The 288,358-nt window shown below is 37.1% G+C and overlaps 8 protein-coding genes and 3 long non-coding RNA genes across 20 annotated transcripts; 6 read left to right on the forward strand and 5 right to left on the reverse strand.

The window, feature by feature from the left end:
- Window positions 1-416: 416 nt before the first annotated feature.
- Window positions 417-5,881, reverse strand: LOC120416301 (tubulin-folding cofactor B). Its single transcript, XM_039578056.2, has 2 exons — window positions 5,625-5,881; window positions 417-1,192 (listed from the first exon to the last, which is right to left on the reverse strand). Exons 1-2 carry the CDS (start codon window positions 5,745-5,747, stop codon window positions 590-592), a joined length of 726 nt encoding a protein of 241 aa, XP_039433990.1. The 5' UTR covers window positions 5,748-5,881; the 3' UTR covers window positions 417-589.
- Window positions 5,882-5,982: 101 nt separating this feature from the next.
- Window positions 5,983-19,721, forward strand: LOC120416126 (cell cycle control protein 50A). The gene is made up of 6 exons (XM_039577834.2): window positions 5,983-6,171; window positions 6,420-6,553; window positions 6,617-7,156; window positions 7,218-7,353; window positions 18,494-18,659; window positions 18,721-19,721. The coding sequence occupies exons 1-6, from the start codon at window positions 6,120-6,122 to the stop codon at window positions 18,764-18,766; spliced, it is 1,074 nt and encodes a 357-aa protein (XP_039433768.1). The 5' UTR covers window positions 5,983-6,119; the 3' UTR covers window positions 18,767-19,721.
- Window positions 19,722-27,664: 7,943 nt separating this feature from the next.
- Window positions 27,665-181,157, forward strand: LOC120425470 (all trans-polyprenyl-diphosphate synthase PDSS1). Its single transcript, XM_039590349.2, has 9 exons — window positions 27,665-28,045; window positions 33,011-33,724; window positions 124,656-124,820; window positions 126,352-126,491; window positions 135,865-136,006; window positions 151,082-151,171; window positions 172,371-172,502; window positions 172,564-172,758; window positions 176,614-181,157. The coding sequence occupies exons 2-9, from the start codon at window positions 33,254-33,256 to the stop codon at window positions 176,833-176,835; spliced, it is 1,557 nt and encodes a 518-aa protein (XP_039446283.1). The 5' UTR covers window positions 27,665-28,045; window positions 33,011-33,253; the 3' UTR covers window positions 176,836-181,157.
- Window positions 45,128-45,347, reverse strand: LOC120427717 (uncharacterized). The gene is made up of 2 exons (XR_005607021.2): window positions 45,305-45,347; window positions 45,128-45,243 (listed from the first exon to the last, which is right to left on the reverse strand). It is a non-coding gene; the product is annotated as an uncharacterized LOC120427717 (long non-coding RNA).
- Window positions 181,158-187,679: 6,522 nt separating the features above from the next.
- On the forward strand, window positions 187,680-211,922 carry LOC120423152 (uncharacterized). 6 transcript variants are annotated; one of them, XM_039586872.2, is made up of 6 exons: window positions 187,680-188,139; window positions 199,234-199,365; window positions 199,556-199,915; window positions 202,084-202,170; window positions 202,238-202,773; window positions 211,033-211,922. In XM_039586872.2, exons 1-6 carry the CDS (start codon window positions 187,987-187,989, stop codon window positions 211,262-211,264), a joined length of 1,500 nt encoding a protein of 499 aa, XP_039442806.1. In that variant the 5' UTR covers window positions 187,680-187,986; the 3' UTR covers window positions 211,265-211,922. The 6 variants fall into 6 exon arrangements, 5 of the variants coding, with proteins under 5 accessions (XP_039442806.1, XP_039442962.1, XP_039442880.1 ...); XM_039587028.2 differs by having other exon boundaries at window positions 187,682-188,139; window positions 199,634-199,915; XM_039586946.2 differs by having other exon boundaries at window positions 187,683-188,139; window positions 199,249-199,365.
- On the forward strand, window positions 207,682-211,026 carry LOC128092352 (uncharacterized). Of its 4 annotated transcripts, none has more exons than XM_052706002.1 (4): window positions 207,682-207,975; window positions 208,035-208,208; window positions 209,121-209,198; window positions 209,693-211,026. In XM_052706002.1, the coding sequence occupies exons 1-4, from the start codon at window positions 207,937-207,939 to the stop codon at window positions 210,047-210,049; spliced, it is 648 nt and encodes a 215-aa protein (XP_052561962.1). In that variant the 5' UTR covers window positions 207,682-207,936; the 3' UTR covers window positions 210,050-211,026. The 4 variants fall into 4 exon arrangements, with proteins under 4 accessions (XP_052561962.1, XP_052561965.1, XP_052561959.1 ...); XM_052706005.1 differs by having other exon boundaries at window positions 208,035-208,167; window positions 209,158-209,198; XM_052705999.1 differs by having other exon boundaries at window positions 208,035-209,198.
- A 14,905-nt stretch (window positions 211,923-226,827) lies between the features above and the next one.
- Window positions 226,828-229,947, reverse strand: LOC120425167 (uncharacterized). The gene is made up of 3 exons (XR_005606488.2): window positions 229,697-229,947; window positions 229,305-229,631; window positions 226,828-227,467 (listed from the first exon to the last, which is right to left on the reverse strand). It is a non-coding gene; the product is annotated as an uncharacterized LOC120425167 (long non-coding RNA).
- A 3,139-nt stretch (window positions 229,948-233,086) lies between these two features.
- LOC120425014 (uncharacterized) lies at window positions 233,087-234,404 on the reverse strand. The gene is made up of 2 exons (XM_039589414.2): window positions 234,253-234,404; window positions 233,087-234,190 (listed from the first exon to the last, which is right to left on the reverse strand). Exon 2 carries the CDS (start codon window positions 234,186-234,188, stop codon window positions 233,154-233,156), a length of 1,035 nt encoding a protein of 344 aa, XP_039445348.1. The 5' UTR covers window positions 234,189-234,190; window positions 234,253-234,404; the 3' UTR covers window positions 233,087-233,153.
- Window positions 234,405-241,915: 7,511 nt separating this feature from the next.
- On the forward strand, window positions 241,916-244,567 carry LOC120414372 (uncharacterized). The gene is made up of 4 exons (XM_039575574.2): window positions 241,916-242,006; window positions 242,071-244,122; window positions 244,360-244,475; window positions 244,552-244,567. The coding sequence occupies exons 2-4, from the start codon at window positions 242,209-242,211 to the stop codon at window positions 244,565-244,567; spliced, it is 2,046 nt and encodes a 681-aa protein (XP_039431508.1). The 5' UTR covers window positions 241,916-242,006; window positions 242,071-242,208.
- A 1,421-nt stretch (window positions 244,568-245,988) lies between these two features.
- LOC128092360 (uncharacterized) lies at window positions 245,989-246,958 on the forward strand. The gene is made up of 3 exons (XR_008211692.1): window positions 245,989-246,295; window positions 246,367-246,566; window positions 246,629-246,958. It is a non-coding gene; the product is annotated as an uncharacterized LOC128092360 (long non-coding RNA).
- Window positions 246,959-269,020: 22,062 nt separating this feature from the next.
- Window positions 269,021-270,276, reverse strand: LOC120426613 (uncharacterized). Of its 2 annotated transcripts, XM_052706025.1 has the most exons (3): window positions 269,940-270,276; window positions 269,713-269,884; window positions 269,021-269,640 (listed from the first exon to the last, which is right to left on the reverse strand). In XM_052706025.1, exons 2-3 carry the CDS (start codon window positions 269,718-269,720, stop codon window positions 269,343-269,345), a joined length of 306 nt encoding a protein of 101 aa, XP_052561985.1. In that variant the 5' UTR covers window positions 269,721-269,884; window positions 269,940-270,276; the 3' UTR covers window positions 269,021-269,342. The 2 variants fall into 2 exon arrangements, with proteins under 2 accessions (XP_052561985.1, XP_039447368.1); XM_039591434.2 differs by having other exon boundaries at window positions 269,713-270,276.
- Between the last annotated feature and the right edge of the window lie 18,082 nt (window positions 270,277-288,358).

Consider the following 288,358-nt stretch of genomic DNA (forward strand, 5'->3'; position numbering starts at 1 on the left):
GCAATCTAAGCTTCATTTTAGGACCCAATTTTAGTGGCTTGCAGACTGGATTTCGCCATATGTACGTGATGATTTATCTACCTCAGGCTACCAATTCCATTTGAAAGGGATCTTCAACGCGATGACAGCCATCCATTGACGGCCGCTCCCATCTCCACCTCGCATCGCGGACGACGAAAGGGATTTGAAAGACAAGAAGTGTTGGTGCTCCACTTTTTTAATGGGAAAAAGGGAAAATCTCCACGGTAACCCCACGTGAGTTGCGCTTGGATTGGACGGTTTTTGGGAAAGTATAAAGTCTAGGATATGCTCTAAGCAAGCGATACGACCATTGGCATAATGTGTTTTATTCTCAATGTAAGCAATTATTAATAAACATAGGGTTTCGAAGAAATTTTCAACACTTGGAAATCAAATTGAGGGTGCAATGGGTAAATTTTATTCTCGACACAATGAAACAGGAAGAGAGCTTACAATTAGACGACTTAAATAAGGAGAAAGTGGTTAGCAGCGGCAACGTAGTGCAATGTTCCAAAGCTACCGAAGATCTTTTTAAGGAATGGTCCATCTTAAACCTTCAACTGCCCTCCTACAGCTCATCATCCAAATCGTCACCCTCCGGGGGAAAATCCCCAACCTCAACCGCGTTGACCTTCACAAAGCTCCCGTACTTCGGTCCACACTCAAAGTATCGCTTCCCGTTGCTACTGCCATCGTTCACCCCGAGCGGTTCGTCAAACTTGACCCCCAAAAACATGCCCGGCTTCCCCTCCAGCTCTCCCTTGTACATGATCGTACCGAGTCGCGTCGGTTGTCCCTTGGTCGTCACCTTACACCGCGCCCCAACCGTGGCCAGTTCCAGCTTGGCCGCTTCCTCCGCCTCCTGCTGCTTTCGTTCCTCCTCCAGCTTGGCCATCTCCTCCTCGTTGTACTTGCCGAGCTTGTTCCGGCGCAAATAGTTCCGCACGCTGTCCTGCTTCTTGTCGTACTCGTCCTGGCTGAGCTCGAACTTGGCCACGTTTTCCTGCACGAACGCAAAGTTGTCCGTCACGTGCACCCGCATGCCGTCCTCGATGGGGTAGCGGCCGAGCAGGTGGTCGTCCTCGTCCAGGCGGGCCACCAGCCGATCTCCGCTGAACAGTTCCAGCTTCATGGTCGCCGCCGAGCCGCCCGTGATGGGTTCCAGTTTGGCCTGGCGGAGGGAAAGAGGGTGGAGTGATGGAAGTAGAGGAAATTCATTAAGTTTCAATTTTTAACTTTGAAATTCGGACCAATATCGTCAGTTTAAAATTACAGGCATACCTATTAGGTGACACTTAGAGAAATTTATTTCGATCGGTTCGAATTCTTTGTGAAGCTGTATCACCGATACTAATTGCCCAATTTTCAAAGTTCCTGAGAAAAAATTATAGGTACGACATTTTCCAGGGGTTCTATTCTTTCAAGAAGTATTTTAAAAATGCAAAAAAAAAAATCGGAAAGAAATCGAAAATCTATACCTAAAAAAAGTCGAAAGCGATCTTACCAAAACAAAACTAAATTGTGTATTTTTCGATTGCAAATTCGACTTTTCTTTAAAAAAATGTTTTATAATTTTTTTGTTCAAATTTTCTATATTTTCCAAAAAGTATATATTTTTTTGAATCGTACAGTCCAGACTCGTCTATCCTAAGACCTCGGAAAATTGCACTTTGGATAAAATTTCGTTGAGCTCGCCTCAAACTACTCTTAAGAGATTTAAAACTTTTAAATCCAAGATGGCGGCCAACATGGCATAACTTTAACGAAGGCACCAAATCGATCAGAAAACCACTTCTCAAGATACAGAGTTTCATAAATTTGCATACCCATTTTTTTTTATAGCCAGTCACCAATATTTAATAGAAACTAGTATGGAAAAACAAACGATGCAAAAAAGGAACTCATGGACAATGTTTCATCCAAATAAAAAAAAAACACAAAAAAGTCGATTTGCAAAGTCGTAGAACGAGTAATTGCGATCAAAATTTGTAATAGCATTTTTTTTAAATTACTCATTCTGACAAAAAAATTAAATTTAAAAGTTTAAATTAAAAAAAATACAAGGATTGAAGAGTTAATATCTGGAGTTTTTTTTAAAAAAGGTCTAATAAACCAAATTTCCAGTTTTTGCTTTTTGGGTGTTTTGAAACCGCCTTGAGTCAGGGGTATTAAAAAAACACCCAAAAGGCAAAAACTGAACGTTTAAAAAAAAGCTCCAGATATTTTCTATAAAATGCAAAGTTAAAAACAATTTCAAAAAATTTCAAGAATCTAAAAAAAGTCAAAGTATTTAAAAATTAAACATATATAGAACATTTAGATTTGAAAATGTTTTCAACATTAAAAAAACAAGTATAAAAAAATAAAAATTCCAGGTTCTAAACAATTTAGAAAACTCCCAAAAGAATTTAAAAAACTGAAATAGACAACTTGTGATATTGAATCATTTTAAACATTTAAAAAAATCAGAAAACTTCAGAAAAAATAATAACTTTAAATTTAAAAATTAGAAATTAAATTTACAAAAACTTACAAAAGAATTTCAAAAAGTTTAAAGAATTCAGCAAAAATTAAGAACATAAAAATTTAAAAAAATAGAACATTTATTTCAAAAATTTAAAAAATTAAGAAAAAAAACCTAAAAATTTAAAATTTTCTTACTTTTTGCTTATTTTTTCACAAATTTCATGAATTTTAAAAAAATCAGAAAACTAAAAAAATAAACAACTTGAAGATAAAAACGTTACTTAATCCACCGGAAGGTGGTTGCTGCCTTCCTCCTAAAAGCCTTGCAACCACACACTACGAAAGCTTTGGCTAACGCTTACTTAGTAAAGACACTATACATCTGAGTGCTGCCATCTAGGTATGATAAATTTAATGAACCATTTGAAAGCACTGCAGTGTTTGTGTGCGTGCACTGAGCGTAAAGTTCCGACAGCTATCCGCCGGAGCTTTCAAATTATGTAAATAATTACCCTTTTTAGTATCAACCAAAACAGTTTTTCGAACATATCTTTTAAAGTACTGCACCAAGCCGGATGAAATTTAAAAAAGACTTAAAGAACCTGAAGGCAAATCCAAAAACATAGATCCGGACAAAATCGGTCGAGCCAGTTCCGAGAAAAGTGAGTGAGAAAAAAAATTCTACGTCCATCCACACGCACAGACATTTGCTCAGAATTTGATTCTGAGTCGATATGTATACGTAAAGGTATATCTGGGAGGCTTATTTAAAAAGTTCAATTTTTGAGTGATTTTATAGCCTTGCCTCAGTGAGGTGAGGAAGGCAAAAAGGGTTAAAAAAATAAGATTTGAAACATGAAATTTTTTAAACTATGAACACTTGAAATTCTAAAATTGTACTTTTTTAAATTTTAAAATTTTAACATTCTACAATTTTAGAATTTTTAAATTTTAATGCTTTTGAGGCTTGGAAATTTCAAAACCTTAAAATTCAGAAATTTTAGTAACATTTGAAATTTTTGGAAATTTTAAGATTTTGATGCATTCATTTTTTTAATGTTAGGAAATTTAAAATTTAAAAAATCATAAATTCCAACATTAAAAATTTCTGAAAATTGTGAAATTTTAACATTTTGAAATTCTAACATTCTAAAACTTTGTTTGTTTAAAATATTTAAACTTTGAAATTTGAAAACTTAAACATTTTAAAATTCTAAAAAAGTTACTTTATGATTTTGAAACATTCTAATTTGGAAACTTTTAAAATCTATAATTAAATGAAATACAGTCCAGACTCGATTATCCAAAGGCCTTGGCAACATTTCACTTCGGATAATCAAAAGTTAGGATAATCGAATCACGAAAAACTAAAGCCATGTGTAAATTTTTATGTACAACGATAAAAAACACGATTAAAAACAATTTCTGATCACTTTTTTTATTTTAACGCAAAAAAAAAAAATGTCAAGACAACATTTTTTCGATGGATCAACTATGGTCCCCTTGGAACGAGCTGTCAAGTAGGACCTTTTATGTCAAGAAGGGCCGTGAAGTTAATTAAAAAAAAAATTAAATCAATTTTAAATCCTTTGCGGTCATTCAAAGGGTCATTGTATTTAGAAAAATAAGCTTTATCGTTGTAAACAATAATATCACAAATTTAAGCTTAATTTTAGGACCCAATTGGCAATCAATTGGGTCCTAAAATGAAGCTTAAATTGCTGATATTATTGTTTTCAGCGATAAAGCTTATTTTCTGAGTACAATGACCTTTGTACGACCACAAAGAGTTTCAAATGGATTTTTAAATCAATTTTGAAAAATTAACCTCGTGGTCCTTCTTGACAGAAAAGCTCCTACTTGACAGCTCGTTCCAAGGGGACCATAGTTAATCCATCGAAAAAACGTTGTCTTATCAATTTTTTTTGCATTAAAATGAAAAAGTGATCAGAAATGGTTTTTAATCGGATTATCGAGGCTTCGGATAATCGAGTATGGGCTGTATAGTTAAAAAAATTAAAGTGAGATTATGAAACCTTGATTTTTTCTTTAATTTAAAAAAATTAACCAGAAAAAATAAAATGAGATCTCTGAAATCAAGCCCAGACAACAAGACAAGACAACATTCTTTCGGTGGATCAACTATGGTCCCCTTGGAACGAGCTGTCAAGTAGGACATTTTCTGTCAAGAAATGCCACGAAGTTAATTTTTCAAAATTGATTTAAAAATCAATTTTAAATCCTCTGCGGTCTAACAAAGGGTCATTGTACTCAGAAAAATAAGCTTTATCGCTGTGTACAGTAGTATCACAAATTTAGGCTTAATTTTAGGACCCAATTAAATTAGTGTTTAATTAAAATTAACAGTTCTACTGCAGGATGTTACATTTGCAATTCAGAGATTTGGAGAACCTTTCAACTGAGATTTATATTTTAAAGTTTAGATTTTGCTAGCTCAGTGCTCTTTTAGGGAAAATAAATTTGAGAAAAAAAACCCTAGATTTATGTTTGACTAAGTATTTTAAAATTCTAACATTTTGAAATGGTTCGACATGTTTAAAATTTGGAATTCAGAAATTCTTGAAAAAAAATTAAATTTTTGTATTCGAATTTATAATTTGAATTTGAGATTTCGAAACATTCAAATTTGTAATGTTACAAGATTTTCCAATTCTTGAATTTCAAAATTCTAACATTACAAAATTTTGATTTATAGAAATTTTGAAATTTGAAATCATAAACATTTATTTTTTTAAATTTTTGTATTTTTTTAAACTTGAAAATTGTGGAATTTTAAAACAAAGTTTGATTTCCTTATTTTTTAAAAATTTAAGCAATTTCCAAGCCAAAAAAAAACTAAAATTTTGATAAAAAAATGAGAATCTTAATTTGTTTTAAATTTTAAAATTAAAGATTTGCAATTTTTTATTTTTGAATTTTCGAAAACTAGATATGCGGCCCTATGAAATTGGCTAACAAAACTCCAAATAAAAATTAATAATTAAAATTTAATATGCACTGCCCAAATTAATTGCAATGAGCTAACACCAAAATCCCACCAACGTGCATCACATGAACCGTAAAATTTGGCCAAACTCCCCGCCGGAACCCTATAGATCCTATCGATTCTATCTCACCTTGAACTCGGAAATCTTGAGCGATTTGCTGTACCGGCGCTCGAACGAGATGGCATCGTTGTGCGAGTTGGACACGTTAATCTTCACCACGTCGTTCCCGCTGATGACTTGCACGGCGGCCATTTCGGGGCACGTTTTGGGCTTCTTTCCGGCCGATTTGCTAGCAGACGGGGTGCTCCGACGGTTTCCGGTTCGCGGGGGTGTGTGTTCTTCACTTCTGCGACGGATGACTAACTTTTTGGAGAAGAAACAACAACAAAAACAAGATCAAGGTGGTGAAACGAAAAGAGGTGAGCAAAATCGAAAAGGCTTTTTCGATCAGCTGTCAAAAGTTTTGGGATTTTCCTTTGCTGCGTGATTCCAATGAAAACATTTGTCATCACAAGAAAGAAGTTGGACGTGTTTCGAAGTTTTCCCGTGAAAAAAGTGAAAATTCCCTTCTGCATTCCGGATTTGCCATATTCCAGCTAGAGGTTTCGAACCAGAGGAGCCAAGATGCCAGATACAGTGGACGGAGGGGACATTCCCAAGTCGAAGAGACCCTCAGGTGAGATTTTTCCCTTCACATTTTGCTGGTGGTCCTAAAAGACGGAAGTTTATCGATTTTTTCACCTGGGGAAAATAATCGATTCCGTCGAGGCGATCCTCAGACGAGTTAATTTATAATTGATGGAGTTCAGCCAACTTCATTGTTCAATGCTCCATTAAATTACAATAACTCCAACATGAGTCATGGCCTTGAACTCGGTCGTGTGTACTTACGGTATTTTTATCTTTTTTGTTATTCTCTTCCAGACTCGGCCTTCAAGCAGCAGCGACTTCCGGCGTGGCAACCCGTTCTCACGGCTGGGACCGTTTTGCCCGCGTTCTTCGTGATTGGTATTGCGTTCATTCCCGTGGGAGTGGCTCTGCTGTACTTCTCCAATGCTGTAAGTATCAATTCACTTCCGGTTTTGCAATAATTTTTACATCCTCCCCTCCTGCCAACCCAGATCACGGAATTCGTCTACGACTACACCAAATGCCTCCAGGTCGGCTCGCAAAATCTAACCTGCGCCGAGGTCCTCAGCGCCAAGGAGGCCGAAGAGTGCACCTGCATCGTAAACTTCACCCTCGAGAAGGACTTTGTGGGCAAGGTTTACATGTACTACGGCCTTACGAACTACTACCAGAACCACCGCCGGTACGTCAAGAGCCGCGACGACGACCAGCTGCTGGGGCGTCTCTCGCGCACCCCCTCCAGCGATTGCGCCCCGTTTGCGTACGCCGACGAGAACCAGCTGCATCCGATCGCCCCCTGTGGAGCGATCGCCAACTCGCTGTTCAGTGACACGTTCGAGCTGACGTCGCACGAGCGCGGCACGGTGCCGCTGCTGAGGACGGAAATCGCCTGGCCTTCGGATCGGAAGATCAAGTTCCGCAACCCGGAGGGAGATTTGCGCGAGGCGCTGAAGGACTTTTCGAGGCCGCGCGACTGGCGGAAGGAACTGTGGGAGCTGGATTTGGACAATAAGGATAATAACGGATTTCAGGTATAGTTCAAAGTCTGTGAAAACGAAGTTGAACAATCTTACAAACCCATAACTATTACAGAACGAAGACCTCATCGTTTGGATGCGCACGGCGGCGCTGCCCAGCTTCCGGAAGCTGCACCGTCGGATTGATCATGAGCACCAAAAGTTTGAGACCGGGTTGCCGAAGGGAAACTATACGCTGAAGATTAACTATTGTAAGTATTTGGGGGCCTCGAATATTGTCTGAAAATCGGTAAATCGTCAATCCAAATGGTGTCTCATTTCAACATATTTACACTACATTTAATATGCTGGTAAGTGATTATTTTTATAACAGTGATCAAACTTTATGGAAGCAGGCCAAGGGCGAATGATGCTGATGATACCTCTTCAGTTGACGCCCAGGCGAGGAACATCCTGGAAGGAGCGTCACTGACTACGTTCGTAGTCCTGTTAGATCATTCTTGATCAGGACATTATAGCTCTGGTTCCTTGCAAGTGTCCTATTTTCTTACCTCCACGTTGGCATGGTTTCGTCATTATGATGACAAGGAGTAACCTAGCTGGTGGCCTGTGGAAACGACTCGTAAAGTTTTGACCAGCAATGGTTGGAGTCGAGACGGCTAAAAGAAAGGGGCGCGCCAATGTGGGACAGGGAAGTAATTTGTGATTGTAGACGGTATTGTTTTGATGCGCAGTATGTTGAGTCAACTGCTGTGGATGTACTTGAACATCGCAGAACGGGGTTTCTCTTCTTTCAATTTCAGCTACCACCTATCTTCTGTTTATTTTGTTTAACTGATTTTCTAACGCGGCTTTTGTTTACTATCCTTCATTTGATTTCGATTTTACTTATTTGATTCTCTTATTTCTCAACGCTTTTCCACTCTATTTTACCAATTGATGCTGCTGTAACAAACTGTCTGCTTTCCCTTAATTTGGCAGCGATCTCAATTTTGTTTATCATGTAAGGCACTTCTTTATTTATCTATTTGAATAATTTCTCATCTTCCCTGTAAATTGCCCTCAATACAATCTAAGCTTGTTTGTTACCTCTATTTATTAACTATAGTTAATTTCTTTATCTACTTCAAATTACTATCTTTCTTTTACTATTGATTCTTTATATTTCTTTCACTGTCCATTGTTTTCAATCTTCACCTATTTCTTCAAACAAGTGAGGTTCGAGTCCTTACTCAATATTGAATGATCAAAGTCACACACATAGCACTATTGTACTTTTCGTAATCTTTCACGCAGAAAAATAAGGCATATTTGAATCAACAAAACGTTTTGTTGATTTGAAAATCATGATTTTTGTTGAATCAACGCTAAACGTCAAAGCAGCTTTTTCAAAACAACAAAAGACTTTTGTGGAATTGAGAAAATCAAGGTTTGTTTCAACGCAAAATCGGCGTTGATTATATTCAACAAAAATTTTGTTGATTCAAACCTCGTACAGGCTGATTCTACGAAACATTTTTCTGCGTGTTTGAATAACATGCTTAGGTCCAAAATATTGTAACAAAACACCGCGACAGAAGAAATAGCAACAGATTAACACGACTCAACATTAGGGAAGATTTCAGGAGAAAACAATGCACAGTAAAATAACAACTAGTTTTGCCTTCCTCACGTTACTGAGGAAAGGCTATAAAATCACTCGAAAAATGAACTTCTCAATTAGACCTCCTAGACCCTTATTCAGGTATACCTATCGACCTATCGAATCAAATTCTGAGCAAATGTCTGTGTGTGTGGTGGGATGTTGATCAAAAAATTGTCACTCGATTATCTCGATATTGGCTGAACCGATTTTGTCCGTTTTGGCGTCATTCGATCCGTCTTGGGGTCCCATAAGTCGATATTAAAATATATGCAGTTTAGTTAAGTACTTCAAAAGCTATGCTAAAAACCCGATTTAATCCCACCAGGGGTGAGATAGAGCCTTTCATACTAAAGAATATAACTTCTCTCAATTCACAACATCGACTTGATACAAAAAATCTTATGATGAAAGCAAGGTATTATTAATGATGTGTTTTCTAAAAGAAATTGAAAACGCAATTTTCACCTATCGAATATTTTTAATCGTACAAATTCTTAGTTTCCAATGCGCAAGTGACGACACACACCGCGGTTTTGGTTTTCTAGTTTTGGTACGAGCCCAAAAACCGAACAAAGCAGGCGCAAAGCAAAACCGAGTTAACCGCACAGTGGGAAGCTTGCCATTCAGCGTCTACGAAAGTGAGAGAGTCAGAGATAGATATTTTTACAACCGCACCACTACACACTCATTCGCAATACCTTAGGTAGATAGCCATTGGCGTCGCGAGCATTGAAAACTTTGAATACGATATAAAGCTTAGAAGCTTCGAAAGCTCCTATTGGAATCCAATGAACTCAGTTAAATAAAACGACACGACAAATGAAGCCTACTTAAAGGCGATTTTAGGAGCACACGGGAAACAAATTGATTGTACCCGGATGAATGTCCTATGTCAAAAAAGTTTTTGCATTAACATTGGACAGTTATGCAAAAACGGACAGAGCAAAAAAAACCGAAAAGCTACGATATCTTACATGTTGAAGGAAACATCGGTAGACAAGCTACTACGAACGAGTATAAGTCGAGCCGAAACATATGCGCCAGCATTCTCGCGCCAGTATTCGAAGCTCAACTTGACAACTTGTCGACTTGGCGGCGAAGCGTCGAAGCGTCGAAGCGTCGAAGCGTCGAAAATCGATGCAGTGTGATTTTTTAGCGATTTTTCGGTTTAAAATTCATGCTGAATCGACATATTTACGAAGCTGGAAATGACGTCCTGGCTCAAAGTAAAACCTATACCTTTCTTTAGTAAGAAAGGCAAAAAGTAAATCGTTCTAAAAATTGATCGGGATTGCCGATCGATGTCTAATTTATTTCAGATGCTCACTCATGGTCTGTACTATGAATGTAGCAAGAAATTTCGAATAAAATCAGAAATGAAAAATGTTGGCGAAGGTCACCAGGTGGGCTTTTACCTTTTTTTAGGGATTTTGTTTCTTATGGTAGGTCAGTCAAACGGCTCTAACTCCAGAACCATATTATGAATCTGGATGAAAATTTGGGAGGTTGTAGAGCTCGAAAAATGCAATTTTTGAGATAAATAAAAGATATGAAAATGAAAAAATTGGACCATATTTTCATTTGAAAACTGTGTATTTTCTGGAAAAGTCTGGCCGCATCCGAAAACAGATGGATATTTCGAAATTTGCGCGGCAACTCGCCCAGGTTCAGCACACTAGCTTTCATCTGCATTTAGGAGAATCGAAATCGGATTTATGGGAGCTGAGAACGGCGCGACACAAAATTTTGCAAAATTTTACCACATACGAACATCACTCGACCTCCACGGAATTTATTTTCTCAAAATTCGAGGGTTCGAGATAGACGAGTTCTGTCAAGGTGAATCGATAGAGCGTCGAAAATCGATGCAGTGTGATTTTTTAGCGATTTTTCGGTTTAAAATTCATGCTGAATCGACATATTTACGAAGATGGAAATGACGTCCTGGCTTAAAGTAAAACCTATACCTTTCTTTAGTAAGAAAGGCAAAAAACGATTTTAACAAAAGTCCGGAAGATTGTAAAAAGGGTGATTTTTGTAAGAAAACCCGTCATGGTATACATTTTCAGAAAGGTATTTAAAAGACCTTTCCAACTTTGAAAATCTGACAAATCTATCAAAAGTTATACGCACTTAAGTGTTATTTATACGCTTTTTGGAGGCCGGATCTCAGATATGTTGATGAAAACGTTATCTGGATCTCTCATGCGACCTATCGTTGGATAGGTATGCAAAAGAGCTTTCCAATGCGTCCAAAACATTGAAGGTCTGACAACCCTATTAAAATTTTCTAAGCACTTAAGTGTTATTTACGACTTTTTGCATTTTGGATAGCACCCTTTAAATGTGAGGAAGGCGCCAACCACCTAAGGGTGGATTAAGTAACGTTTTTGAATTCAAACTAAAAATAAAACAGTTTTTGCTTTAATGAAAGTTGTTAGGCACACTTTAAATGGTTAGGCGCTTATACTTACATCAAACCCTACGTAATGTACCACCCCCGGCCGAGTTAAAATGCGTAACAGGAAAAGAAGATGTGTATGCCTGGCACGAACACTCAAAGCGTGTTCTAGCGTGTTGTTCGTACTGACTCAGAGCATGGGTTAGATGTAGGTGTAAGGGCAGTGCGTGTTTGTCGGGAATCTGGTGCATAAGATCGGCCAAGGCCCGTTCTTACACTGAAAATTGCGAATTGCGAATTGATATGTTTTAGAGGACATAAAATGTCAACTTTTCAGAAATTTCCAGGTTGTGCAAAAAATCTTTGAGCGAGTTATGATTTTTTGAATCAATACAGATTTTATCAAAAAATCGAAATATTGGTCGCAAAAAATTTCCAACTTCATTTTTCGATGAAACATCAAATTTGCAAACAAAAATCAAATTTTCATAAAGTGCACCGTTTTCAAGTTAAATCCATTTTTAGGTGACTTTTTTGAAAATAGTCGCAGTTTTTTATTTTTTTAAATTAGTGCACATGTTTGCCCACTTTTGAAAAATATATTTTTGAAAAGCTGAGAAAATTCTCTATTTGGTGCTTTTTTTAACTTTGTTGATACGACCCTTAGTTGCTGAGATATTGACATGCAAAGGTTTGAAAAAAGGAAAATTGATGTTTTCTAAGTCTCACCCAAACAACCCCCAATTTTCTAATGTCGATATCTCAGCAACTAATAGTACGATTTACGATGTTAAAACATGAAACATTTGTAAAATTTTTCGATCTTTTCGAAAAAAATGTTTTCGATTTTTTTTTAATCAAGACCAACATTTCAAAAGGACCAAATATTCAATATTATGCCCTTTTGTAAAGTTAGTCTTGATTTAAAATTTTCGTAAATATTTTTTTCGAAAGGATCGGAAAATTTCACGAATTTTTCATATTTTAACATTTAAAATCGGACCAAAAGTGGGAAAACATGTGCACTAATTTAAAAAAAAATGAAAAACTGCGACTATTTTCAAAAAAGTCATTTAAAAATAGATTTAACTTGAAAACGGTGCCTTTTATGAAAATTTCACTAAAGTACTTTTTGATTGCAAATTTGAATTTTACATTCAAAAATGAAGTTGAAAAATTTGTGCGACCGATATTTCGATTTTTCGAAAAAATCAGTATTGATTCAAAAATTTATAACTCAGTCAAAGATTTTTTGCACAACCTGGAAATTCCTGAAAAGTTGGCATTTGATGTCCTCTAAAACTAAAAAAAAAAAATTACAAAAAGTTAAATAAAAATCACCAAAAATGTTCTTACCGTGTACAATTTTTTTTCCAGTGTAGTCCATATCCATACATACAACGTTGCTGAAGACACGAAATCGATCATAAAATTCCTTCAAAAGATACAGATTTTTAAATTTTCATACATAATTTTTGTATGGACAGCTGCCAAATTTGTACGGAAAATTATATGGACAAACTAATGATGCAAAATGGCTTCTTTGGGCATACCGAAGGCACCAAAAAAGTTTCAGTCGGATTAAAAAATACAAAAATTAAAATTGAAGAAAAAAGAGCGATTTCGTAGAGAATTGCTCCCCTTTTTTTATTTGTTTTTCTAATCTGTCGTCCAAAAAATTAAAAATAAATATGAACAATTTAAAAGTGTCTTGTTTGATTAAAAATGGAAAACTAAGTGTTTTAAAATGTATTGAAAACAATTCATTGTCGATTGCGCAAGTTTTTCCGTTTCTTTGTTATATTTGTTTCCTCCTTAGTGCCAACTGCTAATAAAAAACGTTACTAAATCCACCTTTAGGTGGTTGGTGCCTTCCTCGCATGCATAAAGTGAATATAGTGTAGCAGCCTCAAAAAAGTGTATAAATAACACTTATTTTCATCAAAATATTTGAGATCCGGTATCAAAAAAGTTTATAAATAACACTAAAGTGCTCATAACTTTTGATAGGGTTGTTAGATCTTTAATGTGTTGGACGCGTTGGAAAGATCTTTCAAATACCTTTCTAAAAATGTATAGTATGATGGGTATTCTTACAAAAACCACCCTTATTACAACCTTCCGATGTTTAGCTGAAATCGTTTTGTTAGCATAACATTTGAAATACTTTTCTAAACTTCATAATATTAACTAGGGTCTTGTGGGACCCCAAGACGGATCGAATGAGACCAAAACGGTTGAAATCGGTTCAACCAATCCAGAGATAATCGTGTGCATATTTTTCGGTGCACGGACTCACAACCAGGCACACGCACATACATTTGTTCAGAATTTGATTCTGAGTCAATAGGATACGTGAAGGTGGGTCTACGAGGTTGAATAAAGAAGTTCATTTTTCGAGTGATTTTATAGCCTTTCCTCATTGAGATGAGGAAGGCAAAAAACGTTTTGCTAACCTCCTTTGAAGATTGTCTTTATAAAATTTTAGACGAATTGGAGTTAAAGATTTGATTGATTCATATTTTTTATTTTTAAAAATCAATCAGATTTGAATATTTTTCAAACATTTGACATGTCTGAAATATTGAAAAAAGAAAAAAAAAACTTTAAACGTGATTGACCTACTTGAAAATGTACAGGGTTGTTACGGACGGCGCGGATCGCGCGGATGGCGCGTTTCGCGCGGATAGCGCGGATCTGGCGCGGATTTGCTGGCTAATTTTGCTCAGGCGCGGATTTCGCGCGGATGGCAATTTTGATAAATAAATTAATTGAGAGAGATAGAATTACTTTCATGTTATTAAGAAAAATATTATCAGGAATTACGATAATTTGTTTTTTTCCTTTGAGTGCAAGAATTTCATATTTTTTATTAATTGAATTTTCTTCTGAAAATGTTTATTTGTATTTTCTTGGTACGAAACGTGGAAAAATGAAGATGAAGATTATGTAGAAATTATTTCTTATGTTTCTTGTCATTTCTTAACATCTCCTGCTCCGAATATTTAATATCTTTTGAGGTTTGAGTAATGATATTTAACCTTATTTATTTTTCCAGTATGTCCAGTAAGGATTTATTAAATTTTTAATGTCGTAAATCAAATATTACAAAATTTTTCCGAAGATATAGACATTAGAATGTGTAACAAAAAGTATTATTGGGGCTTGTTCTTGTGGGCGCCAAATATGAGCTTGATTGGACGTAACAGAAGCTGGCCTCCACTTTCGAATTTTAGATGGAATTTAGAAATATGGAATTGAAATGGAGTTTAGAAATATTTTTTTTTTCTAAATTTAAACATTCTTGACGAAAATAAAAAGATCAGAACATTCCAAATTCAAAGCTTCCGAAATTCAAAAATTCGAAACTTTTTTTTGTTTTAATGGTTTTTATAAAAAAAAAAATCAAAATACATATATTTTTTTTCGAAATTTCTAAAATTGTAATTAAAAAAAACTGAAATTTCTAAATTCAAAATTTAAGAAATCTGAATTCAAATTACCAAAAATTTGGGTAATCACAAATTTGAATATTAAAAAAAAACTCTAAATTAAAAAGTTAAAATTTAAAATCTAGAAAATATCAAATTCAAAACAATATACAGTCGACTCTGTATATTGTAGAAAACAACAAAAAATATTTCTCAAGTCTAAAATAATTTTAGTATTCCTAAGCTTTTTAATGATTAAATTCTTAAATTCTCAAATTCTTAAACTCTCAAAATTCTTAAATTCATAAATTCTTAAATTTTTAAATTCTTAAATTTTTAAATTCTTAAATTCTTAAATTCTTAAATTCTTAAATTCTTAAATTCTTAAATTCTTAAATTCTTAAATTCTAAAATTCTTAAATTCTTAAATTCTTAAATTCTAAAATTCTAAAATTCTAAAATTCTAAAATTCTAAAATTCTTAAATTCTTAAATTCTTAAATTCTTAAATTCTTAAATTCTTAAATTCTTAAATTCTTAAATTCTTAAATTCTTAAATTCTTAAATTCTTAAATTCTTAAATTCTTAAATTCTTAAATTCTTAAATTCTTAAATTCTTAAATTCTTAAATTCTTAAATTCTTAAATTCTTAAATTCTTAAATTCTTAAATTCTTAAATTCTTAAATTCTTAAATTCTTAAATTCTTAAATTCTTAAATTCTTAAATTCTTAAATTCTTAAATTCTTAAATTCTTAAATTCTTAAATTCTTAAATTCTTAAATTCTTAAATTCTTAAATTCTTAAATTCTTAAATTCTTAAATTCTTAAATTCTTAAATTCTTAAATTCTTAAATTCTTAAATTCTTAAATTCTTAAATTCTTAAATTCTTAAATTCTTAAATTCTTAAATTCTTAAATTCTTAAATTCTTAAATTCTTAAATTCTTAAATTCTTAAATTCTTAAATTCTTAAATTCTTAAATTCTTAAATTCTTAAATTCTTAAATTCTTAAATTCTTAAATTCTTAAATTCTTAAATTCTTAAATTCTTAAATTCTTAAATTCTTAAATTCTTAAATTCTTAAATTCTTAAATTCTTAAATTCTTAAATTCTTAAATTCTTAAATTCTTAAATTCTTAAATTCTTAAATTCTTAAATTCTTAAATTCTTAAATTCTTAAATTCTTAAATTCTTAAATTCTTAAATTCTTAAATTCTTAAATTCTTAAATTCTTAAATTCTTAAATTCTTAAATTCTTAAATTCTTAAATTCTTAAATTCTTAAATTCTTAAATTCTTAAATTCTTAAATTCTTAAATTCTTAAATTCTTAAATTCTTAAATTCTTAAATTCTTAAATTCTTAAATTCTTAAATTCTTAAATTCTTAAATTCTTAAATTCTTAAATTCTTAAATTCTTAAATTCTTAAATTCTTAAATTCTTAAATTCTTAAATTCTTAAATTCTTAAATTCTTAAATTCTTAAATTCTTAAATTCTTAAATTCTTAAATTCTTAAATTCTTAAATTCTTAAATTCTTAAATTCTTAAATTCTTAAATTCTTAAATTCTTAAATTCTTAAATTCTTAAATTCTTAAATTCTTAAATTCTTAAATTCTTAAATTCTTAAATTCTTAAATTCTTAAATTCTTAAATTCTTAAATTCTTAAATTCTTAAATTCTTAAATTCTTAAATTCTTAAATTCTTAAATTCTTAAATTCTTAAATTCTTAAATTCTTAAATTCTTAAATTCTTAAATTCTTAAATTCTTAAATTCTTAAATTCTTAAATTCTTAAATTCTTAAATTCTTAAATTCTTAAATTCTTAAATTCTTAAATTCTTAAATTCTTAAATTCTTAAATTCTTAAATTCTTAAATTCTTAAATTCTTAAATTCTTAAATTCTTAAATTCTTAAATTCTTAAATTCTTAAATTCTTAAATTCTTAAATTCTTAAATTCTTAAATTCTTAAATTCTTAAATTCTTAAATTCTTAAATTCTTAAATTCTTAAATTCTTAAATTCTTAAATTCTTAAATTCTTAAATTCTTAAATTCTTAAATTCTTAAATTCTTAAATTCTTAAAGTCTTAAATTCTTAAATTCTTAAATTCTTAAATTCTTAAATTCTTAAATTCTTAAATTCTTAAATTCTTAAATTCTTAAATTCTTAAATTCTTAAATTCTTAAATTTTTAAATTCTTAAATTCTTAAATTCTTAAATTCTTAAATTCTTAAATTCTTAAATTCTTAAATTCTTAAATTCTTAAATTATTAAATTCTTAAATTCTTAAATGTTTATATTTTTAAATTCGTAATTCTTGAATCCAAAAAATTTTGATTTCTTAAATTCTTGAATGTCACAATTTTTGATGTCATATTTTATGTTAGAGATTTTGAAATTATGATAAGAAAATATTTTATATATCGGAAATTAAATTTCTTTCGGAGTGAAATTTTAGCGAAGATTTTGGATTATAAACTGTATAAAAAGATAAAGATTGGTATAGATTTTGAATTTTTAGACTTTCGAAATTTTAAATTTTATCATATTAAAATTTTAGATTTTGATTTATTTTTTAGCTTATATTTTATGTGTTAAATTTTTAGGTTTTTAAATATTGTATTTTCTATTTTGAAGATTTTTTTCATGACCCTTGCCTTGACCGTCTCTTGAGGTATTTTTTTTATGGATTCATTGCTTTCATTCTTTTGGAGTCTTTAAACATAAAACGAGTTTTTTGTTTATCAAATACTTTCTGAATTAGTTTTACTTCATTTAAAAATAAAATTTCTTAAATGTTGGTCGCGATATTTTTTTTATGGCGCGGATTTCGCGCGGTTTCGGATTTTAGGTCGGCGCGGATTTGGCGCGGATTTTTTTTCGACTTTCCCGTAACAACCCTGAATGTACATGGGACACTATTTGAGAATTATGCTTTCCTGGTCATTGTCAGTATAATCAATAGAAATTTTGGTAGCCTTAAATAGGGCTAAAGATTTTTCGCGATTTCCCCTGACCGTAAAATTTAGTAAATATCGTGAAATGCCGCGAAATTTTAAATAGTAAATTTCGTTTAATACAAAAATTCAGTAAACGAAAAAGTAAAAATATTTGCAATATTATTTTGTAATCATTGTAAAATTAATAAAAAAAATATGTTGATTGTAAATGAAGTTTTTAATTAAATTGGTTTAAAACATAATACAGGTTTAAATTAAATTTACTTAGCATTTTTGGAATTATCAATAAACGTAAAAAAAACTTTGCCTGAACTTTATTTAAATGCAAAAAAGAAAGCTTTTGTTGAAATTTATGAAAACATGCAAAATTTTATAACATTTATTTTACTAATTCTACTTTAAGAATTTGCTTCGTTATTGAGATATTTTAGCAGCATCAATTACTAAAATCTCAGTAAAATTAACTTAGCTGAATCATAATTTAGCTGACGTAAATTCTGCATAACTTCAAAAAAATCGGCCAATTATTTTTTTTTTGAAAATAAATAATATGTGATAAGGGGTTTTATTTGTATCCTGATTTTCGTGGTTAAGAGCCGTCTGCGCAAAAATGGACATTTTCAGAAGCTAATAACTTTTCAGCAAAAAATCTCAAAAATATGGTGTCTTGGGGAAGGTTTTTCTAAATTTAATGAAGGTCCTACATCTGAGAATTGATAAACAACAAAACTTCAAGCGATTAAAGGGAGAGGTTCCCGTGGTCAGAATGAGCTCAAATTTAGAATTTAGTGATGGGAAAGCCCGGATTTTGACCACCCTAATGGGTATCAAACTTCATGGTTTTCGTTGTCAAATTTGAAAGTATAACTGCATTTGTCCGAACCCAAAACGGCCCGGCTGTGCCCTTGGGGATGTTCCGATAACGAACCATTTTTCTTTCTTCTATTTTCAGCCTACTCCGTGTCCGAGTTCGACGGCACCAAGAAGATCATCCTGTCGACGACGTCGCTGCTGGGGGGCAAAAATCCCTTCCTCGGCTTTGCCTACATCATCGTCGGCAGCGTTTGCCTGCTGCTCGGGGTGGTCCTGCTGGTGATCCACATCAAGTGCAGCAAAAAGTTAGAAGTCTTTTGGGATTTTTTTAAAATAATTTATTAAATTCGCAAATTTATTTCACAGCACCTCCGGCATCAACAGCGTAAGCCAGCGCACACCGTACACATAGGAGTTACTCTCGTTGAACAGCTAAATTGCCCGTTTTGCCCCCCTGCCCGAGTTTGGTTCCCCGTTGTTATTGGATTCTTATTCATCAGAAAATGTGATTCTACAAGGAAGCTTTTTGTCTTTTTTTATTGCGTTTTATGTTTAACAGTAAAGCAAAATGTGGTTATTTAATTAAAGCAACAGTATTTTCAACTCTTTTTTGGTGCTGTTCAAACTAATATATTTTCGCGTTGATTAGTTAAGAAAAACTATTTTAAACGCATTGTTGACAGAGAAAGTAACGAAGCTGTTCACACCCCCCACTTTTCCTAGAACTTGTGACGAGAAAAATCTAAACAAAAATTACACAAAAATAATATTTGATGTGGCAAAATCCGAACCGAGAAATTGAGGTAGAGTTTAGTGAGAGGCACCCTGGTTCATCCGTAGATGTTCACTAACAAAAAAGAAAGAAAGATTTAATCACACACTGACCTAATATCACCTAGAGAAGAGACAAATCTATATCGTTGTTGAAGATTAATTTTAAGCAAGTCGGGGTTGACACCCCAAAACAATCTATTTGAGTAGTTTTATAACTATAAATAAAGAAAAAAAAAACATTTTCCCTTCAAATTGGACGGGAAAAAGGTTCAAACATATTTTACCACACTTTATTGTAAATTGGCGAAACTTTTACAGTTAGGAAGCAAGAAATAATCAAAGTTTATCAGTCCAGTATCAAACTCTCTTAGAAAAAAAAAAAACAACAGCACATAATTAAAAATATATAAAGAAGAAAACACACTTTTCAAAGTGGCCTTGTGTAGTGCGCGCGAGCGATCGAACCGGTAAAAAGGTATTTTAGTGTGGTCTCTAAGCCAAAAAAAAAAATGGAGGAAAACCAAGCAAAATGTATTGAGTAGAAGTGGAACACACTCGCAGAAAATTTAAATAAAGGAAACCAAAAACCTGAAGACCTTCTTTCCCGATTTCTTCCGCCTTTTTCGATCGACGATGATGACAGAAACAAAAAATCGAAGCCGCCAAGAATGACAAATTTGCCTAAATATGTAAATGTTGAGCAGCGTTGTTGGGAAAATTTGCGTATTTTGGCAATTATGGGCCCCGCACAAGAAAGTTGCGAATTCTGCGAGAAGATCTTCCTTCTCCAAAAAGTTGCCGGTGATAACGCAGAACAGGTTGGGGAGAGCAGGTGGGTGACGTGTGTGAGTGTTGTTCGGGTTAGTATGGTAATCAACGGAATTTTTAATTGGCTCTACTAGGCCTATCTAACGAATAGCTCTAAGTTATGAGTCGTGAAACTTTCGTCTTGTGGATTATGTTCCTCATTCTTTGGGACTAAACCTGAGACGATTTTGGTAAACTTAGATAGTAATATGGCGAAATATTGCAGTATCTTTTTATAATGATTTTTGCAGCTTTTAGTTTATGTAACAAGCTGTTCCTTAAAAAAAATAATTCCTTTGTAAAACTTCTTTTTTTCCTGACATTGTCGAATGACGAAACGGCCTACTTTTCATTGGTAAAAATAGCAGTACTGGAAAGTACTTTTCAGCATCCATTTTCGTGCTGAAAAGTTAAACTTTTCAACAATTGTGTTAGAAAGAAACACTTTTCTATACTGATTTGACACTTATCCTAATGGCAAGTATGTAACAAGAATATAAATCAGTTAAAAGGTTGAGAGACAAGCTTTGCTGGGAGCACTTTCAGACCTTTCAAACCCCAAAAAAATAAATGAGCATGTTTCTAAAAGTTAGAGAAATTTCAACTATACAAGATACAATTATCAAACTCAAAACGCCGATGATTTTCATCCTAAATGGGTTTTAAAGGGTTTTAACTGATTTAACACAAAAATAAATGCTATTTGTAGAATCTTTTGACACTCTATGAAACTTTATTTTGCCAGACAAGCTTACTGTTACATTTTTTCTTAAGTGTAATCGTGGAACTTTACGGGTGAAATATTTTAAAAATTTGGATGCAAAGAAATGTAAAATTTCACAGTATTCCCGAATTTCACAAATTTCACGTGTTTCGCGAAGTGTGAACATTCTTTAACCCTAGATCAGCGTGTACTCTTGAATTTGTAGGCACACCTTCTCATGCTACAACTTTTTTTTAAAGCTAACCCACTCGGAAAATAATCTGCCAAATTTGAGTGTCTGGCGCAGGCGGATGTTTGTCGTGCAGTTCAGACACACTTGGCACACTTATTCTAGCCATGTTTTGCGTAACGCCAGATGAATCTGGCGAAAATCGGGCAAAATTTCAGCGAGCTGTCTGGCAACAAAATCAACCGGTTCAATCGGTTGAACCGTGCACGACCGGTTTGTGTCATATTCGCCAGAAATCATGGCAGAAATCTGGGGCAAATCTGGGATAAATTCTGCCAGATGGCTGGCGCAAGCCCCCAGCCGAACGCCAGAAATGCGTCCGCCATTTCTGACCGGGAAACTATCGAGAAATTAAAAGTGAGTGTGTGTGCGTGCAACATGGAGTTAAACTTTTCGAAGTGCCATGGGAACCTTCACAGAAACTGCACAGAAAGTTTAACTCCATGTTGCACACACTCTCGCTTTTAATTTCTCGATAGAGCTTTATGACGTTTCGCGTACACACACTAGCGCACCATTTGATTTTGCTGGCCGGACAAAATTTAACCTCAATCTTTTTCGTGTACGTACACGCAATACATGCGCACGTAGATAACTCAATACTGCCGCTCTAATCGAGTCCGTCCCATATGTATAAATAGCAAGCCGAGAAAAACGCAAGTCAAATTTGTCCCGCCCATAAGGTTATGTGTTGAAACTTCCCGGAAGAGTGAATTTTCTACGGTTTTATGAACAAAGTACTAAAGTTTAATTGTTTTCGAACCAAACTGCATCATTACCTCAAAATTGACGAAATTACATATGAGCAATTCTCTACGAAAACCGGAAATGGAATTTATTCGTATTTTTTGATTTGGCTCAAACTTTGTGGGGCCCTTCCCTATGACCAAATATGCTATTTTGTGTCATTGGTTCACCCATACAAGTCTCCATACAATTTTGGCAGCTGTCCATACAAAAATGGTATGTAAATATTCAAACAGCTGTAACTTTTGAGTGAATTTTCTGATCAATTTGGTGTCTTCGGCAAAGTTGTAGGTATTGTTGAGGACTTTTGAGAAAAAATAGGTACACGGAAAAAAAATTGCAGATTTTTTTTCACTAAAACTCAATTTCCCAAAATACGTATTTTTTTATTTTCGAGATTTTTTGATATGTTTTAGAAGACAAAAATCCGCAATTTTTGAGCCATAGAGAAACATGGTCAAAAAATCTGCCGCCGAGTTATAAATTTTTGAAAAAAATAGTGATTTTTGGGAAAAATCGAAGTTTTATGCAAAAACAAGTTTGACATTACTATTTAATGCAAAATTGAATTTGCAATCGAAAAGTACTTTACAGATTTTTTGATAAAGGGCTCCGTTTTCAAGATATAGCCACCGAAAGTTTGATTTTAGCGAAATATTTGCAGTTTTTCCATTTTTAAAAATAGTGACCATGAGTGACCACTTCTAAAAATATTTTTTTTTGAAAAGTTCAGAAAATTTGCTATAAAATTGTCTAAGAGACATTGAAGATTGGACCTCTGGTTGCTGAAATACAGCGGCTTAAAGAAAAAGAAACACGAAAATTGAAGTTTTCTAAGTCTCACCCAATCAGCCCACCATTTTCTAATGACGATATCTCAGCAATTAATGGTCCGATTTTCAATGTTAATACATGAAACATTCGTGAAATTTTCCGATCATTTCGAAAAAAATATTTAAAAAAATTTTAAATCAAGAATAGCATTTTAATTGGGCGTAATATTCAATATTTGGCCCTTTTAAAATGTTAGTCTTGATTTAAAAATTTTCAAAATATTTTTTTCGAAAAGATCGGAAAATTTCACGAATGTTTCATATATTAACATTGAAAATCGGACCATTAATTGCTGAGATATCGTCATTAGAAAAAGGTGGGTTGTTTTGGTGAGAATTAGAAAACTTCAATTGGGTACTAAAGCCCTATGTAAATTTTTATGTACAACGGTAAAAAACACGATTAAAAACCATTTCTGATCACTTTTTTTCATTTTAATGCAATTTTTTTTTTTGGCAAGACAACATTTTTTCGATGGATCAACTATGGTCTCCTTGGAACGAACTGTCAAGTAGGAGCTTTTCTGTCAAGAAGGACCGCGAGGCTAATTTTTTAAAATTGATTTAAAAATCCATTTTAAACTCTTTGTGGTCGTACAAAGGGTCATTGTGCTCAGAATAATAAGCTTTATCGCTGTAAACTATAATATCAGCAATCTATGCTTCATTTTAGGACCCAATTTTCGTGTTTCTTTTTCTTAAAGCGGCTCTATCTCAGCAACCCGAGGTCCAATCTTCAATGTCTCTTAGACAATTTTATAGCAAATTTTCTGAACTTTTCAAAAAAAATATTTTTAGAAATGGTCACTCATGGTCACTATTTTTAAAAATTGAAAAACTGCAAATATTTCGCTAAAATCAAACTTTCGGTGGCTATATCTAGAAAACGGAGCCCTTTATCAAAAAATATGTAAAGTACTTTTCGATTGTAAATTCAATTTTGCATTAAAAAATAATGTCAAACTTGTGTTTGCATGAAACTACGATTTTTTTTCCCAAAAATCACTATTTTTTCAAAAATTCATAACTCGGCGGCAGATTTTTTGACCATGTTTCTCTATGGCTCAAAAGTTGCGGATTTTTGTCCCCTAAAACATATCAAAAAATCTCGAAAATCAAAAAATACGTATTTTGGTAAATTGAGTTTTAGTAAAAAAAATGTTGATAAAAAATCTGCAATTTTTTTTTTCCGTTTACCTATTTTTTTCTCAAAAGTCCTCAACAATACCTACAACTTTGCCGAAGACACCAAATTGATCAGAAAATTCACTCAAAAGTTACAGCTGTTTGAATATTTACATACCATTTTTGTATGGACAGCTGCCAAAATTTTATGGAGACTTGTATGGGTGAACCAATGACGCAAAATAGCTTATTTGGTCATAGGGAAGGCCCCCACAAAGTTTGAGTCAAATAAAAAAATACAAAAAATAAAAATGGTCGAAATCGGCCGATTTCGTAGAGAGTTGCTCATATGGGACGGACTTGATTTGAGCGGCAGTGTAGGGGAAATATACCCATTTTAATCACACTAAGCCGATCGACCAATTCTCATCACTTTTGCTGTTTTCCGCTATTAAATCAACATTTTCAGATGTATCAACAATGATGGGTTGCTTGCTCACTTTTGTTTGAGCTATTTATTACTTTGGAACAGTCAAAAACATTTTATTTAAGCTGTTATTCATGATAAAAGTGCTGATAGGCCGATAATAGAAATAGGCTGAGAAAGGGTATAGTTCCCCTATTACCTAACTAAACTATTGAAACAAAAAAAAAAAGATTTTTTTCGCTAAATAAATCGGTAATTATGATGAGATTGTAAATTTGCGTGTATTTATTTTTTTTTATTTTAGTGAGGACATATCTTTATACATCATTGGTTTGGTCAAACAAGTCTCCGTATAATTCATATAATTTTGACAGCTGAGCTTGTATGAAACTTTTTCCATCGATTCCTTATGTCCACTATAGCTATAAGGCTAGTATGGAGATCGGAAGGAAAGGGGTCAAGAAACAGCTTTATGAACAGCAGAACAAAGGAGAGGGACCGTTTTCTTGGGGCTTTTCTTCACCCTCTCTGGCTTGCTCTCGCTGCCGCTGCTGCCCATTTGAATTTTTTCTTGACCGGTTCCTTCCGATGTGCATACACCGCTATAGCGTGCACAGGGTCAGGCAACATGGGGCAACTGCCCCACCATTCACAGAAATTTGTTCTAAATTTGGTTAGTGGGTGTCCATAAATGACGTAATTTTCAAAACGTCCATATTATTGCCCCACCTTCCTCAATGAGCTGGGCACGCTAGTGCTTATGTCCAAATAATCCATTTAGCATCATTAGTTTCTTCAAGTTCAAGTCTCCATACAAATTTGTGGGCTGTCCATAGAAAAGTCATATGAAAACATTCGACATACCAAATCTATCGATTTGGTATCTTTGGCAAAGTTATAGGTTATGATTAGAACTATCCAGATTTTTAAGCTGTGGTGCCAATATTACATGGCATGGCAGCAACACATTTTTTTCTAATGTTGGTACCACTGCGCGATTTTGACAATCTGGGCGTGCACCATTCGTAACACCATCTTCGCTTAAGAATCCGGATAAGAAAAAATAAACTTTAAAGAATTGTACTCATTTTTAAAAAACTTTTTTATCACAAAAACTCGATTTTGACCAACTTTATCTCCTCCGACTTTTTTTTGTAATGTTATAGTAGACAATATGTGCCAAATTTTCAGCTATGAAGTACGTTTTGTTTTTGCCCAAGTAAGGCCTTTGCAAATATTTTTCAAAGTTTATGTTTCTTGCCTCTGGCCAAATTCGGGGAGGGAGGTAACACAAATGAATAATTGGGTCCTAGAATTGAAGCGTAAATTTGCGATATTATTGTTCACAACGGTAAAGCTTATTTTTCTGAATACAGAACGGATTCGTAAATTTAAATTTCGCTACTTCGAATGTCCGCTAATTCGAACGTATTCGAATCAAAAAGCACTCAACCGTCAAAACCAGTTATCAATCTGATGTTGACGTTTCAACACCATTGTTCTACGATTTCCGAACACGTGGTTGAATGGATATGTCCAGTTTTCTTTAAGAAATTATTGATTCATATTGCATTTTAAATAGAATTCGAAGGACAAATCAAACATTTTTTACATTTAATATCATATTTTTTCTACTGAAAATGCCTATAAATTATGAGATTTTTTAAATAATGTTTCAAAAACACATAATATCTATTATTTACAAATTTATGCTATTGTGGATTTAGCTGGTAGTTGGATTTTCTGGCATCTTCTCATGGTCATTGGAAACGGTCGTGGATAGAACTAGGGGTTCCCAATTGGAGTGAAAAAGTTTTACTTATAGAAAAAATATGCATTAAAATTTTGAATACCCATTTAGGCACTTCTCCGACATCAGGAATAATTGTTTGAACATGCTTGCAAATTTTTTGTTCAGTCGGAAAAATATTATTTTTCTTGAACAAAGTTTCATTTTAACCCATTCTGGCTGGATGCCGCCATCATGCGACCGCGTGCTCCGTTTGTTTGTTAACAAAGCTGCAGCTGGATGGTGAGACGAAGTGAGGGGGGAGAGGTTTTGACATTTTTATGCCCACATCTGTCCCGCCGCCTGTTTCGTCGGTCGTTGAGCCGACGGTCGTTTTCAACGACCGAGTCCAGCCAGGAACTGATTGTCCAATGAATCCGAAAATGCATTCCGTTTTCCGATTCAAATTCATATTCATGGATAAATTAATGACACTTTGAGAATATTAAAATAACACTATTCATATTTTTTTTAAATCATAGTTCAACTTTCAAACTTTTCAAAATTTTATGAAAACTTTTTGAACATTTCTCTATCACGGTCAGTATGATTCCACACCATTAGGTTTTACACCGTGACGTCATTTGACAGCTCGTGTGCACTGTTTACATGGTCTTCGTCGATTGTCGACGAATTTCCCCGAACAAAATCGACGACCGCATCGAACTGTGCTAAGTCCATGTAAACAGTGCACTCCTTTCTAACCTCCAAAACGAGTCGGCGTAAAACCTAATTCCGTATTTAAATTGTACTCTCCATTTTGCGATAAAATCTCAAACCGGTCACCCCGGTTTACGGTATCTCAGAATCATGTTAGATAAAAACTTTTAAAAATATTTGTACCAGCCTAAATGGATATTCATCATTTGTGGATGTGTTACGTAAAACATTCTATAAAATATATTCAGCTGTGAGGTCTTTGAACCCGAAACCTTCAAATCGGCCAACAAATTTTTCATTTGAATTTAAAGTGTACTCAGCTATGTTTAAAATTCCATAGCATTTTTCATTGAAAGTTCTAACTAATGAATCGCGGCGATCTGGTTCAGCCTTTCCGAAGATATAATTTAAAAAATGCGGTTTTTCGAAAATCTTTTAAAAATACCATTCTCTAGGTTCAAACATCCTATAAGACTTAGATATATTTGCAATGAAAAACACAAAGATATTTTTAAAAAAATTCGAGACGATATTTGTCTGTTCACGCCTGCCTCTGGACGGGGAAGTAAGTTGGCCCCGGTCTAACCTAGCGGTTAGGTCGTTAGCTTAGTCCAGGTGTAGGAGTCGTCTCCCTGGGTCCTGTCTCGGTGGAGTCGCTGGTAGGCAGTTGGACTCACAATCCAAAGATCGTCAGTTCGAATCTCGGGGTGGATGGAAGCTTTGGTGTAAGGTTTGCAATTGCCTCAACAATCAAGCCTTCGGACACCTAGTTTCGAGTAGGAATCTCGCAATCGAGAACGTCAAGGCAATGCTGATGTAGAGCGAACATTTTTTTCTATAGTAAATTTTCAAAACAACCTTTGAGTCATGGGTTTCATATGCAGATAGGACCTTTGGAGAATTTAATCCGGTATTTATATTATTTTTTTTAATTTCAAAAATGTACAAAATAATTTTGTACTATAGCACACCTTCTTCACTTACCTTACATTGCTCCCAAACGTCAACATCACGTGTATTTGAATTTGTTGTTGTTTTTTGCTGCTCTCCCTTTTCGTCATCCGACGAAGGGACTTTGGAAAATAATTGCACAACGCGCTTTAAATCACGTTGGCTAGAGCGGGAGCGCAATCACCCCCCGAATGCGTGAGCAGAAAAGAGAGGGAGAGAGTGAGTGCTGCTTGCTACCCCCAAAAGTCCTCCCGCGAGAGAGAGTTGTTTCGCAATCACTTGCAACAGCAGCAGCAGCAGCAAGTCAGTTTTTGTCGCGCCGAGTGTCGAAAAAATAGAAAATTAAAACCAATTTTTGGCCCGCGTGTGCGTGAGTGTGTGCGCGTCGTGGAAAAACCTCGCTGGAGATCGTGTCCGCGGAATTTCTCGGCCACCGATCGGTGTTGTGATCCGAACGAAAACCTGATTTTTTGAGCTCCCTCTTACTCTTTCTCTTTGCCAATCGCGCTGGGAGAGGAGAGCGTGACGCGTGTGAGTGAGAGCGGTGTGGGGTGAAGTGAAGTTTGTGAATGGAGTGGGTTGAGGGGGGACGTGCACGAGCAGGCGATTCTCTTTAAAGAAAACGGTGAGTTTTGTTTTGACTGTGTTGGAATGGTTAGAAAGAGACGGGTTGATGCACTGGAGTGAATCTTAACTACAGTTTCATATGTAGTGAACAATAATGTATCTTTGGCTGGTTTCAGGATATGAATCTATTTCCATCCGGTTAGCCGACTATCGAAACTGGTTACGACATTTGGTTAATTTCGCCTAAAATGAAGTAACAGTAACATATCCAGACTTTTTTTATTAGGTCCTATAAACAAATCTCTCATTTTTCATTACTGAATTCAGTTAAATTTACTGAAATCTGCCCAACTAAAATTTTCAGTAATTGAAAACTTGCTGAAATTTCAGCAAACTTTGACAGCTCCATAAAAATTTTAACTGAATTTCAGTGAAAAACTAACTGAAAATTTCAGTAGTGCAGTTTTCTGCAAACATTAACTGAAAACGAACATCAGAATTTGCTGTGTAGTTTTAATCGTAATGGTCCTATCGAGAAATTAAAAGTGAGAGTGTGTGAGTGCAACATGGAGTTCAACTATTTGAAAAGCCTCATTAAGCTTCACAGCAACTGCACAAAAAATTTAACTCCATGTTGCGATTTGACAGCTCGATAAACATAAAAAAGCAAAGCACTTTGATGACCACCGGGTCTTTTGTGGTCTCTGTTGCAAGTTTCTACTCATTTCTACGCGTCCGTAGGTTATGTGTGGTGAGTCAGCATTATTGAAATCGGTTTAACGTAAGTACGTCGAAAACCGATGCAAAAAGAGTTGTTTTAAAATCTTCTGAATTTTTAAAAATTGTTTTTTTTTCGCTTAAATTTTTGAATACGTCAATTTTTTTTTGAAAACTAAGGCCGATGCAAATATTTTTAAAAGTTTTTGTCCCTCGGCTCTGGCCGGAGTGGAGGGGGGGTGGGGGCCAAAAAAAATATAACTATAAAAATAACATGCCATAGTTTCAACATTTGCATGGAAAAAGTGTTTTAAAATGTTTTTTACACTAGTTCAGTTGTTTTGCAATAAAAGTTTTCAAAAAATGTAAAATTTGACGAAAACAAAAATTTTAGCGAAAAAAAACTTTAGCGATGGTAGACATCGAAAATTTTCAAAAATTCAAAAGATTTTTAAATCAACCCAAACATGCTAAAAATCTTTCTAAACGCAGGGGAATTCATTTTAAATTGATTTTAACTAATTGCACTTAAATTGTCATCAAAATATTGAAGTTTTTTGAAAAAATATTTTTCCCCCCTGATTTTTCGGGCCAACATTAAAGGGGGGGTACAAAAACTTTAAATAAAAATTTGTACCAGCCTAATGATTGCAAAACAACTGAATTGGTGTTAAATGCATTTTAAAACACGTTTTCACGTTTTCACGCTAATGTTGGAACCATGGCTTTTTATTTCAATATTTATATTTTTTCGATAAAATTTTACAAAATATCGAAACAAATACAAGATGAAACGATCACATATTATAAGCTGAAAAAAGATCTTATAAAAGACCATTGCTCTCAGAAGCTTTATCATTAAGGCTTTACTAGCCTTCTTTTTTCACGATTCTTCAAAAGCCGTGTAGTTAGCTTTAAAAAAATGTAATTACAAAAGCCGACTCGGTCCTAACCAGGTCCCAGTACCGAAAAGTGCCTAATAAAAATAATTTTATGAAAAAAAAAGTTCAGGCTAGATTATCCAAAGGCCTCAGATAAAAATAATTTGTAGCCAAATTAAAAATATAAATAAAATTCATTTCCAGAATTTGGTGAAAATCGCTCTTTCATTGAAAAAAAAAAGACATCCTTCAGGCTCAAAAAGGCTTCATTTTCGATCGGCCATGTTTGTTTAAGAAAATCATTCAAATCTTGATTCAGAATGTTTCAATCAAAAATGGGTTTCTTTGTGTTGTTTGTAGAAGCATTTTAAATACAGCCATTTCACGTCAAACAGGAAAATTTTTGTGCTCCTGTCATTTACATGGAGTTTTCATTTTTTAATGTTTGAGACAAAATTTAAATGTCTTCAAAATTATTCGAACGGTTTGTGAATGTTTTAAAACTTGTGCACCTGGTTAAGAAGGAAACTGTTTTGTCCGCGCCGGCCATTAACCAAGTGAATTACTAAATTCGCCTTACATACAGTTTTATACCGGACGGCGCTGGGTGGCGATTGCTATCAAATTATGGTCTGAAGAAGACTAGTGGAAGTTGGCCAATATGTACAACTAGGTGGAGCTGAGGGATTTGGATTTGTACTTTCCGCGGCATAGAACAGCTGTTCGAGATCGTGTTGTTAAAACCCGGTGAGGAATTTCCTTATTGCATCCTTATTTAATTTTCAAGTGTTGCAAGAGCGGCCGTGGCTGACTGGTTACAGTGTTCGCTTTATAACCGAATAGTTCTGGGTTCGATTCCCATCTGCTCCCAACGAGAAAGTTAAGGAAATATAAATTCTTTAAAGTCCTGAACATGAACAAAAAATCAAAATTGCTCAAGGCGAGGTTCGATCCCCCGTCCAGATTCGCGGCGTTATGAGCTATGACTGGAATTAGGAATACTGTTATTGCTAACAATTATATACGCGCTGGATCTTTGTCCATTTGACGAGGGTCCGGAAGTTCTGAATAACGTTTGGATCAAATTGATGCAACCGTTCTTTAGGGCGGGGCTTGTCGGTTCAGCGGAGGTACCTCGCGCTTGGTTAGCCAGCGTAGAAATGGGTCACCGAAACTCGGCAGAGCTAACACCTTCCAAATGCCTATGCGAGTTATTTGCATGTATAGAATCAAAAATCTAAAGTACATGGAAACAACTCAATTTGTAAGAAGCGGCCGCGTGGTCCCGTTTGATTGGTTGCACACACACACACACACACACACAGCCATTTCACGTCAAACAGGAAGCCTCCAAATCAAAAGTACCGTAAAACGGGGTTACTTTGATAGCCGGGGTGACTTTGATAGGTTTACGATTTTTCCGCAAAATGAAGAGTACAATTAAAATACTTAAGGAATGGATTAGAAACATACTGTCCGTGGTAGAGAAGTGTTCAAAGTACCTCAAGAAGAACTTTTCATAAAATTTTGACAAGTTTAAAAAGTTAGTTAACTATAGTTAAGAAAATGTTGATGAAAGACATTATTTTAAACTTCTCAAAGTGTCATGATTTTCTCAATGATCATGATTTTCAATCGGAAAACGGAATGTATTTTCGGATTCTTTGGAGAATTTTCCACTAGAAGAAGGTTAAAAAAGTTTGAAAATAATAAATAATATGTGTTTTTGAAACACAATTAAAAAAAATCTCCAAATTTATCGGCAATTTCAGTTGAATAAATTTCATGTAAAATGTGAAAACTTGTGATTCGGGCTTTGAATTTAGTATAAAATGCAATATAAATCGATAATTTTATAAACAAAACTAGTTTTAACAAATTTCAGGCAAAATTCCTACTTTTTAACAATTTTACCTAAAATTTATATGTATTTTGCTAAAAAGCTTATACACTTAGTTAACTAAATAAAAACATTGATTTTTTTTCTTAAAAACTATATCAGCTACTTTAGTGATTGTACATTTAGCGTACAAATAAAGTTTGAACATCTTAAATATGATTTTAACTAGAAAAACTATGACTATCAAAGTCACCCCGGAATTAAAACTAAGAATTTTTAACGTAACTTTTTTTCTAAACATTATTGAAAAAACTTTTTTTCCGAAACAGTGCATGGACTTTGTGTAGTCTACCCCAGTACATGTTTTAAAAATAATAATCTTGAGAAAAACCTTACCTGTTGGAAAATATGCTAAAAACAAATTGAAATCCTATCAAAGTCACCCCGGTTTACGGTACTCCGATTTGGCTCAAATTTGGAGTGGGGGTTCTTTGACCCAAAAAATGAGACCCGTATTTTTAGGGTGGTCCCAAAAAGGCATTTTTCGTCGATTTTCGCAAAAAGCACATTTTTCATAAAATCATTTCAAAAGAAAGGGTATTAGTTGGGTTTTAAAGGAAAATATGTGATTCGAAAAAGCCAGCTGAATATTTGAAATGGCCCTATGCTAATTTGAAGATCTCGAGACTAAAGAGTTCATATCTGGAGTTTTTTTTTTGAAAAGGTCCAATAATCCAAATTTTCAGTTTTTGCTTTTTGGGTGTTTTTTAATACCCGACTCAAGGCGGTTTCAAAAACACCCAAAAAGCAAATGCTGGAAATTTGGTTTATTGGACCTTTAAAAAAACTCCAGATATCTCATATTTTTCCCTGATTCCTTGTAATAAAATACATAACATATCCAAAAATTGCGAAAACATTTGGGTAATTCTCTACCAACTCATACAAAATCGGGAAAAATTGCCCCGACCCTTCTTCGATTTGCGTGAAACTTTGTCCGTTTTTTGATATCTCGTTTCGGAGGGGCGTTACGACCCCTTTCATTTTTGAACATGCGAAAAAAGTGATGTTTTTCAACAATTTGCAGCCTGAAACGGTGAGGCGATAGAAATTTGGTGTCAAAAGGACTTTTATGTCAAATTAGACACCCGTTATGATGGCGTACTCAGAATTCCGAAAAAACTTATTTGTCATCGAAAAAAACACTAGAAAGTTTTAAAAACTCTGCCATTTTCCGTTACTCGACTGTAAATTTTTTTTGGAACATGTCATTTTAAGGGAAATTTAATGTACTTTTCGAATCTACATTATAATCTTTGGAGCTGCTATTCATTGATATCCAGATTCAAATCACCAATCGATTTCATTCCAGTGCATCAAATCCGAACATCACCGCAACTATAGCTGAGAAAGCGCTCTCGCTCGCGGTTTAATCAGCGCTCACTTTGCCAAAGTAGGCCAGCACACTCTTTCGCTCGCGCGATCGCGATCGCTCGGCTCAAATCAATGAAAATGTATGTTCAATTCACATATTCACATCTCCCTCTCTCTGTTCTCTCTCTCCACATGTTTCACCTTGAGCCAGCTGCTGGAGCTGCGAGCCTTGATAATGGAACAACACCTGTACTGAGGCAGCAGCACCGGAGAGCGAGAGAGAGAGCCGCTCGCGCTCTCGCGAGCCCACTCTGAGCTGATAATCTGGTGGTGGTGCTGCGCGCGCGCTACCCGAATATCTTCAAGATCCTCCCTGTGCGGACCTGTACGACTGGAAATCGCCGTAGCTCTGGCCTGGCCTGGCTTTCTGCTTTTCGGGGGGGTTTCGACCGTAATGCTGCCGACCGATCGGCTCACAATTATTTTGACTATGGCGTGTTTAAGTTCGTCGAATCGGGTGTGCGCCCGCGTCGTGCAGGAAAAACTGTGTCAGTTCGTGGCCGTTGGCAAAAATCAGCCCCTGGTGGCCGCTAGCGGAAGTAACGCTGGCGGATCTGGTGGTGGCGGAATCGGTTCCGGAACTGGAAGCAATGGGAAGCAAACGGTGGGCGGTAATCGCCAGTGTGTCGGAATCGCCGGAAGTGCCGCCGTGGGCCAGCAGAAGAAATCCGGCCACTATCCGTTGTTTACATCCGGGAGTGGCAGTGGCAACTTTGTGCGCGGAATCGGTAACAACAGCTTCGGTGTAGTGGAATCGTTCAAGTACGGACCCTCGGCGGCGGCGGCAGGACTCGGTCTCGGAATCGGAAGTGTGCGCAACTTCTACAGCTCCTCGCTGGTGCGCAACCTCTTCCAGAAGAATCAGGTAAGTCTCGATGGGTTGACCTCGATCGTCTCCTCTCCAAAAAATCTCCAGTCTCCCTGTGCCCGCGTGGACGAAGAAGACCCGTTGGCCCGTCGCAACGGTAATCGGGCGCGCGCGCTCCGCAGAAAAAAGAGAAATTTTCACCCCAAAGATAGTGGTGCCTGGTGCTGCATAGAGGAGCGCTTACTTTCAACACGCAGAGGGATTATGTAATTTTGACACGAAGCTCTCACCCCTCGTTGACGTCTGCTGCTGCACGGAACTATGAGGCCCCCTCTGGTACACTTTTTTTTGCGCCATTTTCGCGCAATTACACCTCGAAAGTGCTGTACGGATTGTGGAAACTTAAACAAAAAAGAAGTGCACAACACTGTTTTGAAGTGGTCCGAAATGCGTCCGCGATTTTTGGCCGTACGAAGAGTGCCGTGCCGCCAGAAGAGAGAGTGCGCGGAAGGCAGGGTTGCCAAAATTGCAACTTTGGGTTTGATAACAATCTGCATTTTTGGAGTTTTTTTAAAGGTCCAATGAACAAAGTTTTCATTTTTTTCTTACTGGGTGTCTTCAAACCGGCTTGACTCAGGAGTAGTCAAATACACCCAAAAAGCATTTGCAATTGAAAAAAAATTCTGTGCTTTTTTTTTCAAGGGTCAATTTTAGGATCAAGTTTAAAAACTGCGGTGGATATGACCTTAATAAAGAATCATGTTTTTATGATGATTAGATCCCTTCCAAGATGTCAATGTCTGGATCGAGTTAACAATTCGCGTTGAGAATTACCCAAACCAATAACAAATATCGGATTTTCGGTAATTGTGTTAGTTCTGTTAAAATATTAATTTGAAAACAACAAAATAACAAATATTTGCAAATTTCTTTGCGTTTTCGCATCACTCTTCCATTTTTTCTTGAAAAATCGAATAAATGTTAGTCAAACTGAAACTTTTTTAAAGCGGTAATTTCAGTATCAAGATTAAAATCCGCGGTGGGAATGACATTTCTTATGCACAATTTCCGATTTTTTTGTGTTCTATTAAATTTCAAATTAGAAAATATTTTAATAGCTGTCTACATATGTTTTCAAACGTTTTTTTCTTCCCTCTTTATTATTGTTTTGACAAAAATCTTGGGGCCAACAAATATAGTTGCCAAAACTGGAATTCTAAAAAAAAACTCTTTGTGTTCTGGTGAATTTGAAATTTGAGAATATCAATGAAGGCAATTGCAATATTTTTCAGGTTTTGCCTTCCCTCTTCACTCTTCTTTTTTTAAGCTTAAACCCCGCGGTGTGAATAGCCTCACTCAGTGAAAGTATTTTTATGGAATTTTTGGTTGGATTTTTCTATGGAAAAAATATAGCAAATATTTTTGAAGGAGGTATCTCCCTCTACAATTTCTATAAACAAAAAAATAACATGGAGCCAGAAATAAATGCTAAAAAGCATTCATTAAATAGTCCATTTTAGGTTTTTGCCATCTTTATTTGTTTGGATATTCGGATGAAAGTTCTGTCAAATTTAGCAAAGGTTTTCTGTTCTCTCTTTAAAATTCTTATAGCAATCATGTTGTGAACAAAATAAATGCTATCAAAACATGATTTTTATAATTCTTGAAAATTATATTGGTTCAATTTTTTTTGCGATAATTTCTGGAATACTTTGTATTTTTTTTTTAAAAAGCTCTTTAACAAATAGCCTTGGAATTTAACTATCGTTTTTTGCTTTCTTCCTCAGAATTAGGCTATCCAAAGTTTTTTTTCAGCTTTTTTAAAAGTGCACTAATAAATTTTCTAAGAAAAATAGAACAAAAGTAAGCATTTTGTTCGAAGTTTTAAAAACATTTTGTAGTGATAGCCTAATTAAAGTGGATTCTGTTAGACAAATAATGTTTTCTTTATGTAAATGGGGTTATGTTTGTACTTGTACTTATACAAAGTAAACAGTATAAATATGAAATGCAATTCAAATAAATTTTAGGAATTAAAAATAAAAATGTTTATTTTTGTTTTTAAATTGACGATTTAAATAAAAAACATTTATCAATTCCAAAGGCAAGTTTAAAATCTTATTTAATTTTTACTGGAGTTTGTCAGATAAAATCTTTAGTTTTTAGGTAAAATTATCCCAATTTTGATAAAATTATATTAAATCAACACATCTGTTGGTTTTTTTTATGTCATCGTTCTGTCAAATTGAGCATTCGTAGAATTCTATGCAATTTTTGATATTAATGTTTTTTTAGAAACCGATGTGTAAAATTGGCTTAAATTGGCAACACTGATTCGTTGTTGCTACTTTTGAAATGCTTTTTTTAAAGTTACAAATTTCAAACTGGAACGTATGGAAAAGCCCTGAAATGTGCCTGAAGGTGAGTTCCAACCAAATATTTGTGTGTAGCAAGATTTTTTCATCGCATCAGCTTCAGGGTATCAATGTGAGGAATGATTATTTAAATTTTAAGCTTTGTTAAGTGACAAGCCTGCTTCGGTGGAGCCGTTGGTCGGCGGTTGGACTCGCAATCCAAAGGTCGTCAGTTCGAACCCTGGGGTGGAAAGTTCTTTTGGAGTAAAAAAAGAGGTTTAGGTGCTCTCCCTATTCAAGCTTTCAGACTCCTAAGTTCCATCAGAAACATGCACTAGAGACCACAAAAGACTCTAAGTGATAACAAACTGTTATGATATTATAAAAGTATTGATTTCAGTAAAAAATTCAAAAACAAGGCAGTGGACTTTCCCTAAATCAGTGAAAGTTACTACCAAAATATGTATAAATAAAAAAAAATCCCTCAAAATCTGGCACCACTGGCCTCGCAAGAGGAACCGCTTCCGCGACAACGTCGCCGTCGTCGTGACCTTTCGGCCATATCCCATTCGCTTTCGTTGTTGCAATTCCAGCAACGTTCCCATCTCTCGGGGGCGATTAACGGACAACCTGTTTCTGTGGAAGAACTGGGCCGCGCGCCGCATACCGTTGTCCAGCCCCGTGGCCGCGTACCCACCGACTGGCTGCGTACTGCGCGCTGTGATTGAAAAATCATTACGAAAACTGAAGAAGTAGTAAAAAAAAAAGGCGAACTTAGAAAGTCGACGTAATAAAAGTGTATATGTGATTTGCTTCGAAAAAAGAGAAACGAACGAAACGAAAAGAGCAGCGGTGGTGAAAAAAACGAAACGAAACGAAAGACTCACACCAGGCCACAAGTTGGCGGCCTGGCCGCGCCAGGCCACTGCCAGCCAGTCGTCGTCGTCGGCAGCGAATAACTTGTTTAATCAACTTTCATTGAAAATTAATAAATGGGCAAACGAGAAAACAGAGAAACAGGCAGCGAGTTCCTCACACACAGCCTTGTGGCTGTGTGCGGCATGATTTCGATGTGTTTGTGCGGTCACACGAAGAAATTTGACATCGCGCAAAAAAAAAGTCACTCGCGATCTTGAACATCCCAAATTAGCCACCGCTAGGTGGATATGCCCTAAACGATTCATGAATGAAAAACGGGGAAATGCTGTCAAAGTGGGCGCCCGCGCGGGTTTTGATTTGGAAAAATCATAACAAACAAACAGCTGATCAAATGGTGAGAGGGAGCTGTCAAAGCTGTCGTGCTCTTTCACCCAATCCCCTTCCCTACTTTGGTGGGGTTCCAAAGGGAGAGGTTCTCGCGTTCTCTTCGAATTTGAAGGTTTAGAAGAGCGACGAAAGAGCGAAAGCGAAGCGGGAAAGGGAAGTGTCGTTTTGGTTCAGTGTGGTGTGCACGTGCCGATGGTTCTGATTCTGGAGAGTTTTGAACTTCTGATAAGGTTCGCTTTTTTGAATGGTAATCGGGTTGTGCTTTTGTTATTATAAGTGTTTTTGAATTATAAGTGTGATCTACGGTTGTTTAAAAAAAGTAAGTTGTATTTTTTGAGAATCAACTAAAATTACGTTGTACCATCCAAAGATTTAAGAAGTTGTACAGAAAGTTCTCTGACAAACTTTTTTTGCAAGACTTTTAAAAATTGCAAAATTAAAAAAATGACGTTAGGCCGTTGCAAATTTTTTTCAAAGTTTATGTGGGCCTTCATTCGAAATTGGTCCGAAAAATCAGGGGGCAAAAAAATAATTTTTCAAAATAATATCAAAATTTTAATGGAAATACAAGTCTAACCAACTGAGAACAATCTTGAATGCCTTTTCCTGCATTGATAATCATATTTAACATGTTTGGACTCGTTTAAAAATATTTTGAATTTTTATGAAATTACAACGTACAGCACCGCAAAAACTTTTTTTCTCGCAAAAATAAAATTTTCGTCAGTATTTAGAAATTTTGGAAATCAATGATTGCAAAACAACTGGACAGGTGTATGATGCATTTTAAAACACTTTTTTCATTCAAATGTTGACACCGTGGTCTGTTATTAAAATTTTTAGCTTATTTTTATTTTTTGCCCCCCTCACTGCCAATTTTATTTCAAGTTAAAGTGTGTGTGTGTGTGCAACCAATCAAACGGGACCACGCGGTCGCTTCTTATAAATTGAGTTGTTTCCATGTATTTTAGAATTTTTACATTCTACACATGCAAATAACTCGCATAGGCATTTGGATGGTGTTAGCTCTGCCGAGCTTCGGTGACCCATTTCTACGCAGGCTAGCCGTGCGCGAGGTACCTCAGCTTGAATCGACAAGCCCCGCCCTGAAGAACGTTTGCATCAATCGGATTCAAACGTTATTTAGAACTTCCGAACCCTTGCCAAGTGGACAAAGGCCCAGCGCGTATATAGGTGGTAGTAACAGTATTTCTTATTCCAGTCATTGCTCACCAAGCAGCCGTGATGGCGTAGTGGTTAGCATTTTTGCTTACCAATACAAAGGACGGGGGATCGAACCCCACCCGAGCGACTTTGATTTTTTTGTGCATATTAAAGAATTTCAAGTATTTCTGAGAGTTAACCTTTCTCGTTGGGAGCAGATGGGCATCGAACCCAGGAACATTCGCAAAGCGAACACCGTAACCGTAACGGCTGCTCCTTGTAAACACCTTACCGGTTTTGTCTTGAATGATGTGTATGCATGTCAGATTAAATGAAAGAATTGTGGTCTTATAAAAAGAACGAGCTCACCAGTCAACAAATTCTTCAAAACCAGCTTATCTTCAATCGTCTTCGTCAAACGGGGGCTGGTACCCGCTCAAAAAGGCCGGTTCCCGCTTGGGCTGCTTCCGCTTGTCACCGCTCCACTCGTAATCCGCTCCGTCGTCCTTCTTTTGTAGGATTTTTCCAAGCTTCTGTCGCTGCGGCAACTGAACCTCCTTGCTGCGACTGCGTTCCACATTAACCGGTGCCAGTGAACTAATCCATGGCCCTCGGCTCCGATTCCCTTTTGTTCGCGGGATGTTTACCTTGACAGGGACCGGTGATCGAGGACCGATAATTTTGCACTTCCCGGTCGAACCCACCATCCTGGTCTTTGGGGAATGCTCGACAGCTACCGCGTTCTATGCCAGTTCCGCAACCGACCCAGAACGAGCCACGACCTCGATTCAACCACCATTCTCCAGCACCATCAGCACCGCGTTCCATCAAGATTTTTTTTAAATTTCCGCCGAAAACTATTCGTTTGAAACACATAACTTTCACAACTTTTCATCAAAAATTATTGAAGCCCGAGAAAAACTGTGACAGCGAAAAGTTTTCGCGTCCGCACACCCCGATTGCTACGATCCTTTCAATTTTATTTCAAGTTAAAGTATACTCAAAAAATCATAGCCCGGGCAGACGGTAATAGGGTAATTCTCTACCAACTCACACGAAATCGGGAAAAGTTGCCCCGACCCCTCTTCGATTTGCGTGAAACTTTGTCCTAAGGGGTAACTTTTGTCCCTGATCACGAATCCGAGGTCCGTTTTTTGATATCTCGTGACGGAGGGGCGGTACGACCCCTTCCATTTTTGAACATGTGAAAAAAGAGGTGTTTTTCAATCATTTGCAACCTGAAACGGTGATGAGATAGAAATTTGGTGTCAAAGGGACTTTTATGTAAAATTAGACGCCCGATTTGATGGCGTACTCAGAATTCCGAAAAAACGTATTTTTCATCGAAAAAAACACTAAAAAAGTTTCAAAAATTCTCCCATTTTCCGTTACTCGACTGTAAAAATTTTTGGAACATGTCATTTTATGGGAAATTTAATGTACTTTTCGAATCTACATTGATCCAGAAGGGTCATTTTTTCATTTAGAACAAAATTTTTCATTTTAAAATTTCGTGTTTTTTCTAACTTTGCAGGGTTATTTTTTAGAGTGTAACAATGTTCTACAAAGTTGTAGAGCAGACAATTACAAAAAAATTGATATATAGACATAAGAGGTTTGCTTATAAACATCACGAGTTATCGCGATTTTACGAAAAAAAGTTTAGAAATAGTTACTTTTTGCGTTTCTCTTTGTTTCGTCGTCCGTGTCTGTCGCGGGTGACCATGAACGGCCATGATCGATGACGACCAACTTTTTCAAAACTTTTTTTCGTAAAATCGCGACAACTCGTGATGTTTATAAACAAACCACTTATGTCTATATATCAAATTTTTTGTAATTGTCTGCTCTACAACTTTGTAGAACATTGTTACACTCTTAAAAATAACCCTGCAAAGTTAGAAAAAACACGATATTTTAAAATGAAAAATTTTGTTCTAAATGAAAAAATGACCCTTCTGGGTCAATGTAGATTCGAAAAGAACATTAAATTTCCCATAAAATGACTTGTTCCAAAAATTTTTACAGTCGAGTAACGGAAAATGGGAGAATTTTTGAAACTTTTTTAGTGTTTTTTTCGATGACAAATACGTTTTTTCGGAATTCTGAGTACGCCATCAAATCGGGCGTCTAATTTTACATAAAAGTCCTTTTGACATCAAATTTCTATCTCATCACCGTTTCAGGCTGCAAATTATTGAAAAACACCTCTTTTTTCGCATGTTCAAAAAAGGAAGGGGTCGTACCGCCCCTCCGTCACGAGATATCAAAAAACGGACCTCGGATTCGTGATCAAGGACAAAAGTTACCCCTTAGGACAAAGTTTCACGCAAATCGAAGAGGGGTCGGGGCAACTGCTGTGTGAGTTGGCGGAGAATTACCCAATAACAATATTAATAATATTTCAATAACAAATCCTGTTAAAATAACAAAAAGTGTTATTATTTTATCCTAAAGTTCAACTTCAAGAAGAAAAAATAATAACAGTTTCTGATAAAATAACAAAATTTGTTATTCGTTCGGTATACTGACTTAGATATAAAATTACCATAAATCGCACAAATGGAAAAGTTTTTAAGTGTCCATAACACAATCTGTTATTATTTTTTTCTTTTGTTAAATATGTTTAGATCTTTGGGATAATTTTGTCTAATTTCATCGGGGCCATTATTTTGGCCATGAAATGGGGTCCTTAAGCTAAAATTATTCTAAAAAGTTGAAATTTTGGAAGTTGATTTTTTAATTATTTGATATACCCCCTTAAAGGACTTTGCTAAAATTGGCTAGAAATATGGGATAATTTTGACCAATTTCGTCAGGGTCATTATTTTGGCCATGGAATGCTAAAATTATTCTGGAAAGTTGAAATTTTGAAAGTTTTTTTTTTAATTATTTGATATACCCCCTAAAGGACTTTGTTTAAAATGGTTAGAACTATGGGATAATTTTGACCAATTTCGTCAGGATCATTATTTTGGCCATGGAATGGGGTCCTTAAGCTAAAATTATTCTGGAAAGTTGAAATTTTGAAAGTTTTTTTTTTAATTATTTGATATACCCCCTAAAGGACTTTGTTTAAAATGGTTAGAACTATGGGATAATTTTGACCAATTTCGACAGGGTCATTATTTTGGCCATGAAATGGGGTCCTTAAGCTAAAATTCTAAAAAGTTGAAATTTTGGAAGTTGACTTTTTTAATTATTTAATATACCCCCTAAGGGACTTTGCTGAAATTGGCTTGAAATATGGGATAATTTTGACCAATTTCGTCAGGGTCATTATTTTGGCCATGAAATGGGGTCCTTAAGCTAAATTTAATCCGATGAAAATAACTTTTGAAAGTTGATTTTTTTTTAAATTTTGTTATATTCCCTAAGGGAAATGCTTTATTTATTGAGAATTTTTGAAATGTGAATGGCAAAAACTGTTATTATTTTCACAGAGCCAGGAAGTCGGAGCTGACGTTGAAGTTCGAGCTGGAGTGAGACCTCGGAGACTGCATCGGATTCATCAAATTTTCAGCAACTTTTACTTGGAGTCGGAATCTGTGAAGTCGGGTATTTTTGGAGAGCTGAAGTCGTCGTTGACGTCATATCCTGCATCCAGAGTCGGAGTTGTTTTCAAAGTATGGATTCAAAGTCGCTTGGAGGTACCCGACTCTGCAGCCCTGGCTAGTACAGATGAGTTATGGCAACTGCAGGTTTATTTGCAAATTACAAATAAACCAAAACAATAACTTTTTTTTGTTATGGAGACATACCAGTTCAATAACATTTTTTGTTATTATGCTGCTCCACCTCTCCGCACAAAATAACAAATCTTGTTATTCCTTCATGATTCCTTCTGTGTTATTGGTTTGTTATTGCAATAACAACATAATAACAGTTTAAGTTATTTTTCGAACAAATCTTTGTTATTGATTTTTGTTATTTTAACAACTAATCCGATCATTCCAATAACTTATTTTGATCTTCTCACAATATCAAAAACTGACCTTCCCAAGTTATTTCCGTCTGCTCGGGAGGACAATACCAATAATTATTGACTTAATATAAATTTTTATAGAAGAAAAACTTGTACAATTGTAAACCAACCAGAAACAGGGGTAATAGGGCACATTTTTCTAAACAACTGTATACAAAGTTATGTGCGATTTATCCATTTTCAATCACAAAAATGTATTTCAATATTTCAAGAAATTTTAATTCTGGGATCACAGATATATAAGTTTGGTTTTGGAAAAAATATGTTCATGAAGTCATTGATATTTTGCAATTTTTTTATACCTGTATTGATGTATAAAGCATTTTTTTTAAATAAAGTAAATCTGAGCATTTCGATTTTTTTAATTCGTTTGTCAGTATTTTTATGATTGTATTCTCAATACTCATGAATCATTAAAATTGATAATCTGGCAACATTGTGAAGAAAAAAGAACTTTTCGAGTTCACCTTTTGTGTTTTCAGCGAAAATGTATTGCACTATTAAATTTGTGTACTTCGTTGGATGGGCACTATGATTTTTAATGAATTTTGAAATTAACTAATCTGGCAACACTGTTTGTAATTTTCCAAAGCTTATTTTTGCATTTGTTTGATTCGTGATTTGATTTATTTTTATATGACTTGGTCAATTTTGTATTTTGTTTAGGATCATTGTGTCCACACTTTGCATGAGATTTTGTGGTTGTGTTTGTGTGGTCCAATCCAATACCCGCTGGCCGGCAGCGAAATTATGGGAAAGTATAGTTTGTATCAGACTTGGGTTGTGCTGATGCAGCTTATCTCAGTCCCGGGTATTAGGTGGTGACAGCCCTCGCGCTGTTTCCAATGACCCATTTCAGAATGGCAGAGATCCTAGCGGCTCAATTCCGAGGTCATTGGGCATTGTCTGGCCCCGCCTAAACATAGTACAAGCACCAGACGAGTCCTCGACCTATCTTTAAACTTCCAATCCCATCAGGCAAAACAGGGATCAGCGCGTATTTAATAATTGTTGAAAAGTAGGCAAAATGTGAAAATTTCAGTTTGGATAGATCTCACCAAGTTTCTGGTTTCTGGTAGTCCTAAGCACCCGGGAGTTGTCCCCTATTTTGGTCGTATGCGTCCGGAATTCCAGCTGCGCTCACGAGCCTCTATCACGAGCAGCTTGATCCTATTCCTGCCGACACGACTCACATCCTGGCGTACAGATATGCTGGCAATTCTTGGTCAGCTGCTTCTTCAGCACGATATCCACGTTCTCCGACCAACCTCAACCGATCGCAGACCGCCCACCAAGCTTTGCTGATCTTCCAATTTCAGATGAATTGCTTGAGCGCTGCTTGATGACACTTCCAAAAATATTCCTTGGCAAACTGCTTTTATTTCTTTCGCACTATTTGATTTTTCTAACGAGTTGAATACCACCCTTCGAACGAGCTAGCCCACATCACACTAATACTACTGCAAGAGCGAAGCCGTCGCAATAAACTGTCAAACCATTGACCAAGCGGCGTAGAAAACAAAAATCGCGAAAAAACTATCCAAATTCCCAAAACTGCAGGAAATCTTCACTTTCCACATGCAAATCTACACATTGTATAATCTTTTCACTACTTTTTACGCGATTTACTATAAAAACAACCGACTAAACAATTCAAATTCCGCGGACAGCACACCACCAGCCTCTGTTCTGGATCCTCCTCCTACTGCTGCCTAGTACAAAAATGTCTCCACACTTTGCATGAGATTTTCAAGTCAAAATAACATTTGAACCTTTTCAACTTTCAAGATTGGTATTGTTTCGGTAAACCTCGTTAGATAAATGTATATACAACTCGTGCTGAAAAAATCATCTTTTTGCAGCTTGTTGCATAAACTACTACATATTTCAGTACCATTATTTTTGGCGATGGAAAGTAAGCCGATAATATGATGGATCCGGGCATATTTTTTTTGATAACTTTTGATAGGGTCGTCAGATCTTCAATCTTTTAGGCTCTTCGAAAAGGTTTAAAAAATTCATTTTATTCTAAAGCGTACCGTTGGATATTTTTGTCGAATAGGTTAGTTTATGACATTGCTTATGATCATTGCAAAATTACAAAAAAAAAAAGAAATATTTAATAAAAATTCAAGGAATTGAGGTTTGTGTTGTGGTCCCAATCAAAACCCGCTGACCGGTAGCGAAATTATGGGAAAGTATGATTTGTATCAGACTTGACTCAGACTGGTACAGCTTATATCATTCCCGACTAAAAATATCACACTTCGAAAAATTCGTGTAATTTTCTGTTGATTCAATGCACATAACTGGAGCGTCAAATAAGACGTAAGATTGTGTCTGATTTGAATATTACACGAGCCACACAACCAACCGAAGTCGCGTAAAATTACATTAAACGTCATTCTTGTGGGAAAACATTCTTATTGGAATTAGTTAATTCATACGAAATGAAAGGTCACATGTTTATATTCGATTTTATCGGTATTTTTATTGAACATAACAAGAATTGTATTACACTCATCACAATAATTGTATTATTCATCACTTTGACTCACAACACTTTTGTTTTTCCGTTTTATTTTGATCACTGAAATCCCTCGCACCCCGTCTCCGAATTCCCGACGATTCCCCGGAGGTCCACTTGCAATCAGTTCTCTCGTGCCACTTTTTGTCCTCACCGGGCTGAACTGGTAACAGGTCTTGACTAGCCGGCTGATCTGATCCGGTCTTCATCAGCATCATAGTTCACTTCGGCCTGGCCAAAGCGCACATTCCAGAAAGAATTCCGACGGAAGGAAAAGCATCTGTAAAATTATGAAACTGATAATAATTAATCTGGAAAACACGAAAGTCAGTTATATTTACCTTTGTTATTTCCAAATAAATGTCATCAATGAATGATGGACAAATTTAAGTTGATTTTTTAGAAAGATCGAGCCTCAGCTGCAGCCGCACAAAAATTTGGTTTACGCAACATGGCTGACATTTGTTTAACTGTCAAGCAGGATGAATCGTCGCGTCGCTGGATTAAGTTTCATTTCACTTAAAATTACATCAAAAGACACGCTCCAGACATGTGCATTAAACGAAACGTAAAATTCAGTCAAAAGTGTATTGTTTATAATTTCATGTGATGTAATATTCTAGTTATGTGTGTGCGGTTAAAATTTGAAGAGTTTCGTGATAATAAACACAATTTTACATCACATTTTGGATTACATGCATTGTTTTTAAATGATGTTTGAGATTACGTAATGTGTAAAATTCAGAATTTTTTAGTGTGTATGTAAGGAAAAAAATCGACAGAGAAAAAATCGTCACTTGCCGATTTTCGTTGACATTGGTAATATTAACTTGTCAGAGAATTCAGTACTGAAATCTTATGCTACAGACATAAAGTGTCAAAAGCATAAAGTTTTTCAACTTAATTGATTAAAAAAATTCAACCTTCGTCCGATTGTCTCAACCACAGACAACCGGACTGACATTGTCCTTGAGCATAATCACGAATATCTAACGCAGCCGAACGCGTATTTCAAAGTGGTCGAAGACTTCGCCTTCATCGAGCGGATATCAAGCAGCCCCCCCAAACTAGGTTGCGGTCATCACAGAGAGAGAAAAAAAGCGCTCTCGCCGCCGATCGCGGTTTGAACGTCCGAAAAAGAAACTGGTTCCGTCCGTTTCTTTTTTTTTTGTCGGTTCGACTGTTGTTATTGATGTTGTTGTTGGTGGAAGCTGGGTGCGTTTTTATATTTTTTTCGTCTTCTAGGCTCTCAACCGCGAGAGCGCGGTTTTCGCTGCGGCGAGAGTCGATAAGGAGTGATCGCTGGGGTGATTTGGTCGGTTTTTTTGGGCTTTGACAGCCTCCGGGGGTCCGTCGGAACTCTCTCGGAGAGAGAGGCGGGAAGGGAGCGGGACGCGAGAAACAAAAATCAAACTCCAAAAACTAGGCGTTATGACCTCAATTTTTTTTCCTGCTTCACTCACACTTTTGGGAGAATCATTGGTGATTGGTGAATGGTCATTGGGTTGTTGTGGTGGTCGTGGTGCGCTGCGTGTGTGCGTCCGTCACTGTGTAAGTGTGCGTGATTGGCCTACCTTTCGCGTGCTTGCACTTCGCGACTGACCACACGAACTGGTTGGGGGTCTCTGCCTGGTGGTGGGTCCAAACATTATGGACGTCCGAATTTGGCGTTTCCCTTATTGAGATGTGGTTGCACAGATGTTCTTCGCTCTAGCTTGGTTGAGAAAGCTCGGGGGAAGATAACCGGGCGACTAATGGTGGAGATTGCTCGATTCGAGACTTCCACTAATTATCTGAGAAGAACTTTTAGTCAATATTTCAGAATTGTAATGTTTGTTGAACAGTACGGCGACAATTTAAAGGTTAATTGTGCAACAAGTTGTGAAAATAAGATTATTTTAGCACGGGTCGTACATGACCGAGTTCGATAAAAACGATAAGTTCTTTAAAAAACAAGTTCAACGAGAATGATTTTTTTGAATTTGATATTATCAGTGAAACTTTTGTTTACCTGCTAGAATGATATATTTTTTTCCTACCCGAGCAGACGGAAATAACTTGGGAAGGTCAGTTTTTGATATTGTGAGAAGATCGAAATATGTTATTGGGATGATCGGATTAGTTGTTAAAATAACAAAAATTAATAACAAAGATTTGTTCGAAGAATTACTTAAACTGTTATTATGTTGTTATTGCTATAACAAACCAATAACACAGAAAGAATCATGATGGAATAACAAGATGTGTTATTTTGTGCGGAGAGGTGGAGCAGCATTATAACAAAAAATGTTATTGAACATAACAAAAAAAGTTATTGTTTTGGTTTATTTGTAATTTGCAAATAAACCTGCAGTTGCCATAACTCCTCTGTACTAGTCACTAGTAGTCAGGGCTGCAGAGTCGGGTACCTCCAAGCGACTTTGAATCCATACTTTGAAGACAACTCCGACTCTGAATCAGACATGCATCCGCTCTAACTCCTCTTTTAGAAGAACTTGTTTGGCATTTCACGTAGAAGATACCCAGCATATTGTGCCAGTGATTAGAATACGCTAATTACGCTTGTCTTTTAGGCTCCCGAAGACCCTGAGACATTATTTTGAAAACCAACCGAGATATAGGTTAAGAACTCTTAATTGCACTCAAAGAGCTTTTAAAAAGTTCTTCTTGAGAGCTTAAGAGAACATTTACATGAAAATATAGCTAAAATCGGGTTTTCCAATGAACCAATGTTTTCTAAACATTATTCAAGCCAAAACCAAGAGATTTTTACCTAGCAACAAGCATAACATTGCTTTAAACGAAAATGCCATCTAGAACAAGCTGAGTGCCGTTAAAAAGAGCTCATAGTGCCGATGCATGTCTGCTCTGAATGCAGGATATGACGTCAGCGACGGCTTCAGCTCTCCAAAAATACCCGACTTCACAGATGCCGACTCCAAGTAAAAGTTGCTGAAAATTTGCTGAATCCGATGCAGTCTCCGAGGTCTCACTCCAGCTCGAACTTCAACGTCAGCTCCGACTTCCTGGCTCTGTTAAAATAATAACAGTTTTTGTTATTCACACATCAAAAATTCTCAATAAATAAATCAATTCCGTTAGGGAATATAACAAAATTAAAAAAAAAAAGAACTCTCAAAAGTTAATTTTATCGGAATGATTTTAGCTTGAAACCCCATTTCATGGTGAAATAAATGACCCTGATAAAATTGGTCAAAATTATTTCCTAGTTCTAGCCAATTCTAGCAAAATCCCTTAGGAGTATATCAAATAATTAAAAAAAACCAACTTTCAAAATTTCAACTTTTTAGAATAATTTTAGCTTAAGGACCCCATTTCTTGGCCAAAATAATGAGCCTGACGAAATTGGTCAAAATTATCCCATAGTTCTAGCCAATTTTAGCAAAGTCCCTTAGGGAGTATATCAAATAATTAAAAAAATCAACTTTCAAAATTTCAACTTTTTAGAATAATTTTAGCTTAAGAGCGAGTTTTTCACCAATGTGTAACAGGTCGTATCGAGGTGCTCCGATTTGGATGAAACTTTCAGCGTTTGTTTGTCTATGTATGAGATGAACTTATGTCAAATATGAGCCCTCTACGACAAAGGGAAGTGGGGTAAAACGGGCTACGAAGTTTGAGGTCTAAAAAACCTAAAAAATCTTAAAATTGCTCGCATTTCCGTAAAACTTCATCAATTCCAACTCTCTTAGATGCATTCGAAAGGTCTTTTGAAGCACTTCAAAATGTGCCATAGACATCCAGGATTGGTTTGACTTTTTCTCTTAGCTTTTGCAAATTACTGTCAAAAATGGATTTTTTTAAAACCTTAATATCTTTTTCCAACAGCCTCCAACATCCATACTCCTATAGGTCAAAAGATAGGCAATTTCATGGACTATAAGCCTATGGTATTAACTTTTTGGCCAATCGCGGTTTTTCTCATAGTTTTTCGATTTTTCTACAACAACCATTTTGCAACGTTAGTTTTTGCGCTGTAGGCCACCATAGCGGCACTTATTGGTCTCAATTTTGTCATATTCGGAATCCTCGGACAATTTCACGTAAATTAGAAGTATTGGAGTTGTAAATTTGATTGGATAAATTGCCATTTAGAATGAATCAAAATATTTTTTAACAATTTGTTGGATTAGGGGTAAAACAGGTTTTCGCCTACTTGATACAGCATTTGACGTATTGATCATAGGGTAAATAAAATCTATTTCTTTTTTCAAAAATGTTTTATTTAATTATTTTTTAAATCAAAATTACAATTCCAATACTTCTAACTTACGTGAAATTGTCCGAGGATTCTGAATATGACAAAATTGAAACCAAAAAGTGCCGCTTTGGAGGCCAACAGGGTAAAAACTAACGCTGTAAATTTTTTGTTGTAGAAAAATCGAAAAACTATGAGAAAAACTGCTATTGGCCAAAAAGTTAATACCATAGGCTTATAGTCCATGAATTTGCCTATCTTTTGACCTATAGGAGTATGGGTGTTGGAGGCTGTTGGAAAAAGATATTAAGGTTTAAAAAATATCCATTTTTGACAGTAATTTGCAAAAGCTAAGAGAAAAAGTCAAACCAATCCTGGATGTCTATGGCACATTTTGAAGGGCTTCAAAAGACCATTCGAATGCATCTAAGAGAGTTGGAATTGATGAAGTTTTACGGAAATGCGAGCAATTTAAAGATTTTTTATGTTTTTTTGACCTCAAATTTCAAAGCCCGTTTTACCCCACTTCCCTTTGTCGTAGAGAGCTCATATTTGACATGAGTTCATCTCATACATAGACAAACAAACGCTGAAAGTTTCATCCAAATCGGAGCACCTCTATACGACCTCTAGAACAAACCGAGCAATATTTACAAATACTGCCTCTTAAGGACCCCATTTCATGGCCAAAATAATGACCCTGACGAAATTGGTCAAAATTATCCCATAGTTCTAACCAGTTTAAACAAAGTCCTTAGTGGGTATATCAAATAATTAAAAAAATCAACTTTCAAAATTTCAACTTTTTAGAATAATTTTAGCTTAAGGACACCATTTCTAGGCCAAAATAATGACACCGACGAAATTGGTCAAAATTATCCCATAGTTCTAGCCAATTTTAGCAAAGTCCCTTAGGGGGTATATCAAATAATTTAAAAAAATCAGCTTCCAAAATTTCAACTTTTTAGAATAATTTTAGCTTAAGGACCCCATTTCATGGCCAAAATAATGACCCCAAAGAAATTGGTCAAAATTATCCCAAAGATCTAAACATATTTAACAAAAGAAAAAATAATAACAGATTGTGTTATGGACACTTAGAAACTTTTCCATTTGTGCGATTTATGGTAATTTTATTTCTAAGTCAGTATACCGAACGAATAACAAATTTTGTTATTAGGAGAGTTTTTGAAATGTATAACATTTCCTCTTATTAGCGTGTTATTAAACATTTTCAATATGATATCACTTCAATACCAAATTTTGTTATTTTATCAGAAACTGTTATTATTTTTTCTTCTTGAAGTTGAACTTCAGGATAAAATAATAACACTTTTTGTTATTTTAACAGGATTAGTTATTGAAATATTATTAATTTTGTTATTACCGTCTGCCCGGGTAGTGTTAGTGTTCAAAACATTATCCAAAAGTATTGCTTTCGATACAAGTGCTGAAAAGTTATACTTTTCAACACTGAAATGGGTGTTGAACTTTTCAATACTGGTTTCATTTCAATGGCAAATTGGTTAAACACATGGCTTGTGCAGGAGAGAATTGGTCGATTTAATGATAAGAAAATGAATCATGTATCTTGCCAAATTCATTCAGAAACGGCCAGTAAAAAGCTCCAAAATCTCGTCCCAGAGTGACGTGTCACAATTTAGCGAATCTCTTTCGTCAGCGAACAAATTTGAGCATCCTCGCTAATTGACGCCGATTCGTTCCGTGCTTTTAAAGTTTCATCCGAATCTTCCAAAAGAGCTGGCAACACTGCGGCACGCAGTGGAAATTTCGCCACCACTTCCCAACGACGCAGATCGCTCGGCTAATCTCCTTGAACACCTTGTGTCTATGATAAAAATTTCTCGATAAAACACCAAACTTTTTTTTTCATTCCTTATTCGCATTTATCATTCCGCTTTGTTTCCACCGCGCGCACGCGGACATGGTCGCGATTTGGAGGTCTAATTTACATAAACATTCCAACGGCGGCGACGACGACGACGACATTCGGGTGTCAAATCGCGTTGCTTTTTAGAAAATTTTAAAACTCTTGCGAGGACCTTCGTGCGACACCTGCTGGCGGCGGCGGCGACGGGTCAAAAGAGATATCGGGGGTCGTCAAGGTGGTTCTGTTTTCACGGAATTGAACGCTCTGGTTTTGGTTGGTTTCGGGGGTCGCTTGATTGTTGTATCAGCTTCAACCTGCCCCACCACTGAAACGTTGACAGCAGTCAAAAAACGAACTGCCTGCCAGTGCTGCCAGTTCGCCAAAACAAGTTCCGCATTGCGATAACCGTTGCGATTATCGCGATAATGGTAACGCTCGTCGCGATTAACGCGATAATCGTTGCGATTATTACGCGAAAATAAATAACCCAACGATGCAACTAACACACTAGAGTCGGTTTCTCTGACATTCAGGTTTTTTTTTTACCGAAACGACATTTTTTGTCCGGGTGGAGTCGCGATATCGCGTGCTGTGGTGGATCATCTTCGGTGGACAAAACGACCAGAAGATCACCATCGATGAAAAGACAGAAACGCTAAGGTGGTTACAGTTTCGTCGGACATCGGCACGCTCAAAGTTTGGAAAGATGACATCACTAGATAAGATGCGATGTGTGACTCTGTTGGTTTGTGAGGTTCGCTACAAGGTCAAGATTTTCTCCCCACGCGCACACACACACACACGTGGTGAAATCAAAGCTAATTAGTTTTTTAATCGCACCACGATATCCATTTGGTGTCCCGCGTGGTTCGGTCAAGCTAGGTCACCGAGCGGAAAGAACTAAAAACTGTATAATCGGTCGATTTTTCGGGGGCATAAATTAAGGTTCCAACTCCATTCATATCTACACGGGGTGGGCCGCGAGAGATCGTAAATCGATGATGGTTCGAGTTTTATATCACCGAATTCTGAATATTGGCCCTGCGTATGAGAGGAGTCGTAAACGGTTATTTTACACAAAACCGGTGCGTGTGTCTCCCCTTGAGATTCTTCAACCGCCGACTCAGGCTAGTGTTGTGCAGGTGACGGATGTAGCTATGACTGTGACGGCGAAGAGTTCAAGGCACTTTTGCGGAGCTTTTGGATGGTGGATTTAGTAACGCTTCTTGGGAGATGTTGGGAAAGCCGGTTGCGATAGTGGAGTTTGACCTTTTGGTATCGGAATCTTGTTTTAACAGTCGAACGCGGGCTCAGAACGTTACAAAATATGTTCTAGGTTATCAATCTTTAGATGTAATCCAAACTTATCTGGGCTCCAGAACTCCCAATTCTATCACGGTTAAGACAGTGCACAGTGGTCCAGATCGCAAAATGAAGTGGAAAAAAAATTATGTTTTGGAGCTTTGGTGTCTTCAGAAGAGTTGTTCCAAATAGAAAGGGGCAACTTTTGGTTTGATTGAAAATTAGGGTGGTTCACTATTAGGGTGATTTAAAAATTCTATCTTTTCAGGAATTTGGGAATTTTTCCGTCTTCTAAAAAATCGTTGCACTTGCCAATCCAAGCAACTTTGTAGAAGACACCAAAATTTTATCTTGTAGTCTACGTCTTTACGGAGAGACCGGCCGGGGCAAATCTAAGAAAATCTTGGTTAATTTAACTAAAAGTATGGGTTAATTTTTTACATAGCTTTTTTTCAACAATCGATTGTTGATTTTGTTAACCCGAAATTGCTGACCACCAGTAACTAAAATTAACAAAAAAAAATAGTTGGAATTACCATTTTTGTTAGTTAAATGGCCGAAAAAAATTCTAGCAGTCGACTGCTAGAATTTTTTTTTCAGAAAATTAACTAAAAATTTCTTGTTTTCAGCTGAAATATTGTGGAACATTCTGTTAAAAACTGGCTGGGAAATATTTTTAAACTATTTTTCAACAATTTTTTTTCGTTGTATCAACCAAAATATTTTTGCATGCAGCAAATTATTAGTGGTTTATAACAAAACATTTCTGAATAAGACATAATTTATGTAAGTGTTGATATATATTTTCTTTAATTATCTAACGATACAGGCTGGGCCGAATTTCTAGCTATATTTTAACTAATGTCTTACTTTAATACAGAGAAATATTTGTATATGTAGTCAATAACTAGCAGTTTTTGGCAATATTTTTATTAAATTTGCAGTAAATTTTGTAATAATGCCTCACAAATTAATGCTGAGTGTTTTTATATTCACATTTATTCTGCCTAAAAATTTAACGTTTTGTACTAATTTGTTTTTTTTTTGCATGAAGTTGTAAAATTACTGATAAAAAGCATCAAAACATTTTTTTTTGTAACTGTTGTTATAAAACATGTAAAGTTTGATTAATGTTTAAAAAAAATTACAATGCATTAAACTTAAAAATAATAATAAAGCATATCACAAATTTTGTTTAACATATTTAAAAAAGATGTTTAATTTCTCGTGAATTCCTTAAGATAGAAACCGAGCAAAATTTTCACCAAGTTTTAAGCTTATATTTTTATTATGTTGTATAAAATTAGATAATGTATTCACTTACCATCACTGTGAAATCATCAGATAAGTCATCATCATCTACAATGGTCTCAGGTTTAGTTATTTTTTTTGTGGTTGGACACAGAATTTTCACTAAAGTGAACCTTTGGCTGCAAATAGACATGTGAAATGTATTTGTAATTTAATACAAAATTCTTAATTTCGGCTATAAACTGAAAAAAAGGAACGTAAATAAATGTAATTATATTGAGGAAAGAAGAAATATCAATAATGCTACTTACCAAGCTTGCATTAATTCAACAATTACTTTTGGCATTAAACTTCCATTGCATTCGATTCAATTTATTCAAAGTACTCCGATTCCTGAAAAAAAATATTTAGAGTTTTACTTACCAGTTTATTGAGCAGACGTATTGCAACGAAACTTTCAAGTTTATATAATTATCTTCTTTTATATATATATTTTTTTAATATTTTACTTCATCTCTATTTTTTATGTTGTCATGTGTACGCATTTCTATGTATTTTATAATTGGTATTTTATAATTGATGATTCTGAAAAAAAAAAATGGTTCATTAAGATTTTATCCGTCGTAAGCACGAAGCTTTTTAATGATTCAGTTTTCTAATAAGAATCACATTAGATAAATTATTGTGCAAAAATAAACCCATACTTACTTGGATTAATAGTCAGGACCCGGAGCCTGCAATCCCCGTTACAGTTTATATGGAATTCCAATAAGAATGTAACAGAAAAATCAGGCTTCGGGTCCAGACTGTTAACCAACATTTTGTTAAATTTGCCCGGGCCCGCATCTCCCTTCTACTGCCTTCTCTTTCCTTCATACATTCTTATAACGTGTTCAACTCACTCGCATCAGAGATCCTTATGGCAAGAGGCTCTTCATAGTTTATCACCTGCAAAGAAATCATCAACAAACCTACTCACCAATTCCACCTTTCCAGTTGCAACACTTTGATTTGCCACTTCAACATTAGCCAAATAGTGTGATTTTCACCTTTCACATCCTCTCACTTCATAAATAACACCACAAACTCAACAAATCGACCGCTCTCGCTCGAATCCTGACTTCAAATGACAGACGTAAACAAACCCAAGTTTATCTTTTAAATATTCAACCAATTGTTAATTATATTCAACCAAAAAAATTCTCGGTTTTTCTAAAACCAAAGCTAACAGTCGAGCACGTTCATTCGAGTTCGGGAAATCTGTTAGCTTTTTGCCTTTAGCATTTTCAACAAACAGGTTATTAAATTATTACTGAATTTTGGTTAATTTAACTGAAAATTGGCAGTGACAAGTACGGTTTTGTTAAAATTTACGAAAGTAAAATCAACAATTTAAATTGTTAAAATTTCTGGGCACGGTCTCTCCGTGTTCTACGACCAAATTTATAGAAAGTTTCTGAGCAAACCTTTAAAAATCAGTTTTTTTTCAACATGGCATTTTTTAACAGGGATAAGTTTTAGAGAAAAGTGATATTCGGGGAACTTTTAGTGCTCTGAAAAACAAACAATTTTATTTTTTGACATTTTTTTTTTGAATTTGGACTTAAGGGTCAAAAGTTACAGCCATTTTAAGGCAAAAAAGATGCAAATTTGAAACTTAAATATCTCGAAAAGGCGCAAGCCAAATTTTAAGCATCAATCTCTGGGGTTTTATTCTTTGAACTCGAGATATCTTCATTTGAAAAAAGTCTAATTTTCAAGGGAAAACCATAGGGGACCACCCTAACGAAATTCGAAAATTTTCCAAATATATGTTTTTCCTTGTAATTTTGCCCGCTGAGTCTGTATCTGCCCTCAGAATTGAGCCAAAGTGTCGAAAAATCGATTTTTGGTCATATTTTAGGCTTCTATGTGAAATTATCATTTAAACCCAAAATATGACCAAAAATCTATTTTTCGACACATTGGCTCAATTCTGAGGGCAAATTCAGACCCAGCGGGTTGTGCAAAAATCTTTGAGTGAGTTATAAATTTTTGGATCAATACTGATTTTTACAAAAAAATCGAAAAATTGGTCGCAAACATTTTTCAACTTCATTTTTCGATGTAAAATCAAATTTGCAATCAAAAAGTACAACAGTGAAATTTTGATAAAGTGCCGCGTTTTCAAGTTAAATCCATTTTTAGGTGACTTTTTTGAAAATAAACCAAAATTTCAACTTTTTGGAATAATTTTGGCTTAAGGACCCCATTTCATGGCCATAATAATGACCCCGACGAAAATGGTCAAAATTATCCCATAGTTCTAGAGGACCCCGTGGCGCGGTGGTTAGTCGCAGTTTTTCATTTTTTTAAATTAGTGCACATGTTTGCCCACTTTTGAAAAAAATATTTTTGAAACGCTGAGCAAATTCTCAGGTTAAAAAACAGGAAAATCGATGTTTTCTAAGTCCCACCCAACCAACACGCCATTTTCTAATGGCGATATCTCAGCAACTAATGGTCCGATTTTCAATGTTAAAATATGAAACATTCGTGAATTTTTTTCGAAATTTTCGAAAAAAATATTTTCAATTTTTTTAAACCAAGACTAACATTTTAAAAGGGCGTAATATTGAATGTTTGGCCCTTTTGAAATGTTAGTCTTGGTTTAAAAAAAATGAAAATATTTTTTTTCGGAAAGATCGGAAAATTTTTCAAAAGTGGGCAAACATGTGCACTAATTAAAAAAAAAAAAAAACTTCGACTATTTTCAAAAAAGTCACTTAAAAATGGATTTAACTTGAAAACGGTGCACTTTATTCAAATTTGACTGAAGTACTTTTTGATTGCAAATTTAATTTTACATCGAAAAATGAAGTAGAAAAAATTTTGCGATCAACTTTTCGATTTTTTGAAAAAATCAGTATTAATTCATAAATTCATAACTCGCTCAATGATTTTTTGTACAACCTGGACATTTCTGAAAAGTTGGCATTTAATGTCCTTTAAAGCATATCAAAAAATAAAAAAAAAATAGTGTTTTTTTGCAAGTCAAGTTTTAGTGACAAAAAGTTAAATAAAAAATCACCAATTTTTTTTTACCGTGTATCATTTTTTCCAGTGTAGTCCATATCCATACCTACAACTTTGCCGAAGACACCAAATCGATCAAAAAATTCCTTCAAAAGATACAGATTTTTGAATTTTCACATATCATTTTTGTATGGCCATCTGCCAAATTTGTATGGAAAATTATATGGACAAACTAATGATGCAAAATTGCTTCTTTGGGCATAAAAAAAGTTTCAGTCGGATTAAAAAATACAAAAAATATCGAATGACCGAAATCTGAGAGAACTGCTCAATTGTGGGAGGCACAATAACATCCCACAATTATGGAACAGGCCATTTTCAGGCAGTGTTTTGCTGCTCTTGATAAAATAGTCTTGAAATTAGTTTTTTTTTTGTTCAAAAAGTACTACTTTTACTAGTGGAATAGCAAGAGAATGTCCAAATGAAGGTCCTAAAAATTGCAGGGTCGACATAAAAGCTGCATTTGGCTTGCTATTGTCAAATTATCACAAAAGTGTTCCGAATTTGTGGGTGTTCGGTGTTCGGAATATGTGGGATGACTGTACCTCAACATAAGAAAAACACTTAAAATTTATTATGACATAAAAGTAGTCCAAAGTTGACCCTAGACCTTTTTTTGCTAGGCGTTAGCTAAGTCACATAAAATTTAGTAAAATAGGCGAGGTTGGGTCTTAGAGGGTTAATCTGAACTCCATTATGAATATGCATCGCAAAAGTCCTAGTTTCGGAATTTTCACACCTTCGAAAAAGTATTTCCCGGAAACTTTTCACAACAGTTGTGACTAAGCCCGTGCACTTAAAACCTGTTCCAAACCAGCGAAACTCATGAATGAAGCTTTTTATGAACCTTCAAGTGAGGGGATTTCAGTCGAACAAAAAAAAAAAACGACAAACCCATCCCGAATCTCTTATCACGCTCCGTCGAACAGAATATGCTAATTTGCTGTTCAAACCAAAAAATCGCCGTCTTTTTTTTTTGTCGTGCATTAGAAACTCCACCTAACCTAAGCAGTCGTCGTTCGCGGGGTACATCGCGTTTAAATGGTCAATCTACGTTTGACAAATTTTAGCACCAAGCCCCGAACCCAGCCAATATGGGTGGGAAATCAAACAAAACGTTGTCTGGCTGAAAGCTTCGCGTTTTTTGGGGACGGAGTCCTCCTCCGAAAGACTTGGAGACTGGCCGGAGCTGATGATGTCACACCACCACTGCCATCACACACGCACATGAGGAAGCCCCTGTGCCCAGGTGGCATCATTACAAGTCAACCGGATCTGTGTGTCGCGGCGGCCAGCCTCACGGCAACCGGTTCGGCTTGGGGATGTTCTTGGAGCGTTTCGACCAAACTCTAACCCTGAACCGTGCGGAGTCGTCGTCGTTTCTAACAATATCTCACGGCGACTGACCGTGAACAGTTTTGAACCAAGCTAAATATTGGTTCGGGACAAACATAAGCTGGCTTTTTTCGATGGGTGATACTCTCTACGGCGACCAGGAGGTACAGCTATGGCGGACGTCACCGCGGTCCGAAAAAGAGCCCCCCAAAATTGGCAACATCTCGAAACGCGCCGAAGACGCGGATTTCGAAGAAGGGGGTCAATATACCAAGCCTCCAGATCACAAAACGAGACCAGGAGAATCACGTGACGGTCGTTTCTTTCCCACAGCAGGATTTCCTGGACTCTCTGGAGCGGGGTAGCTTGTCCTATTTCGGAACCAACTTGAAGTTTTTTTCAAAAGTGGACAACAATCCAAACTTCGCGAACCTCCACCTTAATCCCGAAATTAAGACCATCTCGCGAGACGACCAGGAGAGAAATACAAAAAATGTGCGATAAAATTATGCAAATTCAACCGTCGAAAGTCGACAAAATTCGTGAAAAACTGACCAAGAACACCTGGTTGGCGGGAGATTCGAATACTGGTTCTGGACTGGGGCAGAACTGGTTTGTGCGATCCCGATCTTCTCTCAGCACCAGACCAGAACAGGATGTGGCTCGACCGGTCAGTGTAGGTGGCTGGCGGTAACGCATTTTGGGCTGGGCAGGTTGACACGTTTTTCGAATTTGGGTTGGAAAAAAAATCGATAGAAATTTCAGATTTCAGCAACTGCAAGAAACAATACAAAATGAATTCATCAAATTTAAGATGAAATTCAAAAATTTCGCCTCGTTTTTTTTCGTTTTTTCTCAGAAAAAAAATCTAAGATAAATAAAGCTCTTAAGGGTGCACAGCAACGAAGGAAGTTGTTGTCTTCCTATTCCAAAATTGTCAATCGTACGGACCCTATCCTGCAATAACGGGATTGTAAAATAATTCAAACTTTGTTGTAAATTACTTAGTGGACAGTACTTTAGGGGATGAATTAAAAATAGATTTCGATAGTACCCGTCGTTTTGAAGATACTAAAATGTCTGTAACAGATATCTGGTTGCAAAACCTTTGGTTGATGTGCACCGTTAATTAAACTCAAATTTTGAAAACTTCAGCAAAGCATTTAAAATTTCAAAAAATATTTTATCCGAATTTTATAATCTTTAAGGCTTATAAAAAAAATCTTAGGCATAAGGCCTTTAACCCTCTACAACCCAACCCCGGCTTTAGACGGGCTTCGATTTTAAAAATCGCCAAAAATCCACTTTTAAACCAATTTTTGATCTTTAAAAGCATTGGAAAGAAGAACTCTTATGGGTTTGAAGTTGCCATTTTTTAAGGTTCATTTTTGACTGTGTTTTTTTACTAAGATTTCCTATATTTTAAGTAAAAAGAAGTATGCAGCAATTTGTCTAGTGTCCCAGACTGCGCCTCTACGCATTTTTCTACAATTTAAATGATAATGGTGCCATTTGATAGCAGAAAATGTGAAAAACAACCAAAAATATCTTATAATTTGCTCATTATAAAATTTCTGTATGTATGTATGTTTGTATGTATGTATGTATTTGAACCCCCGTCTTGGCAGGACTTGGCCATGACCACAGTATATTTCAACTGAGACGGTTCGGATAGTAATCACCATATATCTCAAGAACCTTTGAAGCGAATACCTTTCTCTGGCTAACGATTTCTTCTGAAATTGTACAGACATAGATCGGTAATGCAGATGACTCGGGCCAGGCAATCCACGTCTCCCTCGTCCAGTTCACGAGTATATGAGATGGCCCTGGGCTGTTTTGAGACGGTGTTAGTAGTTATTATTTCGCCACTACGGATCAATTCAGTTCTAGAACATTAACTCCATTATGGCCGACTGGTTAGCGTCCCAGACCATCAATCTAAAGGTGTGAGTTCGAATCCCACCTGATTCTTAAAGGTTTTTTTTGTTAATATTCAATGTTCAATTCCTGAACCTTCTGCTTTCGAAGCAGAAGCCGCAACCATTAAGCCAAGGAGCCGGTCTTTATAATTAGCTCATTATAAAATGTTAATATTATTGCATGAATCCGATTAAATATTATACTTATTTTCAAATGCTGAATTAAATCAGCTGTGAACATTTAGAAAATGTTCGAACAAATTGTTTCCTTATATCAATTGTTAAAAAATATAATTTCAATTTTTTTACTTAAAAAAAAAAGTTTTGGTACTAAAACTACACAGCAAAAATGCGATGGTAAAATTGCATGCAAAAGCATGCACATAACCTTCGTCAAAATAAACACTTAATATTACACACTGCATGTACAATTTATGCAAACACAAAAAAAAGTTGCAACCGACGGGATTCAAACCCAGCACCAACAGTAAGGACTGGCGCCTTAGCCCATTCGGCCGTCAGACCGATGAATAGCTGTTAGGATAAACACACGTGACGGGCTACATTTTTCAGGGTGTAAAATTACATAAAATTGAATAAAATAATGCAACATATATTCTACACCCAGGCCTTTTACACGAAGCTGGATTACTACTTTTTTAGCTGTGTACATTTCATCGCCAAAAAAATATCCTTGGTGAATTTGGTCAAAATTTTCCAATAGTTCTGGCTATATTTAGCAAAATAAAAAATAATATCAAAATTGGTTATGTAAGGTATTTTTTCGATAAACTTCAAAATTGCAACGGAAATAGATTTAACTGAAAGCAATTTGAAATACCATTGATACTAATTTTAAGCACAATTTCACAAATTGAAATGTTAGTGAAATTACAAGTTCATTCAGAGTACACAGAAAAAAATAATGTAATGGAAGCTTTAATTTTGGAAAAAAATTTGATAATCAGGCTTGAAATTCGAATTTTAGTTTTTTTCCTATAAGAAAGGGCAAAAAGGGAGGAGGAGGGAAAACAAAGGAAAAATTAAAGAAGAAGCCATGATTTTAACATTTTAATTGAATAAATGCTTTAAAATGAGTTATACACCAGAACTGTCGATTTACAATCATATGTTTTCAAAACATGGAAGTTTTGAGAAAAAAAAAAACTTTTTGCATACACAGAAAAAAAAATCATGGTAATATTACATCTGGGAAGGAGTACATCTTTTATGTCAGAAAAAAGGTGTAATTTTACCTCTGGAAATGTGTAATTTTACCACTTTTCTGGTGTAATGTCACTTTTTCAGTCTAAATTGAGGTAAAATTACATCATAAAAGAGGTAACATTGCACCTTCAAATTTCCAATTGCTCCAATTTACACAACATTTTACTGTGAATGTAATAGAAGTACATAGTAGGGCATTGTGTAAAATTAAAAGGTGTAATTTTAGAAGGTTGAATATTACCTCTTTTATGATGTAATTTTACCTTAATTTAGACTGAAAAAATGACATTACACCAGAAAGTGGCAAATTTGCGCCTTTTTCTGTCATGAAAGATGTATCTCTACCCAGATGTAATATTACCATGATTTTTTTTTACTTTGTACGCAGTAAGTTTTGAATTCTGGAATGTTGAATATTACTTCTTTAATGATTTATTTTTACCTCAATTTAGACTGAAAAGGTGACATTACACCAGAAAAGTAATAAATTTGCAATTTTTGCGTTCCAGGACATTTTTTTCCCTTTATTTAGCTCAATTTTGAAAGAAACTCATTTAGCATGCCGATCCGATTTGCCTTTGATCCGAAAGAAGTATTTTTGTTGAGTTAGAAAAATTGTATGCCTTTACACAAGAAAAATAAAAAGTTCTTGTGTTTCCGTTTAAATAAACGTCGAAATTTGTCTTTTTTTAATAAGTGACAGAATAGACCAATTTATAGTTATACGAGACAAAGTTTTACTACACAGAAAAAAAAATCATGGTAATATTACATCTGGGAAGGGTTACATCTTTTATGTCAGAAAAGGTGTAATTTTACCTCTGGAATTGTGTAATTTTACCACTTTTCTGGTGTAATGTCACTTTTTCAGTCTAAATTGAGGTAAAATTACATCATAAAAGAGGTAATATTCAACCTTCAAAATTTACAGCTTCCAAATTTACATTATTTTTTTCTGTGTATATTGGAAGCAAAACGAACATTTTGTAATTTCGCCCGACTGGACATTCACTGCCTCAACTGTTTTGTCCGTCGTTCGTGCGGTTTGTAATTGATAGTGAAAAATTTAACGCCATCACCAGGCAGGCAAATTGCCGACTAAGAAGCTGAAGATGAGTAATTTATTTCCAACTCTTGCGAGTGCCTCCTCAATACCTGCACTTGTGTGGGCCCCAAGCTGATATAATGACTCCATTGTCGCCCAAGATCTACCAGTTTTCCGAGCTGGCAGAGCCAGAGATTCGTGTGCCATGATACTACGGTGACATAACCTCAACCGTTCGGCGGCGTATATCGCATATCAAACCCGCACCCCGAAAACAGGTGTGTTTGTTGGATCGCTGCTGCGGTGTGGAATGCGAGTGGAACCCACCCCGTCAAAAAAGGCACATTTATGTGGTGCATGCAAAAGCCCGGCGTACAACTGACGAATTTTAGTGATTTCATTTCCACCTCTTTGCACGGTTTTCACTTTCCATCTGGCACACACTGTTGCCTACCGGAATGCACAAAAACCGCTCCGATGTGTACTTGCACACAGCAAACACACTTTGAAGGAAGCACTCCGGCCTGATGCGTACGGAAGTACTCGCTACTCGCTGTGAGGCGTTCAACAGCTGGCAACAGTTGGCTAACCCTTGGCGTTTCAAGCGGTTCAATGCGCGTAGAGTCGAGGGAATTTCGCCAACGCCAAGGGATCGCCCGGACACCACCCCGATTATGGCCAAAATATGCAAAACAGGCCACAAGAAGAAGGATTTTAAAATTCCTCGCGCCAAACCACTTTTGAGTCGGGGCGCGCGAGTTTGGGGCGTGTGAGCGATTATCAGGCCGCGTCGGTTTGTGTCACGCGGATGTTGGCCGTCCGGATCTGCCTGCGGACTGTTCTGCGACCGCGGGGCCGTTGACGTTGACACATACGCCTCAGCAGCCTTGATGGCTTTGGATGTTGATTTTCACTTGGAGAGGTTGTTGCTGTTGCCCGCTTCGAGAGCATAGCCATAAATATACGAGAGGAACGTGACTTGATCTGCTTGAGAGACGCGGCGCAGCCGCGGTCCAAACGAAGATGTGTGACCTTTTCCCCTGGACGGGTCGAACTGTGTGTGTGCGCGTTGGCCACCAGGGTAGAGGACCGGGGTCGTCGTCCAAATTGGTCTGGTGTTACATACTGCAAAAGTGTCGTTGAATGTCACGCGGGTACTTGTGGACAAAGTGATATGTTGGAGAGTGGAGGGTTTTGGCATATTTTTGAACAAAGATAACTTTTTGGTTATGTCAAAATGATTCACCTGTATTTTTTTTTTGCTACGAGAATCCTATCATTGAATCATTGAATCGCATCACAAGCCGAATTTTGTTCTCTGGGTTATTTTAAACCTCTGAGCCTAATATGAGCTGAATTAGTCAAAATTTACATAATGATACTCGAGGGCGATGTTTGTATGAAAAAATCGACAAAATAAAAGGAGAAACAATGTTTTTAATGATTTTCTCAGTAGGTGGCGCTGTTTTTACTGAAAATGTCTCAAAATTTATATTCTCACATAGGAAGTCATGTTTATCATCAACTTCAGCCTCGGGTATCAATGGGTTAATCTTTACCAAATTCGTTCAATATTGTCACAGAGGCTTTTAAAGAATAAATTCACGGTGCACGCACAAAAATTTGCGAAGTTCATAATATATAAATTTTCTAAAAGATGCACGTAAAAAATGGGATTTTTTTAATTAACTTTTTGATTACAAAAATTCAATTTTCAAAAATCCTTATTTTTTAATTTTTGATTTTTTTTAATGTTTTAGGGGACAAAACCCCGCATCATTTAAGCTATTCAGAAGTATGGACCAAAATGTTGGCGACGAGTTATGATTTTTTTTAATATTGATTTTTTATAAAATTGAAATCTTTTACTTACAATTTTTTGAAATCATGTTTTTAAAAGTAAAATGAAATTTGCAATCGAAAAGTACACCGTTTTCAAAATAGAGCCATTCAAAGTTAAATATTGTCCGAAATATTCCAGTTTTTGATTTTTTTTAATAGTATCCATGATTGTGTCTGATTAGTGCGCTGACCACGGGGACGCGCTGTCTTGTTTTTGCATGCTCATTTTCATTTCTTTTATGCCGCTGTTTGTGTGCTTGGGTGCTTGGTTATTATATATAGGTGAAGGGATTTTATTAAATGATCAATTTATTGCATTATTCTATTTAATTGATTATATAACCACACTATATTTTACACTTAACACATTATACAAAACACATATGAAACTGTAAACAGGAGCGTTTGGTACGGTATGTCCACGAATTCTTCCTCCCCTGTAGATTCTGTGAAATGTGATCCGTTCTCAGAATCCTCTCTGCGGTAAACACAACGTAGTAGGGCTGGCCGCTTTAATTTTTGCAATACATTTTCGGGTGTTCTCGGATGTACTGCAATTATTAATAATGACAAGAAAAGTGCTTGTGGCGTAATCTAATCACAAGACTTTCCAGCATACTTTCATCGGACAGGCTGCGTTTGTGTTAGATTAGATTAGATTAGATTAGATTAGATTAGATTAGATTAGATTAGATTAGATTAGATTAGATTAGATTAGATTAGATTAGATTAGATTAGATTAGATTAGATTAGATTAGATTAGATTAGATTAGATTAATAGTATCCATGATTGTGTCTTTTCCTGAAAATATTTTTTTCTAAAAATTTCCTACAATTACACACGGAGAAAAAAGAGTTCCCAAAATCGTGAACAAGCGTTCATGAAAATGGGAACCTCGAACAAAGTGTTAAAATTCCATGGTACGATTTTGAAAAACGTACCATGAAATTTGAACACTTTGTTCGTGGTTCCCATTTTCATGAACGCTTGTTCACGATTTTGGGAACTCTTTTTTCTCCGTGCACTGACCTAGAAAAAAATACAAAAATTACTGCGCAGGCTCAATTATAGAGGAAGCTTTGAGGTCTCCAGAATCACGTGCTTTTTTATTTTTTTTTCAAAAATAGTTTGTCTGGGCCGAATGGTTTGTATAGAGAATTAGGGCGGTTCGTCGCTCTTGCATTTTTTTTTCTGTTTGAGTATTAAGCCACTTAATCCTGATTACGAGAACTATTGTAGCGTGTTACCCATTTTTACTGTTATTAAGCATTTCCAGATCTATAACACAGTCCCTATTGAGAGGGAAAGTGCTGTTCCATCCAGATGCTGTAAACTCCTTTCCTTGTGCCTTGTGCGCTATGTATCGCTAGAACCGCGGTGACAATTTTTTCGTGTCATTTTTCAAGCTCTTCCCAGCAGCTATTATTTGCCGCGCGGGGTCTTGTAAAGACAATTGTCTTTTGTGGTGCTATATTTGCGGTGTTCCCTTTGCTCTGATCTGGACAATGCGACTGGACTGCAGTGCAATACCGATCGGCTGGGCATTATTTACATGCGAAGACACGAGGAAATATTTTGGGAATGAGGCGCAAAGGAATATCCCAAGATCGATCACATGCTTGAAGAGCACGTGAAGCAACCGTTTTATACTCATGCGGTTGCTGCTACCTCTGAACTTAAACCTAAGGCTGCCACCCTGAGAAGAACCCATGACATTCCGCTTATAAGGCGAAACCCGTAACCATTCGGCCACAGAAGGTTGGCGTCGCTCTTGCATACAACCCAAAAATTGTATGCAATACAGTCCAGACTCGATTATCCGAAGTTTCGATTGTCCGAAGTTCGATTATTTGACAGTTTGTATGGACTTTGGATAATCAAATCACGAACAAAAAAAAAATTTTCGTATTCTTTATTTTCTTACTTTTCACATCAAATTCGAGTTCTGCGATCCCATTTTAGTCAAATTTGAATGGTGTATTGTCTTTGTAATTTAAAAATGCAGTCCAGACTCGATTATCCGAAGTTTCGATTGTCCGAAGTTCGATTATTTGACAGTTTGTATGGACTTTGGATAATCAAATCACGAACAAAAAAAAAATTTTCGTATTCTTTATTTTCTTACTTTTCACATCAAATTCGAGTTCTGCGATCCCATTTTAGTCAAATTTGAATGGTGTATTGTCTTTGTAATTTAAAAATGCATTTTTTTCATTTTTTTATCACCGCCATTTTGGCCGCCATCTTGGATTTCAAAATTTTAACTTAATTTAGGGTAGTTTTTTTTCGAGATTCGATTATCCGAAGTTTCGATTATCCGAAGTGAAATTTTGCCAAGGCCTTCGCATAATCGAGTCTGGACTGTATGTAGGAGAACCGATATGCACTAATTCTCCAAACCATTCGGTTTAGACAAATTATTTTTGAAAAATTTAAAATGCACGTGGTTCTGGGGACCCCAAACTTTATGCTTCCCCTCGTGTTGAGTCTGCGTATAAATTTTGTTGGTCGGTGTTATTAATGGTTCGATTTTCAATGTTAAAATATGAAACATTCGTGAAATTTTCCGATCTTTACGAAAATCATTTTTAATTTTTTTGAATATAGCTTAACATTTCAAAAGGGCCAAACATTTAATATTACGCCCTTTTGAAATGTTAGTCTTCATTAAAAAAAAATCAGAAAAATATTGTTTTTGAAAAGATCGGAAAATTTCACCAATGTATCATATTTTATCGTGCTTTTCAAATTTTTTATGCTTTTAAGTCGAAACATGGAGTAAAAAAATAATATTTGCAACGATTCAAAAAATCTAGCCTGTTAAAAATCTGCGAAATATCAAAAAATAATGAATCAAATCATCATAGATTAGAATTTTTTATCTATGGTTTGACGTTATTTTTCCGATCTGTGGTACTAACATTTACTTCTGAAGTGTCCACGTGGTTTGTGTATGGCCCCTAAAAAGATTTCCGCAGTGCAAGTGCAAGTCTTGCATACCAAGTAGATACTGGATCTTGATTCTTAAGATTAGCAATTCTCTTCAAAGTCATTGACACAACCAATTTAAGGAGATAAAAGAGAATTTAACTTGTGGCGTACATGATCTTGATGAACGTGTTCATATTACATTGTCTAAAAAATCCCCAATCCTTATTTGCAGATGGTCTCCTCAGTAAACCACGATCTGCTTGTTATGTCGGCTTGGTGCCACGTTTGTATGCACTTCACACTCGTGCATATCTTAAGCAACCGTGCATGTTTGGAATAAACTACCGTTTTTTGTGTTCTTTAGAACATAACAGTTCCTAACAAAGAAAATTCATAAAAGCTAAAGTGACCAGGCCTACTGCGTCATGTAATCCATCGAGATGATTCTTTGGGCTAAGCTGATTTCAGAAATAGTGTGACCCCTTTGATCATGACCAGAATACTGAATAAGAAAAAAAAACTTTTGCATTCTGAGGTAAAAAAAAGTTTCAAGTTTAAGCTGCTCGCAACGCTTCAAAGTGTCAGTTTCTTGCGCCGCGGACGTCTGCCGGATCCGCTCGCGACTTTTTGTGTGACGACGTTCCGCGGACCTGTTGGTCAACTAAAACACTGACCTGCATAGTTGTGAGGCTACCTCACCGCCCCATCCTTTGCCCGCCGTCGTCCAAGTCCGTCATTCAAGAGTAGAGCCCGCCCCACTCATCACGGCTAGTAGGTAGTGGTATCGTCCACGTCCGGCATGCCGTTGGTCAACAGTCTGCGCTGGTATGAGTGTGTGGACAACCTCAACCCCTTTCACTTTTTCACTTTTATGATCGAAAACAAATAATAACTTCAATAAATATAGCCCACCAGGCGCGTTGGAGGTCGATCTGCCTTGGACGCGATTTTTTCGGTTTCATTGTGTAGAGAGAAGACACAGATGTACACGGTAACCTCCCCCCCCCCCCTCCGGGCGGGGGTGGTGAGAGGCAAGAGTTCGAGCCTTCGTGTATGGAGAGTACACACATAAGAGCGCACCGTATTTCGGCAACATTGCAGAACATTTAATAATCGCCGCCGGCGATCGTAAAAATTCCTCGCGCCGTCGTGTGCTGGCTTGACACATTTTGACGGTTGAACTCGATCTGTCAATGGCCAACTTTTGTTAGCGAAGAAAATGAGACATAACAAGCTGCGATGACGAAAATCTCTTCTGAACTCTCAAAAGATCATCAAAGAGTCAGCGATATTTTCATGGCTCTCACTGTAAAACTCTTTTGATGAAGATTCTTCAATCTCTGCTCACAAATGAGTATCTTGCTGTTGAGTAAGACTGACAAATTGTGTTGACAAACGATTCAATCCACGATTGAGCGAGTGAACGAGTGAGCATCGCAAATGTGCCAACCGCGCACAACGCCAACTTTCTTCGCGGCGGTAGTGCGTTGAAGAGACATTCACTTCTGCGCGGACGGGCAGCTTCTCACGGTTGTTGTCTCAACAGGCACCGCGCAGAGACTCGGACAGATTGGTCATCAGGAATCGGTCGAGGAGGGCTTTAATCTGTGACCAATCAATGGGGGCCCGACAACGCAGTGCCGATGGCGTATGGCAACAACGACTGCGAGAAAACAGACAGAAACAAAAAAAAAAGCAAGACTGAGCTGTTATGAAATATGATGAAAATTCCGTGTGATTATCAGACTGTATCGATTTATTTATGTTTATTGTTGTTTGCGCAGGGTGTAAAGAGCGATCGCTCATTTGGACGGTTTAATCGCCGCAGGGTGAGAGAAAGAGCGTGAGCATGTAACGAGCACTCGAGACCCGCGGCACCAAGTCAGCAATCGGTCAGCTTCTCAAGAAATATGTTGAGCTTGATTAGCCTAGGAGTTGGTTTGGATTCGATGTCATGGGTATGAGGATAACTTGCATCCCTCGAGGGGAAATTGAGTTGACGGCCTTGATTCAAATTTATTTTATTAATTTCTATATTTTTTCATTTAAGAGCATTTTTTGTTTTACAAAAACAGTAATGATTTTTTTTTGATCGCAGTCAACCAGCGTTGTGCGAAAATTGCTCTCGGTTTATGTAATCAGAAGCATCTGCCACCCTTTAAAAAAAAGTTTCAAGACTACCGCGCTTTTGAACGCCGGAATTATCGCGAGCTCTTCACTTCCGAGATCCGTTACCGTAACTCAACGCGCGGCTTCAAGGGTCTACAACTAACACCCGTATTATGGACAATTTCCGCAATTTGGACCCCCTGAAGAACCCTCGCGTGTATACCAACTCCGCTGGCCATCAACCGGTGGGGCCTTACGGTTGATGACTCCGCAATTACGCGGATATTAACAACTGCATTCAGGGCCCGTGCCCCGCGCACGTGCACACACGCACAACCCACACTGACGATGATCATCAACCAGAGGGGGTTACCTTGATCGACGACGACGCCGTAATGGACTCTTTTGTACCTCCAGCTGTACTCCTCTAACAAGCCCATCACGCGGGCAGTTGCAATTGAAGTCGTGGCACCTCCTCGGCGTTGATCGCGCTCGCCAGCTACTTAGGACTAATTAGATTTAAACTTGAAAATTTGACGATCTTGATGGGTGAGACAGCCCCCCCCTTGATCGATGGCGTGTCGGTATTGTTGGGTACTTCACATCAGCAGCGGCAAAAACGCGTCCATTCAGTACACCCCTCATTCATACTTTATTGAAATTTCAAGCAGATTCGGCGGTGCGTAGCTATTCGCCGTTCCGCGGCAGTGACAAAAATGACTGAATTATTGTCGCGGTTCGTGCGTCAAGGTTCGCGCCGGAGAGTTCCGGATAGCGCGGTGCGATGTGCAGCGCATCGGAAGTCGTCGTTATCTCTTGGGCGCGAGAGGTTCAAGGGTTTGTGTGCCGGAATAATTGGGCTCATCCTTGGGTGATCGGATTCCGGCAAGCTGTTGTGCGTTTGAACGGAAACTCTTCAACGGTCAAGAATTTGTTCGTATGTTGAGTTGTTTACAGTTGTTAAGATGCAGTTCATTAGTATCCTTTGTTTTGTGTTTGGTAATTTGCATTCTACAGTCATGCCTCGGTTTTGCACTGCCCCGGTTTTGATTAGTTCAGCTGCCTTGGTTTAGCACGGTCCAGTGCTTAACTGAAGCGAGCCTATGGGATTTAGGCTACACGGGAGACATTGGCTATAATCCTATAAAAATCATCCAAACTTCAAATAATCATTGTGTTTTGAAATTGGAATGAGGTCACCTCTCTATTGCATTTATAATAACGTGAAAATTTTCACAAAAATACGTATGTTTCCAGTAATTTGAAAATGTTTTAAATGCAAAAATTCTAAAATTTAATGTTATTGTGAGATGGGTATCAATTGATCGGGATTTTTCCCATACATTTCAAATGTAATTAAAAAAGTTTTGAAAATACTCTAAATTTTCACAAAACTACACAGGCAAAAATCCGATGGTAAAATCGCGTGCAAAAGCATGCACATCACCTTCGTCAAAATAAACACTTAATATTACACACTGCATGTACAATTTTTGCAAACACAAAAAAAAGTTGCAACCGACGGGATTCAAACCCAGCACCAACAGTAAGGACTGGCGCCTTAGCCCACTCGGTCATCAGACCGTTGAAAATCTGTAAGGATAAACGCATATATGAGCTTGACAATTCGGTCAAGTAGGTTTCCCATACTGATATGCTACATATTTCAGGGTGTAAAATCACATAAAATTGCATGAAATATGCAATATTTATTTTACATCCAGGCCTTTTACACGCAGCTGGATTACTACTTTTTTAGCTGTGTAGGCATTTTCAAAAAAAAAAAAAAAAAATAGAAAATTTAAGTTTTTTACAATATGATCAGAATTTTTTCATACATTTTGAAAGTAGTCAAAAATTTTTTAAAACACTCAAAATTTTCTTAAAACTACGTATTTTCGAAAAAAAATTATAAAATTTTAGATTTTTTAAGTACTCAGCAATTCCACAAAACTACGTATTTTTGAAAAATACTCCAAATTTAAGTTTCAAATGATCGGATTTTTTTCATACATGTCGAAGTCAAAACACATTAAAATTACTCAAAAGTTTCAAAAAACAACGTATTTTCGAAAAATGGTCAAAATTTCAGTTTTTACAATAGGAGTATCAAGAGATCGGAATTGTTGATAAGTTTCGAAAGTTATGATACATTTTTTTGAAACCAACCAAAATTTTCACAAAACTACGTATTTTTGAAAAAATATTCAAAATTTCAGTTTTGTTACAATATGGGTATCAAATGATTGGAATCTTTCGACACATTTCGAATGCAATTGCAAACATTTGTGAAAATACTTAAAATTTTCACAAAGAATTTTCGAAAAAGTATTCAAAATATCAGTTTTTCCAATATGGTTTTTAAAAAAAAGTTGTGTTATAACTTTCGAAATGTACAAAAAACGAAATTATTAGATAAGTATACATAGTGTAAAATCCTGAAATTTTTAAGTATTTTTTCGGAAATACGTAGTTTTCGTAGTTTTGTGAAAATTTCGAATATTTTCCATATTTTTTATTATTGCTTTCGAAGTGTATGAAAAAATCCTGAACATTTGGTTCACATATTGTGAAAAACTGTTTTTTTTTGTATTTTTCCAAAAATACAAAAAATACTTACTTTCGAAATGTATGAAATCAAAATGTATGCAAAATTCTTGATCATCAACCCATACTGTAAAATAATAAAATTTTGAGTAGTTTTTCGAAAATACGAAGTTTTGTAAAAAAAAAGAATTTGAAAAAACATGTGTAAAAACTTCGAAATGAATGAAAAAATCCCGATTATTTGGGGGACCCGTGGTGTAGGGGTAAGAGTGGTTGCCACTCACCCAGTCGGCCTGGGCTCGATCCCGGTGGCATTTTTCGAGACGAGATTTTTCTGATCACGCCTTCCTTCGGACGGGGAAGTAAATGTTGGCCCCGGTCTAACCTAGAGGTTAGGTCGTTAGCTCAGCCCAGGTGTAGGAGTCGTCTCCCTGGGTTCTGTCTCGGTGGAGTCGCTGGTAGGCAGTTGGACTCATAATCCAAAGGTCGTCAGTTCGAATCCCGGTGGATGGAAGCTAAGGTGTTATAAGAGGTTTGCAATTGTCTCAACAATCAAGCCTTCGGACATCTAGTTTCGAGTAGGAATCTCGCACTCGAGAACGCCAAGGCTCCAAGGATCGATTTTGATTTTGATTGTAAAAAACTGAAATTGGGAGTATATTTTTAGAAAGTACGTAGTTTTGTGAATTTTTTGAGTATTTTCAAAAAAAATGTGTTATCACTTTTGAAATATATGAAAAAATCCCGATCATATTGTAATAACAATAAAATGAGGTTTTTTTTGGAGAAAAACTTACATTTTTAAAATACAAAAAAACGTATTTTTGTGATAATTTTCATTTAATTATAATAGCTGACAGCTGATTTAGTTGACATGTATATGTTCTTGAAGTTTACGTCCGTGTTTGGGAAGTGCTGGATGATAGTGAGCTATATTTGACACCGTTTTTCATAATATTTTTTTTTTAAAAGTAGGTCTTGAAGTGTCAACGTAGTCGTTCTACCATTTCTTTGGAGTGATAAAAAAAGTCCAAAATGCATCTCAATATCTGGCAACACGGTTTTCCCAGCTTCCAAGTACGCGCGAGCTCCAAGGACTACCGGAGTCTGATGCAACCAGATCAACTTGTCACCGAAATGCTTCGGTTCCTGCAGCGCGCTCAAGAAACTTGATCCTAACATTTCAACCCGCGCCGTTTCCGCGATCAGTATTCAGCTTTTTGGGGCCCGAAACCGGTGCTGCTCGTGTCGCACATTAGAAAACTCGTTTCTTCTCTCTCTACTTACCAACGACGACGACGCAAACGGCGGCCATAATCATAATTCGATGGTTAATTTTTTGGTGCCTTTTCGTCAAGTAGCTGCTACTAGAAACAAAGTGCCAGCACTAGCCGAAGGTGAACCACCGTGCACGAGCTAGAATTATGGTTCAATTGCTTGTTAAACCACACAGAGGTCACCAGAAGCCTGCCAACAGGTTGCGACCAACTTGCTAATTTGGGAAATTAATTCCGTGCAGCGTCAGGCAGATTTGTCTAATTTTAAAGTTTGTCTTCATTTTCACTTTTGCTGATTTACATTTTGACAGCACTCTATGCGGTTTAGAAAAGACGAAGAAACGAACTTAACATTCAGATTCAACCAGCAAAAAAAATGTGCGAAAAGCAAACGCTTCACACGAAGTTTGGCCAGCGCTTCTAATTTGAATTAGAAAAGACTTAAAAATCGTCAGTTTATGGTTTGGCATGCCAGCGGTGTCCGGAGCATCGAAGTCCGAGATTAATGGGAGATTTTTCCTTGAAAATCGCTGCCCAGCATTCTGCTGGCAGGGTTGCCAGTATAACAGTTTTTATTTGTATCAAATGTCAACATGACGCGACGCAAGGGTAAATCGGTGAAACTAAAAAAACTTTCACTTTAATGCGCTAGTGACGGGCAAAACCAACAAAATTACGTCCAAGCCAATTTCGGGACAGTGTTGCCAACCGGATCGGCGCGTTCGTAATTCGACAATTGTCGAACAATCGCCGAGCGCGCACGACAAACAGTCATTACCACCGAAAGTTCAATGCTGCGCCGATTGGCCCATAATTACAGACGACCTTCAGCGGAGTCGTACAGAAACCAATTTGACCTCTCAAGACCCCCAGTCTAGCCACCTGCTACGGATCTTCTTCTTCTTCTTTGAACCGGGGGTTTCGCGTTTGAGTCTGCACTTTTTTTCTTTTCGCGCCCCAAAGAGGTGACCAAAGGTTCATCCCCCAAGTCGTTAATCACAGAGCGCAGCATAAATCGCACATACTTAATTAACCTGCTCCCTAGGGCAGGGCGGCCAATTCTCCGACGAGACTGGTTAGGATGTGCCATTTGGGCTTGATGGCTTCATCTTTTGACCTCTGCTGTTGGGCGAACATTGTTGCGCCCCCAAGCAATGAATGCGTTGTTGGCGATTGCGTGGATGACAACGCGGCTTGAGATTGAACGAAAATATTGGGACAAATAATTCGGGGTGTCCGAAATAGCGATGCCAACGATCAAGGTCGAACGCAAGCTAACAAGTTTGGCATTGAACTGTGTGCAGGCGCGGTGTGGATCAAGCGCGATTCGGTACAACCCAACCCGAACTCCACTGACATTCACCATCGGTGTTATCAATACAGCAAGGGAGTGCAACGGCGATGACCATAATCACAATTTTGTGTCGTAGTGGTTAAGAGTTCGATTGTCACCTAGTGGGATCCGGTTCGAATCTCGATTTTTTTATTTTGCTTTTGGAATTTTTTGTTTGTTTTGTTTCGACTGACCGACTTTTCGACATTTCTAGAACCTGAAAAAATAAGAATGTCTTGCCGAAAAAATGATTGCAAACCGAATTGTTGATAAAAAAGTCTTCATCAACCATCGAACAAAATTTCCAAATAAATTTTAAGAAATATTCCAAATTTTAGTAAAAATAGAAATTTTGAAAAAATTAAGAAAATCTTCGTCATCTTAATGTGAAACCGTTCAACTTGAATCAATTTCTAAACTCGACAGGTTGCTTGCTATTATTAAGATTTATCGTCTGCAACAGACATACATTGGTTAAGTTACGGTGTTTTCCTGGAAGATCCTTCGAAAAACTCAAGTCGTGGTTTTAATATGGCGCTGCTTTCCCGTTGCACCTTAAGTTCAGATAAGATTTCAAGATTTCGTTTTGTGCTGTGGAGTACAATGAAGTTCTACTCGGAAAATTGATTGATGAAACCGTTTAAGTTTAGGTTGTTCAGAACTTCAATGCGTAACTTTTTTATGAGCAGAGCTCATTTTTGTTTGTTCATAAAAAACTAACTTAATCCACCTATGTGGTTGATGCTTTCCTCACTTTTTACCAACAATAGGTAATATTTCAGCTTTTTTTAGATCCAGAAAAATAAGTTCATAAATATCACTTAAGTGGTCATAGCTCGAGACCGGGTTGCCAGATCTTCAATGTTGTGGACTCGTTGGAAAGATCTCTCGATTACCTAACCAACGATGGGTCAGATGATGGATCCGGACACCGTTCAGATACATTTAAGTGAGATCCGGCTTCAAGAAAGCACATAAATATCACTTAAGTGGTCATAACTCGAGACAGGGCTACCATATCGTGTATGTTGTGGACTCGTTAGAAAGGTCTCTCGATTACCTAATCAACGATGGGTCGGATGATGGATCCGGACATGGTTTACATACATTTAAGTGAGATCCGGCTTCAAAAAAGTACATAAATGTCACTTAAGTGGTCATAACTCAAGACATGGTTGCCAGATCATCAATGTTTTGGACTCATTGGAAAGGTCTTTGGATAACCTAACCAACGATGGGTGTGTTTATATACGTAGTTTATATACATTTAAGTGAGATCCGGATATTTGTGAAAACACATTTTTATACATAACTTTTGAACTACTTATCGAAACTTCAAACAATTCAATAGCGACGTATGGGACCCTAAACCGAGTCTAATGCGAGTCTAATTGACCTAAATTGGTTTAGCCAGTGCTGAGTCGATAGGTATTCATGAAGGTGGATATACGACGTTTCCAAAAAAGATTATAGCCTTACCTCAGGTGAGGAAGGCTAAACAATTTGAGATATCGTCAGTAGGGGTGACATTGGGTATTTCTGATTATGATAACTTACGAAGAGACTCTGGAGATGACAATGACTTATCTTTCAAATACAAAGGATCGTTGTAATCCATCGCCATCTTTGCATGACTTGATGGAGTACCAAAAAACCCTAAAAACGCCTAATCGCAAAGATTGATTACATGGCTCATGCCACACTCTAACTCATCGTCATCCCATCTCGATTCCATATGTCATGCTCGAAAGTAAACACAAATCCCACCAAACAATTCGAGCTACGATACAACCCCGATCGCGCGCGCTAACGCAAACAACAACGCGCTCACGAACGCTGCAAGCGCGAGCTTCTGTATTATCTAAACCAAACATTTAACCGAACGATTGCATAAAAATTAGCAGCAGAACCAGCAGACGCACACTGCATGCAACCACCACCCCCTTCAAAGACGATGCGATGATGATGTCCAAACATGGACGACCCCTGATTGATAAAAATACCAACACACCGCCCGCTGCTTTTCTCGATGTATTGGTTGAAGTTTAGGGTAGTGGAGTTGGTATTTGACGCTGGTGCAGCTACCCTACCAAGTTTTGAAACGGTGGTGTATGTGAGGCATGTAAACAGACTGCACAACGGCGTATGCAGCAACCGAAACGGTGTGTACACCAAATCCAACCCCAACCCCCCAAAGTCGGTACACCTGCTTCTTCAGGGTTCGGTTTTTAGAAAAAGACCTGCTGCCGAGATACTAATGGGTACTTGTAATGTATCGGCGCGAGCTTGTTTACCTATGTGACGTATTGGCCGCCCGAAGAAGGGCATTTCGTAACGTTACACCAGGTCTTCAGCTGGGGTTGAACCAATCCTCCAGCCATGTGTGTGTGGAGATTCTTGGTGCGGTTGACACACGACGCCGTGATCAACGAGAAGCTCCTCGAATATCTAGGTTCCCCCCTTCTACTGCACTACTCTACAAAGTTGTCTTGAATGGTCACGGCGACTCGTCGCCGCCGCCAGATTCCGAACCCCCTCCCCTCTCTCGGATGAAACCAGTCATCGAACCGGTCTCCGATCAATGAGTCGTCACAATTTTTCGTAAGTGTGAGTGCGCGCAAGTGCCTCTGATTAGGGTCTCTCGAATTGTCCTACTTTATCGAGGTACTCGCGGCCTTAGATTGACAGCTTCTTGGCTTGATCCGCTACATCGCGAGACTTCGATCTTGGCGTGCGTTTTTTTTTGCTTCTTCTTCTCCCTGTCGATATTTGAGAAACAAAACACGAACACCCCAAAACAAGGTCAACCGGAGGCTGCTGCGAGAGCTCTTTCCGAGAGAGGGGGTTTTTTTTTTGGTGTCGCTTCTATTCCGCAGCGGCATCGCTGTCTAGGCCGTGGCCACCGTCTGACCACCAAACCATATGGCAGTGGTGGTGGTGGTCAAAGTTAAGGTCTGGCGGCGGCCGTTGCAGGCGAAATCTAGCGAGAGGAAACCCGTAATCAGTGTGTGAGAGCGATCACGGTTGTTGCACCAATACATCAGCGATAGACATATGTTTGGGTGAGGAAAATGCGCGATCGAAGTAAATTGTTTGATTGGACAATTTTCCAATTGTGGTGGAAAAGATTAATCAACGCTTGATTGGGTCCAGAAGTTAAAAACAAACGCAATCAGGGTCGGTAATTGAAGTTCCACAACGAGTAGTGTTTCAAATAGATATAAGTTTTCAAAAGTTAAAGACTACTCTTTGAATCTTCATGATTCTCAGTATACATCAAACTAAAGGGATCTGAGGAATCCCTGAATAATGTATAATCTCTCTGAAAAATTATAAGGTCCTTCAAATCTAATAAATTTCAAAAATCGTTAGATTCTTTGGAATGATTGGTATCTGTGAATACATTGAGATTCACAGTACCTCGGATGCATTGATCTCAAGAACTCTTTCGATTCTATATAAAATCATTCGACACTTGGAGATCTTGAAATTTGAAATCTTCAAGGTCTTTGGAATGCATCCAATTATACACTAATCTCCAATGAACCACAACAAAAAATAATCGAAGCTATGGTCCATTAACGATGCATCAAAAGCCATTTCCTTGAAACCGGTTTCAATCACTACAAGTGAACCGAAGGTTCAACCTAAATTTGTATCTCGCTAAAAATTTGCAAACTCATCATCCCATACCCATTACGCGGTTTGCATTAACCAGCCCCCTACTAAGCGATTCAAGAACCAATACGGCTCCAAGGTACGCCACCATGCAGAGCACGCGAATTCACTCTAAACAAAAACCGCTCCAAATTGCCGGAAAATTAAACCAATCCGTCCCGTCCCGGCTATTGTTTATTAACAAGAAAATAATCAATTACTGACAGGGTGCCACCTCGATGACCACTCATTAGGAACTAATGCACTCTCTTACACTGGTATTCTCTTAGGGGACGCTTCCAACCCTCCAAAACTGGAAGATCTACAACAGGTCGCGAACCGCAGTGACCAACAACAACAATCTCAACACCATGTTAACCGATTTCACGTCACCCCTGCCAAGGGGTGGCCCTGAACACGACTACAACGCACGAATCCGTCACGTGAAATCATGCTAATTTTTCGGATCACTTATGAATGAACCGCCCGAGAGTAGTGACCCACCTCGGACTGTGGACCGTCTTGGAGGACAGATTTTATGTCGTTTGCCGCTACTCTCCGCGAGGGGGGACGAGGACCACCTCCCCACCTCCCCCCATCCAAAAGAAGGTCAACTTTTGTTGCCACGGCGAAACGAAAGCGACAAAACACGACCACGCGGTGTGTGTGTGTGTTGATCCGCTAATCAATCAGCATATCTGGTTCGTCCAAATAACTCTGCGCGGCAGGGCAGTGTTGCCAGCGAATCCGCAGATCGATCGAGTTTTGCCGATGTAGTTGTTGTTGTCGTTGTGGAACTGCGTGCTTATCATACCAATACCAACGGGCAAGCAGCACGGAATGGCAACTACTTGAAATTATCAACTTTCACTGATTGCGCGTCCGTTCGTGCTTGGACGATAGTTGTGTGCGGCGGCGGCAAGTTTGGCGTCCACACACCGTTGCTGGTCCGCGGATTATTTTATATAGAAACCAAAATTATGACCAAAAATCGGTTTTTCCGATACTTTGGCTCAATTCTGAGGGCAGATTCAGATTCAGCGGGCAAAACTACAAGGAAAAACATATATTTTGACAATTTTCGAATTTCGTTAGGATGGTTCTATATGGTTTTCCCTTGAAAATTAGACTTTTTCAAATAAAGATATCTCAAGTTTAAAGAAAAACACCCCTGGGATTTATTCAACGTTTGTAGTGCTAGATCTCCTCTTTCAAATGCAACCTGGTGTTTAAATTTGGCTTGCGCCTTTTCGAGATATTTAAGTTTTAAATTTGCATCTTTTTTACCTTAAAATAGCTGTAACTTTTGATCCTTAAGTCCAAATTGACTTGTCAAAAAATAAAAATGTTTGTTTTTTAGAGCTCTAAAAGTGCTCGGAATATCACTTTTCTCTAAAACTTAACCCTGAATTGCCAAGCTTCAAATAACTGATTTTTGAAGGTTTGCTCAGATGCTATCTATAAATTTGGTCATAGAAGGCGTAGATTACGAGATAAAATTTTGGTGTCTTCGACAAATTTGCTTGAATTACAAGCCTAACAACTTTCTAGAAGACGAAAAATTCCAAAAAATATTCCTGCAAAGTTAGATTTTCAAAATCACTCTAATCGTGTACCACCCTAATTTTCAATCAAACCAAAAGTTGCCCCTTTCCATTTGCAACAACTCTTCTAAAGACACCAAAGCTCCAAAACGTCACCATTTTCGGAAAATCAATTTTTCACTTAATTTTGCGATCTGGACCACTGCAGCAGTGTTCTGAAATCTTCAAATTATAATCTATCAATCTATTCACGTTTTGGAATATCAAATATCCAAATGAATACCCAGATCTGATAGAAATAAGACATCTATATAAGTTAGGGACCATCCATAAACATACAATAACTCATAACTGTTTTTTTTTATGAAAACACACTTCCAATATATTTATAGTGTTCGACTTTATTATCAAAGAACTAATAATGACAAAAAAATGGTTCAAAAAAATGTTAGTAAAAAATAAAAATTCACAAATCATTACGACAAACAAGAATAAGAAGTTTTTAAAAATAAAATAAAAACTTAAACAATATTTTAGAAGTTGAACTTTTTTCTGAAGAACTGAAGAAGAATGGAAAAACTCAAAAAAACATTACGACAGTCATGAAAAGAATGGTTAGGAAAAATAAACTTAAAAAATATTTTTTGCAATTCCGTCGTGAAACTACTTACTTTTCCTGCCATTCTTGAACGACGAAATAGCCTACTTTTCTGTACCAAAAATAACAGAATCGAATAGCAACACTTTTCAAAATAAATGCTGAAAAGTAACACTTTTCAACATTTTTTGATTTAAACGATTTATTAACAAAATACATTAAAATTCGACTTTAAATTTCACTCAATGGGTGTTTTTCGGAATTGCAAAGAATGGTGCATGGAACTCGTAGCAAAACTTGATTTTTTCAGCACTCTTCGTATTTATCCAACTCGGTAAACCTCGTTGAATAAATGTACGACTCGTGCTGAAAAAAACCTCTTTTTGCCACTTGTTGCATAAACTACTAATAAAAGTCGACTTTTTTTAAACGAGTTGCTCATGTTAGAAAGAATAGAAAAATTCACAATAATATTATGAATATCATGAATAGGAAATATTTTAGATGTCGAACTATTTTTTCAAAGAAATGCTCGTGTTTGAAAAAATGGAAAAACTCACAAATGTATAATGACAGTCAAGAATAGGTTTTTTTTAAATAAAAATAATCTTCCAAAATAATCAAGAAGTCACATTTTTCTACTGAACTGCTCATATTTGAAAGAATTGGATAACTCACAATATTGTTACAAAAAATATTTATATTTTTAAGGGAATGGTAAACTTCTCAAAAAATCGTTTTGAATTTATTCTGTTTTTTTTTTTTTTTTTTTTGTTTTTTTTTTTTTTTTTTTTTTTTTTTTTTTTTTTTTTTTTTTTTTTTTTGCCTTCCTCACTGAGGTAAGGCTATAATCCTGCTCTAAAAATGAACTTAGTATAAAAACGTCGTAGACCCACCTTCATGTATACATATCGACTCAGAATCGAAAACTGAACAAATGTCTGTGTGTATGTGTGTGTGTATGTGTGTGTGTATGTGTGTGTGTATGTGTGTGTGTATGTATGTATGTGACCAACAAACTAGCTCATGTTTCTCGGCACTGGCTGAACCGATTTGACCCGAACCTGTTGCATTCGACTTGATTAAGGGTCCCATAGATCAAGTTTTATAAAGATTGAAGTTTCGATAAGTAGTTCAAAAGTTATGTATAAAAATGTGTTTTCACATATATCTGGATCTCACTTAAATGTATGTAAACTATGTCCGGATCCACCATCCGACCCATCGTTTAATAGGTTATCAAAAAATCTTTCCAACGAGTCCAAAACATTGAAGATCTGGCAACCCTGTCTCGAGATATGTCCACTTAAGTGATATTTATGTACTTTTTGTAGCCGGGTCTCATTTAAATGTATGTAAACTATGTTCGGATCCACCATCCGACCCATCGTTGGTTAGGTTATCAAAAGACCTTTCCAACGAGTCTAAAACATTAAAGATCTGGCAACCCTGTTTCGAGATATGTCCACTTAAGTGATATTTATGCACTTTTTGGAAGCCGGATCTCACTTAAATGTATGTAAACTATGTCCGGATCCACCATCCGACCCATCGTTGATTAGGTTATCAAAAAATCTTTCCAACGAGTCCAAAACATTGAAGATCTGGCAACCCTGTCTCGAGATATGTCCACTTAAGTGATATTTATGTACTTTTTTGAAGCCGGATCTCACTTAAATGTATGTAAACTATGTCCGGATCCACCATCCGATCCATCGTTTGATAGGTTATCAAAAAATCTTTCCAACGAGTCCAAAACATTGAAGATCTGGCAACCCTGTCTCGAGATATGTTCACTTAAGTGATATTTATGTACTTTTTGTAGCCGGGTCTCATTTAAATGTATGTAAACTATGTTCGGATCCACCATCCGACCCATCGTTGGTTAGGTTATCAAAAGACCTTTCCAACGAGTCTAAAACATTGAAGATCTGGCAACCCTGTTTCGAGATATGTCCACTTAAGTGATATTTATGCACTTTTTGGAAGCCGGATCTCACTTAAATGTATGTAAACTATGTCCGGATCCACCATCCGACCCATCGTTGGTTAGGTTATCAAAAAATCTTTCCAACGAATCCAAAACATTGAAGATCTGGCAACCCTGTCTCGAGATATGTCCACTTAAGTGATATTTATGTACTTTTTTGAAGCCGGATCTCACTTAAATGTATGTAAACTATGTCCGGATCCACCATCCGACCCATCGTTGGAAATGTTATCAAAAGACCTTTCTAACGAGTCCAAAACATTGAAGATCTGGCAACCCTGTCTCGAGATATGGTCACTTAAGTGATGTTTATGTACTTTTTTGTAGCCGGGTCCCATTTAAATGTATGTAAACTATGTTCGGATCCACCATCCGACCCATCGTTGGTTAGGTTATCAAAAAACCTTTCCAACCAGTCTAAAACATTGAAGATCTGGCAACCCTGTCTCGAGATATGTCCACTTAAGTGATATTTATGCACTTTTTGGAAGCCGGATCTCACTTAAATGTATGTAAACTATGTCCGGATCCACCATCCGACCCATCGTTGGATAGGTTATCAAAAGACCTTTCCAACGAGTCCAAAACATTGAAGATCTGGCAACCCTGTCTCGAGATATGTCCACTTAAGTGATATTTATGCACTTTTTGGAAGCCGGATCTCACTTAAATGTATGTAAACTATGTCCGGATCCACCATCCGACCCATCGTTGGATAGGTTGTCAAAAGACCTTTCCAACGAGTCCAAAACATTGAAGATCTGGCAACCCTGTCTCGAGATATGGCCATTTAAGTGATATTTATGTACTTTTTGGAAGCCGGATCTCACTTAAATGTATGTAAACTATGTCCGGATCCACCATCCGACCCATCGTTGGATAGGTTATCAAAAAACCTTTCCAACGAGTCCAAAACATTGAAGATCTGGCAACCCTGTCTCGAGATATGGCCATTTAAGTGATATTTATGTACTTTTTGGAAGCCGGATCTCACTTAAATGTATGTAAACTATGTCCGGATCCACCATCCGACCCATCGTTGGATAGGTTATCAAAAAACCTTTCCAACGAGTCCAAAACATTGAAGATCTGGCAACCCTGTCTCGTGATATGTCCACTTAAGTGATATTTATGTACTTTTTTGTAGCCGGATCTCACTTAAATGTATGTAAACTATGCCGGATCCATCATCTGACCCGTCGTTGGATAGGTTATCAAAAGACCTTTCCAACAAGTCCAAAACATTGAAGATCTGGCAACCCTGTCTCGAGATATGGCCATTTAAGTGATATTTATGTACTTTCTTAATCCGAATCTAAAAAATAGATGAAATTTGTGTACAACCCCATCAAATCAGCCATTGTTGGTATTGAGTGAGGAAGGCTCCAACCACATAGGTGGATTAAGTTAGTTTTTTTTTTTTTTTTAACAAAGATCATTACTAAGAGAATGGCTAAACTCTCGGAAAAAAATCGAATTCGTTTGTAAGAAAATATTGTTTCAACAATATTTAGAAGTTTATGATTACAAATATTAGTTCCATTTTTCCACATTCGACCTTTTGTCCTTTCGACGTTTTGTCCATTCGACCTTTTGTCGCACATTTGATCTTCTCGATTCATCTGATTAAAACATCCAAATTGTAATTTAGGACTTCGGAGTCGGTGGCGGTAAATTCTGAGAAGTCGCAATCTCAATTCTTCATAAGCTTGAGTTAAAAAGCCGGGGTCGAAGACGCTTCAGAAGTTATCCGACTCCGCAGTAGTGTGGCCAGATTATAGGACTTTTGATCAAAACCTTGTACACCACAAGCTGAACATTTTTAACCTCTGAGCTAGGAAAAACTAGTTTTTCTTCGATTGTTCAGCAACTTTGTCCCATAGATCAAATCTTGATCTGGATCTGTTATGAGCGATTTATGTAGTCTTATTTTGTATGGAGATATTTTTTTAACCAGCTACAACCACGGGCAATAATGGGTTAATCATTATAAAATTCTTTCAAAATTAGCACACATACTTAAAAAAACTAAAACTGTATGAAATTCTGAAAAAAAGCTTTCAATTTATCCAAAGTTTTAAAGATGTATGATTCATAATTTAAAAAATCATAAGATCTTTAAAATCTCTATGATTTAAATGATACCCTAGAACGCCAAAAAAGTTCAATGATCTGGTTAGCAATACAAATAAATCAAAGCATTCGAAGATCTTAAAATTTTATAGAATAGATATCTGTGACTTAAAAGGTTATGTTTTGAAGATTCGGAAATGTTAGGGATTCAAAAGAATTCATGAGATAATTAATTTGATAGATATATCATGGTCTAGAAGAAGCCAAGAATTCTAATGGTCCTGTGATCTCAAAAGCGTTAAAATTGTTTGATAATCTAGAAGTTTGAAGCTTAGAAGTAAATAAAACAAATTTCGTAAACAATCATAATGGAGCGAACGATGGAATTTCCTGATCCAATATCTCCTGCAGGAATTCGATTCCTCATCCAAAACCTGCCCGCTCCCGGTGACGTTCTCTTCCGCGTGATACAGAACGGGATCGCTCGTGATCTCGTATACGTACGCAAATCGGTAAACAGTCCTTTGATTGCGTCAAAACAGGCGCGGAACCCGTTTTTGTTTGGGGGGGTATTTCTGATATATTTGGCGTTAGTCACTCCGCACAAGGAGGGGACGTCTGCACCCAGCAGTGTGACGACGATTGTATAATGTCGAATTAATGATTCGATCAGCATGTTCAAACAAACCACATTACAACGATCATTTTGCGGTTGTTTCACAGCTGTTTCGTGCATGTGTGTGTGCGCAACGGAACTCGCTGAAGCGCGAACTCTTAAACGCTCGTCGTCTCTTTTGATCTCCTTCAAATTTCGCAATCCAGTTCAGGAAGTGTCACTAATATCTTGTTTTTTTTCTCTCTTGATCTTTTCCAGGTACGTCAACTTCCTCTTATCAAATCCGGTGCAAACCGCAGCAGGGAGTTCGGTGAACAACCCGCAAGTTTCAAGAAGGTCAGTCCCGCAAAGCTCCGCCAACAGTGAGGTCAACCCGCGATCTACTTGCTGTAGTCAAATCAGTGAGAAGAAGGAGGTAGTCGACAGCCCCCCCGAAATCAATCACTCTGCTTGCTGCAAATGTGGAATTAAAAAATCGTAGCACGAAGTTTGAAGAAACGTTCGAAGCGCGCACTGGCTCTGCCTTCCTTGTTCCTAGTTGGCGAAATCCGCGCTCGATATTGTTGTTTCGGTTTCGGTTGAGTTGTGTTGTGCCCGGTGTTTGAACAACCCCGGCGGAGCATATGTTTTATGTTGCTGAACCTGGTGGTTCGCTTTCAATTAACGTAATTTCGTGGTCCGATGGAAGGCTGCTTTTCGTGGGTTGGATTAGTGTGTGTGTGTTCGTTTGTTTTGGGTGGGGGTGACGAGTGATTGGAACAGCAGGAATCGTTGAGTGCGAATGCTAACGCTTAAATGGCATAATCGGTTGGGGGTCCGCCTTGTTGGGATTGATGGAGTTGAAAGGTTTTTAAAAGTTTGAAGAGTTTGAATGAATGGAAAGATTAATTGATAGCCAATACGTTGTTTTAAACACTTTATGACGCATATGAAAAGCCTCAAACCTTCCCAAAAACGATCCAACTTCAAGTAAAACTTTGTTTACGATTCAGTGGAGAATTTCCCTTGTCTCCTTAAAAAACTAGAATTGTCCAAAAGATTCAACAATCTTCCACTTTATGACTTACTAAAACCTTCTTAATCTTTAATATGACGGTTTTTTCTTTTTAAGTGTCAGTGGAGAATTTCCCTTATCCCCTTAAAAACTTAAATTGTTAAAAAAATCAACTCAATGTTAATCTAACCTTTAGAAAAGTCTTTAACCTTCCCAAAAATCGTCCAACTTCAAGTGAAACTTTTTTGAAGATTCAGTTCCCTTGTCCCCTTAAAATTAACTGGAATTGTTCAATGCATCAATATCAATCTTACACTTTAGGCCGATGCAAATATTTAAAAAAGTTTTTGTCCCTCGGCCCTGGCCAAGGTCAAGGGGGGGGGCAAAAAAACAAAAAAAAAATATAAAAATTTAAATTACAAGCCATAGTCTTCACATTTAAATGAAAAAAGTGTTTTAAAATGCATTTTACACTAGTTCAGTTGTTTTGCAATCATTAGTTTTCAAAAAATCTAAGATCTGACAAAAACAAAAATTGTATCGAAAAAAAAGATTTTGCATCGAAAATTTTCAAAAAATCTTAAGATTTTTTAATAAACCCAAACATGCTAAAAATGATTTTAAACGCAGAAGAATGTATTTTAATTTGATTTCAGCTGGTTGCAAATGAATTTTCATTGAAATTTTGAAGTTTATTGTTAACATATTTTTTTGCCCCCTAATTTTTCGGGCCAATTTTGAAGGGGGGGGGGGGGGGGGGTTTACAAAAACTTTTAAAAATATTTGTACCAGCCTTATGACTGAACGAATAGTCTCTAACTTTCCCAAAAACTGCCCAACTTCAAGTAAAACTTTTTTCATGATTCAGTGGAGAATCTTCCTTATCCTCTGAAAAAACTGGAATTTTACTTAAGATTCAACTCAATCTTAAACTATATGAATTACAAGAAAAATCTCTAACCTTTTAGAAAACGGCTAAAAGACAACCTAATTTGTAATATATTTGACTGTTTTTTAGATGCAGTGGAGAATTTCCCTTATCCCCTTAAAAAACTGGAATTGTTCAAAAGATTTAACTTAATCTAACTTAACATCAAAAAGTCTCTGATCTTTAAAAAAACGTCAATCTTCTAGTGAAACTTTTTTGAAAAAGTTTCAGGGGAGAATTTCCCTTATTCCATTAATCAAAAAATAAAAATATTGCTTAAACAAACATTGGAGTTCAAAACCAACGCTCTTTTGCGAACAAAGTCCCACGAAACACACTCGAAGCCCATCGTTTGCCAAGTCAACCGAAATGTGCCCAAATCAAACACTCTCAAGTTCTTCGCCAACCGGCGGACCACTCGAACATCTCCCCGGCAAGTCGCCAAACTCGCGCTTAGCAACAGTGCTAATTTTCGGCACAAATATTGTCCCATTTCTCGAGGGGGGAAGATTCTCGCACCAAACCAAAACCAAACCTGTCTCCTCGTTTGAACGAGGCCTACCCGGTCAAACGAGTTTGACTTTCTACCACCATCTTGGGAATCGGCACGGAACATCCTCGCGGGAAACTTGACACGTCTCGCGCGCAGGTTCTGGGCCACCTGGACCCCCAGCTGGACACTTTTTGGGGGAATTGTGAAATTTATGCCAACTTTTTTCGATTTCTCGACGTTTTAGCAAACCGGTTTGGCTTTGATTTCAAATTTCACGAAAATCGCGAGAAAATATATGCTACCTCACAAACGTAAAGGAGAGGCTTAGTGGCTTATGCTAATGAAGATGGAGCGAGAAAAGTGTGGAGGAATTCGCGAAACTAATCAAATGGCATTAAATTTAAGGTTGGCGATTTGGAAGTTTTCTTTGTTGGTAATGGAATTGGGGGAATAATCCCTCCGGGATGACTTGATTTAATAACTTTTAATTGGAGAAAGAATGCGAAACTTTAGAAAGTTTTCAAGAAGTTGACATGATCATTCAAGGCCACTTCATAACAACGTAGCTCGGGTGGCACGGCAACTAGAATAGAAGCTTATTTGTTTGATCAAGTCCATTCTATAGCATCGTAGCTTGGGAGGCACGTCGACGTGAATTGAGATTCACTGCCATAATTTTGCTAATTAAATCTCTTGTTAACTAACAAAGTACTTCAAACACCTAAACAAGATCATGGTCTTCGTAACTAAGCAAGCTACCTCCGTAACGCTTCCATGCCCAAATATCTATGGGAAAAGTGCCTTCATCCGAAAAGACAATGCAACTCTCAGTTTGTATCGCCCTAACATAACCTAATCTTGCCGCGGTGATTTTCCAGACCATGCTCCATTGTTGTTGTTACCCCCTAAAAATTTAGACTCTAAATCTCCCTCTCCAAAAACAAGCCCATTTGTTTCCCATAAAATTTAGGTTGTTTACGATTAAGTGCGTTACGTAACACCTGCAAAAAAAAAAAAAAAAACGCGCCGCCTCAGACTCATCAACACACTTCTTTACAAAGAGTTGCACTCTTCTCCTGGCGCCTCGAAAGCTCGGACTTGATGGCCTCCCACGCGTTGTCGTAGTGGAACCATTAACAGCACACAATTTTGAGGTTATGTAAAGTGTCGCGATGTTTACGATCAGTGAGATGTCTGCGCGACTTTAAAGGAGGGGGAGGGTTAATGTTTGGGAAAAATGTGTGCACTCATTCGTCATCGATATGCCGACACTTTTCTGGACCGTGACCGTAGAGTCTATACATGCAAACAGGCGGTTTCGTTTGATTCCTTGCGCCGAATAAGGTGACCTGTCAGCAGCACAGTCGGAGTGGAGTTGTTCCGTGACAAATTGGTTGAACTCTCAGCGTGATTATAATGGAGTTGTGCAGATTGGATTTGGACACTTTGGGGTGGTCGATTAGCTACGGTGGGTATCGATTGCGAAAGTTCGATTACCCCTGAAGGTGCGTAATCGAGATCGATTGACTTCAAAGTGGGTGCCTGGAGCAATGCCAATCTTAGAACACAATGGTAAACCGCTTTACGTGGCTACTTGTTGCTGCACGGAGTTATACAATCTCAATGTTTCAAGTCTGAAATTTAAACTGTATGACTCATAAGAAAAGTGGAGAATTTCTCTTACCCCCTAAAAAATTTTAGAATTTTGAAAAGACCCTACGTAATCTTCAACTTCATGACTCATAAAATCGTCTCTATTTTTGAAGATTTGGGTGGAGAATCTCCCTTATCCTCTTAATTCGACGCTATACTGCAAAACAGTCGGTATGAGCTTCTAATAGATCCAGGATGTCCTGGGAAACTGAAATATGCTGGAAGATATGCTACACCTTACAAAAACTGCAATAGCTGTTCGTAGAATCACTGTCTCAAGATTAATGGAAGCAGAATTTGGTCTCACGAATCCATTTGTCCAGATCGTTATCTACTAATTCATATCAAAGATCCAGCCTTAAATCTCAATTAGCTTCGTATTATCTGATCACATTAACCGCTACAGCTCTAACGTGCCCGGTTCGTAAGATAAACTGCGCTGATCGCCGTAGGATTGACCATTAAAAAGCCAATTTCCCACCATTTTACGCTCGCACCACTTTTTATCGCACTTTTTTGCGTGTTTGCATCCCAAGCGTGACCGAAATGTCAATATTCAATCTGCAGGCGAAAGTATCACTCCATAAAGATGTTATTGATCAACCAAGGTTCATTGTCTTTGAGTGCAATTTTAAAAAGTACTTCAAAATTCTTGTATTCTGCCATTGCAGAGGTATGTCGACGCGAAAGAAGAGATAGATCGCGCAAGGCTAGCGATTCCGGGATCGTGTTGGTACTACCAAAACTAAAAGGTGACCCTCTCCCCGCTCCTCCGTCCCAGCTAGGCTATGTCGATTTATGATGGTCAATTCGTCATGCTTCGTTATGAATTCCATAACGGTCGGTGCGCTGTGGTTCCCCCTTTAGCTATTGAGCTTCAGCGGGTTGACCCTGCGATGACCGGTTCGAATTTCCTTGGAAATTTCACTTTTCAAAATTTTAATTTTGAAAATTCAACCTGTTCAAAGATTGCAATGGGTTTTATGAGACCAGAAATCTCTTGAATTTAAAAAAAATCAATTGAACGAATCTTTGACCAATAAGATCTTAAAAACTAACTTAATCCACCTATGTGGTTGGGGCCTTCCTCACTCATTACCAACAATGGCTGTACACAAATTTCATCTATTTTTTAGATCCAGAATAAAAAAGTACATAAATATCCCTTAAGTGGCCATATCTTGAGACAGGGTTGCCAAATCGTCAATGTTTTGGACTCGTTGGAAACGTCTTTTGATAACCTAACTAACGATGGTTCGGATGGTGGATCCGGACATAGTTTACATACATTTAAGTGAGATCCGGCTTTCAAAAAGTACATCAATAACACTTAATGTCTGCCTGTGTGGATCAATCGGACCGCGCACTGGACTCACAATCCAGAGGTCGCCGGTTCGAATCCCGGGGCAGACGCAAAAAATTCTAAGTGTAAATATAGGTATTCGGTGCCCTCTCCCCGTGCCCATACCTTCACACTTAGGAGACCCGGGAGGCGGAGTCTTGTCGCAAAAAGAACGATACACGCCTGTGGATCCGTTGACGAAACCGCAAGGTTTAAGAGGGCCACATTATAAGGTGTTACGTCGATTCCGTTATAACACTTAAGTGGCCATATCTCGAGACAGGGTTGACAGATCTTCAATGTTTCAGATTCGTTGGAAAGGTCTTTTGATAACCTAACTAACAATGGGTCGGATGATGGACCTGTACATAGTTTACAAACATTTAAGTGAGAAACGGATATATGTGAAAACACATTTTCATACATAACTTTTGAACTACTTATCGAAACTTCAATCAGTAAAAAACTCGATCTATGGGACCTTAAACCAAGTTGAATGCAACAGGTTCGGGTCAAATCGGTTCAGCCAGTGCCGAGAAACATGAGCTAGTTTGTTGATCACATACACACACACATACACACAGACATTTGTTCAGTTTTCGATTCTGAGTCGATATGTACACATGAAGGTGGGTGTACGACGTTTTTATATAAAGTTCTTTTTTAGAGCAGGATTATAGCCTTACCTCAGTGAGGAAGGCAAAACTTACTTCATACACTATGTGATTGTTGCCTTCCTCACTCTTTGCCAACAATGACTGATGTGTTTGGACACAAATTTCATACAATTATCTTTGAACCAGAATAAAAAAGTACAAAAATATATTACCTTTGTGATCTTAACTTTAGACAGAGTTGCCAGATCATCAAACTTTATACAATATTGGAAAAAATCGATTATCTAACCAATGTTGGGTGAAAGATGTCTTTAACACCAAAATTTGAGAGAATCTAAAGACTAAAGTTGTTCCAATGTGCTCAAAGATAACATGATTCAATGTTTTTCATTGGTGAGCATGAATAAACATTTATGAAATTTAATAATCTTTTCAAAAACATTTTTTTTAGTCTAGACTAAAATTTTAAAATTGCGTTATATTGAACATTTAGCCCTTTTGAAATGCCAGTCTTGATTTCAAATTTGCTAAATATTTGTTTTTTCGAAGAGATCAAAAAATTTCACGAAATGTTTTATTTTTTAACATTGAAGGTTGGACCATTAGTTGCTGAGATACATGCATTATAAAACTGCCCAGGATCGCATAAATATCCAATATGAGTTTTCATCGATTTTGAGTTATTGATGCAGTTTGTTTCGTGTGATCTTTCAGAAAAGCCTACAGCATTCAGTACTTTGTTCTCAAAATCAGGAGGAAATCCGTTTTTTTCGCGAAAACATAACACGTAGTTTTATGTGTGGCACATACTTAAAATGCGTTTTTCTCAACTTACTGATTTTGCATATGGGACATTTATGCGAACATGAGCAGTTCAGCTGTTTAGGTGAGACTTAGATAACTTTAATTTTGCTGTTTCTTCTTCATTCATCAGCTTCATCTCAGAAACCAGAAGCCCAATCTAATGTTTTAAAAAATCATGTTTACAAAAATGGACACTTATGGACACTAGTTTTTAAAATCTAAAAAAAACTGAAAGTTTTCAGTAGAAATCAAACTTTCAGAGGCTCTTTCTTGAAAAAAAACTTTTATCAAAATTTCTTAAATGTTTGTTTTGAGTGCCTTTTTTTGCATTGTAAAATTGAATTTAAATTAAATTGACTAAATTTTCTATTTTTTCAAAAAGTTATTTTTTTTTCCAAACAAAAACTATGCAATAAAAAATTTCGATCCTAAAAAACAATCTAAATGTTGATTTTTGGAATTTGATTTTTTGTAATTCAAAATTCGACATTTTTCCGTTTTGGTTGTTTTTTAATCGTCCTCATCAAAATCTAAAACTTTAAAGAAGACACCAAGTCGATCAGAAAATGCCTCAAAAGATACAGAATTTCGAATATTAACGTACGATTTTTATATGGACAGTAGAGTGCCCAGAATATGGGACGTTTTTCAATTTATTTTAGGACTTTGGGCCAAATATGCGCAAAATCATTTACCCATTGATACTCGAAGTTGAAGTTTGTATGGGAAAAATCGAAAAAAATGTTTTAAAACCAAATTTTCTAACGGTTTGGTCTGCACGGATTGCTACTTCCAGCTAAATATTCCCCAAAGTGAGATTCTTTTTGAAAATTTAATGTTCTACAACTTTGTAGAACATAAAAAAGCTGTAAAACTCGATCCTGAAAAGTTATTAAAAAAAAGTCATTTTTGTATAAAATACATTTTTTTAATCAACTTTAGGCTCGAGTATCAATGGTTTATCCTTGACCAATTTCGTTCAAATTTTACACAGATGCTTAAAATAACCCAACAAAAAACCGTTTTCCACTTGTGGAGCAGGGGGTAATTTTTTCTGGGCACTCTAAAAATTGTAAGTAGCAGGTTGGGTGCAGGCAATAAAAAGCAGGGTTACCAGGCAATAAAAAAAAATAAAAAAAACATTTTAATTTATTTCAATTGAGATTCGATTCAATAAAATTAAATTCAATCATTCTGTCAACAATGGTAAAGTGTCAATAATAAACAATAATAATAATAATAATTCTGTCAAAAAGTTGTTCAAACTGAAGAGAAAGTTAAAAATCTGTCAATATCTGGCTGACACTTGAAAAGTTTAGCTTTCCCTGATTTATCTGGCAACCCTGCTTGTATAGATGAACCAATGACACAAAATGGCTCTTTTGGTCTCAGGAAAGGTTCCAAAAAATTAGAGCCATATAAAAAATACAAGTAAAATAATTTTTTAGTTTTTATGAAGAATTGCTCCAATAATTAACAAAACAATACCAGATCATCCTTATATTGGTATTTTTTTTTTCAAATTTTAATACTAAACCATGGCAAGGTATTTCTTGGATAAAAATTCAAATGATCCCAAGAGATTCCAAAGAGATTTAACGATCTCATTAAATGCGAAGTTTCCTTCCATCCCAATGATTCTACAAATTGATCCATAAATTGACCTACAGAATGATCCGAATGACATAGATATCTGTTTCTTTACGATTACTGAAATAATTTTCAACCAATTTTAAAGATTTCTAATATTTTTACTATCCCAATATTTATTCTCAAAATCCTTCTTACCGTAACAAACGCTCGGAGCGTTTGATACGGTATGTCCACGCATCCTTCCTCCCCGGTTGATTCTGTAAAATGTTGTCCGTTCTCATAAACCCCCTGTGGTAAACACAACGCAGTGGGGCTGGCCGCTTCAATTGTTGTAATTCATTTTCGGGTGTTTGCTGATGTACTACAATTATAAGTATTGTCAAGAAAAGTGCTTGGACGTAACACAACCCTGGGTGTAAAAAACACCCAACAAGCAAAAACTGAAAATTTGGTTTATTGGACCTTTTCAAAAAAAAACTCCAGATTTAAACTTTGGATCTGGCAGGGTTCCGATGGCTCTAGCCGCGCGTGTGACATGTTTGCCAGAGTGCCTTATTACCGCGGTGGTCGCGACCAATCCGCAAGAAAGCAAACACATTTTAAAATTCATCGCAAAAAATATTTTAAACGCGACTCATTTTTTCCTCCTGCCAAGTTTGAACTCGGTTGACGTCCGTTGGTCTGTGAGGCGGAATTCACACCTGTGCAAAAATCTCGGCGGGGATGTTTTGTGCGTCCGTAGAAGAAAAGATTGTCATAAAATTTATTGCGGACAAATCTTGAAAGCTTACGGTAAATTGGCGATGGCTGGAACACCTGCAGGATCGGTCGGATGATTAGAGTGTGGTCAAAGATGCCGGCAAAATTGGGTAAATTTTCGGAATCCGGTTCTTTTCCCCTCGAAAGCAGCCAAATCTAACCTTAACAGAGATGACTAATTAGCAAAGCGTTCTTAATTAAGCGCTTGTGTAGATGATCCTCATCAAGCCAAAGCCCCTCGGTTTGGCCTGGTGACTTGAACGCACTATTGTCTTTGGCAGCGACGAACTTGACACTCGTTGAAGAGCGCGAGGGAGAGAAAGTGAGAGTGCAGTGCAGTGTGCGTGAGAGAGGATTCCGCGCAGCAAAAAAAAAAGTGTGCCATTTACGATGATCACTGACCGTTTCACGCGATAGTCTCGTGTGCTGCGCACACACACTCATATACCGTCGAAAAGTGCAAGCAAAAGTGGATCGCCACATTCACTTGCACTCACACAAGGAGGACTCACGGAGTGCGCGGTGTAATTTCCGTTATGCAATTTTGCAATTTACCGTGTTCTCGTGAAGGTCACCAACTACTGCTAGTGAGTGAGAGAGAGAGGATCGGCGGGGGTGGCCTCGTCGTCGTCGTCGTACTTGGTTGGATTTGATCTCCCGGTGAACCGGTTCCTTTCCCGCGAGATCGCACTCGTGTGTGTGGTTTTGTTGGAATGTTGGTCTCAATTGTGTGTGCTTGTGTTGGTCTTGATGCACTTCTTGTAAACGGGTTGTTTTTTGGGTTGAAGTAATTAGTGGAATTTTTGAGACTTTCAAAACGAGCATTTCTTGAAGATTGTGAAATTATTATGACCCTCGATCATCCCGGTATCTTCTTGAACTTGATCAATATCGAAGATACTAGCTTAACTTGGTTCAATCCGATCCGTTGACGACCCTGGGAGTTTCAGCGAGGAAGTCCGCAAAGCTATTTGACGGATCATTTCCCACCCAAAAGGTCACGGACTAATCATACTAACGGAACAGTTGCGCCCAAGTTCCACTTGGCTGGTATCAACTCCGCAGTTGTCCCACAATCACTCAGCCACTTAATTAATCATCCAATTCTCCGGTCCGGTCTCACTTGGCCGCGAGATACCGATCAACCTCATTACCGAACATCGGCACGGCTTGTTCTGGCCCAATTTTCGGCCACGTTGACGGTCAACCCCAGCCCGGCTGCCGGGGGAAAATTAATACCAATTACGTAACCTTGCGCGTTGCGGTCTCTGCACTGGTCATGACATGACTGGGTTGGAACCGGCCACCTCGTGTCGTCGACTTTTGTGCACCACAATTGAATTATCGCGCTAATGACCGTATCAAATTTGTTCCCTCCTCTGCTCCACGCAGCGGAGCCGATTCGGTGGTTGTCATTCTGCTTCCTAGACCCGGTTACGACCTGCCGGTCGTCGTAACCAGTGTCATAAAAATAAACTTTTCGATTTAACGATAATTATGAATGAAAATCGGAGCACGGTGACCGTCAGTCACCGCGCTCGGAACTTGAATTCTGCCCGGCCTGGTTCTAATTTGTTGGTCCCAAGTCCGTTGTAAAAAGCGGGCGCAGATGCAGTTTTTGCGCGCGCCGCGCGCAGATCACACGCGCTGTCATTGCCATTGAAAATTGGTTGCAAATTAAGGGGTGGAGAAAAAAGTGGAGCGGAGAGCGGTTTTTTATTGTTGTCGAGAGCGGTGAAAATCAACGACTTTGTTCTGTGTTATGTTTTTGCTTGTCATAGCTGCCGCCGGGTGGTTGTCGTAGGTCGTGGTGGCCGTGATTTGATGAAGTTGTTGCGGGAGCAGGTAGCGACAAGTGAGAGCTTGAGGATTTTAAGGTGTTTCGAGGTTTCTGGCTTTTGTGAGATATTTAATATCTTTAGAATCATATTAACCTCTTCGTATCTATGTTATATCTTTGTGGAATTGTGAGATAGATTCTTCCCAATCTTAAGAAACTATAATGTTTATCCAGGCCAGGAATTGATAATTGAAGTAGAACCAATTCCACTTGGAGTAGATTCTCAACATCATGACAGACTGCTCTGTATTATGATTCATTAGAATCCCTAACAAACTTTAAGGTCTGAATCTTGAATTTTGATATTTTTTTCTGATTAATGGGATGATTGAAATCTCAAATATGATACGAATTCTTTATTTCAATGATCCAACGATCTGTGCTCAAAATGGGATCAAACTAGCCCTAGCATAGCCAGTATATTAAAATCTTGCTGGAGAAAGCCTACTGCGTAAAATTAACCGCGAAGATGATTCGTTGAAATGTGTTGAGCACAGATCGTTGGGTCATTGAAATACCGAATTCGTATCATATTTGAGATAAAGCAATTCTAGAGTTTTTTTAAATGGTCCTATAAACATATGAACCACAATTGCTTATAGGACCTCTTCAAAAATAAAAAAACTTTTGAATTGAATGTTGAGGATAATAAAACACAATGAATACTTTAAACCCCAAGATAATCTGCATTTAAAATCTTTGATATAAGTATGATTCAGGACTCAATGATCTTGAAATTAGTTTTCCTTCATCGTTAAATAGGTAATCGAAATACCTTCGAACCAAGACTTCGAAGATTATCGTAAAACGGGGTGACCTTGACAGTCGAGGTGACTTTGATAGGTTTGCGGTTTTTCCGCAAAATGAAGAGTACCATTAAAACACGTACGGAATTGTTTACAATCATACTGACCTTAGTGTAGAAGTGTTCAAAGTACCTCAAAAAGAACTTTTCATAAAATTTTGAAAAGTTTAAAAGATTTGTTAAGAAAATGTTGTTGAAAGTTATTATTTGAAACTTTTCAAAGTGTCATAATTTTCTCAATGAACATGATTTTGAATCGGAAAACGGAATTCATTTTCGGATTCTTTGGACAATTTTCCACTAGGAAGGGTAAATAAGTTTTTAAATAATAAATAATTTGTGTTTTTGAAACACAATTAAAAAAAATTCCATATTAATAGGCAATTTAAGTTGAACATGTAAAATTCATGTAAAATGTGAGAACTTTTGATTCGTGCTTCGAATTCAGTATAAAATACAAATTTCACGCCAAATTTCATCTCTTTAACAATTTTACTTGAAATTTATATGTATTTTGTTAAAAAGCTTATATACTTAGTTAACTAAATATAAACATTGATTTTTTTTTCTTAAAAACTGATCATCTTAAATATGATTTTAACAAGAAAAACTATGACTATCAAAGTCACCCCGGAATTAAAACTAAGAAATTTTAACGTAACTATTTTTCTAAACACTATTGAAAAAACTTTGTTTCCAAAATAGTACATGGACTTTGTGTGACCTACTTTAGTACATGTTTAAAAAAATAATAATCTTGAGAAAAACCTTACCTATTGGAAAATATTCCAAAAAGAAATTGAAATCCTATCAAAGTTACCTCGGTGTGTTATTTTAAGACAAAAAAGTTACATTAACGACTGGCAAATCTTTGAGATTTTGAAAAGTGTTTTTTTTTTATTTGAAGTTGGATTTGGATGAAACTTTGTGTGTACTTTTTCTTTGACCAAAGAAGTCATCTTGCATCATTAGTTTATCTTAACAAGTCTCCATACAATGTTTGCAGTCGACCATACAAAAAGGCTTTTAAAGTATTCAAAAAGCTGTATCTTGAGGTATTGCTTAGGATTTTCAAAAGGAAATAGTATATCTTTAAAAATTCTTATTTTTGGATATGTTTTAGAAGAAAAAATGCCATTCTTTGAGAATTAGCCAATATTCAATTAGCACTTTATGTATATTTCACTTCCATGCACTATTTTCAAGTTATTGCTACCTAAAATTGATTTTTAAATTACTCATGTGAATTTGTTTACCTGTAGAAGCCATGACCATGCTTGACAATCTCTAAAAATATTTTTTCCCGAAAAGATCAGAAAATTTCTTATAAATTGTATACCAATCCAAAAGACGGGGGATCGAACCCGTTCAAGTTCAGGGTTTCAAGAATTTATATTTCCTTAACTTTCTCGTTGGGAGCAGATGGGGGAATTCAAATCAGGACCATTCGCTTACAATGCGAACACCGTAACCAGTCAGACACGGCCGCTCCTTGAAAAAACGGTCCCTTATTGTCTCTTAAAATAATTTACAGAGAAAACCTCATTTTACCTGTTTGTTTTTCTTTCTTCTGTTTATTTTTTTTCAATAAAAATAGTATTTTTTTACAGTGTAATCATTTTTTCTGAAAAGTTTTAAGAAATACCTACAACAATTTTTCACAAATAAAAAAATATGAAAATTAAATTTTCTAAAAAAAAATATTCTTGAGCGAATTGCTCTGATTTAACTTTCGATGTTGAGTTCAACCTTACAAAGCAAATAAAGTTGTCTGATTGTCCAAACAATCACCCTTTCTACTTCAAAATTACCTAATCCGCTTATCTACGTTCATAACACCCGTTACCAAGCAGTCCATAATCACTTCAACTGAAATCTCTTCCCCTGACAAAAAATCGCGTTAAAACGCACCAGCTCACCTTTAAACTGACCACGAAATCGGCGCTAATTAAAGCGCGCAAAGGCACGTTGTTCCCCACCCCCTTGAGTGGGTTAAAATTTGGATTAATTCACGTTATCATCGCCCGGCCCCCGATAGTAAAAAGCGCGAACGATGAAAATTTGTTATTAGCGTGAAAATAGGCTTTAAACCGGGGTTCGGTTCGTGGCTTGTAGCACGCGTTGAAGTCTTTTGAATTTGTGGTGGTTTGAGGTGGATGAAATTGGCGGTTTCGAGGGGAAATTTTGCAAGATGTGCAATTATTTAAGTGTTATGGTGGAAATTGCGGCAATCGAATGATTTTAAATTTTGATCATTTCTTGAAATCACTGTTTTTTGATATTTTTTTAATCCTTTAAAATTTCAATTTAGAAGTTACGTAAACTAGATCTTGAAAGCGAACACGATAATTTTATGCTAAAGACATCCATAAAAAGTTATTTTAAAATGAATGTTCATGATCTCAAAGAATCATTCATAAAATACCGACGCCATGGATTCACTCGCCACACACAAGGTTCAACGCTCGTCAGGCACCATTTTTTACGATCGTGCTCGTCATCTTGTCAGCATCTCAAAACACAAAGTGAATCACTGCCCGATCAACTCGATCTCTGTTGTGATGATCTTCACCGTTAGCAGTGCACAGATCGTCATCGTTAACCTTTCCGAAGAGCATCGGAACATGTTCACGGATATCTTAGCTTCTTCTGACGATCGTAATTACTACATCGAAAAACAAAAATTTTGAACGTGGGATCCTCGCTCGAAACTTCCTCATTTTTCGAGGTCATGCGGTCATCCCCCGTCCATCAGCTCGCATCTTCATCATCGCGAGGCGAAATCAGCTGCCAAATCTGCACACACAAACAGACCCGTCCGTCGGTTTGACAGCTGCGCAAACTGTCAGGTGGGCTAACAAGATTTCCCCTCGATGAAGAGAAAAACGGCTTAATAAATATCTGTCCATCCAAAAACGCCGCAAATCCCCCCACACACAAAAGTGTGTGTGTGTGCGAAATAGGCACCAAAACGCCGAAAACGTCAACAACAACAGCAGGGTTCAACAACGGAATGTCAAAAAGACGAACGAAGGCGAAAAAAAGCTCGCAATTCTTTAACCGCAATCTTTCCTGCATCGCAGAAAAAAAATATCCCGTTGTTGTTGTTGTCGCGGCGGCGGCCACTTTGCTACTTCAGCCTTCCTTTTATTTATAGACACTTTCTCTTTTAACATTTTTGACGGTTTGTTGTGCGGAGGAACCGCGGAATCGCGAAAAAGGAAGTGTTGAACACGCTGCGCGTACCCTAAGGAAGCGTTACTTTGAGAGTGTAGACGCCCTTGGCTACTTTGAGGCATAGACGCCCTTGACCTTTTTCGGCCGAGACCCTTTTCGAGTTGCTTATAATTTATGACAATTTAATTTTATACGTTTAAGGAATGCTCTTAGTATGTCACTTGGATCAAAGAACCCCTTTAAAGAATTCACGTATACGCTCTTGAATATTTTCAAATTTCATGAATTTATTTATTTATTTTTTTTTGATCTTATATAAAAAAGTGCAATGCAAGGTTTGGATTGTTAGAACATATATGCCCTTGACTACCCCATTATATGACATAGACGCCCTTGTTTGAATTCATCTTCATCTTCACTCCAACCAAAGTAACCCGCAGTAACGGTTTAGTCTAAAACTCGCTCAGCTGTCGTCTGGAGACAAAGTCGGGCGCACGTTGTGTGTGGTTGCGAACAATACTGCGAATAATGCCACGGCGAAGGAATGCCGCGAACGTCAAAACAACGACGAGGCGTTTGTTGAACCTGAACTTTGGCTGTAAGTGGTGCTGCTGCTGGCGCTATATCGGGGGCTGTCAGGGCGTGAGAAGGATGCTGGAATCCGGAAATTTTGTGGGGTGGAATTTGCGGGATTTGTTTGTTGTTGTCATTGACAGTCACTTGTTTGGCATTTGAAGTATTGGGTCAAAGCTTTTTGAATTTTTGACTACTTTGGAGGTACTTCTTGGATCAATCGATTTAATATTCTGGATTTGTTTACATCTTCTTGAAACATTTCAAATAATTGTTCTTATTTTGAGTAAATCTCACCATTGCTGTATTGTCATGGATTTTTTTAGCAAATCCATTATCCATAGGCCGGCAACTAAATTACGATAAAGTAAAATTAGGCTTTACTGATATATTTGGTCTGATATGTATTATTTCGATTTTTCATTTCATTTTTTAAACATCGAAAATCACGCTATGATTTAAATCGAAAATGAACATTAGACCCAAAATAGGGACATTTGCCTTAAAAGTTGGAAATCTAAAATAAGAACTCAACCATTTGACATTTAGAATTCTAAGCTAATCTAATGTAAATGCATCGTGTCGCAAAAAAGACGAACAATAAATCAAGCAAAATACACGAAAGACCACCAAAAAAATCGCCTGAATAAATGTTAGATAATTTACACATTGTTTGAACAAGTATTCGATTCGTCAAATATGCTAATCGCGCGGGTGCTATCTGGAAGATGACAACCATATGCGAAAAAAGCTGGGCTAGGCTCGCAAGCAAACAGAAGGAATTGATTCAAGCTTGTTCTTCATGCTGAGAGCTCTTCTCGAACATGCACAGCACGTTCTGCTTGAGAAGGATATCGAATCTCGATTAGGTGGTTGGTAGCAGGCAGTGTTGCCAGGAATTTCGATTTTTTCAGAGTTAAAAAATTGATTTCAGCGGATCTTTTGTCTGTGGTCAATTGAAAGAGAAAATCGCACTGCAACTCAACACACAACCGCGCACATTCACAGCCCAATATCGTTCGAAACTTGACGTGTGGCGGCAAGATCGTGACAGCGCAACCAAAACGAAGAGCGCGCGCGCGCACTCTCTTGGCGAGTAATTATCTGTGTTGAACAATGTGTAAACCAAAATCGTAAAACACTCGCACACATACACATACCAGTAGTGGTTAGGGGGGAATCGTGACCGAAAAGATGTGTGTTGTAACAACGGCTGCGTTTCGCTTCTTTTTTTGCTGCTGTTGCTGCGTCTGTCAGACACTGTGTCAACAAGGACGGTGAAAATTGTGACTTTTTTTTCGGAAAAATAGGTGATATTTACGTAAATGTAAAATTACATGATTTTGCTTGTAAAAATACATGTTTCGGCTTGTAGAAGTACATGCTTTCATGCGCGTAAAGTTACACATTTACCATCACGCAAATGTAAAATTACATGCATTTATGTGTAAAATTTACAGCTAAGCGCATGATCCCTTTGCAAGAGGAATTCCATTCCCTCAATTCCACGTAAAAAAATTACAAACTTGTAAAAATAACACGTTTCCTTTTCACTGTGCCCCGACCACTCAAAATGCGTGTGAAAATTTTGCGGTGCGTGCGCCAAGGAGTTGGCAAGCAAACCAGAAAACCCCATCAACACCGACTTAATGACGATGTGCGCTGGCGGTAATTCTTGTCAGATTTTGCTCTTTTACTCCACTACGGCCGGTTTCAGACAACCTGGCGGCGGCAACTGCTTCGACTAGACGTCGCTCGTCGGAAATGGCCAGACCTTTTATGACTTTCGCACATGTGCTCTCTCTCTCGAGCACTTTACGCGATGGATCGATATCGGGCCTACGGGTTTTTGGTTTCGCCGGGAAAGGAAAAGTGGTTTGGGTACAAGCGAGCTTTTGACGGAGTTGTTGTTGTTTTCAGCGCGATCATGAAAAGTAAAAGTTACGCGAGAGTTCTAGAAGGAAGTGGAAATCCGAGATGGCGGAGTTTGACGCAATGCAAGTCCCCGTGAAGGTGATCTTACTCAGGTGCTTGATAGAGATGTCGTACATGATTTAGGCGAATCTTCAGATGTTCTAGGCTTTTGAAAGGTTTGAAAAACTCAAGGTGTGTAGGAAAAAACATAGGTCTTAACTTCCAAGAGTCCCTGAATTATCCAGGACATACCAATATATGGACAAAAAGTTCAATCATAGCCAACCATTCTCACTGAAGCTATGCAAGTTTGATCCATTGTAGTAAGCTGATGATCTCTTACTTATTACGGTGGGAGACACCAAGGAGTCCACGGAGTCTGCAGATGATCTTGGACATCCCAACATACCCGAAAACTAGTCCTCAATACGCTTTGAAGCTATGCGAGTATGATCTTGGGACAAAATTCGACAACCTCTCACTTGTTACGGCGGTACACAGGAAGTCCTTAACTCCCGGAAGTCCCCAGTTGACCTAGAACAACCAACATATGATCAAAATAGTCTACCATGCTCACTGAAGCTAGGCCAGTATGATCCAGAGTCAAAATCTGACGACCTTTTACTTGTTACGGTGGTAGACACCAAGGTCTTAACTCCTGGAAGTCTATAGCTGACCTAGGACATCCCAGCATACCCGAAAACTAGTCTTCAATACGCTTTGAAGCTATGCGAGTATGATCCAGGGGCAAAATTCGACTACTTCTCACTTGTTACGGCGGTAGACACGAAGGCCTTAACTCCCGGAAGTCCCCAGTTGATCTAGGACATATCAACATGTGATCAAAATAGTCTACCATACTCACGGAAGCTAGGCGAATATGATCCAGAGTAAAAATCGGACGACCTCTTACTTCTTACGGCGGTAGACATCAAGGTCTTAACTCCTGGGAGTCTCCAGATGACCTAGGACATCCCAGCATTCTAGGAAACTAGGCCTTGATCTTACTACTGAGAGACTCCAGATGACCTAGGACATCCCAACAAACCCGAGAACTAGTCCTCGATACTCTCTGAAGCGAAGGGAAGATGATCCAGAGAAAAATGTTACGATTTCTTACTTGTTACGGCGGTTGACATCAAGGCCTTAACCTTTGGGAGTCCCAAAATGACCAAGAACATACAAATATATATGATCACAATAGTCTACCATACCCGCTAAAGCTTTGGGAGGTTGATCCAGGGTCATAATCAGATGACCTATAATTGGCAACACCAAGGCCTTAACTCCTCATAGTCCCCAGATGACCTAGGACATCCCAACATACAAGAAGACTAGTCTTCGAAGCTCTGGTAAGGTATGGGAAGATGATCCGGAGTCAAAATTCGACGACCTCTCAATTGTTACGGCGGTAGACACCATGGCCTTAACTGCTGGGTGTCCTTAGATGACCTAGGATATCTAAGCATACCAAAGAAATAGTCCTTTGTATTACATATACGAGAAAACAATTTTGTAAGTGACCCATTCAAACCTCCAGAATTTCGCTTTCTTATAGAGGATCCCAACTCTTCAGAACCTTGAGTTCTATCAAAGGTTCAACAATCTTTCGAGAACCGCACTAAAGATCGCCAAATTCCCTGTGTGCCGAGCATGTTGACCAAGCAATCGACACCTGCTTAGCACCTCGATCTATGCTGGCCGTACAAGCCACATGACAAGCGCGAACTCCAGAACCTTGGCGCGTATCCAAATTTGAACAGTCAACAAGCGGGTAATGTCTCCGAAAAAACCCTTCCAATCGCTCAAATCACCCCGCGTCCGCTTATAGTTATGTGAGTTTTCGATTATCGATAACGCTTCAAGGCCAGCCGCTATTCGCAGATGTCCACCGCCAAAGATCGCCTCGCGAGAGACTACAGAGATAAAACTGATCACGACCGTGTTGTCTCCACGCAAACAACGGCACCTCTAACATCGCGTTTTGGAACCAAAACGAACATTTCCCGCCGAAGATCGCCGCGCAGCCTTGGCCTGATCAGGGGGGGAAGATTTGCAAAATCTCGTCGCATGGCAGCGGTCTGGTTCAACCGCACAACCCCTCGAGAAGTATACAGCTGGCGCAATCCGCACGCTACTTCGTCGAGGGGTTTGACATCGTCGTCCAATTTCTGCGCCCAAACTCCAGACATCGACGCGATCGTCACGTCGATTGAGAAGTGCGTTGAGCACCTTGTTAGCTGCTCCACTCTACAAGCCGTAACATTGCGTAAAGAGTGCCGATAGAGATAAAATAGAAAGACACACACACGCTCGTACAGCGATAGCTGGAAAAACTGGTTCCACCCTGGTCGTGTCATGGTGGTGGTCGTGAAGTACACACTTTTGCTTTCCGTAACCGCACACACAAGTACCACTTGAGGGGGAGAGGAGGAGGCTACCTTGCCGGGGTTGATCAAGACCGTTCCTTGCCTGGTCACGCTGATCGTCAGGTGTGAAGTCCCCCCCAGCTCCCTCCTTCTTCAGGGAGTACGGGCTCTGAATGCAGTGCACATGCAGCGGCGTATGCAAATGTAACCGCAAGTTGGTCGGGTATCCGATATGATACACTTGCTGCACGGTACGCATCGAAATGCAGAAAGTTGGATTGATTGCCGATCAGGGAGGGAGCGAGCTAATTGGTGTTGGAGCGCTGGACTAGATTCGACCTGACGGGGTGCGATGTCCAACAAGTGTTACTTGGAAGTGGTGGTTGTATCAGTTCGGCATTGCAGGAAATCGGTGCATCTTCAGGGATTCGATGAATAGCAATTATTTGTGGAACGAGTACCTCAGCTGAATACCACTCCAAGGTTTGCGGACTTCGGAACCCTTTGAATATGTTTACAATAGAAAATATCAATCGTTGAGCTGGTTGCAAAGCGTACCGTTGTTCATACAATAGTCATGGGAGATCGATTCGTATCATTTCAAAGTTGTTCCCAGAACAGAACAAGTTAAAAATCTTGAGAATGATATCTCTGTTTTGGGTTTTTGACACATTCTCTTCCTATTTGGATTGTAGCGTTTAGTTTACTAAATATTCAAAACTCTTTCGTTTAACCACTAATGTGATACACAGACAAAAATCATGGTTATTTTCATCAGGGAATGATGACACATTTTATCAAAAAAATGTGTAATATTTTATCAGAAACTGGAGGATTTTTGTCGTAGAAAACGAAGTTGACTTTACAGCTGTCGGCCACTATTGCTAGTACCAACCACTAGTATCTTCCTTTTAACTACAAGGACTTTGCCGCCCTGGGCTCCTAAGTGTTTGAGTACGGCATGGAGCGACGGCTCCGGATACCCATTTGTTCACTTAGAATTTTTGTCAGTTTCTGGTAAATATTCATCAGTTTACAATTTTTTTAGGAAAAATTACTCAAAAAGAGCCAACCAATAAAATTTTCAACCTTCCAAAATTCAACTTTTGTTACTGTGTACGGATTTTTTTTGCAGATAGGACCTTTTGAAAAAGAACGCTAGATTATCGAGAATTCATCCAATTATACAAAATCTTAAAAAAAAAATCGTTAAATTTGTCTTTGAACTGAATTCATATGCTATGTATCAGTAACGGATGAGGAAGAGGTGATAAAAGACAAATTTTTGCTTGAAAAATGTGACATTCATCAATTTAAATCCACTTATTTTTTGCAAAAGTCTAAATTTGAACTACACAGCAAAAAAAAACTATTCAAAACGCATTGTTTCAAAAGCTTTATATGGATATTTCCACAGATGCTGGCGTCTATTCGCATTCAATACTGGACTAATTAACAAAACACATGAATAAAATTCTTGAGTTTTCAAATTATAATTAATTTTAAAAATTATCAAAATTATGCAAAGATTCTATAAAAATCACAAAGCTAAGTTTTTTGAATAAATACTATACATTTCTAGTTTTTTCGAGATGGGTTTCAAATGATCGGCAATTTTTCATAAGTTTAGGAAGTTATAAAAGACAATATTTAAAATAATATTAAAAATACGTATTTTCAAAAAAGTGCTAAAAATTTTAGTTTTTCAAAATATGGTCATCAAATAATCGGGGTATTTTTATACCTTTCGAAAGAAAAAAAATCTTTTTTAAAAAACTCAAATTCATAATAGTTAAAACATTTTGAAAGTAACAATACTTTTGAGTAAACACTCTTATTTTTACAACACTACTGATTTCAAAAAAAAAATGCTCAAAAGTTTAGTTTTTGCAAAATGGATATTAAATGATTGGAAATTTATCATACATTTCGGAAGCAATAATATTTTTTTAAAAATACTATAAATTTTACAAAACTACGTATCTTTAGAAAAGTACTTAAAATATTGTTTTTTTTTTTTGGAATATAGGTATCAAATGCTTGGGAATGTTTCAAAGTTTTCACAAAAGTACGTTTTTTGTTCCTTTTAAAAAAACTAAGCAATAGTACTGTTTTGTAAAATTTTGCGTATTTTCAAAAAAAAAAAGATTATTATTAGTTTAATTGCCAATCATCAGTTTTCAAAATATCGAAGTGCTGTACATTGGAATTCCACAAATATTGAAAATATTTTTGATCGATTCCAGACATGTTAAATATGATTTGAAACGCAGAAAAATGTATTTCAAATTGTTTTCAGTTGATTAGACATCTATTTCCATAAATTTTTTGAAGTTTTTTGAAATAAAAAAAAAACTTGCGACATAAACATTGAAAAATATTTGCAACGGCCTTAATATTGTAAAAAACTAAGAAAATAATATACTTTCGAAAATACGTAGTTTTTTTTAGTTTCGAATAGTTTTAATATTTCCTAATCATTAAAAGTATGTTTTCGAGAAACATTGCATGTACATGTAATTTTAATCAAACACTATAATTTTTCAAAGTTTGGATGATTTTGCCTTCCTCACTGAGGTAAGGCTATAATCCTGCTCGAAAAATGAACTTTTGAAATACAGCTCGTAGACCTATATTCATGTATACCTATCGACTCAGAATCGAAAACTGAACAAATGTCTGTGTGTGTGTATGTGTGTGTGTGTGTATGTATGTATGTGTTAAAAATTCTTGCCAAGTTTTCTCAGCACTGGCTGGACCAATTTTGATCAAACCGGTTGCATTCGACTTGGTTTAGGGTCCCATACATCGCTATTGAATTGTTTGAAGTTTCGATAAGTAGTTCAAAAGTTATATATAAAAATGTGTTTTCACATTTATCCGGATCTCACTTATATACATGAAAACTATGTCCGGATCCATCATCCAACCCATCGTTGGTTAGGTAATCAAAAGACCTTTCCAACGAGTCCAAAACATTGAAGATCTGGCAACCCTGTCTCGAGATATGGCCACTTAAGTGATATTTATGTACTTTTTGGAAGCCGGATCTCACTTAAATGTATGTAAACTATGTCCGGATCCATCATCCGACCCATCGTTGGTTAGGTAATCAAAAGACCTTTCCAACGAATCCAAAACATTGAAGATCTGGCAACCCTGTCTCGAGATATGGCCACTTAAGTGATATTTATGTACTTTTTTAAAGCCGAATCTCACTTAAATGTATGTAAACGAAGTCCGGATCCATCATACGACCCATTGCTGGTTAGGTAATCGAAAGACCTTTCCAACGAGTCCAAAACATTGAAGATCTGGCAACCCTGTCTCGAGATATGGCCACTTAAGTGATATTTATGTACTTTTTGGAAGCCGGATCTCACTTAAATGTATGTAAACTATGTCCGGATCCACCATCCAACCAATCGTTGGTTAGGTTATCAAAAAACCTTTCCAACGAGTCCAAAACATTGAAGATCTGGCAACCCTGTCTCGAGATATGGCCACTTAAGTGATATTTATGTACTTTTTGGAAGCCGGATCCCACTTAAATGTATGTAAACGATGTCCGGATCAATCATCTGACCATTCGTTGGTTAGGTAATCGAAAAACCTTTCTAACGAATCCAAAACATTGAAGATCTGGCAACCCTGTCTCGAGATATGGCCACTTAAGTGATATTGATGCACTTTTTTGAAGCCGGATCCCACTTAAATGTATGTAAACTATGTCCGGATCCACCATCCGACCCATCGTTGGTTAGGTTATCAAAAAAACTTTCCAACGAGTCCAAAACATTGAAGATCTGGCAACCCTGTCTTGAGATATGGCCACTTAAGTGATATTTATGTACTTTTTGGAAGCCGGATCTCACTTAAATGTATGTAAACTATGTCCGGATCCACCATCCAACCAATCGTTGGTTAGGTTATTAAAAAACCTAACCAACGAGTCCAAAACATTGAAGATCTGGCAACCCTGTCTCGAGATATGTCCACTTAAGTGATATTGATGCACTTTTTTGAAGCCGGATCCCACTTAAATGTATGTAAACGATGTTCGGATCAATCATCTGACCAATCGTTCGTTAGGTAATCGAAAAACCTTTCTAACGAGTCCAAAACATTGAAGATCTGACAACCCTGTCTCGAGATATGGCCACTTAAGTGATATTTATGTACTTTTTGGAAGCCGGATCTCACTTAAATGTATGTAAACTATGTCCGGATCCACCATCCGACCCATCGTTGGTTAGGTTATCAAAAAACCTTTCCAACGAGTCCAAAACATTGAAGATCTGGCAACCCTGTCTCGAGATATGGCCACTTAAGTGATATTTATGTACTTTTTGGAAGCCGGATCTCACTTAAATGTATGTAAACTATGTCCGGATCCACCATCCAACCCATCGTTGGTTAGGTTATCAAAAAACCTTTCCAACGAGTCCAAAACATTGAAGATCTGGCAACCCTGTCTCGAGATATGGCCACTTAAGTGATATTTATGTACTTTTTGGAAGCCGGATCTCACTTAAATGTATGTAAACTATGTCCGGATCCACCATCCAACCAATCGTTGGTTAGGTTATTAAAAAACCTATCCAACGAGTCCAAAACATTGAAGATCTGGCAACCCTGTCTCGAGATATGTCCACTTAAGTGATATTGATGCACTTTTTTGAAGCCGGATCCCACTTAAATGTATGTAAACGATGTTCGGATCAATCATCTGACCAATCGTTCGTTAGGTAATCGAAAAACCTTTCTAACGAGTCCAAAACATTGAAGATCTGACAACCCTGTCTCGAGATATGGCCACTTAAGTGATATTTATGTACTTTTTGGAAGCCGGATCTCACTTAAATGTATGTAAACTATGTCCGGATCCACCATCCGACCCATCGTTGGTTAGGTTATCAAAAAACCTTTCCGACGAGTCCAAAACATTGAAGATCTGGCAACCCTGTCTCGAGATATGGCCACTTAAGTGATATTTATGTACTTTTTGGAAGCCGGATCCCACTTAAATGTATGTAAACGATGTCCGGATCAATCATCTGACCATTCGTTGGTTAGGTAATCGAAAAACCTTTCTAACGAATCCAAAACATTGAAGATCTGGCAACCCTGTCTCGAGATATGGCCACTTAAGTGATATTGATGCACTTTTTTGAAGCCGGATCCCACTTAAATGTATGTAAACTATGTCCGGATCCACCATCCGACCCATCGTTGGTTAGGTTATCAAAAAAACTTTCCAACGAGTCCAAAACATTGAAGATCTGGCAACCCTGTCTCGAGATATGGCCACTTAAGTGATATTTATGTACTTTTTGGAAGCCGGATCTCACTTAAATGTATGTAAACTATGTCCGGATCCACCATCCAACCAATCGTTGGTTAGGTTATTAAAAAACCTAACCAACGAGTCCAAAACATTGAAGATCTGGCAACCCTGTCTCGAGATATGTCCACTTAAGTGATATTGATGCACTTTTTTGAAGCCGGATCCCACTTAAATGTATGTAAACGATGTTCGGATCAATCATCTGACCAATCGTTCGTTAGGTAATCGAAAAACCTTTCTAACGAGTCCAAAACATTGAAGATCTGACAACCCTGTCTCGAGATATGGCCACTTAAGTGATATTTATGTACTTTTTGGAAGCCGGATCTCACTTAAATGTATGTAAACTATGTCCGGATCCACCATCCGACCCATCGTTGGTTAGGTTATCAAAAAAACTTTCCAACGAGTCCAAAACATTGAAGATCTGGCAACCCTGTCTCGAGATATGGCCACTTAAGTGATATTTATGTACTTTTTGGAAGCCGGATCTCACTTAAATGTATGTTAACTATGTCCGGATCCACCATCCAACCAATCGTTGGTTAGGTTATTAAAAAACCTAACCAACGAGTCCAAAACATTGAAGATCTGGCAACCCTGTCTCGAGATATGTCCACTTAAGTGATATTGATGCACTTTTTTGAAGCCGGATCCCACTTAAATGTATGTAAACGATGTTCGGATCAATCATCTGACCAATCGTTCGTTAGGTAATCGAAAAACCTTTCTAACGAGTCCAAAACATTGAAGATCTGACAACCCTGTCTCGAGATATGGCCACTTAAGAGATATTTATGTACTTTTTGGAAGCCGGATCTCACTTAAATGTATGTAAACTATGTCCGGATCCACCATCCAACCAATCGTTGGTTAGGTTATTAAAAAACCTATCCAACGAGTCCAAAACATTGAAGATCTGGCAACCCTGTCTCGAGATATGGCCACTTAAGTGATATTGATGTACTTTTTTGAAGCCGGATCCCACTTAAATGTATGTAAACGATGTCCGGATCAATCATCTGACCAATCGTTCGTTAGGTAATCGAAAAACCTTTCCAACGAATCCAAAACATTGAAGATCTGGCAACCCTGTCTTGAGATATGTCCACTTAAGTAATATTTATGTACTTTTTGGAAGCCGGATCTCACTTAAATGTATGTAAACTATGTCCGGATCCACCATCCGACCCATCGTTCGTTAGGTAATCGGAAAACCTTTCCAACGAGTCCAAAACATTGAAGATCTGGCAACCCTGTCTTGAGATATGTCCACTTAAGTGATATTGATGCACTTTTTTGAAGCCGGATCCCACTTAAATGTATGTAAACTATATCCGGATCCACCATCCGACCCATCGTTCGTTAGGTAATCGGAAAACCTTTCCAACGAGTCCAAAACATTGAAGATCTGGCAACCCTGTCTCGAGACATGGCCACTTAAGTGATATTGATGCACTTTTTGGAAGCCGGATCTCACTTAAAATGTATGTAAACTATGTCCGGATCTATCATTCGACCCATCATTGTTATGATTACTTAAGTTATATTTGTGTACGTTTTTTTCTGGATTCAAAAAACTAGCTGAAATATGTGTCCAAACCACTCATATTACCCATTGTTGGTTAAAAGTGAGGAAGGCATCAACCACATAAGTGGATTAAGTTAGTTTTTTATTGAGTCAATGTCTCCCATCTAGCCCAAATTTTATAAGCTCTGTGTTTCAGTTATGCATGACTGTATTGGATTTAACCCAAAATTCCTTCTAAAATTATACACATATTTAAGAGAATCCTGATCCAAAAAAAAAACTAACATGTTCGATAATATTTTGGGAATATAATTTTTTTTTAAATTTTCCAAATATTACAAACACCCTATAAAAAACTTAATCCTAAAAAATAGAGCAAATAGGGTATTTTAACCATTAGTGGACCCCCTAGTAGAGCCGAAGCACATTTTTCACAAATTTTCAATATTTTAAGCACTTTTTTGTAACCCTTTTTACAAAACAATGAAATTTGAAGTCTTTTGAACAATTTTGACTATTTGTTTCATCAGTTATTTGTTTTTGAGCAGAAAAATAGCCATTTGAAAAAAAAAGTTTTTTTGCCTGTTATGGACCCCCTTTTCCTATAGTGGACCCGGGTCCATAATCCAATTTTGGACCCGGGTCCACTATAGGCAAACTGTTATTTTTATACCAAATTTAACCGATTTTTGATGTTTTGATGCATGGTGTAAGTCTAATGATAGACATAATGAATAAAAGATGGATTTTGCTCACTTTTCATCATATGCAAACATGTTTTGTTAACAAATTTGGCTTTAAACAACGAAAACACCTAACAGACATTTAATCAAATTTATTTCCGAAAAAGATCAGAGAAAACGTTTTAAAACTACTTGAAAAATAATAATTATTAAAAAAAGTAATTTTGATGCAAATTTTTCCATATTAATTACATAAACGGTTGACCGAAACTAAACAATAGAATTGTTTACAGTTGCCGATAAAACCACGCACGTTTATTTAAAAAACGTTTTTTTTATTGATTTATTATTATAAAATATCATTTCAAACTGCAATTATGATGCTTCAGTTAAGTACAATTAACTATAGTTTTGATTAATGTTTAATTCTTATGGCTTCAGCATTTTTGGTACTTTTAACATGAAAACAGCTATATTTATACTCATAATTGAACAAAATATGCGTTTAGGTTGATAACAACAAGCATTTATTGTATGTTTAAGAGGAACTTTTGCTTAAATACACAGTTTTCTTCATTTTTTGAAGGTTTAATTAACAGGGGTCCACTTTTGGAAAAGTTTGGATTTTCGTTGTCCTATATTGGACCCCCTAATTTTTGCTCCAAAATGAGTATTTCTTCGCTTTATTTTAGGAAAGTTCCATAAACATACATTATTTTGACTTGCTGAAGTTAAATAATCAGTCAAAAAATGATTGGATATAGTTAATTCAATCATAAAATATAAATGCTGTTTTGTTGTGAAAATGCTAGTGGCCATGGCTGATTTCAGATGTCGAAACACTTATTTTGGTGAAAAGGACGATTCAATGTCAGTCAAAATTGTTTTAAATGATGCTGAACATGCCAAATAAAAGATTTGTTGACAAAAACACGCTTGGAATTGTGATTTTATTGAATTTTTCATTAAAAACCCTTCAGAGGGTCAACTATAGGAAAGGGGTCCACTAATGGATAACGTACCCTACCTTTTACTTAACAATTGTATTGAACTCAATGCTCAAATTTAACCTAGTTGATCTGCATGAATAGACCATACTCTTGGTAGTTCTGGGATGACTTATTGTAAAGCTAAAGATTCACCGAGATGGACTATAGGATTGGTTTGGACTATCCCTTTTGCAATAGCTGAACAGTCCTAGTATATTCAGTCAACGAGGTAAGAGGAATTGATTTCAAGATCTTCCCATAAATCAACATCCCATTGTCGCCGCGACCACTCGCGATGACTCAACGATTAGATTTTTGCAATCTCAACGCGCGACCATCGTCCCCCCAAGGTTTTCTATGTTTTTGTCCCACTATGTCATCTCGGCTGTCCCAGCCACCTCGAGCATAATGAACCACATCAAACTGTTGTCAACTTTCGATGTGATCATCGCCTCTCTATCGTATAACTAATCGCTAGAAATAACTGTAATTTACTGCGCTTCTGCTCGTGATGCAACCCGCGGTAGTCGCGTACATGCGCCTTCTAGACTCGATTAAAACGAGCGCACAACAACCTGCCCCAACAGCGTATCTTGAAGGGGTCGGGTCGCCGGTAGTTTGAGCTCGATTCGATTATGAAATGATCGCGCTCAGAACGCTCCGCAGCTACAATTACTTTGCAGGTCGACCAAAGAAATTCAGTTCAACGCTCGCGAAAAAAAACAAGCGCCTCAGACATGTGGGTTGAACAGCTGTTGATGAGTTAATCGCTATGATTTGGCGCGGAAAAAGGAGGTTCGTCGCTTGAAAGTGAACGTAGAACTCCCGCTGCTAGCGGGATTTTTGTGGCCAAATCGGCGAAGTTCGTTGACAGAATGACTGACTCCGGACCCCCTACCGCGATTGGTCATCACGCGGGTGACATCGAAAGACGCTCCGCATTGAACGATTCGCGTTGATGGCGTAATCCAAGTTCCTCGACTTGATCGGTTGACGATCTTCGCACGCGTGCACATCTCTGTGCGAAATCTATCGGAAAGCCGGCCAAGTTCCCATGGCTCGCCGACTCCCATGAACTTCCCCGGCCGAAGGTTGTTCTGAACTTTGCCTAGCAACTCACGCAACAGCTCAGCGCGATCGCGCGACCCCTTTGCTCCGAAACGGGTATTCGCGGCAGGTCGCTGAAAAGAATGTCAATTATAGAGAGTCGGTAGCGGGCCGCGATCAAGTATGGCGGTGTGGTCCGCATGACACAGTTACGTTTGCACTTGATACCGATTTTGATCTGCTCCGCCGCGCGCAGCTCCGGCACTGCCACGCCGTGACGATCATCAACTTGATCGCAAGGGGGTTTTGCGCGGCGAGGGAAAGAGATAAACGATTTGGACTAGATCAATCAAATTAGCGCTTGGCGAACCGGTTTGGAGTTTCTGCTTGTTTTGCGCGCCGCGTTGGGTCTACTACGTGGTCTCTTCCTCGAGGGCTTTTGACGGTTTGGGTGGAGGTCGATCGGTAGCGATCGATCGGCGAGATTGAGTGGGGTTTGCACTAATTTAGTGATTTACGAGGATGGTCTTGAACGCACCAATTTGACTTAAAAGGGATTTTGGATGGGTCGAAAATAGGTACACTATGGGTCGAAAATGGGTGAATCATGGGTCGAAAATAGGACAATAACACCGAAAGGAAAGCAACATTTCCCGCAAATGACCAAAAGATCGTGTTGCAAGATAACCCTCCTCTGATCGGCATGTGTCAAAAGCCGCTCGACAGCTCCTTGATTGATGGCACCCATTTCGATGCAAAACGGTCCATCTGACCTTTTCCACCTGACGTCGCATCGATTGTCGGCGAAATCGCTCTGGAAAATTGAAAATTTATGCCAATTCGGTGACCTTTTCCGCTGACGAGGGAGGTCCCAACATCCAAGCCGGTGTTACCGTTACGACAAGTGATTTTTCATTTTAATTATTTTCGTGTTACCTTTAAACCCGCGAGGAGCAAAAAGGTCAAAACGCTTTTGTTTTGCTACAATCTTCTGCTTGTGTGGCTGTCGAAGTTTCAGACTCCTATCGAGAGGGGTCGGAAGAAGCTACGACGCAAAACACAAAACCCAACAAAAAACCACAAGTCATAGACATTGACCTCGAAAAGCCATCAGCGATGCATGATGGCACAGACTTCGACCGGCATCAATAACAACAACAGTTGCAGCGCATCGAAACTAGCGCTTTTGAAGATTTTGGAGACTTCACTGATGAAGATGTTGGTCAGTCGGAACCGACATAAGCTTGGTGGTGGTGCCCCCCTCTAATAAACGTCGCCAAAGGGGGAAAACGATGAACGTCCGACAAAATTGAGAAACCTGGCAGCTCGTTTTTTTGCCACTTTGGATACCTGGCCACCAGATGGCATTGAAGCTTTTTTTTGCCGGACTTAACGTCGACAGATTTGGGCCATTTGGCGGATGTCGGTTTGTTTTGAGGAACTAATTTTTGCTTAAATTAAGCGTGATAATTATTTAATCAAATTGATAGACTTTGGTAATGACATTGGAACAAAAAAGTTCAATTATCATCTATTACATTAAAGGTAAGGTCTCCAAATCCAATTTACTATCCTTTTCGCAAAATGCCTTTACTTGGAAATGATTTCTTCTAATTCCTAAATTTTCGTGCTAAAATAAATTAATTATCTGAAAAGTCTACAAAGCTATTAACATACAATTTGCAAAACTTCAAAATAAAAGTTTGAACTGTTTTCAGCATTCTCAGTTTTAATTCTCAATATTCTGAAAACTGAAAAGTTAACAAAATGTATCCAGATCCCAGATTATTTTGCCTTCCTCACTGAGGTAAGGCTATAATCCTGCTCTAAAAATGAACTTCGTATAAAAACGTCGTAGACCCACCTTCATGTATACATATCGACTCAGAATCGAAAACTGAACAAATGTCTGTGTGTATGTGTGTGTGTATGTGTGTGTGTATGTGTGTGTGTATGTGTGTGTGTATGTGTGTGTGTATGTATGTATGTGACCAACAAACTAGCTCATGTTTCTCAGCACTGGCTGAACCGATTTGACCCGAACTTGTTGCATTCGACTTGGTTTAGGGTCCCATAGATCGAGTTTTATACAGATTGAAGTTTCGATAAGTGGTTCAAAAGTTATGTATAAAAATGTGTTTTCACATATATTTGGATCTCACTTAACTGTATGTGTACTATGTCCGGATCCACCATCCGACCCATTGTTGGTTAGGTTATCAAAAGACCTTTCCAACGAGTCCAAAACATTGAAGATCTGACAACCCTGTCTCGAGATATGGCCACTTAAGTGATATTGATGTACTTTTTTGAAGCCGGATCTCACTTAAATGTATGTGTACTATGTCCGGATCCACCATCCGACCCATTGTTGGTTAGGTTATCAAAAGACCTTTCCAACGAGTGCAAAACATTGAAGATCTGGCAACCCTGTCTCGAGATATGGCCACTTAAGTGATATTGATGTATTTTTTTGAAGCCGGATCTCACTTAAATGTATGTAAACTATGTCCGGATCCATCAGCCGACCCATCGTTGGTTAGGTTATCAAAAGACCTTTCCAATGAGTCCAAAACATTGAAGATCTGGCAACCCTGTCTCGAGATATGGTCCCTTAAGTGATATGATGTACTTTTTTGAAGCCGGATCTCACTTAAATGTATGTAAACTATGTCCGGCTCCACTATCCGACCCGACGTTGGTTAGGTTATCAAAATACCTTTCCAACGAGTCTAAAACATTGAAAATCTGGCAACCCTGTCTCGAGATATGGCCACTTAAGTGATATTGATGTACTTTTTTGAAGCCGGATCTCACTTAAATGTATGTAAACTATGTCCGGATCCACCATCCGACCCATTGTTGGTTAGGTTATCAAAAGACCTTTCCAACGAGTCCAAAACATTGAAGATCTGGCAACCCTGTCTCGAGATATGGCCACTTAAGTGATATCGATGTACTTTTTGGAAGCCGGATCTCACTTAAATGTATGTAAACTATGTCCGGATCCACCATCCGACCCATTGTTGGTTAGGTTATCAAAAGACCTTTCCAACGAGTGCAAAACATTGAAGATCTGGCAACCCTGTCTCGAGATATGGCCACTTAAGTGATATCGATGTACTTTTTGGAAGCCGGATCTAAAAAATAGATGAAACTTGTGTACAGCCATTGTTGTGAGGAAGGCTCCAACCACATAGGTGGATTATGTTAGTTTTTTTATTAAATGTGTACAATCTTGAAATTTGAACAAATATGTTTTTTAAATATAAATCTTAAAAGTCTACAAACCATAAAATTTACAAAATATCCAAGCTTGAAGCCAAATAAATGCTGTCTATTCTTAAAAATAATACCTAGGTCTTAAATTTCTCAGCTTTTCTGTAATTCGATAAGTCTACTAAATTCAGATATTGATTTTATTGATTGAACATTGACTCCTAAACTAACGTCTTCTAAGTCTCTAAAACTCTGAGTCCAAACCATATAGAAGCTTTAGACTAAAGAAATATTTATTATTTCCATAATTCTGTTTATGTTAATGTTTTAAATCTCAAAAGTCCGAAAGTCTCCAAATTTAAGATTTTTTAGAAGTAATATTTAAACAAACTTTAAAAATGCCATCTTTTTATTCCACGACATGTTTTTGAATATCATACTGATATCAAAATAAATACAACCACAAAACAGATTGTAAACAACTAATTTGAGAAGAAGCATAAATTTATATCAACTCTATCAATTTGAAAAGTCTCCAAATCTTCAGTTCCTCCCAATCCCTTAATATTTTTGCCAAACCCATATCAGATTACCTTGATGTGTGGTATCCTTGAAGCGACCTAGCAGCTAACGATTCGCCAAAACAACAAAACATTGCAAAAAAAAAAAACGGATTATTTCCTAGACACGGAAGCACCCCACCAAACCTTTTCCTTTGTTTTAAGCCTAATTTTCGGCGAGCTAATTTGAACCGGTTCTCGACAGCAGCAAGCGAGCAAAAAAACTGTTGCACTGCAAAATCAAAACAAACAAATGCTTCCTTTCGTCTTGTTGCTTTACCTTCTTGAGAACCGCACGTGCTACCCATTGAAGGCGGACACCTTGACAGCAGCGCGAGCTTGGCTTAATCTAATTATAGTGAAGTGGAGAGCTGAATGCTGTACAGTGTAGACTTTTTTGAGAGCAGTTGTTTTTGCTGATCTGACATTGTCAATATGTACAAGTTTTGCCATAACTAGCTGTCTTGAAGTTTTAATTTTTTTCAGGTATAAGATCTTGTGGGTCCTAAAGAAGCTGAACATTAGTTTGCATAAAAGTCTACACAAATTTAGAAATTTTGCAATGTCCAAAAAGTCTAAATCTACATAGTCTACTAAACTGAATATTAGTCTACAAAAACGCCTACACAAATTTATACAATCTTCGAAGCTTGAAAGCTGTAAGTCTCCACAAATGGAGTATCTAAAGTCTCCAAACAGAATCTTTAAATACTCTACAGTTACTGAGCATTAGTCTACAAGTGGAATGGAATGGAAGAAGAAGACTCCAACAAGTATCTAAAGCTACTCTCCAGCGTCATGAAAACTGAGCATTGGTCTACAAAAAAGTCTACACAAATTTTAAAAGTTGAAAACCTCTGAAAGATTCCAAAAACTATCTAAAGCTTTTCCGCTGTACAAAAAAGTCAGCACAAACTCATAAAAACTGAAAGGCTTGAAAATTAAAGCCTTCAAAATGGAAGAACGATAAATTTTTCAAACAGTATCTAAAGTCACTCTACAGTGTCTGAGAATTATACTAGAGGTGGAATGGAATGGAAGAACAGGAATGCCTCCAAAAAGTTTTTCAATCCTACTTTCCAGTGTCATGAAAACTGAGCATTAGTCTACGAAAAAGTCTACATACAATTTTGCCTTCCTCACTGAGGTAAGGCTATAATCCTGCTCTAAAAATGAACTTTGTATAAAAACGTCGTAGACCCACCTTCATGTATACATATCGACTCAGAATCGAAAACTGAACAAATGTCTGTGTGTATGTTTGTGTGTGTATGTATGTATGTGACCAACAAACTAGCTCATGTTTCTCGGCACTGGCTAAACCGATTTGACCCGAACCTGTTGCATTCGACTTGGTTTAGGGTCCCATAGATCGAGTTTTATACAGATTGAAGTTTCGATAAGTAGTTCAAAAGTTAAGTATAAAAATGTGTTTTCACATATATCCGGATCTCATTTAAATGTATGTAAACTATGTCCGGGTCCATCATCCGACCCATCGTTGGTTAGGATATCAAAAGACCTTTCCAACGAGCACAAAACATTGAAGATCTGGCAACCCTGTCTCGAGATATGGCCACTTAAGTAATATTGATGTACTTTTTGGAAGCCGGATCTCACTTAAATGTTTGTAAATTATGTCCGGATCCACCATCCAACCCATCGTTGGTTAGGTTATCAAAAGATCTTTCCAACGAGTCCAAAACATTGATGATCTGGCAACCCTGTCTCGAGATATGGCCACTTAAGTGATATTTATGTACTTTTTCATTCCGGATCAAAAAAATAGATGAAATTTTTGTACAATTCCATCATATCAGTCATTGTTGGTAATAAGTGAGGAAGGCTCCAACCACATAGGTGGATTAAGTTAGTTTTAATATCTCAATAGCCTGAAAATTGAGAACCTTTGCAAATGAAGAAACGGTAATGTCTTTGAACTAGAGCTACTCTACAGTTTATGAGCATTAGTCTACAACAAAGTCTACACACATTAAGTCTACACAAAGTCTCAAAAAATCCAAATCTACTTTACAGTGTCTAGAATATGACGTATTAGTCTACAAAAAAATCCACACAAATTTATAGAATCTTCGAAGCTTGAAAATTGTAAGCCTCATATAATGGACAGTGTCTGATCATTAGTCTACAAATTTATTAATTAATTTATTTAATCTTAAAGCTGGAGCTTAAATCCCTTAATGTTTAACTTCAGTAGTTCTCATCTCGAAAAAATCGTTTAACACCAAAGTCTCCAAAAAAACTTGCGAGAACAAAACCTCCAAAGTAGTTGAAAAAGTGTGATAGATTTTCACCCCACTCAAAATCCCCCAATCCAATTAACAAGATTGCAATCTCGATCACCCACCCAAACCAACCTCCGCGCACCTGATTGATCCTTCCGGCCACCAATGCAGTCGCCGCGCGGCTTAGCCGTGATTAATTAGCTCTGGGAAAAATTGAGCCAGCTGAGATTCGTCTCAGCCGATAAGTGTGGGTAACACAAAAGACGCGATTCGTATTTTTTGTTTTGTTCGGGCCTATTGTTCGCGCGGACCCGTGGTTTGCATTGTTAAAACCCATCGTAACCAGATGGACGACGATCGGCCGTTGACGGCGGTGGCGGCGCGAATCGAATTGATCAAAGGAGTTGGCGAGGAGGTTTCCGAAAGGGGCAAAAGTGCACTCCTTGGCGGTTGACCACATGAGGTTACAGCGTTGGGAAAAGGCGTTTGGACAGTTGAGTGGAGACTTGAAAGAGAATTTGGAGAGTTTGTTTTTTCAGTAATATTTTTTTTTTGAGAGGTGTCAAAACATATAATTTTTAAAACTTTTTATTTTGGAGACATGATATCTTGGAAGACTTGGTAGTTTGGGAGAACTTCAGTTTTTGAAGATCTTCGGGATCTGCAACTTGTGGAGACTTACATATTGAGTAAATTTGCATGTTGTGGAGAGTTAGTGCCTGTGGAGACTCACAAATTCTTGAGTTTTTCAAGTTGTGGAGTCTTTTTCAAAACTTTTTTTCAAGCTGTACCAAAGCAACTCTCACTCCACTGTACACCCCTGGGGTCATTTAAATATGAATGAAGCTTATCGCGGGTATGCGCCACTAATGATCATCGATCACACAACAAATCTGTTCAGCTCTCGGGAGGGGAAAGCACTGCACACTGTGGTGCTCTCACCTGGGCTTGCAGCAGATGCAACGAGTGCACTTTATGTGTCATAAATATTTAATTGCCTGTCGGTGGACGCTCTGCGGCAAACATTTGTCCGCGAAAAACAACGCGACTTCTGCGGCGGCGGTGGTAGAAAAACGGTTAGGTGCATCATGATTTATGGTGACATCTGTCACACACTGACCAGTGGGTGAGCGAGCAGGTTCAAGGAGGGCATGCGCGGTGTGGGTTATGTTGATTAGTTTGTCGCGGCGATGTCGTACCTGAGCAATTAGAATGTTAAACATTGTTATTGGAACAGTTGGGTAGGTGGATTGGATTGTATAAGTCACCGTATTGGGCAATAAAATTGCCTCTTGCTATGATTGAGTAATTAACTGCGAGTGGCGAGAAAGTTCATTAGGTTCTTGTTTAGATTGGAGAACTTAATGACTGTAATGCCTTAAAGGTACGAAGACATAGCAAACTTTTTAGTGATTGGAAGAATTTGTGACTAAGATAATCTTGACGGCGCTTTTGAAATTTGTAGATTTTTGACAATCAAATTTAAAGATTTGTAGAAATTTGAAAACGTTAACAAGAGACCTTGGAGCTTGGATCAAAATTGATAAATCGGAGAATTTTTAAAGCTGGAAATTTTTTAGACTATAGCATGCACATTTGTTGATCCTAGAGGTTTGTAGACTTTTATGGAATCAAATTGTTAACCTGATCATAAAAAAAATGATGAATAAAAAAGAAAGGTGCTTTGTCAAAATTGTCAAAATTGTCAAAATTGTCAAAATTGTCAAAATTGTCAAAATTGTCAAAATGATCAAAATGATCAAAATGGTCAAAATTGTCAAAATTGTCAAAATTGTCAAAATAGTCAAAATTGTCAAAATTGACAAAATTGTCAGATTGTCAGATTGTCAAAATTGTCAAAATTGTCAAAATTGTCAAAATTGTCAAAATTGTCAAAATTGTCAAAATTGTCAAAATTGTCAAAATTGTCAAAATTGTCAAAATTGTCAAAATTGTCAAAATTGTCAAAATTGTCAAAATTGTCAAAATTGTCAAAATTGTCAAAATTGTCAAAATTTTCAAAATTGTAAAAATTGTCAAAATTGTCAAAATTGTCAAAATTGTCAAAATTGTCAAAATTGTCAAAATTGTCAAAATTGTCAAAATTGTCAAAATTTACAAAATTTACAAAATTTACAAAATTTACAAAATTTACAAAATTTACAAAATTTACAAAATTTACAAAATTTACAAAATTTACAAAATTTACAAAATTTACAAAATTTACAAAATTTACAAAATTTACAAAATTTACAAAATTTACAAAATTTACAAAATTTACAAAATTTACAAAATTTACAAAATTTACAAAATTTACAAAATTTACAAAATTTACAAAATTTACAAAATTTACAAAATTTACAAAATTTACAAAATTTACAAAATTTACAAAATTTACAAAATTTACAAAATTTACAAAATTTACAAAATTTACAAAATTTACAAAATTTACAAAATTTACAAAATTTACAAAATTTACAAAATTTACAAAATTTACAAAATTTACAAAATTTACAAAATTTACAAAATTTACAAAATTTACAAAATTTACAAAATTTACAAAATTTACAAAATTTACAAAATTTACAAAATTTACAAAATTTACAAAATTTACAAAATTTACAAAATTTACAAAATTTACAAAATTTACAAAATTTACAAAATTTACAAAATTTACAAAATTTACAAAATTTACAAAATTTACAAAATTTACAAAATTTACAAAATTTACAAAATTTACAAAATTTACAAAATTTACAAAATTTACAAAATTTACAAAATTTACAAAATTTACAAAATTTACAAAATTTACAAAATTTACAAAATTTACAAAATTTACAAAATTTACAAAATTTACAAAATTTACAAAATTTACAAAATTTACAAAATTTACAAAATTTACAAAATTTACAAAATTTACAAAATTTACAAAATTTACAAAATTTACAAAATTTACAAAATTTACAAAATTTACAAAATTTACAAAATTTACAAAATTTACAAAATTTACAAAATTTACAAAATTTACAAAATTTACAAAATTTACAAAATTTACAAAATTTACAAAATTTACAAAATTTACAAAATTTACAAAATTTACAAAATTTACAAAATTTACAAAATTTACAAAATTTACAAAATTTACAAAATTTACAAAATTTACAAAATTTACAAAATTTACAAAATTTACAAAATTTACAAAATTTACAAAATTTACAAAATTTACAAAATTTACAAAATTTACAAAATTTACAAAATTTACAAAATTTACAAAATTTACAAAATTTACAAAATTTACAAAATTTACAAAATTTACAAAATTTACAAAATTTACAAAATTTACAAAATTTACAAAATTTACAAAATTTACAAAATTTACAAAATTTACAAAATTTACAAAATTTACAAAATTTACAAAATTTACAAAATTTACAAAATTTACAAAATTTACAAAATTTACAAAATTTACAAAATTTACAAAATTTACAAAATTTACAAAATTTACAAAATTTACAAAATTTACAAAATTTACAAAATTTACAAAATTTACAAAATTTACAAAATTTACAAAATTTACAAAATTTACAAAATTTACAAAATTTACAAAATTTACAAAATTTACAAAATTTACAAAATTTACAAAATTTACAAAATTTACAAAATTTACAAAATTTACAAAATTTACAAAATTTACAAAATTTACAAAATTTACAAAATTTACAAAATTTACAAAATTTACAAAATTTACAAAATTTACAAAATTTACAAAATTTACAAAATTTACAAAATTTACAAAATTTACAAAATTTAAAAAATTTAAAAAATTTACAAAATTTACAAAATTTACAAAATTTACAAAATTTACAAAATTTACAAAATTTACAAAATTTACAAAATTTACAAAATTTACAAAATTTACAAAATTTACAAAATTTACAAAATTTACAAAATTTACAAAATTTACAAAATTTACAAAATTTACAAAATTTACAAAATTTACAAAATTTACAAAATTTACAAAATTTACAAAATTTACAAAATTTACAAAATTTACAAAATTTACAAAATTTTACAAAATTTACAAAATTTACAAAATTTACAAAATTTACAAAATTTACAAAATTTACAAAATTTACAAAAAATTATACAAAATTTACAAAATTTACAAAATTTACAAAATTTACAAAATTTACAAAAAATTATACAAAATTGATAAAGTACCTACTTTTCCTTTTGTTCAACAACAGGGAAATTTCAAAAATGGATTTTTTACTCACGTTAAATTGAAGAAAATTTTATTTTATTTTAAATTGTATTATTCTGAATAATAAGAGAAGAAGAATTTGTGGACTCAGTGGAGTCCCTATTTTTGTAGAGTTGTATGGTTGTATTCTAATCTCCCTCCTTTCCATCCCTCCTTTCAGCCATCCAGCACAGCACAGATCCTTCCACCGGTGACACATCCCTGCATGCGAGGGTACAGCTCCGTCCACACACAGCAACCCGCCGGCCCGATCCGGGAGTACAACATCGACCCGTACATCCTGCTGGACGAGGAGCTCAAATACATCTTCGAAGACATCAGAGCAGTAAGTTTTCCGAATCGTTTCGACCTTGGTCCTAATTCTACTAAAAGCCAGAACAATGATTGATTAAGTCGCTAAGTCGACAATTATTAGTTCTATTCTAAGCCCCCCCAACCTCAAACTTCAGAAGCCGCGTGACTAATTTTTATTGGCGCTTTTATTCGCTCCGCCGGCTTTACGACCTCCGACGGACGGTAATCGAGATCGGCTTAAGGCTAGCTTAAGACGAGGCGGCGTGTGTAAAAAAAAAGTCGACGCAGGTGCGTTGTCGTTTGGGGCACTTGACGCGTTTTCTATGTAATTTTTGGGTAAAGGGGACTGCGGACGACGACGGGGAACGGCTGATTTATGAGTTCAGAAGCAAAGCGGTTTTTTTTTTTTCAAACATTGTTGAGGGTAATCATTTTTTATGGCCAATCCGGGCGACAAATGGGGCTACCGCGGGGTGTCTATGGTAGAATTGATGACCCACTCGTAATGAGGCAGAGGTTTGTTTCGGCAATTAAGATGGATTGGTTTGTTTTTGTTCGTTTGAAACATTATTGAAACGCGGGGATGCAGTTAGATTGATGGGAGTAATTATCTAACGAAGCTGCTAATTTATGGCACATGATAGGCATCAGTGTTAACGTTGTTGAAGTAGTTAAGTTTCAACAAAGAGACACTGAATTTGATCTTTTGAATGAACGATTGTTTTTTAAATTTTACAGATAATTATTTTCTGAAGTTTTCTCAAAACTCTACATATTTTTTAAAGAATTTGTTCATCGATTTTGGCATTATAATATTGAGTACGATTCAATTTCACTAAAATGTCAAAAAGTTGAAAAAAGGATATCCTCTCACAGCAAAATATGATTATTAAAACAAGCATTACTCAAAACTCAAATTGACGTCACCCAAACTTACAACAAGATCCATCTTAGTGATGATCAAAGTTAAACGATTCCGCTAAACCTGTTTTACCGATTCACATCCCGTTCAAGATCCGTTCTTTTCCTACGCCAAACCCTAAGTTGACACTGTGACGATAATCACACCTTTTTTCTCTTTCAATTCATCAACTTTCGTGCGAAACTGTCGTTTGTAGAGAATTTCCTAGTTTGCATGGACGCTGGTGAGTAAATTTAGCTCCGGGGTCACCGTCCTACCAGGTGCGACTGTTTGAGAGCTGATGTTTTCAATATTTGCTAGGGAAATATTGCTTTAGTAAGCTTGTAAAGGGTGTTTTTGAAGAAGTGCTAACTTCACTGGAATTATTTACTATTTAGACTTTGCTAAACATGTCGCTTTCCTGAAAATTTATATAAAATTAGAGAGTTTAGGTCTATCAAAAATACCAAAAATGTAACACGCCCAAACTTTTGGTATCGCACCTAGAAACAGGTGTTCTACTCGCGCAAAACCGGTTCCAGATTTTTTTGAAAACCGGCTTGTTTTTTGCCAAAAAGTCACCACCGTTTTGAATCTTCTGTGTAGGCTCCCCTCGTTTTGAGTTTATTTCATCCAACTTTTTCTCTCTCTTTCTCTCCAGGAAATCAACCGTGCCACCCACCACCAAGAGCTGAAAAAGATAGCCGTGTACTACTTCGACGGACAGGGCAAAGCGATCCGGCCGATGGTCGCCATGCTGATGGCCAAGGCCCTCAACTACCACATGCACAACGAGACCAGGTAAGGTGTTTGGTTTGGTGCTTTAATTAGTCTACACAGAAAAAAATATGAGAATTTACCCGACACGGAAAACATGAATCACATGTAAACTCAGTTGATGTAAACTTGAGATTCGACGTAAATGGTTGAATCACACGTAAAATCATGTTTTTACGTATAATTTGTTGCAAATTTACATCAAATTGCATTTAAATTTAAATGTTGAATGACGTGCAAGTGTTACATCATAAATGATGTCACATTCGGAATAATTTTTTTTTGTGTGGTCCAATGAGGACCCCTTTTGACCCTGCGATTTCAATTGATATTCGCAGTTTGTTTGCTGTTATTTCGACAAAAAAATTTAAAATCTTCAAAATCAAATCTGGAGTTTTTTTGAAAAGGTCCTATAAACCAAATTTTCATTTTTTGCTTTTTGGGTGTTTTTGAATACCCCTGACTCAAGGCGGTTCTAAAAACACCCAAAAAGCAAAAAATGAAAATTTGGTTTATTGGACCTTTAAAAAAAAAACTCCAGAAATGCAAAAAGAAAATCACGTTTGAAAAAAAGTCGAAATGTTCCGTATTCTACACAGTAAAAAAATCATGGTAATATTACATCTAAACAGGGGTACATCTATTTTGTCAGAAAAAACTAACTTAATCCACCTACGTGGTTGGATCCTTCCTCACTTATTGTCAAAAATGGCTGATGTGATGGAATTGTACAAACATTTCATCTATTTTTTAGATCCGGAATAAAAAAGTACATAAATATCACTTAAGTGGCCATACCTCGAGACAGGGTTGCCAGATCATCAATGTTTTGAACTTGTTGAAAAGGTCTTTTGATAACCTAATTAACGATGGGTCGGATGGTGGATCCGGACATAGTTCACATACATTTAAATAAGATCCAGCTTCCAAAAAGTACATAAATTTCACTTAAGTGACCATAGCTCGAGACAGGGTTGCCAGATCTTCAATGTTTTTAACTCGTTGGGAAGGTTTTTTGATAATCTAAGCAACGATGGGTTGGATGGTGGATCCGGAGTCCGGACATAATTTACATACATTTAAGTGAGATCCGGCTTCCAAAAAGTACATAAATATCACTTAAGTAGGCATATATCGAGACAGGGTTGCCAGATCTTCAATGTTTTGGACTCGTTGGAAAGGTCTTTTAATAACTTAACCAACGATGGGTTGGATGATGGATCCGGACATAGTTTACATACATTTAAGTGAGATCCGGCTTCCAAAAAGTACATCAATATCACTTAAGTGTACATATCTCGAGACAGGGTTGCCAGATCTTCAATGTTTTGGACTCATTGGAAAGGTCTTTTGATAACCTAACCAACGAGGGGTCGGATGGTGGATCCGGACATAGTTTACATACATTTAAGTGAGATCCGGCTTCCAAAAAGTACATCAATATCACTTAAGTAGGCATATCTCGAGACAGGGTTGCCAGATCTTCAATGTTTTAGGCTCGTTGGAAAGGTCTTTTGATGACCTAACCAACGATGGGTCGGATGTAGGACCCGAACATAGTTTACATACATTTAAGTGAGATCCGGATATATGTGAAAACACATTTTTATACATAACTTTTGAACTACTTATCGAAACTTCAATCTGTATAAAACTCGATCTATGGGACCCTAAACCAAGTCGAATGCAACAGGTTCGGGTCAAATCGGTTCAGCCAGTGCCGAGAAACATGAGCTAGTTTGTTGGTCACATACATACATACACACACACATACACACAGACATTTGTTCAGTTTTCGATTCTGAGTCGATATGTATACATGAAGGTGGGTCTACGACGTTTTTATACAAAGTTCATTTTTAGAGCAGGATTATAGCCTTACCTCAGTGAGGAAGGCAAAAGAGTAATTTTACCTCTGAAAATGTGTAATTTTACCACTTTTCTGGTGTAATGTCACTTCCAAAGTCTGAATTGAGGTAAAATTACATCACAAAAGAGGTAATATTAAAACTTCAAAAATTACACTTTCCACACAGTAATACAAACCTCTTTTATGGTGTAATTTTCCCTCAATTTCGACTGAAATAGTGGCATTACTTCAGAAAAGTAGTAAAATTATTAAAAAATGTTAAAGACAGGCTTGACAATACCATTTCATTAATCCGGGTCATTTGTTGCCGAAATGGAAAGCTATCATTGATTTGATATTGCAACTGCAAGTTTAAAAATTATGTAAATTTGGAAGCTATAATTTTACCACAATTTAGACTGAATTTTAACACAATTTAGACTGAAAAAGTGACATTACACCAGAAAAGTGGTAAAATTTTACCGGAAAAGTGGTAAAATTACACATTTTCAGAGATAAAATTACGATTTTTTTTAAATAAGAAATGTACCTCCTTCCCAGATGTATTTTTTTGTGGTGTTCACAGTAAAACATTGTGTAAATTTGAAGGTGTAATTTTGGTTGAAAATTTACTTTTTAATTATGTAATTTTACCTCAATTGAGACTGAAAATGTGACATTACACCAGAAAAGAGGTAAAATTACACGTTTTCAGAAGTAAAATTACACATTTTTCTGACATACAAAATGTAGCCCTTCCCATATGTAATATTACCATGATTTTTGTTCTTAACATTCCAACAAAGAATCAAACATAATAAATATGCACGGTTGTACCTCTGATTACCGGTCATCAATACATAATCTGATAACTGATGATTCCTGGAAAAGGGAGGGTTTTCCCCTGAGAAGATCCTTGAACTTGCCAAGACAAAGAGAACCAATTTACTTCTAGAACTCCTTGCACAAGCAAGTGCAATAAACCGGCATACCCGTAGTACAAGATTGTTCATTTCTTCGTTTTTCCCCCGGAACCTGAGTAGTTCAACCCTTCTTGCGTAGTTTCACCTTGAACTCGGCCAAGAACGGACTCTCAATCTTTCTTTTCTTTTTATTACGACAAGCTTCTGCTCCCAGGGAAATCCCCCTGTAACTTTGCGGTTTCCACGCTGTAACCGGCTGATCGTAGTTCTTTCTTTGCGACTAGTTAAAGGTTACCTCAGGTCGGTTCTAGACCATTTCTTGCGGGACCGGTTCGCGACCGCTCAGGACATCATGTGCATAATTTGATACGTGCGGACCGGGTTGAAGGACGCCGTCATTACAGCTTAAGCGCGACCGTTGACGTCAACCCCACACACAGGTGTCATCGCGTGTTGTAAAACCAGTTGAAATGGCGCCCGGAAGACTGGTGGGGTTGGAATGTATATTGTGTGCATTGGGGGAGTGGCCAGGATCACATGTGGAGCCGTTGGCGTTGCTGACGTCAACGGACGACGATCCTAATAAAGAGAAAAGATAAACGATTCTGAGCTGGCGCAAACCAGTTTTGGACGCAGCTTCCTGATTGGAGAGGTTTTTGGGTTTTGATTATTTATTTTTTCATATGGGATTCCAGTTTTGTGATCTTCTCGATTTGCGTCAATGCGGAACGAGTTTGGGGCAAAATTGGAGAATTTATATTTTGGAAAATATATTCTCAAAGGATTGTCTGGACGGATGACGCACTATGATTTGGGAGGTTGTTAACATGGTTTTCAAAATGAAAACACCACCATATAATCTGCAGAGGATGACGCAAATTCAAAATTTTGATTCAGAACGTCATGAGGACCTCCTGAATTTGGTGTGGATATTGATTGGGAGTTGGTGAATTGGATGATTGAAGTGCGATAATTTTGAATGAGTATACAACTTTTTCAATTGCTATGAATTATAGCTCCAAATTGTTATCTTTTTTTGGTGCTTCCTTAACTCATGGTAAAACTCTTTAATACTGTAAGTGTGCTCAACTTGTATTTGTACAATATTTTGGGATTTCCGAAAGGTTTCCTCCCAAGTTTGGATGAACAGTTGAGGTTGGAGGTGAGGCACAGTTTCTAGACCTTTAAATAAAAACTAACTTAATCCACCTATGTGGTTGTTGCCTTCCTCACTTTTTACCAACATTTGGTGATATCAAAGAGTGATATGATGGGTTTGGATACAAATTCTATCTATCTTCTATCTATCTTCTATATATATTATATATACAAAATTTCGACGGTTTTGTTCGAACGCGAATCAATTCAACACGGAACGTCCGATCGAGTTGATCATTGTTGCGTTGGGTTCGTATGGTAAGTTCGTGAGTCCAAAGAAGGTTCTTACGCCAAAAAGTTACAAATTTGGCCACTCTGGAACCGATTCCGGAAAATTTGCAGATTGTATGGGAAAGGTTAAAATCAAGTTTTGATCACAGGAGGCTGAATAAGCAAAAAAGTCAAAAACGTCAACACACGAAAAAAGCCAGAACGAAGTTTGTCAGGTAAGGCTTGTATCTCAATACAGAAATACACAAATGTCACTTAAGCGGTCATAACTTGAGACTGAGCGTTGTCAGATCTTCAATGTTTTGGACTCATTGGAAAGGTCTTTTGATGACCTATCCAACGATGGGTTGGATAATGGATCCGGACATAGTTTACATACATTTAAGTGAGATCCGGCATCAAAAAAGTACATAAATATCACTTAAGTGGTCATAACTTGAGACAGGGTTGCCAGATCTTCAATGTTTTGGACTCATTGGAAAGGTCTTTTGATTACCTATCCAACGATGGGTTGGATTATGGATCCGGACATAGTTTACATACATTTAAGTGAGATCCGGCATCAAAAAAGTACATAAATATCACTTAAGTGGTCATAACTTGAGACAGGGTTGCCAGATCTTCAATGTATTGGACTCATTGGAAAGGTCTTTTGATGACCTATCCAACGATGGGTTGGATGATGGATCCGGACATAGTTTACATACATTTAAGTGAGATCCGGCTTCAAAAAAGTACATAAATATCACTTAAGTGGTCATAACTTGAGACAGGGTTGCCAGATCTTCAATGTATTAGCCTCATTAGAAAGGTCTTTTGATAACCTATCCAACGATGGGTTGGATGATGGATCCGGACATAGTTTACATACATTTAAGTGAGATCCGGCATCAAAAAAGTACATAAATATCACTTAAGTGGTCATAACTCGAGACAGGGTTGCCAGATCTTCAATGTTTTGGACTCATTGGAAAGGTCTTTTGATTACCTATCTAACAATGGGTTGAATGATGGATCCGGACATAGTTAACATACATTTTAGTGAGATACGGCATCAAAAAAGTACATAAATATCACTTAAGTGGTCATAACTTGAGACAGGGTTGCCAGATCTTCAATGTTTTGGACTCATTGGAAAAGTCTTTTGATAACCTATCCAACGATGGGTCGGGTGATGGGTCTGGACATAGTTTACATGCATCTTTGTGAGATCCGATTCGCAACTCTGACACTTTTTTATACGTAACTTTTGAACTACTTATCGGATCTTCAAACAATTCAATAGTGCAGTATGGGGCACCAAACCGGATCGAATGCACTTATTTGACTCAAATCGGATTAGCCAGTGCCGAGAAAACTTGGCAAGAATTTTTAGCACCAAGGGGAATACGCACACACATACACACACACACACACACAGACATTTGTTCAGTTTTTGATTCTGAGTCGATAGGTATACATGAATATAGGTCTACGAACTGTTTTTCAAAAGTTCATTTTTCGAGCAGGATTATAGCCTTACCTCAGTGAGGAAGGCAAAAATTCTATCTGTTTTTTTTTAAGTTATGCTATTATATTTATAATAATGTAATGGTCACTGCAAATAAAGGTACTTATGAAGTTTTGGTATAGAAAATAATTTATGTCCATAAAAAAGTGGACTTACTCGGTCCTAACCAGGTCCCAGCATCGAAAAGGATCTAACAAAACTAATTTTATGAAAAAAAAGTTGTTCACTCTTAAAAGGCAAATCTTGCTTAACCCATTCCATATGTTTTTTTGAGGTGGATGAATATGTGTATCTTAAATGAAATAATTTTTTTTTTTTCAATACTTTATGACCATTCATGAACCACGTATACAAAGATTATTTTTTCCACTTATTTCATGAAGGGTCTTTATGATGATGTTTTTGAACGCGTTGTTACCTTCAAAATTCAATTTTTATCATTTTATGAACTCTTGAGAAAGAGATAAGCCCATGTCTTATCAAAGAATCAAACAATTAAGAAAATTGATCTGAAATCAGTAAAAAAAAATTCAAATAAATTTGACAAAGCAAAAGTAATGTTATTTGTTACCTGTTGATGAATAGAGCGAATGCGTAACGTGATTTTTGAATGATCCCACTTTGTTTACATCTACAAATTAGGAAGCTGTTCAAGCACAAGCATGACTTTTTTCTTACTGATAAATGAGCTGTTTTATAACTAGTTGTTTGTGTTTCATTTTGGCTAGTTTTTGATATTTTTTGCTGGAAAATTGTGTGTGTTGAAGGTTTTCAAACGGAATCAAATCAAGATTAAGACAGCTTCTGGATGGATACAACCGCATCGACTCCATAAACAACTTCAATTCATAATAATAAAAAATGACGATCTCGTCTTGAACTTTTAAAAGATTTCTTGAGTTCAACTTCAGGTCCTCAAAAGCCAAATAAATCAATCTTAAACAAAAATAAATTTAATGATCGATAACAATACTCTCTACTTTTGGCGAACGGGTAATTGGTTCTAGTTCAAAATTTAGGCCGTTTTGCGAACCACTATTCAGCAACCCAGTTTGTTACCAAAAATGATTTTTTTTTTCTAAAAAATTAAAATTTTATTTTGCTCGATTTAAAAAAAAAAATCAAATATCTATTTTTATCAACAATTTATTTTATTTATATAAGTTCCTTCAAATTTAACTTTATATTGGGGAAATTCTCGTTTGCTTGGCAACTTAAGCACTCGCTCCTAACTACATCCAATTTGCTGATTTTTACTATTTCATCGACGTATTTTGTAAAACTGTCGATAGGAACATGCTTGCTCACTTCCTATTGAGCTATTTCAGTTGAAAACGCTTTTTATGAGCTGTAATTGAACGTCAAAATGCTGATATGAGCAATATTCTCAAATTTCGGTCATTCGTTTTTTTGTATTTTTTCAAAAAAGTTCATAAAAGCAAAAAATAGAGATTTTTCTCAGCTCTTCAAGAATATTTTTTTCATGAGTGGGCAAACATGGTTACTAATTTAAAGAAAAATGAATTACTGAGACTATTTTTAAAAAAGTTATCTAAAAATGGCTATAACTTGAAAACGGTGCACTTTATCAAAATTTTACTTGAGTACGTTTTGATTGCGAATTTTATTTTACATTTAGATTTTTTGAAAAAGTCAGTATTGTATAAAAAAAAAAGATTTTTTTCAACAATTCAAAAGATTTTCGAATAAAACCAAACAAGCCACAAATGATACTAAATGCAGGGGAATGCATTTTAAACTCTAGACTACTTTTTCAAAACAACCAATGCGCCATGGGTTTCCCATGTACATAGGACCTTTTGAAAAGTAAGCGAGAATTGATCTTAGCTAATTGCACTTAAATTTTCGTTGACATTTTGAAATTTTTTGGAAAAAATTGTTTTACTTCCTGATTTTTCTGGGTTTTTTTGAAGTCAGGGGGGGTGGCACATACTCTTGATACACATTCTGAGTCGATATGTAAACGTGAAGGCAGGTCCAGATGACTTAATTAAAAAGTTTAATTATCGAGTGACCTTTCCTCAATAACTCTGGAAGACATCACACAGCCTATGTTGACCCCTGAAACAAATTATTTATGAAAAGCTACTAAGTCACATACACAGCAAAAAAAAAGTTAATTTTTTGGAATGTAGGAAATTTGTTAGGTTCAATACTACCTCTTTTTTGAGTTATATAACTTAAAAAAATTGTAAAAAATGAGAACCTGATGAATATTCACCAGAAACTAAAGAAAATTCATCATTTTCTGATGTAATTTTAACCATTGTTTTTGACACAAAATCTATCACCATTTCCTGATGAATATTACCATTTTTTTTCTGTGTCGAACAACTCACACTTCCAAACATAAAATGTTGTTTACTTATAAAGTGCTTCTTTCCAATGCAAAATTCGCTGAAATATTGATTTTTGGTGAATTTTTAGATCTAAACTCGCCTAGACTCTGGGGTTTCAGAGGGTGAAGCAATTTTCTAAAGAAAAAGTAAATAAAATTTTCTTTTTCAAAAATGATTTATTTTTTTAAAGAAGTACCGTAAAACGGGGTGACTTTGATAGGTTTGCGATTTTTTCGCAAAATGAAGAGTACAGTTTTGAAACATACTGACCGTGGTAGAGAAGTGTTCAAAGTACCTCAAGAAGAACTTTTCATAAAATTTTGACAAGCTTAAAAAGTTAGTTAACTATAGTTAAGAAAATCTTGATGAAAGACATCATTTTAAACTTCTCAAAGTGTCATGATTTTCTCAATGAACATGATTTTTAATCAGAAAACGGAATGCATTTTCGGATTCTTTGGACAATTTTCCACTAGGAGAATGTTAAAAAAGTTTGTAAATAATAAATAATATGTGTTTTTGAAACACAATTTAAAAAAATTCTCCAAATTTATAGGCAATTTCAGTTGAACAAATTTGATGTAAAATGTGAAAACTTGTGATTCGTGCTTAAAAATTCAGTATAAAATGCAATATAAATCGATAATTTTACAAACAAAACTAGTTTTAACAAATTTCAGGCAAAATTCCGACTTTTTACCATTTTTACCCTAAATTTATATGTATTTTGCTTAAAAGCTTATACTCTTAGTTAACTAAATATAAACATTGTTTTTTTCTCTTAAAAACTATATCAGCTACTTTAGTGATGGTACATTTAGCGTACAAATAAAATTTGAACATCTTAAATATGATTTTAACAAGAAAAACTATGACTATCAAAGTCACCCCGGAATTAAAATTAAGAATTTTTAACGTAAAACTAAACATTATTGAAAAAACTTTTTTTTCCTAAATAGTGCATGGACTTTGTGTGGTCTACCCCAGTACATATTCTAAAAATAATAATCTTTAGAAAAACCTTACCTGTTGGAAAATCATCTGAAAACAAATTGAAATCCTATCAAAGTCACCCCAGTTTACGGTATTCAAAGAAATTGAATTTGAATGTTTACCTGGGTAACCTTGTTTTAGTACGATTGGATAAATATTTTGAAGTAATAAAACATTTTTGTATGACATGTTTAAAATGCAATTATCAAAAACACGATAATAATTTAATCCATTTTCCAATTCTCTCTTTCTTTTTCTCTTTCAAACATTACATTCATTACCGCCGAACCACCCACCACCACCGTGCTGTTCTTCTCACTCGCTCCAACAAACAAACAAACGAAAAAATCCCCACCCGTTTTTTCCCCGGCAGCAACGTAGTGCACGCACAGCGACAAATAGCCATGATTTCGGAAATGATCCACACCGCCAGCCTGGTCCACGACGACGTCATCGATCAGTCGTTCGCGCGGCGGGGTAAACCCAGCGTCAACGTCATATGGAATCATAAAAAGGTAAGGCCTACTTTTCTTCCATAATTATGAGTTTATTTTATCAGTACACGCTGTGTTGCGGACAGCAGATTTGACTTTTAAAATTTTTTTCAAGCTAAAATTTTGAGTTTAAAAACTACTCAGTTTTGGTTACGCAACTCCCACGCACCATCTGTCAGCCACAAGATGTCAAGGTCTTCCGAAACTATTCAACATTTCTCATGCAGAGCAAATTCCTCAAACCCACCCCGCCAGTGCCACGGCGAATCACATTCCTTGCAAGGCTTTGCAGTTATGACCATCAGATAGTGTGCACACCGTTTGTAAGTGTGTGTGTCTGTGAAGAAAGAAAGAAAGGGTAAAATAAAAACTAGCGTGACACTTTACGTTCGAACGTGCTCGACGACGCCGAGTAAAGTAGATCCGGTTTCGTGACAAAGTTGTGTGTGAGAGAAATTGCATTTGTGTACACTTTTTTTTTGTTTTGTTTTTGGGTACATGAGTAAAAGCAGAATGCAAGACACTACTTTGTTTGAGCCTTGAAGGGTAATTTTGTTCGTTTTGAAATTGGGTAGCCGACTAAAGTAATTATATGAATTTGCCTGAATGTGTTCGTAAACTTTTCTTTTAAATTTTACGCAATGAATATTTTTCAAATAATATTATCAAAATTATGTTTTGAAAAATTAAAATGTAACACTTCATCCAACTGTCATTCAACAAACCTCAGACATTGTTTCAACCAATCAACTGCCAAATCAACAGCGTTCGACGTCAACTTGAAGACGAAATGTATTCCATTTGGTGGTGAAGTGGTCGGTAAGAGATGTCGGAGTGTGCGTACCCGTAAGGAGTGTGGAAGTAGAGTCAAGTAAAGTAGTGGGGGTCTCATTTTTGTCGCATTTTTTTCGAAAATCTGGTTTGTTATACAACTTATTACTTCACGCACCAAGCTTTGGGTTACTGTGGCTTGTGCATGTGTGCGTTGTTTTCTGGGCATTTTTAGCCTTTTCAAAAAAGTGATGGAATGAAAACGCTGTCGAAGATAAGATGTTGCTCTGCTTTTTTAATTACTCGATTGTAATTTTTTTTGGAAAAATTTTAAGGCTTATTCAGCATGTACTGAAAAGATTAATGTTTTTCCTAGATGCAAATATTTTTCAAAGTTTTTGTCAACCCCCCCTCCTTCTTTAAAAAAAATCACCCGAAAAATCAGGGCCGTATTTTTCCCGAAAAAACTTCCAAAAATCAAATCAAATTATTCGCTCTACAGCATTGCCTTGGCGTTCCCGATTACGGGATTCCTACTCGAAACTTGATGTCCGAAGGCTTGATTGTTGAGGCAATTGCAAACCTCTTTTTACACCTAAGCTTCCATCCACCCCGGGATTCGAACTGACGACCTTTGAAATGTGAGTCCAACTGCCTACCAGCGACTCCACCGAGGCAGGACCCAGGGAGACGACTCCTACATCTGGACTGAGCTATCGACCTAACCTCTAGGTTAGACCGGAGCCAACATTTACTTCCCCATCCGACGGAAGGCGTGATCAGACAAATCTCGTCTCAGAATTTGCCACCGGGACCTTCTGGGATCGAAAAAACTTCCATAAAATCAATTAAAACCAATTTGAAATTATTTTTCGCATGTTTGCACTCATTTAAAAATATTGGGCCTATTAGTAGAGTTTTAGTTTGCAGAACCGCAAAATCTTTTTTTTTTTGGTTTTCTTTCATACCTTGATTGGAAGACAACCTTTCTAGTATATTATGTTTTTTAGAACCTTTTGTTTATTGTAATGTTCTAAAATACAGTTTTCTATACTTTTTTACATCATTTTTGTTCACAAGAAGTTAAAAATGCTTATATATTAGAGTGTAACAAAATTGACTTTTTGGCGGGCATTCAAGGGTTTGTTCCGGTGGGCATACTAAGCCCAAATCCAAAATATGAGCTTGATTGGACGTAACAGGAGCTGGCGCTCCGCCCTTCAATTTTAAATGGAATTTAACCCGTAAAAAAAGATTTTTTCAAAAATGTCACTTTTTGAGGCATTTTGGCCATCAATGCGTTTACCAAAAAAATCACTGGCGTGTAGGCCAGATCCTTGCGCATCTTTTGGTATATATAACATTGACATTTGGAGCACCCTGGAGCTCGGTACAGGCCTTCAAAGTTTGGCATTTTTTCGAAAAATCGGTCCCGGCAAAAAAGATATGCGTCGCGCCTCGCGACGCCCTAGACGCCATTTGATTTTGCCAGGGCCGATTTTTCGAAAAAATGCCAAACTTTGAAGGCCTGTACCGAGCTCCAGGGTGCTCCAAATGTCAATGTTATATATACCAAAAGATGCGCAAGGAACTGGCCTACACGCCAGTGATGTTTTTGGTAAACGCATTGGTGGCCAAAATGCCTCAAAAAGTGACATTTTTGAAAAAATCTTTTTTTACGGGTTAAATCCCATTTAAAATTGAAGGGCGGAGCGCCAGCTCCTGTTACGTCCAATCAAGCTCATATTTTGGATTTGGGCTTAGTATGCCCACCGGAACAAACCCTTGAATGCCCGCCAAAATGTCATTTTTGTTACATCCTATTATATATCTTTTAATTTTTTAAAATTTTGTTGGGGTTTGAAATTACATTTTTGCGCTAAAGTTCAGGATGGAGGAAATTTGGTACAAGCAAAAAAATATTTAAATTTATCTTCAGATACAGAATTAAATTTGCAACTGAAAATTACTTTTTGCAATTCCGTCGTAAAACTATTTACTTTTCCTGTCATTCTAGAACAACGAAAAAGCCTGCTTTTCTGTACCAAAAATAACAGTATCGAATAGCAACACTATTCAAAATAAATGCTGAAAAGTTCTACTTTTCAGCACTCAAATGGGTGCTGAAAAGTTGAACTTTTCAGCACTGGTTTCGAAAAGTAACACTTTTCAACATTTTTTTGATTTAAACGATTTATTGACAAAATACATGAAAATTTGACATGAAATTTCACTCAGTGTGTGTTTTTTGGAATTGCAAAAAATGTTGTATGGAACTCGTTGCAAAACTTGATTTTTTCAGTACTCTTCGTATTTATCCAACTCGGTGAACCTCGTTGGATAAATGTACGACTCGTGCTGAAAAAATCCTCTTTTTGCAACTTGTTGCATAAACTACTATTTCATTTTCTTAATAAAGTGCATTATTTCAAATTGTCGATCAATTTACAGCGGAAATTTTAAATCTTTTTTTTTAATAAAAAAAATATGATGGTATTTTCGAAAATCCGAGAAAATTTTCATTAATTTTCCTTTACGCATTCTGTTCATAAAGCATTTTAAAGTTTGAATTTTGTTAAAATTATACAATAGGGTAATTCTCCGCCAACTCACACAGCAGTTGCCCCGACCCCTCTTCGATTTGAGTGAAACTTTGTCCTAAGGGGTAACTTTTGTCCCTGATCACGAATCCGAGGTCCGTTTTTTCATATCTCGTGACGGAGGGGCGGTACAACCCCTTCCATTTTTGAACATTCGAAAAAAGAAGTGTTTTTCAATAATTTGCAGCCTGAAACGGTGATGAGATAGAAATTTGGTGTCAAAGAGACTTTTATGTAAAATTAGACGCCCAATTTGATGGCGTACTCAGAATTCCGAAAACGTATTCTTCATTAAAAAAAACTAAAAAAGTTTTAAAAATTCTCCCATTTTCCGTTACTCGACTGTAAAAAATTTTGGAACATGTCATTTTATGAGAAATTTAATGTACTTTTCGAATCTACATTGACCCAGAAGGGTCATTTTTTCATGTAAAACAATTTTTTTCATTTTAAAATTTTGTGTTTTTTCTAACATTGCAGGGTTATTTTTTAGAGTGTAACAATGTTCTACAAAGTTGTAGAGCAGACAATTACAAAAATTTTAATATATAGACATAAGGGGTTTGCTGATAAACATCACGAGTTATTGCGATTTTACCCTGCAAAGTTAGAAAAAACACGAAATTTTAAAATGAAATTTTTTGTTCTAAATGAAAAAGTTACCCTTCTGGGTCAATGTAGATTCGAAAAGTACATTCAATTTCCCTTAAAATGACATGTTCCAAAAATTTTTACAGCCGAGTAACGAAAAATGGGAGAATTTTTAAAACTTTTTTAGTGTTTTTTTCGATGAAAAATACGTTTACCCTTAGGACAAAGTTTCACGCAGATCGAAAAGGGGTAACTTTTCCCGATTTCGTGTGAGCTGGTAGAGAATTACCCCATAGTGAAAGACATGATAATATTTGTAAATATTCACCTGACAATTTGTAAATTTACCTCTGTTTCGTTGTTGCCACTTTTTTAGACTAAATTGAGGTAATATTGCATCATTAATAAGGAAATTTTATTTCATCCAAATTTACATTTTATCTGTGTAGTTTTTCTCAGTGTCATCTTATTACATTTGTAAATTCATAAGCAAATTCCACTTCTGTTATAAAATCCCAAGTCGAAAGACAACAAGTTCAACCTTGTACAACTCAACCCCATTTCACCAGAAATCGATATTCACCTAAATATTGATCTCTTAAAAGCATATGAAAGCAATTCAGTTTATATACAGTTGCACTCTGAAATGAATTTACCCATTTTTCTAATCCAACTTTGGACATTTTTTCTATTATTTTTCTTTGACCACTTGTTGCTGAGATTCAACCTGCTATAGAAAATCACACAAGAAAAACGAGGTGTGGCGTAGAGAAAAAAAAAAAATAGCATTGAATTTTTAAGTGACGATAACATGCGTCCAAAATTCAATGTCAAAAAAGAAAGTTTCGTAAAAATTTTCAATGCGACTACAAATATTTAAAAAATCAAATTAACCGTAACTTTTGATATGATTGAAAATAAATGTTTGTGGTCCTTCTCAAATGTTGGGGTTTATTTTAAATTTTTGAAAATATTTCTATTTTATATATAATGGTGATGTAGGGACAACCTGATTGTCTTTCGGATCTCATCAACCACTGGTCGCATTTTCAATATCCTTGAAGCAGATTTGTAGGAAATTTTCTGATATATTCGAAAAAAAATTTCAGAGGTGGTCAAGATTGGCCATGACTTTTAAAAATGCAAAACATGCATCTTATCATTTAAAATATTTTTTAAGTGAATGAAATGATTTTTTACCAAACTGTGCCATAGCTCAAAAGATGGCATTTTTGTCATCTAACAAGAATTACGAAACTGGAAAACAGTAAAAACTAAAACCAAAGCTAAATCAAAAAGTTTACTAAATTGTCTGGATCATACCAAACAAAAATAAAGAAAACCTAGCACACAACTATTTCTTGCCAAACTTCCCCCCTCGCACACGCAAAAGCCCTTTCCCACAACTATGCGTTACGCCAGCCCGGTCGATCTGCCGCAATCGGAGATGAACTTCGACCACGCTTAAACGTGACTTGGCCCGCGCGCGAACTTTATAGCTTTATCTAGAGGTACAAGTTTATTGCAACGAAGGTAGACGGTCAGTAATACTGCTGTTGCAACGCTCTGCTCTCTGCGGTCGAACGTACCCATATGTGCAAATGAGCATGTGTGCCCTTGGAACATTATGCGCTAATTTTTATGCTCGTGTAACGCGGTTTTCGTTTGCCACCGCAACCGTGCTCGTGTGAGATTTGAGCAACACGGAAAGACTTAACACAGTTATATTGTTTTAGTTTCAAACAAAATTTGAAATTAATTCAAATAAATTTGGGAAAATATGATAAATTGTAGGAATGTATTTTTCCGTGTCACAATTAAAACAACAGCAGAAAAAAGCTCCACCAACTACAATCACACAAACACGCAACACACGCTAATGAGAGAAGATGATTCGTGAAATCTTCGTGTGAAGTTCGCGCAGTTGAGTTGACTTGGCTTGGTTTGGTTTGTTGGAGACCACGATCCGGGCGACCTTGATACCATAATAGCAGCGGGTCGCGCGGATGCTGCCGGGCGCGATTGGACCGGTTGAAGATCCCTGAAATGCGATTAGAATGATTGGCTTTGGAAACCGAAAACTGTGCGATTCGCTGCAGCAGCAGCGTGTGATCTTCGGATGGATGATTTTTTTTTTGTTTCTATCATGTAAAAGTATCATTTAAACCCGAAATATGACCAGAAATCGATTTTTGACACTTTGGCTCAATTCTGAGGGCAGATTCAGCGGGCAAAATTACATGGAAAAACATGTATTTCAACAATTTTCAAATTTTGTTAGCGTGGTCCCATATGGTTTTCCCTTGAAAATTAGACTTTTTCAAATAAACACCCCTGAAATTTTTTCAGTGTTTGTTGATCTTCTCTTTCAACCTGGTGCTTAAATTTTGGCTTGCGCCTTTTCGAGATATTTAAGTTTTAAATTTGCATCTTTTTTACCTTAAAATAGCTGTAATTTTTTACCCTTAAGGGTTAAATGATTTGTCGAAAAATAAAAAAAGGTAGTTTTTTAGACTTCTAAAAGTATCCCGTATATCACTTTTCTTTAAAACTAAACCCTGAATTGCCACGTTCAACAAATTGATTTTTGATGGTTTGCGCAGATGCTTTCTATAAATTTGATCGTAGAAGGCGTAGATTACGTAGTAAAATTTTGGTGTTTTCTACAAAGTTGCTTGGGATGGCAAACCCAACAACTTTCTAGAATATAGAAAGAATCTCAAAAATATTCCTGAAAAGTTAGATATTCAAAATCACCCTAATCGTGAACCACCCTCATTTTAAACCTAACCAAAAGTTGCCCCTTTTCATTTGCAACAACTCTTCTGAAGACGCCAAAGCACCAAAACTTCACAATTTTTCGGAAAATCCATTTCCACTTAATTTTGCGATCTGGACCACCGTGCACTGTATTTGTTGCCAGTATGTTTATTTTGTTTGTCATTTAAATCATGTGTCTTTAAATTCAAAATATTTTGTTTCGCCAGATAGTTAGTTTGTTTATAATTATTAACATCTGTGCATGTTTATGTAATTTTACATTAATTGGCCAAAAAATGAAACGAATTTTCAGTTTTTTTCATATAATTAAATTTTCTGCAAATTAATATAGAACAATTCTAGCTCAAATCAGGATTTTCTGGTACTTTTGTACCTCTCTGATTTCAATGAAACTTTGTGTATATCGAGCCAATTGTACTCGAAAATAACATTTGACTTGGGCGTACGTTATTTAAATATTTTTGTATTTTGCAATTTAAAAACATAATTCTTTGACAGAATTTCAATTGGATGTATGGGCTTACAGATATAAGTTTAATTACATTGCCCATTACTGAAAACAGAGCATTTTTTTCAGTGTGGTAGAAACCTGGATAATAAATAGGCTTTCGTAAATATTAAAACAAGTCAAATTAAAAAGCCGTCAAAAGAAAACATGTGAAAAAATGGACGAGCTTTCTGGTAAACATATTTTCTAGACTGAAAAACCATTTCAGAAATTGCCAATAACCATCTGGAAACCTATATCTTCCCAAGGATTGGACATGCATTTTTCGTCAGTCTTTTTGTAACATTTTGAGCGAAAATATAACCTTAAAATTGACCTGCTATACTTCAAAATCCTGAAATCGCATAGAAATGGCGTGTATTTTTGTTTCAGTGTATTTTTCTTTCAGAAGGCCCGTTCAATTTCCTAAAAGTTTATCTTTGACCACTTTTTGATACGATGCAACGGCTTCGAGAAGCAGTAATTTTTAAATTTTAAAATACAAAAATATTTAAATAACATACGCCCTTCTCAAATGTTATTTTTGAGTACAATCGGCTCCTTATACACATAAATGGATTATATAGGCTTAGGGTAACATGTCTACAAAGTTTCATTGAAATCGGAGAGGGTCGGGTACAAAAGTGCCACAAAAATTCCTGATTTGAGCTGGAATTGCTCTTTATGTAAAATTACATCAAATAAGGTTTGAATTTACACTTAACATATCTGGAGTTTTTTTTTGAAAAGGTCCAATGAACCAAATTTCCAGTTTTTGCTTTTTGGGTGTTTTTGAAACCGCCTTGAGTCAGGGGTATTAAAAAACATCCAAAAAGCAAAAACTGAAAATTTGGTTTATTGGACCTTTTCAAAAAAAAACTCCAGATATTAATGTTAACGTAATGTATCAGGGGAAAAAATATTAAAATCAAACTTTATACATAAAAAATTGATATGATCGAGGGTGTAACAATATCTATAAAAGTTAGAACAAGTTCTTTTAATAAAATAAATCAATTTCTGTTAAATTTAGGTAACAATTTTACAGTTTTGTCATAATCAAATTTTGATACATTTTCATTGTTTTTCAGTAACGATCATTTAAAGAACGTGTAGAAGAACAATTCAAAGCATTTTTGGAGTTGATAGTTTATAAATTGAACTAGAATTGATAAAAAAAACTGGGCTATTTTTTAACAAATGGCGCTTAGGACCTTTTTGAAATTTAACCCTAGATTTCCCTTAAAGCAGACATTCAATACATTAATAATATAATGTAATATTTTCACGTTGTCGTCAATACATCGTCCTCCTTCAGTTTTCAAAATTTCATTCAGACACATTTATCTGATTTGTTTTTGATGGTGTTACTTTGCGACCGGATGAACATGAAATAGTTTTCTGAATTTTTGTCTCGTGACTCACTTCAACCAGATTGGTCACACCTGCGTTCACCAGGATCCGTCTTGACGACGACCCAAATCTCCCAATCTGTCGAATTAATCACCCTTTCAGACCAGATGTGATTTTGTTCAGAAGTTCGCCAAGATGATTGGGACATCGCGTGACATCATTTTCATAACTAGCAACGGAAGCTGTGTCGTCGTGCTCATTCACAAAAAGCGGGGTAGTAGTGAGCCCGGAACATTTACAACCGTGCATTCGTGGTGGTGTGATTCGTCACGCCGAAACGAGGGGAAAGTCACCAGATTCCAAACTACGAGGGGCCACTCCAAAACTGACTGCGTATTTTTGATGCATCTCCTTTTTGACGCGAACTGCACCAGAATGAGGTCGAGAGAGGAGTTATTACCGTGGTCGCAGCATCTGCTGCGGCGACGACCTTGGGCACCATTGCATCGCCCCTCGTCGACCTCGACTGCTGCTTGACGCATGACTACTTTCTCTTCAGCCCGAGCCGCACCACCACTATCATCGCGGAATCCACACCGTCTCGCAAGTGTCTACCGGACAGGTCTTGGAGCGGTTTCGATTGGCGCAGCGATTCAACTTTCGCTTTCGCGAAGAAAAGAAAAAAGCCAAGCGTTGATCGAAAGTTCTTCCCATACCGCCAAGGTCGCCGCTATGCTGGCAACGGCGGAGGGATGGGCACTCCAAAACACGGCTCTAATTAGTCATCCCTTACGTAACGCGTGTCAACCGGTGGCCAAATTGTGGAATGTAGTCCCATCAGGCTGGCTGGACGCTCCGTCGTCGTCTTGGACGAATCCGCCATTAGCATACAAAGTGGCTGCTTAATTAACCTCCGGTTGGTCACGACTTGCGGCGATCGACTTGAAACGCGCTGGAATCGGATCCGCTTCTTGCTGGTTATTTGTATGTTGGACAGCGCGGTTTCCTCATTCCAGCGCGACAACAGTGGTAACAACAGTGGCAACTGTCAACGGGAGGATGATACCCCGCGACAAGCATTAAGCGGTAACGCGGCCGGGACGTGCGATTGATCTGAACCTGTGTAGAACTTGAGGAATGTAGTGGAATTTTAAGGCGTTTCTTCATTCAGAATGATGACTGAGCAGGATAGTTGAGCTATTTTAAGATATTGCGTGCTGCTATAAACAGAGTGATAGCCATCGCAACATCTACTTGAAGTAAGAATTTGGACTTTGGACAGATTTGAGAACCGCAACTGATTGACTACAGAATCATCCGATATTCGGTAACCAACGGTACCAATTTACCAGGAGTCCACCAGTCTAGCAGGATGCATCTCAAATAAGACATTGACTTGGCACCGCTGCTAAATGAGACCCATTAACGAGTCTCTGTCTCATTCACTGTCAATTTCGCACAATCGTAAAGTGCATCGTTGAGTTTGCTCATAAAATCCGAACGATCATTATACGATGAGACGCCATCTAAGATGATACCTCTCATGAAAATTTTGACCGTCACTTGAACAGATCACCATGGTAACGCTAACGCTGACTTCCAAACAGCGTTAGCTTAAATAAATACCTGTCACGAGTGAGGGAAGTTTCAGATAAAGCATCAATTTATCAATCACAACCTTCTCACGCATGGTAGAGAACACGAAGAACTCTTCGTATCTTTCAAGCATAATCAAGATTATCAATTTTAAGGTCAATACTGATGAGTTGCAAGAGAATGTAAACAAAAACAAACCAGTTTCCCCAAAAAAACGTCATCAAGTTGTGTAATCCTACATGGATATCTTCTAACTTTATCTTATAAGCATCTTGTCACTTGAGTAACACTTGGGGTTGAGGAATGCATCTAGCATTTGTCTTAGTCTGTTGCCTATGTTTGAACCGGGAAGAATTCGATTTGCCGGTCGAAGCTGCTGCGTAGATTTTGGCGCAAAAGGTCATCCATCAATAACGTGGTTCTTCGATGGGAAGATTATATCAATTAGGTGGTGTACCCCCGACTAGATCAGAGCTGTCAAGTGGAGTAGTTTTGTTGTTGTTGATCACACCGACCATCAACATTTCTGCGCAGGCTTAACTCGAGGGGAAGCATGAAGTTTTGGGTCGCCAGAATCACGTGCACTTTGCATTTTTCAAAAATATTTAGACATTGCCGAATGGTTTTGTTTGTATGGAGAATTAGTGCTGTTCGCTACTTCCACATATTGCATGCAAGTTTTGGTTGTATGCAAGAGTGACGAACCGCCCTAATATACAAACTTTGGAGAAAATCATTCGGCCCTGTCTAAATATTTTTGAAATATTCAAAGTGCACGTGTTTTTGGGGACCCCAAACTTTGAGCCTGCGCAGTCTGTTCTCTAAGAATAGCTCTTTACTGTTGAATTGGATTGTGAAACTGTATTTTTGTTATTTTTGTTTTATTTGTATGCAAATATTTTGATGTTCAAATATTAATATTTAAATTTTTCTTGAAATTTGAATCTGCGTGCGTTTCTAACTTTATACCACTTGACCAGCAGCTAAATTATGCGCAAGTATAGTTTGTATGAGACTTCGAATATTGGGTGTGAATTCTAAAAAATCCCACCTGATTCAAGTTTTTTTTGCTTGTTTATATTCTACACTTAATATCTTAGTACAAATTCCAAGCAGTCACATTGGGTTTTGAGCACTGAACCATTTGCTGAGCCTATAATAGCTTTTAAGATACTTCGGATGACATACCAACAATTTGAACAATTAAGATTATTCACATTTCCTTTGACACCACAATATTTTTTTTCTCTAAATTTTGTTATGAGTTTTAAATCTACCTTTTTTTTAATGATTTCGATTATTTTCAGTCGGACAAAAAGCTGTTGCGATAAAAAGTTTTAGAATGTATTTTTAATTTTGTTCATTGGTTAGGCTGTTGCAAATACTTCCCCCTCCCCTCCCCCCCCCCCTTTAGACAGTTATCAGAGTCGAGGGACATAAAATTCAAAAAATATTTGCAACCGCCTTAATTTTTTTTAATTTTTAAACTTAAATTGTTTTTAAATATTTTTTTAGTTTTTTATGATTTTTTGATTTTTTTTTTATTTTTTAATGTTTTTACCTTTATTTATTTTTTAATTTTTTTATTATTTAAAAAAAATAAATTATTTTTTTAATTTATTTTTTGTAAATATTTTTAATTGTTTTAATTGCTTTAATTTTCTTAATTGTTTTTGTTATTTTTATTTTTTTGTTTTTTTTTTAAATTTTTTGATTTTTTTTAATTTTTAATTTTTGTAATTTTTTTTAATTTTTTTGATTTTTTTCAATTTTTTATTTTTGTATTTTTTTTAATTTTTTTGATTTTTTTAAATTTTTTTTTGTAATTTTTTTTATTTCTTTAATTTTTAGATTTTTCTTTTTTTATCTTTTTTTTTAATTTTGATTTTTTTAATTTTGTTTAGGCCGTAGCAAATATTTTTAAAAGTTTATGTCCCCCTCCCCCCCCCCCCCTTCAATTTTTTCCTGAATAATCAGGAGGCAAAAATTTTTTTTTCGAAAAGCTTCAAAATTTTAATGAAAATTTAAGTTTAATCAACTGAAAACCAGTTAAAATGCATTTTCCCGCGTTTATAATCATATTCAGCATGTTTGAAATCTTTTGAAAACATTTTAAATTTTCATGAAATACCAATGTAAAAAATCCGTCAATACCTCGATATTTTCAAAACTAATGATTGGAAAGCAACTGTACTCCTGCAAAATGCATTTTAAAACACTTTTTTCATCCAGATGTTGAAACCTAGGCTTGTAATTTAAATTTTTATATTTATTTTATTTTTTTGCCCCCCCCCCCTACCTCCTCCCCTCATTGACTTTAAAAAATATTTGCAACGGCCTTACTTTTTTTTTAATTTTTCTGATTGTTTTTTTCCTAGCAAGATTCGATTTTCCGTGCACCATTCCATTTGCCACGGTAGCAAACAGGCTGAATAGCGGGAATATAATTTTTCAAAATTGTTTTTTTATGTAAGGCCGTTGCAATTATTTTTCAAAGTTTATGTCGCCCCCCCCCTTCTTCAAAATTGGCCTGAAAAATCTGGAGGCAGTTATACCCGAGAACCAGCGAGTTGAAGTTACCGTTCGAACTTTGTTGGAGCCTTGAGCGTTGGAATGTTAAGCTAAAATCAAACCAAAAATTTGTAGACGGTATATTTGAAAATTGATTTTTATAAATAAATAAGGCCGTTGCAAATATTTTTTGTAGTTTATGTCCCTCGACAATGACCAAAGCCGAGGGGGAGGGGGGGGCGGGGCAATTTAAAAAAAAAGTATAAAAATTGAAATTATGAGCCATGGTTTCAACATTTTAATGAAAAAAGTATTTTAAAAAGCATTATACACCTTTCCAGTTGTTTTGCCATCGTTAGTTTCCAAAATATCTATGTGTTGAGGAATTTTTTTTTACAAAAACTATGAAAAATATTTGCAACGGCTTTAGGTTAAAACAAAATGATAATAAGCTGGCAGAATTGCAAAAATCTGATTTTTTAAATGTTATGGTTTATTGCTGGGTGTGATTTTTTCTAGGAATAGTTTGTAGACTGTGACAAATCATAGAACCATGAAAAAAAGGGTTAGAAATTGCAAAGAAAAGAAATACTAAGAATCTGAATAAATATTATTGAAAAGACAAAAACTTGAAAGAATTGTGTGAAATAAAACTTGCACTGGTCGTTTTGAAAAATAAAAAAAATGGCTTAATTTAACTATACAATACCTAAAAAAATATTGCTGTGTAAATAAACTTTTTTGTTTTTTGAAAATGAAATATTTTTAACTGTCCATAATTATGAATACTTAAATAAAATTATCATTGCTTTTCATAACAGACTGTCGCAGCTTTTATGGAAGGGCCTTCCAGAACAAGGATTATGTGCAAAATTTGGTAGGACCTTTGGCGTAATTCATAAAATTGAAAGAAAAAGTTTTAAAATTTGTTTATTGTAATTATTTTGGGAATGTTTTCCGAAACTGCCTTTTTGTGAACTGAGAATTCTGTAGATCTGCCGGAAGTATGGATTTTTATCGCTGAACTTTTTAAATTTGGATTGAAAATATTACATTTATGCAGATAAATATTTGCTAGACATTTATTTGGTAATCTGGCAGCACTCCTAAGGGATATCAATTTTTTTTAAAGAAAAGTGATGAGCAATCATTTTTTTTTTTTTCAAATAGTGAGAAACATCAAATTGCATAGAAATAAAGCCGAATCCAATTGAAAATTGATAAAAAAATTGTTTCAACAAAGCTGTTCCAATTCACTCCATATGTCCCGATTCGCCGCCACAAATTACGATTTTGCCCGAATTCAATAGTTTAACTTTTTTTTAATTGAGCTTACGATGATAGTTTTTTTTTCTAATGTAACACAGTTTCTACACGAATATCAAATAATGCTTCAAACCAAAGTACAATTACAACAATGTACCTCGACCACACCTTTCTCGCTAAATAACACAAAGTTGTCAATTGCGTCAAGAATCCCATCATCCATTCATATAAAACTGTCCAACCGGTCATCCGAGCCGGCCAAGGGATGGGCCCTGGGCTGTAACTGGAGATTCAACCGTCTAACCAGCAGTAGGGTGGTGCAATTTGTTAATACACCCTGTCATAAACCTGCTCAACACTTACAACATGAGTTCACCGCACGCCATCGCCACTCAACCTTTTGAGTAGTTTTTCGGCTCACTTTTTCAATGAATGGAGCAATAAATTCACTTTCTTCCACCCAAATCGGGAGGGTCGTCGTTTTAGGCAGAGGTTTTTCATTTTATTGAATGAAACCCTCCTTCTATGCCCGAGCTGACGGCGGGGGTACGCAAGAACAACCGGTGTAAGGTGTCATATTTACATACCGCGCACACGATTACAACAGCGCCCGATATAATTTGCGCCTAATTAATGTAAAGCACGCACTTGTTGTGCGGGGCGCTCTGCAAAGAAAAAAAATGGCTCTCAAAGCTCATTAAAAGCCGACCGGAAAAGGACAAACCGCAAAATAAAGCAACGCACGTATCCTCAATGAATTGCTAATGAGGTGGTGGTGAGTGTGCGGTTTGAAGATCTGTTTTTGCTGCTGCCATTGAATGGGTTAATTAAAACGGTTTGCCTTACGGCTAGAAAGGGTGGGGTGGCGCTGATTGTTGGCCGGGTGATAACGGAATTTGCGATGCACTTTTGCTAATTGGAATGCGGCGATGAAATCTAAAACTGCATTGAGTGTCAAGGGGAGACAATGTATTTGATGAACACAGAAAAAAAATAATTTATTTATTTTCAAAAAAATTAATGAGAATTCACAAAAACCAAAATATCACTTAAAGAAGTGAAATTTGATTATTGTCAATAAAGAAGATTTTTCACAGTGCAATAAAATTAAATGTTTTTTCTCCTTTTGTTTCTTTCTAGGTCACACAAGCCGGCGATTATGTCCTTGCGATTGCATCGATGCTGTTGGCCCGCCTTAAACACGACGAAGTCACACATATCCTCAGTCAGGTGAGTTTTAAGAAAATATGAAGTTTGGCAACACTGTCTTTTATGAGTACTTTTTGTTCGACTTAGGAAATTGACAAGCCACAAATCATACCCCTCAACTGGGCACGGGTGTGAATGCTCGCAAAATGTTACATTATTTATTGCTGATGTTTTGCTTTTTGCATGCAAAATATACAAAAAAAAAGTTGACATCTAAACAATGGACAATAGACGACATGCTGGCAGCTGTGGACGAACTTTTGTTAGTTTTTGTTACTGCATTGAGTTATTAATATGCTGTTGGGATGAGGTCATTTTCGTGGAACTTGAACATTCCATATGAACGGTACTGCTACTGTGGCAAGTTTGATAAACAATTTAAAACATATTTATTTATTATTTCAATCCAAAAGTTCAACTCTTTAAACTCACTCATTGGTCGCATGTTCACAAGCGAAACATGAAAACAAGTCAAATTTTCCAGCCACCATCACACTATGGGGTATTTCCATATAAGCGAGCGGCCAAAAATATTTTTTTGCTTTTCTGTGACTTTTTTGTGTAGTTTGTACTTAGTATAATGAAAACAAATAAAATTTGATATTTTTCCAAAAAAAAAGTTTAATTTTCGATTTTTTCATATATTTGAGGCCACATGCATTAAAGTGGTGAATTTTAATATTCTTGCTCTGTCTATTTGATGCACGGAATGGCGGTTTATGCTATGTTAAAGTTTCAGATTTACGTTCAATCTCCCTCCCCTTTTTCTTGAGTTAAAATCCATCTCTCTTTGAAGACCCCCCCCCCCTCCCCCTCCAATTAAAATTTGATTTTTGCGGTGTTTCAGAATTTTAGACGGTTTATTTTATGGAACATTGTATGGATTCTCGTCCACGTTTTTTGTTGATCCACTTGCAAAATTCACGTTTTCCACGATAAATTCTTCTAAATCAAAATCACTATGTAACCGATTGTCGTTAGATTACTTAAAATATGAACTTCTTCTATGGGCTTTTGTATACCTCGTTTTGAAGCTACAGAACAACGTGCGTAGTTTTTCCTCTGTGGTTTTTCCCTGAGTTGATCATGTGATGGTTCTGCAATGTTGTAATTCTTACAAATATACTCGAAAGCAGTTCTCACGTTTTCAGAATAGTGCTTCGTTACACACAAAAAAATATTTCTGATTGTTACATCATTTATGATGTAACACTTTTGCACGTCATCAAACATTTAAATTCAAATGCAATTTGATGTAAATTTGCAACAAATTATACGTAAAAACATGATTTTACGTGTGATTTAACCGTTTACATCGAATCTCAAGTTTACATCAACTGAGTTTACATATGATTCATTTTTTCCGTGTCGAGTAAATTCTCATATTTTTTTCTGTGTATATCGTACAGGGACACTACGGTATTAGGGGAAATATGCCCATTTTAATCACTCTAAGCCGTTCGACCAATTCTCATCACTTTTGCCATTTTTCGCTATTAATCAACATTTTCAGATGTATCAACAATGGAGAGTTGCTTGCTCACTTTTATATGAGCTATTTATTAGTTTGGAACAGTCAAAAACACTTTATGAAAGCTGTAATTCATGATCAAAGTGCTGATAGGCCGATAATAGAAATAGGCTGAGAAAGGGTATAGTTCCCCTATTATCCATACTTTCAAAAGAACACAACAACGAACTGATATGGATATTCGACGAATCGTTTCTGTAAAATACTTAGAATAGGAATTTCTAATTTATTAAACGTACCTAAGTACCAACAAAGTCATGAATATCAAATCAATTTCAAAACATACATAACAGGTACGTCATTTCTGCCTCCGCAGGTAAATAATGTGATTTTAACCAAGCGTATACGCGAAATCATTAATTTCCTTGCATGAATCAAAATGTTCAAAATGGCATAACTCAAAAAGTGCACATAAGTGCACTTTGAAATTTGGAGACAAGTTAGGACATGGTTCAAATTTTAAGCTGCAAAATTTTCAGATCGCACAAATGCACACAAAAAAAGTACTCCATGAACAAAGTTGAAAAAAACTAAATTTTGAATAAAAATCCATCTTTTTTTATTTTTATTATTTTTTTAGCCTGTAAAAGTGTGTTTTGTAAAATATTATTGAAAAGTTAAATCAATTACCTTTCTGAATATATATAATGATGCAGGAAAAAATACATAAACAGCTACACAGTACAACTATGAAAAATAATCATATTTTTGTCAAAAAACATGTTTTTTCTTACCATTTTCGCCTTTGAAGGTCTGCAATTCAGTGAATTTTGAACCTACAACTTTCAAACTCCGGATTTTTCTTAGTTAGAATGTTTATTTTCGAAAAAAAATACCAAAAAAATAATTAGAGTATGTCGGTTTTTCGATTTATGGCCGCCTGAAACCCCATAGTGCATCATCGGCAACCAAGTCGGCCCGAATCACAAAGCTCGCCCGACTCGTGGCGGTAATTAGTGGCTAATGTAAATAAATTGCCCAAATGGGTGCAATATCGCCTCTTCAAGCGTTTTTTTCTGTTTTCGTAGCTGCGAGGGTGTTCAACACAAGAACCGACTCACCGAGGGTTGTGGTGGTGGTGAAACACACCAATCAATTGTATTTCGAAAATAAATAAGCAAACTGCTAAACACGAGTAGCTGAGGCAAACAACAACAGGGGCATCGAAAATAACAATAACACTACAACCGACAGCAAGTACTACTACAGCAACAATAGACGAACTGAATCGAAAGAGAAGTAGAAATGTTGAACCGAAAGCAATAGCGAAAAAAACGGTGTGAAAATTACAGACATTTAAAGATATTGGCCTCGATTGGCTTTTGGCGCGTGATACACAGCGGATGCAACTAATAACTGCCAGAAATTATTGCGAATTTCCCCAGCTTTTAAACAAATTTAAGGAAACTTTCTAGGGGTTGGTAGCCTGTACGCCCGAGCAAGTCTTTTTAATTTTTAGACTGTTTTCAAAGTCTGTTCCGCTCAAAAACTGATAAATGAGTATAAAAATATGTGACAGCAACTTTTTTTTCTTCATATACTTCAAACCACCTGACACAAATTGTTTTTCTCACGGTATTCGCCCCTTCAAAAGCTCTCTTCATCAAGTTCTAATAATCTACCGTTTGCATCGGCTCACTCATTGATTCAAAAGTTCGTGAAGACCATTTTGTCAAGCCTTGTGTCGGCAAACAAGGCACGCCGCCGCGCAAAGTGCAACTTGAAGAACTTTCCGTGATCAGCTTAGGGCATCAAAAGCTGTCACAAGATGACACTTCACGCTGCGCGTGCCTCCCAGAAGGAGCTAAATGTCGCTAGTGACTTGGTTGGCAACGCAAGCGACGAACCTTCATCTGTTAATGCTCAATTGACGGATTAATAGTTCAATCGAATTTCGCCTCGCCTGAAATTGTGTTAACTTTTTAAATTATTAAATTTCAAGTGCAGAAAATTTAGCTTCAAGAAACAAATTACTTCCGTCATTTTACGGAGCACTGACATTGCACCTTAATTGAACACTCAAAGTCGCAACGGTAAAGAAGTTGCAACAAAAAACAACAAAAATATCGCACAGAGAGTGCCGTTTCATTCATAACTCGAAGGGTGGGGAACACAACACGGTGTGCCAGAAAAGGTGAGCGCAGAGGTGTCATTCACAAGCTGGTGACAAATGGGGGATGTATTTTCCATTTTAGGATCTGCCGGGCGTGAAGTGGCTCTTTTTGCCTTCCTCACTGAGGTAAGGCTATAATCCTGCTCTAAAAATGAACTTCGTATAAAAACGTCGTAGACCCACCTTCATGTATACCTATCGACTCAGAATCGAAAACTGAACAAATGTCTGTGTGTATGTGTGTGTGTATGTGTGTGTGTATGTGTGTGTGTATGTATGTATGTGACCAACAAACTAGCTCATGTTTCTCGGCACTGGCTGAACCGATTTGACCCGAACTTGTTGCATTCGACTTGGTTTTGGGTCCCATAGATCGAGTTTTATACAGATTGAAGTTTCGATAAGTAGTTCAAAAGTTATGTATAAAAATGTGTTTTCACATATATTTGGATCTCACTTAACTGTATGTTAACTATGTCCGGGTCCATCATCCGACCCATCATTGGTTAGGTTATCAAAAGACCTTTCTAAAAAGTCCAAAACATTGAAGATCTGGCAACCCTGTCTCGAGATATGGCCACTTAAGTGATATAGATATACTTTTTTGAAGCCGGATCTCACTTAAATGTTTGTAAACTATGTCCGGGTGCATCATCCGACCCATCGTTGGTTAGGTTATCAAAAAACCTTTCCAACGAGTTCAAAACATTGAAGATCTAGCAACCCTGTCTCGAGATATGGCCCCTTAAGTGATATTGATGTTCTTTTTTTAAGCCGGATCTCACTTAAATGTATGTAAGCTATGTCCGGATCCATTATCCGACCCATCGTTGGTTAGGTTATCAAAAAACCTTTCCAACGAGCCCAAAACATTGAAGATCTGGCAACCCTGTCTCGAGATATGGCCACTTAAGTGATATTGATGTACTTTTTTGAAGCCGGATCTCACTTAAATGCATGTAAACGATGTCCGGATCCATCAACCGACCCATCGTTGGTTAGGTTATCAAAATACCTTTCCAACGAGTCCAAAACATTGAAGAACTGGCAACCCTGTCTCGAGATAAGGCCCCTTAAGTGATATTGATGTACTTTCTTGAAGCCGGATCTCACTTAAATGTATGTAAACTATGTCCGGATCCATTATCCGACCCATCATTGGTTAGGTTATCAAAAAACCTTTCCAACTAGTCTAAAACATTGAAGGTCTGGCAATCCTGTCTCGAGATAAGGCCCCTTAAGTGATATTGATGTACTTTTTTGAAGCCGGATCTCACTTAAATGTATGTAAACTATGTCCGGATCTACCATCCGACCCATTGTTGGTTAGGTTATCAAAATACCTTTCCAACGAGTCCAAAATATTGAAGATCTGGCAACCCTGTCTCAAGATATGGCCACTTAAGTGATATTGATGTACTTTTTTGAAGCCGGATCTCACTTAAATGTATGTAAACTATGTCCGGCTCCACTATCCGACCCAACGTTGGTAAGGTTATCAAAAGACCTTTCCAACGAGTCCAAAACATTGAAGATCTGGCAACCCTGTCTCAAGATATGGCCACTTAAGTGATATTGATGTACTTTTTTGAAGCCGGATCTCACTTAAATGTATGTAAACTATGTCCGGCTCCACTATCCGACCCAACGTTGGTAAGGTTATCAAAAGACCTTTCCAACGAGTCCAAAACATTGAAGATCTGGCAACCCTGTCTGGAGTTATGACCACTTAAGTGGAATTCATGTACATTTTTGAAGCCGGATCTCACTTAAATGTATGTAAACTATGACCGGATCCATCATCCGACTCATCGTTGGGTAGGTAATTGAAAGGCCTTTCCAACGAGTCCAAAACATTGAAGATCTGGCAACCCTGTCTCGAGTTATGACCACATAAGTTATACATTGTGTTCTTTTTTCTGGATCTAAAAAAATGATGAAACCACTCATATACCCATGTTTGGTAAAAAGTGAGGAAGGCATCAACCACATAGGTGGATTAAGTTAGTTTTTTTTCGTTCAGTTGCTGTTGTCATCTGAGCAACAGCCAGGCAACGGTGCGCTTCCTGGTGCACATGGAACACGTTGTCATCGTTGTTTATTAAAGTGTAAGCGTTGTGTATTCGCGGCGAAATCCCGGATGTGATTGGGGTGAGATTTTACCGTTTTGGGCAAGGAATATTTGTCGCTGAAATATTTTAAATTGATTTTTACGAAAGACGCAAAGAGCGAAAAAGAATTTAGATAAGACAATTTATTTTCGATGTCAATTCGCAATTTTTGAAACAATGTTTTGTTATTTTCAGTTTAAAAGTAGCGCAAATAACGAAAGAAAGGGAAAGAGAAAAATTTCAGCAATCCTCACGAAAACCGGAAATGTTGTATTTTTTATTGACTGAAACTTTTCGTTGGGTTCCCTATGATCACAGAAGCCATTTTGTATCATTGGTGTTTTAGGGGACCAAAAAGGGCATCTTTTGAGCTATACACAGAAAAAAATCATGGTAATATTACATCTGGGAAGGGGTACATCTTTTATGTCAGAAAAAAAGGTGTAATTTTACCTCTTTTCTAATGTAATGTTACTTTTTCAGACTAAATTGAGGTAAAATTATATAATAAAAGAGGTAACATTCAAGCTTCCAAAATTACACTTCCAAATTTACATTATTTTTTACTGTGTAGAGAAGTAAAGCCAAAAACTTTACCGCCGAATTACACATATTTGAATAAATAGTGATTTTTTGCGTATTGCGCCGTTTTGTAATTATGAGCCACTTTAAGTTCAATTTGGAGAAAATATCACTTTTTGTTTAGGTGTTTACAAAAATACTTATTTATATCAAAAAGCTGAGAAAATTTGATGAATGAAGATTTGGGTTTCATTTCTGAAATATAGTTACTCAAATATAAAAAAAAAATTTTTTTTGCTCTATTCAATCAAATAATCTGGAAATTCAAGTTTGGAATTAACAATTCAAAAGAGCCAAATAGTAAATATTGCACCACTGTCTCAAGCCTCTGAGTCAAATTAGATCAATTTCAGTAAGTGAATACCTCTGTTCTTGTTTGTATTAAGCTTGTTGGGATTTCTATCTAGTTAGAACGAGATAGGGCAGAGAGGCATCAAAGTATTAGTCCGTTGAAATGTGAGCTTACAACAAAACAAGCCTCATGCAAAAAAAACCTTTTTAAAGATTCTATGGAAGGCTTTATGTCAAAAAATGATAAATTTTACATCAAATTTACATATTTTCCTATAAATTTCTACTGTTTTAAACAAAAATTTAGGTAAAATTGCATTTTAGCAGTTCTCTACGAAATCGGTATTTTTGAATTAAGTTGAATTTTTGTATTTTTTTAAATCCAGCTGAAACTTTTTTGGTGCCTTCGGCATGCCCGAAGAAGCCATTTTGCATAATTAGTTTGTCCATATAATTTTCCATTCAAAGTTGGCAACTGCACAGTCCAACAAGATTTTGTCTCTGAGACGAGTATATGTGTTCCTAGTAGAATTTTGCCTGCTGAATCCGAATCTGGGTCCAGAACTGCTCCAAATGGTCCCAATTTTGAGATACACCCGTTTGAAATGTTAGTTCAGGCCAAAAATAGCTACTTTGTTGACTATTTTACAAAAGAACTATTGAATAAACAAATAAACCAATACATGTATCTTAAAGTTCACGTTTTCCCGTTTCTGAAACACCCCTGTTTTTTTAAAATTTGATTGTTTCTACGCATATTTTTAGCCATTTTAAAATTATATTTTCAGTTGGTTCTCATTCAATTTTTTCCAACTTGCATGCAAGTCAAATTCTAATTTTGCATGCAAGTCAAATTCTAAATTTTAAAAACCAGGGGTGTTTCAGAAAGAGGAGAACGTGAACTTTAAGATACATGTATTGGTTTATTTGTTTATTCAATAGTTCTTTTGTAAAATAGTCAACAAGGTAGCTAATTTTGGCCTAAACAAACATTTCAAACGGCTGTTTCTCGAAATTGGGACCATTTGGAGCAATTCTGGACCCGGATTCGGATTCAGCAGGCAAAAATTTACTAGGAACACATATTCTCGTCTCAGAGACAAGAAACATTTGATTTTTTGTTGAACTGTGCTGTCCATACAAAAACGATGTATGAAAATTCAAAAATCTGTATCTTTTGAAGGAATTTTTTGATCGATTTGGTGTATTCGGCAAAGTTGTAGGACTATACTGAAAAAAAAATGATACACGGTAAAAAAAATTGTGATTTTTAATCTAACTTTTTGTCACTAAAACTTGATTTGCAAAAACCACTATTTTTATTTTATTTTTTTCATTTTCTGATATGTTTTAGGGGATTTAAAATGCCAACTTTTCAGAAATTTCCAGAATGGGCATAAAATCTTTGACCGTGTTATGAATTTTTAAGTCAATACTGTTTTTTCTTTTCCAAAAATCGATATATTGATCGCAAACATTTGCAATCAAAAAGTACTTTAGTGAAATTTTGATAAATTGCACCGTTTTCAAGTTATAGCCATTTTTAGGTAACTTTTTTGAAAATAGTCTCAGTAATTCATTTTTGAAAATTAGTACCCACTTTTGGAAAAAAAATATTTTTGAAAAGCTGAGAAAATGCTCTATATTTTGCATTTATGAACTTTGTTGATACGACCCTTAGTTGCTGAGATATTGCCATGCAAAGGTTTAAAAACAGGAAAATTGACGTTTTCTTAGTCCCACCCAAACAACACGCCATTTTCTAATGTAAATATCTCAGCAACTAATTGTCCGATTTACAATGTTATAATATGAAACATTCGTGAAATTTTCCGATCTTTTCGAAAACAATATTTTCAAAATTATAAATCAAGACTGACATTTCAAAAGGGTCAATCATTCAATATTACGCCCTTTTGAAATGTTAGTCTTGATTTGAAAATTTTGAATATATTGTTTTCAAAAAGATCGAAAAATTTCATGAATGTTTCATATTTTAACATTGAAAATCAGACCATTAGTTGCTGAGATATCGACATTAGAAAATGGTGGGTTGTTTGGGTGAGACTTAGAAAACATCAATTTTCCTGTTTTTTTAACCTTTGAATGGCAATATCTCAGCAACTAAGGGTCGTATCAACAAAGTTCAAAAATGCAAAGTATAGAGATTTTTTTCAGCTTTTCAAAAATATTCTTTTCAAAAGTGGGCAAACATGGGCACTAATTTTTTAAAATGAATGATTGCGACTATTTTTATAAAAGTTACCTTAAAGTGGCTATAACGTGAAAACGGTGGAATTTATCAAAATTTCACTGAAGTACTTTCTGATTGCAAATTTGACTTTACATCGTAATGAAGTTGAATAATTTTTGAGACCAGTATTTCATTTTTTTGAAAAAAAAATCAGTATTGATTCAAAAATTCATAACTAGGTCTAAGATTTTTTGCCCATTCTGGAAATTTTTGAAAAGAATGGCATTTGATGTCCTCCAAAACATATCAGAAAAAAATAGTGTTTTTTTGCAAATCAAGTTTTAGTGACAAAAAGTGAAATTAAAAATAACCAATTTTTTTTACCATGTATCATTTTTTTCAGTGTCATCCCTATCCATACCTACAGCTTTGCCGAAGACACCAAATCGATGAAAAAATTCCTTCAAAAGATACAATTTTTTGAATTTTCATGTATTATTTTTGTATGGACAGCTGCCAAATTTGTATGGAAAAGTAAATGGACAAACTAATGATGCAAAATGGCTTCTTTGGGCATGCCGAAGGCACCAAAAAAGTTTCATCCGGATTAAAAAATACAAATAAAAATCGAATGACGGAAATCAAATTTTCTTGGACAAAGTTGCAGTGCATTGCATGAGCAACAAACTTTTGGCGATGTTCTACCGATGAAACTGAGGCTTAGATTTAGAACATTTCTTTTTTCACTAGCTTTCTTTTATCGTCAAAGAACATAGATGTGGTAAAATACCAAGCGGAAAATCTATCCCAAATTATTATTAAGTTCTGAAAAAAATATTTATAATGAATTTATATAGAAAGTCTTTTTTTGATATCTCTCTCAGTGAAGCGCAGTGCATTGTGAAATAGCTAAAGACAACATTTAAGGTTTATTTTTAATTATTTTTAATATTATTTTTTACATTAAAATAGAATTTTTGCACCTGTCAGTAGGGTGATAGAAATTTTGTCAACAGATAATTTTGTTTAAATTATATGTTTGGAAAATACCTTGCATATATTCATAAATATTTGTATTCAAATTTTAAAATGAAATTTGCAACCGTCATTGCAATCGTACGAAAAGAAAATGTAAAAATGTTCTTATCATGCAAAACTGATTATTTTTTGAAAATTTTGACATGAAAATTAAAATTAAAAATAATGCACCATGGCAAAAAGAAATTAAGGAGTAATTACCGGTCAAAATTTCAAGCTCCTCCCTTCCGTAACCCCGCGCCACTTTCCATCTCCAATCTCAGAACGACAATATCAACAACAAAACCGCCAACCACTTGTCACGTGTGTTAGGCGTCTCTGCCGCAAAGCCCCCCTTGACAAAAGTAAAAGTGACTCGTCATTCTGGGTCAGTAAAACTCAAAGCTAACGGCTTCATCGTCATCGCCGCCGTCGTCGTCATCGTTATTATTCTTCCCACTTGTTTACAGCAACAACAAAACCTTACCGAGCTGAAAAAAGGGGTCACCAACCCTGCTGAACCTGCCCCCCTCCTTAACAGGTTCAGTTTGAAGTGTCGAGATTTTCACAGTGTCCGTTCTGATGTTTGAGTCTACCATAGGGGAGTGGGTCATTTAACCGAAAAGGACGTTTTACCAAATCAAGATTTTGAAGTTATTTAAGGCAATTTTCTTCATGATTCAATAAATGACGAAATGACCCACACTTCTTAAGCAACCCCAAACTAGCCTCTTTGGGCCCTTTTTGCGCAAACTTTTCGACCGTTTTCCGAAATCACAAAGCGCAATTAGCCTCTACCAGAGTGTGTGTGTGTACTGCGGCGTTGCATCCTCGGCGCAAACTTCAACGGAACTCATAATAGAGTTGCAACGACGACGACGACGACTCTCGCGAGCGTTGGCCAACCAGACCCAGAACTGGCCAGCTCTGGTGGCTTTCCCCCGGACCCTCAGAGGATCGCCGACTAGCGCGACCTTGCTGCTGGGTGGGCATTCACTTCGGCGTCGCCGTCGTCCAAGTCATGCAAAAACGAAAAACAAAAAACTTCCACAAAATGTACTCACTATCTCAAGTGGTAAATTGCAGCGGGCCACAAGTGACTGCCTTTTGCGGTCACTGCCAATTTGTGTGCGCGTTGTTTTTGAACGAGCCCGCTTAGAGACAAAGGATTTGGAGCTTTGTAACTCGTCGTCGTCTTCGTAGTTTTTTTAAGTTGTTCTAAACTGCATCTCAATAATGCTGGGGGCGTCAAATGGGCGCAATTTAGTGTGCCCTTCGGTGCCGGTTCAGGTGATGCATCGCACAGAATTATGGCTTGACCTTGTCCCATACAGTCGTGAGCCGTGGAAATATGTTTTAAGTGTTTCACGATGTGTGATGACAAATTTTACATTTTTATCGCTGATTAAATGATTGGTGGAATCGTGCAGTGCAGGGGCAATTTAATGCTTACGGCCTAGTAACAAACTAGTCATTATCGATTACACGACATACAAACCAAGTTTTGCTGTAGGCTTGAAATAATTGTAATGCTTGCATTCAGATAAAGCCATTGTACACTTTATCGCATTTTTGAAATACTTTTTGCTCAACTTTAGACCCAATAAAAAAAATAAACAAACTCATCTGGCGGTTGTTTAAGTATTTTAACAGTGTTGCCAAATCGGCAGGCTTTATGACTTATTGGAAAGTTTCCTAAAAGAAAAACTAGTTACACTGTTGAAAATCGCCTTTTTTTATTCCACCTTTTAGGCCATTGCAAATATATTTTTAAAGTTTATATCCCTCGACTCTGACCAAAGTCAAGGGGAAAATAAAAAAATATAAAATAAGAGTTAGAAAAATGATTTCACGTGCCATGGTTTTAACATTTGAATTTAAAAAAGTGTTTTAAAATGCGTTGTAAACTTGTCTAATTGTTTTGCAATCATTAGTTTCAAAAATATCAAATTATTGGCGAAACATTTTTTTTTTGCGGAAAAAAAGTTTTTGCGGTGAAATCGTCAATTGTTTTTAGTTGATTAGACTTCCATTTTCATTAAAATTTTGATGTTTTTTAAAGCATATTTTCTTGCTCCCTGATTTTTTGGACCAATTATGAAGGGGTGGGCGACATAAACTTTGCAAAATATTTGCAACGGCAAAAAACATGAATTGCGCAAAAACACTTTCTTATTTTTCAAATCTCTCATGTGGGTATTCTTTAAATGTCAATTCCAGCCCAAAACAGGATTTTTTTAGGTACCTACTTTTTTCTCGACCCTCTCCGATTTCAATGAAACTTTGTAGACATGTTATCCTAGGAATATACAAGCCATTTTTGTGTATATGGAGCAAGTTTCACTCGAAAATGACATTTGAGAAGGGCGTAAGTGTTTTAAATACACAGCAAAAGAAAAATCATGGTAATATTACATCTGAGAAGGGGTACATCTTTTATGTTAGAAAAAAGGTGTAATTTTACCTCTAGAAATGTGTAATTTTACCACTTTTCTGGTGTAATGCCACTTTTTCAGTCTAAATTGAGGTAAAATTACATCATAAAAGAGGTAATATTCAACCTTCCAAAATTACAGCTTGCAAATTTACATTATTTTTAACTGTGTATTTTTGTATTTCGTAATTTAAATATTGCTGTATCTCGAAGCCGTTGCTTCGTATCAAAAGTGGTCAAAGACAAACTTGTAGGAAATTTGATGGGCTATCCGAAGAATAAAAAACACTGGAAGAAAAAAACACTCCACTTTTATTAATAAAAAGTAAACACATTTCAATTTGATGTATGGGCTTACAGATATAAGCTTATTGCATTGCTCATAACTGAAAACATAATTTTTTTTCAGTGCACACAGAAATAAAAAATGATGGTTATATTCATCAGGAAATGGTGACAGATTTTGAGGCGAAAAAAATGTGTAATATTACATCAGGAATTGATGAATATTTTCGAGTTACAGTCATCCCACATATTCGGAACACCCACAAATTCGGAACACTTTTGTGGTAATTTGTCAATAGGATGCAAAATGCAACTTTTCTGTCGTCCCTCCTATTTGTAGGACCTTTATTTGGACATTCTCTTGCTATTTAACTTGGAAAAAATAACACTTTTTGAACAAAAAACCTCATTTCAAGACTATTTCATTCAGGGCAGCAAAACACTGCCTCCAAATTGCCTGTTCCATAATTGTGGGATGTTATTGTGCCTCCCACAATTGTGGAACACCTGAATTCACAAAAAAGGTATCAGACCATGTTTAAAACATCACTTCGCTTGAGTTTTATTGGTTTCAGAGTGTGAAGTCATTTTTTTGTAAAAAATATGTAGGGTAGGGTAGTCATCAATGAGACACTTTTGGTTTTTAAACTTCAACGATTTTTGTATTTTTTTCTTTAGCATATTTTAAAGAACTTTTTAATGCATTTTCTTTCTTTTAGTTTGTTCTAACATTGACCAAAATATGAGATCGATCTGACGTCTACAGTCAGAGTTATTCAACTGTCTCATTGTAGACGCACTTGGCAGGAACAATGAGACAGCTGGGGAACAATGAGACACTCTACAAAAATCAATACTTTTCTAGTAAAACATCATGCTTTTATATTGTTCCATTGCAGGTGACTTGCTTTGAATATTTTCAAGCAATTTTGTCAACATGTAACTTCAATTTACAAAAGTTATACTAAAAAGTATTTAAATTTTGTAAAATCCATATATTTTATCAAATAACTTTATATTTTTGGTTAAATGAAGTTCAAACTCAATAAATATGCCAAAAATCACTTCTAAATCATGTTTTGAAAGATTTCCACAGATTTTGAAAAGTTTAATGAAGAAAAATCAAAGTGTCTCATTGTTAACCATGGGTAGAAAAGAGTGGGGAACAATGAGACAGCCCTGGATTCTGGGTATATTCTAAATTTTGGTCAAACCCAATAAAAAGACATTGTAGCCCAACTTATGCCCTGTAAAATGACGAAAGAAATTTGGAGAAATATTAGTTTTTGTGTTAATGGCAGCCTATGAGCGAAAATGTAATTTTTAGTCATAATTTACAATTACACTCCAGAATCAAACATGTATGAATAACTTTACAAGGGAGCATCCATAACCAAAGCCACAATTATAGCAGACGTGTATCTAGTAGACACACCTTTCCCCCAAATATGAGCCTGATTGATTGAAACTACGTCTTGTGGGAGCCAATTATCATTGTTCCCCGTGTCTCATTGATGACTACTCTACCCTACTCCTGGAGAGAAAAAAAAGTTTGTTTACATCGTAAGAAAAAAGTGTTCCGAATTTGTGGATTTCAAGGGTCAATGTTTTTCTTTAAAAACTTGATATAACACGTAAAAATGTGCAAGTCTATACATCAATCGAAAGATCGCAAGAAAAACTTTCACATGAAGGAATAAGCAAATCATTATGTTCAATTATCGATTTTCTATGATTTGTTGAACGTTGGCAGATCTGGAAACTGTTCCGAATATGAGGGATGACTGTATCGCAGTTTTAGTGGATAAAGTTGATTTTTTGCCGCTTTCGTTAATCTTCCGTTTTCGCGCGCTGCTCGTCGAAAAACCCGGATTTTATTTTCAAAAAATCATATCTTTTAATCCTGTTTATGAACCTCGCCCAATTTTCGATATGTTATGTAAAATTGTCCGAGGAATCCGTTAAAAATATTTTTAGATATAGGCTCTTTGTTCCAGACACCGTCAAAACGGCATTTGATGTTTTCATAAGACTTTTTCAAATGTTAGGCTAGATTTTTGAAACTCCACATTTTTTTTCCTTGGAAGTCAAACTTATCATCTTTCATTTGCGCCCTAGACAGCTAAAATCAGTTGAAATGGAGCGAAGTTATGATTGATTGATACTTTTTTATGGAAATCGTTCAGAAAACTGTTCTGTATTTTAGTGTTGTATGGCAGAGGATTGAAAAAGTAATGCTGGGAACCTTTTGGCTAATAAATAGCTTTTAAATGAACTACTCTAAGTTTGGTAATGGTTTGAGCTCGAATTTGTATCCGGGCAATCTGTTGCTGTATTTTCATGACAAATTGTACAAAGAAAAGATTTTAATTTGGTCGTTTTGAGGTTTCCGGCTTGGATGTTTGGTTTATTTCAAAGAAAGCTAGAAATGTGATAAATTTGAGTTGGGCACTTTTGATTTGAGGTCAAATATGTAATTTAGAGTCTCTTGAGGCACAGTCATAAGAAATTTGATGGATATGAACATGAACCCATCGATTTCCATCGACTTTTCTGAAGAAAAATCCTATAAAATCGGGGAGGCGGGGAGAAGTGTTATTATTTTCAATGTGCAAATATTTTGTGTGTAGTTTTTATTAACACACGAGGAGAATTTGGTGCAAAGTTTGCGATACAAGATAGCCAACACTCATTCGGCAGCAAAAAAAAAATATATATTTTTTTTCGAAAACGACGAAATCAATATGAATTCATTTAAGATGCAAAATCTAATTTGCAATCAAAAAGAACTTTACAGAAATTTTGATATTGTGCACCATTTTCAAGTTGTATCGACTTCAAATTGATATTATGTTAGGATCGTGACTTTTTGTTACCTTTAGCAGTCATTACCGAGCTAGACAAACTCTAGAGTTTTTTTGAAAAGGTCATATAAACTATTTTCTTTCATATGTTTATAGGACCTATTCAAAAACAAACTCTATATCTCTGTAATAGTAATTTATGCAACAAGTTCGTTATTGCAATTTTAAAATCAAGACTATCATTTGAAAAGGCCATGAGTTGTAAAATTAGGCACTTTTCACATGTTTGTTTTGATTTTAATTTTTTTTCTAATTTGGAAAAAATGTTTACAATTTTGGGAACATTTTATTGTTTACAAATTTAACAACACAGAGCCTTAGGGTGGTTTACAATTTGACATTTCAGGAATATTATTGGGATTTTTTTGTCCTTCAAAAAGTTGTTGGGCTTGCCAATCCAAGCAACTTTGTCGAAGACATAAACATTTTATCTCGCAATCTATGCCTTTCAAACAAATTTAGAGGAAGCATCTGAGCAAACCTTCAAAAATAAGTTTTTTGAACGTAGCAATTCATGATTTAGTTTTAAAGAAAACACACTGGAACACTTTAGAGCTAAAAAAAACAAACATTTTTTATTTTCTGACAAGTAAGTTTGGACTAAAGGGTCAAAAGTTACAGTGAGGTAAAAAAGATGCAAACTTAAATCTTAAATATCTCGAAAAAGCGCAGGTCAAATTTAAAGCTCCACGCTGCATTCCCCACCCGATGTAAGATTGGAGCAGATGGGAATCGAACCCATGATCATCCGCTAACAAAGCGGACAGTGGCCAAGCCTGCTGCCATTTATGTAACCTTCTTGCAAAGTTTTAAAATAGTTATTTCAAGCAAAAAAAAAGATATTTACAGTGCTGAAAAATAATATTACTTAAAAGTAACATTTTTGTCAATTCTGGGGAACTCCCTTGAAATTGGATTTTTCAGCGAAACGTTTGTTTACCCGCTTGAATGCTATTTATCGACAAGATAAGTGTCAAACTTCAATTCAGTATCGAAAAGTATTACTTTTCGATACAAGTGCTGAAAAGTACTTTTTGGTACTGTTTTTTGGCAATGAAAAGTAGGAATCGCAGAATTTTTTTTTGTAACAGCTAAAATTGAAGCAGCTGTCAAGCCATTAATGAAAAATGAACTCAAAATTGATCAAAACTTCACAAATTGCAAACAAAATTAAAACTGAAATTTGTATTAGACAATAGGCAAATTTGAAATTTTGCCAAAAGCTACTCAGCTTTGAAAACACCAATATAAGGCATCGTTACACAGAAATAAAAATTGATGGTAATTTTCATCAGAAAATGGTGACAGATTTTGTGTCAAAAAATGTGTAATATTTCATTAATAAATAATGATGAATTTTCAGCAGATTCTGGTGAATATTCATCAGGTTCACATTTTTCAACCAATCAAATTTTCAACATTCCAAAATTCAACTTTTTTTGCTTTGTAGATCTTGTATCAAAGTGATACACTCACTTGAAAAGTCTTCTGTTAATCTTTACCTTACAAAAATCCAGTTAATTCAATACTTCCAACTGAATCAAAAGGTAAACTTATCAAAAATGCTGTGCAATTAAGAAAAAATCAGCAACAAAACCAATCCATCATCCTAAAAACCTGACTTCTGCGAACTTGTTTACATTCGAATTATCTCCACCAGTTCCCAGTTCTTCCCTGTTCTCAGCGCCTCCTCCCCCTGTCCTATTCTTTCAAAAACAACTCAATTCGCTTAACCTCAAAAAAAATTGCAGGATCCCGCATGAGTAGCGATTTTTACAACCGACACAGTTATAAGCGGCATGTCGAAAGAACAGGTTGCCCGTTGTTGTTGTTTATTTATAGGGAATGTTTTTTTTTATTTTTTTTCCCCCTCAGGGCACGAATGGGAAACTGAGGGAGGAAGCGAGGGCAACGTTCTGTTTCGTTGCGGCGAACTCTTGAACGGTGGAGCAAAGCTGGATTTGTGGTACTCACTCAACTCAAGCTCAATAGCAAACGCATAAATTTGTCGATTGCAGGCACTTAATTTGTCAAGTTATGGTTGACCTTTTCCGGTGGAGGTTCTAGTTCAATGGACGGTTAAGGGGGGGGCCGCCGCTCAGCCAAGCAAAAGTGAATGACTTGTGAGAGGCGGGGGGCTCGAGAACCCCTTGATCTGCACAGGTGGTTCAGCTTCGGCCGGACCGGGCAGGACCCAGCTATAGCCTGAGGCATCGTGAGTACTTTGCGAAAGGGGAATCTGCCCGGTGGTTTCGAGCGGCTTGAATCGTGACGAGGGCGAAAGTTGTTTACGACTGGACAAGGTCGTTGAGATTATTGTTTTTTTTTGTCTACTTGATCGTACGTTCGGTCTTATCCGTTGAATTGGAAACACCTGTTTGTGCATCTGGTTGGTTTTATGTTTACGATTAATTGCAGCACTTTGTGTTAAACAGTTTTTTTCTGTACAATTTTTTTTTTGATATTTAATCGAAAAAATACAAAATCGAAAAATGGGTTGTATGTAGTGAGAAACAAAGTAATCAATCTGGTTAAATCTAGCAATCCACGACACAAATCAGGCTATCATTACCAACTCTGACAACCATAGTTGAAGTTTCAATTTCAGCCGTGACTGACAAACAAACCTTGAAGAATTGCCTTATTCAATTGCCCTAAAGAACACTGCTAATTGCTCAGCTCAGTCCAAGAAGAAGCAGAAAAAGCTTTTGAAAGCCAAACATTCAATCATCTTCGCAATCATTTGACATCGGTCGGCGCTGGCATTCCAACTCTGATTACACTTTATAAATCAGATCCACCGGCAGCAGCAGCAGCAGCTTGGCTAAAGTCTTTGTAGAGAAAAAAAAAAAAAAGAGGCAATCCCAATAATTGTAGTAATTAAATTGCCGGTACGGCCGCTCTGCTAGGCTCCCATCACACCTGTCTCAGCGTTGCAACGTGCAGTTTGAAGTTGCAGAGTGGCAAAGGCCCCCTCACTTCAACATCTTGGTGTTTAGTTTTTATTTTTCCTCCGAGTTTACACATTCCAAGCGTGCCAGTGTGGCTCAAAAAACGGGGATGAGCACATTGCTGAGCAGTGTGGTCATCATCGCGAAGCCGATTTGTACTCGGCTTTGGCTCTGGAGTGTGCTCCCTTTCTCCTTGAAGGAGGGACACTATAGGGTGTCCCAAGGTGACCAAAAATAGTTGGGCAATTGAACTTTTTTGTTTTAAGATTTTACAAAACAAAATTCTTTCTTTATTAATGGATCTCGATTATCCGATGCCTTATTTATCTGTAGTTTAGATTATCTGAAGGTTTATTAGGAACATTGGATGATCAGGACAACCCATTTTTTTCTCACTTTTAACATCAAATTCGAGTTTTCGACCCCATTTGAGTCAAATTTGAGTGGTTGATTGCAAGTTATATTTCCGAATACCTTTTTTTATATTTTATAACCGCAATTGAAATTTTCAAATCACATTACAGCCTTTTAATGGTCAGATTTGAGCTCAACGACCCCAAAAAAAGACGGCGATTTTTTTTCGTGAATTAAATTTCCTATAAGAAACAATGTGGAAACATTATTTTTAGCGAATATTCAATTTTTGAGAGGGGAATATGTAGCGTGACGTTGCAACGCGTCACTTTTTCTCAATCCTGACCCAATTCATGTTTCGCCATTAACTCTGCTCTGTTTTAAGTTCTTCTTCCATTTTTAGTGTAAAATTGGCAAACAAATCGTATGGAATCATTAGTTTTTCGAAAAAATCAAACCTCGATTTTTAAAGACGCACTGTTTTTGAAAACAGGGTTTTTCGTTGCGTTGCAACGTCACGAAATTTAAGTTTCAAAATAAATCATAGTTTTTGTTAGTTTGAGGAACTGTAGGTTATGATTATATTTTAAGACATTAAAACGCGTTTTTTTCGGAACGTCAAAAAGCGACAAACGACAAGATAACACAACAACGTCGATTTGATACATTGATCATTTTGCAAAAAATGCCTTTAGTTGAAAATCAAAAAACAGTCCAGACTCGATTATCCGAAGGCCTTGTCAAAAGTTCACTTCGGATAGTTGAATAATAAAAAAAAATAGTCGTCTTTTTTTTGGCTGTAGAGCTTAAGTATAGCCACTAAACTACTAAAAAGTGATTTAGTAATTTTAAATCTAAAATGGCGGTGATGAAATATTCAAAAAATGCATTTTGTAATTTAATAATCAACTACATATTGAGATTTGATTAAAAGGAATTTATTTTATAACATTTTGGAAAATTGTCCTTTGCTGAAAATTGCCGCTACAAAAAAAAATCTTTTTTTACGGAACGTGGATGATCTCAATTCCCCGCACTCTTGAAGCGTCTGCGTGGTTAATGGATGGCCTTCTACGGTTATTTGTTTTTTTTTAATCTTAAAAAACACGTAGGAGAATTTAATATTAACGTCAAACTTTTATAAAAAAAAATCCCTAAATAAAAATTTAGTTTAAATCAAGGTTATCATTCGGGAAAATTGATTTTTCGGTGAAGTAACCATTCGGGTATATGTAAAATCGGGAAAACGACACTTCGGTAAAATGGCCATTCAGGTAAATGACATTCGGAGATATGGAATTTTCGGGAAAATGATTTTCGGGGATGTGGAATTTTCGGGAAAATGATTTTAGGGGATATGGGATTCGGGAAAGTAGGATTCGGGGATAAGGGATAAAACCCTTTACTTCTTTTATTTTATGTATTTATATCTTTATTTTTATATATATATTTATTTATCTTGTCTAGTTTTTGTTTTGTTCTCAATTTAAAGCCTCTGCTGCAACCTCCAACCGACCTTTTTTTGTCGCAAAAACTGTATCAACATAACTCGAATTTTTTGACATAAAATGTAGAGGAAATAAGTTAAAAACACGTCCATTGTTGACAACTTATTTTTTCCAGTCCGTTATCACATGAAATGATTCAAATTATCAAACCCCGTAATTTATTAATATTGAAGAGTTCTTCTTTCCAATGCATTCCAATTTCTTAGTTTTTGGTTCGAAAACATTCAACCAAATTCAACCTTTCTGTTTTTGGGCCACCCTAACGGGGCACTCCCCTGCCACAAACTTCAAACTCCACACTATATGCATGACAAATGTGTGCTGTTGTGATGCGTTTGCACACCTTTGTGTAGAGATTCGATCTCCTCCAACTTTGTTCTGGTCAGCAGGCGGTGCGTGTCCAGCTTACCAGATCTGTCTAGTCGGCTGTGACTACCGGCCACTTGACAGTGAGATTCGATGTCAAGCACGCACGCACCTTTGTGCGGAAAGCTCGAGTGCTCTCTGCCATTCCAAGAACAAGTACGCGTGCTACAGTGGCGAGACCTCTTGAACACGGTGACATGTCAATCAGCCACGCAGTGCACTTCTCTAGTGTTGTCTTGTTGTAGTCCTCTTGAGTGCCAGCTTAGAAGTAGTTCGCACATTATTGGATTTGGAAGGGGAGGCATGGTGTCGAGTTGAACTCAAATCTTTGAAGTATCGCTCATCTTGAACGTTTTGAGAATCCAAGATTTAACCCAAATATTTCCTCATCAATATCGTTAGCGTGTGACAAATTGTTTTGAACTTGCCACCACCACCGCAACGCTATCACGATCGGTGACAATCCTCCTTGTTGACATTGGACGTGACACCGTTTCAGTTCGATCAGCTTCTTTACTTTCCGCACCAAAACGAGTTTTCAAGCAGCATAGCACCCCTTCTAAAAGCAGCATAAACTTATCTCTCTCCCTCTTCAATCTTGTTTATTTTTCCTCCGCAGGTACTCACAGACTTGGTGCAGGGTGAGTTCATGCAGCTAGGCTCCAAGGAAACGGAAAACGAACGATTCGCTCACTACTTCACCAAGACGTACCGGAAAACGGCATCCCTCATAGCGAATAGTTTGAAGGCGGTCAGTATCATCACACTCATTCCAAAAACCTGAAAGGATTTCATTTTAAAACTAATTCCAGGTGGCGGTCCTGTCCGGCGCGGACGAACAGATGGTCGAGCTGAGCTTCCAGTACGGGCGCAACCTCGGGCTGGCGTTCCAGTTTGTGGACGACCTGCTCGACTTTGTGTCCAGCTCGGAGGCGATGGGCAAGCCGGCCGCGGCCGACCTGAAGCTGGGCCTGGCCACCGCGCCGGTGCTGTTTGCGTGCGAAAAGGTAAGTGTTTTTATTTTTATTTCTATGTTGGAATGTGATTTAATGGAGACGCTTGAGGGTTTACGTTGCACCGAGTATGAAGCGTCTCCATAAAAAAATCACCGCTTGAGTAAAGAGCAGTTCTCTACGGAATCGGTCTTTTTTCTTTAATTTGAATTTTTGTATTTTTTAATCCGGCTTGAAACTTTTTTGGTGCCTTCGAAGAAGCCATTTTGCAATTTATGGCCATTTTTAGGTAACTTTTTCAAAATAGTCGCAGTTATTCAATATTTAAAATTAGTGCCCAGAGCAACTATCCCATCTACACAAAAAAAAGCTTGTATGACTTTAAGTGTTAAAACGCTTTTTTTTTTTATAAAAAAAACATATAACTTTTGGTAGAATTAATCAAATAGGATGTTTCTGGTTCCAAAGATCCAGATTTGCCTGCGCACTTAAATATCAAAATATAATATTTAGTATCAGGCAAATTCAAAATCGTTGAACAACTCTTACTTTTGGTAAAATTGATTCAACATCGTTTAAAAGTTGTATTTCTGCCAAAATCAGACATAAAAAATAATTAGTGCCATTTTTTATGTTTTTAACCTTCAAAATTATGCTTTAAATTTATCCTTATTTGTAGGGTTCGTGAATTTTCACGATTTCGCGGACAGCGTAAAATTCGTGAAATTTGAAGAGATCCGCGAAATCCTGTGAAATTTATTATTTTTTTCAAATCAATTCTTTAAAATAATAACATAATCAATATTTCATTAACAAAAGACTTTTTAAGTAAATTTTATTAGTTTGCAATTGGAAAATGTGATTTATTAGTTTTCAATTGAAAAATGTGAACCATTTGAATTTTTTTAGCAAAACCTACATTAACATTAAATTGATAGAACATTAACTAAGAAGTGAATGCTGGGAAAACTGAAATGATTATTTTATCGATTTTTTAGAAATCAATTCAAAGCAAACATTTTTGTAAAAGTAACATTCAGTGAAAAAAGTCGTCTTTCCCTTTTCCTCTGGTCAATGATTTAACGGAGGAGCAAAAACAATATAGATTGAAAAATTGAAGTTCATTAGAGTAAAGGAAAATATTGAGAAAATAGATTGCTATTTACTTGATACTCTAAAAAATATTTTACAATTTTACTTAGGAAACTAACTTAATTTAGCAATATTTTTATTAGCCGTAATAACAATTTTATCATTATTTAATTTGATATTTTAAACATACAACTTTAAAAGAAATTAAAAGATTCATGCTTGGTTATTTCAACATTAAATTAATATTTTTTTTGTTTTCTATTTAGTTCATTCTATCTTTAAAGACATCTTTAAAAACATTTCATCTGTTTAATTTTCACGATATTTAATTATTTGGGTGAATGGTTCCCGTGGAAATTAAAAAAAATGTTTGTTTTTTGTTCGGATTTTGAATAAAATTTTGATGATTTCGTTGCAGATTAAATTATTTTTGCCTATTGATTATAAATTAAGTTTTTGAAAAGTGAGATGAAAACTCTAAAACTATTTTCAACTGGGCAAAATGTCGCAAAAAAAGTTATGATATGAAATTCAATCAAATGTTAAGTATAAAATAGTAGCAAATCTGCGAAAACTGTTTAGATTTATTAGTCGAACATAAAAAAAGCAGCTCAAGAAATGACAAAACGCACGCCCTACATTTTAGTTTCAAAGTATATATAGAACCTATCCATAAACCAAGTGGATTTTTTTTAATTACTAAAAGTTTTTTTTTGTGTCACGTCGAACGTTAAACGTTGAGAGTTAAGATTTTTTTAAGTTTATTGGAAACAATATAATAAAGTATAAAAAGTAGTTTCTGTAAGTTTAACATAAGTTTTGATAGTTACTTTAATATTTTTTACGTTACGCGAAATTTCCGTGAAATTTGGTGTTTTGAAATTAAGGTCCCCGTGAAATTTGCAATTTATGATCGTGAAAAATCACTAAGCCTACTTATTTGGTATAAACAACCCCCAATTGCAAATTAAATGAAAGAATAACTTTACATAAAATAACTGAAAAATAACATTGCCACACATTGTAACTTTTAAAATCCAACTTTTCGTAGAATATTAAGGCAACTCGTCAAATAGCATTTTGATTTTTTTAAATAAACGACAAATTTATGTCATTCTACGGCTCTTCCAAAAATAACCCTCATATTTGAAAAAAAAAAGTAATTGTTCAGTAGCTAGGCTGAAAACGTAGTGAATGCATTTTATTTTTGATGCAAAAAATATAAATTTTGCATTTTTGGCGCGCAAGATTCAAAGGAAATGTTTTTTTTAAGATTTGTGATATATTTGTCTGTGAAATTTGTATTAGTTTTTCAAAAGAAAACAGTCCTTTTTCTCAAGGCTGTATATTAGACTGGCTCGTCGTTAGATGGAAAAAAATAAAAAATGATCAAATCAAACCAAAACATAGTTTTTTGATGCCTTTTGGGCCTCAAAACAACCTCTTAAAATTTGGGAGCGATTGGTTGCGTGGCAGTGCGTGGCCGAATGGTTACGCTGTCCGCCTTGTAAGCGGATGATTCTGGGTTCGATTCCCATCTGCTGCAACCTTCCATCGGATGAGGAAGTAAAATGTCGGTCCCGGCCTTGGTTGTTAGGCCGTTAAGTCATTCCAGGTGTAGGAGTCGTCTCCATGCCATAAGTACAAAAAACACACCAAACCAAGCCTACTCCGGTGGAATCGCTGGTGGCGGTTGGACTCACAATCCAAAGGTCGTCAGTTCAAACAACTGGGGTGGAAGGTTCCTTGGAGTAAAAGAGGTTTGGGTGCTCTCCTCATTCAAGCCTTCGGACTCCTAGGTTCGAGCAGAAACTTGCAATAGAGACCACAAAAGACCCGGGGGTCGTTAATGTGGATGGTTTGATTTTGGTTGCGTCCACACTTTGCGCATTGCATTTCATTTTTGTATGGGAATTAGTATGGGAAAACCATCTTTTTTACATTTTGATTTTTATTTTTTACTTAAGTTTTTAAACCAACACAATAGCGTTGAAATTGAGAAAATTCTCAAAAACTCAAAAGAAAGTATTGTACTATCTTGCTCCTGTCAAAAAATGCAGCGTCCTTAAAACTGGTCTAAAACGTGTTATTGGCTCGGAAATCACGTCTTAGACCAGTTTAGAGCACGCTGTATCTTTTGATAGGAGCAAGATAGCACAATACTTTCTTCATGAAAGTTTTAGAGATTTTTCTCAATTTCAACGCTATTGCGTTGGTTTGAAAACTTTAGTGGAAAATAAAAATCAAAATGTAAAAAAGATGGTTTTCCCATACTAATTCCCATACAAAATTAAAATGCAATGCGCAAAGTGTGGACGCAACCAATCGCTCCCATATTTCGGGGAGTTGTTTAGGGGCCTAAAAGCAACTGAAAAAAACATGTTCTGAAAAATCGACCTTCTCGAGCCATCCTACGATCTTGGTTTACGTTAGTGTGAGTGCATCACTCCGTGCCACGAAAACCAAAACAAAAACAAACGAACAATAGACCATGCCAGGAAAACCAAAACATAAACAATGTCAACTTCCTTCGGAGTGCCTGAGTCAGAGATAGCGATTTTGACAACCGCACCACTACACACTCAATCGCGAGTACCTTATGTAGAAAGCGTAGAAAGCCATGCCTTTTTCTAGCCTTTTTGCCGTCCATCAAGCAACAAAGTGGCACAACTTGCATTCAAGCTATGCTCTAGCCCATCAGCTTGCATCCAAATTCCCAGTGAGGGGTTGAAAGTTGCTTGCAACAAACCACCCCCTCTCACTCTAGTGGAGTCGCATGGTACTAACGCAACTTTCGAATTTCCTTTCCTTTCGCAGTTCCCCGAGCTGAACCCGATGATCCTGCGCCGCTTCCGCGAGCCCGGCGACGTCGAGCGGGCGTACGAGCTGGTGCACAAGTCCCAGGGTCTGGAGCAGACGCGCTTCCTCGCGCGCAAGCACTGCATCGAGGCGCTCCGGCTAGCGTCCCAAATCAGCGAATCGCCGTATCAAAAGGGTTTGATAGTGGTCGGCGACTTTGTGCTGAACCGAATGAAATAGTAGTGGCCGCGGTGACTATTTCGAGCAGAATTCGAGAGAAAAGAAAACGAGAACGAGATCGTGTGCGTGCGTTAGCGTTTGTGTGTGTGTGTGTGGGGAGAGTGAAAGTTTTATATTAGATTTATAAATATATTCAATTTAACGCGTGTGCATGAAGAAGAAGAAAAATACAAGTTTAGCATTAATTTAGCCAGGTTTTGGGGACACGAAAGCAAATGGGCCGCGGCTGCGGCTCGGGTTTTGTTGCTTGCGAGTGTGAGCTTGAGCGCGGGGAAAAAAGTGCCTGGTTTTGCTTAACCTTTTTTTCTTTTGTTTGTGGGGTGTTTTAAAACTATCCGAGCGTTTGTGTGTGCGATATTAGAGTGATTGGGTGAGAAATCAGTGCGGGTTTATTATATATGTTAACATTTTTTTGTATAGAAAAAAAAGAAGAAAACACAATCTCCAGCCGCGGCAGACGTGCGCGCTGGAAGTCAGTAACTTTATTTAGCGTGTGCAGAGAGAGAGAAAAAAAACAATCTTAAATTTAGTGTGAATTCTATTCAAAGCGGAAAAAACAACAACAGCAATCTACAACACGAACCGACATAGCTGCAACTTTCAATATACTCTCGTACGAAGTGCAATGTCAACCCTCGTTGACTCATTTTATTTTATTTTTTTGTTTCTTTATTTTTCACTTATTTTATGTACAGAGTAGTGGCGCGATTAGTGTGTACGGTTTAGCGTTTCAAGCAACGAAAAAAAGACATTATTCTTAGTGCAGAAAGTGCGCGTGCGAGGCGTGTTTGTGTGCGTAAAGTTGGTTTAGGGTAAAGTTTTTTCCCCCCTGTTTTTGTCGTCCAACTCCATTTCCCTCCATCCACACCTTAAGATTTCAGTCCGTTCCCAGTGGAAAATAGTCATTTTAATCTGTTCAGTTTTGTTCCTTTAGTCTTGCTTAGTTTTTTCGGGAAATGTCCCAGTTGAAAGTATGACCAATTTCAGAGTTTAATTTTCCAGAATGAGATATCACTAAATCTACATTTTTCTTCAACATATCTTTAGATGAATTTGGGCAGTTTGCAAGGAGTTTGAACTGTTTTTTGGTGTATTTGTTCTGTTTCAGAAATAAATCAAAAGGTTTCGTAATTTTTTTCTAGTTTTTTGTTTTTCAAGCAGTTTAAAAACTACGCGAAACTGCTCGAAAGCTGATCACAAATTTGAAAACATTTCTGAAAATAATCTGAACAAATATTCAATATTCAAACAACTGAAAATGTTTGTAAAAAGCCTAACCTATTGAAAAATAACTTGAATTTGCCATTTTTGTTTTTCGGCCTTCAAGGTCTTAAGATTATTGCTAAAAACTTTCAGAACTTTGCTGAATTAAAACAAAGTTTGATTTTAAAATATTTAGAGCAGTGTTCTATTTCAACTGTTTGAAACTGCTCGAAAACTGTTCAAAATTATTTCAAAAGTGCAGTTTTTGTTCTTATTTGTTCTCAAGCAGTTAAAACAATCCAAAAATGCTCGAAATAATAACTCCATAAACACTACAAAAACACTTTTTGCTATGACCTTAAAAAATTGAAGCGAATTTAACTGAGAACAGAACTTTTCCATTCGAGCAGTTTTTGCTTTTATTTATACAAGGTATTTATCATTGAAGAAGGGTCGTTTCGACCACCACAAATATTCGAATGTTGAAAAAATCAAAAATGGATGTGCTCCATTACATAAACAATGGAGCACCCGCCGTCGAGCAGATTTTGCCTTTTTCGACAATGTATTTCTTATGGAGCGAACTGTCAAAAACTGCTCAACTGCGGGTGCTCCATTATAATGTTTGAAAAAAGATTCGAGCAGTGCTCATTGAATTGGAGCACCCGCGGTCGAGCAGTTTTTAACAGTTCGCTCGAAATACATTGTAGAAAAAAGCAAAAACTGCTCGAATGGAAGTGCTTCATTTAAGTTTTATCAGTTTGAACCATTCAAAACGATTTTTCTTGTCTTTTCAAACATTAGTAGTGCTCAATTGCATTAAAATGCATTGAAACATCACAAACATTTAAGTGGCCAGGCCTACTGCGTAAAGTTTACTGCAGAGAGGATTCACTGAATTTGAATTTGAGCAAAATATGACAGTTTGAAAGCTGAAAATAGGTGATAAAACTGTTCGAATTTGAAGTTAGCTGCTTTACAGCTATGAGTTCTAAGTTATTTAAAAAAAACAGAACCATAAAAAAACTGCTCGAAATTTAAGAAACTTTGAAATCGGGCTCAAAAGTCATTTTTAAAGGTTGCAACTACTCGAAAACAGTTACTCATACTGTCCGTTGGCTGTTCAACCTTCCTCAAACTCTTTTCCTAAAAGAATTTCGTTCAGCAATAATTAAAATTCAGCAATATTTGTCAGTCAAATGTCATTTGAAAGTTACAAGTAATCTTTTTGTTGAAACAGTTTGCAACTTGTTTAGTTTTAATTCAATTTCAGCTAAATTAAAAGGATTTTTCAAGCTTCTTGAGATTTATTTGCTGTGGAAAATTAAATTCCTAAAATTGTCACACAACTTCCCAGTTCCCTCTTCTAGTTTAATGTTAAATTAAGCAGATTTCCCCGTTTTTTTAATCACCACCACACCAGTCAACCACCCCATTAAAAATCATAATTTGTAGACATTTTACCGATCGCGTTAAATGTTAGCACAAATGCGCGCGCTGCCTCGGTGTTTCGAACCTTACACACACACTCACACGGACACAAAATGCGATAGAAGAAGGACACATCACACAGTAAGCACTGCCATTTAGTTAAAAAAAAAAGTTTTTCGGAACCTAGAAAAAGCAACAAAAAAACACACTTTTTTATTGGAAGGTAAAAAATAATGTTGTAGCGAGACGTAATAGTTAGGAACAATATATGGAAAAGAAAAACACAGCCTTAGTAGGGTAAGGAGAAACGAAATAAATAAAAAATGTAAATAAAAATCTAGTTAAGGCGAGAGAGAGAGAGAGAGTGGAAAATAATAATCGTTGAAGCGAGCGAACAAAGAAGGCGCTGAAAAGAAGCCTGGAGAAAACGAGTGAGAGTGTTTGAGTGTATAGCTCATAAGTGTCAAACGTAGTAGGCCAATAAGTGACCACTAGCTGCTCAATTATTGTTTAAACTTGAAAAAGGAGAGAAGGAAAAAAAATCAAAAGTGTGTACCAGATTAAATTTATATCTACAAAAAAACTATTATCACAACAAACTAATTGTCAAAGAAGCGAACGCAAACACGCAGTAAACCCCCCACTTTCCCAACAGTTTTCTCGTTGTCCCTACACACCCCCTGTTTGTACATATTAGCTCTAATGTAAACCCTCCTCCTCCTCTTAAGACAAGAAGAAGAAAACAACGTACAGCTTAGTATAACTCATCCACACCATTTTACGCGCACTTTGTTTGCACTTGTTACGTTCGTGGTTGTATTTCCCTGTATCTGTTTTCCTCTCTTTTTTCACACACACACATACTTGAAAGTAATTTTTAATTTTAACTCCTTTATTTCCTCCCTTTCTATTTAATTTAAATCAAAACTCTGTAAATTAACCCTACTCTGAAGGCGAAAATCGGCGCTTCCCAGCCTACCTTGTTCTTGCTAGTATACTCAGAAAGCTTAGTAGGCTAAGCCAAGGTTTAAGGAGCGCACACAGCTGTCGAGTGTTCGCCAAAAAGCATGGAAGCAAAGCTTAAAAAATACGAAATCCCCCCCTTTTTACGTTTAATGGTCACTTCACCCGGAAGTTACCAACGGAGAGCCAACACCCGAAAGAGAGAAAACAATCGCTGGAAACAAAATGAGAAGCTGTGTATATAATTTCAACGAGTGTTTTTTTTTTCGTTAATCATGAAATCAAGAAAATGGGGACACTAGTTAAAAAATGAACAATGATTTTTGATAGGTTGAAAAGTGAAAAACACGCGGCCTAAAAATTCGAAGGCCAGATCGAAGTAACCACGGGCTTCCCCCCTTCCCTGAGAAAATAAAAAGTTGAGTTTGTAAATGAAGAATGAGTTTAATCAAGTTATCCGCGCGCAAAGAAGGACAACACAAATAATAGTTAAAGAAACACACACACCCCTCCTCAAAACAGACACACGTATGCTCGTGGATGAAAACGAAGAACCTGATTATTTTGAAAAGAAGAAAAAGAAAAAAAAGGAAAAGTTAATTACACACAAACACACAAGAGAAACAGATGTATATTGTCATATTTTACACAATCTTTACAAGAATGTTTTTGATATGTAATGAGTAAAATGAAAAGAAATAAATGAGACTAATCTATCAACAAAATGTGCTAATTTCTTTTTTTTTATTGTTCGAAAATCCCGCAAGAAAGAGAACAAGAAAGTCGGCGATTCCACGTCAAACCAGCAGAATCCAAATCAACTTTCCGAAAAAGAGAGGTTCATAAAATGGCGTGCCGATTTTCACAACAACAAAAATCACATTAAAAAACATATCTCAGGGACAACTTAACCATTTGCATCTCGCCACGTTGCAAAAGAAAAGTGATAAGTTGGGATTTCGATGAAAAATACCACATAAAATGAGAAGTTTTTGTGGTGAAAACAGGTCACTGCTGCCTTCGACCGTTGATGCTGGTTGGTTTTCCCTCGGTTCAGATTTGGAACCACTCCAGCAGATCCCGCTCCTGGTGGTGTTTTGCGACGATTTGGTGGGTGCCTCGTCGTCGCTTGCTGCCGATTTTTTTTACAAACTCAGCATGTTTTGGGCAGCTCCGATTCTTGGTCAAATGGTCACCACCAAAGTTGAAGCATTTGGCTTCGAAGTTCTCGTTGATTGTGTTGCAAGCTTGAGTTTTGTGCACACCTCCGCACGTTGCACAACGACTCTTGATGAAACAGTTCCTTCCACCATGCCCAAACTCACGATGATGTTGAATAAGGTCCAAATTTGGGGAGGGGGCAAAAGGTCCCGTGACCGCCCCCCCTCAAAGTCGGCGCCCTTGGCCAATACAGATCGAAAATTTTCAAAGCCAAGATGGCGGCCAAAAAACCTTACATTTCTACGCTGAGCACGCAATGTAAACAATAACAAACATGCATACAACAACATTCTGTGGGATTTTCAAAAGTTCTCAGATCAAGTTCTGGTGTGGTTCCCCTTGTAGGTTTCACCACTCTCACGCCAAATTTCAGCTCAATTTGGTTTAAAACTGACTGAGTTCAAGTTTACACGGGATTTACTATGGGAAATTTTGAATTTTTGTTCATTCGCTCCTAAAGGCCTGGGGAAAACATGTTGTTGTTTGACATGTGGCGTCGCGCTGTTCATCAAGCATTCATAGCATGCTAAGGAAAATTTGATGCTTTTCTGGGGAAAGCCGTTGGTTCCGAAAACCCCGGATATATTGCCGTTGAGCCCGATGAGGGTTGGACGAACGGACCTGGTCTCTTCGGGAAAGTTGTTCTCCAGACGATTCCGCTCATTTCTGACCATCCTAGAAGTTTCAACATGTTTTCCCCAGGCCTGTAGGAGCGAATGAACAAAAATTCAAAATTTCCCATGGTAAATCCCATGTACACTTGAACGCGCTTGAGACAAGCCTTGGGCTGAAATTTGACGTGAGAGTCCCTATGGGTATGCCCTACAAGGGGAACCACACCAGAACCTGATCTGAGAATTTTTCAAAGTCCGTACCCACCCTAATATACGTGCACCACTTAAGTTGGCACGACAGCGACGATTTAGTTTAGTGATTTAATAGGCATCAAACTTTCAAATTAAACTATAGGTTTTATAACACGAGGTGACGAGGTCATAGAACTTAAATTTGATTTTAAAATGTTAAAAGAAAGAGAAATGCAACAAAAAATCCAGACTTTTTTTTACTAGACATAAGTAAGGCTACCGGGTGGCAGTGCGTGGTCGAATGGTTACGCTGTCCGCTTTGTAAGCGGATGATTCTGGGTTCGATTCCCATCTGCTGCAACCTTCCATCGGATGAGGAAGTAAAATGTCGGTCCCGGCCTTGGTTGTTAGGCCGTTAAGTCATTCCAGGTGTAGGAGTCGTTTCCATGCCATAAGTACAAACAACACACCAAACCAAGCCTACTTCGGTGGAATCGCTGGCGGCGGTTGGACTCACAATCCAAAGGTCGTCAGTTCAAACACTGGGGTGGAAGGTTCCTTGGAGTAAAAGAGGTTTGGGTGCTCTCCCCATTCAAGCCTTCGGACTCCTAGGTTCGAGCAGAAACTTGCAATAGAGACCACAAAAGACCCGGGGGTCGTTAATGTGGATGGTTTGATTTTTTGAAGTAAGGCTACCAACTGTACGGATTTTTCCTTACCATACGGATTTTCGAACCTCTTCGCAGATTTTTAACAGGCCGGAATTTTTGTAGGGAATTTTACGCATAATACGGATTTGTACGGAATTTTAACAAATTTTTAATTATTTAATTGCTTTTTTATTTGGTCGAAGCTTTTGTTAACTAGAAATTTTTATTTTTCTGTGAGTTTGATTTTAAAAAGGGAGAGTTTTCTGGGGTTTCCTCAATTCAAACTTGATTATCAATAATTCTAGAGTTTTTGAACTATTGTCTTTCATGTGTTGATAGGACCTTAAAAAAAACTCTAGAATTGTTGTTTTAGAAATTCCTTACTAAATATATTTATCCATTTCCAAGGCTTTCTAAAACTTGTGAAAACATTTGAACATTTGAATTAACAAATCTAGAGTTTTTTAAAGGTCCTATAAAATGTTGTGTTTCACATGTTATCAGGGGTGCTCAAAGTTTTTGAATGGCGTGCCAAATTTGAAGCTCACAATAGTTTGCGGGCCAAATGTGAAAAAAAAAATCATTAATAAAATTATATTACGTTTTTACAATCTATAAAACTGCAAAAATCCATATATAAGCTGACTTTTTTTGTAATTCCATGTATTTTTTTTAACATTTTCGTAATTTAAATATTATAGAGCAAAAAAATAAATTTTTCAAACAGTTTTGGTCAAAAAAGCTTGTAATCAGTTGGTTCAAATTTATTAAAATCAACAGAACTAAAAATATACATTATAAAAACCTATAAGCATTACAATTTGCATGCCTCCACAAACATTGAAATCAAGTTAGGCCGCTGCAAACATTTTTATATGAAGTTTTGTTTTCTCAACTATAATGATTATTGAAAGCAAAATTGAAAGACGGTATTTCATTAAAAGGCTTTTTCCATAAAACTTTAATCATTATTTAAAAAAAAATAAAATAAATGACAAAAACTTTACAAAAGTGTGATATTTTATTTTTAAGTAAAGTGCAACAATGATGATAAATTGTTGCAAAAGGGTTATTCAACCATTATTCCTCAAATTTCAATAAAATTTGAATAAATTTTGGTATGCTTGGATCAGATGTTAGCTAATCCAAATGTCATGAATTTGAATCCAGAGGAGGATGGTTTCTAAGTGCAAAACAAGTTTGAGGCCTAGCACAAAAGAATCTTTTTTTTCTACGAAATTACAGTTTTCAATCACATTTAGCCTTTTAATAAAGTAGATTTTTCAATAAAATCTTTGTGTTGTTTAGTCGGGACCACAGCATGGATAGGCCAATTCTAGACTTTTTTTCAAAAAGGTCCTGTAAACTATTGTCTTTCATATGTTTAAAGAACTAATTAAAAAATAACTCTAGATTTCTATAATATGAACAGTAAAAAAGTTCACAAAAAAGCTTATACCTACTAAACCTAAGTTTTCAAAATTATAAAATCATTTTACAGATGGGTGAAAGGGCCATTTTACATGATCGTTCAAAATGGGTTCGCGGGCCACAAAAAATCACCTCGCGGGCCACGTTTGGCCCGCGGGCCATACTTTGGTCACCCCTGTGTTATAGGGTCTTTTCAAAAAAAAAAATCTCTGGAAAAGTGTTCGTGAAAACACTAAGAACGATATTATTCGTAAAAGCAAACTTGGCATTTCGTAAACTTTTAAACGTTTAACAAAAAAATGAAGAAAATAATAATTTTACTCAAGTCACGGTTTATTTTAAAAATACTTTTAAACGTGCAAATCATAAGCACTCTGATAGCATTTTGTGAAATTTGTTAGCTGTAAAAACGACACAGTTTTATATTTTTAATTCTCAAAATTATTAAATTTAATTTATCTAAATAATTCATTGGCAGTTTTTGTTACACCATGGTGTCATATCGGCAAAGTATACGGATTTTTGCTCAGCAAGAGTTGGTAGCCTTAGACATAAGGGATGCATTCAATGTTTTTTTAGGAACTTAGGCCGTGGCAAATATTTTTCAAAGTTTGATTGAAAAAATCAGGGGGCAATAAAAATATTTTTTTCAAAAAACTGCAAAATATGGATGAAAATAGAGTTATCTACATGTATTGCGTGTACGTACACGAAAAAGATTGAGGTTAAATTTTGTATCGGCCAGCAAAACAAATTTTGTGCTAGTGTGCGTGAGAGCAGGCTTAGATAACTCTATAGAGTCAAAATCAATTTAAAACAATCTAAAACGCATTTTTTGCAATTCCGTCGTGAGACTAATTACTTTTCCTGTCATTCTTGAACGACGAAATAGCCTACTTTTCTGTACTTATTTCGAAAAGTAACACTTTTCAAAAATTTTTTGATTTAAACGATTTATTGACAAAATACATGAAAATTTGACATAAAATTACACTCAATGTGTGTTTTTTGGAATTGCAAAAAATGTTGTATGGAACTCGTTGCAAAACTTGATTTTTTCAGCACTCTTCGTATTTATCCAACTCGGTGAACCTCGTTGGATAAATGTATGACTCATGCTGAAAAAATCCTCTTTTTGCAACTTGTTGCATAAACTACTATTTCTGCATAGATTTATCTATGTACGTATGTATTGCGTGTACGAAAGAAAGTGAGGTTAAATTTTGTCCGGCCAGCAAAATCAAATGGTGCGCTAGTGTGCGTACGCGAAACGTCATAAAGCTCTATAGAGTTATCTACGTGCGCATGTATTGCGTGTACGTACACGAAAAAAAGTGAGGTTAAATTTTGTACCAGCCAGCAAAACAAATGGTGCGCTAGTGTGTGTGAGATCGGGCTTAGATAGCTCTATTGATAATCATAGTTGCATTGTTAATTTGATTTTGGTTAACCGCGGTAGATATTCTTGAAATAATTCAAACTGTCAAAAATCCACCAAAGCATCTACCACATTGAAAACACAAAAAACTGTGAAAAGAAAAATATCCACCGGTAGATGCTTTGGTGGATTTTTGACAGCTCAAATTAATTAAAAAAAATCCACCGCAGTTAACCAAATTCAAATTAACAATACAACTCATATTTAGCATGTTTGGGCTGGATTAAAAATGTTATGAATTTTTATGAAATTCCAATGTACAGCAAAGCAAAAACTTTTTTTTGCAAAAAAAAAAAATTTTTGTCAAAATTTAAGTATTTTGGAAACCAATGATTGCAAAACAATTGGACAGGTGTATAATGCATTTTTTAACACTTTTTTTTATTCAAATGTGGAAACCATGGCTCGTGAACTCAATTTTTAAACTATTTTATTATCGCTGTATTATATTTTTTTGTGTTTTTCAATCAACAAAGAACTGCTACATACCACCCCTACAATAAAATGAGCTCACGGAAATTTCTGGATTTATCATTATGCCACTAAAATCGACATAACATTGTGGTTTCGCAATAAGCCTTCATCGAACGATGTCTTCCTATTTTTTCAATTCAGAAGGAATCATGTCGCATGCTCCAAACGATATTTTCCTAACCTATGTCACAATTTAATGCCTTGTTGTTGTGTTACACAAGAAAACCTCGTGAATCGTGATCCAGCAAGTAGTAAACATTGCCGCTCGCTACAAAGTATCGAAATAATAAATAAATTTAACCGAAAAAAGGCGAATCAAAACTTTTTGGCAGTTACATTTTTACAACAACTTCTCAACTAATTTTCACGGCCATCAGTAAAACTTCAAAATTTTCTTTTTCTAATTAGGCGAACTTTCACGGTGCGACATCAACACAACGAATGGAACCCTTTCTAATGCAACTTGATGGGGGAAGCAATTTCCCCGTCACGACCTTAGGAAACAAATTTGGAGTGCAGACGATTTTCGTTGGTGCAATGACAGCGCCGACTCGCCGGAAATCCTTCATTTGGATTAATCCTTCACATCGATTTTGTTTTTTGGAAGCAAGGGCAGGAGCGTAACTGATAAGAGGGATGATTGAATTTGTGTTGTGGATTAAAATAAAATGTTGGGAAGATTGCTGAAAAATGAATGTAAATATATTTTCAGCATTTTATTTACTTATCATTTTCAAACATCTTTTATCTTTCTGCCACCTCTGGTGGATTCTTCTAAAACAATTTACAAACCAACAGCAAAAAATGAAGTTGCTGAAATCAACCTACCCAAAGCTAATGCTTGCACCAACCAATCCCGCAAGGTGGTTTGGGTTCAACGAAAAAATCCAAACCCAAATCGCGACCGTGAGAATCGCGTGTCAGCGTGGCATCGAGCGCGGGAAAAACTTTTTCCCTACCTCGTCCTTCCCCCATGTTGGGAAGGGACTCCTTGAACGGTTAGGTTATGATTTCTGCAAGGTTTCTGCAAATCAAAATCGCGCGCGCTGGCGAATGATACCGAAAGCGGCCAGGTTTTGTTGGATCGAAACCGAATCCTGTTCTAGGACTGCTGAATGCTTTTCCGGTTGTGTTCCGTGCCAGTCTACCGTGGACCGTCGTCGGAGGCACCGGTGCCGCGTAGTGCGCTTTGGGGAACAGTTTGAACTTTTAAACTAGTTGGGGAAGGGAAAGTGTTTTCCACCGGGCAGACAATAACTGGAGAGGGGGGAGGTGATAAATCTAGGTTAAAAGTGATACTCGGTGAAAACACAGCGTGGAAAAAAGTGGGTAAAATCAATAGCTGAGCAAGCGTCCGATGGATCCGTTCCTGGCCCAGGTTGGCCTTCTGGAGCAGATTCATAACCTATCCGTCAACGACTGGCAGTATCCGTACCTCTATCCGAGCCCGTACTATCCGTGGTCGGTGCTGGACGGCTACAGTCGCCACTACTGCAGCGGGCATCGGTGCTGCTGTTGGTACTGCCGATGGTAGATGGGCACCTCGAACAACCCGCAGGATCATCCCCTGCTATGGACGCAGCAGCTGAAGCGCTCCCAGGAACGTCGAATTGCGGAGGCCGCCCAGCGTGACTGGCAGCACCGGAAGCAGATCGAGCGGTCGGCACGTGCCAAAGAGCAAGCCCACGTAAGGCAACGGATTTTTGCATGAAAAAAAAAAACAACACGAAGTGACGATCAGTGACGGAATCAGTGAAATCATCAAAAAGAAAAAAAGAGACATTGGCAAACAACCCCCTTCTAAGGATTCTTAGTTAGGACTCTGCGACGACATTTCATCTCTCATCTCGTCTCGTGAGAAAGTAAGATCATCCCTCCCGTCCATCGAATGGTTTCTAAATTGATTCATTTTTGTTTAAGTTCAATTTGTTCGGTTTTTGAACGTGACCTCTTCAACGTTATTGCTGTCTGCCGTTATCGGAGAATGGATTTGAAAATAGCTGCACAGGATATCGATCGAATTACAAAATATAGACTTGGACTCGAAATGCCAAGCAAAGTTGATGGAATGACCTCCACGTTGAGTGGCCTTAAAGTGCAGTGCTATTCGATTGCTACTGAATAGCTTGAAATCATTATTATTAGACTCTTATATTGTCGACTGAAAAGAAATGGATTTGATGGTTTATGAAAGAGACACCGGCTTTCGAGCAGTTTTAGCTTTTTCTACAATGTGTTTCTTATGGATGAACTGTCATTTCTACCACCCGAATCCGATACTCCATTTTCTCTTTTTTTCATAGATTTCTTTAACAAAAATTGATATGTTTTAGCGGACCACGTACCAATTTATGAGTGTATAAAAAGCGTTTTTATTTCGATCAATTTATGTTTTGTTGAACAAGTTGAAAAAAATTAAAAAAATGTTAAATGATTTTACTACACATGTAAAATTGAATTAAGGTGGCATAACACTATGACAAACAAACAAACAAACTAGACAAGACCCAAACTAAAAAATCTTCACAGACAAAAACTATGAAACTTCGACAAAGTGCACCGTTTTCAAATTATAGCCATTTTTAGGTAACATTTTTGAAAATAGACGCAATTATCAATGCTGAGAAAGTTTTCTATATTTTGTTTTTTCGAACATTGTTGATACGACCCTTAGTTGCTGAGATATTGCTATGCAAAGATTGAAAAACAGGAAAATTGATGTTTTCTAAGTCTCACCCAAACAATAAACCATTTTCTAATGTCAATATCTCAGCAACTAATGGTCCGATTTTCAATGTTTAAATATGAAACATTCATGATATTTTCTTTTCAAAAACAATATTTTCATTTTTCAAATCAAGACTAACATATTAAAAGTTAATATTGAATGTTTGCCCTTTTGAAATGTTAATCCTGATTTAGAAAAAAATAATTTCACGAATGTGACAAAAAGTGAAATTAAAAATCACCAAAAAAATTACTGTGCATAATTTTTTTTCAGTGTAGTCCTTATCCATACCTACAACATTACCGAACACTCCCTGTTCAACTTTCGTTGGGTTTGGTCGTCTTTCGAGCTAGCTTAGCGCGTTTTTGACGATGGCGGCAACGACGGCGATGTGGAGAAACTGCTCAGCAACAACAAGTTCAGCCCGCTAGCCGAGGAGAGCAACAACAACAACAATGCGAACCTAGCAGCAGAAAAAACCATCCCCGTGGTACCAGCAACCGGCAAGTCGGCCGGGGAGAAGAAGCAGCCTCCGCTGGTGGTGAAAGAAACGAGCTTCGCCCGCCTTGCGAAGGTGATGGCGACATGTGATGTCCAGCCGGAACACAAACTGACGCGGTACGGCACCAAAATTACGTGCTTTTCGAGCGACGACTTCGACACGGTGCAAGCCCACCTGAAGAAGAACAAGTTGCAGTTCTACACGCACGGAAGGCGCAGTGCGAGACCGCACCGGGTAGTAATGCGAGGTCTCCCGAACGTGGAACCAAATTACATCAAGGAGCTGCTCAAGACGGAACATCAGCTGGACGTCTTGGCAGTACACGCCATCAGGCGGAAGCAGCAGCTTCCCGCCATCGATGAGACGCCTTTCATCGTGCTCTTCCCCAAGGGGCACACCAGTCTGAAGGAGTTGAGTAGCAAGGTAAAGAAAGTGGGACCAGTCGTCGTCCGGTGGGTGGCCTACCGGAACAAAGAACCGCACGTGACCCAGTGCAAGAACTGCTTGCAGTTCGGTCACGGAACCAGTAACTGCCATCTCAAGCCCAGGTGCAGCAGCTGTGGGGGTGCCCACAGCACAGAAAAGTGCAAAGCAGAAGAAACGCAAGCCAAGAAATGTGTCAACTGTTCTGGATCCCACGAGGGTCTGGACCGCAGCTGTCCCAAACGTGCGCAGTTCATCCAGTCGAGGCAGCAGGCGTCCAAGCCGAAGCCGCCAGCATGGAAGAAGGACAAACAGACTCCGGCAGGAGCTGCGTTCACCGCGGCGGATTTTCCTCCGCTACCTGGAACGGTGCCGTCCGTTGAACCGGAAAATAAACATCCTCGTCCCGCAGGAAGAAGTCGAGAAGATACTGGCGCCGGCGCCGGTGCAACCCCGAAGGAGCAACAAGGTGAACGGAAGCTGTACAGCGAGTCGGAGCTGTGGGCCATTTACCGAGAATACAGAGTACGCTTGAGGCAGTGCAAGACACCCGAAGAACAGATTGATGTGATCGCACACTTGTTGACACATGGCGCGGGAAAATGATCATCTTCTTCAGTTACGTTTTTTTTCTTTTATTATTTTGGTACCATTGACCCTCGGTCCTAACCTGGTCACAGCACCTAAAAGGACCTAATAAAAATAAGTTATGAAAAAAAAACATCACCGAAGACATCAAATTGATCTCTCCGATCGAAAACTCATTCAAAAGAAACAGATTTTGGAATTTTCGTATGCCATTTTTGTACGAACAGCTGCCAAATTTGCATGGAAAATTATATAAACAAATAAATGATGCAAAATGACTTCCTTGTGCATACCAAAGGCACCGAAAAAGTTTCAGCCGGATTAAAAAATACTAAAAAAATCGAAGGACAGAAATCTTAGCGAATTACACACAATATAAGTAATACCACTGACGAACTGACGTGCCACCCCATACATATTTTTGAGAAAAATCTGACCGCAAATTCGCCAGCGAACACCAACTCCATCTACCTTCAGGTTCGCTGAACTAATTCTCTCTCCCACACGTGTTTTCGATATTGCGACTATGCTTCAATTTGTAATCTGCGTCGTTTCGAAAAAGTATGCGCTCAGAACGATTTTGGAGCGCGCTGTTCGTTTCGGCGAAAGCGTTTGTCAGTTTATGCTGAATTCAACAATATATTGTATGTAAACATTGGCGCGAAGCGAGAGAAGAGAGCTAGTGAAGAGAGGGAAGAGAGAAAAATCGGTTGACAGATTGTTCGCTAGAAGCAAAAACGCCAAACAAGAAGAAGACAACTGCGGTCAAAAGTGGTTGGCTCGTGGCACGTCAGTTCGTCAGTGGTAATACTCTCTTCACTCAAGAAAGAAAAAAGTTGGTGTGACATTTTGAACTTCAAAAGGCTAAGGGTTAACTTTTTTTAGTCGCTTTGTACAAAAAATCAAATAATTTATTTTCAATCAAATAATAAATTACATTTGTTTATTTTGCAACAATGTATTGTATGAAGTACTTTTTATTTACTATCCTAAACCGTAATATTCATAATCATAGTTACGACTATACTAACTAACTACTTTACTGCCCCTGATCACATAAATGTCCCATATGTATTTTCATCGTTTTTAAGTTCAAAATGTCACACCCTCTTTATTTTTTCTAATATCTATACGATCAATTTTAACCAAAACATATCGGCTCTAAAATATTTCATTCAAAAATAGTATTGTTTTGAAGGGTAACTAAAAATTTATAGTGTAAAACTTTGAACAAACAGTTTATTTGCTCGCAAACTTGTTTGCCAAACTCGCAAACTGTTTGAAAACAAACATTTCCAAAAACAATATGACGAACCAGGCAAACTGTCAAATGCAAAATAGGTTCGTGTCTTGTCTAGTTTGTTTGTTTGTTTGTCATAGTCGAATGCCTTTGCTATACCTTTATCAATTAAATAATGACTTATGCAAAATTTTGACAAAATGCACCGATTTCTAGTTTCAATTCTGTTTTTAATTATTATTTTCAAAATATTATCAATCCTCGTCCATCTATAGAGGAAAAAAAAGGAAAATTTTAGTGGATCAAAGATATCATGGAAACTTTTAAGCATATCATTTTCAATTCAATTCCAAAATTGATTTTCAAAAAGTTGGATTTGGCGTTTAAGCAATTGTAGAATTAAAATAAGTACATATCTATTTCACTGATTAACCCTAGAGTATTTTTTGTAAATGAAGCACAATAACTAATAGGACCGTTTAAAAAAATCCTCTAGGACTGTTTCTTCATGAAATTTTTGAATAGAATGATATTTCATGATCATTGGGTCAATTTGTTCACTTTTTATCTGAAGTTAGCATGAAACAGTGTAAATGACAATGATGTGCAGTCAAAACTAGTTTTTTTTCTGATATTGAAACCATAGTAAATTATTGCCATTCCCGTTACAACTTGCATTGGTTATAGGCTTGGTTCGATTGCTGAGGGTTTCCTAGTGCTAGCTCTGATTTACTCTTTGCTCTAGGAAAATCCATAATCAAATGTTTGTTAAGCATTATAAATCATTTATTTTTTAAATTTCCACATCCCTCCTCAGTAGCCTTTCTCCCTCATGCAAACAGTTTGCAATTTTATGATTTTTTTTTTTTTGCTTCCTTGCCGTGAGGACAATCCATTATAATGTGTGTCATCCCGGTGATTTGTTGTTTGCTCGTGTGCCCAAAGAAACCTCCGCCATTAACTTTGACATGCAAATTTTCTCTCTTGTTCGCCATAATGCCCCACACAGAACGATGTCTTGGGTTTACGACACATCAATAACTCTGGCGATTGTTTGTTGCCTCCCCGCCACGAGCAAATGCGAGGATGTCACCGAGTTGATTCGTTTGTTTACTGCTAACCTAATTCTTATTTTGTTGGGATAGGTTGATAGGGTTGGAATAATGGTGAAGTGCGTGTATGGGAATTTGGATTGGGCACGGGCAAGTTTATGACAATACAGTTTGTGTTGCGGGGTTGTTATACGTATAATCTTTATCGAACTAATATTGTAGCATGCTTAAATTTCAAGGTCACATGAGTAATACAAATGGAGCCTAACATTTCAAAAGGGCACATAACTTTTGTAAACAATAGTGCATCCCTTTCACTCAAATGACAGTTTACATAAGGTGTGAAAGGGACACACTCTTGTGACCTAATGAAATGGCAAGCACGAAATGTCAGTGCAAAAGCAACAAAAACGTTCTTTAGTCAAGAACTATTTAATATTAGTTCAATAATTAACACATGCGAACTTGAATATCCTTTTGTTAAGGAAAAATTAAGGCTACGGGATTTACCCAGTAAAAAGTATTTTTTCAAAATTAACAATTTTGAGGCACACTAATGTGTTTGCTTCCAACAGAACTGGAGTTTTTGCCAGATTATTGTGTTAGTAATCTCGGAAAACGGGAACGGGAAATTGATGGCGTACTCAGAATTCTGAAAAAAACGTATTTTTCATTAACACTGGAACGCCCAACGCATGTCCAACTTACACGGACGCCCAAGCCTCCCAAAAAAGGTGGAACGGTAACTTCAACTCGCTGGTTCTCGAGCATTACTCAACCAATCAAGATAATTCTTCTTTCCACTGATTTGTTAGGATGTCTAGATGATTCTAGAACTTTGAAGAACTTAATTTGATCAAGTATGTAATTTTTGCGATCAAAAACATCGTTCCAACTTTTTCAAAAAGACTGCCTCCGCGGAATTTTTGGCGAATTTTTTTTACACGCGAAAAAAAAAGTTGGAACGATGTTTTTGATCGCAAAAATTACAGACTTGATCAAATTAAGTTCTGCAAAGTTCTAGAATCATCTAGACATCCTAACAAATCACTGGAAAGAAGAATTATCTTGATTGGTTGAGTTGTGCCCGAGAACCAATGAGTTGAAGTTACCGTTCCAACTTTTTTGGAGCCTTGGGCGTTGGAATGTTAAAAAACGTATTTTTCATAAAAAAAACACTAAATTAAAAAAAAAATCTGGCATTTTCCGTTAGTCCACTGTAAACATTTTTGGAACATGTCATTTTAATGGAAATTTAATGTACTTTTTGAATCAACATTGACCTAGAAGGGTCATTTTTTCATTTAGAACAAACAAAATCATTTTAAATTTCGTGTTTTTTTAAACTTTGCAGGGTTATTTTTTAGAGTGTAACAATGTTTTACAAAGTTGTAGAGCAGACAATTACAAAATAAATACATAAATACATAAAGGGTTTGCTTATAAACATCACGAGTTATCGCAATTTTACAAAAAAAAAAATTGAAAATGTTGGTCGTCGTCAATCATGGCCGTTCATCGTCACCCGCGAAAGACATGGACGACGAAACAAAGAGAAACATAAAAAGTATTTTTTTTTCAAAACATTTTTTTTGTAAAATCGCGATAACTTGTGATGGTTATAAGCAAAACCCTTATGTTAATATATTATTTTTTTTGCAATTGTCTGCTCTACAATTGTGTACAACATTGTTACACTCTAACAAATAACTCTACAGAGTTGAAAAAAACGCGAAATCTTAAAATAAAAAAAAATGTTCAAAATGAAAAAATGACGCATAACGCCGTTTGGCATAATCTCGCATAATGGTCAATTGGCATAATGGTATTAAATTTTCAACATTAATTCAATATTAGAATCGCTTTAAAGACGACATCGTGACTTGAGATAACTGCTGATACTAATTGATTTTTTTTTTTTTCATTTCTTAAGAAGGGAAAACTTTCTTTACTAGGGATAACTGCTAAAGGAAAATTCAACTTGGGTCAGCATGCTGCAGTTATCACAAGTCAAGGGAGTTGACCCTCCTTTAAAGAAGGCAAAATTTAACTTGAAAGGGAAATTTCAACAGTCCAGAGAGTTTTCCCTTCTTTAAAGAAGGGAAAATTCAACTTTAAAGGGAGAATTAAACTTTTGTCAGCAGTACTGACCGACAAGAGATTGTTTCCTTCATTAAAAAAATACTTCAACTTTTAAGGGAAACATTCAACTTTTGTCATCAGTTATCACAATAAAGGCGAAATCAAAACAATTCACAATTTAAAACTGATCACTTTTTGAAACAAAGTACATTCATAATAAAAATAAAACTTTTCTGGGGAATGAGTTTCTGGGGAATGGATCATTCTGTGGAATGGCATCCTGGGAAATGGAATTCTAGGGAATGGGATTCTGGGGAACAGGATAGAACTAAATTACATGTTCCAAAATATTTTACATTCCAGTTCCGGAAAATAGGAGAATTTTTGAAATTTTTTTAGTGTTTTTTCGATGAAAAATACGTTTTTTCTAAATTCTGAGTAGGGTAGGGTAGTCATCAATGAGACACTTTTGGTTTTCAACTTTCAACGATGTTTCTAATTTTTTCATCAGCATGTCTTAATGAGCTTTTAGTTGCATTATCTTTCTTTTAATGTGTTCTAACATTGACCAAAATATGAGATCGATCCGACATCTACACCCAGAGTTATTCAACTGTCTCATTGTAGACGCACTTGGCAGGAACAATGAGACAGCTGGGGAACAATGAGACACTTTACGAAAATCAACATTTTTCTAGCAAAACATCATGTTTTTGTATTGTTCCATTTCAGGTGACTTGCCTTGAACATTTTAGAGCAATTTTGCCAACATGAAACTTTTAATTACAAAAGTTACACTAAAAAGTATTGAAATTTTGTAAAATCCATATATTAATACCAAATAACTTTGTATTTTTGGTTAAATGAAGTTTAAACTCTATAAATATGCCAAAAATCACTTTTAATTCATGTTTTGAAAGATTTCCATCGATTTTGAAAAGTTTATTGAAGAAAAATCAAAGTGTCTCATTGTTACCCATGGGCTGAAATGAGTGGGGAACAATGAGACAGCCCTGGATTCTGGGTATATTATAAATTTTGGCCAAATCTAATGAAAGGACATTGTAGCCCAACTTAATCCCTATGGAACGTCGAAAGAAATTTGAAGAAATATTAGTTTTGGTGTTAATGGCAGCCTACGAGCGAAAAAGTATTTTTTGTCCATAATTTACTTTTACACCCCATAATCAAACATTTATGAATAACTTGTCGAGGGAGCGTCCATAACCAAAGCCACTAATATGGCAGATGTGTATCCAGTAGACACACCTTTCCCCCAAATATGAGCCTGATTGGTTGAAACCAGGGGGGCGACATCTATATCTCACTACAGGCAGCTCGCCGGTAGCCAACACAAGCTGTCAACTTCGGCACCAGAACAAAAGGGAAATGTCAACTTCGGCTCCAGCACAAAAGAACAGCTGTTCGTTATGGAACCAAAACAAAGCAACTGCGCACTGTAAAAAAAAGTACAAAAACTGCAGGCATAAAATGGAAATAAAGTAATTATTGTTTCTATGTAAAATTTTACCGCAATGTACGTTTAAAAGTAAGTGTATGTTTGTGAGGTGATTTTTATCATTTTTTTTGCAAAATAAACTACTAAAGTTGGGATTATTAAGCACACATCGGGCCGATGTGTGTGTGTGTGTGTGTGTGGTCCAATCCAATACCCGCTAACCGGTAGCGATATTATGGGAAAGTATAGTTTGTATCAGACTTTTGTATATGCCGAATGCTGATACAACTTATCTCAGTCCCGGGTATTAGGTGGTGATAGCCCTCGCGTTGCTTCCAACGACCCGTTTCAGAATGACAGAGCTCCTTGCGGTCCAATTCCGAGGTCGCTGGGCATTGTTCGGCCCCGCCTGAACATAGAAGCAAGCATCTGAAGGAAACTCGATCTATATTTAGACTTCCAATCCCATCAGGCAAATCAGGGATCAGCGCGTATTTAATATGAGATGATAACATGTTTCAACACTACGGATCATTTCACTGCTAGAGTGTAAACCTTCTGATGGCCGACTGCTTAGCGTCCCAGACCACCAATCCAAAGGCGTGAGTTCGAATTCCGCCTAATTCATTTTTCGTTTTTTTTGTTCATATTCAAAGTTCAAATTCATGATTCCAAATTTCAAAGGAACCGACCGGGATTTGATCCCTGAACCATCTGCTTGTGAGGCAGAAGCCGTAACCATTAAGCCACGGAGCCGGTAAGCACACATCGGGCCGATGACCTCATTTAAAGCTGTACTTTTATCACATGAAACGTTTAACTTAACTACTATGTAATTTGACTTTTACTAAAGTAATGCTTATAACAAAAATTGAATTATTAAAAAAAGAAATATTTTTGTTTTCACTGTGCGCAGTTTGCGAGCGTTATCAATCTCAATCACCCAAGATGGCTGCCGTTAGCATCCCCCTGGTTGAAACTACGACTTGTGAGAGCCATTTTATGATTGTTCCCCGTGTCTCATTGATGACTACTCTACCCTACATCATTACATCGGGCGTCTAATTTTACATAAAAGTCTCTTTGACACCGAATTTCCATCTTATCATCGATTCAGGCTGCAAATTATTGAAAAGCACCTCTTTTTTCGAAAGTTCTAAAATGAAAGGGGTCTTACCACCCCTTCGTCACGAGATATAAAAAAAAACGAAAAAATAGACCTCGGATTCGTGATTAATGACAAAGTTTCACGCAAATCGAAGAGAGGTCGGGGCAACTTTCCCGATTTTGTGTGAGTAGGTAGAGAACCCATATGTAATAGAGGTGGAACTCGCCAATTACAAATGTAAATGTCCGCAACAAAAATTTAAAAAAAAATTAGCATTCAAATATGAAATTGAATTCATAATTAATTGTTCATACAAAAGCGGGAAAACCCCCTTCTAAATCACGATAAGACACCATTTCTTAAGTGTCCACTTAACCTCGCTGACAGTCAAACACACGTCGCCGTCCCGAATCACCCCCGACGCGTTCGTCCGGAAGCGGAAATGGATGCACATTGTAAACGAGTGTAAACAATGGCGCCCCTTTTTTAGCTGCTGCACTGTTCAAGCATGCTGGCTGAAGTGCTGCCGCTCAAACCGGGGGATGGCACTAAAGGGCACCTCGCCGGTCGTCGAGAGGGGAAACGGCCTTCTGACACGCGATCCACGGCCCTTGGTAACCCTTGTGCAGTGGTGCAACGAGTGCCCGATTTGTAGCGTTTTGCGGCGATAAAAATTAATTTCTATATTTAGCAGGAAACGCAGCTGAAGAAGCGTTTGCTTTTGGTGGGAACGGATTGATAAAGTTTTTCAATTTGATGCACTCTGATAAGGGGAGCTTGGTTTTACGCAATTATGATTTCGTTGGATCACATCGTCGTGATTGTTCTATCTTGTCGCACGTGCATGCCTCAACTTTTGGCCCTCACAGAACCCCAAAATTCGATTTTAATCCTGATGTATTCAACAAAAGCTGGAAAAAACTTCGTATATTGTTGTCACTCTTCATATCAAAGAAGTTTCGATCTGATCGTGCTAACTTGACACACACTACAAGTTGCTGTAAGTGCGACAACTGACCAAAGGGATTTAAGTCAGAACGCGTTTGACACACGTACATAACCGACTACTGCAAACGTTTTAAGTATTAACTCGGGACTCTGGCTACCAAATTCAACCAAAAATTGTTTGTTATTGTTTTGAATGCGTGATCTAGTTTTTGTTTTTGTGGTCAAGCATTAAAACGCGTTATTCTCGGAACGTAAAAAAGCGACGTGCGACATAATAGCACAATCGCGACGACTTGAGGACTTTCGAAAAAGAAAAATAGTATGTAGAAGCATATTTTTTAGCTAAATATGTTTTTTTTGGAAAGGGTTATGAAGGGGTAATAATTTACAAAGATAAAAACAATTATAAGGCAGTCGCGTTCATTTCTACCTAATTGCCCACCTTTTCACTGCCACCAGGCTGATTAATTTGTTTTGATCATATCTAATTGGCTGGTCTCACCACCACCCCTCTTTATTTCACCGTCAATTTGCACTTTTCCGATTGCATTTTGTCATGACCATGGCACCCTCAACCTTCCACGCTACCACCAACCAACAACCAGGACCAGGAACCACAATAATTGACGCGACAGTCTGCTTTATGCTCAGTTTCCTCTCTTCCAGTACCGAGAAGTAATGGAGCGCTACTCGCCGTGGGGCCGGAAGGGGGGCGGTGCCCCCAACGACTCGATCCGGATGCGGAACATCCAGCTGCAGGGACTGTATCCGGAGTCGAAAAATGTATGTGTCTTTTTTTGGGTTGAATCTCTAGCATTTCTAGAGTGGCGTTGCGTTGAATACCGTAATTTGGTGTGAATTAGTTCGAAATCTGAGTTCTAAAATTTAAATTATTTTTCTCATTCACTCCAGATTACGGTAGCTCACTAAAAACAAGCTTTCAAACCAGTGACTCTAAGTGTACTAAATTTAGCAAAATCCCGTTTCGCACGCTCCCCGTGGCCGCCACGTGCGCCATCAACTTCCGCCATCCCCTCCGAAACCCCGCCAGGACCTGCGGAATCCGGTCACGATGAGTCGGCCGGCGAAGGGGGTGAGCGCGGGCGGAGGAGGAGCGCCACTGCGGAGTGCCTCGGGGCAGATTGTGACGGGATTCACGGACGACCCGATCATCAGCTTTAACGACGCCAACCGGTACCACGTGGACAACGAGTTGCGCTACAAGACGACCCCGGCCCAGAAGCAAACGTACAAGGCGGAACTGGACCGGATCGTGGCCGAGAAGGAGAACCGGAACCGGAAGGCGAGGAGCTGTGAGGGGGAGGGAAAGGCGGTGAGTCGTTTAATAATAATTGCTTATAACATATTGATATAATTATTTTGGAAAGAATTTGGTCACGGGGTCTTTGGGGGGGGGAGGCAAGAAGCATATGCATATAAAAGTATGGAACATCCCCGTTCATTTGAGGGGTGAACGAAAATCTTTGGTCGGGTAAAATTAAAGCTATCCTCGTTCAAAGTTTTTGAACTTTTTTCCTATGGGACGAAATTTCGCCTTTTTCAATTTATTATTGCTATAAGCCCACGTGGACATGATTGGTTCAGGTCATATCATTTCTTATGGGAAATGATGCAGGGAACATTTTTCCTCAAGCGCGTAAAGTTATTGGAAATAAGGGAAAAAAGTTATAAAGGTTTTATTGGAGATTTGGGACATTTTCGGACAAAATTGTACACTAGGGTGGGTACGGATTTTAAAAAGTTCTCAGATCAAGTTCTGGTGTGGTTCCCATTGTAGGGCATACCCAAAGGGACTCTCATACCAAATTTCAGCTCATTTGGTTGAAAACTGGCTTGTCTCAAGCGGGTTCAATTTTACATGGAAATTACTATGGGAAATTTTGAATTTTCGTTCATTCGCTCCTACAGGCCTGGGGAAAACATGTAGAAACTTCTAGGATGGCCAGAAATGAGCGGAATCGTCTGGAGAACAACTTTCCCTAAGAGACCAGGTCGATTCATTCAACCCCCATCGAGCTCAACGGCAATACATCCGGGGTTTTCGGAACCAACGGTTTTCCCCAGAAAAGCAACAAATTTTCCTTAGCATGCTATGAATGCTTGATGAACACCGCGACGCCACATGTCAAACAATTACCGCGTGGACTAGCATCGCCTATAAAAAATTACTTTTTATTACTTTTTGAACCATAGAATTAAAATTTATGGTGATCCTGATACTATTTAACTGTATTCTAAACCTCCAACTAAGAAAAAAAATGTTTTGGTGCAAATTTTACAATCACGTGGTAGCTGTTTGACACGTGGCGTCGCGGTTTTCATCAAGCATTCATAGCATGCTAAGGAAAATTTGTTGCTTTTCTGGGGAAAACCGTTGGTTCCGAAAACCCCGGATGTATTGCCGTTGAGCTCGATGGGGGTTGAATGAATCGACCTGGTCTCTTAGGGAAAGTTGTTCTCCAGACGATTCCGCTCATTTCTGGCCATCCTAGAAGTTTCTACATGTTTTCCCCAGGCCTGTAGGAGCGAATGAACGAAAATTCAAAATTTCCCATAGTAATTTCCATGTAAAATTGAACCCGCTTGAGACAAGCCAGTTTTCAACCAAATGAGCTGAAATTTGGTGTGAGAGTCCCTTTGGGTATGCCCTACAAGGGGAACCACACCAGAACTTGATCTGAGAACTTTTTAAAATCCGTACCCACCCTATTGTACACCCTCTTTCCCAAAACCGCAATGTTTTTGATAATCAGATCTTTATTTTGATGAATTCTTTTTTGAGAAATGTTTAAAAATCACTACAAAAAGTGTTATTGGTTGGGTTTAAGCTCAACTGCAAGTCATTTTAAATAATTTAAACAAATCAACATATTTTTGTATGTTTTGGTTATAAAACGTACCATTTTCATTATATTTCCAATAAAACCTTCATAACTTTTTTCCTTTATTTACAATAACTTTGCGTGCTTCAGAAAAAATATTCCCTGCATCATTTCCCATAAGAAATGATATAACCTGGACCATAAATCATGTCCATGTCCATGAAAAAAGTTAAAAAACTTCTAACGATGATAACTTTAATTTTTCTCGACCAAAGATTTTCGTTCACCCCGCAAATGAACGGGGATGTTCCATACTTTCCTATGTATGTATATGATAGTTTTCTTGCTATATCCCAAAAATATTATCCCCCCCCCCCAAAAAAGGACCCCGTGTTATTGAATTATTTGAAAATGTGCTATTTTTTACTAAAAAAAAAACAATAAATTCATTCAGATTTGATCAATTTTGACGATTACCTCTTAATTTTGTTACTTTGTTAAGTCAATTCAGATGTTGTATTAAACATTAGTTACACAGAGAAATGAGTTTCCAAAATCGTGAACAAGCGTTCATGAAACTCTGAACCAAGAACAAAATGATCAAATAGCATGGTACTTCTGGATAGAATTGCATTATTAATATTGTTGCTTGTTCCAGAATGGTGGACCTTGGGGGAAACCTGGCCCGGGAGGTAAACCTTGGAGACCTCCGAAGAACGTTGGCCACAACTTTATGAAATCAATGGTGAGATGAGAAGTGTAACACGTTCAATATTTTTTCCAGCTTCAATAAACAAATCTCCTCATTTTAGGGCTGGACCAACAAGGAAACCCTCCAGGACCTGGACATCGACATCGTAACGAAAATGCAGCGCCAGCTCGAGGAAGAGAACAAGTACCTGAAAAAGTTCTCAAACTGCTGCTCGCGGTGCGTGTGCCAGTGCGTAAGCAATAGTCTGGACCCCCCAACCGGTCCCGGCAGCGCCCAAATGCCCCGCTCGATTGTGAGCCCTCCGAAGGCGGCCTTCCTCACACCGCCAGCAACGGCTCCCAGCGGTGGCGGCGGAGGCGGAGGAGGAGGAGGGGGAGGTTACGAGCCGAATCCTTCGACGGACAAAATCACGGACCGGCGGGTTCCCCGTCTGTGCCAGCAAAGTCAGCAGACGACTCCGGGGCGGGCCCCGGTTGTCCGAAAGGGTGGAGCTCGTGCCGCTCCTCCGACCCGGAACTGCATGATAACGGGCGGGGTGGAACTGGTTCCGTTGCTGGCCAAACGGCGCTCCCAGCCGCGTCCGATTAGCCTGGGGACCACCGACGTTACCAAGATCGATAAGTACAGCTCCAATGGGTAAACTATCTGAAAAACCAACGAACCCCAACCAACATCATGGCACACAAGATACCCTTCCATTACTCAAATAGTACAGCAATCACTTCAGTGGCTTTTCTACCCGATCGGAAGCGGGGTTGGAGGGGGTTATAGCACCGGAAGGGATCTACCAGCAATGGTATTCAGGAAGATAGTATACATGGTCCAAATCCGGGTACCTCTGGTGCTACCCTGTAAAAACGAGGATTGGCCCATTACTAGGCTAAATTGCAAATTTGAGCTCATTCTGACCACGGGAGGTCTTTAATCGCTTGAAGTTTGTATGGGAAAAATCGTCAAAATGTATAAATAAAAACAACTGTTTCAGGTTCAGGCACAATAATTGGCCGATCCTTACCCATTCTCGGATGTAAAGTTATTCTCCACGTTTTCGCAACACAAGTTTATTGTTTTTTTGTCTTTGTAAATATTCGCTGTGAAGCCATCTTGCATCATTTGTATTTCCATATAAGGCTCTATACAATTTTGAGGGCTGGTCATACAAAATGGGCATGCCAATATTCGAAAATCTATATCTTGAGAAGGGGTTTTCTGCTCAATTTGGTTTCTTGCAAGAAATGTTTCCCATGGCCAAAGTTGTAGTTTATGATTAGACTTTAAAAAAAATAATTGTGGACTAGGGTGGTCCTAATCCAGGAAACACCCCGGTGCCACCTTAAATTTGGAACTAGTCCGGAATCCGGACTCGAAAAAGTTTATAAATATCACATCAATGCGCATTACTTTTGGTAGACCAGATCTCCAATCTTTTGGACTCGTTGGAAAGGTATGTAGTTATACACCCTTTTTGGGACCATTTTTAAATGGGCTTGAAATCTGAAATTTAGATTTTGACAAAGAACTTTGTCCTAAGGTTTCTATACGTGGTATCAATCCAAAATTTTCGCGAAGCGAAAACGTTACGTGACGAATTCCCCTCTCGGCAAATTTCCCCTCTTAGGTACACGCTGGTTGGTCGAACAAAGGTTTCCCAATCAGTCAATCGTGAGACGTGAGATTGATGTATCTAAAATTACCCCCACTCCACCTCATAATTTTCGGATCGTCGACGGGACATACGTCCCCGATCTAAACCAACAAAACTCGGCTCGGTTGGTCCCGAAAATTCATTCTGTTGCTGGACGTCGACGAGTCAACATCAGGAGCAGATGGTCTGGTGGCCCGAAAGCAGATGGCATGGATCAGCCAAGACATGCCAGCCGGCATTAGAAGGAGTCGATAATTGGAATTGGCCACCACCTGGAGTGGCCGGAGGCCCCGGGGATGTTCCGATGGGGGGACATTTGCCGAACCATAAGAGTAGGGGCAATATGGGTATCAAACTTTATGGTTTTTGATACTGGATATGAAAAGTTTTATTTGGTCATTATCAAAAGTTAAGCAGTGAAAATAAATTGCATATTTCAGGCAAAAATTAATAAATTGATTGCTGCGTTGCAAATTGTTTTATTCCGCTGCGAAAATCTTTTTCTCGAAATTTAGAAACTATTTCGTAATCAATTAAAGCCCATAAAGGGCTGTTTTAATGTTTTTTAACTTTCATTTTTTAAAAGGTTAAAATGGATGAAAATAAACGTTTTTATGCATGTTTCTATTGTGAAATTGTCTCAGAAACACGAATATGATAAAATTATCACCAGAAAATGGGATCTAAGGGGTCTCCCGAGCAAAAATTGACAACCAGAAAATTCATTAAAAGTAAAAGTGTCTGTTTAATATGTTAAACTGCCTTACCCAAAGCGTTCTCAGTCTCAGATGGTAGTCCCAGATTTCCCCTACAAGCTGCAGGTCGAACCGAGTTGATATCTGGATGGAACACTTTTTTATTTCAGTTTGAAAATTATGCTATTTTTTCACTAAAATGCCAATAACTCCCTTTAGATTTAACCAATTGCGATGCTTCTCTCTGCATTTTGTTGCATTTTTTAAGCCTTTTCAGATGCATTTTGAGTTTTGAAATTAAATTGAATTTTGCCTAAGTTATAGCCTTTTTAAGATTTTTGACGTTTTTGAACCAATAAACTTTGTGTCCCGATTTGCCCCACTTCCCGTTAACCTAGAGTGTTCATATTTTGGCCAGATGCTAGTTTTATATGTACAAACAACCCCTGAAAATTTCAGGCAGATTGGTGAGGTCCAAACGACGTCCCATACAAAGGGGTATGCCCTGTTCATGGACTCGCTCTTAATTTACTTTGCTGCCATCGATTGCTTGCAACAGCCTTGCAAAAACATTTCTGCATCTTGGTAACTTTCAAGCGATGAAGGAAAGTCGATTGATTTCACCTTGATTTCTATTTCAGCATCCTTTGCAACTTTCGTCCCCTTAGTTCGATAGGATGTTGATATTATGTCTTAAAACATTTCAAATCAAACAGCCTGTTTCAGGGCCACGAAATTTATCACACAAGAGTTGTCTTGCGTAATTATCAGTGAATCTTGGGAACATTTGGACCAGACAAGGTAATCGCAAATTTCAACAATCATCTTGCAAAGTTCTTTGTCATACTGGTCATGTGTAACATAACCACCTGCACATTTTTTTGGTGAAAAATTGCAATAGTCCAAGACACAATATATTTATGGCACAAAATTTTCATGAGCTAAGTTTGGATTTTTTTAAGAATTTCCATCAGTTGAATTAGAATAATTAGTAGTTACACTGAATTTTTTTAAATTGAAATATAAACCAATATCAAAAAATATTTCAAATCAAAACACATCCTAAACCACATACCGTTAGAAAATATTGAAAAAAACATAAAGTCTTTCTTTCGAATTTTTCTCACGTTACTTGCACGCTTGGTGCCTCGATTTAACAAGCAGCTCTTTGTATTTGTTGTAAAAAATGTTAAACAAAACTTCAAAATCAAATCCACAACTCCTTCCTATACACACTAACGAAATTCATTATTCTAGAAGAAAAACTGTTTCATAACTAGAAATAACTTACAACTTTGCCCAAGACACCAAACCGATCTGAAAATCCTTTCTCAAGGTAAAAATTTTCGAATATTCACATGTCCATTGTATGGAGTCTTTTTAGAAAAAAAAAAAACATTTTGAAGGAAAATTGGCATCATTTGACATATTTAAAAAGTGCGTGCGATTTTCTGAAATCCACATTTTCTCTGAAGGATCTAGACGGCTCCTACAGTGGCCATTAGCCTGTCCCATTTTGAGGTCATGTCGAGGAATTTTTAGTGCTCACTTTTTAAATGATAGATTATGATGTTAGGAACAATGTTTTCTTAGACAAGAAAAAAATATTAAATACTTTCTATAAAATATTCTCTATTTAAAACAAATTTTCTAAAATCGCTTGGAATCAATACAAAACCTGTTTCAATCAGGTGTGTATTTTTTGCAAACGATAGGTTTTTTTTTTCTTCACAACTTATTTTTATTAGGTCCTTTTAGGTGCTGCGACCAGGTTAGGACCGAGGATCAAAAGTACAACAAATAATAAATAATAATAATAAAAAAAAGTTACTGAATTAGATGATCATTATCTCGTGCCATGTGTCAGCAAGTGTGCGATCTCGTCAATCTGTTCCTCGGGTGTCTTGCACTGCCTCAAGCGAACCCTGTATTCTCCGTAAATGGCCCACAGCTCCGACTCGCTGTACAGCATCCGTTCACCTTGTTGCTCCTTCGGGGTTGCACCGGCGCCGGCGCCAGTATTTTCGCTACTTCTTCCTGCGGGACGAGAATGTTTATCTTTCGGCTCGACGGACGGCACCGCTCCAGGTAGCGGAGGAAAATCCGCCACGGTAAACACGGCTCCTGCAGGAGTCTGTTTGTCCTTCTTCCATGCTGGCGGCTTCGGCTTGGACGCCTGCTGCCTCGACTGGATGAACTGCGCACGTTTGGGACAGCTGCGGTCCAGACCCTCGTGGGATCCAGAACAGTTGACACATTTCTTGGCTTGCGTTTCTTCTGCTTTGCACTTTTCTGTGCTGTGGGCACCCCCACAGCTGCTGCACCTGGGCTTGAGATGGCAGTTACTGGTTCCGTGACCGAACTGCAAGCAGTTCTTGCACTGGGTCACGTGCGGTTCTTTGTTGCGGTAGGCCACCCACCGGACGACGACTGGTCCCACTTTCTTTACCTTGCTACTCAACTCCTTCAAACTGGTGTGCCCCTTGGGGAAGAGCACGATGAAAGGCGTCTCAAACGATAGGTTTTTGTCCATAGATTAAGATGCACTATCGATATTGGACCAGGAAGGTGCTGTGTCCTATCCCTCGCCTAGACCAGACCAAAATCCATGATAAAGCTGACAGACCAAATCTGTCAGACCAAGACTGTCAGACCAAAGAGCAAAAAGTAAACAATCTTGGTCTTCCACGTAGGTGTAGGTCCTGTACACCGACAATTAAATAAGCAGTTAAAAGCCTTATTTTTCCACTTTAATTTTTGATCACGTTGTCGGTTTACACCTGAAAAATCTTGAAATTATTTATACAGATTTGTGATTCCTCTCTTTCCACCATTCCCTTGTATTGGACAGCCAATCTTTCGAAGGGATCCTGGAGAGTGCCTTAGGTTAGATGACGCCTAGCACTCTTCTTGTCATTTATTAACATTTGTAGTGCGCCGTTGCATTAGAATGCATTGAAACATCACAGGCATTAAAGCGGCCAGGCCTACTGCGTAAAGTCGTATCGCAGAGACATGATTCGTTTGAAGTGGGTTGAGTTTGAGCACCGAGTGTTCGAACAACAACACAATTCTGAATCGACAGGGGAGGAAGAAGCGTGGGGATACACCACCATACGCTCCGAGATTTGGTTGTATTCGTTGGGAGCACCATGCTAAGAAAGTTTGGTACTCCAGGACCCTCTGGGATGGGACATTCACAGCAAAAAAAGTAGTAAAATGCTTGCATGTAAAACATCGAAATGTATTTTTATAGTTGTAAAATTACACATTTATTCAGCACACCGATTTATAAAAAATACTAACACTCATTACTCCCGAAACGTGTAATATTGCTAAAAAAATTATGCAATATTGCTCTCAATGTTGTGTACAACATTCGCTGCCAATTTTTGTGTAAAATTACCGAAAATTCATGTAGTTGACTTTGACAGTTCTAATCGTTGAACAGATGAAGAAATGTCATTTGGAATTTCCACTTGGAGCCATTTGGATGTCGTAAGTAGTTTTTCTCCGCTTTGATTTTTCAAAATAAAAGAATTATCAACTTTTTACAGATAACATTTTTGCTGCGAAAGGCAAATCCGCTTTGTGGCCAACTCTCCTTCCGTGGCCAAGTTGCTGATGATCGAGAACGACCCGGTGTAGTAGAGCGGCGCATTTTCTTCGTGGCCAACATTCCCGCCGTGGCCAAGATTCGGATGATCACAAACGACCCGGGTGTGGAAGAGGTGCGCATAGAGAATTTGCAGCAAAGCTAAAAGACACGTGTCGCCACCTATGAACAAATAGCGTAAACCTATGATTTTTAGAAAAAATGTGTTTTTTCCTTCCTTATCAACATTTTTGTAAAACTTATGCCGGATTCGAATGAGAAAAATTATTTCCAACAATTTGGTGTATAACTTTCCAATATTTGTTTGATTTTTCTATGAGAAAACTGTAAATTTAGAAAAAGATAGTAATTTGGACTATTTGGCAAGAAAGTCTGTCAAAAATCAATAAAAATTGTTGAATATACGTTAACACATCTGTTATCAACTATATAACTGGTTATTTCCTGGATATATACAGGGAAACTCATTTTTTCGTGTTTCAAAACATGTTTTTTAAAGAAAAAGGTCACAAATTTTTGCGCGCCCAAAAGTTGATGTTCATTATTTTAAAGCAAAAATTTTTTCTCGTATTTTGCAACCAGTTTCATTAAGATTGATGCAGGGAATCATGAGAAATAAGCGATTTTGTTCTTCAATACAGCAGAAAGGAATACAATTTTTGGCAAGTAACCTCATTTTGGCGCCACCTACATTTGAAACACAGTCGCGCTGCAAAACCTCAATCCTCTCCGTTGGCAACATTCCTTCTGTGGCCAGATGCTGATGAACGAAAACGTCCCGGGAGTGAACGAAGTGCGCATTCTCGTCGTGGCCAACCTTCCCGCCGCGGCCAAGTTTTTGATGATCGAGAACGACCCGAGAGTGGACGAGGTGAACATCTTCTTCGTGGCCAACCTTCCATCCGTGGCCAAGTTGCTGATAATCGAGAACGACCCGGGTGTGGATGAGGTGCGCAATTTCATCGTGGCCAACCATCCCGCCGTGGCCAAGATTCGGATGATCACAAACGACCCGGGTGTGGAAGAGGTGCGCATCCTCTTCGTGGCCAACCTTCCTTCCGTGACCGAGATGCTGATGAACGAAAACGTCCCGGGAGTGAACGAGGTGCGCAATTTCATCGTGGCCAACCTTCCATCCGTGGCCGAGATGCTGATGAACGAAAACGACCCGGGAGTGGACGAGGTGCGCAATTTCATCGTGGCCAACCTTCCATCCGTGGCCAAGATTCGGATGATTACAAACGACCCAGGTGTGGACGAGGTGCGCATCCTCGTCGTGGCCAACCTTCCCGCCGTGGCCAAGTTACTGATGATCGGGAAGAAGGAAGGATTACTGATTGGCCACAGAAGGAAGGATGGTCACGACGAGGATGCGCACCTCGTCCGCTCCCAGGTCGTTCTTCTCGATAACCAGGATCTCGGCCACGGAAGGAAGGTTGGCGACGGAGAGGATGTGCACCTTGTCCACAACCGGGTCATTCTTGATCATCCCAATCGAACATCTAAACAGCAGTTAGTGAATCTTTCAATCGAATTATATTTTTACAAAAAAGGACGATTTTGACACAATTTAACTTATTTTTTATTTTCCTTCCACAGCTCTGGTTCGATTTTCACCAATCAACGCCGGGAGTTCGATTAGCTGCGATATTCAGGACTTTTTATTCCTCGGCCACGAAACATTCGATCGAGAGGAAGATTGGCCGCAAGGAGGAACCACACCCGGTCCTTTTCGATCATCAGCACCACGACCACGAATGGAAGGTTGGCCAGGTAGAAGATGTTCGCCTCGTCCACACTCGGGCTGTTCGCGATCATATCGTCCACAACCGAGCATCCACCGGATGCTGCTCGAAGAATTTGGGACGTTGCTTGATTCCGTGGTGGCGCGGAAAATACTGCGCTGCGTCGAAAATCTGGCCTGTTTACATGGTAGAACGACTTTATTACGAATAAATCACAGATTTTCTGCGCAATAAATGAAATTGAAAAAAAATCGGTTTGTTTATGTTTAAATTGTCATTTCTAATAAAAAATAACCAACTCGATATCTATCCCTGGGGTCAAAATGGGTTTTGTGTAATATCACACTTTTTTCAGAGTACATTCGTAGATGTAATTTTAAGTGATTTTTTTCACAAAGGTGATGTGCATGCTTTTGCATGCGATTTTACCATCGGTTTTTTTTCTGTGTTGTATACGAATGCCCTGGACACTATTTTCCGTGGTTATAGCGCCACAACTCGCTCTCTGTAACAGTATTCCTAATTCCAGTTCACGCTCACCAAGTCGTCATGGCCTAGTGGTTAGTATTTTTGCTTACCAATCCAAAGGATGAGGGATCGAACCCCGCCTCGAGTGACTTTGATTTTTCGTTCATATTCATCATTTCAAATTTCTGTGTTCTTAACTTTCTCGTTGGGAGCAGATGGGAATCGAACCCAGAACCATTCACTTACAAAGCGAACACCGTAACCAGTCAGCCAAGGTCGCTCCCTTTTCGTCTGTCCGAGACAGATTTATGTCGAAAAAATCGCATTTTTTAACTTTTTTCAGAAATACTAATACATGCAGTAAAACCAATACATGCAGCTTGTAAGGGATTTCACGGCGAATATTTTTCCTTCCGAGAAAATGCAATTTCGACCCTCCAGTTTAATAATCTTTAGAACATTGTATAATCGCATTATGTTAAATACCATCCTGGGCCAATATAGCCAAAGAGCAATTTTGTAACGGTACTCAAATTGTTGTTTATTGAACAATATTTAGGCCAATGTATTGAAACAAATGTACAATTTTATAAAACAAATTACCATCAAGTCATCATAAACATCCCTCCCGTCTGCTACAACTCCCCACCACTTGCGCTCCTCTGATCGGGTAGCAAATGCCGACCTTAACATTCGCTCCCATTCGCTGAATTTTCGCATTTCCAGTAAATTTTACGCCACCCACCCGAACGAGGATCCCGCTTACCTGCACGAGCTTTGCAGCCAGATGGACCAGAAGCAGCACCGGACGGAGAACTCGCGGGCGGCCGAGTTCGAAACGAGCCGGCAGCACTTTGAAACGTGGTCCACCTTCTGGGGCCGGCCCGGCCACGGGGCACCGCTTCCCAACAAGAACAAGCTTAACTTGGACAATCTGCTTTACGCAGCACCACGGTAAAGCAGCATTTGTGCCATTTTGGTGCTTAGAAGGCCGATTAGAATGGGGCTTGCTTTCGACAGAAAACACAATTTGCAGCAGAAATTCAACAACGTTCAAGTTACCAAACAAAGTTTGTACAAACTTTTAACGCAATTTTGTCCACTTGTCCATGGCAAGTGGGAGCAAAGTTCACCCAAAGAGCACGCCAAGCAAATGATATTCCAGTTAAGTTTCGATTTAAAGGAAAAATATTTAAAAGTTACTCGAAATGTAATGTCATTGTTGTATCTAGTAGATAGTTTAACATAATTTGTTAATCGAAATCATCAAATCAAAATTGTAACCGTACTCTTACATATTGTCACAAACGTTTGAACATTGTCGAAATATTGTCTATAACATTGTTGAAAAAAGAATAAAATGTATCGTACACATTTAAGTATATCTGTAACCACACGAGAATTAAATAGTAACAGTTAGTAGTTTGTTAAGAAATAAAATTGACAAGTTGTTTCGCAAGCGAGCAACAGTACTTAAATAACGCTTCCTTAGAAATAGGAGTTTACTCGATTGACATGAACATGAACATATTAGGTTATAAATTAAACATATTATCATGCTTATACGAAACTAAAGCTTATCGTCATAAAAATAAATCTAAAACGGGAACACATAGTGAAAACAAACTACGTTTCAAATTTAAATCACATCTCCCAATATCCTATTTTGAAACAGCTTAAAATTTAACAGTTTAAAATTTTCCACGACTCGAGCGTAAACTTAACACCACCCCCAACTTTCAAGCAATCTTGCACACAAGCTACTATGCAACCATACGAAAGAAAGTAGCGCAATTGAGGTTGGTATGCAGTAGAACGCGTGAATTTCAGTTAATATTTTTGTTCTTTAGTTTTTTTTTATCTGCAGATGGTTTTTAATGCGCGTCAGATAATTTTTTTTCATTGAATTTTTATTATCCTTTTTGGTACTGGCAGATTTCATTTCATTTTTTTAGGTTGCTTTAACATTGGTGCAGTTATTATCTTGAGCTGAGATATGGGCTACCTTTCAACAGCTGATTTGTTCGAAATGGGGAGAGAGTTTACTGGAGAGAACAAATTGGAAAGAGAAGTAAAAAAAATGCAAAAATTATCTTCGAAAAATACTGGTAGATAAAACATAGTGGACACGTCTTATTTGACTATTCAGACTATTTAGACTTTTTGGAGACTTTATAGATAGACGGTGAACAAACTGGGTTCATATTATGTGTTTCGCGGACTCGTCGATAATGAAAATGATTGATTCTCTACGTTTACGTTATATTGAGGATGAATATTTAATATAAAAGTTATGACCTTTGAATAAAAAAATCCGTTTTGAATTAAAAAAATCCAGGTTTTGACATAACATTTTTTTCTGAGCTGTACATAAAAAATTCTATAAAATTAAAATTATTTTTAAAAATAGTTATAAATGCATTTTAACTTGTTTTTAGCTGTTTGCACACAATATATTGTTGAAATTTTGAGTTATTTTAAAAAAAAACGATGTTTCCTGGACACATGTCTTCAAAAAGTTTTCAAGGTGGTTTATAGAAAAGAAGAAGCTGCATTTTTTAAACAAAATATAAAAATTTAATATAAAACCCTGAACATACAAACAGAAACAGACAAACTTTTCCACATTTGATATATTTCTAGATTAATTTTTCAAAAGGTCCTATCTGCATAGGAGCAACTCTCTACGAAAACGGCCGATTTCGACCATTTTTATTTTTTTGTATTTTTTTATTTGACTTAAACTTTGTAGGGGCCTTCCCTATGACCAAATAAGCTATTTTGCGTCATTGGTTCACCCATACAAGTCTCCATACAATTTTGGCTGTTGTCCATACAAAAATGGTATGTAAATATTCAAACAGCTGTAAGTTTTGAGTGAATTTTCTGATCAATTTGGTGTCTTGGGCAAAGTTGTAGGTATTGTTGAGGACTTTTGAGAAAAAATAGGAACACGGAAAAAAAATTGCAGATTTTTTTATCAACTTTTTTTTTACTAAAACTCAATTTCCCAAAATAAGTATTTTTAGATTTTCGAGATTTTTTGATATGTTTCAGGGGACGAAAATCCGCAACTTTTGAGCCATAGAGAAACATGGTCAAAAAATCTGCCTCCGAGTTATGAATTTTTGAAAAAACAGTGATTTTTGGAAAAAAAATTGAAGTTTCATGCAAAAACAAGTTTGACATTATTTTTTAATGCAAAATTGAATTTGCAATCGAAAAGTACTCTACAGATTTTTTGATAAAGGGCTCCGTTTTCAAGATATAGCCACCGAAAGTTTAATTTTAGCGAAATATTTGCAGTTTTTCAATTTTTTAAAATAGTGGCCATGAGTAACCGTTTCTAAAAAAAATTTTTTTTTAGAAGTTCAGAAAGTTTGCTATAAAATTGTCTAAGAGACATTGAAGATTGGACCACGGGTTGCTGAGATAGAGCCGCTTTAAGAAAAAGAAACACGAAAATTTAAGTTTTCTTAATCTCACCAAAACAACCCACCATTTTCTAATGACCATAATGGTCCGATTTTCAATTTTAATACATGAAAAATTCGTGAAATTTTCCGATCTTTTCGAAAAAAATATTTTGATTTTTTTTAATCAAGACTAGCATTTTAAATGTGCGTAATATTCAATGTTTCCCCCTTTTAAAATGTTAGTCTTGATTGAAAAATTTTCAAAATAGCAAGAGCAAAAAAATAAATGTAAAAACTTAAATAACAAGCCATAGTTTAAACATCTGAATGCAAAAAGTGTTTAAAAATGCATTTTACGCTAGATCAGTTGTCTTGCAATCATTAGTTTTAAAAAAGTGTTAAATTTCACGAAAACTAAAATTTAAGCGAAAAAAAAACATTTAGTGATACTAAACATAGAAAATTTTCAAAAATTCTAATGAATTTTAAATCAACCCAAACATGCTGAAAATGATTCCAAACGCAGGGGATTGCATTTTATGCATTTTAATTTGATTTGATTTCAGCTGATCGCACTTACGTTTCCGTTGAAAATTTGATTTTTAGGCCCCAGATTTGGGGAGGGGGTGACAAAAACTTTAAATAAAATTTGTACCAGCCCAACTAAATAAAAAAAAATTCTATGAGCTATGAGTAATCTATGAGTATACTGTTTGTTTGCAAATCCACTTCAACAGTTTAAAAGCCTTTATCTAAATATTACATTATCAATCAACTTTTTTCAAGCACAATTAAATCCATTAAACTACGAACTATTATCGCCAATCAATCACCAAGTGTCAAGATTTGCATAAGACGAGACCTCCGCCTCTACATACATCTTACAGTTAGGTCATCTCGGTGCATGGCTTTCTACCTTTCTACCTACTCTCTCACTCCACTGACACTGGCATTGTTTATGTTTTGGTTTTCCTGGCACGGTCCATTGTTCTTTTGTTATTGTTTTGGTTTTAGTGGCACGGAGCCATGCACTCACACTAATGCAAAGCAAGATCGCGAGTACCTATGATATACAGCCTTGATCTCGGTGGTCATCGACAAACGTTTTTTTTTTTCACACGTACACACAAACACGTGCTAACGCAGCATGACCCTTCGGGAGCAAATAATAACTTCATTAGGCGACGCGCGTCAGAGATGCCAGAGATCGCACTTTCTCGTGTTGGTAAACATCGCCGGTGCATTATGTAATGATTCATATTTGCACCCATCATCCGGAATGTCCAAAAGCAGCAACACCAACAAGCTAAAGAAGACTAATACAAAGTTATGCGCTGGCTGCTCACACCTTCGAAGGCATCAAGTTTAGTTCACGTGGACTGGGAAGAAATGGTCAGAAGAAGAGCCACTTTCAGGTTGGTGTTCGTAAACGGTTTTCGTGCTGCATTCCTTTGCTGGTCTCAGAGGAGCATCCAAAATCACGCGTGTCATCTTCGAAACTGTGGCCCTAGGCTAAGTCATGCCCTGGAGGGGAGGGAAGCTGGCGATGGCCAAAGGGTCAAATATGATGACGCGGACACGATGACGCCATCGGCGGATTCACGTTGTGCATTGGAATGAAACTAAAAGGATTATGCATTGCTTGGTATGAACAGTGTTGAAACGAAAATCTATTGATTTTGTTAAAATATTTCACACTAATTTAAACAACTCACGAGCAATTATCATAGAATTATTCTTCTGCAGAATTATGTCTTATGTATTTTGCGGAAAATTTGAATAAACAATAAAAACCATTACCTGGTACATGAAATCAGCGTTAATAAGCTAAAACAATACTTGACTTTCTTTATGTATCATAATTGGTATGATTCACTTTAATAATCGGACTTGAAATGACACTTGATAAAATACATAAAACTTTTAGAAAATAATATTCAATAGAACTTTTTCCATGCATTCCCTAAGTTGGAAGCAGTAAACCTGCATCATTAGTTTTTCTATACAATTTTCCTTACAAGGTTGCGGGCTGGTCTTACAAAAAGGGCATGTGAAAATTCGAAAATCTATATTCTGAGAAGATATTGTCTGATTAATTTGGAATCTTAAGCAAGGACACAAGATGCACAAATGTGTCTGTGTTTACAGACATATGGGCTTGTGAAAGAATTTTTTGGGTACACGGACTTTTCGAAATTTTAATTAAATAATTATATTGTAGACATAATAAGATCGTAATTTAAGTTGTGTGATTTTTTGACATTTGCACAAATATGCACAGATTTTTTTTTTAGCAAACCTGTCCTGACATCTGACATCTAGCAAAGTTGTAGAAAAAATCTAACTTAATTCACCGATGTGATTGCAACATGATGGGACACACACATTTGGACACAAATTTCACACAAAATTCACAATTATCACTTAAGTCGTCATAACACGAGAACGGGTTGCCAGATCTTCAAGGTCTTTCGGTTACCAAACAAACGATGAGTCGAATGGTGGATCTGGACATAGTTTACACACATTTAAGCAAGATACCGCTTCAAAAATGTACATAAATCTTCAATGCTCTGGACTCGTTGGAAAGGTCTTTCGAGTACCTAACCAACGATGGGTTAGATAATGGATCCGGACATTGTTTACATACATTTAAATGAGATAAGGCCTCAACAAAATTCATAAATATCACTTAAGTGGACATAACTTGAGGCAGGGTTGCCAGATCTTCAATGTTGTGGACTCGTTGGAAAGGACTTTCGATTACCTAACCAACGATGGGTCGGATGATAGATCCGGACATTGTTTACATACATTTAAGTGAGATCCGGATCTTTGTGAAAACACATTTTTATACATAACTTTTGAAGTACTTATCAAAACTTCAAAATAATTCAAAATCGGTTAAGCCAGTGCTGAAGAAACTTAGTAAGAATTTTGGTCACACACATACACACACAGATATCTCGATATCTCAGTAACTCAGTAACCGATTTTCAATTTTAAAACATGATACATTGACAGGAACATGATAATTTTTCGAAAACAATTTTTTGAATCAAGACTAACATTTTAAAAGGGCCAAATATTCAATATTACGCCCATTTGAAATGCTTGTCTTGATTTAAAAAAGTTCAAAATATTGTTTTCAAAAATATCAGATTTCACGAATATGAAATTTTAACATCGGAAATCGGACCATTAGTTACTGAGATATCGACATTAGAAAACGGTGGATTGTTTGAGTGAGACTTGGAAAACTTCAATCTTCATGTTTCTTTTTCCAGAGGTCCAATCTTCGATGTCTCTTAGACAATTTCATACACAGCAAATTCTGATGTTCGTTTTCAGTTAATATTTTCTGAAAACTGAACTTCTGAAATTTTCAGTTAGTTTTTCGCTGAACTTCAGTTGAAATTTGTATGGAGTTGCCAAAGTTTGATGAAATTTCAGCAAGTTTTCATTTACTGAAAATTTCAGTAGTGCAAATTTCAGTAAATTTAACTGAATTCAGTAAGAGAAATTGATGTGCATCAAATTTTCTGAACTTAAAAAAATATTTTTAGAAATGGTTACTCATGGTCACTATTTTTCAAAATCTAAAAACTGCAAATATTTCATTAAAATCAAATTTTCGGTGACTAAACCTTGAAAACGAAGCCCTTCATAAAAAATCTGTTTAGTACTTTTCGATTGCAAATTCAATTTAACATAAAAAATTTAGGTCAATTTTATTTTTGGTGTAAAATTTCGATTTTTTGCAAAAATCGAAAATAAAAAAAATACGTTTTTTAAGAGTTTGAGTTTTTTGTAAAAAAAATGACAAATAAAAAATCGGATTTTTTTCCGTGTACCTATTTTTCTCAATAATCCTCGACAATGCCTACAACTTTGCCGAAGACTACAAATTGATCACAACATTCACTCAAAAGTTACAGCTGTTTAAATATTGTGATTGGACACTCAATAATATTTTAACTGATTAATGTACATGGAAAAGAAAATTTGAATAAAAATAGATTTAAAAAAAACTGTTTAAATATTTATGTACCATTTTTGTATGGACAGCTGCCAAAATTGTATGGAGACTTGTATGGCAAAATAGCTTCTGTGGTCATAGGGAAGGCCCCACCAAAGTTTGAGCCAAATAAAAAAAAAACAAAAATTAAAAATGGTCTAAATCGGCCGATTTCGTGAAGAATTGCTCATATGTTTTTTTAGTTAAAGTATTTTTTTTCGGGTGATCAAAAATGACTTGATATTTGGATAGTGGAAATCTGGTACCAGAGCTATAATATTAAAAAAAAAACAAAGATTTTGGAAAATATCAAAAATATGGTCGTTAAAAACTTCCAGATTCTTTTAAAGATGTAGGGTAGAGTAGTCATCAATAAGACACGGGGAACAATGATAAAATGGCTCTCACAAGTCGTAGTTTCAACCAATCAGGCTCATATTTGGGGGAAAGGTGTGTCTACTGGATACACGTCTGCCATATAAGTGGCTTTGGTAATGGACGCTCCCTTGAAAAGTAATTCATAAATGTTTGATTCTGGGGTGTAAAAGTAAATCATGGACAAAAAATACTTTTTCGCTCGTAGGCTGCCATTTACACCAAAACTAATATTTCTTCAAATGTCTTTCGACGTTCCATAGGGATTAAGTTGGGCTACAATGTCCTTTCATTAGATTTGGCCAAAATTTAGAATACACCCAGAATCCAGGACTGTCTCATTGTTCCCCACTCATTTCAGCCCATGGGTAACAATGAGACACTTTGATTTTTCTTCAATAAACTTTTCAAAATCGATGGAAATCTTTCAAAACATGAATTAAAAGTGATTTTTGGCTTATTTATAGAGTTTAAACTTCATTTAACCAAAAATACAAAGTTATTTGGTATTAATATATGGATTTTACAAAATTTGAATAATTTTTAGTGTAACTTTTGTTATTAAAAGTTTCATGTTGGCAAAATTGCTCTAAAATGTTCAAGGCAAGTCACCTGCAATGGAACAATACAAAAACATGATGTTTTGCTAGAAAAATGTTGATTTTCGTAGAGTGTCTCATTGTTCCCCAGCTGTCTCATTGTTCCTGCCAAGTGCGTCTACAATGAGACAGTTGAATAACTCTGGCTGTAGATGTCGGATCGATCTCATATTTTGGTCAATGATAGAACACATTCAAAGAAAGATAATGCAACTAAAAGCTCATTAAGACATGCTGATGAAAAAAATAGAAAAATCGTTGAAAGTTGAAAACCAAAAGTGTCTCATTGATGACTACCCTACCCTATAATCATTTTAGGAATTGAACATAACTGTAATTTCTTTTGATATAGTGCACAGTTCTCAAACTCTAATAAACTGAAATAAACTCCAACATTCTCACTTAATGAGCCTATAATTTTTGATTGACGATATTTCGAAAACTATTGATTCAATTTTCAAACATGCTATTAATGTGAAATTGTCTGCACTTTTCATAAAATTTTAACAAAATTTAAAATCAAACTAATTAACAAAATCTAAGGCACAACAATTTGGAACATGGCTTCTTTTTAAATAAGCAAAAATGTTTTAAAATCATATTTGGGAGTTTCTCGAGGCTTAATCCCTGTACAACAGATACAACGCAAAAAATACCTTTTTCTTACCTCACATTAGCCCACGCAATGCGCACGCCGACTAACGTGACAGTTAATAAACACTACCAAAAACACTTTTGTGAACAAATACCATGCGAAAATTTTGACTCCAAACAAAAACAGCCGAGAGGAAAAAAAATCGGTAAAGTACGAAAACGTTGGCACATAAACAACGTGCATGTCATGTGAGAAAAGAGATGAGCAGCAAGCAGTGAGGCAGAGAAAAAAAATTAATGAGTGAAATATGTTAAAAAAATGGCGTGAGGATGTGTCCACGTAATATCGCAGGGATGGAATGCACGCATCGGGTGAAAACATCTTCGCATCAGACATGACAAAAAATAGTGGGCAAAATTTTATGATGATAGCGTGTGTGTTGGCCAACTTCAGGAGAGGCACCTTATGCTGGTGCTTGTCATTTTTGATGGTGTCGATATTAAGTCCACCAATATACTTGATTATTTCATGAGTACAAACTTGAATATTTTATTTTTCCTAATTAATGTTGAAACAAAAATTTATGCAATTAATTTATAGAACAAATAATCGACAAAAAGCAACATAATTTGCGATCGGCACGAAGTTGCAAAGTTTCACACCGCATTCACCTTTGGCCTCGTAATCGAAACATGTCATTCCGAGTGAGACATTATCATTTTTTTTATGCTATCCAATTGTACCACACACACCTATAATTTCTCCATTGAACAGCAAGAAAGAAACCCAAAACCAACCTAACCTCAAAACGGAGGAGGGCAGGAGGAAAAACTAGCTAATCTTCAAATTACGTGCCACGACGAAATTGCAAAATCGACAACCTATCGGAGCAAGCGGAGATCGAGATTGTTCGACATGTTCTCCAGCAGCGAGTGTTCAAATGTGTAATTATAATGGCACACCACCCGGGAACGGTGCTTTGTGGCCCAAACTTGTTCACCCCCCAAAAAAAGGGGACTCCCAACCGTTCAGTCACAGCGGATAATTGGTAATCTCTCAGACGACAAGGCCCAAATTGTTCGGTGCAGGAAGTTAACGCTGCACGTGCCGTAATCGGCACTTGGCACGGTACAGGGTGTATCTCTGTAAATCGTGTGTTTATTAAATTTTAATCATCATCTATTAAAAAAACGTAAAACGTGATGAAATTCAACTCCCTTGGTTGCATTTAGAAGGTCTTTTGAATCTCTTCAAAATGTGCCATACAGATCCGGGTTTGACGTTTTTTAATAGCTTTTGCAAATTATGGACCATCCATTTGAATTTGGTTGCCATGGTTCCGAGTTATAATTGCAATTGTTTACGGTAGTCGAGCACTTACCTGTGTCAATCGCGTTCTGACCTGAAATCCCTTTGGTCAGTTGTAGCACTTACATCAGTTTTCAGGGTGTGTCATGATAGCACGACTAAACTGAAACTTCTTTCATATGAAAAGTGACAACAATGCGCGGAGTTTTTTCGGTATTTATTGAATATCTCAGGATTGAAATTTAGGGGATCTGTGAAGGTCAAAAGGTGAGGCTGCACAAAATGGCGTTCTTAACTTAATTTGGTCCAAAATGCACGTACGACAAGTTAGCACGACGGCGACGAAATGGTCGAATTTACAATTATATAATATAAATTCTTCCACGGATTAACTGTGATCTTCTTGGAACAAGCTGTCAAACAAGATAATTTCTGTCAAAAACGACCGCGAAGTTAGTTTTTCAAAAATGATAAAAGATCGATGTTGAACGTGTTGTAACCGTACAAAGTGTCATTGTGCTGATAAAAATAGACATTATCTTTGCAAACAATAAATTCACGAACTTAAAGTTAATTTTAGGACCCTATTGTGACATCGAGGCAGTTTTGTCACTTGTCACTGCGACCCCCTTTTAGTCGAATTTGAGTTATTGATTGCCTTTTTTTACCATGTAAATTTTCTCAGTATGTCCTCCCCGCAATTTTTTATTTGAAAATTCCTAATAACTTAAAGGCATGCTTAGGGTCTTAATCAACCTCAACAACCAAAAACAAGACAACAACAACAAAATCGTGGTTCGATTATCCGATGTGTTTTTTCCGAGACCTTCGGTTAATCGAGTCTGGACTGTAATAGCAGAAAATGAATATCAACAGGGTCTCGTGGCGCAGGGGTAGCGGCTTCGGCTGCCGATCCCGATGATGCTATGAGACGCGGGTTCGATTCCCGCCTTATCCACTGAGCTTCTATCGGATGGTGAAGTAAAACGTCGGTCCCGGTTTCTCCTGTCTCGTCAGAGGCGCTGGAGCAGAAATCCCACGTTAGAGGAAGGCCATGCCCCGGGGGGCGTAGTGCCAATAGTTTCGTTTCGAATATCAACAAAAAATAGTTTTTCTGAGTTTTACCCGACTGGCCCTCAATTTTAAATCGATGATATCTTGATATTGATCAGATTTTCAATGTTAAAAAATAAAAGTACTGTGAATATTTTTTTAAAAATCATTGAAAACATATTTTCAGATTTTTAAATCACATTTCAAAACATTTCAAAAGGGCATGTGATTTGGCCCTATTGAAATGTATGTCGCGATTTCAAGAATCTGAAAATATTTCAGGGAGTTGAAAAACAATCATGCTATGGGAGAGAATCATGGCAACGTCTAGGAAACAAAAACAAACAAACGTCAAACATCTTTCAAAGCGTCATTTCGCAAAGAAAAATGTCCAGGAAAGCCATGAGAAAGTGAAATTATTGACAACCGGAAGAAATTTTCATAGTAAAACTAATCCAAGGAACCGTTGAAGAAGAGATCCTTCAAGCAAGAGAAAATATCGAGGAATTAAGAGGATCGAAGTATGCAGTTTGAAAGGACTGAATATTGTGGATTTAGCTCGTAGCTGGTTTTTCTGGCATCTTCTCACGGTCATTGGAAACGGTCGTGGATAGACCTAGGGGTTCCCAGTTGGAGTGAAAAAAAATCAATTTGTAGAAAAATTATGGATTTAAATTTTGCTTTTTTATCACTAATTGTTTTATTCGGTCGAAAAAATATTATTTTTCTTGAAAAAACTTTCATTTTTAATCACATGATCACCCCTAATTCTGGCTCGATGTCGCCATCATGCGACCGCGTGCTCCGTTTGTTTGCCAACAAAGCTGCAGCTGGATGGTGAGACAAAGTGAGGGGGAGAGATATTTTGACATTTTTATGCCCGCATCTGGCCCGCCGCCTATTTCGTTGGTCGTTGAGTCGCCGGTCGTTTCCAGCAACCGAGTCCAGTTAAGAACTGATCGTACAATAATTCATCAGTAGATGAAGCAGTATTGAGATCAAGAAGATCGACGACTAGAGAGTCGACTGTATTCATTCTTTGCTAGGTCATATCTCAACAACCGAAGATAGGATCAACAATCAAGCAATCAACAAACAAATTGTAGAGATTTTTCTCAGTTTTTCGAAAATATTGTTTCAGAGTTGAACAAAGATGGACACTATCTTTAAAATAAAAAAAAATAAAAACAATTTTGATGAAGAAATTAAACTAAAAATGGCTTTATTAAAATTATCTTTCGGTACTATTCGATTAGGAACTCGAGTTTATTTGAACATAAAGAACACATGGACAATATTTCATACAAATCAAAAAATACGATGAAAAGTCGAAATGCGAAATTCTAGAAAATCACTCAGCTCAGCTCAGATATTGATAAAATTATCGGTTTGAGCAGATTATGTCTTTGCGAAACATTTAGGTGAAATTTTTTTTTGTCAATTTTACCCAACCCAAAATATTAAAATATCAATCTTGTTAAATTTGCAGAGAACTGTTTATTTGTTCACACCTCACCCGGACCCGTCCGGAATGGGTTTACGGGGTCCCAAATCAATTGCCCCGTAAACCGTAAACTAGTCAAGTGAGTTAACCATAAAGTACACAGAAAAAAAAATCATGGTAATATTACATCTGGGAAGGGGTACATCTTTTATGTCAGAAAAAAGGTGTAAGTTTACCTCTGGAAATGTGTAATTTTACCACTTTTCTGGTGTAATGTCACTTTTTCAGTCTAAATTGAAGTAAAATTACATCATAAAAGAGGTAATATTCAACCTTCAAAAATTACAGCTTCCAAATTTACATTATTTTTTTCTGTGTACCATGCATCTTCTATTTAAGGCGATTTTGTTGCGTCGATGAATCGCCGTTTGCTGGGAGATGAGCACACACATGTCGTCGGGAAGATCAAGGCGCAATAAGCAACAAACAAACTTGTTTTTTTTTTTTGGGTTGTTAGGGGAAAAGACTATTCAAATGTATACTTTTTTTAAATTGTGTTATAATGTTTAAAAATACAGAACCAATTACCAAAATTTTTATATGTCCCGTTATCATTTTTTTGCCTAATATTCGGATGTTTGAACTCAGAATATCACATTTGGATATTGGAGTCTAAATATGAAATTTTTAGGTGCTTTGAAAATTTCTATCCCTATTCAGACTCTAGTCTCGATTCGCCCCAGCTGGTGGTAATCAATAAGATGCTTAAAAAATATTTTTATCCCTTTCAATTTCTTCCAGCCTAATCACGCGTTGGTTGAACTCGACCAAATTAATGCACATACCTTGGAGAGTTCCCAACAAATCATTGAATGAATGCGCACGATTGAGCCCGGAGTTAGTCGTTGACGCGGGCATGCTTCATCAACAATAACCGCTTCTTCAGCAGCCTCATTTACGCGAAGAGGAGAGACATTCAACGAGGATTCGCTAATGAAGCTCACGCCTAAAAGTGATTTCATGTCTTGTGAATGTTCGCCTCTTAAGGTTTTTTTGCGGTGCTTTAACCGTTTTGACCATCAACATATTTTTTTCCAAAACGATGTCCATAATATTTCTGTAAATAAAATGTTTATACAAAGCATTCTCTACATCAAAACAGTATTGAGCATTTATACGGTGTAATATTTTTCTTACTAAATATTTTACCACTTTTTCAAATGTTTGAGTACAAATTTGTTACAAAATTTAAAATATTATCATTAAGCTTATTCTATAATGAAAAAAAAAAATATTAACAAAATAGCAATACAGTAAAATCTCACCTTATACCATCAAATACCGAAATTCTTGCCCAATATCCTCGAAATAAAGCTACCACCCAGTAATGGTCAATTGCCGTGAGAAATTTCTCTCAATGTCGCGCAGCATCGCGTCTCACCGGACAAAAGACGCATCAAAAAAAAAAAAGAAGATGACCAATGAAAAGTGAAATCAAACCTCGGATCGTTCGAAGTTCGAAGATTCACTTGGCCTAATGTTGTGTAAATGTCGTCTCGTCTCGATCTTTCTTTCTTTCTCGGCGTTTGTCGCTGGGTTGGATGGGTAAACAGAAATCATTTCACTTTCTTCCGGAATTCAGAGGTGCGACACGGATTGGGCGAGACGCGAAAACGACTCTTAAATAACGATGAAATACGCAAAATAGCGTGGTATTCAGAATAATATTCGCGAATAATGTTTCAAAAAGACGTGAATCCTTATTAACAAAAAATAAGTATAATAATATAACATAGTTAAAGTAATAAAATGAAATCTTTATTGTTTTATAATTTAGTTACTCACTTTTAAAATATGGATATCCCGGTACATGCGTACGATGAAATATCTCTATAACGCAACAGCGAATAAAATTTGAAAACCTAATTTTGATGCGTAAGAGTTTGAAAAGAAACTAAAGTGTGTCGCTGGAAATAGCTGATTCCGGACATAAACCGTATGATATCTCAAAGAAGACAGACATCCTTCCGTGAAGAAAACAGACATGGCCACCGACTAAGGCAGGTGGTTCCGCATTGTGGTTCCGTGTAAATGATGGCTTTGTTGTCCAGAGCAAACACATGTGAAGCTGAAGAAGCGACCGTTGATTGTAAACAAATTATCGCTATTTGCAATGGTTGAACAAGTATGGTAAATCAACAAATTTGAATTATCTAATTCCTTGATTTCAAATTAGCAGAACGTTTTGGCAATTTAAGACATTTAGTCAAATCATATTTGATGTTTTAACATTATTTCGTAGAACTTTTGATATTGCGCCTATGTGTGTGTGCAACCAACCAAACGGGACCACGCGGTCGCTTCATACAAATTGAGTTGTTTCCATGTATTTTTAGCTCTCATTCTATACATGCAAATAACTCGCATAGGCATTTGGAAGGTGTTAGCTCTGCCGAGCTTCGGTGACCCATTTCTACGCTGTCTAGCCGAGCGCGAGGTACTTCAGCTTTGTCGACAAGCCCCGCCCTGAAGAACGTTTGGACCAATCGGATTCAAACGTTATTTAGAACTTCCGAACCCTTGTCAAATGGACAAGGACCCAGCGCGTATATACACAGAAAAAAAAGTGTAAATTTACCGGACACGCAAACATTGTTTTCTACGTAAATTAGCTCCATTTAAGTTTGAAATCAAATGTAAATGGTTGAATGCTATTTAAACACCCATCATGTAAAACCAGATTCTATGTAATTGATAAATCTGATGTAAATGGGTAATTTGTTGATGAAAATAACAACTATGAATGAATGAAAAACATGTAAATTATGAAACTCATGTAAAAAAAGGTAAATGTAAATGTTTAAATAATGTGAAATTACTAAAGTTTTGCTTGCTTTTGTGTAGATGACAGGAGGCAAAACCAAAACAATGTTGTGTTGCCGGCGGCCGGTTTACAGTTTAATTGTCCGCGAATCTGAATTCATGGCGACGGATTACCAACACGGTTGAATTGACAATCTGATTCGTGAATGGGGACATTTTCGGTCGGTGTTCAGAAAGCCGTTCCCATTTCCGCTGACATTTTCCGGAAGGACAACAAACGCGAAGCGAGAAGGAATTCTAATGTTTTGCGTCGTTCCCAGAAATAAAATGGAACTTAGTCAATTGCTTGCAGCAGAACAGGACTAAAGTTAACCGGTTTCGTCATTCCAGTGCAATCTCACCCGTAAGATTCTTCGAGACCTGTTGTATTCGCACCGGTTCCTCTGATGGTCTCATGAACGGAGTTTCCCGGCTTGCGGCATCCATTTCCCGGACTCCAACATCCACTTCCCAACTTTGCCAGACTAAATGTGTGATTTCCGGAGCTCTTGAAGATTCTCGCAGGAGTAAAGTCTGGAAAGCTGGAAAGTTTGTTTTATTCTTTAGGACACAAGTTTAAATTTAAAATATTTTTAAAATACTTACAGTTCAATTCGTCAGCGGCTAAACGAGTGGTTGAAGGTTTTTTTTTAAACTATCCGCATCGATTTCGTAAAAAAAAACTTGAGCTCATCTGACAGTTGGATCGGGTAAGCACCCCTGTGACTGATGAACATAACGGGATCTTAGCAGACCAATGTGATTTTCGGAGAAGGTAAGGCACAAATTCAAACGCCATGCGACTCCTACCCTGACTGAAAAGTCCGTCGGACGTCCGTCGTTTGTCGTCCGTGCAATTGTACGACGTCACACGACAATGTCGTGCGACATTCGCACGAATGTCATACGTTTTTGCACCAAAATGTCGTATTTGTCGTGCGATCGATCATCGAAATTGTTCGACATTGTCGTACGACATTCGACCGACGTCGCACGGTTTTGTTATTTAGGTTGTCGTGCCTTTGTCGTGTGCTTTTTTTCAGGTGTTTAGGTTATGTTGAAGTTAAAAAATAGATATTTGTTTATTTTTAATTTGTTTTGTTTTTAATGTAATTTGCACTTTTCCCCGGAGTAAAAAATCAATTAATTCATTATACTTGTTGTGTCGCGGATCTTCACGTACATCTTGGTGTCGTCTTCCGGTTGGTCTTCCAGTTCTCCTCGTTGCTCGGCAGGAATTCGTCAGTCATCTTCTCGAGCGCCGTTGCGAGTCGCTTCTTCCGATGCAGGCGGGGCAGCATCTTGGTCAAGATGGACTGTTGCTCCTCGCTGCTGCCGCAGATGCTGATCAAAGTTGGACTTGGAAACGGTCCTGGTGCTGCCCCACTGTTTTATGTCCGATGGACTGATGGCCACTGAAGTAACGGATAACGTGGGTTTGCGCACTTTGCAAGACTTTCGGCAGGATCAGATAGGAATATTTTCGAATGTCTGAAATAAGATAGGGTGATTCCGTTTAACCATTCATATTTAGAGGTTTTTTCTTACAGGAAAATACAAGATTTTAAAATTACAAGGTAAAAAATACCCAATTTTATTTAAGATTAATCGAATAAAAGATTCTAGAAATAAGTATTTTTAAATCATAGAATTTTAGAATGCTGAAGATTTCAAATATTTTAATTGTATAAATTTAGAAATATGCAGCCATTTAAAAAAATAATTTGACGATTTTATAATTTAACAATTTCATAATTTATCAATTCAATAAATTAACAACTTGACAAATCAAGAATTAAATTAATCAAAAATTTCATAATTAACATTGTTACTAATTTTTATTTATTTTAAAATTTCTTAATTATACAATACAAAAAAAATATTATTTGAAAATTCAAGAATTTCATAATTTAGGAATTTCAAAGTAAACATTATTTTAAATTTCAAGAATTTGATAATTTAAAAATTTTATAATTATATGATTTTATAAATTTAAAATTTTATGATTATAAAATCATTAAATTATAAAATTCCACAATTTTAAAATTATTAAATTACAAAAATTTTAAAATTATTAAATTACAAAAATTATAAATTTTTAAATTACAAAAAATTTAAATTTTAAAATTTTATAATTTTATGATTTTATAATTTCATAATTTTATAATTTTATAATTTTATAATTTTATAATTTTATAATTTTATAATTTTATAATTTTATAATTTTATAATTTTATAATTTTATAATTTTATAATTTTATAATTTTATAATTTTATAATTTTATAATTTTATAATTTTATAATTTTATAATTTTATAATTTTATAATTTTATAATTTTATAATTTTATAATTTTATAATTTTATAATTTTATAATTTTATAATTTTATAATTTTATAATTTTATAATTTTATAATTTTATAATTTTATAATTTTATAATTTTATAATTTTATAATTTTATAATTTTATAATTTTATAATTTTATAATTTTATAATTTTATAATTTTATAATTTTATAATTTTATAATTTTATAATTTTATAATTTTATAATTTTATAATTTTATAATTTTATAATTTTATAATTTTATAATTTTATAATTTTATAATTTTATAATTTTATAATTTTATAATTTTATAATTTTATATTTTTATAATTTTATAATTTTATAATTTTATAATTTTATAATTTTATAATTTTATAATTTTATAATTTTATAATTTTATAATTTTATAATTTTATAATTTTATAATTTTATAATTTTATAATTTTATAATTTTATAATTTTATAATTTTATAATTTTATAATTTTATAATTTTATAATTTTATAATTTTATAATTTTATAATTTTATAATTTTATAATTTTATAATTTTATAATTTTATAATTTTATAATTTTATAATTTTATAATTTTATAATTTTATAATTTTATAATTTTATAATTTTATAATTTTATAATTTTATAATTTTATAATTTTATAATTTAGTAATTAATAAATTTTATAATTCAGAAATTTTGAAAAAAAAAACAGCAGTCTTAAAATTTTAAAACGTGTAAGAAATGTATTTTTTTTGGATTTTATATTTTTTTAAATCATAGATTTTTTAAAATTTTATTTATTCTAGAAATTAAAAAAAAATTAATTTTAAAAAAACTTCAATTTGATTTATGTTTATTTTTTTCAGATATTTTTTTTTAATTTTTGAATTTTGTTATTTTTGAATTATATTTTTTGTAGTTTTTTTTTTGAATTTTTGAGCTTATGAATTTATAAATATTTTTTTTTAATTCTGAATGTCTGTTTTTTTTATTATTTCAAAACTCACCATTGATAATAACTTCTGGCGAATCAGAAACGCCACCGGGAGCGTATTATTCCGTCCTCCTCCGCCTTTTCATTCACCCAGAACAGTGAACAACTCTCTGGGAATTGGAAGTTCCGTTTCCTTATTTATGTTCCCTTGACCAGAACTTGGTATTTAATCCTTTTTCTCTTTTGGGAATGCACCGCAACCTCCCGTGGAAAATAAAACATCCGCTTCCTCGACCGCAGATTGGTTCCTTCCCATCCCGTCTTCCGGCATGGCCGCCGGGTTATCTCTATTTCCCATCCTCCTTCGCCTCCACCACCACGATAACCGAAATCAGGAAACCTGGAACAAATGACACTATGATTCGGCCGCTGAATCTTTCCAGCAGAAAAAATAACACAACTCACCTATCAACCGGCCAAAATCCTTGCGAAGCTCAACAGCAATCATGTTCAAACAAGTCCAACTGAAGAGAACTGTCAAACTCTTGCGTCGACGAAAATCGTGACGTCAAATTGAAGGAAAATCGATAGAAAAAACAATGTCGGGCATGTCGAGTGTTTGTCGTACGTTTGTCGTTTTTTCGACCAATCGATATCGAAACGGTAAAATCAAAACCGTGCGACAACTCGTACGACGTGCGACATTTTTCAAACAGGGTAGTGTTGAGTAGTAGAACAAAACAAATGTTGTAATAGGGTCCTAAAGCCCTATGTAATTTTTTATGTACAACGGTAAAAAACACGATTAAAAAACATTTCTGATCACCTGTTTTTGTTTTTGTTATTTTAGATGCAGTCCAGACTCGATTATTCGAAGCCTAGATTTTCCGAAGTTCGATTATCCGAAGGTTTGTATGGGACTTCGGATAATCGAATCAAGAACATTCGTATTTTTTTTCTTACTTTTATCATCAGTTTCAAGTTCTGCGTCCCCAAAACATTTTCGATTATGATTTTTTTAATTCAAAAATGCACTTTTTTAATATTTCATCACCGCCATTTTGGCCGCTGTCTTGGATTTAAAAATTCTAAATCACTTTAGGGTAGTTTAGTTTAAGCTCGACAATTTAAAATAAGACAAAGATAAAAAGTGAAATGAAAGTGAAATTTTTCCAAGGCCTTCAGATAATCGAGTCTGGACTGTATAACTGAACAATCCAAGAGTTTCTGCAATATTTCTCGCACAATTCATGCCAACAACGTTTCTTAGGAAAACCCGTGGGGGGGTGGGGGTCCATGGTATTAACAATTGAATGAAAAAAGTGTCTGTGTGGATCAATCGGACCGCGCACTGGACTCACAATCCAGAGGTCGCTGGTTCGAATCCCGAGGCGTGTAAATATAGGTTTTCGGTGCCCTCTCCCCGTGCCATACCTTCACACTTAGGAGACCCGGGAGGCAGAGTCTTGTCGCAAAAAGAACGATACACACCTGTGGAATCGTTGACGAAACCGCAAGGTTTAAGAGGACCACATTATAAGGTGTTACGTCGATTCCGTTTCCGTATGAAAAAAGTGTTTTAAAAAGTAATTTACACCTGCCCAGTTGTTTTGCAATCATAAGTTTTCAGAATATCCAAGTACTAAAGAAACTTTTTATTCGCCCAAAAAAACTTTTTGCGGTGCTGTACATTAGAATTTTACAGAAACTGAAAATATTTTTGATCGATCCTAGACATGTAAATATGAAAACACAGGAAAATGCATTTAAAATTGTTTTCAGTTGGTTATAATTCTACCTCCATTAAAATTTTGAAGTTTTTTTTTAAATATTTTTTTGCCCCCTGATTTTTTAGATTATTTTTGAAGGAGCGACATAAACTTTGAAAAATATTTGCAACAGCCTTAGGCAAAAAAAATAAATAAATATTGAAATAACAAGCCATAGTTTCAACAGCCTTGGGCATGAGTAAGGGCCTCGACGCCGTTAGCAATGTTGGCTTTAAAATAAAATTTCGTGATAATATCACTTCCCCCTAGCCAACATTTTTGCCATGCGAAGCGGGCCTCGACGCTGTGTCTAGGTTTAATTCCTAGCTAGGAGCCATCAGTGTCTTAAGAGGTGGTCCCAAGGCCGAGTAGGAGTTCATGAAGCAAATTAGTCGTCTCCCACCCCTTTTAAATTGAAAAATGAACTCTGAAACCAGCGCTTACTCACAACAGAAACAGAGGCCTCTTCTAGGCATTGTAGGATAGAATAGATTTTGAAATTTATTTAAAAAAAATATTATTGCGCGTATCTAGATAATATCAATTTCAGTGATTTTACAAAACGCCAGGGTGGTATGACCGCATGACGTGCGGCTTGTTTGAAAAATAAGATCATAGCAACCGTTAAATATTCTGTCCGATCAAAATATCTGTCATTAATCAACTGTTTTCTTATTTAGTTGACTATTTCCTGCTTACAAAAAGAAATTTGCTGTACACGCGAAGGTTTGGTTTAGAATTGATAAGTTTTATTGTTACTAATAATTATTCATTTGAACAGCTAAAATGTTATACCCTGAAGACGATTTAATCACATATGACGCATTGAACTCAGCATCCGATTCATCGGAAGACGAGTAGAGCTACGGGGAACCAGAATTTCTACTGGATCAATGCGATGAGGCCGATTCTGCTCCGTACCTCGTGGACGAACTTTTCGTGCGTGATCAGTCGGTGAATAGTGAAGAGACGAACAACGCAAACGAACCACGTGCTTCCGGCTCAAAACCAAGATCAGTGTCCAAGAGAAAGGTAATTGATCTGTTTTAGTTGGTAAATGTTGACGATTGACATTGTTGTACGACTTACAGAATGGGTTGTCTGCATTGAACGAGCCGTCAGGAAGCAAGAGGCAAAAGGACAAGCCTTTAACGTTTAAAGGCGAAGTGATAATTAAAAACTTTAAGAACCAAAAAGGCGCAGATCCATGTGGTGTCTTGGATGTTCAAGCAGATGATTCAGATGGCGTGTTGCGTAAAATCTGGGATTATTGCGCTCCATTTGTACACCGTGGAGTTGTGTTCAATGACACCATTCATGACACAATAGCAGCAGAGAGCGATTCTTCGATTGCATTGGTTGCGTGGGAGGAAGACATGCCGTCTTACGAATCGTGCTGGAACTTCATGCAGGTCCACGATAAAATGAGCAAGCGGTACTTTTGTCCCTCGAAGATTGAGGCGAAGTCACTGCTAAGCTGGGAGGATAAAGATGTGTGTGTTATCCTTTTTAAGTACAGTGCTTCGGTTACTAGTAAGAAACGATGGACTCTGCTGAAAGAAAAGCTGTTGAGCCCAATTCTAAAGGATCGTGCGGGTGCTGAAGCGATTTCATCGGTCAACGCTGTGAAATCTGAGCTGAAGGAACGGCATGGCAGGTACCTCTGTGCCAATGATATCGTCTGGTTGTGCTGGGCCAACTACATCTGTACCATGCCTTCAGAAAATCGAGCAGCTTTGATCGACAACTCCCCACCAACACACATGGTGGAACTATTTTCTACGGTGCCAGTTCACAGCGAAACTCTGCTAGAAAAAGGTCGGCTCGATCTTCAGGTGGCCTCAACTGTAATTGCTTCTTACAGAACCAACATCGAACAGATGGAATCCGATCATCAGCAGCTGCTGAACCTTGCCAGCCTGCAGGGTCAAAGATTAGCCCACATGCGGGAGAAGCTGACTGAACACGAAGCGATGATCAACGCGATGAAAAGGACCGTGTCTGCACGGGAAACCAGTTTTTCTGAAGAGCTAGCTCGTGGCGTAACCGACAGCAATGATGATCAACATGCATAAACTTGTTTCTACATTATATCCGAGTATTAAACTTCATTTCAACATTTACTTCATGAATCAGTACAATAAAAACTAATGCTAAACCTTACAAGCTTTATTAAAACCCACACTTGGATCAAAGAGACCCCCCGAAAAATATCCACATTTCCTGAAGATCTTGGAGCAATCTCTATTTTTCCACTGTTTCAACGCCTTTGCAATCACCACTAGGAGATCTTCAGAGCTATTTTCAACGTAGGTACGTTTAAGGTACCGCTTCAGATACCCGAACACTAGCTCGATCGGGTTGTAGAATGGTGCGTAGGCTGGCAAGAAAATCGCGATTACTCCAATTGATCGCAGGTACTCGATGATCGCATGGTGACAATGGATCCTCGCACCGTCGAGGATCCAGATCGAGTAGACTCCTGGATGTTGCATCACGCGGCCCGATGTAGCAAACGCTCTCACACACTCGAAAAACTTTACCCTAGTGAAGGTACCTTCCACGGAAAACGACTCGAGCAATCCGTTAACGCCCAGAAAACTCAGCATTGAAACTCTTGGGCGGCGAGTAAACTCGCCTCGGAACACGATCCGCTCACCAATAGGAGCGTACCCCTTGGTCCTTAATATTCCTCGGTTGTCAACAGCAAACTCATCAAGAAACACCAAATTATGAATGTCCCACATTAGAACAGATAGTTCAGCTTGATACCGGCATACATCTTGAGTCCGCAACTGCACCGCTCGACGCTCCAGAACTTTCCAGCTGTATCCTTCGGCATGCAATATGCGATTGATGGTTGTAATGCTTATTTGCTTGCCGAACTTGAGCTGGAACCGTTGTTTCGCCTCGTCCAGAAGAAGAACAGGACAAGACTTGTAAAGGTCGATCAAATATGACCTTTCGGACGGTGAAAATTTTATATACACCTGCTCCCTTTCCTTCCTCGAGCAAAGCTCGTTTTCGTCGTACTTTTCAATCCAGTTTGAAATCGTAGATGGGTGCTTGCAATAAATTTTGGCCAGTTGAGTTTTACTTAGTTTTAAGTAGTAAAAGCCGTAAATGCAATGGAGAATCGTGTTGGGGGAAGCGTGCTTGTGAAGCACTTCCTGCCGAGCATGCGCCATGTCTAAAAAGACAATTGATTTGTGTTCAAATTTACTTTTTAATATTTAAATAAAAAATTATCACCTTGTGAGGTTTAGAATCGCAATTTTCCTCAAAATGACAGCAGCTGAAGACAACTATATTTGAATGATGAAGATTATCAATGCTTGCTGTACCGTTTCAGTTTCAGTTCAGTTAGTTTAACTGTCATGCGGCTGTCATGCGACCATTTTTATGCGGTCATACCAACGCCTACAAATTCTAATTATTAACGCCCGCAGTAATATTACGTAGCATTTTGATATGTCAAAATTTCCATAGAGTCTCGGTCAATCAATAGTGCGATGATATCGGACAAAATTCGTTAATCTGTTGAACTAACGGTTTTCGGATTATGGTTGTATCTGTAGGGTTTTCGTCCTTCAAAATAATGTAAACAATATAAATATATTGACCGGGTAATAATAACCCGAAACAGACTATCCCTTACTGAAGCGTGTACTTGGTTTTTGACAGCGCATGAAAAGAGGCGCGTGTTTATGTTTACGCTGTGAACAGTGGAGAGTGAACGATTGGCGCGGAAGTGTGAGTGTGATTGAATTGTGCAGGAACCGGTTGGCGGAATCCGGAGCAGGACACGACGGAAGCGGACATGAGGTCAGTGGATGGTTGGGAGGTTAATGATCGGCAGCGATGGTGCTGCGTCCGGAACGTCGTGTCTCAAGGAGTCCCGGTTGCGACTCTACATCTGGCGACGAGGATGGGATGGAACGTTTTTTTTATCAGAGGGAAAAGAAGAGGACAATGGACCAGGTTCCGGGTGTCGTCAAATTATAAACGAGCGATTGTGTGGTAATTGTATAATTGATAATTTGATTCTGGTATTGAAGTGGTGAAGCGAGTGTGGTTTCTGGCAAGATTGTTTATGAGAAGAAAATAGTAGAAATTATTGAAAGTGGAAGCGAAAGTCAAAGTAAAATGGTTGATTGTTTTCCCGGAGGGCTTGTCGTTGTTTATGATTTGATTCTTGACAGTTTGGCTAGAGGGCCTTACTGCAGTAGAAGATGTGCTGAGCTGGAAGAATCATGGATCGAATATTTTGGTCGGGCTCTGGAGATGAATTTGGCTAGGGGGCCAAATGATAAAAAAAAACTTAGCAAAAGCTAGGGGGCTCAAAATTGAATTTGGCTAGGGAGCCAAATGATCAAATGTTTGCAAGAGCTAGGGGGCTCTAGAGTTGAATGATTTTGGCTTGGGGGCCAAATGATTCAAAATTTGCAAGAGCTAGGGGGCTCTGGAGTTGAATGATTTGGCTAGGGGGCCAAATGATTTAATGTTTGCAAGAGCTAGGGGGCTCTGGAGTTGAATGATTTGGCTAGGGGGCCAAATGATTTAAAGTTTGCAAGAGCTAGGGGGCTCTGGAGTTGAATGATTTGGCTAGGGGGCCAAATGATCAAATGTTTGCAAGTGCTAGGGGGCTCTGGAGTTGAATGATTTGGCTAGGGGGCCAAATGATTTAAAGTTTGCAAGAGCTAGGGGGCTCTGGAGTTGAATGATTTGGCTAGGGGACCAAATGATTTAAAGTTTGCAAGAGACAGGGGGCTCTGGAGTCGAATGATATGGCTAGAGGGGCCAAATGATCAAAAGTTTGCAAGAGCTAAGGGGCTCTGGATTTGAGTGATTTGGTTAGGGGCCAAATTATATAGTGTTTGCTAGAGCTAGGGGACTCTGGAGTAGAATGATGTGCTAGGGGGGCAAATGATCATAAGTTTGCAAGAGCTAGGGGCCTCTGGATTTGAGTGATTTGGCTAGGGCCAAACGATTGAAAGTTTGCATGAGCTAGAGGGCTCTGGAGTTCAATGATGTGACTCTTAAATTACTCAATGTTGGCTAGCGGTTTCAATCTATAAAGATTTGCTAGATCTTGGGAGATCTAAATATCAGTGATTTGGCTTGGGGGCTAAATTTTGATATCGTGGAGAAACTAGAAGGCTCTACAGTAATATAACTATTGCAGAGATGTCATATGTCTTTTGATTGTCCGAGTTAAGAGGCACCTTAATTTATTTAAAAGAGCTAAATGTTTGACAAGAGTCAAAGGAATTGAATTTGTACGAATTGATTCCCAGTACGTTGTTGTATTTAAAAGATGTTTCCTAGTCAAATCTGAAGTATTCAAAAGTAAAAGTGATTTCTCGATAGGTGTATAATCGAGGCAACGGACGGAGTTTGAGGACAAAATGTAACTGAAAGATTTCCGAGTCAAATTCATTGACAGTGTTTCATATATTTGGCAGAAAAGGTTTGCTTTGGTTTGAGAGCCAAACGGTGATCAAATTTTAATGTGCAAAGACTTGAAGACTAAACATTTGAGACTAGTGGTCGAATGTGGTTGGAAATATGACAAGAACAAAACGCATGCTGCAGTTTAAATCACTTTACTGCAATATTGATTAGACGATATTTGGTTAAAGGAGTTTGAATTTGAAAAAGGCTATGATGAAAATGATTCTACTCTTTCTTGTTTGGATATGTAAAATATTTTGACAAAGATCGTTATGATTAAAAATCCCACCAGGAAATATTTGTGAACCATTCAAAACATAATTGTTTCAAGTTTTCAAAGTGCTTTTTGTTTTGTTTGGTGTTTAAAACAATAGTAAGGTTTTTCTTCTTATCATTGTGGCGCAACATATGAAAGCAAGCCAGATGAAAGAAAAGGAAAGAGATGAGAGGTTGGCAAGTGTTGGACGAACAGTCCAAAGGTAGACCGAAGGTGATCCACAGGTTGATGGGTTCGAAGTGCATAGCAGATTTGAGTTAAAGGTTTGCAGCAGAGACCACCGAAGGTTGTAATGCAGATGATTTAGTGAGTTTTTTACATTCCTAATGTTTTGAGCCTACTCTAAGTCACTGATCTAAATGTTTTATTAACATTTAGATATAGCTAGGATTCAAAGTATCAAAATGTTTTCCAGATTCAGAATTGCTAAAATGTTAGGTAACGATGGATCACGCGATGGATTGTAATTTTTCAATTGAAGTTGTTAAATGTTTGTCTGAACGAGTCGATTAAAAATAAATGTTCGGCGTAAAAAAAGAGAACTTTGAATGAATGATGTTTTCAATATTTAATTATTCAAGTGGTTTGTGTTACTTGTTGGTTTTGTATTTTTTTCTGTGATATGTGAAAGCATAGTGTATTAGTACACTGAATTATGTTTTGAGAAACGTAGAATTATGACAGTTAAAAATTGTATGGATCTAAGAGTTTTCATTTTTTTTAACATTTTTAAGTTTATGGCCACTGACAGTCAGATCCCTTAAGAGAGTAAATATGCTCACTGGGAATACTGACCGGTAGGGGATGGGTTTCGACTAGCGGCGTGCTGGGTTTCTAATCCAGAGGTCGTGAGTTCGATTCTCGTACCGAGATGATGAACTTTAAATGTAAACGTAATTGAAAAAAAAGTATTGTGTTGTTTTATTGATACTTATTAAACATTATAAAAATGATAATGTTTATAGACATGACAATTTACTGATTCAAATACTAGTATACAGAAAGGCTGCATAAGGTTCGAAAACATTGATTGTGTTCTTGAATAAGTAAAATACTACATGTAAAATATACAAGATTGAGAACAGTTGAAATACGAGAGTACTGATGCATTTGTTTTGAATGGCTAAAGTAACGTGTTTATAAACATCGGACTTATTCAGGTTCAGATCGAAAGTCGAGATGAGAGGTCTTGTATAGTAGTAAATAAATTAAAGTGTTATTTGTTCTATGATGTAATTGAAGGATTGGTGAACTTCAATAACCGTTCAAAAGTTAGTTATCATCTCAGTTTTATAAAATAATTGTTAAAAGGCTAATCACTCCTGATATTATGATGATTATGAAATCTTTTTCGATATTGCATTTTAGCGAAAATGATATAACCAAAGTAATTGCTGTTTAGCTCGGAACAGTAAAGTTCTCTTCTTCGGTACGGAATGAGTTATCGACTAAATTTTCAATCCAATGGTCGTAAGTTTATGAGTGATAACAAAAGTGATCTAGCTAGTTATTTGAACTGAAAATAATCAAATTTATGAATATGTACGATTTTGAAATTTATTCAGATAATAAATGTTGAGATTTCATATCAAAGTGATTGACCAGAATTTCAAAACAGAGAAAAGATAAAAACATGGCCCAAATGAGATATACATAAAATATGAGTTGTTGAATTCAATGTAGTTATGAAATGATAAAGAATAAAAGAACAGTCTAACTACTAATGCAATTTTTGGTAAATGCGCTAGTAAAATTTTAAAAATGGTTTTCAGGGTTTGTTGTGTTGATAATAAATTAATGATTTATTATTTTTTTTTTTTTTTTTTTTTTTTTTTTTTTTTTTTTTTTTTTTTTTTTTTTTTTTTTTTTTTTTTTTTTTTTTTTTTTTTTTTTTTTTTTTAAAATTTTTGAATTAACTCCGGGATCGATAAAAAAATAGATATTTTATTTTAAAGCAATTCAAATAAAGTAGGATGTTTAGCACATTCCATTGGTATGTTATATATGTAATATCGGGTGGGTCTCGTGGCGCAGGGGTAGCGGCTTCGGCTGCCGATCCCGATGATGCTATGAGACGCGGGTTCGATTCCCGCCTTATCCACTGAGCTTCTATCGGATGGTGAAGTAAAACGTCGGTCCCGGTTTCTCCTGTCTCGTCAGAGGCGCTGGAGCAGAAATCCCACGTTAGAGGAAGGCCATGCCCCGGGGGGCGTAGTGCCAATAGTTTCGTTTCATATGTAATATGATGACTTAAATCCATTGCAGCTTAAACAGATAAATCTGTGTGTCATCTTATATTGGGTTCAAAATTCTCAGAATTATTCTCATGACGAAATTGGAGCATTGACTAAAAAAAAATTGGGATAGAACGTGATTTAATGTTTTGATAGCTTGAAGTGTAGAGAAATCGTGAGAATGTATTTATTAATATTGCATATTGGTCATACGAATGGTTTGAGGTTCAGTGAAGTATACTAACTGTTTTCAAAATTATTCAAAAGTGAAGTGGGAGAGCGGATGAAGAACATAGCTGGTGAACTAATGAACATCACTGTTTCAAATGTGTTGAGGGAGATTGAGTGTTACTTAAAAAACATATGTTTATTTTCACTTGTGTAGGAAATAACTGAAGACGATTTGAATTGTAATTTGTTTTGAAAATAAATGGTTGCATTCCGGCAAGTAATTGTGGCAGTTGATAAGGACGTTGATTTGTTTTGCCTTGAATGTTGAATCATCAAACTTGTTTACTAAGCAGTAAATAAGTTTGGGATCGCTAGATAACTGGTTGAAACGGATGTGTACTTTGCTGTGGTTTTGTTTAGTTTAACTCAAGTTTAACTAATGATAAATTATTGAAGCAAGTGATGAAGAGATTAAATATTTGAAATTGTCAATGAGAGTGAATTCAAATCCAGCAAATGTTTTATTTAAAGGAAGATGGGGATGTAGGGTTTTCGTCCTTCAAAATAATGTAAACAATATAAATATATTGACCGGGTAATAATAACCCGAAACAGACTATCCCTTACTGAAGCGTGTACTTGGTTTTTGACAGCGCATGAAAAGAGGCGCGTGTTTATGTTTACGCTGTGAACAGTGGAGAGTGAACGATTGGCGCGGAAGTGTGAGTGTGATTGAATTGTGCAGGAACCGGTTGGCGGAATCCGGAGCAGGACACGACGGAAGCGGACATGAGGTCAGTGGGTGGTTGGGAGGTTAATGATCGGCAGCGATGGTGCTGCGTCCGGAACGTCGTGTCTCAAGGAGTCCCGGTTGCGACTCTACAGTATCGACCATTGTTGCGAATCGAGGGTCTACTGGAGCCTTGACGATCAAATGGAGCCTAACATTTCAAAAGGGCGCATGGGTTTTGTGAACAGGAGTGTGTCTCCTTCACTCAAATGACAGTTTAAGGTATAATAGAGATGCACTCTTGTTTGCAAAGCTCTATGCCCTAATGAAATGAATGGCATGAAATAGTCGTCTTAATTACTAGTGTTCAACTTATGAACTGTTCATTTATGTTTATTGGTTTTTGGAAGCGGCAAGACTGGTTTAAAAACAAGATCCTTTACCTTATTTGGCGTTATAATAAAACATTCGGGGATTTGAGATTAAATTTACTTTCAGACAGTTTAGTTTAGGTTGTTGATTAAAGTTAGAGAGTTTTCCGTAGATGAATAATTGGACTTAAATGATTAGTTGATTTGAACGAAGTGTAACATTTCATTGGCAGATCTGTTTCTAGTTGTAATGTACGACAAGACTATTGACGGACGTGACAGGTCGGCAGTTAGTTTTCATCTTTTTTTCTCTAGTATTTTTTATTTCCTTTAAATTTGGAATACATCATACATTTTCTTATTTAATTAACTAATAATTAAATTTATTCCGGGCCTTCTTACTTTGAATCACAATTTCAGATTTTCTTTATTCAGTGTTAAACTTAGATTACCGTAACTGCTCAAATCATCCAAATTCTTACTACTCACATCAACACTAATTTTCTTTCACCTCCCCCCTCCCGATCCCCTATATCTTCCGGTGGTGTTCATTTGGTATGCAATACTAGTTCGGCCACAACCCTTTTTTCCACAAGAAACCGGACTTGGACTGACTTGAGGCCGCGTCCCCCACCTTGCTCCGTAAAACGAAAACGAAAACGAACAAGCCATAGTTTCAACATTTGCATGGAAACAGTGTTTTAAAATGCATTTTAAACTAGTGCCGTTGTTTTGCAATCATTCATTTTAAAGATTTGACGATGACAAAAATTCTAGCGAAAACAAAACATTTTGCGTCGACAATTTTCATAAATTCAAAAGATGATTAAATCAACCCAAACATACTAAATTTCCATTGAAATTTTGAAGTTTTTTGGAAAAATATTTTTTGCCCCCTGATTTTTCGGGCCAACTTTGTACCAGCCTTATTGGAACATAAAAAATCCCAAAAGAGACTACTAGATATTTAAGGATTTTCCTTCCTCTTTATTTTAACAGAATAAAAAGCATTAGAGTAAGTTAATTTTGACTCTTACGTATTTTAAAATGGTTTGAGAGAATAATTTTTAATATTTTCTGCTTTTATAGATGCTAAGCAATACGTACGATGCCACAAAATCAATCAAATACATATTTTAAGTTGCACCTTTTCTATTAGTGTTAAAGATAATCAAATTTTAAATTGAATGTAATATTAACTAACTAACCGTTGTTGACAAGCTAATCAGGGTGGGTCAATCACATCAGTGATAAACGAGACAAAATTCTTAGAAAAGTAAATTTCAAATATGGATTTACGACTGATGGTTGGAACGTAAAGAGATTGTTTCGGCTTGCAGTCGCAGTAAAACGCGTCGATTTATATTTTGTCGTCGCCAACGTTTCGGTCCTTGGTTGGGACCTTCTTCAGGGCCTATATTATTATTAATTATTTATTTAAAAACCAATACATTTGGCAAACCGAAAGTCCTACTCACTTGACAATAATCAACGTTGTCCAGTATCGTTGATTAAACGGAGGAATTGTTATAGGTTGGGGGGGCACAACGGTTGTTTGCAGTTCAAACATTAAGATCGTACAGGTAAAGGCCAAATTATCACTTAATGCATGCAAAAATCGAACGTACGAGCACTTGGGTGTAAACATTTGGGAAAACTGATACTATTGGTTGGGCAGTGTTTGAACTGCAAACAACCGTTGTGCCCCCCCAACCTATAACAATTCCTCCGTTTAATCAACGATACTGGACAACGTTGATTATTGTCAAGTGAGTAGGACTTTCGGTTTGCCAAATGTATTGGTTTTTAAATAAATAATTAATAATAATATAGGCCCTGAAGAAGGTCCCAACCAAGGACCGAAACGTTGGCGACGACAAAATATAAATCGACGCGTTTTACTGCGACTGCAAGCCGAAACAATCTCTTTACGTTCCAACCATCAGTCGTAAATCCATATTTGCATCTAGCATGGCACCAAATGCACAACATTCATTTTACGCACGAGTAGGTCAATTACATGGGCAAACGGCACTCGAACTGTTCAAATCCTATGCCAGCAGTTACACTAAGCTGGGCAACATGTTGAGTCGAAAGGACTTCCTCATCAGATGCCGGAGAGATGGTTTGATGCCTGTACACATCATCCATTCTCTCAAATGTGCCCACGAACTTTTGGCTAAACGAAGTCCACTCCATAAGAAACTGTCCCGGACACTCACACGCTTACAAAAAGCCATACTCAACATCGAAATCCAAGACACGTTCTACCAAATCCAACAGCTTCGGGCAGCAATAGATCAACTAAAGCGACAAATCATGGACAGCACCCCTGCCGAGACCTACAAACAGTACCTCTTCACACAAGAGTTTGCTTTTTACAAGAATTTCCAACGGAAGACACAACAAACCCACAGGAAATTCCACCGTATGCTGAACGACACCGTCGAGGAGACTACCACAACACCATCTCTCAACGAGAAGGCCATTTTCAACGCCACCAACAAGCAAATTCCCCCGGAAACCAACATCCTGCTAAGTCTGGGACCTAAGTTCGCTCTACCGTACACAGAGCCTAGGGACATCCCTTATTTCCACCTGATCGCAGATTTGGAAAACATCTTGACCAGGCAGGAGGACAGAACCGTGCGGGAACGTACAAGATGCCAAATTATCAACGTTATGCAAAACCACATCAACAAACGCCCGGCTATCACCAACACTACCGCGCTGGACAAATTTTGTTCCCGATCTGTCTTGGTAACCAGACGGTTCACCAAAACCAACCCCGACATTATCATTACCGAAGCTGACAAAGGGAACAGGACTGTGATAATGTACAAAGAAGACTACAACAACAAACTCCTACAGTTGGTCACGGACACTAGCGTGTACCGACCCGTCAAGAACGATCCCACATCGAGAATCCAAACCCACAACAATGACATAGCCAAGCGTCTGTTCGATCTTAAGCTGATCGACACCCGTACCAAACTGCAGCTCACCAGCTACAATGCCATCTGCCCACGGATTTATGGTCAACCAAAAGCCCACAAGCCCAACCTGCCGCTACGTCCAGTAGTGCCTAACGTCACATCTCCCACCTACCACATGGCCAAGTTCGTCTCGTCCATACTGCAACGGGGATTTACCAGCATTTTCAACGTCAAAGACTCCAGAACATTTTGCCAATACGTCAACAACACATCTGTACCACCGGACCACATCATCGTCTCTTTCGACGTGGTGTCGTTGTTTACTAATATCCCTAAGTATTTGGTCACCCACGATATAATAATGAGCTGGCCAGAAATATCCCCGCACACCAACATCAGTCTGGACATCTTCTTGGAGATCGTGGAGTTCCTGATCGACTCTTCGTATTTCTGTTTTCAAAACAACTTCTATACACAATTGCTAGGCACAGCTATGGGGAGTCCACTCTCACCAATACTGGCAGATATCACCACAGAGACCCTTCTGTTGGTTGCCACCACAACAGCGAAGATACCAGTGGACCACATACGCAAGTACGTTGATGATCTGTTCCTGATACTACACAGGGACCAGGTCGACGACGTATTCAACCAATACGACCCACACCTACAGTTTACGTGTGAAGTAGAAAAAGAGGGTAAACTACCTTTCCTGGATCTACTAGTCATACGCAACCCGGACAACACGCTTACTACCGAGTGGTATGCTAAGCCCATATCCTCAGGCCGACTACTTAACTTTCACTCCATGCATCCGCTGGACCAGAAACTCGGCGTAGTGTCCAACTTTATAGATCGTGTGCGCACGTTCAGTACGGCTACCAACGTGGCCCAACAAAATCAGCTGATACTACAACATTTGCGACGCAACGACTACCCTACACACTTGGTGAAGAGGATGCTTCACCAACCCATCCAGAGTACACCTACACGGACGGAAGACCCCCTAGCAGTCTACCGTTCCATACCACTAATCCCTGGTCTCTCAACAACCCTGAAACGCATCATTACACACAACATTCCCCATACCATGGTCGCTACCAAATCCAGACACACAATCAAGCAGCTTCACAGCTCTGTGAAGGACCCTGTACCACACCTACAAAAACACAACGTGATCTATCAGATACAATGTCAGAACTGTGAGCAGTGCTACATTGGGATGACCACCAACAACCTGCGCCGGCGTATGTACGGACACCAGTCCTACATCAACGCCCTGGACAAGAAGCTGCTAGAAGGGTACCAATACTCGGATTTGAAGGTTCAACAGCTGCGGGAAAAGACCGCGTTGATCGAACACTGCATTCTACACCAGCACCGTTTCAATCTGAAACAACCACACATCATCGACCATAGCTACAAGACGTCCGCACTTCCCGTACTCGAGATGTGCCACATCACCACTACATCCAACACGGTCAACCGCCGTACGGACACCGATGGACTGAGTTGTGCATACGCCAACTGCCTGTCCATGGTCGGGTCCAGCAGGAGGAGACCTCCTAACACTAATACTACCGCCAACCTGGCCCAGTCCCCCCTCACACCACTACACACTACCCCAACCCCACTGCCCAACCAATAGTATCAGTTTTCCCAAATGTTTACACCCAAGTGCTCGTACGTTCGATTTTTGCATGCATTAAGTGATAATTTGGCCTTTACCTGTACGATCTTAATGTTTGAACTGCAAACAACCGTTGTGCCCCCCCAACCTATAACAATTCCTCCGTTTAATCAACGATACTGGACAACGTTGATTATTGTCAAGTGAGTAGGACTTTCGGTTTGCCAAATGTATTGGTTTTTAAATAAATAATTAATAATAATATAGGCCCTGAAGAAGGTCCCAACCAAGGACCGAAACGTTGGCGACGACAAAATATAAATCGACGCGTTTTACTGCGACTGCAAGCCGAAACAATCTCTTTACGTAAATTTCAAAGTTATAACGGCGAGTCAAAATATGGTTTTTTGAAGCTGATGAATTTAGAGGAAAACTATTTGCATTACGCTTTGATATGACTCTAATAATTTGGTTTATTATTGGGTCCTAAAATTTAGCCTAAATTTGTGATAATTGGTCACAACGATAAAGCTAATTTTTCTGAGTACAATGACCCTTTGTTCGATCGCAAAGAATTTAATATGGATTCTAAAATCAATTTAAAAAATAACTTTTCGGCACTTCTTGTCAGAAAAGGTTCTACTTGACAGCTTGTTCCAAGGGGACCATAGTTGATCCATTGAAAATAAATTTGCTTTGTCAATTGGGTACTAAAGTCCTATGTTAATTTTTATGTACAACGGTGAAAAACACGATTAAAAACCATTTCTGATCACTTTTTTTCATTTTAATGCAAAAATTTTTTTTGACAAGACAACATTTTTTCGATGGATCAACTATGCTCCCCTTGGAACGAGCTGTCAAGTAGGAGCTTTTCTGTCAAGAAGGACCGCGAGGTTAATTTTTCAAAATTGATTTAAAAATCCATTTTAAACTCTTTGTGCTCGTACAAAGGGTCATTGTACTCAGAAAAATAAGCTTTATCGCTGTAAACAATAATATCAGCAATCTAAGCTTCATTTTAGGACCCAATTTAGTTTTTTACATTATAATGAAAAAAAAAAGTTATCAGAAATGAGTTTTAATCGTATTTTTATCGAAAAAACGAAACTATTGGCACTACGCCCCCCGGGGCATGGCCTTCCTCTAACGTGGGATTTCGTAACAAAAGTGTTCCTACTCGCCACCAGGATGCGTACATGTTTTCGTCGAATCACCCGTTTCTGAAAATTTAGGCAGGCATACCCAAAAATCTGGCATCCCTGGAAACGAGAAACGTCACAACAAACAGTTTTAAAAGTCGGTCAAGTCAAAATTACTCCCGAATAAGAATTTTTCGAAAAAATTGAACGGTGACCGATACGGAATCGGTGCTGCTGCAGGCGTTCAAGGAAAGGAATCGAGTCAAAAAATGTAAAGTGCCTGACGTGTTGGCGAGATGGAGAAATGCTTGGTGGAACTAGTCAGGACACAACACAGTGTCCGGACCACGGTAACAACAATCTTTGTCCATAGATTGTAATGTTTTGCTTTAATTGTTTGTTTGTTTTTCTGGATGCGTAGATCGCTGTTGTCCTTGGGGTGTCTTTAAATCCGTTGAAGACGGAATTGGTCAGTTAAAACTCGCCGGCCAAGCTGGACAAGACCAAAGACAGCAGTGGAGCAGAAGCAACACATCAAATGCTGTAATTTATCAACGATCCAGCTCAACGTTTGTTGATTTTTAAAAGTGTACCGAGTGTGTTTGCAAATGTCTTCGGGATGTAAGTATCGAATTCATCTTAAATATGTTCTCTCGATTTAATCGTCTCGCGTTTCTCCCCAGGGCAAACTACTGTTCTGCTCAGACTGGCAGAATGCTTTTCACTAGTCAAGGAAGCAAGCGCTACCGTTGGGCAGCCGTCAGTGTTAACGAAGTCCCTCAACACTTCACTGGGTTCTGGTCAGCTGCGTCATTACCAGCTGATTAAGTTCACTAGGAAGCAGACCAAGACAGTCACCAACGACAAGAGTATCGTTCAAATCCGAGGACCTTCTGCTAACCTCCCGCCGTTCATGAGGTTTCTTGCGCAAAGCATAACTATTTATGTTCAGGTGAGTACATTCCGCATTGTAATTATCACTTCCTCATTAAAAAAAACTTTAAGTATCGGCTAACCCCACGGCTAACCCCCTTTTGTACGTTGCTCCGTTAAATCTATGATTTGGTGTGATTTTGAAAATGTTTGTTTTTGGATCACGGTACAGAAAGAATAATTTAACTGCAAATCAATTTAGACAACCTAATTTGATCAAAAATGAAGTTTAAATTTACTCTTTCTGAACTACGATGTACAAAGGCTTTCGAAATTTACATCAGATTCTAGATTCAACGGAGCAAAAAAATTTTTTGACTTTGGTAAATTTACGTTAGTTTCATCGGAAATTTACATGTTCTTGAGACACTTTTTGTTCGATAAATTTACATCGGATGGCATTTAAATTTCAGATGAATTTGATGTAAATTCGCATCTTTAATGACGTGCACTTTTGGTACATCATTAATGATGTAAATTTACCCGATTTTTTTTTTCTGTGTAGGGGAAATCTACCCATTTTAATCCTAATAAGCGGTCGTGTTTGAATGATGCTGGATAATCTAGAGTCTCCCTTGAATTTTACTAAAACCAAGTACACCAACGAGTAGAGCAAGTTTTGTGAACATTTCTGTTTATTTTCACTTTCACTAAAAGTTATTCTATTTCTTTGCCAAGCATTTAACAAAAAAAAATTCCCAATGGTATTCTAATCGAGGCGAATGCATTGGGCCACGCCCATTTTTCTAATATCGGCTTAGTTCTTTTTTCTTCCAACACTCTGTCGAGTGTTGCCATTTGCGCTGACAGTTCAAACGAACACTCACGAAAAGTGGCATTTATAGGGAAAGTTTCCTGGCATCGCTGGCTGTGCTGCTGGTGGTGTTGACGGCCAGCCTTTGTTCTTTTTTGCCTTCGTCTCTCGCTCGGTTTTCTTCAGCCTTTGGTTGGAATGCAAAGTGAAAATTGAAACGTCAAACGACTTGGCGCGTTTGTTTTTTTGATGGCGCTTGCTAATTTATTACATTTTTCGGGATTATTCTTCAAGTGAGTGCCTTACTAATGATCAAAAGAACATGTTGCCGGTAGTTGGAAGCAATTTCATATCTTAAGCGCCGTGAAAAAGTAAGCGAAAGTGAAAAGTTAATTTTGGCGATATTCATTAAGCGTTTGAGGGATTCTCGTGTGTGTCACTGTGTGTGCCAACAAAATGATGAGAAGTGGTCTCGCAAAATACAAATTATGATCAAAAGTGCATTAAATGTGATCTTTTTGGCCAGTAAGTGGCATACATTTGCGTGCTTACTCGAGGCGGTGCTGTTGCTGGTAAGTTTATAGCCCAAATAGTATTTTTGGAGCTTTAATCGAGCATCAAACTCTCCATATGACGAAGATAGGTGTTTGATTGGAAAGGGTAGATTTCCCCTAGTTGATGGTGGTAACAGTATTCCTAATTCCAGTCATAGCTCACCAAGTCGCGATGGCCTAGTGGTTAGCATTTTTGCTTACCAATCCAAAGGACGGGGGATCGAACCCCGACTCGAGCGACTTTGATTTTTCGTACATGTTCAGAGTTTCATTCAAGATTTATATTTCCTATACTTTCTCGTTGGGAGCAGATGGGAATCGAACCCAGGACCATTCGCTTACAAAGCTAACACCGTAACCAGTCAGCCACGGCCGCTCCCTTTGACTTTTGATATTGCGCCTATTCCCGAAAAAGACACGCAGCAAGCCAGCCTTGGAAGACGCGCCGCACTTTCGGCAGGGATCTGACAGGCATGCACTTTCCCGAAGTCACCGCCAGAGGCGCTGTCAATGTTGTTTACGTGGGGGTTTTGAAAAAGTTGTATGAAACAAATTAATAAACTTTAATCTTCAAATTAATAAATTTTTAGTTTTCATCATCTTTTGCTTATATATTTACTCAAATGACAAGTATTACGTACAGATTTCCTCAATTATTATTTATAAGACCGATAAACAAAGTTGCACTAGAACAAAACGTAACGTTAAACTAAAAATTAAATATATTCAGTTTCCTTGAAACAAAATTAGCAAGGTAAGATTCTACCGGACTCACCTGGCTGTTGGTTTAAATTCAATTACATTTTTAGAATAATCAGTTAATTTAACATTTAAACATAATTCAACCACGAGTTTGATCAACATATTTCGATGATTATTCATTGCATCCTGTTCTAAAATGTGATTTGCTAGGCCTTCAAACCAGGTTGTTTCATTTAAAATTTTGGTTAGAATCGAATTTAACAAACGCTGATAAAATTTTGGAACATTGAATTTAGCATTTTCCCCTACTAAAATTTAGAATTCCAATTTTACCAGTTTGCTACAAGTTATTTGAATATTAATTAAAGTTCAAATCTAGAGTTTTTTTATTAGGTCCTATAAACATATGAAAGACAATAGTTTATTGGTCCTTTTCAAAAAAAAACTCTGGAAATCTGAAATTAAATGTAAATCGCTTGAAAAAAAAACTTGGTGATTAAAAAAAAGTTTTTATTTTTGCAATTCATGTGCATACAACATTTTCAAAAACCTCGCTGCAAAAACTTGGTTCGATCTTGGTTCGATTTTGACTTCACTCGCTTTGTATGTGGATGACAGTCGTGACGTATCCGTGACTTTCGGCAATTGCGCGCTGTCAAATTGAAATGCCAAACTGCCCCAGTTAACTCAATCCGAATTCTGAAACGGAATCTAATTAGAATCGTATACAAATTCCGTTTCAAACGCAACAACCGGTTCCGTGTTCGAACCGGTTGTTGCGTTTGAAACGGAATTTGTATGCGATTCTGATTAGATTCCGTTTCAGAATTCGGATTGATTTGACTTAGGGACGCGTTTTGTTTTTGTTGATCTTCTTCTTCAAATCGTCTGGCATTGTTTTTGTTCTATTGACCATAACCCCATATAGGAGGGCGTAGGTACCCCAACGAAGCCGGAAAATCTCCGGTTAAAGTGGACCATATTTGTCCCCTATCTGACAGTTAAAAATATAGACAAATCTGTATCTTTTGCAACCAGAAGCATCCAAATTGGTCAATTTTATCAAAAGTTATGAATTTTTAAAGAAAATGAATAGGGGTCAAATGAATACCCGAGTGTTTGAGTTTAAGAGGCAGTTTTTGTAAATATTGTTCGGTTTGTTCTAGAGGTCATGATCAGTGCATAATTGACAAAGGGAGCGCGTGGTCGTAAAAATATTTGGAGTGAAAAGTGATTTTTTTTTTGTGTGTGCCTTTTGTTTCGCATTTTTGTCGTGTATTGTGTGCTTCGAGGAGAAGATCACCCTCTGAAAGTGCAGTGTTATCAGTGCATAATTGACAAAGGGAGCGCGTGGTCGTAAAAAATATTCGGAGTGAAAAGTGATTTCTTTTGTGATTTTCAAAGCTCTTCCTATATCATCGTTGATCGGAAGGCACGGCGTCGGGTGCATTGTGTTTAAATTTTTCGACTAAGGTTTTTTTTTTGCGGTGGAAAAGCCATTTCTATATAATGAACGAAAGACGCACTGACAATTTGGATCGTCGAGTTAATAGTGGAGCAAATAACCGTGTGTGAGTGAGTTTGTGTGTTAACCAGAAAGACCTTCCCATAGCATCGTTGCTCGGAAGGCTCGCCGACGGGTCTGTTATGAAAGTCCTCACCATAGCGTCGTAGCTCGGGAGGCATTGAAAAGCCAATACCTTATCCTACTAACCCAAAAAAAAAATTAATCACGTGATGCTTGAAGGAGATGCTGTGGATTCAACGGTCTCAAGCGGTATCAACAAGTATATATCGAAAAACTATGTGCTTGATGAGCCTGCAAAATAAAATATCGGACTAACATTCCTCCCTTTTGTTGAACTGCAGGCTTCTTGGGAGGGCGCCGGTATTGACTAATACAGTAGAGATCTTCAGAGATTAAACAGTGAACGGATGGTTGGCTCCCACTGATCATTTTTGATTCATTGTTTAACTTCAGCTGATCTGTCAATAACGGAGTAGCAGCTCATTGGCAGTCAACCATGCTCATGCTCATGCTCATGCTCATATTGTTCGGTTTGTTCTAGAGGTCGTATCGAGGTGCTCAGATTTGGATGAAACTTTCAGAGTTTGTTTGTCTATACATGAGATGAACTCATGCCAAATATGAGCCCACTACAACAAAGGGAAGTGGGGTAAAACGAGCTTTGAAGTATGAGGTCCAAAAAAACTTGAAAAATCTTAAAATTGCTTGCGTTTGAGTAAAACTTCATCAATTCCAACTCTCTTAGATGCATTCGAAAAGTTTTTTAAAGCACTTCAAAATGAGTCCTAGGCATCCAGGATTGGTTTCAAAAATGTTTTATTTAATTATTTTTTAAATCCAATTTACAACTCCAATACTTCTAACTAACGTGAAATTTTCCGAGGATTCCGAATATGACAAAATATAGACGACCTGTTACACATTGGTGAAAAACTCGCTCTTAAGTATTCAAACATTTAAAGCATAGACTATAGTCTATATATGATTTAAAGTATTTCAAGAAATTCAATTATGTTATGCGTTGGGTCGCGGACTCTATTATCGGCGATTGTTTATTATCCTCCGTCGCACGGGGGGGGGGGGGGGGGGTGATTTCAAAACTAGCGTCAAATGTGACAAGTGACGTCTTGTGGATTTGCTTGAATAAGTTCTGTTGCGTTTTGACACCCGTTGAGACTGGTCGTCTCGTCGGGACCAAGAAAGTCGTCGTGTTTTATTTTATTGTACCGTCCTCCCAGTGGTGTCTTCGTCCGCCGTCGTAGTTTCGTTTCGTTTATTGTCCCGGACGTCCCCGCAGAAGTTAGCACAACGTAGGGGACTGGACGATCGGGCAGAGCATTATGTATTTTAAGGGTTTCAAGTATTTTAAGTGATGGAAGAGGGTTCTTGTATTTCAAATATTTCATTTTGAAAATTTCATGTATTTTGAATGATTCACTAATTTCAATCATGTATTTAAATTCTCATTTTATGAAGTATTTCATGGAATTTTAAATATTTTAATGTTTCGAAGTAAAAACGAAACTATTGGCACTACGCCCCCCGGGGCATGGCCTTCCTCTAACGTGGGATTTCTGCTCCAGCGCCTCTGACGAGACAGGAGAAACCGGGACCGACGTTTTACTTCACCATCCGATAGAAGCTCAGTGGATAAGGCGGGAATCGAACCCGCGTCTCATAGCATCATCGGGATCGGCAGCCGAAGCCGCTACCCCTGCGCCACGAGACCCATGTTTCGAAGTATAGTAAGTATATAAATACTGCATATTTTGAGTATTTTAAATATAACAAGTACTTTGATTATGATTTTAAGTATTTTGAACAACTGAAACATTTCTTGTATTTCAAGCTATTTTAAGTATTTTGAAAATTTCCTGATTTTCAGGAATTTTGAACATTTCGAATTCCAACAGATTTGTATATCAAGTACTTCAAGCATATCAAGTTTTTCAAGTTTGTCAAGTATTTCAAGTATTTTTATTAATTCAATGATTTCAAATACTTCAAGTGTTTTGGGTACCGTTAGTGGGGGTGACATTGGGTCTGGGGGTGACATTGGGTCTGGGGGTGACATTGGGTCTGGGGGTAACATTGGGTCAAAGTATTTTTTTACGGATATTACCCAAGTAACATTTTTTGTTGCGGATCCTTAAATGCAACTATTTCGTAACACCCAAAATGTGCAACCACAACATAGTTAGAACACTCGTGGTGCCTTAAAAAGCGCACGAAAATTTTGTGTTGGCAACATTTAGCCGCTTGTTTCAACTTTGTTACGACGAAGTTCCAGAAACAATTTGTTTGTCTAAATATGTCGGTAAAGTAGTTTGTTGTGTTGTCATGATGTTGCCATTATGTTGTCGTTTAATTTGCGTGAAACAAAAATAAAACTTTTTTAACAAAAAAATTTAAGTGCCCCTGTCGAGATTCTAGACTGGTACCTTCAGATCTTCACACCTTGCCTCTACCACTAAACCATGGTTGAATTGATGAAAGGTGAAATGGTTGGGCTCAACTGTATCTAAGGATTTTTGATTTCACACAAATCGGGCTAAGTCACATGTTGCAACAATGGAACCAATAAGTTTTCAATATGTTTCGATTACAAAATGAAATGCATTGTTGCAAAGTTGTTTTCAATTCGAAAGGTTTGCAACATTGCAACGTATTGTTGCTAAAATGTCAATTTTATGTTTCTACAGCAAAACAATACAAAACCTGGACTTAGTCAAATTTATCATGTTGCCAAATGCTACTTGGGTACCATTTCTCAGGTACTTCTCAATGAAACTAAATTCTGTCAAAAGGGTTGTGCAAGGGACATCTTAAGATGACTTTTCTGAAAAAATCTCGTTCCTAAAACAAATCCTGTCATTTTAGCAGCTGTCTAATTTGAGGTACGTTTTTGGCCAAAAATGACCTCTCGAAAAATCAACTTTTTAATTTTTTTTGTTGGAATTGATCAAAAAGTACCCAAATGTTTGAAAATCTCTACTTCAAATATTTTAGCATGGTCATACGATTCCCTCGAACAAGAAACACTGTTGGATGACTTGTTTTTACTATATCTTTGTATTTGAGCATCATTTTAGTTTCATTTGACCCAATGTCACCCCCTCAAAGGGGTGAGATTGGGTCAATTTTCAAACGATTTTCATTTAAGGTAGAGTCCATCAAATAACGACATACAGTCGACTCTCTGGCTGTCGATCTTCTCGATATCAATAATTATCTATCTATCGATGAATTCTTCAGTCCCTTCAAACTGCATACTTCGATTGGCTTTATTCCTCGATATTTTCTCTTGCTTGAAGGATCCTTTCCTCGACGGTCCCTTGGATTCTGTTTGCTTTAAAAATCTCTTCCGGGTGTCAATATTGTCACTATCTCATGGCTTGCATAGACATTTTTCTTTGCGAAACGAAGCTTTGAAGGGTGTTTGACATTAGTTTGTTTTTGTTTGCTGGACGTTGCCATGATTCTCTCCCATAGCTGGGTACCAAGAAAAATATATTTTCAATCGAGTCTTCATTTTGCATCGTTCTGTAAACTGATGATTCTCTTCCTCGACGGTCCCTTGGAAATTGACAACCAGAGAGTCGACTGTATTTTGTGAAAATTTTATTAAAATATCTAAGAACAATCCTACGATAAAATATTTTCGATGTTATTCAAATTGTTTTTGTTATTAAGAAATTACGAGAGGTGTATCGTTTTTTGACCCATAGTCACCCCCACTGACGGTATTTGAAGCATGTACTTAAATATATAAAAAACGTATTTTGAAAAAATCAAGTATTTAAATTTTGAAGTATTTCAAATATTTAATCATTATTATTGGTTTTATTAAAGACACTTTACCACTGCAATGGCATTTGTGTCTCAATACTTAATAATTGTTTTGAATATTTCAAGTATTTCAAATACATTAATTTAAGGTATTTAACCCTATCAGGCCTGAATTGTTATGATCATACGAAAATTATAGTTTAGCTTTGGAAATTTTGGATTTTGGGTCATTATGACCCATTAGGGTGTTATAAAAAAAATCGAACAGCACAACAATGGAACACTTCCATTCGAACAGTTTTTGCTTTTTTCTACAATGTATTTCTTATGGAGCGAACTGTCAAAAACTGCTCGACTGCGGGTGCTCCATTGACCCATCAAGTCTGAAACGGTTAAACAAGTCAAACAATGTTAGTATTTTAAGTATTTTAATTTGTTTTAGATTCTTTACCATTTCATTTTGAGTATTTATCCTAGACGGTGGCAAGGGCTCAATACTCGAGAACATTATTTTGGGGCGCTGATCTCAAATTTAAACTTCAAAACAATAATTGAAAAATACACCAAAAAAATTCAATATTCCATCATATAAAAACAAAATTAAAACGTTCGGACGATTCAATAAGAGTTCAGTACTCTTTCAGTCAAAAATCAGGATTCTTTCTTTTAAGGCCGTTGCAAATATTTATTGAAGTTTATGTCCCTCGGCTCTGACCAACGTAAAGGGGGGGGGGGGGGGGGGGGGGGAGGGCCCAAAAAAAAAAAAAAAAAAATTAAATTACAAGCCTTGGTTTTAATATTTTGATGAAAAAAGTGTTTTAAAATGTACGCCTGGTACAGTTGCTTTCCAATCATTAGTTATGAAAAAATCGAGGTATTGACGGAATTTTTTCAATTGATTAAACTTCAATTTTCATTACAAATTTTAAGTTTTTCAAAAAAATATTTTTTTGCCCCCTTTCATAATTCATAGCCCTAGGAGTCCGAAGACTTGAATGTGGAGAGCACCCAAAACTCTTTTGACTCCTAGAAACCATCCACGCCAGGATTCGAACTGACGACCATTGGATTGCAGCGAGGCGATCCATACACCTGGAATGACTTAACGGCATAAAACAACCAAGACCGGACCGAACCTTTACTTTCTAGATGGTAATCGAACCCATGATCATTCGCTTACAAAGCGAACTGTGTAACCATTCAGCCACGCCTCATCCTTTTGAAAGTTTCAGCAGTAGCCTAATCAATCAATCTTCACAGTCCATCAGAATCACAACTCCATCTCCATTAGCCGACGATTAGATGGCACCATTTTATCTGAGATGTGACCCAAAACCGTTTCATCAAACCGCCACAAACTCATAATGTCTCACACCCGCGTGTGCGCACACATTTACGGTAGGCAATTATATTAACGATAAGACTACAAACTACAGTCTCAAAAGAGCCCCTCGCCGTACATCAACGCGTTTTCAAGTCATTTGTGGGGGTCGGAGGGCAACACGCATGGGTTTAGTTTTTTTTTGTATAACACTCTTAAATGTTCCCAGCTAACGTTTAACATTACGACTCATAACCACGCAGCTTACCATTTAACCGACGCACAGTTGGCAAACCTCAACAAAACATTTGTGGAAATAAATAATCTAATCTAATCTAATCAGACCCTAGCGCAGCCAATCTTTCGAAGGGATCCTGGAGAGTGCTTTAGGTTAGATGACGCCTAGCACTCTTCTTGTCATTTATTAACATTTGTAGTGCGCCATTGCATTGAAATGCATTGAGACATCACAAGCGTTAAAGCGGCCAGGCCTACTGCGTAAAGCCGTATCGCAGAGATGACTCGTAATTGGGTTGAGTTTGAGCACTGAGTGTTCGAACAACAACACAATTCTGAGTCGACAGGGGAGGAAGAAGCGTGGGGACACACCACCATACGCTCCGAGATTTGGTTGTATTCGTTGGGAGCACCATGCTAAGAAGGTTTGGTACTCCGGGACCCTCTGGGATGGGACATTGTATTTCCACGAATGCCCAGGACACTATTTGCCGTGGTTATAGCGCCACAACTCGCTCTCTGTAACAGTATTCCTAATTCCAGTCCACACTCACCAAGTCGTCATGGCCTAGTGGTTAGCATTTTTGCTTACCAATCCAAAGGACGGGGGATCGAACCCCGCCCCGAGCGACTTTGATTTTTCGTTCAATTTCAAATTTATGTGTTCTTAACTTTCTCGTTGGGAGCAGATGGGCATCGAACCCAGAACCATTCGCTTACAAAGCGAACACCGTAACCAGTCAGCCACGGCCGCTCCTACAAAACATTTGTGGAAATAAATAAAAACAAAAACTTTTCATAAACAGTACTTATAAGATCAAGTTCAGATTTGGAGCTAAACTAAAACTAAACTTTCGTACTTCATGCCCACTGTTCGACCATGGTGGCATGATTGGTGCGGTACAAATCTATTGCGCGATAAGATTATGCTTCCAATTATACACGTATAGCACAGCATCGGTTCTCCATAATCACCACCCAGAGCAGTTATAGATCGTCACTTGTGTGCTATCTTGTGACACGTCTGCTGTAAACAGATAGGACGTGTCACAAGATAGCACACAAGCGACGAGATGGAGAGCTATTCTTGTTTTTTTTTTGCCTTCATTGAGTAGCATTGTCGAGATCGCGGGAAAGTTTTTTTTTCTCTCCCCCGACCACGGTTTTGCCGCGTAAACCAACGCGATTGAAAAATATACAAATCTCGCGCGCACCAGAATCTGATTGGTGCCATTCATTGAGCAATTTCAGCCACCCAGCTCAGCCACAAGGGGTGTTTGTTGGCCTGGCCTAGCCAACAGTCAGACAGAAAAGCTGCTGATCAATTAACGCTGCTGCTGGCTGGCTGGCGACCGGCAAAACGAACCAACAATGATAATAATTCGCAAAAAAAAGTGCAACTCGCGCTTGGAGCAACATTTTTCACGCGAAATCACGCAGAGTTGGCCCGGTAAATTAAAGTGTTAGAAAAACAGTGGCTGAAGAGTTGGATGAACAAAAAAAGGTGCCGAAATTAGTTCGAAATTCTTATTTGAACGTAAACAGAAACAAATGTGTCTTATTGCGATGGAACATTCCGAGTAACGACCGCAATGTTAGGGATTGTTAAAGCTAACCCGAAAGGATTCAGGAAAAACAAATTTTATGTTATTCAAAGTTGTTCAAGGTCATATATTTTTTTTTCTAATTTGCAACCGAGCAATTTTTAGTTTGACTTTGTCAAACCATCAGGGTACAATCTAAAAAAATGTCAGACGAGAAGGTGAACAACCACCGAGGGTTGAGTGCATATCTTTTCTGAAACAGAGCCACTAAAATGTAAAAATGGCGTGATCAGACAAATCTCGTCTCGAAAAATGCTACTGGGACCATCTGGGATCGAACCCAATCCGACTGGGCGAGCGGCAACCACGCTTACCCCTACACCTTGAGTCCCGGTCACACAAACTACCCTCAATTTTGAAGGTTGAAGGCTACCCTCAATTTTGAGGTTCAAAAAAGCAATCTTTCGTGAAATTTTATGATCTCCTGAAAAACATTATTTTCTAATCTAATCTAATCTAATCTAATCAGACCCTAGCGCAGCCAATCTTTCGAAGGGATCCTGGAGAGTGCCTTAGGTTAGATGACGCCTAGCACTCTTCTTGTCATTTATGAACATTTGTAGTGCGCCATTGCATATGAATGCATTGAAACATCACAAGCGTTAAAGCGGCCAGGGCTACTGCGTAAAGCCGTATCGCAGAGATGATTCGTAATTGGGTTGAGTTTGAGCACTGAGTGTTCGAACAACAACACAATGAGTAGTGCGGTGCCTGTGTGGACGCGCAGTCCTGTTTTTTTTCGTGTTATTTTCCGTCTCTTTAGTGTCGCTGTTCGAGTGCATGGGGTGATTGGCTATTATAATTAAATAATGGCATCAGTAGTGTGGCTTTTCGGGACGCGCAGTTCTGTGTTTTACCTTTTTTTTAATTGTTTTTTTTTTTCACTCGCGTTCGTTGGCCGATGAGTTTTTTTGTGTTGTTCTCTATTTATAGTTTTCTATAAAAACGTACCTTTTTTTTTAGACTAGCAAGTCGTATTGCTGGATTAAGCCCTTTCTATATCATTGATGATTGGAAGGCACGCCGTCGAATATTTTTTAAGGCTTATGATAGAAAATCATTTCAATAAATGAAGCCCTTCCTACATCACCGTTGATCGGAAGGCACGCCGACGGAGAATTTCTAGAGAATCGCGGTCGAATTAATACTATATTTAAATCCCTAGATAGCTATCTTTCCGCAGCCGGCTGCCTAAGATTTTTAAAATGTCAACCGATAAACAAATTGCTCATGGTCGCATCACCTACCACAGTGAATCCTGACCTCATACCCATCTTACTAACCCCTCAAAACTCATGTGATACTTTGTCGGAGACGCAGTCGATTTGGCGGTCCCATCACTCAAGTATCGGACTAACATTCCCATCCACTTCCCCGTGTCTTACCTCTGGACGTGGCCGGCGTCGGTATTGATCAGCACGATATGGACCTTTGAAAATTGCGAAGGGGTGATGATTGGTTCCTACTTTTCATCTGTGGTCCACGGAGCAATGTTTGGGGGTCCTGGTCAATAACGAAGTAGCAGCTACGGGTAGACACCAATGCAATGCTATGCTATGCTATGAGTGTTCGAACAACAACACAATTCTGAATCGACAGGGGAGGAAGAAGCGTGGGGACACACCACCATACGCTCCGAGATTTGGTTGTATTCGTTGGGAGCACCATGCTAAGAAGGTTTGGTACTTCGGGATCCTCTGGGATGGGACATTGTATTCCCACGAATGCCCTAGACACTATTTGCCGTGGTTATAGCGCCACAACTCGCTCTGATCTCCTGAAAAACATTATTTTAGCCAAAAACTCAATATACCGCCCTTTTGAAATGTAAGTCTCGATCATAAAATATTCAAAAATTGTTTTGAAAGTTCATAGCATTTTACACATGGTTTAATTGTTGGGCATCAGTAGTGCGGTGCCTGTGTGGACGCTCAGTCCTGTTTTTTTTTCGTGTTATTTTCCGTCTCTTTTGTGTCGCTGTTCGAGTGCATGGGGTGATTGGTCATTATAATTAAATAATGGCATCAGTAGTGCGGTGCCTGTGTGGACGCGCAGTTCTATTTTATTTTTTTTCGTTTTATTTTCCGTCTCTTTTGTGTCGCTATTTGTACATGTACATGGGGTGATTGGATTTCTTCTTCTTCTTTTTTCATTTATTTTTTGTTCGCGCGTTCGTTGGCCGATGAATTTTATTTTTGTTCTCTTTATATAGTTTTCGATAGAAACGATCCGATTTTTGTTTTTTGAGACAAGCAAGTCGTATTGCTGGATTAAGTCCTTTCCATATCATCGAGGATCGGAAGGCACGTCGACGGATATGTTTTAAGGCTTATGATATAAAATAATTTTAATGAATGAAGCCCTTCCTACATCACTGTTGATCGGAAGGCACGCCGACGGAGAATTTCTGGAGAATCGCGGTCGAATTAATACTATATTTAAATCCCTAGATAGGTATCTTTCCGCAGCCGGCTGCCTAAGATTTTTAAAATTTCAACCGATAAACAAATTGCTCATGGTCGCATCACCTACCACAGTGAATCCTGACCTCATACCCATCTTACTAACCCCTCAAAACTCATGTGATACTTTGTCGGAGACGCAGTCGATTTGGCGGTCCCATCACTCAAGTATCGGACTAACATTCCCATCCACTTCCCCGTGTCTTACCTCTGGTCGTGGCCGGCGTCGGTATTGATCAGCACGATAGGGACCTTTGAAAATTGCGAAGGGGTGATGATTGGTTCCTACTTTTCATCTGTGGTCCACGGAGCAATGTTTGGGGGTCCTGGTCAATAACGAAGTAGCAGCTACGGGTAGACACCAATGCTATGCTATGCTATGCTTTCTTTTCATTGTTGGGCAGTGTCAATGGGCAAAATTTATGTTTCTTTTTATCTCAAAGCCGAACTTAAAGTTACAGTCATGCCTAGGTTTTGCACGCCTCGGTATTGCACTGCCCCGGTTTTGATTCGTTCAGCTGCCTCGGTTAAGCACGGCCCAGTGCTTAACTGAAGCACAGAACTTATGTGATTTTGGCTATATGGGAGACATTGGCTAAAATTGTATTAAATATCATACTAACATCAACAAATTATAGTGTTTTGGAATCGGGATAATGTCAGCTATCGATTGCACTTAAAATTACCAAGAAAATGATGGAACGAGAGGAATCACAAATCCGCATAAATAATTTCAAGATTGTTCAGGTGTAAACCGAAAACGCGATCAAAAATTAAAGTGGAAGAATAAGGCTTTTAACTGCTTATTTAATTGTCGGTGTACAGGACGCCGAACTGTTTAATAATTTCCTGGCGTACATTCAATTTAGCACTCCAAAACCAGTCATTAAATTGGAAAAATAAAATTCTTTTTTCAAATTTTCATTTCTTGATTTGTGTGCACTTACGTCGAAGACCAAAATTGTTTACTTTTTGCTCTTTGGTCTGACAGTCTTGGTCTGACAGATTTGGTCTGACAGCTTTATCATGGATTTTTGTCTGGTCTAGGCGGGGGATAGGACACAGCACCTTCCTGAAAATTACATGAAAATTTTCACAAAAAAACATATTTTTCCTGCATTTTGAAAATGGAATGTTTCTCAAAAGAACACTCAAAATTATTGCTATTGCAATATGGGTATCAAATGATCAGGATTTTTTATACATTTCGAATGTAATAATCTTTTTTTGAAAATTCAAAAAAAGTCACAATACGACGTATTTTTGAAAAAAAATAGTTCTTTACAATATGGGTATAAAACGATCAGTATTTTTTCATACATTTCGAAAGTTTGAAAATACTCAAAATTTTCATGAAACTACGTATTTTCGAAAACATGCTCAAAATTTCAGTTTTTCACAATATGGATATCAAATGATCGAGTTATTTAAATAAATTTCGAAAGCTATAACAATGTTTTTTGAAAATACTCAAAATTTTCACAAACCTAAGTATATTCTAAAAAGTACTCAAAATTTCAAAGTTTCAAAATTCATTACATTCAAAATGTTTGTTACTACATTCAAAATTTAAAAACAAATCCGACCATTTGATATCAATATTGTAAAAAACTGAAATTTTGACTATTTAAAAAAAAACGTAGTTTTGTGATTTTTTTTAGTATTCTCAAAAATTGTTGTTATTACATTTCAAATGTATGAAAAAGTTCCGATCATTTGATACCTTTATTACAATAATAAATATTTTGGGGGTTTTTTATAGTAAAAAAATGCATTTTCTAAATAAAGGAATAATACGTATTTTTGTGAAAATTTTCATGTAACCAGGGCTGTGGAGTCGGAGTCGGAGTCGGAGCCGAAGTAGGTGGAGTCGGGTCTTTTTGGGGACCTGGAGTCGGAGTCGGAGTCGGAGTCGTCAAAACTCGAGCAGCTGGAGTCGGAGTCGGAGCCGGAGTCAGCTAAATTTTAAGAGCTGGAGTCGGAGTCGGAGTCGGAGCCGAAGATTTCTGATAACCCGGAGTCGGAGTCGGAGCCGGAGTTATCTTAAATTCAACAAAAAATATGTTTTTTATATTGTTCAGTATTTCCTATACTGCCCATGTTCGCATAAATGTCCCATATGCAAAAACAGCAAGCTGAGAAAAACGCATTTGAAGTTTGTCCCACACATAAGGCTATGTGTTAAGTTTTCGCGAACAACTGGATTTCCTCCTGATTTCCAGAACAAAGTACTGGATGTTATAGGCTTTTCTGAAAGGGCACACGATTTTGAACCAAACTGCATCATTAACTCAAAAACGATGAAAATGCATATGGGACATTTATGCGATCAGGGGCAGTATAGAACAGCTTAATTTAAAAAATATCTTATATTTTTAATTGATTTATCAGATGCCATTATGTTTTTGAAGCTTTTTATTGTGATTGAAAAGCTTTAATTGTGATATTACACTATAATCACACCCAAAGGAAAAATATATCTCAAAATCTGCAACAGTGGATTTGCTGCAGAAAATGTCATAACATTTTTTACAGCAAGCCCGCACCCAACTGGCAGTCGCATGATTGTGATGCATGGCGGCATGAAAGTATATCAGAATCTGCATGAAATCTGTCCTCATGCATTTTTGCGATATAAGAGTATGACATTTTTGCCCGTTACCGACAATTATCGACATTACCGACGGCTGATTGGAGAAAAAAAATCTAAATAGAACGATGATTGGAACCAACAACTTCTTGGTTATCGGTCCGACACGCTACCACCGCACCATGGACGCTTGATGAATTGAGAGGGACAGAGCACCAACATAATCTTTTCTCTGGAGTGTTGCTCGGGGACGCGCCAGCATTATATGTGTTGGTGAGAGCTGCAGATCGCTGACATGTTTACACGTGGGCAAAAATGAGCTATGAGCTTGCTGCAAAAACTGTTATAAAATGTAACATTTTCTGCAGCAAATCCACTGTTGCAGATTTTGATATATATTTTTCCTTTGGGTGCGTAGATCATTTTTGCCAGCGTGTAAAGATTTCAGCGATCTGCAGTTCTCACCAACACATATAATGCTGGCCCATCCCCGAGCAACACTCCAAAGAGAAGCATATGTTGGTGCTCTTCCACTCACTTTTCATCTAGCGTCCATAGCGCTGTGGTAGTGTGTCGGATCAATAACCAAGAAGTTGGTGGTTCAATCCTCGTTCTGATAAGGTTTTTTTATGAAATACAACCAAAAAGCCATCGGTAATGTCGATAATTGTCGGTAACGGGCAAAAATGTCAAACCCCTATTTCGCAAAAAATGCATGAGGACAGTTTTCAGGCAGATTCTGATATACTTTCATGCCGCCATGCATCAAAATCATGCGACCGCCGTTTTGGTGTGAGTACAAGAAAATCAAAGTGTTGCATTTAAAATAATTGAAACTATCAAAAAATATCAAAAGAAGTTGCAACAAATTGTGAAATAATCATTGATTGTTGATGTTGATTTTAGGTAAACTGTTTTGATATCGTTGCAAATTACCATTGAACAAATCTCAAGAATTCAGTACAAAAATAAACTAATAAAAAAATGTGTAGAACAAAACATAGGATTTTAATTTATTTTTCAAATATAATAAAAAACAAAATCAATTTATTATTAACTGGTACGAATTTTCTCATACTGTATGTCCCACGCCAATATGACGGAAGGTGATAATCATTGCATATCAATGTACCTTAAAAAAATGAAATATTTGTGACCTAGAAAATATTTTACTTGTGGATATTTGTTTTTTATTATATTTTAAGTTTTTTCATATATTTTGATGGAGGCGCAAGATCATTCATAAAGCTTCGTTTTAGGTTTCACGAAGTATCGTGAACCTACTTTTTAAAGCATATAAAATTTTAAAATTAAAATAAATAAAAAAAAATCCAGGGTAAAATATTTTCCATGTCACAGATATTTGAAAAGGACATCTTAAGCGTCCTTTCCACGAAGAAATTGTTTGGATACATTGATTTGCAATAATAATCTCCTTCAGCCATGGCGTAATGGCCATGTACGTCTTAAAAAAAAAACAAAAAAAAATGTTTCGTTTAAAATTGTCATTTAAAAAACAAGGTGCCTGTCACTGTGCTTCTTACAAATGTCAGCCTGAAAGTGAGCAAATTGAATTTTATTGTTCAATAGATCATTAAGGCCAGGTTTCTTTTAGTTATTCATTCAAAAATAACAATTTAATATTTAAATTTATTAGCTTTGAAAAAAATATTTTCAAATTTGAGGTTAAGCAAATAAATCCAAATTTACTTACAAAACTGTTCTTCTCAAAATGCCTCTAAAACTGAAGATATTTTTTGATTTCTGTTTCTATAACGTATAAAATTTGTAACCTAAAAAAAAAAAGAATCAACAGTATATAAAAGAAAAGACAATCCGAGCCTAACTTCGTGAAAATTGAAGTTGGTAAATAGTTCAAACAACATAGTTTGAAGTGCAAAAGTCGGTCTTTTCACAAAAAAAAACCTGGAAACTTTTTTTTCCATTTATTTACTTTACTTTACTTTTACTTAACTTATTTTTCTTGAGAAAAACATAACGCTTAGAGAGTATTTAAATAATCCTATTTATCAATGTTTTAAAAATAATTAACTAATAATAGTTAACTAACTTTTGAAACATTTAAAAATATGTGGAGTCGGAGTCGGATTCGGAGCCAACCATTTGTTGAAAGCTGGAGTCAGAGTCGGCTAGAGTTGGTAGGCCGGAGTCGGAGTCGGAGTCGGAGCCAACCATTTGTTGAAACAGGGATGCCACTTGTTTTTTTTAAATGTCTGTAAAAAAGTATGTGTATGTCTGTGCATTTGTCTAAAATTCAAATATATCAATTCACAGTCATTGAAATCCATCAGAATTTGCGTTTTTAAGCATTTTAAGACTAACGAAATAAGTTTCTACAAAAAAGATTACAAAATAATAATTTAATGAAGTTTTTTAAAAGTCTGTGCACCTCAAAAAATGTCTGACACAAGCTCAAAAGTCTGTGAAACACAGACAAATCTGTGTATCTGGCATCCCTGTGCTGAAAGCCGGAGTCGGAGTCGTTTGAAATATGACCCGACTCCGCAGCCCTGCATGTAACTATGATTTCAATGGATAGCTGCCATCATCCCGATTCCAAAACACTATAATTTGTTGATGTTTGTATGATTTTTCATTCGATTATAGCCTATATCTCCCATATAGCCAAAATGCCATTAGGTCTTTTCTTCAGTTATGCACGCCTTGGTTTTGCATCCCCCATATGCGGTGCTAAACCGAGGCATGTCTGTATTTGGGCTTTAACGATGCACATCAACCAGAGCTTTTGCACTCGGATTTTTGTTACAGACATTTTAGAATCTTCAAAACTACGGGTACTGTCGAAGTGTTTTTTTATTGATCCCCTAAAGTACTGTCCACAAAGTAATTAACAAAAAAGTTTGACTATTTTTACAATCACGTTGTTACAGGATTGGGACCGTAAGTTTGACAATTTTGGGATAAGAAGACAACAACTTTCTCCTAGAGAATAAAGAGCATGGATAGGATAAATCCCGAAATAATCGAGAGTACTTTTTCCAAAAAGTTCACCCTCAAAAGAAAGTGTCGATACCAAGACTCTAACCCAAAATCTTCGGCTGATTGAAACACGCCTTTGCCGCATCGGCCACCCTGTTTCGGTGGCTAAGTGGCGGTCATTTGTCCATATAAGCCACTCAATGGGATGAACTGTTTCAATGAACGAATGAACACAATTCATTGTTGTTGCAAGAGGTCTATACTCTTGCTAAATAGTACTTTTCTCTCGTTTCTTTTCGGAAGGACTGTGCGCTTGGTCTTTAACTTTTGGTGTGGGGTTCTCGACGCGCCACTCGCAAAAACGAAAAAATGACGAAAGTTGACTTGACAGCAAAATAAGTATGAACTAATTCTTCTCTATGGCTCAAAACATGCATTTTTTGTCAAATAATATAAAAAAATCGAAAATCTAAATATACGGATTTGGGTATTCAATTTTCAGTGACGTTAATTTATTGAATAAAATTGGGCAATTAGGTTTTGAGTGTAACTTTTTATTCTGAACGGTCAAAACCTGAATCTGAATTGCCTGTAACTTTGCCGAAAACACCAAATCGATCGAAAAAAATCCTTTTCTAAATTTTCTAACATTTACATACCATATTTGTCCACTAAACTCATAGAACCAGCCAAGCGTTGCTAGCGATGAATAAACTCCAATTACTTCACCAAACGCTCCTTTATCAAGATTTTGGAGAAATTACGACACTGATTAATGAAACATGGCATTTTCATCTTACACAATGGCCCCATCGTCGTCGTCGAAGATTCTAGCCTTCTTTACGATAAAAGCCTTCGATTGAGAACTTTCTTCTGGGAGGGAGCAGGGAGCCATTAGCATTCCGTTGCGATCAAGATCTTGCCGCCGCCACCTTCCACCAAAACCAAACAAGTGGATTAGAAAAGCCCCCGTCAATGGTGGAATAAAATAAGTTACAACCTTAAGTACCGTTAAATTTAAATGAAGGCCTGTTTTTCGAAATTTGGATGCTACAAGTTGCGGTGGCGGCTTCCAGTGAAGAAGAAATAAAAGTCGATTAATTTTAAGCGCGGGGGAAGATTAATAGTGTGCAGCTTCTGGTGCATCGTTGAACTGGATTTGATTGTGGAGGGGCCAAGATGGTTGATTACAGAGAAGACTTCTTTTCTCTCTGTCTACAGTGGGGAGGTGAGAAAAGTGTCGTGTCGTTTTGGGGGCCATAAATTATTTCCCTTCGTGAGCCGGGGTAAATCGTTTCTGTCAGTTAAGCTGATTCATTCAGTTTAATCTAACTTGGGAGATGAAATTTCAACGGTTTTTGGTAATTGTTAAATTTGATGGCAAGTTTGAGTTAACAATCAACTTGGAAGACTACAAGACTAAAACAATCTAATGGCACTAGTAAAATCAATTAAGGTAGTCAATTGCACAAAGTATTGCCAACATTCATCAAATTGTCACACACCAACCTCCGCCGACAATGGAATGTGGCAGATAAAATCGCACTTTAGCATGCTTCAAAATGCCAAACCTCTCGATGAGGAGGCTCTATCGCATCGCATATATGCGCAATTTGTTGGCTCGGACCTTAGGCAACACAATAGCAGAAGGTCAAAAGTGATGTTGCCGTTTTATGGGCCTGCGCGTCGCGTTTTCTCCAAATGAGTTTTACTTTAATCTCACACCTGTTTTTGCAGCATCCCTTTGGCGACGAAGGTGTGAATTTTGCCAAAGGGCATCATCATCTGCTTATGCTGGCGCATTCGTTTGGACTCGCATGGAGTTTCAGGGTAGGTGCTGTTAGAGGTCAACTTTTGATGTTTCTGTAGTAGCAACTACGGAGTTTTAGAGTAGCAACTACGAACAGACACCTATGCTATGCTATGCTATAGTTCAGAAGGCCTTCAAACGAATTCGCCATCCAAGTGTGCCAAAGGTGTCCTCTTCTAAGCCATCCTCCATAATCGCAACAGTTTAGGTTAATTTGTGACGTTTAATGGGATTTGCTAATTTTCACACTTCAGCCCTAACTATATGCTCTTCCTCGAGCGAGTGGTTAAGCTTGATACATTTGTGCTGCGTTAGTTTGTGTGCCGTTTCTACGGTCATTTAAATGTGTGACGCACCATGGCTTTGAAACGTTACGTAAGTTTGCAGATGGCTTCTCGTAAAAAGCAAAAGTGCGTAGGTTTTTGGTAGTTTTTTCCAGCTTAATCGTTGCTTCGAAAAACAACTTGTCTGCTTCGGTAATTGACGTTTAGCGCACGTTATAAAATTCTCAAAAATACGATCATGAGCTCTGTAAATGACGTAGTCAGTTGTGTTTTATGCACAAAAATTAACCCATATTATTTTCGATGAAAAGACGGTAAATACCTGAGAAAATACGTTTCCAACACATAAATATCGAAAAACTGCGTGCGATTAGGGTCAACGCTTTCCGCTGCGCGTCTTCAATCAAATTCGATAAATAAGAAACAAGCCATACAGATGCTGCTTCAGCAGTACCACGCGGTTTGACGAATCCAAAAGCCCCGAAACGTAAAAGGGCATATTAGCCAACATTTCGACAGCCATCAGTTCAACTCCACTCAAACCCACTAGAGGGGGCCCTTCCATGTGACCGCGCGTAATCTTCCCTGACGCAACCGGTCAGCCAGCACCATCCAGCTTCCGTTCCGTGTGGTCCACCGGGGTCTAATGAGGTTGCAATTTTAAGACCCGGCGTTTGTCGTTTTCTGATAGAAGAAGCGCGATACACGCTTTGGTGATGATGAACATCGCCCCCGGAGAGGCTAATCTCCCAGATTGTCTCGTCCCCCCTCTTCGGCGGAGGTCATTTCCCGTTAGGGAGCCACTCCGATTGCACCAGGGGGACACATCGTCGTGGTGTAAAAGTTCAATCAGCGTGTGCCGATGGCTGCCGGACGCACCTTCAACTCAACACTTTGATTGTCGTCTGAGCAACGGACGGGTCGTCATCGGTTGCCTCCACCTTGTGTGTCTCGCAAGGTGATCATGGATTAGCGGTATCGACCTTTGGAGAGTTATGCAACAAGTGCATGGGAAATCGAGGGAATTTGTGAATTTTCAATGGCAGGGAGAAGTTGACGCACGACAAAAAAAAACTATTGAAAATGGGTTGTATGCTAGAATCCTGACTTAATTTCCACACAAAATATTTGCAAAACTTAATGCTGACAACAACTTATTAATGTTTTGAGTCGTATTGGAGATCAAATTTCAAAAGGATTTCAGAATACTGTTCAACAAGAATTTTCTTCAGATGATGTTTTTTATACGGATATGAATTGAATGAAATTAAAAATCTGGAGCAACATTCGAAAAGGGCGCATAATCATGTTGACAGCTGAGCAATTCTCTACGAAATCGGTCTTTTTTCTTCAATTTTAATTTTTGTATTTTTTAATCCGACTGAAACTTTGGTGGTGCCTTCGGTATACCCAAAGAAGCCATTTTGCATCGTTAGTTTGTCCATATAATTTTCCATACAAATTTGGCAGCTGTCCATACAAAAATGATGTATGAAAATTCAAAAATCTGTATCTTTTGAAGGAATTTTTTGATCCACTCAAAAAATTATTCACGTTGAAGTTACGTGAAAAGCTATGTGGTATTTTTCCACTAAAGTTTCCACGTAACTTCTACGAGGAGACTCCAGTAGAAACGGAATTTGCTTGGTCAGAGCATTTCACGTCTATTCTACGTGTTTCACACGTAAAAGCTAAATGGTACGTCGATGATATCTACGTGTTTGTTTTAGTGAACGTTGTATGAACTTTGTAGTAGTAGATTTTGGTTTTGTTTCACTTTTTTTCGAATAGAAATAATAATGAAGTCGGTTAAATTTGCATAAACTTGTTTATTTAACCAATATTTCCAAAGATCTTACCGTTAGAAACTAAATTGTAAAAAATGCCATTTGCTGGGAACACCGATGAGACCTTTCCACCAGGTGGTCGCGATTTCCTCCCCAAGGATCTCCGAGTAGTCCAGTCCGTTTGCCACGCGCAGAATCGCCACCGATGGCCAGTGCTTTGTGCACCACGTTAACTTCTACTCGGCCGTCACTCTTATATCCGAGCATTGTCGAGATTGTCCTTGCCCATGACTTCAGCCAACCGGGGGTTGTTGGAGATGGCCGGTTGCGGTACCAGGCAATGGTTAATCGGCCGCTGTTGATGTCCGCGCTCAGCGACCTGTAGTTGGGAAAAAGAGAAATGGTCATAAAGTAACAGTTTGTATATTTTTTTAGATTGTGGGAAACTAACCTTTTCATAATTCTGCCGCTGATGGCCAAGACATTAGTGAAGTCTCGGCGTAGCAACCTGGATCGGATTTCCTGGGCTCCCGAACTTTGCCAACTGGAGATTGCTGGTGATGACCAGTTTTGATGCCAGTGCCCGCCGAAAAACTAAAGTTGCTGCTTTCAGAAATCAGCTTCTGCAAAAACTTTTATTAATTACATATACAATTATTCAAATTTAATTTAACTTACCGTCTCTTCCTTTTTCAACTAAATTTTACGAGAATAGTCCGGCAGCAGGACTTCACCGTACGCCATCAATTTTCATACTAAAATAATCACGTAGAAATTTGGTAGAATGCCGCACTCGAGTCATGTTGAAGTTACATTTCAAAACACATAAAAGCTACATGGAAAAACCTAGTGGAAAAATACTATATGGTTTTTCACGTAACTTCAACGTGAAAACATTTTTTTGCCAGTACACTTTCACATTATTTTTACGTGTGTCACGTAAAACAGGCCTAGCGAGGGGAAAATCGTGGTTACGTGATTTTTCAGGTACCATCAACGTGTGGATTATTTTGAGTGTCGATTTGGTGTCTTCAGCAAAGTTGTAGGTATGGATATGGACTACACTGGAAAAAAATGATACACGGTAAAAAAATGGTGATTTTTTTATTTAACTTTTTATCACTAAAATTTGATTTGCAAAAAAACACTATTTATAATTTTTTTTATTTTTTGATATGTTTTAGAGGACATAAAATGCCAACTTTTCAGAAATTTCCAGGTTGTGCAAAAATCATTGACCGAGTTATGAATTTTTAAATCAATCCATATTTTTTTCAAAAAATCGAAATTTTGAACGCAACAATTTTTCAACTTCATTTTTCGATGTAAAATCAAATTTGCAATCAAAAAGTACTTCAGTAAAATTTTGATAAAGTGCAACGTTTTCTAGTTAAATCCATTTTTAAGTGACTTTTTTAAAAATATTCGCAGTTTTTCATTTTTTTTAAATTAGTGCACATGTTTGCCCACTTTTGAAAAAAATATTTTTGAAAAGCTGAGAAAATTCTCTATATTTTGCTTTTCCGGACTTTGTTGATACGACCCTTAGTTGCTGAGATATTGCCATGCAAAGGTTAAAAAACAGGAAAATTGATGTTTTCCTCACCCAGACAACACACCATTTTCTAATGTCGATATCTCAGCAACTATAGGTCCGATTTACAATGTTAAAATATGAAACATTCGTGAAATTTTCCGAACTTTTCGAAAAAAGTATTTTTAAAAATTTATAATCAAGACTAACATTTCTAATGGGCGTATTATTGAATGTTTGGCCCGTTTGAAATGTTAGTCTTAATTTTAAATTTTTGAAAATACTTTTTTCGAAAAGTTCGGAAAATTTCACGAATGTTTCAAATTTTGACATTGTAAATCGGACCTATAGTTGCTGAGATATCGACATTAGAAAATGGTGGGTTGTTTGGGTGAGACTTAGAAAACATCAATTTTCCTGTTTTGCCTTCCTCACTGAGGTAAGGCTATAATCCTGCTCTAAAATTGAACTTTTTATTTAAAGCTCGAAAACCCACCATGATGTATACATATCGACTCAGAATCGAAAACTGAACAAATGTCTGTGTGTATGTGTGTGTGTATGTGTGTGTGTATGTGTGTGTGTATGTGACCAATAATGTCACGCAGTTTTCTCAGCACTGGCTGAACCGATTTTGACCAAACCAGTTGCATTCGACTTGGTTTAGGGTCCCATACGGTGCTATTGAATTGTTTGAAGTTTCGATAAGTAGTTCAAAAGTTATGTATAAAAATGTGTTTTCGCATATTTTTGGAAGTTGAATAAATGGCAGTAAACTGAACCAAACATCATCATTATATACATCGTTGAATAGGTAATTAAAAGACCTTTCCAACGAGTTCAAAACATTGAAGATCTGGCAACCCTGTCTCGAGTTCTGACCACTTTAGTGATATTTATGTACTTTTTTGTAGCCGGATCTCACTTAAATGTATGTAAACAATGTCCGGATCTATCATCCGACCCATCGTTGGTTAGGTAATCGAAAGACCTTTCCAACGAGTCTAAAACATTGAAGATCTGGCAACCCTGTCTCGAGTTCTGACCACTTAAGTGATATTTATGTACTTTTTTGTAGCCGGATCTCACTTAAATGTATGTAAACAACGTCCGGATCCATCATCCGACCCAGCGTTGGTTAGGTAATCGAAAGACCTTTCCAACGAGTCTAAAACATTGAAGATCTGGCAACCCTGTCTCGAGCTCTGACCACTTTAGTGATATTTATGTACTTTTTTGTAGCCGGATCTCACTTAAATGTATGTAAACAATGTCCGGATCCATCATCCAACCCATCGTTGGTTAGGTAATCGAAAGACCTTTCCAACGAGTCTAAAACATTGAAGATCTGGCAACCCTGTCTCGAGTTCTGACCACTTTAGTGATATTTATGTACTTTTTTGTAGCCGGATCTCACTTAAATGTATGTAAACAATGTCCGGATCCATCATCCGACCCAGCGTTGGTTAGGTAATCGAAAGACCTTTCCAACGAGTCTAAAACATTGAAGATCTGGCAACCCTGTCTCGAGTTCTGACCACATTAGTGATATTTATGTAGTTTTTTAGTAGCTGGATCTCACTTAAATGTATGTAAACAACGTCCGGATCCATCATCCGACCCATCGTTGGTTAGGTAATCGAAAGACCTCACCAACGAGTCTAAAATATTGAAGATCAGGTAACCCTGCCTCAAGCTATGACCACCTAAGATGCCACTTATGAGCCCTTGAGTAATATGTGTGTTTTTTGTATTCCGAAACTTAACGAAATTAGACGAAATTTATGTCCAAACCCATTTTTGGAAAAAAGTGAGGAAGGCACCAACCACATAGGTGGATTAAGTTAGTTTTTAAACCTTTGCATTGCAATATCTCAGCAACTAAAGGTCGTATCAACAAAGTCCGAGGAAGCAAAATATAGAGAATTTTCTCAGCATTTCAAAAGTATTTTTTTCAAAAGTAGGCAAACATGTGCACTAATTTAAAAAAAATGAAAAACTGCGAATATTTTTAAAAAAGTCACTTAAAAACTGATTTAACTTGAAAACGGTGCATTTTATCAAAATTTCACTTCAGTACTTTTTAATTGCAAATTTGATTTTACATCGAAAAATGGGGTTGAAAAATTTTTGCGACCAAAATTTCGATTTTTTGAAAAAAACTAACTTAATCCACATATGTGGTTGGAGCCTTCCTCACAACAGTGGCTGTACACAAGTTTCATATATTTTTTTAGATCCGGCTTCCAAAAAGTACATCGATATCACATAAGTGGCCATATCTCGAGACAGGGTTGCCAGATCTTCAATGTTTTGCACTCGTTGGAAAGGTATTTTGATAACCTAACCAACAATAGGTCGGATGGTGGATCCGGACATAGTTTACATACATTTAAGTGAGATCCGGCTTTAAAAAAGTACATCAATATCACTTAAGTGGCCATATCTCGAGACAGGGTTGCCAGATCTTCAATGTTTTGCACTCGTTGGAAAGGTCTTTTGATAACCTAACCAACAATGGGTCGGATGGTGGATCCGGACATAGTTTACATACATTTAAGTGAGATCCGGCTTCAAAAAAGTACATCAATATCACTTAAGTGGCCATATCTCGAGACAGGGTTGCCAGATCTTCAATGTTCTAGGCTCGTTGGAAAGGTCTTTTGATAACCTAACCAACGATGGGTCGATGGGCCCGGACATAGTTTACATACAGTTAAGTGAGATCCAAATATATGTGAAAACACATTTTTATACATAACTTTTGAACTACTTATCGAAACTTCAATCTGTATAAAACTCGATCTATGGGACCCTAAACCAAGTCGAATGCAACAAGTTCGGGTCAAATCGGTTCAGCCAGTGCCGAGAAACATGAGCTAGTTTGTTGGTCACATACATACATACACACACACATACACACACACATACACACACACATACACACAGACATTTGTTCAGTTTTCGATTCTGAGTCGATATGTATACATGAAGGTGGGTCTACGACGTTTTTATACGAAGTTCATTTTTAGAGCAGGATTATAGCCTTACCTCAGTGAGGAAGGCAAAATAGTATTCATTAAAAAAATCATAAGTCGGTCAATGATTTTTTGCACAACCTAGAAATTTCTGAAAAGTTGGCATTTTATGTCCTCTAAAACATATCAAAAAATAAAAAAAAATAAAAATAGTGTTTTTTTGCAAATCAAGTTTCAGTGATAAAAAGTTAAATAAAAAAATCACAATTTTTTTTACCGTGTATCATTTTTTTCCAGTGTAGTCCATATCCATACCTACAACTTTGCCGAAGACACCAAATCGATCAAAAAATTCCTTCAAAAGATACAGATTTTTGAATTTTCATACATCATTTTTGTATGGACAGCTGCCAAATTTGTATGGAAAATTATATGGACAAACTAATGATGCAAAATGGCTTCTTTGGGCATACCGAAGGCACCAAAAAAGTTTCAGTCGAATTAAAAAATACAAAAAAATCGAATTACCGAAATCCTAGAGAACTGCTCAGCTAGTAGAGCAATTCTCTGAGATATCGGTCATTCGATTTTTTCTTCATTTTTTAATCCGGCTGAAACTTTTTTGGTGCCTTCGGTATGCCCAAAGAAGCCATTTTGCATCATTAGTTTGTCCATATAATTTTCCATACAAATTTGGCAGCTGTCCATACAAAAACTAACTTAATCCACCTATGTGGTTGGTGCCTTCCTCACTTTTTTCCAAAAATGGGTTTGGACATAAATTTCGTCTAATTTCGTTAAGTTTCGGAATACAAAAAACACACATATTACTCAAGGGCTCATAAGTGGCATCTTAGGTGGTCATAGCTTGAGGCAGGGTTACCTGATCTTCAATATTTTAGACTCGTTGGTGAGGTCTTTTGATTACCTAACCAACGATGGGTCGGATGATGGATCCGGACGTTGTTTACATACATTTAAGTGAGATCCAGCTACTAAAAAACTACATAAATATCACTAATGTGGTCAGAACTCGAGACAGGGTTGCCAGATCTTCAATGTTTTAGACTCGTTGGAAAGGTCTTTCGATTACCTAACCAACGCTGGGTCGGATGATGGATCCGGACATTGTTTACATACATTTAAGTGAGATCCGGCTACAAAAAAGTACATAAATATCACTAAAGTGGTCAGAACTCGAGACAGGGTTGCCAGATCTTCAATGTTTTAGACTCGTTGGAAAGGTCTTTCGATTACCTAACCAACGATGGGTTGGATGATGGATCCGGACATTGTTTACATACATTTAAGTGAGATCCGGCTACAAAAAAGTACATAAATATCACTAAAGTGGTCAGAGCTCGAGACAGGGTTGCCAGATCTTCAATGTTTTAGACTCGTTGGAAAGGTCTTTCGATTACCTAACCAACGCTGGGTCGGATGATGGATCCGGACATTGTTTACATACATTTAAGTGAGATCCGGCTACAAAAAAGTACATAAATATCACTAAAGTGGTCAGAACTCGAGACAGGGTTGCCAGATCTTCAATGTTTTAGACTCGTTGGAAAGGTCTTTCGATTACCTAACCAACGATGGGTCGGATGATGGATCTAGACGTTGTTTACATACATTTAAGTGAGATCCGGCTACAAAAAAGTACATAAATATCACTAAAGTGGTCAGAACTCGAGACAGGGTTGCCAGATCTTCAATGTTTTAGACTCGTTGGAAAGGTCTTTCGATTACCTAACCAACGCTGGGTCGGATGATGGATCCGGACGTTGTTTACATACATTTAAGTGAGATCCGGCTACAAAAAAGTACATAAATATCACTTAAGTGGTCAGAGCTCGAGACAGGGTTGCCAGATCTTCAATGTTTTAGACTCGTTGGAAAGGTCTTTCGATTACCTAACCAACGATGGGTCGGATGATAGAACCGGACATTGTTTACATACATTTAAGTGAGATCCGGCTACAAAAAAGTACATAAATATCACTAAAGTGGTCAGAACTCGAGACAGGGTTGCCAGATCTTCAATGTTTTAGACTCGTTGGAAAGGTCTTTCGATTACCTAACCAACGATGGGTCGGATGATAGATCCGGACATTGTTTACATACATTTAAGTGAGATCCGGCTACAAAAAAGTACATAAATATCACTTAAGTGGTCAGAACTCGAGACAGGGTTGCCAGATCTTCAATGTTTTAGACTCGTTGGAAAGGTCTTTCGATTACCTAACCAACGATGGGTCGGATGATGGATCCGGACGTTGTTTACATACATTTAAGTGAGATCCGGCTACAAAAAAGTACATAAATATCACTAAAGTGGTCAGAACTCGAGACAGGGTTGCCAGATCTTCAATGTTTTAGACTCGTTGGAAAGGTCTTTCGATTACCTAACCAACGCTGGGTCGGATGATGGATCCGGACATTGTTTACATACATTTAAGTGAGATCCGGCTACAAAAAAGTACATAAATATCACTAAAGTGGTCAGAACTCGAGACAGGGTTGCCAGATCTTCAATGTTTTAGACTCGTTGGAAAGGTCTTTCGATTACCTAACCAACGCTGGGTCGGATGATGGATCCGGACGTTGTTTACATACATTTAAGTGAGATCCGGCTACAAAAAAGTACATAAATATCACTTAAGTGGTCAGAACTCGAGACAGGGTTGCCAGATCTTCAATGTTTTAGACTCGTTGGAAAGGTCTTTCGATTACCTAACCAACGATGGGTCGGATGATAGATCCGGACATTGTTTACATACATTTAAGTGAGATCCGGCTACAAAAAAGTACATAAATATCACTAAAGTGGTCAGAACTCGAGACAGGGTTGCCAGATCTTCAATGTTTTGAACTCGTTGGAAAGGTCTTTTAATTACCTATTCAACGATGTATATAATGATGATGTTTGGTTCAGTTTACTGCCATTTATTCAACTTCCAAAAATATGCGAAAACACATTTTTATACATAACTTTTGAACTACTTATCGAAACTTCAAACAATTCAATAGCACCGTATGGGACCCTAAACCAAGTCGAATGCAACTGGTTTGGTCAAAATCGGTTCAGCCAGTGCTGAGAAAACTGCGTGACATTATTGGTCACATACACACACACATACACACACACATACACACAGACATTTGTTCAGTTTTCGATTCTGAGTCGATATGTATACATCATGGTGGGTTTTCGAGCTTTAAATAAAAAGTTCAATTTTAGAGCAGGATTATAGCCTTACCTCAGTGAGGAAGGCAAAATGATACGCGAAAATTCAAAAATCTGTATCATTTGAAGGAATTTTTTGATCGATTTGGTGTCTTCGGCAAAGTTGTAAGTATGAATATGAACTACACTGAAAAAAAAATGATGCACGGTAAAAAATTTTTTTGGTGATTTTTTATTTAACTTTTCGTCACTAAAACTTGATTTGCAAAAAAACACTATTTTTAATTTTTTTTATTTTTTTATATGTTTTAGAGGACATCAAATGCCAACTTTTACGATAATTTCCAGAATGGGCAAAAAATCTTTGACCGAGTTATGATTTTATGAATCAATACAGATTTTTTCAAAAAATCGAAATATTGGTCGCAAAAATTTTTCAAATTCAATTTTGCAATCAAAAAGTGGTAAGTAGTGAATTTTTGATAAAGTGCACCGTTTTCAAGTTATAACCACTTTTAGGTAACTTTTTTTAAAATAGTCGCAGTTTTTCATTTTTTAAAATTAGTGCCCATGTTTGCCCACCTTTGAAAAAAATATTTTTGAAAAGCTGAGAAAATTCTCTATATTTTGCTTTATTGAACTTTGTTGATACGACCCATAGTTGCTGAGATATTGCCATGCAAAGGTTAAAAAAACAGGAAAATTGATGCTTTCTAAGTCTCACCCAAACAACCCACCATTTTCTAATGTCGATATCTCAGCAACTATAGGTCCGATTTACAATGTCAAAACATGAAACATTTGTGAAATTTTCCGATTTTGCGACCAATATTTCGATTTTTTGAAAAAATCTGTATTGATTCAATAAGTCATAACTCGGTCAAAGTTTTTTTGCCCATTCTGGAAATTTCTGAATTTGATTTGGTTAACCGCGGTGGATTTTCTTGAAATAATTCGAACTGTCAAAAATCCACCAAAGCATCCACCACATTGATCGCACAAAAATCTGTGGTAGAAAAGTATCCACCGGTAGATGCTTTGGTGGATTTTTGACAGTTCGAATTATTTCAAGAAAATCCACCGAGGTTAACCAAATCAAATTAACAAAAGCCCTCAGATTAGATGAGCCAGGAGGCCAAAGGATTTCGAGGGATCTGCAAGGAAATGAATTTTGGAGTGAGTCTGGGAGGACTATTAAAACGAGGCCAGCCCGGAAACTTCCAGCGAGCGCAAATGAGCGAAAGTGGCAGATAAGTGCGAGAGGATTGATCGTAAAACTGTGTGTGTATAATTAGTGTGCTGGTTATAAAACTGTGAATCATAAGTGTGTGTTCTTTAGTTGTATTAAGTGATAATAAAAACGTTTTATATTTGCGACTACAAACTAAAACTCTTTTAATTATTCTTACCATGAAATAATAATGCATCGATCGCATTGAAAGCCAACGAATAGGCATGTGAATTCCACAATACATTATTGTAAATATTGCATGAGGCGTCAGGCAAATCTGACTGAAATTCATGCAAACTTATCATGATGTGACAGTAAAAAGCCATCAAGATTCTGTGTGCTGGTGTTGATCATCCACCGGACGTTCATGTCAATGTTGCATGAAATACTGTATGTAAAATAATCACATATATTTTCATGCAACATTGCGGTGAACAGTTTTTTGAGTGTAGTCTAAATTGAAACGTCAAACGACTTGGCGCGTTTGTTTTTTTGATGGTGCTTGCTAATTATTTACATGTTTCGGGATTATTTTTCAAGTGAGTGACTAAGTAATGGGCAAACGAACATGTTGCCGGTAGTTGGAAGCAATTTTATATCTTAAGCGCTTTGAAATCGTTAGCGCAAGTGAAAAGATATTGATGGCGACTTTCGTTAAGCAGTTAACCTCTGATCTTGCGTGTGGATGTGTGTGCCACCAAAATGATGAGAAATGGTCTCGCAAAATAGAAATTATGATCAAAAATTCATTAAATTTGATCTTTTTGGCCAGTAAATGGCATAAATTTGCTTGCTTACTCGAGGCGGTGCTGTTGCTGGTAAGTTTATAGTCTAAATAGTATTTTTGGAGCTTTAATCGAGCATCAAACTCTCCATATGACGAAGATAGGTGTTTGATTAGAAAGGGTATATTTCCCCTACATCTTTCCACCAAAGCATCTTAAAAAAACTGTGATAGAAAAGTATCCACCGCGATCACATGAAAGATTCTGACAATATGTTTCTCAAATTAATTAAATCAGCTAAAAAATAGTATATAAAAATCACTCTAAAGTGATCATTACATGAGACAGGGCTACCCATCTAGTTTTAGTCTTGTGCCTAGTTTGGATAAATGAACATTACACCACACATTTGCCGTACGATGATTTATAGAGCAGAAAAGGGTTAATCGATTTGCTCTAGCGCCTCTAACTTTAAGCATAAGTCTCCCTCAATAACCGATCATAATCCATCATCGCTCGAAATCACCCATGGTTAAATATTTCCAACATCTTAATTTTAAACCTAAAGCGATCACCATTTACATGGTTCGTCGTTTGGATTTTTTTGACGGTTGGATTTATGTTTATTTTCAACCATCAACAGCTCAATAACACCTGAAAACGAGAGCGCACCCGGTGCTCTATCTGGACGATTTTCTCGCTGTGTGGGCTTCTGAAGAGTTGTTTTGAAGATTTTTTGTTGCTTTCTCTGCCAAGATGCCCGAAATTGATCTCCAAGTGTGAGCATTTTTGCATCATTCGTAAGCATCGCAAATTGTTGAGTAATCTGGCGATTTCACGATGGGCGTTGAGCTACTGCATTTTTGTTTTGGGAAAAGATTTGCATCGGGACCGATTTTCCAATTTGGTGGCAAATTAAGAGTTTATTGATAATTGCACTTGATGCGTGACAACCATTTCGACAGTTGAAGAAGCGAATCGTCGTTGTGTTGTATTGCCCCAGGAAAAGTATTTTTCATTGGCTGATATTTTAACAAAACATAAATTAAACTAATATTAATTGTAAAAAATATGTGTTTATTTGAAATTTTTTTTAAAACATTCAAAGCTTGTGATATTTGGTTTCCTTAAAATCATATTAAAATACTAAACTGAAATATGAGGCAAGAGAGAATAACAGCCACAGTATGATGAGGAATGCAAACAATTTAACATCAACCGTAGATCGATTCATTATTTTGCCCTGAAGACTTGTGGCATCTTAAAAAAAATCTAGGCAAAATATTGTTTTTTGTAACGCTGTTGATTATACGAGCCATTTAATTCTCAAGGTGGTGGGAAATTTGATGAAATAAGCGTTTACATTTTTTTTAACAAATATGAATAAGGTTTTTTGCAATCAGTCGCCTCGGTGATAATGTAACTAAAAAATACGTATAAAAATGCGGAGGAAACATTGCCCAACGAAGTTAACCTCTTGCACATGATTCGATCAATATCAACAATGAACTACAAAAAAAATCAACAAAAAATGATAAATTCCAACGGTTATGGCACATTCGCTCGAAAAAAATTCGCGTGACCGCGCCAAAACAGCCGTTGAAACGCCTAGCGGACCATTTCCTCCTAAACAGAAGTGCCGCCAAATTGCATAAGCGATGAGTAATTGCGATAATTACCAATTCGAAAGCCGGGGGGATCGCCGCGAAAGATACTTACTATACTACGCACATCCGCCCATCTGGTATAGTTTGTGATGTTTAAGATTTCGCTTCGTTGCTTATTTATTTCTCACGGAATCGCACCGATGAATCGAGAGTCGGTTTTGTTGAATTTTTGGTCAATCGCAATTATCCACTGAGCGGTCCACACCGCGGGTCACCTCTCCAAAAATTTCGAGGAGGGAGCCTCAATTGACCACACTTGTCAAGTGATCGAAAGCGCTGTACCGAAGGCGCGCCAAAAGTGGACGAAATTGTTCAAGATGAAACAAAACTAGCGCAACTCTAATTCGACTCTTCTCACACTGACTGACTGACGGGCTGAATTGATGGCCGTGATGACAACGACGACGCGGCGTAATAATTAAATTACAGAGTTTTCATTACACTGCAGCTATTAAATTACACCTTGGCCGAGCAGACTGCACCGAACCAGCCAGACGACTTTGGGCAGGGTGGTTGATCTCCACCGTAAACATTGCACACCGTTTTACGTTGTGACCAATTTTGAGCTTAGTCAGCTGCTGCAAAGTATACTGTAATACCCCGATATTATCCTTTTTTCTTTTTCGATTAACACTTCAACGCTCTGACCCTAACTTTTGGTAGAATTTACCTATTTTCACGTTTTATAAGGCTTTTAAAGGTATTTAAATTAGTTTCTGTTAAAGTATGGACCTCAAATCTCCCTGAATGTACTATTTAAGACAAATTGCTACAGTATTGAAGTTGGTATGATTTGGTTTACACTGCGTCTTTGGTCCAATAATCGAATCGAGAGTTGACACTCTAACATGAGTGATGAGTCCAAAAAAACTGTAACACTTTTAAAACTAGAGCAATCAATGAGCAGATATAGATTTGGGTATGAGTTGGACTCAATGACCTTTCATTGGATTTATCCTATTTTTATGTCATGCTCTGAAACCTAAGCTGTCTCATTGTACCTCTTTCTGTTATGCCATGGGTAACGATAAAACACTTGTCTTTTTGTTAAAAAAAAATTATCAAAAACTTTAAAAAATTATCCTAAAAATTAATTGAACATGATTTATAACTCATTTATGAAGTTTGCACTGAAAATAGAAATACAAGGCTTTTTCACATTAAAGTACTTTTTAGTAAAACTATTGCTAATGGTGTATTTATTTACATAGAGTGATTCATTGTTCCTGCAAAGAGTTCAGTTTATGATGAAACAGTGCAATAAATCTGACTGTAGAGGTCGGATCGATCTCATATATTGGTCAATGTTAGATCATAAAAATGTTATTATACAGTATGTAAAAAAAGTATTTACATCCCTTGGACACTTTGCACATTTTAAAGATCGGAAATTTTATGCCCTTTCCGATGACATGACTTTTGAATCGTGGACCGGTTCGGATGTCGGCAGATTTTCCGACGACGAAATTCCGTTTTGGTACGAAGTTCTAACAGAAAATCATTTCTATCGATACAAAACCTCCAAAACGTTATTATAAAAAAGCAAAGCAATCCTCTTTAACGACCCCCCGTTCTTTTGTGGTCTCTGTTGCAAATTTCTGCTCATTTCTAGGCGTCCGAAGGTTATGTGTGGTGAGTCACCCAAAACCTCTTTTACGTAAATGGACCGACGTTTTACTTCCCCATCCGATAGAAGGCCAGGACGATAAGCGGGAATCGAACATGAAGTTTCTGTCAAACTGTAAATTGTATACATGTTTCATCACAAAATGTGCAAATTGCCCAAGGGGTGTATATACTTTATTTACATACGGTAAATATGAAATTAATTATTATTTTTTAAAATTCAAAAAAAAACCTACAAAAATGGAAAATATATGCATAAAAGTAGCAATAATTAATAACACTAAATTTCATCAAAAATTTTTTTGACATAGGACTATGTCTCTACTTACTATATTGGGGGCCACCCGAGCATGGGTAAATAACAAGGGAAATGCGTAATAATACCTTTCTCTGGTATCAATACCAAATTTTGGTATTCCTGGACCCTTTAAAATTTGTCTTAAGGATTATGCAAGAGCAAAATGTGGTATCATACCAATTTAAGGTATTGTTTTGATATTGCAAAATTGCAGAATTTGTCAATGATCGAACACCACATTTTGGTATTCTTTTGGTATTACAGTATTTTATCAAATTCCTCTGCAACTATGGGAAAATTTTGACCAATTTTGACAAAATAATTAATTTTGCGCTATAATGATGTCTCAAAGCGAATGCTTTCATTCAAAGCCGGAAATTTCAAACTTGATTTTAAACATTTTTGATATACCCCCTACAGAAATGACTTGAAATTGTGGAAAATTTTCTAAGTCAGGATGGCACATTTTGGTATTATTTTGGTATTTAAGTGTTTTATCAAATTCCTCTGAATACTATGGGAAAATTTTGACCAATTTTGACAAAATAATTAATTTTGCGCTAAAATGATGTCTCAAAGCGAATGCTTTCATTCAAAACCGGAAATTTCAAACTTTATTTTAAACATTTTTGATATACCCCCTATGGAAATGACTTAAAATTGTGGAATATATTCTAAGTCAGGATGGCACATTTTGGTATTATTTTGGTATTAAACAAATTCCTCTGAAACTATGGGAAAATTTTGACCAATTTTGACAAAATAATTAATTTTGCGCCAAAATCATGTCTCAAAGCGAATGCTTTCATTCAAAACCGGAAATTTCAAACTTGATTTTAAACATTTTTGACATACCCCCTATAGGAATGACTTGAAATTGTGGAAAATATTCTAAGTCAGGTTGGCACATGTTGGTATTATTTTGGTATTAAACAAATTCCTCTGAAACTATGGGAAAATTTTGACCAATTTTGACAAAATAATTAATTTTGCGCTAAAATGATGTCTCAAAGCGAATGCTTTCATTCAAAACCGGAAATTTAAAACTTTATTTTAAACATTTTTGATATACCCCCCACAGAAATGACTTGAAATTGTGCAAAATTTTCTTAGTCAGGATGGCACATTTTGGTATTATTTGAATATTGAAAGGTTTCATCAATTTTCTCTGAAACTATGGGAAATTTGTTAAAAAAAAATTTACGAGTTAATTAATTTTGCGCTAAAATGACTTGAAACCCAAAAATGTTAAAGATGATTTTAAAAATTAGTGTGATATAAACACTAATATTTTTTTCAAAAACGTTGAAATATCTCTAAGTCGGGATAACCAAATACTTTGAAAAACGAGTCAATCGACAGATTAATGAATTTTGGTGAATTTCAATTCAGTTTCACTTCAATAATACTTATTTTTCAATCTTGTTATTTTTCAGAAGCTTCGAGAACTTCAAGCACAGGCCGTTCATCAATGACAAATGCATTCGGTGTGGTGAAGAATATCACTAACAACAACATGGAATCATCAGGTGAGTAGATTTGGCTGTTGCATATGAATAATTTCCGTTTTTTCACTAACTGCAACTGCTGCACTAAAAATGGTATGAAAATACCAAATTTTGGCATTACTTGTTCAAATACCAGCGACCATAATGTGCTCTTGGTTGCCCAGTAATAGATGGTAAAATACCATGAAATCATACCAAAATCATGTATGTGAAAGACCACAGAAATACCAAAATATGATTTTCCAAGGGCGCGGGAATACCTAAAAATAAAACCATACATACCATACCAAACAGCTTAGAACACCATACGCGGTGCCCGTGCTGTATCAAGAAGGTTGTTCCATGTTGCTCGGTTCTGGGCTGCAGCTCGCCAGTCTCCTAGGTTGCAGATCTTTCTTAGGTCCGCCTCGATCTGATTACCCCATCGTGCACGCTGCGCTCCTGCTCTTCGGCCAGTGCCGCCATCCGGTCGCGCGCGGTCAAAGAGCATCCTGACAGGATGGTCTTCGTCCATCCTCGCGACATGGCCGGCCCACCTGAGCCTCCCGATTCTCGCCAGGGTGACGATGGTCGGTTCTCCCAGCAGCGCGTGCAGTTCGTGGTTCATGCGCCTTCGCCACTCGTTCTGAGCTGTACGTACTCCACCGTAGATCGTTCGCAGCACCTTCCGTTCGAAAACTCCAAGGGCTCGTTCGTCCTCTTGCCGCAGCGGCCAGGTCTCGTGGCCATAGAGGGCAACCGGTCTAATCAGTGTCTTGTACAGGGTCAGCTTCGTGGCGCGTTGCACTCGATCAGATGTCAAGGTTTTCCGTAATCCAAAGTAGGCGCGATTCGCGGAGTGGATACGAGTCCGGATCTCTAAGCTGGTGTCGTTGTCGGCCGTTACCAGCGATCCCAAGTACACGAATTCGCTCACCTCCTCCAGCACATCGCCATCCACAGCTAGAGGAGTGAGTCTTGGGGGGTCAACGTCCTTTGAGCCCCTCCCTTTCATGTACTTTGTTTTCGTCGTATTCATGACCAATCCAATTCGACCTGCTTGCGTCTTTAAGGCGGTGTAAACCCTTTTCACCGTCTCTAGGTCTCTCGCTATAATATCAATGTCGTCCGCATAAGCAAGAAGTTGGACTGTCCTGTTGCAAATCGTGCCTCTCGTGTCTATACCCGCTCTTCGCACAACTCCCTCAAGTCCGATGTTGAACAGCGCATTGGATAAGCCGTCACCTTGTCGTAACCCTTGATGCGATTGGAAGGGGTCCGCTAGCTCCCCTGCCACTCGCACGTGACACATCACACGATCCAAGGTAGCCTTGATCAGCCGAGTCAGTTTGTCCGGAAATCCGTTCTCGTGCATGATCTGCCATAGCTGTTCGCGGTCGACTGTATCGTACGCTGCCTTGAAATCGATGAAGATGTGATGTGTGGGCACGTTGTACTCACGGCATTTCTCGAGGATCTGCCGGAGCGAGAAAATTTGGTCCGTGGTGGCCCGAGCGCCAGTAAACCCCGCTTGGTAGGGGCCCACGAACCTCCGTGCGTACGGTGTCAGCAGACGGCAGAGGATCTGGGAGAGGATTTTATAGGCCGCGTTGATAAGCGTGATGCCGCGGTAGTTGCCGCAGTCCAGCTTATCGCCCTTTTTGTAGATGGGGCACACGACACCATCCATCCATTCTGCTGGTAGTTTCTCCTCCCTCCAGATCTTAGAAATCACCAAGTGGATCGCCCTCGCCAACTGCTCTCCTCCATATTTGAAAAGCTCACCGGGTAACCGATCTTTACCGGCGGCCCTGTTGTTCTTCAGCTGCCTGATCTCCTTCTTCACCGTCTCCAGATCAGGTGCCGGGAACTGTTCGTCGGCAGCAGGCGGTCCAAGTTGGGCTTCAAAGCCGTCTCCATGCGCTACATCGCCGTTGAGGTGCTCGTTGAAGAACTGCTGCCACCTGTTCAACACCTCGCCTTTGTCCATAAGAAGGTTTCCCTCGGCGTCCCGACAAGTGTTGGCTTGCGGCGCATAGCCTTTGCGGGACCGGTTAACTTTCTCGTAGAACTTACGCGTCTCGTTCTGCCGGAACAGCTGCTCCATTTCGGCGCGATCGCGATCTTCCAGCTGGCGCTTCTTGAGCTTGAAGACCGTTCTCTGCTGTTTCAGCGCTTGTTTGTATCTGGCCACGTTCTCATCAGTTGCAGCTCTCAGCTTCACCGCATAAGCTGCTTTCTTCTCGTCAAGTAGCCGCTGGCACTCCTCGTCGAACCAGCGCTGCTTTCCAACTCGGACCGTACTACCTAGCGCGGCTTCAGCGGCACTGCCGATGGCCGAGCATATTCTGCTCCATCCATCGTTGAGCGAGGCAGCGCCGAGTTCCTCCTCCGTTGGCAGGCTCGCTTCCAGCTGCTGCACGTAGTGCTGAGCCGCAGCCGTGTCCTGCAGCCGCTCGGTGTTGAACGGCGGTGGGAGCCGGCTCCGTCGTCGGTGATACGTCGTCGACAATTTTGAGTGCATGCTTGCACCCACCAGGTAGTGGTCCGAGTGGATGTCCGCACCGCGGTACGTGCGGATGTTCCGTATGTCCGGGAAGAATCGGTCGTCGATGAGGACGTGGTCGATTTGTGTTTTTGTTCGATGGTTAGGCGATGTCCAGGTAACTTTGTGGATGTCTTTCCGGGGGAAGAATGTGCTCCGTATCACCCTACCGCGGGAGGCTGCGAAGTTGATGCACCGCTGGCCGTTGTCGTTCGTGACGGTGTGCAGGCTGTTCGGCCCGATCACCGGCTTGTACATCTCCTCCCTTCCTATGCGGGCGTTCATATCTCCGATGACGATCTTGACGTCCCTCTGCGGGCAGCTGTCGAACTTCTGCTCCAGCTTCGCGTAGAACGCTTCCTTCTCGGCATCGGATGATTCCTCGTGTGGGCAATGTACGTTGAAGATGTGATAGTTGAAGAAACGGCCTTTAATCCTCAATCTACACATCCGGTCGTCGATCGGCTCCCAATCTATCACACGACTCCGCATCTTGCCCAACACTATGAAGCCGGTTCCCAGCTTGTTTTCGGCTCCGCCGCTCTGGTACATGGTGAGCTCCAAAGCATCATCCTCCCACATCTTCGCTCCCTTCCAGCACATCTCTTGCAGCGCTACAACATCGAAGTTGCGGGGTTTGAGCTCGTTCAACAGAGCGTACTCATACCCATCGAAACGTAGCGATCTGCAGTTCCATGTTCCGAGTTTCCAATCGGTGTCCTTTTCGTGCCTAGGTCTATGCCGTTTGTTCCGGATCCTTATTCCTTCGTAATACTTGAATTTTCGGTATGCAGCCGGATTGGGGCTGCGATACCTAGTCTCGGGGTGGGGCTGCCACCTTGAAGTTACCGAGACCCAGCTCCGGTTTTCTCTCGACACCGTAACGGGAGCCTTTCTCTCGAGGCCTAACGGTATAGCTACACCCTCCGAAGAGGATGGAGCCCCCCTTCCCTGTCAGCATACTACCATAGTTCCCACCGGGGTTGGTTACCCGATCTCTCCAATGGTTACTAGTATCCCGGCTAGCGCCGCGGGGAGGCCAGGGTATCGGAGTTACTGGACAAGAGGCTAATGGACCACTTGGTGGGTCTATTTTATTCCTGCGGTACTCGAAGTACCTATGGTACGCCATGTCCAGTCGTTCGCCAACCAACCAACCAAAATAAAACCATGGCAATACCAAATTTTGGTATTCAAGCAATGTTCAAAAATCCAGAAGACCTCAACTTGGTATTGAAATGGTTTTATTTTGAGGTATTATTTTACCCTTGGAATAACATGGTTTGGTATTGTTGTGCCCTTACACATACAAGATTTTGGTATGATTTCATGGTATTTTACCATCTATTACTGGGCAACCAAGGGCACATTTTGGTAGCTGTTATTTGCCCAAGTAATACCAAAATTTGGTATTCCCGTGTTATTTACCCTGCTCGGGCAGTTCAGAAATTCGATCCAAAGCGTCACTTTTAAGCGTTAAAAAGGGGACATTTTGAACGCTTATATCTTTTTTCCCTGTGAATCAATCCAGACGGTTGGACCACCAATCGAAAGAGAAAGACATCAGCACAGATAGTTTGACTAAACATAGTTAAAGCACTTAAAACATGCAATCAAAATGAGTAATTTTTCAGTACAAATCGGACAGATGACCAATCAGAGCGAGCGTATGCATTCGAGGCCGCGCCCCTTTTGTGCCGTTCTCCGGCTGTGCTGCTATTTAAGCAGAAAATTTCGCAAAAGCAAGTCACTTTGGAACGAGCACTCCAACTGTGCACGTCGGGCCGGCGCGGAGCAGCAGCAGCAGCAGCCAATAGAA

This window comes from Culex pipiens, chromosome 1 (assembly GCF_016801865.2).
Source record: "Culex pipiens pallens isolate TS chromosome 1, TS_CPP_V2, whole genome shotgun sequence".
NCBI classification, from domain to species: Eukaryota; Metazoa; Arthropoda; class Insecta; order Diptera; family Culicidae; genus Culex; species Culex pipiens.

Excerpts from the sequence above, each read along its gene's own strand:
- LOC120416301 (XM_039578056.2), bottom strand. The coding sequence starts at position 5,747 with ATGGCCGCCGTGCAAGTCATCAGCGGGAACGACGTGGTGAAGATTAAC. Across the intron at positions 1,193-5,624 it reads TCAAGATTTCCGAGTTCAAG|GCCAAACTGGAACCCATCAC; the intron begins GTGAGATAGAAT and ends TCCCTCCGCCAG.
- LOC120416126 (XM_039577834.2), top strand. The coding sequence starts at position 6,120 with ATGCCAGATACAGTGGACGGAGGGGACATTCCCAAGTCGAAGAGACCC. Across the intron at positions 6,172-6,419 it reads CAAGTCGAAGAGACCCTCAG|ACTCGGCCTTCAAGCAGCAG; the intron begins GTGAGATTTTTC and ends ATTCTCTTCCAG. Across the intron at positions 6,554-6,616 it reads TGCTGTACTTCTCCAATGCT|ATCACGGAATTCGTCTACGA; the intron begins GTAAGTATCAAT and ends CTGCCAACCCAG.
- LOC120425470 (XM_039590349.2), top strand. The coding sequence starts at position 33,254 with ATGCTGCCGACCGATCGGCTCACAATTATTTTGACTATGGCGTGTTTA. Across the intron at positions 126,492-135,864 it reads CACATGCACAACGAGACCAG|CAACGTAGTGCACGCACAGC; the intron begins GTAAGGTGTTTG and ends TTTCCCCGGCAG. Across the intron at positions 172,503-172,563 it reads TAGCGAATAGTTTGAAGGCG|GTGGCGGTCCTGTCCGGCGC; the intron begins GTCAGTATCATC and ends AACTAATTCCAG.
- LOC120423152 (XM_039586872.2), top strand. The coding sequence starts at position 187,987 with ATGGGCACCTCGAACAACCCGCAGGATCATCCCCTGCTATGGACGCAG. Across the intron at positions 199,366-199,555 it reads TGTATCCGGAGTCGAAAAAT|CAAAATCCCGTTTCGCACGC; the intron begins GTATGTGTCTTT and ends TACTAAATTTAG. Across the intron at positions 199,916-202,083 it reads GTGAGGGGGAGGGAAAGGCG|AATGGTGGACCTTGGGGGAA; the intron begins GTGAGTCGTTTA and ends TGCTTGTTCCAG.
- LOC128092352 (XM_052706001.1), top strand. The coding sequence starts at position 208,851 with ATGCTGATGAACGAAAACGTCCCGGGAGTGAACGAAGTGCGCATTCTC. Across the intron at positions 209,199-209,692 it reads ACGTCCCGGGAGTGAACGAG|CTCTGGTTCGATTTTCACCA; the intron begins GTGCGCAATTTC and ends TTCCTTCCACAG.
- LOC120425014 (XM_039589414.2), bottom strand. The coding sequence starts at position 234,188 with ATGGCGCATGCTCGGCAGGAAGTGCTTCACAAGCACGCTTCCCCCAAC.
- LOC120414372 (XM_039575574.2), top strand. The coding sequence starts at position 242,209 with ATGGCACCAAATGCACAACATTCATTTTACGCACGAGTAGGTCAATTA. Across the intron at positions 244,123-244,359 it reads ACGACTACCCTACACACTTG|ATACAATGTCAGAACTGTGA; the intron begins GTGAAGAGGATG and ends GTGATCTATCAG.